Consider the following 266,288-nt stretch of genomic DNA (forward strand, 5'->3'; position numbering starts at 1 on the left):
CATTTAATAAGATCTTTTTTTGCTTTGTTTTGAAGCTGCAGCCTAATGTCACGTCTGTATTTGGTCATAGTATAAATAGTACCATGCTAATTGGCCAATACAATCTGTTTTACATGTGGCTAATTGGCCACTATGTTTAGTAAGTGTTACATGTTAAGTAGTTACTTACCGTACTTAACACGTAATGTTATTGTTTAGAAAGCAAACCTCTTTTGAAATACTGCTTATCTGCACAGACACAAGACATTTACAGTTGGTAAATTTTGCACAAGCAAGAATCAAATGTTTACTCCGTGATGCTTTCTTATCAGAAAACACGCTGTCTCTTAGCAACCAGTTAACAAATATTGCTATTGTTCATAAAACATACAATTCCTTCTGCTCTTTTGAAACACTTCTTATCTTACACTACTTACTACTTAGTAGGCATTGTGCAGTTGGTAAATTCTGCAGAAAAATAAAATGTTTTCTTTTTCATTGGTGATAAGTATATATAATAAAACAGACATTCAACGCAAAAGTAAAAATCTTATTTTTACCTTTGTGTTGTATGTCTGTGAATGTGAATTTTGTGTTGTGGCACTTTGTCACCAGAAAACGAGCTCGTCTTTTAACACCAAATTAATTACTAAGTTGCTTTCAATTCCACCTTTATTTATTTACTTACTTATAGTCTCCAATCTGTCACAGTAGTTCATGTAAATACTATTATATACATCTTTGAACCATAATCATGTTTGAATTGGACAGTGATTTACAGAGGCTCTCCCTTGTTGCCTACTGAGAATGGAATATGTAAATCATATCCAGTACTAGGCAAAAATCAAAACACTTACAACAATGTATGCAGGCACTATTCTATTCACTGTGTTACTTTTTTTTTATCTAACAGTTATTTTATCTGGAAAAGCTTTTAATGTTTCCTTCTCTGCTCATGTTTCACATGGAAAGATCATTAGTGGTGCACTGCTGCCAACTTCCATTTTCTGTGTGAATAATCATGGAGTTTCTCTGTAAATAACCACTCAATGTAAGCAGGACAACAGCTTTGAAGTCCATCAACTTCTGTTCAGAACAACCGCTTTGACATTTTTGATTTGTAGTTTAGTAAAAATCTGCTGTGATTTTAATCCCTCCCAGACTAGCTTGAGCGCTTCAGCCTGTGGAATCAGCAAATCAGAATTCAAAATTAAAATACTATTAAAAAATCATTTACTGCAGGAAAGAAACTGAACCTTTTTGCAAAACCTCTTTTTAAAGGCCCAGAAGGTAGCAAGATGATTTTATTTCAGGATTCACCTGCCACATCCATTTATTTATATTTGTTGCACCGATAACTGATGCAATTTTGTGTATGACAGAAGCTGGAACAGAGTAGATAATATTGATATTTTCTCACAATACCTCTGAATAATGATGGCGATCTCATTGAGCCTCCAGGGTCTGCAGCAAGGAATCCACAATAACTTCTCACCAATGCTAAAAGAAGCAAGAAAAAAGACTCTAAAGTATTGATCTTCATGTTTTATTTCTTAAATGCCTGTCATTACCTGAAAGCCACATCAATGGACTCTTTAGATTAACTTTATTTTTTTATATGGCAATTGACGGCCTTGTGAGTATATTTCTTTCTTTTACTGATTTAGGAATTGATATGTGGTCTATTGCTATTTTTTCTTTATCAACTTCTTCCTCCCAGAGCTCAGTGTTGCTTTTTTTCATAAACGACACTGTATGATGAGGAGATTCAAAAGAATGCACAGTGAAGAAACCTGGTCCGAATCACGGCAGGTCTCCTTTAAGCACAGCAGATTCATTTAATTTGATTTGATTTGTATTCACAATCTGTTTATAAGAGTCACCTGGAAGCAACTCTTGATTTTCCAAGGTATTTACATTTAAGGCACTGGCATTTTCTGCAATCTGAAGCATGAATCAACTGATTGTCACATCGTACGTGGGGAAATAGTGAAAGCACTCACACTTAAACAAATAGGTACATTTTAAAATCCTACAGCACCAGATTAAAACTTCTACAAGGAGAGACAGACAACTCAGTCTCTTTCTGTGCTGAAGGAGTCTGTGGGCTGTGCTGCAAAGAGAAGTACTGACGTCCCCGGGCTGCAGGACAGGGTCAGTGCAGGAAGTGGCCACCTGAGCAGGGTGTAAAATGCCCAGTAAATCATTGCTGGACTTGTGTGAGTCGGCATTTGTGCGCTCGTGTGACCGAGTGTGTGCAATCTTTTGCATTTCCCTGTTGTTCATTCTCAGAGCTCTGTTCGCACAATGCATGCATGATCAGCCAGGAGATTATGTGCATTCAGGCAACATGGAACTTTCTGTGCTCTGGTGAATGTTTATGTTTGCTACTTTGCCCAACATTTACAAGGTGCATAGGCGTGTGGGTGTGTGTGCGTGTGTGTGTGTGTTTGGGGTCGATGAACACAGGTCACCCTGAAGCTGCCAGACCAGATGTGCAAGAGTTTGGATTCAGCGGAGTGATAAGTGGCTCCCTCGCTGACTTTGCAGACTTGGAACAATGCGCACAGGTCTCTCCAGCTAATGAGCTCGCTGTGTAGTGGGCACATGCACACACACAGAGTGTATCCACTCTGGCCATAGTTTCAATCAGGGTCCTCCATATCTGGTGGGCAGAGGTTTTTATGCTTGTGTTGGCAGCAAACCAAGGAACTTGATACAAAATGCAAATCAGTATCAACTACCTGAGCTGGTTCCAAGTTTGTTTGTGTCACCAGGTGGAGAGTGACAAGTTCTTTAGATAAAGACGGAGTGTGTTTGGGAATGCATAAGCAACCTGCCTATATTTGTTTTTCTGTGACAAAGCACTTTGTAAATCTGGGACAGCCTCCACCAAACTTATAAAATAGGCTTCAACCAAAGCATAGGTATATAGTGCAGTGATATACAAACATCACATTCACACTTGACTGCACAAGGACTGCGATGAATTATCTGTTTAACTGTGCAAGCTTGAAGTTGTGCTTCCCAGTGGGTTGGCTAAAAAGGACTCAGTAATATGAGTTTAAGAGGCTTTAGAGGACGATGAAGCTCCCCGAAGGGACTGGAGTCCAGACTTCTTACTGTGATATAACTCTGCATTATTCATTTCTTCTCTAATGCCTTTGTTCCACAACAGTACTCTAAAGGAAGACCTTTCAGCTGAATAGCCACTAATAGGACTCTGCCAAATACTGAGATAATTTTTCTCATTGTAACATTAAGTTTAAATATTTATTTTTTTAGCAAACTTAGAGGCATCTCTCCCAAAGATGCAAGAAAAGTCTTTCACAAATATCTTTTAGTTTTTTTCTTTCATTAGCCCAATTTCAAACTGAACAGTTTAAAAGCTTCCGACATTTTATAAGATACCATTTAGTCAGTCTGGGAAAATAATTCATGTTGAGAAATAGTCAATGTCGCTGTAGAATCAATTAGTACCCATGACAAACTTTTATTTTTCAACATAGCTTCAAATTCATACTTTACATTTTTGATGAGTTAAGGAAAGAACTCTACATTGAAAAAAGTATTTTTCTAGAGTCACAGAAGAAAGAAAAAAATCCATCACATTGCAGTGGCAAAACAAAGGGAAGTAATGAAAAGTTACAATTCAGGCTAGAATAAATAAATGTTTCACTTATTGTTTGTCAAAGGCAGCGCTAAACAAGTGGGGTTTTTGGCTTGATTTAAAGGAACGCAATGTTTCCACAATTTTGTAGATTTCTATAAGTTTGTTCTAGATTAGTGGAGCGTAAAACTGGATGTTACTTCTCCATGTTTGGTTCTAATATCGAGGATGCTTGAACCAGAATACGTTACTGGTTTGGAAGGATGACGCAACGACAAAAGATCTTTCATGTGTTTTGGTGATAAGCCAATCAGTGATTCATAAACTATCAAAAATATTTTAAAATCTATTCTCTGAGCCACAGAGACTGGTGTAAGGACTTTAGGCCTGGGTTGATTTGCTCTACCAAGAGCCCATGTGGTAATATCTCTTGCAGACTCTTTGAATTTTTTTATGATATTATGCACTGTAACTGATGAAATTCCTAAATTCTTTGCAATTGTACATAGGGTAAAATTATTCCTGAACTGTTTGCCCACGCAGTTGTTCACAAAGTGGTAAACCTCGGCACATTTTTGCTTGTGAACAACTGAGGTTTTTGGTGGATGCTCCCATTATATTCAATCATGACACTCACTTGTTTCCAATGAACTTGTTTCAAATATTACAAACAAGGTTCTTGTTTTTTTTTTGAGAATCCCTTAAAATTCTTGTGCTGTGGTGTCTTCAAAGTCCAGTCTGGAATGCTTGCTTTGTCTGTTAAGATTTGTGCTGTAGAGATTATTATATAAAAATAAGATGTAGTAGGTAATGTGTGAGTTTAAAAGTTGAATTAGGCCCTCTTCTATGGTACTGTGAACACAGACTTCATTCTTTTTGGTAACCAACACTGAAGTGGACTATTTTGAGAGTTTTCAAAGACACAAGGGCTGGAGCACAATCTTGTGCTCCAGCCCTTGTGAAATATTACTTGCCAGCACCATATGTTGTTATAGAAAGTTTTGTTGGACAACATTGCAAAACTTCCCAGTAGAGAATATAAGTAGAGAGAGCAAATGAGTTGTGGTTCGCTCTGTGGGTAAATATTTCTGCTGTGTGGCTTTAAACTAAAAAAAAAAGAGCATTAAAAAAACAGTTGCACACATTTTTTGGCATCTTGGTATATTAGAACATATCTAAAGTTGGCTATAATGACTTCTCTTTTTTTGCACAACAGGCAGTTTAGAATGCAAATCTACTCATAAGCTACAAATCATAGCCTGGTAGCAATGTCATAAAATATTCATTTCCACAGGAACACTATTCAGTGGTGGTGCAAAATTCTCTCCTTCTGATGGAAGAGTACAAAGATAGGCTCACATACCCTACAGTGTTCCTCTGCCATATCGCGTACCTGTCAGGGAAATTACAAAGGCTGTGGAGCTCACGTCAGAATTCTGGCACGTAACCTTTCTGTTTTAATTTTTTTTGTTGTTTGTTTGTTTTGTTTTGTTTCTTTGACAGCACTAAATACATCAGATACCCTGTGGTATCTCACAAGCATGTTGTTTTGAAATAGGAAGTTATGATATAAGCTGCGGTTAATAATTGATGTCTGCAAAGATGTCTCCTTTCATACTTCATATGACTCAAAAATGACATTCCTGAAAATAGGAGGGGTCTCCTGCAGGATGAAATCTTTCACTTTGTGAATTACTGATGCGCTGTGTGGGAGGTTTCTACCCTCCTGGCTGCCTTATTATTGTGAAAAGTTCAGGGTTTTCAAGTTTGCCGTGGCCTTTACACCAGCATGAAAAGGCTAACATGCCCTCATTAGTGGTTAGTACTGATGTGTATCCTTTAGTTTCTATCTGTATATTAAACAACAAAAATGACCTTCTCTTCTTCTCATATGTGTCGCCCCTTGACTAATTAAATGAGGAAAAGAGAACTGGACGACACCTGCTTTGAAATGGGGGGGAACCATGAGGACACCACGTTCCTTCCAAGGCTAAGACACGAAAAGCAGTATGTCAGCCCAATTTAGAAAAACATTTTAGTCTTTTTGAGAAATGGGAGTATCGAGAACTGAATGTTACACCAAACAGTTAGGTGCCAAAGTTGTGCTGGTCGGTTAAACATGATGGTGCAGCCACAACTGTATACATAATCACTCAGACACTGGGGACGAAAGTCGTAAAGGGCACAGGAGGATCTCAGGAAAAATAGCGATTAAAAATAAAACTGTGCTTAACTTTGCAGAAACCTTTTACATATGTATCTTGGGGACCACAAGGAGGCATTTTGGGAAAAACTGACTGTGATTAGTGTCGGGATGACATCTCAATGTCAGCTTGGCAGCTGCCAATCAAATATTTGACAGGCAGATCTTTACTGCTGAGTGAAACAGTGGAGGTTTGAACCCTGGCTGAAGCAAATTTTTAAAACTTGAATCTGTATTTAACAAATTTAATTAAAAGAAAAAGGTTTCAGTGGTAGTAAAGCCAGCAAGAAAAACATTAAATTAAACTGTAGTGAAAGGTTGCTAGTTTGACTCCCTGGGGAGAGGGGGTGAAGAATTAAAATGATTTTCACAGTCGTCCTGCTTGATTTTTAAATCTAAATATACACTGCGTCATAGAAACCAGGTATGTCCATGTACTGTATGAAAACAGAAACATGTTTTTCTTCTTGTTATTTTACATTAATTCAGATTAAAATATAAGGTTTTAGGTCAGTTAAGCTGATCAAAATACCATATTTTCCAGACTATAGAGCGCACCACACTATAAGCTGCACCTACAATTTGTTTTGAAAAAAACTGGAAACGTGCATCTATAAGCCGCACCAGGCTATAAGCCACTGGTATTGCCGCCACTCTCGATTTTCTGCAGCAGAGGGCAGCGTTCTAATAAATCTGCTTGATTAATTAAGGCGTAGACAGTCCTCCTTCTGCAATGCCGAAACATGGTTTCATTCACGCCGAGTTTACGCGCAGCTGCTCTATTTCCTTCCTGTACTGTCGGATCGATAGCCCTCAACTTAAAAGTTACATCATATGAGTTTGAATAAATTTCTCTGTCGTGCCTAGTGATCTCTAGAACAGTAAATTTGACACAAAAAACAAGGACATAGTGATGCTAAATACAATACAAAATTAAATACCTCAACATATCACAATAGAACACCTGCTATTGTGATAGCAGGTGTTCTATTCATCCCAACAAACACAAACTGTGCTCAACAGGAGTGCAAGAAAAGTGGCTTTTTCATAAATGGGAATTACTATTCCATGAAATATGCTCTGATTCTTCGTGTCTAGAGCTACATTATATGTATTTTTTAGAAACTCCAATTTTCTTGGTAAGAGTAGAAACTGTTAGGCTATAAAAACACATAATGTCCTGCAAAACCTCTCTTTGCTTTTCTTTGTTGTGTTTGTAATTATTAGGACAACCTCAGGTTACTCCTTGAGGACCACATTAGGCAGAGACATCTAAAACCTGGACTGGATTATTGCACACCGATGACGAAACCTTCAAGAAGCAGTTTCTAGGAAAAGAAAGAACTTATAGTGAGTATATTGATTCTTAGTTTTAATATATTTATTTATTTATTTAATCAAATCTAAAATTATATTTACAAATCAAACTGTGCCTCTAACATTTTGTCTTGGTGACATCAGACAACATTATTGTAAGAGGTTATTTTATATTATGATAAAGCACATAGCAATTTGTTTTTATTATTACTATTTGGTCAATTTGTCAGAGTGAGTTGGATTTCAGGACCCCCACCATTGACAGCAAGAATAGATACATTTATTATTAATAACTACAAGTTTGTGTCTCATGCTTATGCTTCTACTGCTGGAGGCCAATCTAGATATGAGCTGCCATTTCTACTGTGAAGAAAATTGCTTGATTTTCTTTTTTTTTTCCAGTAAAAGACGGATGGTTTGTTATGCCCTACAAATACGCCGCAAGAAATGCGTCCTAATGATTTCCAGTTCACCTCTAATATTTAAACAACCATGTGGGAGTGTGTTTTAAGATTCTGTTCTTAACGATCTTTTGAGTGAAAAGGAGAAGAAACGAGACAACAAAACAACATTTTCGAGGACGGGGATTATTCAGCAGGGTGCCCTGACTTCGATCATTATCGCACCGAGTTTAAGTGGATATGAGGGACTTCTTTAAGTTTTAATGAACGTGAAAGAAAATCTGGAAATCTTTGGACCTGCTGCAGCAACATTTTTGTAATTCTCTCAGATCTCGGGTGCTGCTGAGCTGTGGTGTTCTCAGCCACAGGTTCAGACTTCTTTCACTTTTCCCACTTTAACTGCTTCATTTGACCACCAGAACTCTTCCTTCTTATTGAATCAGATGTGTTCATTATCTAAATTAACATTACTTGTTAATTCACTAATGATCAATTCAGTCAGCATTCCCAAGTGAATACATTTTAATAATGAATATAGTCATATTATTTGGAGTCTGGTGCAAATTTCCCATTCCAAAAGGACTTCACCTCAGTTCAAGAAACATCTCCTCAGAAATGACTTCTTCCAGGCTTTTAATAGAAAATTACATTTTGTTTAAGCTTGTGCAGTGAAGTCTTTAGCCTGGCATTTCTCTCTGAAATACTGTACATGTCCATGACTTCAGAAAACTTTGGTTTCAAATGATTGATTTCTGAAAAACAAATATCAATCATTTTAAAATTTGGCTAGAGACAGCGGATGGTGAAGTGAGAAAAAAAAAAAAAAAACTTTTGTTCAAACCAAAAATCTCTAGGATGATCTCTGCCAAATTAACACATATGGCAAGAATTACAGCTTTCATGGATTTCTGCATCATCTTATTACTTCCAGGTTTTCTTTCTCCTCTATTGCATCCTTGGAACCCTATTCACAGTCAGTTCAGACAGCCCAAAAATACAATATAACTTGGGGTCTGTGTGCGCTGTATTGCTTGGTCCAAAATAGCTCTAAGCTGAGCTGGAAAGTTAGTTGGTGTAGCTGGCAGACGTGAATGTCAACATATTTTCAATATCCAAGATACAGTGAATAATAAACACCTTCAATATGAGACAATCACCACAATATTAGATCTCGGGTTCTACATTTTTTTGTATTCTTATTGCATTATGTCCTGTGTAACCTCTAATACTTATATAAAGTAGACAAAAAAAAAACTTAAAGGTGCCTTGCAAAAGTATTTACATCCCACAACTTACTTTTTTTTTTTTTTTTTTTTACATATTGTCATGTTACACTTATAAATTTCAATGTATTTATTATGTCACCAACATAAAGTAGAACATACTTTAAAGAGTTAAGAATGTATAGTTTAATTTTCTTTCTTTCGTTCTGCTAAGTAAATAGATATCTGAAATGTGTAGACAGAATGACTGATCTTCAAACATATCATGGAGCATTGCTTAATCTATCACTGGACACTAAGAATGCAACATCAAACCTATCATCTTACAAGCCGGGAATAGAGAGCAATAATCAGGCAGCTTGCCTCTAGGCCTATGGTTACTCTGGAGGAACTACAGACATCCAAAGCTCAGGTGGAAGAACCTGTTGACAGGGCAACTAATATTGTCCACGCCACAAATATGAAATTCATAGGAGTGTAGTAACAAGAAATTTACTTTTTAAAGAAGGTTATGCGATTTATTGCTTGCAGTTTATTTTAAGCCATGTAAGGGAAAGAGCAAACATGTGGATGTGGGGTTTGTGGTCAGATAGATATAAAGTGAACTTTCTGGCCTACATTTAAAACACTATGTGAAAACCAGCACTGCTCTGAGCACATTGCGAACTCTGAGAAAATATAGTGCTGGCAGAACTGTGTTGTAGGATTGCTTCTTCTTCCTTTTTTTTAATTTTTTTTTCTTCAGCAGGGGCATGAAACTGGTGAAACCTGATGCAAGTAGAAAGTAAGTGAAGTTTATTTACAGACACAAAGCACTATACAACCTAGATTACATCTCAGTTACACATAGCATGAAAACAAGTATAAAGAGGCACAAGCCCCTGGAAGTTGGACAGAGCTAAGCAGACGATAAACATGAAGCCCAATCAACAGTAGGATGATTAAGTTCAAAGGATTCTCCTTTGTAAGAATTGCCTCATCAAAGTCTAGATACATTTTGGAGTTTCATGTTCCTCATGTTCAACCAATAAAGTATTTTATATTCTACTCTGTTCAACCCAAGTAAGGAAAAATATGCTGGCACGGATCGTTCCGAGAAATCCTTTAGAGTAAATGGCATAAACTTTTCAATTCCACACATCATCCCTGTCTTGGGACTGCTCATCCTAATGAGCTGACTCCTTCCCCCGAGCCTCCAATCTCAAGCAATCTTGATCAGTTTGTGCCACAAAGCAGTTCTAATAACTAAGATAAAATGAAGACGGAAATTTAAACAAACAGCAATGAATTCTCTCAGTCATTTTAGCCTTGCAAAACAATATGGAACTTGAAACGTGTTCTCTCTACTTAAACATGCAAGCTGCATAGAGCCATAAGTGAAAAAAAAATGTTTGACATCTCCCAGAATCTGAAGCAAGTACCTTCTTGTTGTGAAACAAGGTCATACCAATGCTTCAACATGCAGATTTTTTAAACTTTTGTGTTCATATTGCACTGCTGCTGCTGCTGCTGCTGCTATTTGGCTTCATGAGGAGAATTTATTCTGAGCCAAATAACACAAATATACAGTACAGACCAAAAGTTTGGACACACCTTCTCATTGAATTCAATTAGAAAGTGTGTCCAGACTTTTGGTCTGTACTGTATATATTGAAAACTAATCACAACTGACATCTCAAATTAAACTACCATAGGTTTCACTTATGTTGCCTGAATTAATGTTAGTGCACTATTGTAAGAACTTTGACCAAAGCATACTTTAGTTTGATATGATCACATGCTATGTTTCTGTACTTTCATGTATGTTTCAGTACATTTCAATAGATATGTTTTGCTGCAGCATTTAGCTTGACTGACAATACAAGCGTAATTATTACACTTACAGTGTGAGCGTCTGATAGGTTTGAAGCACTCAGCCTTTATATACAGTCACAGCAGCCAACCTGCTGCTTGCATTGCATTTCACTGTATCTCGCTGTAATTTAATTGAAATCATTATTTGAAAGGGCAGTTTTCTTGCTGAAGCCTCAGAGGTGTGTTCAGCTTTAATTAATATAGTTGTCTCAGGTGTCTGTTATCAACTCGAGCTACACGCTGTTGCCACTGCAACACCCTCTTATATCTGAGGAGCTGTATATCCTACATTTGCACAGATGCTCTGAGTATTTCTCCATCTGGTTTAGGAAAAAATTGAGTAGATGTTCGGAGTCACTTTAAGGAGAAAAGAAAGATGACTTTCATGCCAGCTGCAGATATCTGTTTTCATTTACTCAATATTATCCAGCTTTGAAGACAGATTTTTTTTTTGAAGGAACAAAATGGTTTGACAATGCACTGTGCATCACTAATGACCCTAACGTTTTCTTTTTTTTTTTTTTTTGTTTTATCTGTTATAAAGATCAGAATAATTAAGGGCGCTATGAAAGCGAACCAGACATCAGACTTGAAGAGACTAATTTCAGAGATGGCCTTTACAGTGCTCTTTTCTACTTCTGCTGGATTATATTTAATTAAAACACAGAGAAGTCTAACAACGTAGATAGCTGTCACCTTGCTCCTTTGTGTGCGTTTTCACACTGCATGCTCACAAGTTCCTATCATAGAAGAAGGAGCTCGGGGAGCACACAGTTTGTATTCAGTCAGTGTGACAGGCAGCGAAGCAGCATACTTTTCTGTCGAAAGACGATGATTCCACTCCGCCACCATGTTGTGCACACAAATATGCTGCACATGACATCAATCCTGGAATATGTCAACTTTTACAACAAAATTTGATGACTCTTAGCAAGACACAGACATCTTCTGTGATATTTATTTTAGGAGCCTCATTTTACAACACACTGCATAGGATTACTCAAAATCTTTTTTTTCCCTTTTTGTGTACACGTTCTTTTTTTAAATAGACTGTGCCTCATAGTAGAATATCTCTTAAACGATTTTCACATTTTTTATTTTTACAACCGCAAACTTTAGTGTTGTTTATTTTTGTGGTGTGCATATGTAATCAGCCCCCTTACTGTGGAAGTCATATCGTCTGGAATTACAGCTGCTTGTTTTTTCGGGTATGCCTCTATCATCTTTGGACATCTAGAGATCGAAGGCTTTGTCCCTTCTTCTTTACAAAATGCACTGTAGAAAAAAAACAACATCTCTAATTTAAGGTAAAGGCATCTGTTTTTGCCAGAATCTTACAGTATAAACACAGAAACATTTTTTTACAGTGTAGCTCAGACTTGGTCAGATTGCAGGTATCAAATAATTCTCTAGTCTTGCAAAAGCACCTCAATTGAATCTGTGTCTGGACTTTGACTGAACCATTCTCAGGACTGTTGCCCGCCTGAAAGACGACAAATCTCTGTCTCTCCTTCCACTAAGAGGTTTTCTTCAAGGATTTCTCTATATTTTTCTTCTATTTTGACCCTCATCCAGCTTCCTATCAACTCTGACCCGCATCCCTGTCTGCCTTTATTTGAACGGCATCCCCTCAGTATGATACTGCCAACACCTTGTTTAGAAATGGTGCGATCTGGGAGATGTGTAATGTTAGTTTACCTCCTCTTAGCATGTTACATGCTGGCCAAAATGTTGAATTTTGGTCTCATCTTCCGTGTATTAACAACAATAAAGATGTATTTTGTATTTCTTTCAACAAAGCTTTTTTTCTGCCAGTGTTTCATATAAGAGTAGATTGTGGCGCATGTAACTAAAGGTAGTTCTCCTGCCTGGTCTGCTCCTTAGTTTTCATTAATATTCTCTAACAAACCTCTGAGGGCATCACTGAACAGCTGCATGCATACTGAGATCAAATTACATACAGGTGAACTTTATTAACCACTGCAACAGGGATTACTTCTAAAGGCAGTAGGCTGCACATGATTTTGTTTAGGAGTATCAAAATAAAGGGGCTCAATATAAATGCACGCCACACACCAGGCAGATTGTGGCTGTAATGAGACAAAATGGGAAAAGACTCAAGGGATATTGCTAACACTCAACAGATAATACGATAATCAAAAAGAGACTTTTAAATCCATTAAGGCCATGAAAGTGCTGCTATTTTCATATTTCTGCGCATTAACCGCTCACATAAGTTACAGAGTCGACACCTTGGAGTAAATATTTTGTAATTCATTCAATGCAAGATTCACTTCAGCTTGACGGAAAAAGAACCAGTTTTAGACTTGAGTTGCAGTTCAGGTAAGGCAGGAGTCTCACTGCAATCCTTACACTGTTTCCATCATCCTGGGGGCTATTCTGAGGGTCTCTCACTTTGCTTTACAATTGCAGCTGCCAAAGTGCAATTCATGAAAGAAGATGGCTTGCATATCATTTCAGTTTGAAACGGAGCCAAGAACAAGACGAATCTTGTGAAGAAGCTTGATTATTATGACTTTCAACCGGATATTGCTAAGTCGTCAAAGATGGTTTTTGAGAAGAGTTTGTCCAAAAGACGTCCCAAGATGTAAACTACACAGAAGAAGAGTGTTTTGGAAATATTTCATTATTTCCATATCTTTCGGTCCTAAATGATAAACAGACTGAATATGAACACCAGCCTTTCTGTCGTCTAAAGTTCTGTCAGACGTTGGAACTGAAGTGGACCAAACGCTAAAATGTCTCGTAAAAGCAGTGCTACACGCGAATGGTTTTCTGGTACATCTTACTCTGAAATATACAACCTATCCACAGGGCTCGTATTTTCCTTTTCAGCTGTCAAATGATGCAACTGTGCATGCTGCTCCGAACAGACTCCTTCCTGTGCAACGTTTTTCTTTTTAAGGAAATACCAATTTTTCTTCCAAGTTCAAAACCTGAATTTGGAAAAACAAATGCAGATGGCTTATACAGTCATGGGGGAAAAAAGAGAGAGAGAAATAAATTATCGGTGGTAAATAAAATCATGGGAAAAACTAAGTAAGTCCTTGTTGCTTACATAGAATTTAAGAGGGCAAAGTAGAAGCCAGTTGCTGGTATTCCACTGCAATCAAATAATTGATCATCAAATGAGACCATGTCTATAAAAAAAGAAGATTTGAAAGTTTATTGATATGGGTTATAAAAAACCCCCCGAATATTTAATAGGGCGTCCTCATTTTTTTAATATGACTGGATGCTTTAATGTCCTCAGTTTCTTTAAGTCTTTTCAAGCCTCATGAAAAATAATGTAAGGACTTCCATTTTTTTGTCTTTAAAGTTTCCCCTTTATTGTAACCATCTCATTAGTATGGCCTGAAAGTTCCTTTAGCAGAAGAAGCAAAGCACATCCTACATATTTTCACATCAAGGACATTTTAATAAAACATTAATTATGTCTTTCCATACATATTTTGCCTACCAGAGCACATGGAGGAAAATCTCAAACACTAAAGCTATTTTAGTATTGTTCTAATTTCCTCCAGCTATAAAAATAAGGTTTACATTCTAAACATAGATTAGTACTTGTTCAAAAGAAAGAATCTTATGTTTTACAAGTTTGAGATGCCATACAGCACACAGATTTTTATTATTTTAATTTTTTTGCCATTTTCTGTGTGAGTGTCATTGTTCCAATCACCTGAATATATTATTTGTTCTTTCTTCTCTGTGGCAACGTAGTGGGGTTTATCAGGAGTCATACTGACACAGCCACAAGGGAACTGCCTCATTATGCTTGAGTGGCAGGGGAAGTTCAAGGGTTTTTCACGTTTTGCTTTATCTTCCCCAAAATCTTGCATTTATTTATTTCGATTCTCATTTGACAACCAGTCAACAATTATGCCAGACTTTTCCTGCATCCCATAAATTCATGGAACTGGATCTGTCAATACATAAAGACTTCACAACAGCTCCTCTCAGAGAGGTTAAATCGTGGTGAACACAAACATGTCTGATCTGACCTTTCACCTTTCAGGAACTACTGTCAGTATTACAGTAGTTCTTGTAACAGGCAGCTCGTTTTGTAACAGGTGAGCTGCCAGTTCGAAACCCCACTCTGTGAAATCTCCCACTCTTCTCAGTCTTCTGTCCTTGGGCAAGACATTCCCCTTCCTAGTGGATGGCAGCCTGGCTTCTGTCAGACTGCCCCTGGGCAGCTGTGGCTACAATGTAGCTGACCACCATCAGCGTGTGAATGACTGACTGTAGTGTGAAGCGCTTTGCGGTCCTTTGGACTCGACAAAGCGCTGTGCAAATACACAATATTTAGATCTAGTCAAAATAAATAGTTTCGTGAAGTGTTGAGTTAAAAAAGGTCAGAATGCTTGTCAATATGTCAAAGCTCATCTTATATGAGTTATCATATTTTTCCTTATTCAGACAGTAAGAAAGGAGTCAACTTTATTTGATGATGGTGTGAAATATGAGCCTGCCTTTTTCTCGATTAGAATAATTGGCTGTTATGAACTTCAAATGGAAAAAACATCTCAGGTCATAATCTAGCTATAATGACTGTTATTACAGTTTGTTAATGGTTTGGACCTTAATAAAAATGTGTTTTATTAAAAGACTAGCAGATTATTTTTTTCTTCTTCTTTTTTTTTTTGTTGACAGTATGAAGCGACTTTATCCTCAGTCTGCCTCTGATTGATTGAACAGCCCTTTGAGGCGTCTCCGCCGGAACCTGGCGAGGAGTTCTGTGCTGAGTTCAGAAAGACTTGGAAGAAACAAAAAGGCACCAAGAAGCAGTGCCCTGATCAATTTCCTTACCTCGTTGTGATAAATGTTCTTGTTTCCACTGATATCAAATTAACTGGCCCAGAGCCAACAGCCTTCTGAGGGACCCTCCTGCCAGAACAACCGTCAGGGTTCTAGCACATTCTTCTGTCTTCAAATAAGGAACGTCTAAAAATAGAATCTGGAAGAAAGGAAGAGAGGAGAGAGAGAAGGAAGGAAGGAAACAAGAAAAGTTGCAGAGATAGGACACAATGAAGGAAAAAAGTCATGAAAGAAGGAAGGAAGGGATTTTTGTAGAATAGAATTTTTGTTTGTATCTTTGTACTTTAGATTGAAATGTAAAAATATTTATAACAAATAAAGCTGTCTCTTTTGCTTCATTAAATTATTACCCCGCCAATTTTGTTGTTTCTAATAACATTATTTATATCTCAACTTGAAATACTTTATTGTTCCCGGGGGAGAAATCATTTGCAACAGAGTCTACAAAATCCACACATAACAAAAGCACTCACACACCATCATCATAATTTTAGAGTGAAGCCAACTACATGTTAGTCCAGAAATATACTTAGAAATCTCTGTGCTTCTTTTATTAGGGAAAGACTTGAGACTTCTGATTGATTATGTCACTGGTTATGAGACAGAGTTATTCGTGTACATTAATCATGTTTAACAGAGTACGCTCACACTGCAAACTGCACTAACCACTGCATCCTCCTTTTAACTTTTACTTAATCATTTTTAAAAACTAATCACTAGATTAAACGTACTAACAGTGACTCGAAGTCGCATATATCACTCAAGTCGTCATAAAACATTACCATCAAAAATAAGCAACCTCTCCACATGCATCCGTGTGGATCTAATCGAACAAATCAAGAGTAAGAATCTATTATGTGCAGTGGGAATCAGTCCCTGCCAAACCTCAGGGAGTGAAAAACACATTACAGAAGTTGTATGGATGTCTCACACCTGCCTGGTCATTACTTTTGCCAAGTTGCTGATGTGCATTGTGATGGCCAGTTTTGGTTTTAGGTTTGCGTTACGGTCAAGAATTCAGCTTTTTTAGCCGACGTTCTCCGTGATTGAAATTCTCAGTCAGCCATCAATCTGCATTATAGACTGATTTCCTCTTGTCTGGTGGGGGCTAACTAAAACAGATTGAGACAGCTCTAGCGCACTGCATCACTAATGGCTGGCAATGAAAGACGTCTCTGTGCGGTTGACCCGTATGTGGAACAGGATCACGTCGCAGCTCAGAGCGATGAAGAGAGCACAGCTCAATACAGAGGAGTCTCTTCGGCATCAGTCACCAGTCAACAGCATCCTCATCTTATTGACTAAATGTTGCCCAGAAATAGAATCTAATCACAGGGTTTGGACAGGCTCTAGTTCTCCTAATGGTTTACCATTAGCCATCTGGAACAAAGCCCAAAGTGTAAAAGGAAATATAACAATACATTCCGAGGGTCTGTATTGCATGGCAAAAATGGGCTCTCAATTATTGCCACAGCACTGGTGCATTTGCAGAGATCAGAAGAGCTTTGCAGCAAAAAAAGGAGAGAAAAGATTACTTGCTCACCCCTGCTTTGAATCCTCCTCATTATTTCCTGTCATACCAGTCTCTATTAACCTGTAAAGGCCACGGAAAGCAGAAGCTAAAATCTTGGAGGGGGGCATTTTCTCTTTTCAGCTGTTGTTAAATGGATGATACAAGGGAAAAGTCTGTAAGTGAAACAATTACCCAAGCGTTTTTTGCAAGCAGGGCCAAAACAGAGTCATTACTTGCATGGCATAATTGACAGCGAACTCAGGCAATCTTATTAATTGATTACCCAGACCTTTTGGTAATGGAAAATGCAAAGTTTCATTGTATCAGCAGCCTCTCTGTCCCTTCTTACTTCCCAGCACAGGAGGGAGCAGATGGAGACCCACTAATGATTCTAGACTCCCCCCCCCATCCCTCCCCATCATCATCGAAGAACCTCTCAAGGAATTTTAATTTTATGCCATCAAATAACCTATATAGTGTAGCAACATGCAGCACAGTGCATATCAAAAAGTGCTCAGGCCCAGGGGAGATATATAGCTTAATTAAGATAACAAGTTTATTTCTTAAAGCAGGCAAAGATGAGGATGCGGGAGTGTGCCCCCGCGCCTCTCATGCAGGATTCAGCCTCCAGCTCCTCCTCTGATGCATCGTTTGCATCAGTACTTGGGAACCCTTGTCCGCGCGCTGCTGCACCTCCCCACAGTGCGTTCGCAGACTCCTCTTTACCAGGTGATGACAGGAGGGGGGGAGAAAGAGAGAGAGAAAAAAGAATCGCTCCTGATTAAAACAAAATTATTCTCAAAACTCTAAAGTCGGAATCGATGCATGATGGAGACGCGTCTCGGTTGCTGCTTTTTTATCCTGTTTTTCTCTGAGTGGATTTGTCTGTTGTCATTAACTTCCATCCTGGGCGGAACAAAGGCTGAGGTAAGGTGCATTCGCCAGTGCCAGCAGCCGCTTGTCGTGGCGGTACTCCGGGAAAGAGCGGCCCCGGACCTGGCGGGTTCCGACGCAGCTCCCGGTGAAGAATTCGTCGGATTTGTTGAGGAGTCGTTCAGCGCCAGTGGAGAGGAAAAAGACGGCGCTGCGGAATTGGTCGCGAGTGAAGAAAGTTCATTCAAACTACAGCCGCGGCCAGGGGAGAATGAGACAAGTGGTCTACAGGGAGACGGGGACCTTCAGAAACTTTCCCACCCTCCTCCGAGCGCCACCGGCCCCTCTTCTAATAACACGAGTGAAGAGAGAGATAACAGCTTCAACTCGACCGGGGACGCAGATGCGGTCGCTTGGAGAGTGCGAAGGAGCGCAGAGACCTGGTCCGGATTCCGGGGCGAGGGTGTGGAGGATGCTTCGGTTTCGGACCAGGAGGAGTTCGAGCTCACAAGTTCAACATTTGCCCTCGCTGGGGACACAGCTCACAACCAGGCGATGGTGCACTGGTCCGGACAAAACAGCAGCGTAAGTATAAAGCCTACTTTGTGGCGCTCCACATTTTACGCACGGCTGTCTTTTGACGCAGTGTGGCCAGCGCTCACTCACGCATCTGTTGTGTGCGTTGCTAAATTTGAAGCTTTTGTCCTGCGCTGTAGTCACGGGAAAGAGGTGAAAAACAAAGAATGCTGACAGATCGCAGAGTTTGGTGGCTGCTGTTCATGTGTGCCCGTGCCCGCCTTCCATCTCCTCTGTCTCGCACACAGATCACTCACGAACACAACTTATTACGGCTGTTGCTGCATAGTTGTTGGAATATATAAAGAAATGTATTATCTGTAAGATTGCCCACATGATCTTGTTTATAAGTTAAAAAATATATATATTTCCCCGAAAAAAATTTAATAAATAAAGGATGCGTCTTTTGGTAGTGATTCCATCTGGTCTTCTCGATAAAGCTTTTTCTGTTTCCCCCTGTTTTTGTTCTATAATTGTTTATTAAAAACAAATACTTAATACATTCATGTGTAAAAGTAATTACAAAGGTGTCTTTTTTGGCTTAAATAGAAACTTTCATCTAACTTATACAAAAAAGGAAAAGGAAAAACAGGCCTAGACAAACTTGAATCTAAATTAGGTGTCAGCATAAAGACCATGAGCTTTCACAGTTGGACATCGTTAGCATGTAGAGTTGAAATGCAAAGCACCTAACAGAACTGCATATGAAATATTGCCTCCAAGCAATAAAGCAAGCAAACAAGTAACTGAGACATTGGAGACATCACAGTTTCAGTCACTACTGTGACCTGATATTTTGTGCAGTTCTAACAAAAATAATAAACCCTTCCTTCTGCTCCCCACACAGCTGTCGCCACACCTCAGAGTCCCACACAAACCTATCTCACCCAAAAAAGAAAGAAGCTTTTTATATTATGACCTATTTATTAAGATAAAAATAATTCTAAAATATTGTTCTATTATTATTAGCCCAGGGCTAATAAGTCTTTCTTTATTTATTTAGATAAGATCAAATGTAGATTTAAGAATATATACACTATCTGATGATCACTGAAAGCTAAGATTCATATTCCTATTTCATTAACCACTCTCCAGACATGGCCAAGTTTTATGAACTCCCTGTTAATTTGTTTCTACCAAGGAGAAATGGAAAACTTATTTGAGTGCACTGCCAGATAATTTTGTTTTGTCCAAAGAAGTTTGTCTCACTAGACTGTGCTAGCTGGTTTGGGGTGCTATTCTTGCCTTGTGAAATAGCAGAGTCAAAAATGGTCAGATATGCTAAACATTTCAATTGAAACTATAAGTTGGACACAAATAAGAAGTATATAGTGCTCCAAATGCTGACAGAGTTCACCTGCCTTTGGTATCGACCAAAGCTTGCAGTTTCCACTTGATGACTTCTGTGGTCTTAAAGTTCAACAAACCCTGAGAGGAGAAGATGAGCCAGTGTGGAAGCACTTAAAACAGCAGGGAATATTCCTTGTAACAAGCTCTGTCTCCATTTAGAGCCTCATGTGCAAGCAAGGAATGTCAACATCTATTTGGAGCTCTGTCATATTTAACTAAAACCACAGCTTGCTACATGGACGCTTTTTAGTCAAGAGGTATGATCTGAATTATTCGTAAACCCTCAAATGAACTGAGTTTGCTATGAGACCAGTGAGTGTCTTGTCTGATCGGCTAAGGATGAAAGAATGAGCTAATTTGGATGGTTTCACATCTGAGATCAGTTGATAGTCATTTGGGGCTGTTATTTAATTTATGCTAAGTAATGTTAAAATCCAAAATTGCTGTCTGGAAACAAATATTAAGATTAGGTCAGAGGCAGAAGACGTCTAAGACTTTTGCATTTTGGACGTTTTAAAGAGATAAAAGCATCTAAGGCAGTGAATACAGGAGTAGCAAGACATGCACACATGTATATCATCAGCATAGCTGTTTATCTCAGATCCATGTCCTTATTTTTGGTTTCTGAAATATTTTTTTAAGGTTACATTGTATTACCCTACGTGCCATTACCATGTAGAGTTAGATCTCAATAATTTAATTATCATCAAAGTGAATGTTTATTTTAATTAGTAAAAAACTTTATAATGAAGAGTTGGGAGGAAGGCAAGTGTGTGGTTCAAAAGGGCGCACAAATGAGGGACAGTCAGATGCTTAAGGAGAATGTGTAGCAAAGTCAATTCAAGAGTTTAGTTTACACAAGTTGTGAACTGCAGCTGGAATCAAAGGTTCAAGAGTCACTACACTCACAGACAAGTCCAGGAAATGTGCTAATTGTTTTAGACACACTTTCCAAAGCTTCCTACCTGGACTAAACAAAAAGAGGACAGTACTGTTACCCCGTGGCCGAGTGTCTCCAGAAGAAAGCGAATTCCAGAAGAAAGCGAATTTTGCATTTCATTTGGTAATAAAGGTCCCACAGTGTTGATGAAGAGATTAGAGTCAAAGAATCAGAGCTATTTGGGGTCCAGTGCAAAGCCTCCATGAGCAGTGATTTATTTAAGTGCCATGTGTTCTGCTGATTTTTGCCCACTGTGTTTTACCAAGCCCGGAAATCAGCAAGTCTACCAGAAAGTGTTAGGGCACTTCCTTTTGCTAATTAGGATATCTAATGTACCAGTCTCATTTTTTGAATTAAATTATTAAAATAAAAAATTGATGATGTGCTAATTTAATAAGATGTACTTACAGTCCCAGAAGAGAGTTCTAAGTCTGCTCCAGACTGTTGTCCTAAAGGGATTTCCATGGTAAACATCTAGAGGAACGCGCCAAAGAGGCTTTCTAGATATCAAAACTATCTCAACTGACTCTTTGACGCAGATGAATCCACTCTGAGCTTCCCCTCATTTTACCTCTAGGCTCCACTTCATCCAGCCATTTATCCAGGATATTCAATTTTTTCAGTCACTATCCATGTAATGCGACCCTTAAGTATAAGGGTCGAATCATAAACAAACCAGGAAATCAAGAGTTATGCTTTCCCTTTCCTTCTATAACTTGTTAGCAAGTTGTCAAGATACTTGAAGTCCTTTGCTTGAGGAAGAGACTGATCCCAGTCCTGGAGGGAACGGTCCACTTCGTTCGGTTGAGAACCATGGCCTTTGACTTTGAGGGGCTACTGCTAATCTTTTGGAAAGTGATGAAAGTCATCAGGTCAAACTGCCTATTAGCACCAAATTTGACTTCCACCTTATTAAACCAGTCTTTATTGATTTGAAACAGCAAAATAAAATAATAAAAAAAGCAGCAGCAATTCCACTCAGAAAAAAAAAAAAAATCATCCAATAGTTTAATGATACATTTTACTCACACTACGCAAATTAAGCCCTTTTCAAACCTTTAAAATCTTCCAACTCAAGAATACAGAAAGCACAGGAGCACATTGTTTTTACTGATAGATAAATGTTTTTTTTATTTATGTATTTCTCATATTTTTCTCAAGGAGGGTAAAATGAAAATGGGGGGGATGTGTTCAAGGTCTTGGAAGGCTGATGCCTCCCTTCCCGCTCACACTGGGCAAGATCAAGGACAGTTTGATTTACTCACCGAGCAAATATAATGACAAACACATTCACACCGACATTCAATTTAGACCTTTTGATTCCCCTCTTTAGTCTCTCAACCAAAGAAAAAAACAGCTGGAAAAAAAACAAAAACTAAAGAAACTGCACCTTCTGTATTATGTGAAGAAATTAAACTGTGTAATAATTAAATTAGCTTAACCTACATCCAAAATAGAGCTGCACGTCTATGAAATTTAGCCAGTAACTTAAGTTGAACCATTTGAAATTAGCAGATTTTGATATTTCAAAGTAAACTTCAGAGCTTAACTTCCAAAGTGACAAACGTTGGACAATAAGGACGAAACTGAACAAGCTTTGCTGCACTCTAAAGACCTTTGGATTTGAAATCCCTTACATGTGCGCCTTTATAGAATGTCTTGCCCTTGGATGATCATAAAGGTTTAGAGAATCTTTGATGAACAGAAGTTGATTGAAATTATGCATCTTGCCATACACACACGCCACACAAGAAAGTCGCTCAAGGCTGTGGCAGCATGAATACAACTCAGGGCGTTTTATTTAGAATAAACATCCACTAAACATCTAATTCTTTTGCACTCTGTGTTTTTTAATCAAATCATTAAAGCCTGTTGATAAATTGCTTCAACGTGAAATGCTCAAGTCCATTGAATGATACCTTGTTATTGAAATCTGATTCATGTTCATCGACAGGAACATGAATCAGAACTGTAGCTTGTAATGGACATGGCAGCTTTTCTATGTTTTCCAAGGTTTTACTGTTGGACTGCAAAACTGAAGGGCTTTCAAATTTTAGAAATGAGAAAAAAAATATGACAGAATAAGTAATAAATACTAAAAAAATAAGCCGGCAAGCCCTGAACAATAATTTTCTGACAATTATAATATAGAAAAGGGAGGAAAGTAAATTATCAGAGCAATGTGTTTCAAGCTATTTAAATACAAGCTACTTTACAAACGTTTGACAAAACGCAGTTTTGTGTTACAGCATATTACTGATTCACAGAGGTTAAAAATACGCACAAAGACAGCCTTATTTATAAGAAAACTCTAGTCGAATATTACAAAAAAGATCAACATTTCATCTGAATGTCACCTCACTGTAAGGAGAAAGTTGAGTGACAGAAAGAAGAGCTAAAATCTTACAACTGGATTCCAAGCCGAACATTTTCAACTTGTTGATGATATAATCTGGGGTTTATTTTAATGTGAAATAAAATGCCTGTTTGCAACTGTCTGCCTTTTTTCTAGTCAAGAATGATTGACACAAAGCAGGAGCTGGATATTAGAACTTGAATTGCAGGTGCATCTTGATAAATTATAATATAACTGAATATTTCTTGGATTCATTACACACAGAGTGATATATCCCAAGCTTTTATTTCTGTTAGTCTTGATGATTACAGCTGATAAAAAACTCAGAATTCAGCTTCTCAGAAGGTTTGAATATTACACAAGACTAATAAAAAATTATGTTAGCACAGAAACCATGAGTACTAAAAATGTGTTCATCTACTGTACAGTAGATGCATTAAATATTTAATCGAGCCTCCTTTTGGATCAAATGCTGCAGCTGCGGAGTGTTATAAGGAGGAGGCCAGTCTTTGCCTCTGCTCCGGTGTTAAAAAATTACTGGTTGTCATAATAACCGCAGTTCCTCTGAAATGTCTTCTCTAATTTCCTGAGAAACTGATTTTTGGGTTTTTATAAGTCGTATATCAAAATCAAAACCGGTCATCAAACCATCATGAAATTTTATCCGATAGAAATGAAAATAAATTAAATAAATGCTTTAAGTATATGACTCAATGTACAATATAGAAACACACACGCATATTGTACATGTAGGTTGTGAAGTCCAGAATGACTCCGTCAGTGAAACGCTGAAGGATTCAGTTTTAATTATTGGAACAATATTACTTTCCAAATTAAATAAAAATAATACCGGCAGGTGTTAAGGTAAGAACAGATTTGCTTATGCTGTCAAGATTCTTAAAAATATATCAGATTTTCACTATATTTTAATATTTAAATAATAACTACATTAAAAACAACAGCAGAGAAACAACACAAAGTTCTATCATTCATTTAACAAAGGACTATGTCCTTTGTTAAATGAATAATTTAACAATTATTCAGGAGAAACAGCAGGTTAGAAACTAAGCACATATGTATTTTTTAATAGGTTGCAGAATAAGCTTCAGCTCTAAATGCTATAATTTAACTTTTTTGACAAATGAAAGTGTCACTGTGTTGTCCCTGCATATCAGTTATAGATACTGAAAAGCAAATTGTTTGCATAATTTCCTCTGCTCCTGTTGCTATCTTCTATTCCACAGATTGTGTGACCAAGCTGTTTATTTAGTTGCATGTCAACACATGACAGACAATGCTCTTTAAAAATTTAAAGTGTTTTTTTTTTTTTTCTAGGTTAAGACTCAAGCAGTTTTTGAACTCATCGAATTCCTATCTCTTCCATCTTGAAGTATTTTAGTGCATATTGATAGACCTAAATAAAGTTTCTGCTTCCAGTAAGCTGTTTATCTTATTGAATATATTGGATTTCGTTTTATAAATTGATGCTCCTTTTACTTGATTTTTCTTACTTTTGAGGGAGTCAAGCCTTATGTACATTTTGAAGCAAACCGGTGGGTTGAATAAGACCTTCACATCAAAATCTCCCAGGGGTTTGAAAAAAATTGAGTCTTTATCATTCTCTAGTATACTCAAGTTTGATTCTGGATTTTGACATGGCCTTTGCAAGCCCCCTGATTATTCTCTTCTTCAGGCATTCTGTTGCTGAGTTACTGCTGTGTTTGGGGGAGATTCTCATGGCGAATGACCCAGTTTGGCCTGATTTTCAGCTGTCAAACAGGGAGACTCACATAAGACCCTGCCGTACCTTGGTGTACAGAAGAGTTCGACTTGCTTAATGACGGCCTGGCATCCAGGTTGTGTGGCTGCAAAGCAAACACAAATTATCAGCCCCCGACCACTGTGCGTGAAGGTTGTTGTGAGGTGTTCGTGCTGATTTGTGGTGATTGTCTTGTTTGTGTTACAGCACAACTCAGCCGCGGTCAATCGAAATGGTAACTTTGTTCAGATGTAGCTTTATATGTCACGGCTGTGCCGCCATGCTGTTTTCAGTGGCCAACTGTCATAAATATTCATGAAGACTTACTTATGTTCATGACAGGCGTTATGTCATGTTTATGACGGTGTCATGACAGTGTTATTCACAACTTGTCAAATGAAGTGGTAATGAGTTTTGCTAAGTCTTTCGCTCTCTCAACTTCAACTAAACGTCCCTTTTTAAATAGCCTTCATATTTCCGAACTTCCTCTGATGTAATTTTTAACATCCCACTGCAACGGAAAGTAACAAAAAATTCGGTGTTTTTCTCTCAGTCACAGGAGCCACAACGAAGCATGTTGCTGTCACCTATATTTTGCACTCACTGATCAGAGTAAGACAGCATTTTGTATTTTCTCAACCTCTGTTTACCTGCTGGTTTCTAGAGGTATTAGTAGAATAATGTCTAGTAAGTAGTATTATCAGGAAAATTTCCTAGCTATTTTTTTCCCGTTTCTTATAGCCATGTAGGTTGTTGGACAGGTTTAAATTTAACAATAAAGGCAGATTTCTGTAGCCGTTTTCTGCTGATGTGCATTTCACCCTGATATACATATATTCTATATTAGGGTTGGAAAAACAGTCTAAACTATCCTTCATTCTGATTCCTCACCATCTTATTGCCATTCACTTTCTTGGTCCTCCCGGACATGTGTAACTTCCTTCATAAAGCGCGCTGACATGCTCAGACAACCGCCTGACGAATGCTTTCAGCATGAACCTTCACGGGTTCTTCTCTCTCCCAGGAGGCCGGGATGGACAGTTTTGGGAGACAGAAGGGGTGGGGTGGGGGTGGGGTGTACTTGATGTTGCACCATTACAGGGAGTGAACATCTCACACATAAAAATATTCATAAAAAACATGATGAGAATCGCAAGAAAGTCACACTAAGAAAAGTTTTTTTTTTTTTTTTTTTTGACAAGTTTTGGGTCCATGGTGCTCCTCTCCAGCATGGACAAACACGGCTCAATTCTGCACATAAACCACTGGCTGTCTGAGTTCAGCTCTGTCAAGTCACCAAGCCTTCCCATGGCGAGCTTCTCTGACGCCTTCAGATCCTGCTGAGTGTTTTTTTATATATATATATATATATATATAACCAAGCTGTGCTTGCCTCCCAAGTTTCCTTTCTTCTTTGCCAAATGCGGCCCAATGGAGCAGAAATTCAGAATCCAAATCAGGTGAAGATTGTTTTTCCAGAGAAGCATAACGCTAACTTGCGGGGAGCATAATGAGATCTCACCTCGTCTTCTTTTTCCTTCTTTGTGTGTCATAGACACATCTTTTGTGTTTCACTTTTTTTTGTGTGTGGCAGCTTAAATCAGACTTATGCTGTGTGCTCAGCCTGTTTGCTTTTGTGACTCACTATAGTTTCATGATCTGCTTCAGAATAAAACATAAAGCCTTAGAATGGTTGCAGCAGCAGCTGGTAAGGAAGAAATTAGCTGTTGGAGACGCTCTCTTAAAATAATATGTCAGGATATTTCTTTTGTTGAGATGCATTTTTTTTTTTCCTGTCTTCAGCTGAAGTGTTGTTTGCTCTGTGTCCTATGAAACTCTCTCCCAGTGACTTGCATTTGTTAGCATTCTGTTTTATTATTATTATTTTTTTGGCCATTGCTCAGTTTACGTCTCGCTTCGTGCTTCCAAACACTTTCACATAACAGTCGCCACCTGCAATTCTCATTGAAATGAGCTACACCATCTGGCCTATGTAGGAAAACCTCATATTTAAAACTACGAGTTTGGTTCAGTCATTCATGTTCTCTTTTTCGAATATATAGTGATGCATTATTGGCAAACCTCAAACCCAGTTGGTGAGACTAATAGGACATATGGATGAAAAAAAAATAAGATCCCTCCATGGCATATTTATCCCATATGCTGTTTCACTTCGTCAAAGGAATTGCATTTTATTAAGCAGTCCAAGAAGCTTTTGGATTGTCAACATACGACTAATCTTTCACCATCTCCCTCAGTACTTCCACATTGCAGACCGAGTGTTGAAGATTTAAAAGGATTTTTGAACAAAAAAAAGAAAAAAACATGGAGCTCGAGGCCCACCGAGTACAGTTTTATGCTTGGGTTAAAAGTGCCAGACCAATTGCGGTCTAATAATTGCATGGATTGATCAGAGTCCCTCCTTGTTCACTCGAAGGCTTTTCAAGCTCAGCGGGCCGCTGTGTCCAAGCGGCTGAACTGGCTTGGGCTTTCAATTACGGTGAAAGAACCAACGACGCGAGGGCATAAGCCTAAAGAAGATGGAAGTAGTTTCAGAAGGTCTATCAACCAAGCTTCAACATGGACACGGTGCTCATGTCTCAGCATGAGGTTCCTAATAAATGCAGACACTTGCTGTTCAGCTTGAAAGCCACAGCTGTAACACAAAGTGTCTGAACTGAGCCTGCTGAAAGTACAGCTAAATTGTTCACACATCAGTAGAATTACACCACAAATCACACTCCAGTTAAAATTTATTACTAAAACTGCTTCCTTTCTCTGCCATGATTAACTCCTTCATCTGTGAATATTCAAGTTTTATGAGGGAGTAGCCAGTTTACATTGTGCACAGCGATATTGTGATGCTTCTTTTATCATTTATGTTTGCAGTGACCTGACGCACACAGTAGAGCCAACCGCTCCGACTTCAAACAAGCCAACTTTAGCACAACAGCTGGCCCACGAGGAAATGTTGCCTTTGTTAATGAACTGATGTAAATTGATGTGACAGACAAAAGCCTCTGCACATTTTAGGTCCTGCTCAGGTGGTATTGAAGTGCAGCAGTGTGCTGCTGTGCCACTGGCTTCGGCGGCTGCTGAGAGATTTCACAGGGCAACAAAGAGTGGAACTGAAGTAGACAGTTCTGTTGATGTGAAAGGTGTTAAGTGATTCTGTTTATTATGGTAATTTCATCAAGGGCTATTCTTCTTACATCGGGGAGTTCAACTCACTTGATTGCATTTTTGTTGTTGTTTTAATTTATAAAAGTGGATCTTCTGTTCCACTGCTCTCATCTGTTTCACTTTATTATTTTGTATTGAATCCTGGTATTCCTTTAGTCGTAATTGTAATATTATCTTAATGTTTTTGAATCGCATACAGTGTCTTGTAAAAATTTTCGCACCTCAAGCTTCAATATATTTTATTTTATTTCAATGTGGACAGATCCACACAAGGTGTTTGAAAAATGTTGAAAGTGAAATATTTTTTTAAATATTTGACGGTTCACGAACACCGTCATTAAACCCAGTCCAGCTTAAATAAAAATCTTGACATAGATATCAAGATTTTGATTTATAGATATAGATATCCACAAACGCTGCAGTGGTTTGTTAGCAAACATCAGTGATGAAACAACATCATTGAACCCAAAGGATAAAGTTGTGCAGTCATTTAAAGCAGGGTAAGAGTAATAAGTAAGCATTCTTCAGTCCATCACTCAAATAAGGAAATACCATTCGAACCTATCAAGACATGGGCGTCCTCTGACAAGCAAGGAAAAGCAGCCAAGAGAGGCTCATGATAACTGTTGAGACGTTTTAGAAATCTCCAGCTCAGGTAGGCGTGGCTGTCAACAAGAGAGCTATTAGCTGTGCACTCCTCAAATGTAGCTTGTACAGAAAAGTGGCAGGATGAAAGCCATTGTTGTAAAGAAAAAAAAACAAAAAAAACATAAGAAAATCTCTTACAGAAGAGGCTTTTTGCTTTATGAAAAATGTCCCTGAAGAAAAAAAAAAAAAGCTATGAAAGTGGTCAAAATAACACTCAGAGGCACCCTATAGAGAAAATAGAACATATTTAAAATACATTTAGGTTACATGAAAATTCAATTTGGCACTTTTGGTTAACATTATTCCTATTAGAATTGCTTTATAACATAAATGCATTTTAAACATTTTCCCTTTATTCACATTGGGTCTGCAGTATTTTTCGATCACTTGGGTTTTCCCTTTTGCTCTTTCATTTTCATTGTTAACATGCATAAGATGTCAGTATATCTGTTGCATCAATACGGGTCCTGCTTGATTATAATAAGGATCCTGGAGGCATTTTAAGTTTCTTAATGTCAGTAAGGGGGCATAAAAAGTCACATGAAAGACAATGCTCAAAAGATGCCAAAATGCATATTTTTACCCCTTGCTACAGATATGAGTGAGCTATACATTAAAACATGGTGTTGGCAGCATCATGCTTCAACTGGGACATGGTAGCTTGTGTGAGTTGTTGGGAAGATGATTCCAGCTAGTGCAGTTGTGAAAAAAAATGTACAAGACTACAAAATACTGGAGACTACAGAGCACAAGCACAATTAATGAGATTGGATCTGAGTGAATTCATGGTTAAGAATAATTCTGTGAAAATACAAACCTAGGTTCACTTAGGAACATGGGGTAAAAGTGGAAGGTATACTCTCGATCCATGCTGACTGAGCTGGATATTGTCTGTTTTGCAAAGATGAAATGGATAAATATTTTAGTCTGTAGAAGTGAAATAAGGCCAGATTTTTCTCTTTTTTTTCCAAATTGAAAACCATAAATCTTTCCTTCACTTCACAATTATGCCGTTATTCATCTTGGTCTGCCATATGACATACTTACAAAATACATTCAAATTTGTATTTGTAATCTAAGAGAGCATGAAACAGTTTGTTGGCTCAACACATTCAGTTGATGTTGACAGACACAGCTTACTTAAATTATTTTAATACGAATCTTTTTTCCACCGCCCTGTTGCCTTTGCGAGCTTGAATTTGTCAAAGCTACGTCAAATTTTTATTACCATCATTATTGATATTCCAATCACTAACTCCTGTAACAATTGCTATTATGGAATCATCCATCTGTTTAATTGCTGTTGCTAAATGTGATGACAGTCTTATTGATGAGGCAACTTAATTCCAACAGCTGATGAGGCTGGATCAGCGGGCCGCTGAGAGTGGGAATGAATTTCAGTGAGTGCTCTCATGTCAATTGTTTCTTTCTTCAGTAAAAAGAGTTTGTTTTGCATTGTCTGGACACCTATATCCCGTTTAACAGCTTCATTTCACACCAGTAATCCTCTCACTCTAAGCCCTGAAAGTCACCCATTAGGCCTCCATTTGTTTGGACGTAATGATCAAATTCATCCCCATCCATTTGGCTCCAAGGGTTGAGATTTACAAAGGATTAGAGTTGAGAAATCAATTCGCTTTCTCTTGGATGTCTGGTAATCCAGTTTGGAGACATGTTTGTGCTGTTGTAGTCTAATGAGTGTGGCAGTACAAGACACCTTTGTTGGAATTCAAAGGGAGAGATAGGCTGAAATATGTAGGAAGCAGAGTCTGCGTCGCTGCTACCAGCTCTTCTTTCTGATCATTAAAAGAAGATCCTTCATCTGGTGATTTCAAATAACAATCAAATGGTTTGCAGGTCATGCTGAGCTTCAAGCAGCTAATGCTTGACAACTACAAAGTGAATATTGTATTGTTGTATTGATGTATTAACTACAGCTTTGAAACACCGCTCCTAAGAAAGAAAGCTTCTCCAGTCAGCAACAAGGCTTTGTGTATCCCACTGTAGCTGTGTGATTATTCCCCAAAAACATGTCTATGATTAATTCCAGTATAGAAGAAGGGAAAGGTATGCATTTTGTTCTACTTCTCCAGCTCTTCTAAGTTATTCTGTTGTAAATGACTCTGTCAGTGATGGTATGACCTTTGGAAGGTGTACAACTAGTTTACTGGTAGATCATAAATCTCTGCAGACCAGTCTGGACATCGGACCAAAGTTGTACAAAGCTGTGCAGATAATTGCAAAAAAAAAAAAAAAAAGGAACTCCTTAAAACAATATCATACTTTTATAAAAGGTGAGAGCCGACTTGGACTAAGAGCTAAGATCTTTCAGTTGTAAATGTTAATAAAATCATATTTGGGCATCCGATTTAACATTTACTATGCATGAATACGGTAAGACATGTCATGATGGGAATTGCAAGCTGTGTAGGGATCCATGAATAATAAGAAAAATTTAAGACTGGGGGAATAAATAATAAATGAATATCAATATTTCTAATAACTGTGTGTTTGGAAGAAGATTACAGAAAAGAGGAATACAACTGAATTAAACATTACTATTTAAGTAGAAAATCTTTGGGAAGATGTAGGTTTTGTCTCAAGAAACCAAATACAAGCATCTACCTATTTTAGATGGTTTACCGAGCGAGTATACAGAAAAAAATGTTTTAAGAATAAAGAATATTGTGCATCATTTGCATATATTTCTCTTTAGATTCAAAATGAGTTTTTAAATATATGTATAGTCAAGTAGTATTCTATGATGCAAGGCCAGACAGAAGTATAATAAGTCTTTGTTTCAGCTGCAGGACAGAGGAGGGAAAAAAAAAAAACCTTGTTTACATGATGCACCATTTTCTTTTTACATCAGTGTCACCCCATACAGTCATAACGGTTGATAATTAGGAAGTAGATCTGCAAGATACACAGGGCTTCCCCCTGAAGAGCAGTGTGATGCACAGGTTTTATGGTTGCAAACACGGGCAGGATATCATTCTGGCAATTAATTTTTTATAAATAACAGCACAAGTTTTTTACCCCTCTATCACTGTTGTGGTTTTGTACTTTTAAAAATGACTTTTTTCCAGGAAGAACTTATAGAGATAAACAAAACGGTTAAGCTTCCTCTTGTTTTTCTTTGATTTAATTTCTGTTGACGAAGAAAAATTCATCTTTAAAGCAGTAGACAAGGCTTTAAAGACAGTAGTTGCATGAAAAAACGTTTGCTTTGATTAAAATTGTAAGGGTTTCTTAATAAATTACCTGCAATATTGTTTTAAGAATTTGAATTTACAAAAAAACAGATCTTGAACTCTGCTCCGTATTATGACAGTTGTTGAACACTCAAAGCAGCATATTCTGCTTGTACGTTCCTCTGACGTGAGTTTATTCTCAGTATCAGGGTTGGAGAGGGAATCATTTTCCAGAAGCTTCTTACCTCAGAGTGGCCTGCTTCAGTTTGCAGTAACTTAAAAAAAACAAAAAAACATTGTTGGAAATATTGCCTGAGATTAAAAGTAAGTCAAAAACTTATATATTGACTTATTTTCTTAAATTTACTCATTTATTTTCCTTTAAAAATATTCTCATACCCATTCAAGGGTGAATAATGTTTCTTTGTAGTTTCAAATTTTGTTTTCTTAACAAGCAAAAGAGTTTCTGCATATCCTCAGCAGTTGCATTGCAGCTATGCAAATTGCTTGGCCTCTCTTGTCGGCCAGTTCCCTTTTATCTTCCTTTTTTCAAAGTTCAAACTTTATCCCTGTGCTTGCTGCTTGGTCTGACTCTAAAGCCTCACCACCAACAGCCTAGATTATTTGGATACTTGTTTTTCTCTGATGAATGAAATTGTCTTTATTCGGGTCATAATAATGTTATCTTTAATTTTAGATAATAGTAAACATAAATTGGACAAAAAAGTAAAAACAGAACAAATACATCATATGACAATAACTTTCACAGCAATGTACCATAATGCTGGAAAGTATACTAGTTGCAATGAGTCTGGTCTGTCTTTTTTGTTTCATGCAAGTCATTGACTTAAATTAACACCGGCCTTTATGGCACATAAACCCAGTGGACCCACTGGGCTTTTTCCTGCTTCTCCTGGTTAGCTTCTCTGAGACTGCTCAGAATATACACAGAAAATTTTGACCTCAAATTGTCGACTCTCTGAGATTAAAGATCAAGTCATTTTGAGTGAATTTTATTTGATCAGAACTAATATTATGCTTTTAGCAGTTGACTCACATGTCTTCTTCATCCCTGCTTTTAGCAGTACTTCAAATTTGTCTCTTGGTTTTACTTGTGCGAAGTAAAATACACTCCTTATGCACAATAGTGAGTTAACATTTGGTAGCAATTGTTTTATAATCACTGTTCATTCATTATACACAACTCAAGTTTCCTTTTTTTATTTCAGATACTTTATGTGGATCTAAATCATGCCAACATGTATCAACAAAAGACTTATAGGGGGCAACATGAGGGGAATATGTCATTAATATTCTAAATGCAATAAGGCCGCGTCTTTATGTGAGGCTAAATATGTAGATTTAGATGACTTCTGTGTTCGTACAGCCAATTTTTAACACACACTGCTTTCAAATAGGTTAGAAGCAACTGAATGTGTCAATATCATATGCTAATTATATTGCTGGTGCTTCACAGTTGCCAACTATATTGTAACAGAAATCTGTCAAGTCTGACCTGTTGCAGTCACATTAACAGATGCACAGCTGCATTGGGTTAATTTGGCATACGAAACGATCAGCTTGTCAGAGGAATCAAACAAATTGCACAGTTGAATAAAAAAAAAATAACATCACTCTCCAGAGCATCAAACACCATGATTTATAATTAGCTTCAGCATCCAGTCTTTTTTTTTTCTGCTTCTGTGAAAAGCAAACAAACAACTAACTCAGTTTAAAACAGCGATTGAACTACACAGAATAATCAGTGCGGCTTCTGATTAAAGCAAAATCTTAAATTCCAACTGTTCCCATCCAGCTTCACTATAGTTTTACAGTAAACCAATGCAGCCTGTTTGTTAGATTTTTGTGGCAGAGCAGCATCTTGTTGAGAGAAACATGTAAAAGGACTTGCAGAGTTTGAGATGTTGATGTGACTTCTGATTTCTGAATTAGTTTTGTGGGAGTGATGAGTAAGAGTGGAGTAAAAAATAATTAATGAGTTTAAAACAAGTAAACTTATCACAGTCCAATGCAGACCAACTGACAGCCTGCTCTGGCTCAGAACAAATTATTTGGAGATCAGCCTTCAAGCAAGACGTTCATTACTATGTAACTACTTTAAATTTGATTGATTTTGCAACATGTACCTTTTTCTAAAAAGGCACATATTTTTAATCTTCCCTTCTTCCCCATCATTTCAAATCCATCCTTTGTGATTTTTTTCTCTTTTTTTCACCTTAGAAATAAAAAAAATATAAAATAACTTACTTTATAAATAAGTTGTTTCATATTTCTAATATATTTATAATATAAATAACTTTTAAATATACTTTTATGGTTTCAATGTATTACTCTGTAATAACTTTTAATTTATGCAGAAAATTTACATCTTTATTCAAGACTTCTTCTTCTGTTCTTTGATTGGTTCGGTAGAAAATCTACTGGAGAAAATTTGAGTGAAAGGGAGAAAGTCCAGACATTACTGTAAGCAAGATATTTTGTCAAGTATAATTTCACAGGAAGACAATGGCCAGGCTAGCATCTTAGTAAATAAATCCTAGTATTTGACTGGCTAAGACGCACAGCAATTCAGCTGCAGATCAAAGTCACTTAGATGGGATGAACACTACTTTTCTGTAGCACCTGTGAGAGGTGTGGATTTGTAAAGTGGAGAGATAAAATAAATTAATATCTTCAGCACATGACCATGAAATACATTTATAAAATTATAAATCATTTTTATGTATTTTTTATTTGCTAAAGACCCAGATGGATGAATTTATTTGATACATGCATCTCAAGTTTTGTTAACAGTTTCATGTACCGGTAAATCTAAATTTTGTGTCATTTTAATTTATTGAATTGTGGCACGTCTGGCTTTCCGTACTTACTTATTTTAAGTTACTGCTTGTGTGATATGATTACATTTGACGTCTAAATACCATGGACAGAATCTTCCTCAAGAATAACTGCTTTGTGTACAACTTTGCATCGTCCAAAGGAGGCAGTAACATCAATATCAACACAGTGCAGGTATTAATGTTTACCAGCCTCCAGACGTTACGTCTGAGTTTTCTAGCAACATTAGAGAGAGTCCAGATGTTAGCCGAGGTAAAACCAGCCCCCTTTTTGAGCTGCATGGGAAGCCAGTGGCCAGGCTAGTTGTCTGTAGATAAAAGTGGAACTAGAGAAAACTGTATTTATTTTGCCTTCCGTTTAACTCAGAAGTCGGAACTCAGATATGTGTTTTACGTCAGACTTCTGTTTGCATTACCGCTACTTACAGGTATGGCATGTGGCTCAAAATGTCAATTTATTTTTTATATTCTATTAATTAGCTTTGTGTGCCCCGAACCGCCCCATTCAAAAAACAAACAAAAACAAAAAAAAAAAGCAATTACAATGTGAATACTTTTACTATTTGAATTTCCTTGCAGTATATTTATTAAATTAATGAATTTTTTAATTACTCTTGAATTCCTCCAACATTAATTTGATTTGTATCTCATATCTCCTACACAATAAAACTGCATTTCCTATTTTCTTATTTCCTCCACAATATTGACAGTTTCCTGTAATATGTTGCTGCATTCTGAATAATGAGCTGTACAATGTATGTACAAATCTTAATCTGGTTTATAGTTTAAGACTTCTATTTTTCCTTCTTACTCTCATCTCTCTTACTTTCCTTTGGATTCTATACTACCTTCTTTTGTTATCTTCCTCCCATTCTTTCTGCCACCTTTCCCTCACTTTTTGTTTTTGACGTCAGCCTTGTGATAATTGTTCTGTTTAAATTGTTGGATTTTTTTGGCTTGTAAAATAAACGTTTTCACTACAGCTTACAACTGTTTGTGAGAGGAGCAGCCATTTTGAAAGGCAACTGTCGGCCTTACAAGTTGTAATTGGGGGTAGTCAGAGTTATTCCCAGTTTCCCAGTGGAAAATCTGACTCAGAAGGGCATTCCAGTTTAATTTTTCCAACTGGGAAGTAAGAATTTTCCTGTTTTGAGCGCAACTGTAACGCAGCATTCGTCTATGCTTCTGGCTTGAGGCGTGTCCCTCAGGTGACGGATGTGGTTCAGTTTCTTTATCATAACTGATGGAGGCTGCCTGAACCAGAGCAGAAGAACAGATTGAATATATGTGTTTTCCTGCCTGCAGAGCCCAGAACATTTTATACTTAGCTAGTGTGTCTTAATAAACTCAGTCAGAAGTTGCATCAGCAGACAAATCATTTCTGTGTTTGGAGAACTGTGCAGCAAGGAGAATTGGGAAGATAAAATAAATAAGTGGTTTTATGTAACTTAAAATAATTAGGAATATGTTTTTTTTTAGTTTTTTTTATATCACAGACAGTCCTGCTTCTATCATGAGACTTGGACAGTTAACAAGATTTACCCTCCATCCTCTCTGTGCTTCTCTCCTTTAATTCCAGAGGTGTGTCCTAGTGACACATGATGGAGATTAACGCCAATATGACAAATGTCTGAGGGACTGAATGTTAGCACTTTTTACAGATCAACCGAAGCCTTTAAAGTAATGTCATGTCTGGAAATGGCCTCTGTGGCACTTCACTGCTGCGGGTCTGCAGTCATCACACAGTCCTTCACAGTGACCTGCATGATTTGTTTTGCAGGTGATACTCATGTTGACGAAATACTACGATTTCAACTCTGGCAGAGTAACAGAGAGTTCTTTGTGGAGGTAAGCTCTTCTGTTTATTCTCAATAGTAATAATGTTTATATATCAGAAGAAATTAATGGTGTAATTATAGCATTTGTAACCTATTGGTATAGATTTGACATTAAACATATTTTCTGACATAAAATGTTTGCACTCTGCTAAATGTTGAGTTGTGAGATAACTGAATTGTGGTAATGTTTATACATTTTTGCTTTTTGGCACCTTGACTCTTAATAATAATAATAATAATAATAATAATAATAATAATAATAATAATAATAATAATAATAATAATAATAATAATAATAATATTCCAACCTTTAGTATGCTGTAAGTATTTTGGAAAAGTTTCAATATTCATTGAACTTTTTCATGTTTGCAGCTACATTTTAATGTATTTTTCTAGAAGTCACCTACATTTTAAGTAAAGAAAGAAAGGAAGGAAGAAAGCATGGCAATTCAAAACATAAGATTATGACAAAAAATATAAGCTATAAAATAAAAAAATGCGATTCTATAAAAAAAAACACAATTATGCAAAAATAACATGCATATTTAAAAAACAAATACAGCGATTAAGTATTTTCTTGTTTACTGTTTTTTTTCTAAACTCAATAGGTTTGAGTTCAGCATTTAAGCAATTTCAGCTTACAAGCAAATCCATTCTTGGATTCTTGACATTTTATACAACAAATATTGGAGTAAGAGGAAATTTGATATCATGTTTTTTTTTTTTCCCATTTATGACACATGGATTATATTTGTTCATTTTAAGCACTAAAAAGTCCCGTTTCGTTTAGCAAATTGCCTCAGGATGTTTGTTGCTGTAATTTTCTGCTTGCTTGATGTGCCTAACGATCCCATCAGCATCATAACTATTAAATCCCCTGTTGTCCTTTAGCCACCACTCAAACCTATTTACTTTGACTTATAATTCAATTATAGGTCAACCGATTATGGGACCACGTATGAAAAACTTAATGAGAAAGTGGGGACCAAGAGCATACTGAGCTACCTGTATGTGAGTCCAAACAACAAAAGGAAGGTGAGTTTCTGTCTGTGTGCTATGTCAAAATCCTGCCTGCGCTGAATAAATTTACAGGCTGAGTGTCTTTTGCACAACATTGTGATAATGCACAAGCGGGCTGCATGCATCTATCCAAGCTGTGGAGCAAACAAGCACATTTATTCCCTGTGGGAAAAAAAAAAAAATGTCAAAGTAGGCTGCTGATTTCACCATCTCCTTTCTTGTCTCAGATCATGTTACTAACTGACCCAGAGGTGGAGAGCAGTCTGCTCATTAGTCTTGACGAGGGGGCGTCCTATCAGAAACACAGCTTAGGCTTTGATATTCTCAGCTTGCTTTTCCACCCGGAGCAAGAAGACTGGATCCTGGCTTACAGCCATGACCAAAAGGTAATGTGTAGGTGTCTACTCGTGTTTAGCGTGAACAAACCGGAACGAAAACTGAAAATGTGAGAGAAAAGCGTCCTTGTGAGAACATGTCAGCTGAAGTGATGGGGTTGCTTACCTTTTACACGCCTTTTGCAGCTTTGTTTTAGAGCTTCATTTTATTGTAGTCTCTGTAAATTTACAACAAAACAAAACAAAACAAAAACATCTTTATTAAATAAAACAAAAGACATGTTGCTGTTTAGCTTTATTTGGCAGCTTGGGGAGCTTTGATCCTGACAAAAACAATTGTTCTACTGAGACTTTTATACTGATACAGTACCCTGCAAAATTACATACACTCACTGATATTTTTAAAATAAAGACAAAGTTCAATTTATATCTGCATTTTATTTGGATATTATATAATACAGCTAGACATAGTAGCAAATATTTATGTAGGTGAATGAAAAATTCTGCATAGTTTGCAAGAATTTTTTGCACATAAATATCTGAATGTGTCAAACGGCAGATTTTTAAGTTTCACTACTGGATTTTTTATCAATTCAACATATAAATCTGTTTTTATTTAAGCCATTATTTCATTGTAGCTCTGGCTTTATATTTATGACCATTGTTCATTTTAAAAGAGAACCTTCCCCTGACTCAAATCTTTTGTAGGCTTCAACAGATTTTTTTTTTTTTCCATGACTGCATTGTATCTTGCTCCATTCATCTTCCCATTTACTAGGACTCCACAATAAATTGCATAAATGTTTTTGTTAGATTCTCAGAGTTTGCAATATTCATAATACAACAAAATACAATTATTAAAATGCTTTGCAGGTGTTATGAACCCACAGTTTGCATCCAAGTGTAATATTTGGCCCAATCTGGGCATCTAATGCCATGATGACAGTGCCCAAATAAAGGGTTAAACGAAGTGTTAGAATCACAAACTAGTTACAAATTACTCAAATTCTGAAAGAGATTTCACTGGATTTTATTTGGAGGCGTCAAAACAAATTTGGGTGAATACTATTGTAAAGCACAGTTTTTAGATTTAAATTTTGAAAAAGAAATACATATTTATTTCCCTCCTACTTCACAATTATGCAATACTTTGTTTGTCTTTAATGTAAATGCCCCCAAGTATATTAAAATTTATTCCTGTAATGAAATGTGAAAAGTGATATGAATATGTTTGCAAGGCACTGTGTCAGTATGTTAAATGGACAGTTTTATAATTTTTGAGCATTACATCATGTTACAGTGTTATTCCTTCCTTACACCTAGAGCGTTGCTTTGATTCTCCTCTGGCAACTATTGAAGCTCCTCCTTTGAGCTGCAGTTTCCCTAATCAGCTCCTTCAGACTAGCCAGCAGCAATTAGCAAACACCTGGTGGAACTGCACATCTGCTGAGGTCATAATGCAAGCTCCTTCTAGTGCAATTCTGGCAAAATAATTGTTAAGTGTTAATAGAGGAGTGACTTATGAAAGAACGGGGTTTTTAAAAAGACAAAGGCCCAATTTCAAGGCGTTACCTTACAAAGTCAAATTTCTTTTGCGGCATATTTGATTTATACAGCATTTTTATGTTGAAGGTACTTAATTACTTAACTGTGCTATCAAATGGTACTATGTTCCTAGAAAACACATAACACTGCCCCTTTAGACAAGGCTACAGCTGCTAAAACATCAAACCAGCTCCATCCTTAAACAAGCCATAAGGTCTGGCTGCAGATGTCTGAATGGTTCAGGGCAGAACAAGAGAAAATTTAACAAGGAAGACACGCCCCCCCGCCCCCCTAAGCTCAACACGCATACACACATCTGTGAACACCAATACACAGCATCCATTACCATCTGCAAGAACCCTGCTGTCTGCTCCACTCAGCAGCAGGGTCATCAAACCCAGTCCTTCTCAGCTTGCTACCATAAGACTTGATTTTCAGAGAGAGGAACAGACAAGGTCTGAGAAGTGAGATAAATGGTGGAGTAGGGAAGATGAAAAGCTTCGCAAAGAGTGATCAGTGGGTCAAAATAAAGACGCTGAGGAGAAGTTTGCCTTCGGGCTATTCTGTATGTCTCTGTAAAGCTTTATCATTGTTTTATTTCTTTTACTCCTGCCAAAAGGAACTAAATGAATGTCAGCTTGGTTTCATTTTACATTTATTGATTGTCTGTCATGTTGTCTAAAAGTTGCGAGTTCTGAGATGGGTAAGAACGATGCTGCTGATCCCTCTAAAGCTCAGAGCTCAGCACGCGTGGCACTCAATCAGTGAAGTGAGATGACACATCTTTAATGTTCTTGAGCACCAATAAAGTTGTTATATGGAAACAAACTGCAAAGACAGTTAAAATAGAGGTTTCACAGAGTTTTTAGATCACAGTCCTGCTCAGTTGCAATGTAAACGAGACTCGTGTCTTGCCGTGAGAACAAATTGCCTGTATTATCTAAAAAAAATTTTCTGAAAACCTGGCACTGAACCAGGACTTCACTTCACCTAAAACAAATTGATTTTCCTCCTGCTGCTGAATGTTATTCAAAATAACAGCATTTTGATTGCAAAAACTTCATAGAGTTGGCAGCGGCTCAATAATGCAATTGTCCATGAATCCAGAAATAATTCTGTTAGATATGCGGATGTGCTGATGCTGTATTTCATGTCATATTTATTTGTCAAAGGCATTCTCATTTTTTCAGCTCTATGTCTCCGTTGAGTTTGGGAAGAGATGGCAGCTTGTGCACGACAACGTCGTTCCCAACAGATTTTACTGGTGAGCTCTTCTGTCGGTCACTTAACAGTAGAATAGTGCAGTGTTGTTTTTGGAAAACGTCATTGAAATTGTGAGCGTCTCTGGTGCTGGGGAAAAAGATCAGTTAGCATAAATTTTGTGGCAATAAATATCAAAACATTATTTGAATTTAATCAAGGTAAAAATATTTTTCACATTTTTTCTTATTATAAAATTACTATTTAAGATGAGTTATGCTTCCCAGACGAATAATATGTATTACTGTATTAAATATATTTAATTACACAGTGAAATAAATCAATGTCTTATTTATAAAGATGAAAATTTCAAGAGCACATGCAGACTTTATATAAAATATTTTCAGCAGTCTTGCAATATACGAACAGCATGTTCAATTGAATCATATCAAAATATTATATGCTCTTTTCTTCCAATTCTCCATGAAAAGATGTGAATTGCTGCAGATTTTTCAGTTTCACATTTAACTAAGCACATGCTCAGTTAAATGTGTTAAAGGTGGCACCTTTTCTTTGGCAAGACAGTATATATTTATATACGAAAAGTGTAGGCGATTAATTTTAATTTCAACTGAACACGTTAAGTAGAGCATGCAGAAAAAGTAAAAAAAGCTTGTTTTCGGCTCATCCAAAAATCAAACATTATTTACAAAATCCTGCTAACAAGCATCCTGTTTTCGAAACATGCTGCATAGCCAACACACACTCATTGGGAGACATTGTAGCGGCGTGTGTTAGTTATTGGAGAAGACTGTAACATTGTGAGGCTTTATTTAAGAGTGCAGGCTGCTGTTCACTGATAGAATTGGATGAAGTATTTGACAGAAAGTCCATTAAATGAGATGGAGCTGTGAGGCAATTACAGAGTGCTGAGGGAAGCAGGATGGGAGCTTTTTATATTATAGTTCAGACACAGTATGGAAAATGAGAGAAACCCATCTTCTGTCACAACAGCTGCTATTAATACAACAAGTGGTCACTTTCGCTGCTTGGTGCTTAACGGCTACAATGAAGAATCTGTAGTTCAAGGGGAATGAAATGGCTAAGTACGTCTTACAAAAAAGAAAAAGAGCAGAGCAGGTCAAACGTCCTTCAAGTCGCTGTCTAACGATCAGGCCGTTGTATTATGACTCCTAAGGGAACAATAAAGAGTACTGCTGTATCTCCTGTAAGACACCACCATGGAAAAGATCTTTGTTTATTCATAACTTCTACACTGCTTCACTTTGTTTATGGGTTTCTCACAGCAGCAAATAAGATGATGAAGTGTTTTGTTCTATTGACAGTTTTAAAATCAAATTTATCAAACGAAATACAGCCAGTATAGAGTAAATGATTCACAAGCTGAGAACCTTCTCCAGATAAATTAGATACTTAAATATAAGCAAACATTTTTTCATTGCACTTTTATTTTTGTTTTGCTCCTTTAGCTTCTGTACGTTTTATTCTATGTCTGAAAGATACGTTGACAGAATCCTGTTTTCTGTAGCTCAGTAACACTCACTCTCAGAGGAGACTGCTGATTTGATTATGTGTAAATAATAATAATAGCTTTGTCCTTTTGAGATCTAAGAGTGTTTTTGTTTCAATGTGAACTGCTTCAGCTGGGCAACTTCATGAAATTACAAATAAATACACACATTAGTATTCCGGCCCACCCTGCAGATGTTTTTGACAAGGTAGTACATGTTGTTCTGTGATCCACTGCAGATGGCAGCTCCTACTTGACATAAACTCGTGATGCCTGCACAGCTGATATGAGGCAGTAATTCATAGTTTCCCCCTAAGTTATTTAACTTGCGGCTAATTTAAAAAAAACAACCTCATTCCACTGAAAAATGTTGATGGGCCATTGTCTTGTTTTGTGAGGCGCACTGTTCGTCCAGGAAATAAGATACTCTCTACACAGCACAGACAATACTTTAATTAAGCAGGCTATTGATATTAATAACACTGCTTTGTTATTAATAAAGCAGTGTTTTAAATAGAAATACAGTTCCTTGTGGAGCTATCCAGGCCTGTTTAAATGTTTTGCATTTTACAGTAACATAATTCAATTTATTTCATTCGACTTTTACCTGATAGACCAAAATAACTAGTGAATAAATAAAATCTGAAGAGTGTGGCATGCATGTGAATTTATTTAGTTTGATTAATTATGGTGTTAAAATGGTCCAGTCTTTGCCTAGAAGTAAATATTCATTTGAAAGTTTGTGCCAGAATTGAAGTTCACAAATGGACTCCATCCAGTCTAAGTAAAAATGTAACCACAAATCCAATGATTCTCGGTATGTCTTTCACAATGTTTCAGGTCTAGACTGGGTTTGGACAAAGACCAAGGGATGATTCACCTCGAGATCACCATCTCAGATGGACGTGAGTCAAAAACAGAAGATATTTCACCTCATGTAATTTGAGGAACAAAACCTAAACTACATCAATTCACTGATTTAATCAAATACGAAAGAGGATGAAGGAGTAGGTGGTTTGGAAAGGTGGAGCTGCATCCCGGGGGGGTCTCATTGACTGGGAAGAAAGATGCAACATGTGTAGGTTAGATTTGAGTTAGCTAATGACCAGGCTAACTTGTTACACCTTGAGTTGGTACCTGAGGAACAAGGACAGCTTTTGTTACAAGTAGTTAATAGAATCAACATTAGGAGTGAGGTAGGTTTACTTCTATTTGTTAAATGCAAATTTATATTTCACAGATTTGAATAGTTTTATCCTTTTACATCTGCATTTAAAAACTTTATTTGGAATTGTTTGGTGCATTTCTAAAAACTACAACCTAATATAAGCTTTTAATAAATGACTAATGCTTTTTGAAATTCAGCTAAATGACTTCGAAGAAGGAGTTACAACAATAAGGGTTGACAATCAAACAAAAAAATAAATAAATAAGGGATGAAACAAATGTTTGGTGACAGCAAACAGGCTGACGTGCATTATCTTTCATATGGATGGAACATTATTTTCTCATATACGGGAATATGACACCTTCAAGTCTAACAAAACATTGCCTGTAGTTTATCCTCTATGTATTACTTAGTATGATGGGTGGAAATGGTGTGAAACCTTGATTTTAGACTAAAGGGAGTTGTTTTTGCATTTCTTGCATTCTTAGCAATATTTTCTCCACTACCCACAGGGTCGCAGTACATAACTTGCAAACTTCAGAACTGCTCAGATGGAAACAAGGGCAAACCTTTCCCTGGATTTATAATCCCAAACTCCCTGGTGGTGCAGGATGAATACGTTTTCATCCAGGTGGGTTTTTACTGCAAGGTCTGGCTTCATTAAAAGACGATTAAAAGCTGTAAAATCGGTGCGTTCAGCCGCATCTTAATGTACAGTCATATTTCCATTAACTAAAAGGAGGCATTATGCTGGCAAGAGAAGGGATGAAAATAAAATCACTGCCTTTTATTACTGCAACTACACCTCACTACAACTCTCAGCATCACAATTAGAGCCTAATTCAAGGTTTTTATGGCAGGATTAATTATTTTAAATATCAATGTATTTTAATGTTTATTGTGAATACCTAAAATATTTTGGGTATATTTCTCTTGAAGGTGTCAGTCAGCGGCCAGGCTGTCCATTATGTGTCATATAAAAGACATGCCTTTTACCCAATGAAGCTTCCCAAATACACCCTCCCTAAGGTAAAGCTGCATCTAATATTTTCTTATAATTCTTCACATTGTTATTTCCCAGGCATGCCTTTAGCTACCCACAATCCTGATATGTAATCTTAAAATCCATACAACAGATGTTGACTTGAAACATAAATCAAGTAAGCATCTTTCAGAATGCTAAAGAAACATTTTCTTTTTCTTTTACGCCAATCTGCCTTTTGTCCCATGAGGCACAAACACAGCTGAGTGGATTAGTGGTTTGGCAGTCGGGGTCAGAATAATTGGGCAACATCAACGCTTTCAGAGCTGTCGCAGTAAAGTGTCAAAGTGTCCACTCCATCCATCCAGCCTTGTAAATTGTGAAAACCTCATTGAGAAGGGCACATATTGCCTTACATGCTTCACTCTATCTTAAAATTTCAGTAAAACTAAATGAACTCAAACTTCATTTCTGGTGCACAGCGTTAACCACCCCTGTCTTAATTGCCGGGGAGTGATTTAAGAATGAACAAATTACTACTTCCCCTGTGTGACCACTGTTTGCTCATTGCTATTGTAGATTCCCAGACATTTGTCTTTTCAATTGTATAAAATTAGTGCTCCCTCAAACGTTCCCTTGTTATTCCCTCATGTTTAGGACCTGCAGATAATCAGCACAGACGAAAACCAGGTGGTGGCAGCGATTCAGGACTGGCATCAGAATGAGTCGTATAACCTCTACATGTCTGACTACAGAGGACTGTTCTTCACTCTGATGCTGGAGGATGTTGTTAGCACCGGCGGTCCAGAGGACAATGTTATGATAGACCTCTATGAGGTAAGCAGTTACTATACTGTGAGGCTGCTGCTGTCATCTGGCTGCTGGGTTTTGATCCTGACATAAGCTGAAGTAAGTTTATGTTTGCTGTAACGTTTATGATTATGTTATATTATAATCATTGTCAGGCCTCATTTCGGCTACCAACTAAAAGACTACTATTTTCTGCTACTGCAGTGTTTCTAATTTAGTCTATAAGCAACATATTCTTGAAAACTGTTTGGAAAATGATAGCAAGGGCTTATGTTCTTGCAGATGGGAATTTTATATTGTTATAAATACATTTGACCCACTTATCAAAAAAACACATGCATAGGTTTCAAATGATTTGTTAAAAGATGTTGTTCAGTTTTAAGAGTAAGAGAGTGTCTTAGCACTGTCAATCATGCTCGTGTATATGCTGCTTGCACCCTCCCCCGCACTGGGTGTGCAAGCTAAAGATTATAGGTTTGCTGCAGCTGTGCTCAACATGGCAAAACAACCTAACATCACAGGAAAATTCTTCATCCATTGTCTTCGGAAGCCATGCTTACAGAGAGAAAGGGGAGGGTGTGAGCAGCGCACACACTAATGTGATTGACACATCGTAGACCTTCCACAAGGGGGAGACAGAGGAATTAATTTCTCCACAGATTATCTGTCTCATATTATATTCTAAGGATATGGTGACAGTTTTAACAAATATGTAAAAAACATATTTTTATAAACGTTACCTACCTTAGCTTTAACTTGTGCCTGGAACATAAATCTGTGTTGACAGATCTACTATGAACTTGCAGGGATTCCACATGAATGCATCAATGCACATTATCCTCATCGTCATCCAACAGTGAAAATATCATGTTGCTACAAACACACACCTCAGATATCCCTCAGTAGTTGCTGAGACGACCTTGCCACACATGTTTGGTTATTTTTATTTTTCTCTTACAAAGATTTGGAAAAAAACAAGGGGAAATGTGGACACAGTTGATGTCTGCTGTATGTTAAGTCTGCATCTTTGCACAAAGAAGAAGACATATCCCACGGCTCTACCATATGTTGTTTTCATTTTACACAGCCATACAGATGGTATAAAATAGTGCTCTCTGTCAGAAAAGCTATCACTCTCAGACATCTTTCTCTTTCAAAATGAGGCCTTCAGCTTTACTTAAGTTTGAATATTTTAAAGCTTTTTTAAAGTTTATTTTTCATTCCTTCTTATGTGTTGTTTTTCTCCATGCCGCCTCATGCCTCTCATACACACAGGTTGCCGGGATTAAAGGAGTGTTCCTGTCAAATAAAGTTGTTGAGAACCAAGTGAAAACTTATATTACGTACAACAAGGGCAGAGACTGGCATCTTCTTCAGGCTCCACCAACCGATCTCCAGGGAAACAAGGTCTATTGTGAGCAAGTAAGTGGGCCACTGACAGGAGGTAGATATACTTATTTGGATTTCCATTATCTGCTCTCAGAAGCATCACACTGTGTCATTCTGTATTCTGACAATGCTAAAGACAGTGAAAATATACCAAGATTGTTAACACGACTGATATATTTAGGCTTAAAAGTAATATGTTAATTTTAACAACAGCTTCTTCTGACTGGACATCTTATTGGCATGTCTGAGTCTTTGAATTAAGCTAGAAATTGGGGCAATGGTAAATAGGCCCTGAAGCTCATCAACAAAGAAAAACCTCTAAAATACCAGTGAATAAATATAAAAACTTACTTAATAAATTACTAAATATACTTATTAAAACCTTGAATATAAAAAAAATGACTGAGCATATGATAAACCTCCAAATAATTTCAATTAAAACTATTAATTTGCTTAATAACCTTCTTGTGTTTAAGTTTATTACAGATTATTAACAATTTATGTTCAGTTCAATTCCATATTCATGTACATTTAGATTATTTTAGAGAAAGAAAATCCTCATATGGAGTAAACATAGCCAGCACTATCAGTAATTAATCATTAAAATAAACAGTTATTTAAATCAATATAAATATACATATAAATTATTCTTAGAACTTTGTCATAAACCTGATGTGGAACAAAACAGCAAAATAAGGCAAAGGCTAAGCTGGCAGCCATTAATCATCTGCTCCTTTCAAAGTTTTGCCTCCTGCCATCAGGGAGGAGTTATACTTTTCCTAACCAGGCCAAGTCGAATGGATACTTGAGATCGTTTGTCCCATCACCTGATGGCTTTGCTAACAAACTTGTCTGTGCTCAATTTCTCAAAGGAAAACACATGACAAGTATGTTTTTAGATATTGTGGACATGTATTTATGGGTTTATTTTTCTGCAGAAGTTTTCCTTAGTGAAGCGTATTTGAGCTGCTTGTTCTTGTAAACCAAACAACCCCAGTGGGGTTTTCAAGAATATTCTTCACAGGTCATAAGAACTACCGTGTGTTTCTGTGGTGGCATGAAAAATGATTGCTTGTCCACAGATTTATTCTGTTTTTTGCTATTTGCCACACTTCAGTGTTTCAGGTCACATAAAAATCATTATCAAGCAAATGTGACTTACTATTGAAAGCTGTGTTGAAATGACAATTTTACTTGTTAAATTAAAAATGCACCCAGACATAACATGTCATTGTGCTAAACACAATAAATATTTCTGACACAGCTGGAAGAAACATTGCAACAACTGCCATTGAGCATTTGTGACATCTTTTACACCGATGTAGAGTAATTTTGTCCCACAGTTCTTTGCAGAATTGTTTTAATTAAGATACATTGGAGGGTTTCTGCACAAGCAGCAGGAGTGTGTCTTGGGTCGTGTCACGGCCTCTCAATTGGATTTAAGTCCAGACTTTGACTTTGCTTCAAAACCATTGTTCTGCTGCGTTCACAAAGTGAACTTCAGCTCAAGGCCATTAACTGATAAGTGAACTTTCTCCCATAGGATCTTAAGGTAGATGGAAAATTTTATGACCATCAGGTTCTGAAGTTGCAAAAGTCGCCTTAGGCTATATTTGACTGTAGGTGTGTTCTTTTCAGAAATATTGGTTGGTTTTATAGAAGATGTGAGGGGACACACACACACACACGCACACACACACGCACACATTTTGTCTCGTCAATGCAGAGAATATGTTCTGCAAAAAGCTTGGGTAACTTCAAGATGTTTTTGATGAAAGTGAAGAGAGCCTTTGTGTCATTTTTGATCTGAAAGGACTTTTTAAATGTGCCCAGTTCTTCTTTCCTCTTTAATTATGAACATGCATATTTACAAGAGTAAATGAAGTCTGCAGTGCTGAGTATGTTGTTCTGATTTCTGGACTACTGGATTAGTAATTGATAAACTCTTAGATTCATTTTGGAGGTGGATACTACTGCAGTCCCAAAGCCTTCAGCAGGACTTTTGTAGACTATCTAGACTGATAGTTATTTCATTGACTGTAAATGACTTTCATTCTCATCTGTTCTTGAAAACCATAACAAATCTATACAGAGGCAAATATTTTGTATAAATGGCATGGATGATTAATTGACATCAACAACTATACTTGTTTTTTTTGTTTTTTTGTAAAACATTTGACACCACAATATTTCCAACAAAATCTTCTTTAAACATTTTATAATTGAACAAATGTTAAAATATTTGTAACGGAATCATGTTTTCTTTTTCCGCATTCTTAACTCCAACAAATTAATCTCCTCTGTTCGACAGCCATACTGCTCTTTGCATCTTCACCTTCATGTCTCAGAGAACCCTTACGCCTCAGGAAACATTGTCAGCAAAGACACGACTCCAGGAGTTATAATAGCATCAGGTGAGATTTGATTTGCACAGGAATCTGCGAATGCATATTTGTGTTTACTCGCTGTCATAATGCTGGTCTTTGATCATATTCTCCGGCACTTGCAGTCAGATCTGTATTTTAGCTCCGTTCTTATGCACTTTCCTCCCATGACAACACTTTAGGTGATAGCTGTCTTTCCCATACACCGGTTGTGTTCTTATCTCAATAAGAAGAATGACAGCACTCTGATTGCAACATGAGAGTTGTTTTGGTGATATCTTTGAAATAATTTTGAGTATAAATAAATTATATTTTTTATGCCTTTCTTTATTTAGGTGTGGTTGGTCCAGAATTAAGCAGTGTGAATGTCAGCATCTTCATCACATCTGATGCTGGAAATACCTGGAGAGAGGTACGATATAGTTTTGGGAGCTTTGGGTGTTACACATCCCTAAAATTCTTTTATGCCTCAAATGTCAATATAGCAACCTCCCTTAGCACTCTATATGATACTGATGGAGGCTTATTAAAAACCATGACAAAGGTTTTTAATAAGTTGTGCATCTTATTAATTGTTGTGCATCTTCCAGATTCTGCTGAGCTACAGATATCGCAAATAGAATAAGAAGGATTATCTGGATGTCCCTCATAGTGGTTACAGATTTGTAACTACCTTCCTACCACCATATTATTGATGGAGTGACTTATTATATTATTATTGATTGAGCCTTTTTTTTTTTATGTTCAGTATACGATAAAAACTGTATCAAAATGTTCCACTGTAATGGCAGCAATTCAGGACCCTAAATGCAAATATCAGACATACTTTTGGGATTTTTAATTTCAGGTACGGTTACTGGTTGTGTTTTTCTTCCTTGAATCTTTTTACCCTTTTAGCACCACCGAGAGCTTCTGTATTCATAATGAGTTGGGCTCAGTATATTTTTGAACATTTTTAAATTAAAAGTAACCTATCTCTAGATGAATCTGAATAAAGAACATAAAAAGACAACCTCGCTCAGATATTTATATGCCAGCTTTTTTTTTTTACTTTTTATTTTTTCCCTTTCCAGCTTTTGGTGCTGCAGTCACATCTGCATAGAAATAGAAAGGCGAGGTTTGACAGCCAGCCTTGTGCAATCCTCATCTCTTGAAACAAATAAAACACAGAACGCATACATATTTTTGCCACTGGTGTAAGACCCCAGAAATCAGCAAAGATACCAATATTTGTATGATGTTTTTCACACTACAGAGACTCTTGTGAAAACAGCATCTTTGTGTTGTACTTGTTTGGCATTTAGGTGAGAGCACGCATCCATTCTTTTGTTTGAACTGCTGTATACCTTTTCAGAGTATTGAACAATTTTCTCTGATGTGTTAAAGCAAAGGTGGCTGTGTGTGTATGTGCAGGTTTTTCAGGAAGAGTACAGCGTGTTTTTCCTGAATCAAGGAGGATCTCTAGTGGCCATCCGACATACACCTCTGCCAATTAGACACATTTGGTATGACTTTCCAAGGACGTTCCACGTCTTTTTAGAGAGCGCACTCAATCTTTGAAACAAGGAGTGAGATTGCTTTTCTTGCAAAGCCTTTTCTGACTGAATTATACTCCATTTGTGGTGGGTCTCTCTCTCCCTCAGGCTGAGTTTTGATGAGGGCAGAAACTGGGACAAATATAGCTTCACCTCCTCTCCACTCTATGTTGATGGGGTACTGGGGGAGCCTGGAGAGGACATCCTCATAATGACGTAAGATGTGGAAGGATTATGAGGAGATTATGTGTTTTCAATATGCTAATTAATGCAGAGGCTAATTATTTATTGCCCTGATGTCTGGGAAAACTCTGTCCCATATACTGAATGCTATGACCTTGTTTTTCTGACTTGCTTTTCCAGGATATTTGGTCATTTCAGCCATCGATCTGAATGGCAACTTCTCAAGATTGACTTCCGGCCTATATTTGAGAAACGGTGCACATCTGAGGACTACGTGACATGGCAGTTACACAATGAGGTAGGAAGGGCTTTTTAATAGATATCTTCACTTTGCTCTGTTATGTAAAATAACATTTGATAGAAGCCGAGAGACTGTAAACCTTTGACGAAGATTAGTATGCGTTAGCAAGTTTAAGGATCATATATATATATATATATATATATATGAGTCATATATACTGGCAGAAGTTGTTAGAGATGAGTTACACAGCAGTTTCTAAGACTGGCTCTGTTGCTCAGACTTTCTCACAGAGTAAAATATCTGTAGTGGAATCTATTTAAATAAATCATTTAATGAGATTATCTAATGATTTTTTTCCCCCCCCAAAATTGTTCAAAGGTTCTTTATTATTTAACATTGAAAAAAAGCACATCTGAAATTTTGCTCAAACATCTCTGGAAGTTTATGCAAGGAGGAGGAAGAGCAGGAGGTGGAGGGTTCGCTGGCAGCTGAGAATATGTGCTAATGAGAAACAACTTTTCTCACCTCCTGTTTTTTTTATTTTAAAAAATCCAAATTTAGATTTTAGTTGAGCATGTTCACTGCTGAAATGTTCAATTATTAAGGTCCTGGAGCTAAGCCATATTGGTTACACGTTATTTACTGTTTATATTAGTAATAAAACCAAATCATGCAGACTAATGAGGATTCCTCAGGTCAAATGACATATGGTGGATAGGAAGTGACACATGGTCAATATGAAACATTTGGTGTTTGTCAGTTTTTTTTCTTCACCAGTACCTGAGATTATCTTAGCAAAATACACTCAAAACTGCTGGTTTAAAACCACCTCAACTTGGGTCATTTTGCTAATGTGGTTCTTGATAAATACAGACAGAAGGAGCCCTAACAACCCGGCTAACAGGTCGGGTTGTTAGGGCTGCGCTGGATCGCACATCTGTTGCCTTGCAGCAAGAAAGTTTTTCTGCATTTTCTTCTTGAGCAAACATGGGTAGTAGGGGTTGTGTAATGGGTTTTCACCCACCATATTTTTTGCAATATCACCCCAGAAAATATGCTGGGGTGATATTGCAGTCACATGCTTTCAGGATGTTCGATTTTGCACAGATCTTCAAAGTCCAAAAGAAATCCTTCCTAGTTCATGACTTCATGACTGAGTTAAAACTACCCGACATCTGTCTCGACAAGATAAACCCAACATTTGAGTGAAATATGTAACCCAGCTATTTTTTTTTGTCTATCTTTGCTAAGTTAATAATATCAGCCAGAAAATCAGAATATTCTCCATGATGCAAACCGTTAGACTTTCTACTGCCTTTGCCAGACAACTACAAAATGGAAGCTTCAAATAGATCAGCCAGTGATTAATCTTAAAGAATCACTCCGATTTATCTACACAATGAAGAATAAGATTCTATAAAACAAAGGGGAGAAGAAGATCTTTTTATGATGCATTATTTATTACAGGGGGAAGTGTGCATCATGGGAATGAAGAGGATCTTCCAAAAACTGAGAGCAAACGTTCGATGTGTCAAGGCCAGAGATCAGTATATTTCTCAGATGTCAGACTCCTGCGCGTGCACAGAGGCAGATTTTGAGTGGTGAGTTAACCCTTTGCAGCTTTTCACTTCATTAAGTCAAATTCTCAACACTTCATAAGTCTCCAGAGGCAAAATGTGTGAAGCAAAAACCGACACAAGAAGAAGAGAGTTTAGAAGGATATGTTACAATTCAGAAAGCTTGCTAAAGTAAAACACAAATAAGGATGAATGGATGGATGGATGGATGGATGGACGGACGACTCTTGAATCTGACATTATTTCTAAGGAGTAATTTGGAAGCTGTAATTTCCTGGAGAGTTACCCAGATTGAAGATGACCTACTTTTCTCTCAATGTCTAACAAGTACTGTTACATTTCCTGTACACTATTTCAGTCAGCTCCACACTTTCTTTTATCTTTATGTCTGTAAGTAATACGCAGCATTTTAAGCTTAAGAACAATTATGACTGAAAGCTTCTCTGCTCCTGTGGTTGTGATTCCCTCATCCTAATGAAAGAAACACAAGAGATCTGTAAGACATTATAGGGTATAATTATAATTTTTGTAAACACAAACAATGGTTTCTCTGCATCTGAAGTGTGATTCATAAAACATCAAACCTCAACCAGCTGTTGTTGTGTGGGAACTTTTCACACACCAATCATTTTTCTCTGGCTTTGAAATTATTGATTCCATCTTCACTAAATATTTCTGCTTGAACTTTATAGGAAATATTAAGTAGCCCTGATAATGCCACAGTGTGCCTTTTTCTCTTGACTTAAAACAGTGACTATGGGTTTGAGAGGCAAGTCGATGGGAGCTGCACTTCAGCTTTTTGGTTCGTTCCTTCAGCATCAACTCGAGACTGCATTACGGGGGACAGCTTCTTCAACACAACAGGGTACGTTTAGTTCAGATGTGCTGACATGAACCAGAAGGCACAAGCTGTGAAAATGCAGCTTTGAAAATGTGTGGAAGAAAAGTAGAAAATTGTTCAAATGGTTGGTTGCACACTGTGTACTTTGGATAAAATCTTTCAAAGCTGATGCAGAGCATAAAATGACCAGAGATACAAAAGGGAAGGAATAGTGAAGGGATAAATGAAAACATTAGAATAATAATAAGGTTTACAACTTGTGAGGTATATTTTCATGTAGTGCTGTTGCTATTAACAAAATAGACTTTTAGAATGCATAGAACAGCTCTACTTGTATTTTGTGTTGAACCTACTCTAGAAAGAAAGTAGTTCTGATAAATATTTTCACATTTTGTAACACTGCTATTCCTTCTTGTCATTGATCCATCCACAATGTCTTCACCAGGACCAGATTTAGAAAGGATGTGGGCGTCACATCCTTTCTAAATGTGGGGTCACATTTAACCTAAAGTGAACTCTGGCATGGTTTGAATGCATACATGAAAGCCCAGCAGACCAGATGACAAGTAGAAGTACCTCTAAACTAGTGTGACAAGATTCCTTTCTTCTACAATGAGGTTTAAGTGGAAAATGTGTGTAATTTAATGTTGAAGTCTTTAGGAAAGATTTTCTGAAGTAATTTCCAACCCCGTGTGGGTATATCAGCTCCTGATGAGTGACAGTTCGCCTGAGGGACTGAAGAGCTCAGGTGTCAAGTTTGAGATTGTGTCCTTACTCCTCCTCTAAATATTCTTCCTGCTTTCTTTTGTCATTTGAATATGCTCTTACATGAGCACCCAGGTGTCTGGTTGCTTAAATTATTCCTTCAAGCAACTAGAGGACAAGATATTATTCAGAAATACTTCTATTGAGATGTTATTAGCAGTTGGCCTCTTATCAGCAGTGAATGACTCTCTGAGATTCTTTATTTTGTATGGATACAGATGAACTTTTCTCAGAAGCTGGGATGACAGGCGCCATATGTAAATTGTATAAATGCTATTTTAGAAACATTGAAACTAGAAATTAGAAAGATGCTTTCAATTGATCATCCTAGAAAAACTGCATAGTTGCTTAAAACATTGCAATATAAGCTGCAGGGTGGAAGAGTTTGCTGTAGTACCTGGCAATGAGAAGGTCCTAAGATGGATGGATTCTCTCTTCCTGCAGGTACTTAAACAAATGGAGCACACTTGGGGCTTTCCACACGTTAAATGATAATCCTATATTAATCTACTATGAACTGAATTGTTTCTGTGATCAGCAATTCAATTTTCATTGGTCTCAGATGAAAATGAAAGAAGAATTTGGCTGGCTGAAGAATTTACATTTAAAGTGACTTTAAAACTGTGCTATCTGTAAAAATTAAGTTGTACATACTATTCTGGTCTTTCGATCGCCGACTGCATTCTCAAGCTACAACAGGTAATAGCTACTTACTACTCAGATACAAAACTGATTTATTCTTTGTGATTTAAATGCAAAGAAATTTACTACTTATAAGTTCTAAATAGCACCCCAAACTTTATAAAATTTTCACTCCAGACCTTGTTCTTTCTAGATCGTGTTGCATATCACCATTCATAATTGTAAAATAAACAACAAAAATTTATGGTACTAAATGCCATTGAACTGAATATCTGCATTAAATAAAGGCATTTCCCTGTCGTTTAAAATTTTCAGTTTTTCATAGCTTGTTCCATGTTTTTCCAATTTTGGTTTAATTGCCTGTTTTTCACTCAAAGCATAGAAAAGTGTTTTTTGTTGTTCATTTCACTCCAGATATCGCAAGGCTTTGTCGAACAACTGCACCGAGGGAAGTCTGTTGAAGTACAGCCCCAGACAACAAAAGTGTCCCAGTCAGGCTCCGAGGGGTCTCCAGCTCTTCACCAGCGAGGGAACATTTGTAGCAACGCTGGGGAGGAATGTTACCTTCTTGGTCTTTCTGGAAGAGGTGATGATTTCATTACAAAAAACAAACAAAAAAAAAAAAAGACAAAAGCAGCACTACACACTTGACAAAACATCCTTCTAATAACAGCAAACACAGAATAGATTAGAAAGTACAAGATGATTGAAAACCATGCTTTACTGAATGCAATATACTTAGACTGTGGAAATGAAGACAAGCAGTTATGCTATAGACCCAATTAAAATTTACATGACAGAATTACTCCATGAATACAGCTCAAACAAGTTTACATTCACCGAAAAGAAAGACACATTTTCTCACGGTCTGAAGTTAATTCAGACCAGTTTTCTCTTGATTTAGTTTAGTTAGAATAACTAAAATTATTTATTTTTACTAAACGCCACTGTGATGAGAGAAACTCTACCACGGTTTAATTTATCAGTGTCTTCAAAGTCAGAAGTTTATATAATGATTACTGTCTCTTTAAGCAGTGAGGGAAAGCCTCGATGATGCCATAGCTTTGAAAGCTTCTGAAAGTTAAACTCAAACATTTACGTCAATTGGCAACTCATCTGTGGATGTATTTCAAGACCACACCTGTAACACACTGTTCTCTTGATTAACATGATGGTAAGTTGTTTCTTCAAAAGAAGCTTAAAAAAGCTAGATTACAGTTTTGAAATGCGCACAGGGACAAAGACTTTAATTTTGGAGACATGTCCTGTAAAATTATTGGATTAAAGCATTACATTTAGATGAAAAACAGAGACAGTTTTACTGCCCTAACTGTAAAGTATTGGGTGGCAGTATCATGTTGTGAGATTGCTTGGCTGTAGGCCCTTGTACAATTCATGAATTAGATTACACCATGGAGTAGAACATTATGTGGAAACATTGAAGCAACATCTAAAGACATCAACCTGGAAGGATCTGACTTAGTTACACCAAAGGTCATCAAATTGTTGTGGGTCAAACTATTGGGCATCCAAACATGATGGATACCCAAACTCAAGTCATCCAGTTCAAAGGCAACTCATACCAAATAATTGGGAAATGTATGTGCATTTCTGATTTTGATGTTTTCTCTCAATATTGTGGTGTTTAGCAACCTGACCTAAAACGAGAGACGTTTGGTATGATTTAAATAATTGTACATGTGTCTTTTTATTCAGTGCATGCAAACCTCTGGTTTCAATGCTACATAGATCTAAAACAAAACCACCTGTTTTTACTACACATTAACCCACCTTTTATCACTCACCTTTACAGTGGTTCATCAGTTACAACATAATGCAATTCAATCTTTAAAAATGCAATTTTAGGTTAATAACTACTTGATTTTGACATACTTTATGCTTCACTGTGCATTCTTAAGTTGGTATGTTAGAAAAAACAACAATAGTTGCAAGTGTCTCACAAACCCTCCCCCACAGTGTTGTAGGCACATATCATTGTTGATTAATATCTCAACCCTGAGAATTTCATTCATGAGACGAGAGTCAAAATCCTGCGTAAGATCAAATATTTAAAACAGCTAATAACAGAGGCAGTGATGCAAACTAGGAGAAAATAATATGTTTTCTCTCTTTTCTTGGAGTTAAGAAACCTGGATCACAAGTAACTGCAGAATTTTAGTGATGAATTAGTGAATGAAAGGGGATTTTGGAGTCTGGTCTTGTTGCATTATTTTCGGCCAGAGGCGGGTATAATTTCCCACTGTGCTCCCATTTCAGATCACAGGGGGGAGTGTATTTAAATGATTCACACACTGTGATTTTTGTTTTAAGACCTGCGGTAAGCAATTCACTGCTGACTGTGTGCCAATTTTTACAAAAGAAAAAAAAGACGGTCTTAAATTTTACACTTGATGTGAGCGTGAGAGATGCTGGAAAGAAGAGGCGCTGCAGGGAGCAGGGACTGTGTGATGGAGAGGAGAGAACTGCTCCACTCGTTAATCGCCTGGGGGATAATGTTCATACATTGATAGTAAAGACATGTTATTAATTTAAAAGAGAAAATTAGAGTTAAGCAACGTAACATTACCTACTACAATGGACTAAATGAAGTTTGTAATAATGCATTTTTTGTATTCCTTTGCAACTATATTTTCAGCCACAGAGTTTTTTGTTGAAAGAAAAAGGGATCCACGGCTAGACTTAGTGGCTTTCTTATATTTTTCTATATCATAAGCACAAATCTCAGTGCACATAATTGAGATTTTATAGTGTGACAGACCAACACAAAGTAGTAGATTAATTTGAAGTGGATGAAAAAGGGTACAACTTTTTTCTTTTCTTTTCATTTTTTTAAATCAGCATCTGAAATATCTAGCATGTGTTTGTATTCAGCCATATTTACTATCTCTGTACATCTGGCTGCCTTTAGAAAATCACTTGATTAATAAACAAATCACATTTTTGAATAGTTTAATCTCAGTGTACACAGCTCTTCTGGGCATAGTGAACAAACAACACCTAGTTTGAAGGACAGTTATTATAGCAAGATCATCAAACCATTTCTCGATCTTTGAGCACTGATCAATCCATCTTTAAAAATGGGATGACATGAACCTTCCCAGGCAACTTTAATGAAGGCAGAGAGAACTTTAATGAAAATCCAACCAAAAATGCCCATTTTACTTCTGGAGAAAAGTCATGCTTTGCTGTTTGTTCAAGCTCTATGAAAGACACAGGAAGAACATTTTGGAGTCCACTGAGAACAGAACTAAACCTTTTCTTCTTCCGTTATGCGACGTGATATGTGTTGCAGAAACGTAACACTGCCCATCACCATAAACACATAAAATTTAGCTACTGCCACCTTAAACACACAATCCAAAGATGGCTGAAGCGTCATGTTGGGAGGATTCTGGGGGGAATGGTTTATATCTACCTTTATTGAAGTGTCAGAATGGCTAAGACAATGTCAACAGCTAAATTCAATTACAAATCTGTTGCAAGAGTTGAAAATTTCTGTTTACCGATACGCCTAGTCTAATCTGAGTTTAAACTATTTAGCAAACAACTAAATAGTTTAAACTTAATAATCTACCAGCTAGTAGATTTACTAAGATTATTTCTTATTACATTTGCACTAAAAGGTGGTTCTGAAAGTGTTACTCCTCTCGAGTTTAATCAAGGCTTAACGCAGTTCTTGGTTTCAGCAGCCATTTATTGTGGACACGTTTTACAAAGTCCCCAAAAATACCATCAGAACTAAAAACAAAAAGGTAACACAAACCCAAATCAGTTCACAATAAATGGAGTATTTACATAAATACAAAATACAAATAAACAAATCGTACCTCATTAGCTGCATTGACTCCAGAGGAATAAAGCTTAATTTCTAGCTATTAGCTTCTTCAGCTTGAATGCCCCATGTGGCTCTAAGTGCGCCAGCCAATGTTTCCCTGGGCAACACGTGGTCCGCAGAATGAAATAAAAGTCCCCCCGCCCCCACATTTGAATGTACACTTAACCGAACCTAACGAGCATCAACACAAATTTACTAAACTGCTACCACACATTTAAACTTAATGTTCTTTATTAAATAACATTTAGCTAGTGCCACCTTAAACCAAACAACAAAAAGCAATAAATCAGATGCAGTTGCCTTGACAGCAGCTGCAGAAATGTTTTTACTCAAAAGTCCTGAACACAAATCAGACCATAGATCTTGTGTTTCCTTTGAAAATGGGGTCATTTTCTGCCATTTCACATTTCTAGTGTGTCACGTTTAGACAATACTCTGTTAGCGTTTATGAAACAGATGAGCACTATCAAAGTTTATTGCCTTAACTGGGTAAAATGTGAAAAAGTTGAAAGACCATGAATATGTTTGGAAGGGATTATAACAGACTACATAACAATAAGCCTTCCAGCTACAAAGCTTTTCTCCTTAGGGTCTGAAGCTAAACATTTCTGGTTGCAATTACCTAAACTCAACATTCAGTGTTTACCATAGCATTTCACGGGAGTGTTTTACAACACTGCTTTTGCAATTTGCTTTTACCACACGTCAAAGTCCACCTAAAGGGGTATTACTCACATGCTGCATGTTTTTATTTAAAGTGGTGTGAATCAAAGATGCTGTCACAAAGGCTATAGCCCTGGCGTATCAAATAAATATGCATTGACGTGATTTACAACAAGACCTTGTTCTTGTAGCTTTTATTGGAAGTGCTCCTGTTATGAATCAGTGACTACTCGGGGGAAAAGAGAAGGATGAATAACAGCGTCTTTTTCTTTTTTTCTTTTTATATTTGAAGGGTCTTAGCTCGATGACAAGCATAACAGTGGACTTTGGTGATGGAACTGCCATATCTTACATTAATATCAGCTCCATCGATGATGGGGTCAAGCACATCTACCATAAAGTTGGAATCTATCAAGTTTCAGCCACAGCAAGTAACCATCTCGGCTTTGACAAGGTCTTCCTCTACCTCCATGTGTCCTGTAAGTCAAAAGCAAGTTGGTCATTTAAAAGTAATTGCTAAAATGTTAGAATTCATCCAAATATTTCAGAGAGCTGGAATCATAATATATACATACTCTCAATTATTTTGTATTAAGAAATAACTAATTTATAGTTGAAAAATTTATCACCCCACTCATGGTGGCGTGATGGTCTGTGATTGCTAGATCTGGAAGACTGGCTGATGATTTAACAAGGAAACTTGATCTTTACTAAGACATCCTAAAGCTCATGTGCACTTCGATTATGCTCCGGTCATGTGAATAGCTGAAAAAACATGAAAGTGTTGGAGTGATATAGTCAAAATTTAAACAAAATCTGTCCAAGATTCTGTGGTATAAACTTAAGCAGGCCATACTGTACATACAAAACCATCTAGTGTGACCGATTGAAAGCAATTCAATAGAGAACAGTGGGCCAAAATTTATCCACAGTGACAAAAACACACTTGTCAGTTCTTACAAATATTTGATGGTAGTTATTTCTGCAAAAGTACCCATAGTGAGTAACCACATTGATTTAGTGGACAACATCTTTTTCACTCACAGCCAAATTGGTTTGGGTACTTTTTTTTTCTTTTTAAATGCTCCTGATGAGCTGAAACATCAAAGTGCAATAAAGAAAAGTTCAATTAACAAAGCTGTAAGGAGCAAATACTTTACTGCACGTTGTAGACCATACACTTTATTATAGTTTATCAAGGATATAGCTGTAGTCTTTTTTCATTACTTTAATCCAACATCTTGTGTAGCAGAAAAATGGACTGCTGTGTGCAATTCCTTACTACCACAGAGCCCCACCGATCAATTTAAAACAAACTTACTGTTGTGGTTTTTAGCATTGACAATTTTATGGCTGGAAAAACATAAAAAAATTCCCCATGTGCAGAAATCAAACAGCTTCTGGAGTGTAAACGGCTTTAACGCTGTCCACCAGTGGGTTTAGTGTGCTCCACTTGGTCTCTGCTGTGCCAGATATTACAACCATTTTATTTGTTGAAGCTTAGACGCACCGGGGAGGCATTAAATTTAGCCCTGTTTTAATAAAAGGTGTAACTTCACACTCTGTGTGTTTTCTCTCTAAAGGTCACCTCGAGCAGGTGCAGCTTTCAGCTCCTTTGGTGGTCATTAAGGACAAAGCAGTGAATTTCACAACAACACTTCGCCCAAGTAGTGTGGGAACAGTCACATATTTCTGGTGGTTTGATAATAAGACAGAGGTAAGCCATCTCCAGGCAATGTTGCCTTAAAAGCATGACAGAGAATTACTTATTATGTCCCGTTGTCTTGCAGCCAGTTGTGACCCTTGATGGAGCAATCACCTTCACTTTCTCCAGAGAGGGAAGTCACATTGTTACTGTTCAGGCTTTGGCTGGTAATATCGTCCACCAGGACCAAATCAAAGTGGCAGTTTATGGTAATAACATTTATTATTTATGTTTGTTTAAGCTAGAAAGATTTTTTTAGAGTACACATTATCCTTAAGATCCCTCTTGAAAAGAGACATGGTAGGCTTATGGTCAATTGAACTTTAAAGCTCCATATTCTGCTAACCATGTCATGGATTTGGATCCATACCAGGTTAAGTTTTCAACCAAAGTTTTTTTTTTTTTTCAAACTGACTCCTTGCAACATATCATCTACGTGTGAAAATTTCACTAACCAAGGAACATTTCAAAGATGCTTTGACGGTTTAAAATAATTCCAAATATTCCTCTAATTTGTCTGCAGTAAGGGAATATATAGTTGGATGACTTCAGTAAATAACATCTACAACCAGGAGGTCACTTAGGAGTTGTTTTGGTTTGGTCTGAGGCCAAAATCTGTCATGTTTTAACAGGTTCAACAGGTTCAGTCAGGAATCACACAATCAATAGAAATAGTATTACTGAGTTTTCAGAAAATAATATGCTGTCATGTTCAATAAATCAGAATATGTTTTAAAAGTGAAAAAAAAAAATCTAGTATCCATTAATTATACACATACTCATGTTATGTAATGTCAATTGATAATTGTGAATTTCTGCTGACAGCTAATGTTTAAAAAAGATTAGGAAAGAAAAGTAGACATAAATGTGGGGTAAATAAAAAGTATGTTTAAGACGTTTTTGAAAAAAATATACTTCTAATCTGACAAATAAGCATTATTGGAGTGCAAAGTCTCATTTATTTAATATGTTTGCAGATGAATTAAGTCATACAGAAGATTTGGTCAATTTTTTCAATGTATCTTCATAATTAATGAATATACAGTAAAAATAAATTCAAAGGCTATGTACATGTGACGAAGACTTCTTTTAGTTTTCTAACAGGTAATCCAGAGGTACTTTAGCAACAGGAAAACTCATGGAACTGCTCAGCCCAGAGAACCAAAAACAAGTCAATATGCAGTTAAACAGAAAAAATATAGTTTTACATTAGTTTTAACAAATATTAAGAAAAAAAAAAAAAAACTTCTCAGGTATTGAATTATGCTGGTCAGAAATAAACTTTTTTAGAAACAACCTTTAACTGAAGCCTGGAGTAATGATTAAAATTACGAATGAAATGATTCGACGCATGATGAAAGTTCACAGCTTTGCTGCCTGTGTGTTACTGTCGCCCCCTGGCGGTGGATCCAAATTTTGATGTAGCTGATACCTGCAAATAATAACAGACAAATAATAACAAGTATAACAATAAATAATCTAATATATAGAGAGATTTTATGAAAAGTTAAATCTATCCCATTTTGAAAACTTTTTTTTTTTTTTGGTATTTTATGGTATATTTACTTTAATTCAGAATCATTACAGATTCAAATGATATATTTTCCTCCAGGTTTAATTAGTTTTGAACTGTTTCCCAAGATAAAAACTCTTTCTTTGTTGAAGCTTATTGTGTTTTCAGTACAGTAAGTCTCTACAGAGCAACAGTTAATTTCCTTCCAGTCAATAGTGTGACTTCAGCATCCTTAATCATTGTAACACCTCGTTGTATTCGCTACCCATACCTAATAAAATAGAGTTTACATATTGATGTAAACTCTAAAAATCTCAAGAGTAGATTTTTAAAATAGAGGCAGGTCACTGAACCAAAAGAATCTTTAGGACGGAAAAAATGTCCCTTTTTTCTTTTCATTGCTGACTCAGAGAGTTAAAGTTTTTTTCTTATATTTTAGATTATTTCAGGTCACATCCTTTGGTTTTTTCCTCTAATCTGGATGAGATGAACCCAGGGGTATCGGAGTGGAGAGAAGACATTGGCAGAGTAGTGAAGACCTGCATAGTTCAGGTAGGTCACAAAGACAATATTGTACTGCTCTCAGATGTTTCTACCTCAGAAGAGGGTCCATTCTTATTCTTGCATTGAAAGAATGTTAGTATTTGTCTAGTAACATGGCAAAAATACTTTAAATCTCAAATCTCAGTAGTAGCAATGCAATTGTTATGTTTACAACTGTAAAAGTTTTTAATTAAAACTCGTTTGTTGCAGTAGAAATAAAAAAAATAAAAAAACAAGTAAAATGAATCTAAGTGCAGTTAAGTTGTGACTGGTTTTCTCTTTAAGACATAGCAGAGCAGGTTATGTAAAAGACCTGGATACTCTGTTCTATATATATATCCAACAGTAGCCCTCAGTATGGAACATTCACTTTGACCTTCTGTCCTGTCAGATTTTACCACGCTCTACACCAGGAAGCTGACAGTAGACCTCTGGTTATGGCATAAATGCACTAACAGCCCCGGCCTTTACCAAAAACTGTCAGAATAAACATCTATGTTCCCACTTGATCCAGGGCTTAGATCCTGACAGTACTAAGGCAAATGATACATAAAGGAGAATGCAGAAAACCTTTTTCTCTGTAATACAGAGGACTCTCATAACTCCGGTAATGTCTTTGTGTCCGAAGCACAGACCTCCACTTCATTTGGAAGTTAGAGCTTACTGGCAATGTTTTGTTGATATTTTTAAAGGTCACAGGGATTAATGAGGACCAACTCCTGGTCAAGCTGTTTCCAGGTTTACCAACTACAGCCGAGGTCTTCATTGTACCAGAAAGGAGGTCAAGAGACAGAGGCATGAATGAAAAGTGGGCACACCTGGATCAGGTACAGTCTCAATAAATTATTCAGAAGCTTCTGGTAAATATCAGTATGATCCTCCAGGTACTCAAAAACAGACAGATAGCATTCCATTACCTTGCTAAGTATGTCAGGTTGGCTTGAACTCAATGTCACAAACTGATGGTGAGATATTATTAGTAACAACAACTCCTTCAGTTCTTGTAACAAGAACTCAACCTCAGATCATCACATTATCTGTGATCACGTTTAACACTTGATATGAAGTTATTTTTCTTTAAAGAAAAAACAAAAAAAACAAAGTGCTGCAGTGTTTTACACTAGTTGTACCAGGAGACCTTCCAAAAAGTTCTTTTTTTGTTTCATTAGACTACATAATATTATCCAAAAAGTCATGGTGATCATTCAGAAGTCTTTTGGGAATTTTTCTTCAGCTGTCTTTTTTGCCTCAGAACTCTCTCATTCATGCTATATTTGCCCAGCTTCTCTTGTATTGTTGCATCATGATAACATACATTAAGAGAGGCAATTGAGGCCTGAGGTCCAGGTGTAGACTGGCCTCTCCTGGGAAAGTTCACCACTCGATTTGTGGAGAATGGCTCTCATTGTAGTTTGATGGAGTCCCAATGCCTTAGAAATGTCCGTAATCTTTTTTGGACTAATTCATATCTGTTTCGTTTCTACTCTTGAATTTCTTTAGAATATGATGTATTATTTCTAAGATCTTTTCACCTGCCTTATGTTTGTCAAGTTCTATTTAAGTACTTCTTTGGCTTCAGCCATCATGCCACATGATTTCATAAGGCTGGCTGCTACTTTTTTGCACGTCAGGCCGAATTCATTTGAATAGCTTTTTTTCACTTCAAATGAAAACAGCATTTGGAAACTGATTTTTGTATTTACTTGGGTTATATTTATCTGGATAAATTCCAGTTGTCCCTTAAATATTTAGATGCATATATAGGGAGACATAACCTGTTATAATGCATGTGCCACAGACATTTTAGTATCAGACGATATATTATGACATAAAATATATTTTTGAACTTTTTTATTATTATTATTATTATTGTGAATGAGTTAGAATTTGGAAGGCTCTATGCTACAAAATTAACATCAGCAAGTCATCAAAACTACAGCAGTTTGTTTTTACATTTGCATTACCATTTTGCTGTCACTCAATTTTCACTAAAACATTCACCAAGAACTGTCAACATTCTCCACCTCGTCTCACACTGGGACATTCTTCTGGTTCTGTGAAACAGGACTTCTGGATCGGATTTGTTCTGCAGTATATAGACGACACTTGATCAGATGTGAGTTGAAAAGCAGGCCAGCACCCTTGGCGCATTGTTATATTCTTTGTGACATTCTTGGAGCAGGCTTTTCAGTGTGGTGCCATGCTCTGTCCTGCGGTGGAAGAAGATTTTTGTCAGGGATTCCTGCCACAATAGCTCTTTCCTTTTACAACAGCGGGTCTTATGTGTCATAATAATATTAGCACAAAGCCAACCACAAATGTTTGCCAGAACAATGACAAGATGTTCATTTCATTTACATTTACTTAGTTTTATTGCTGTGGCTAATGGCAGGTATGCAAGTAGCACTTCTCTCTGACCTTATGTCAGGAGCAAAAACTTACTTTCACAGATATAACTGTGAAACTCCGGTTCTAAACATATACAAGAAATAATAATAAGAATAGTAATAATAATATTGATAATATTTAATAATCTGATAAGAGGAATATGAAGAATACAGAGAATAGCAATACAAATCCTAATGTAACCCTAAATTGAATGCAGTTCAGCCTGCCTTTTAAAAAATTTATGTATTGTTGAAGCTGCTATACATCAATGATGAATGCACACATTTTCTCCGTTACATAATCACCATCTTTAGTGAATCTTGAGCTGCAACATCTGCTACCTTTAGCCACACATTCGTAAGGTTAACGTTGACAAATACAGGCGTGATACTCATTGTGATTGATCACCTGAAGCAACTTAAAGTCCCGCAGTTGTGTTTTTTTATACCAGCGTGAGATAAATAGATGTCAAGGCATATCACGCCGCAGAAAAGAACAGCTGTAATAAGGACTGGACATTTTTTTGCAGTAATTGGGCTAAAACATGCAAACGGTCTCTGGTGTGGTCCATTAAGTGTTCACACAGAGAGCAAGAAGAATGTGTTTTCGACGAGCTCATTGTTTTCTGCAAGCAGGAACATCCATCTGATCTCAGAAAGCCACTGAGCTCGATTCTTATATCCCTAATGTTTCTGGGTTTATAATTAGTCATGCTGCACAAAATTAATTAATTCGGGTTTATTTTTTCAGACAGTTGTCGCAAAATATATCTTGCTTGTGCATATTTTGCTCTAAAGTGACAAATAATTCACCGTTTAATCAATCTTACATGCATTCCCTTCCTGCCTGAAAGCTAAATACTTTAAGTTAACACTAGAGGGCAATGCCACCCTTTATATGAACACCTGCCTCTCAATTGACGCCCACAAAGCAGAACGTCTCATTAGACACCCTGATGTGTTTTTCAGCTTTAAATTTGCAGTAGCCTTTAAATTATATTATGGGAAAAGATTATTCAGAGCTATTGTTTGTGTTACCATGTTCTAATGGCAAAAGAAGACAATTTGAAATTGATTATTGTATTAATTGTTTATTTAAAGGTATGAAACATGTAACAAAAATAATAAAGCAGTATTTATTTTTTTAAGTGCAGTGCAGGAAAGCTCATTTATTCATTGGGAGTGAACATGATTTTGCTGGCTCACAGTCAGTCTTGAACTAAGTTAATAGGTATTTAATTACATTGATGCATCATATAATTGGCACCATCGAGAAGGGAGACAAACTGGGGCAGGCTGCTGGGATTGGGAATTAAAGAGATGTATTTATCTAAAGCCTGTCTGATTACCTGGCAGAACCTCACAGACAATAGGGTAATAAATCTTCAGTTCACTGTTCTCTCATCTCCAGTGAACGACTTTCAGCGTGGAGACATTAAGTGAGCAGTGCACACACACGCACACATGTGCGTGGCAAAGTGTATGTATGGCGAGGGCTTATTAAAATGTGTAATAGATTTACTGACCCTGATATGCCACTAGAACAAAAAGTAATTATTCATGCTGTGTAGCGCAGTCTAATTTTAACCAGTGGAAAGATTTGAGAAAGAGTGAGATGGAATTAGTGAGGCATGGCTAAGGACTCAAATATGCAATGGGAAGGCATTTTGCTCCCTTGCTAAATGACTGTTTCATCAAGGTGTGAAAAGCTGAGGAACTTTTGGCACTTAAGCGAGAAGAAATTAAAACAGCTATTTTATGATATTAGTACATAGTTTGATTTCCTATAACACCGCCTCGTTGAACTTTTAAATGGGTAATTCTTATCCTCTTTAGAATACTTACGCTGATGAAGGTATGGAGGAAATATTCCCAGCGTGGGAGACGTAGCAGAAAGATTAATATTTCTTTAAATGTCACAGCTGCGCTCCAAGCAGGACGCCCTTTTGCCTGGAAGTCCTTAAAGCCTGTTGGGTTTCGGTGTGGCAGATTCGGTTTTGCATGTGTCATTTAAAGATTTGCCCCTCTTTAGAAGGAAACAGAAATTCCTATCCATAATTCATGCTGTTGGTGGAAATGACTGTGGGTGAAATATTGATGAATGTGGATTATTGGTGGACGGCTGCAGCTAACGGAGTCCTCTCTGCTCCTATTTCACTCCTCCTTGTAGTTCTCTCAGGTTCTGCTGAGTGCTCTAAACCAGGATCTCATCGAGTTTACAATCAAACCCGGGCTGCAGGTGAATGTGTATGCCACACGGCTGTCTCCAGGTAAGTGTGTCCCTGTCTTACCCGCCTAACCCACCTGCTCCCCTTTTTCATCATTTTTTTTTTTTCTACCAAACGAGCCAAGAGATTAGAGAGGTCTTAGGCAATAGTTATTGTAGCTTCCTCAAGGTCTTTTAAAGTGTGTGTTTGGACTGCCATTTCACTCATTTCAAGTCCAGTCCATTCACCTGACCATGACAGCATATTGTGCGGACCGCATTTGACTAAATGAAACGGACAAGTGGCAGTCAAAAGAGCCGTCAAGCTTTAAACAAAAAGCTATTTTCTGCAGGTGAATTGAATTTGAAAGTCATGTCTTTGAGAAACGGGAAAGAAATGTAGTTAAGACAATGCTTTTGGTAGATCTGCTACTATATACCACATTTTTCGCCAGTAGTTCTTTTAAAAATAACTCTGGTAATCACATTGATGGCCGTAAAGCAATTATTAATGTGTTTAATGTTTTGTATTTTTATGGATTCAGTTAAATAATTGAAAAAAAATATCTTTACTGAAAAAGGAGCCACTTCAAGGTGGATTTTTTTTTCTGAATAAACAGCAAACTACGAGCAAACTAGATGAGCTGTTATGACCTTTATCTATTTCTGGAGCAACTAGCTACCTAGCTAAAGGGCTGGCAGCTTTCACTCTTCTAGAGTGAGACTGAAGGTTTTTTTTCTATTTCTCCCTCTCTCATTCTACTTAGATGAATCTCAATCCAATGAAGTGTGTTTGCAACCAAAAAAAAAATACTTGTGCTCTTCTCTCTGATGTCAGAAGCAATCTTTGCTTGCTGCCTTATGTGGTACTGCCTCAGTACCACACTGTGATTCTGTTGACCTGGGTCTGGTCTGGATGATACAGCTGCATAATTAAGTTTGATCTTATGATATGAATAAAAACATCATCTTCCTCTTTTTATTTTCTCTACATCAGTCCTCTGATGTTCAAAGTGTTGCATGGATCTTAGTTTCATTATATCCAAAAACATCAATTTGATTTTGTGTTATAGGGAAATATCTTGTTGCTTTCTCAAAACATCTCCAGGATTTCTTTTTTCTTTTTTTTTTGCTTCAATCAGCACGTCACTTTGGTTGCATTTGAATATTCCAGTTAATTCCAGTTATAATATATTTAAGAACTGTCATTGGTTAACAGTGTTCAGATGTCTACAGTGTTGCCAGACTGGATGGGTTCCCACCCAACTGAACAAGTTGGGTTATAAAAAATATGCTTTGGGCAGGTTGTTAAAATTTTTTTCAGCTTTTCACAGTATTTGGTTATTAGAAAGTATTAATAGTAAATTCTAACAAAATAGTTGTGTTAGAAAAGATGAAAAACAACTTGGACAATGCTTTGTTCTTCCCCTCATTTGATTAATCTATTTTGAAATGTCTAGAATCTGTGACATTATCATTAATAATCATTTGTTTATCAACTGTACAGTATCTGGCTATTTTTAACACGAGCTTCAACAGAGATTGAGATTTGGGATGTTTTTCTTTGTTTTTTAGATGGGAGGGTTTTACATTGGGTTTGTGCTGAAAACTGCCTACCAGTTCTGGCAACCCTACCCTTATATCCAAGAGGCTTAAAGCATTAGCAAGAAAATAAAGATATTCTCTTTAAAAATAGCAAAAGTCACCCATATAACGTACAATGAACCACAAATTATTAACTATGCAGTTTGTTCAGCCGTTCAAGTTTCTTCATCTCACTTTTTCAAATACAAATCCCATCTGAATTAATATAGCTACAGCTAGCTGGCAGTTCAAGCAGACAGATGGTTCAAAGTACATTGATGTCTCAACCTAACAATAGCAAACCGAACAAGCTTGTGTGCGAAACAAAGCTGTACAAAGTAGTTAATAGTAACTGTAAGGCTTTACATTGGTCATCTGTAATGATGTTGTTGAGTTTTGTTCAGCTGAAGCAAACTGGCTGACAGTCTAGTATTTTAAAAGATAGATGGTAAGTGAACTGAATTGATATGGTGCTTTTCCAGTCAAACATTCAAAGTGCTTTACATTAGTGTGCCATTGACCTGTTCGCACCATCAAATTTACACACCCGCAGCAGGATAGGTGCCTTGCCCAGGGGCACATCAACATCTAACAAGAATGAAACCTACGGATGGATTAATAAAGGGATAAAGGGTTTTAACAATGTGCCATTTTAGGACCTAAGAATTGGCTTCAGAGTTCTTATCAATGTTCTATAATTAAAGTTCATATCACTAATCTTCTCACTCATTCTCTTTTAAAGCTCCTCTTGTGGACGGCAGTGACAGTGGGCACAGTGGCACTGCAGTCATCATGCTGGTGTCAGTGGTGCTGATGGGATTGGCTATCTTTGTGATATATAAATTTAAAAGGTACAGTATAGCAGGCACAGTGCATACACTATGGAGTTCTTAGGAAGAGAGACGAATGCAAAATTCATTCCACTGGGTTTCAGAACAATAGGAAAAAAGCTGATCTACGATCAAATATTTGGCCTCGTTTCTGTTTGCGCAGCATTGTTCAGATTGTCCATTGACTATACCGACGCTCCTCAAGCTGAAAGCTCCTGAAACTTTCCACTTGTATTCACACTCCATTTATCTCCAAGTTATGGACATCCATGGCACAATAATAGCTAGAGGAATAAGACAATTCCCCTCTGTCTCAATCTGCCGAATATTACAGGGAATGACAGTCTAATCAATTCTCCCAGAGTGCTGAATGGGTGTCAGAGTCCTGCAGTTATCAATATTCATCTATCTGACAATGTGAGGGTTGACCTTTTGGAAATGCTAAACACAGCCATTCAAGGTGAGGCATACTCCGCACAATGGCAGGAAAGGTTGAGGAGATAAGTCCTGAGACAACATATATTATACAGTGTGGGACATACAGTAAATAGTATCCTCTGCTGCAAGAAATCCCATGTCATTCATGGGGGATCAGTCTGTTTCCTCTAAAATATTGCTCATTATAAACATTATTTGACTTCAGCTTTCTGGATTGTAATTGCTACGTTAGGAAATCAACTTTGAATTTCTTGAGCTCCCCCCGAATGTCACAGCACCAGCTGCAGCACAAGCTCATGAGGGAGAAATCGGAAATTAGAAATGCAAGAAGTTAGTTTTAGGCAGAACTGGGGATGCATCAGAGGGGATGAAAAATTGATTGAAAACTGAGGTGAACAATATGAAAGAGAGAGAGCGTTGCCCAGTGGAATGCAAAACGCCCTAGTTTCCAGCTTTCAAACAATCCTCCGCCATCTTTAACTGTTAAAAATAGTGTGTGACACATTATGCCCAGTGAAAGCATTAGTGGAAGTAAAACTGATGGCAGATTTCCATTAATGCACCTCTACTTTACTCTAAACCTCTCCCACTCTGCACGACCTGCAGAAAGATCCCAGGCATGAACACGTACGCCACAGAGAAGCCTGACAAAGAACAAGAGGTCATCCCTGCGGTGACCTCCATAGCTGTCCCGAACCCTGAGGGGGATGAGCTGACCTCACTGGACCATGTGGATATACAACTGGACTCAAAAAGCAGAGGTATCAGTGCTTCTATGTCCTATTTTTGGAAGTTTTTCTTTTTGTTTTTTTTCCCACTCATGTTGTAGTGGCACATCCTTCACCAATTCCAGTGAGACTGCGATGTGGGTGTATTTGGAATTAAAATTGCATGAATATCTGTTTGTAATGACGAGGGTAGATGGATATTCCTTTGGGGAAATGCTCTTTTTCTCACCAGGCATTAACTTTTTTTTTCTCTGTACTTTTCACATGCATCTTTTTTCATGCCAGTCTGAACTGATAGCTTGACACATTTAGTAGTGTGATTATTTTTATCTTGCAAACTGATTCATATATTAATTTTAAATATTAAGATATCTTATTTTCTGTTCATATTACATTTTCTGACTAATTGGATGATGGTAGCTTTGAGTTACTAATTATTATACTTCCATTTATAGAACCCCGTTAAAATTTCAATCTAGTTAATTGCGTGGTATGTAATTAATTAATAGAATCATACATTTAATTCATAATAATTTAAAAAAGCCCTTAAAACGCTTAAGATTTCCAGAAATCTTAATTTAAAGAATTATTGATTTTTTTGTAGCTTTACCTGTCTGATATTTTTGCACACTGAAGTTATGTTAAGACTTTTTGACAACAAACAAAGGCTTTTTTTCTAAAAGAAAATCAAAACAAAAATCCAACTGAAACAGCTAAACTTATGGCAGGTTTGAACTCAACATGACCAGATACTTAAATTGACGTAAAACGTACTTCTACATCGTATTAGGTGTGTGTGTCCTAATTTTTGTAACCGGATTATTGCACTGTTTTATTTTAGTAACATTTCATCCACTATAACATATTTTTGTTTTCATGATAAATGCCACATTACATTTGTTAACTGGAAGAGATTTGTCAAGATCTTCACTTTTTTAAACCTCAAACGCCTGTAACAGGAGGGTTTATTCTTTTGAGAACCACTGCACAAATAGTTGATCGTATAGCAACAAACTAAATGTGTATAATATTTTGTTACTTCTCTAGTTAGTTAGACCTTTTCTGTCACTAACTGCTGTTTTCCCAGAAGTTTGTGCAAATAGGGGATGGATTTATCCCCTATTTGCACAATGCATCAGTGAATCATCTGATAATTACCAACTGTAGATGAGATAAAACTCATATTGATATATGATCAAACTCATATATCACTTAGACTTATTACATTCATAGGTGTATATTTCAAGCATTTAATAACCAATTAAAAACAACTTCCTAATACCGAAAAGTTATATAGTAGCTTATCTGAAACTGTTGAAGGACAGTCAGCCAGAAAACTGTCGTATTCATTGTGCTAAGGCACTCTTGAATTTGAAACAACACAAGTGTTGTACCTGAGCGAAGGAGAAAATGGACTGGGCTGCTAAAGTTCTCTTTCATATAAAGTAGAGCAGAAAGAGGAAATTAAATTTTACATTTCATTTGGAAACCAATCTCCCGGACTCTGGGCCAAGATTGGAAAGGCACATGATCCAAGTTGCTCGAGGTCCATTATTATATTTCCACAGTCAATGATGATTTAAGGAGCAATGCCATCTGCTGGTGCAGGTCTGCTGTGTTCTCTAAAGTCCAAAGCTATACTCCCTCCTGCTGCCAAGCTTTGTGGAGATACCGCTTTCATTTTCCAGCACGACTTGGCACATGACCACACTGAAAAAGTAGCAGTACCTGGTTAATGACCATGCAGTGCTTGATTGGCCAGCAAACTCTTCTGACCTAAACCTATTTAAAAAAAAATCTATGGAGTATTGTCAAGAAGTTGAGAAACACCAGAGTCAACAACGCAGATAACCTGAAGGCCACTATTAAAGCAACCTGGGCTTCCTGAGCACCTCGACACCCTGAAATATTGTAGTGATTTCTGCTAAAGGAGCCCTGATTAAATCTTGTGTAAACATCCAGTAATGTACATGGACACTCAGCAGGCCAACATTAAAGTTTATAAATTATTTTCTCTATGACTGGTCTTATGCCACACTCAAATTTTCCAACCAACAGAATTTGGGGTTTTATTAGTTATAAGTGATAATTGACAAAATAAACAATAAAGGTCACTCTTAGTTTAAAAAATATTTATAATGAATGAGTTTATTTAAACACTTAAAATCAAGTTAAAATTAACTTAATTAACTTAAATGAATTAACTTCTTCATTATATGTATTAAAAGAAAGTGATCCACTTGTATGCAATAGAAATTGGGTTCCTTGGAATTAACTCTTTAGTACTGTAACTGTACTAAATAACTTTTTTTTCTTTTTTATAATCTTTGAGCGTCTCTGAATGAAGCCAAGCTTTATTGGCTGATTCTCAAAACCTTAGCACAACAAGCCAAAATCTGATACACAATATTGCAGTGTCTTATTTTTTATAACCCTTTATAACAGTAGAGGAATGTGGCCACAAGCTGAAGCTCACTGTCGGCAATGAGGGATTCACTTAATTTAAGTGCTGATGCTTTGCTTTACGTCCCTCCGCTTCATCCCCCCTCCAGGTTGTCATGTGAGTTGGCAAGATGCAGCTTTTATTATGTGCTGTATATTTATGCTTTTGCCTTCCTTAGTTTGTCACACAGAGGTATTAGTATACACAGGCAAGTGAAGCACAATCAAGTGCCAGCTAAAGTGATGAGCACGTCCAGGTGAATTATTTGATCCAATAAAATAATTAGTGCATCAGGAATGCAGCGGAGTGGTGAAAGCATTTTCATCAAGCGATATCTATGAGGTTCCAGCTGATTTACCTCTTCCCTTCCCACACCTACAGTAAACAATCGGCCTATCCAAGATGAGTGTGTTTGCCTGCAAAAACACACTCTTATGCAAATACCGACATAAAATTTCTCCGCTGTCTCTTCCCTTTCTTCTGCCTCGCCAGGCTACCTGCCATCTCACACAGACATCAAGCTCTCTGATGAAGCGCCCCATGTGTTTTAATGTTGGAAGTCTATGACCGACTCGAAAGCAATACATCTTCTTTGGCAGTTACTTCCAGCAAGCTAGGAAGCTGCGGTCACAATGAATGGTCTCGAGTCTTTTGCTACCCATGCATGGATGGACCAGTTCACACTGTGCTGCCTAAATCCCTACGAGGAGACTGTACAGATTTATACTTGCCTCTTGAAAAGGAACAGTTTTTGACTGAAATACTTGTATTTTTGCAAGGACTTTGATCTTTTTTATGTAAATACTGTACATCCATAATGGAAGAAGTGAAAGTTATTTGTCTCAGCTGGTTATAGCTGCAACTGCTCAAATATGAAAACATCAACAGTGGTATGACAGTAGAGTGTAATATATATAAATATATATATATATATATTTAGAAAATTTTTCATTTTTTTCCTGATTATTGGACTTGTGTTTGTGAAGTTTTCTTATTTTTTATTTTTTTTTGCACAGACTTATCAGAGTAAGACAGTGAGGGAACCAGATTCATTAAGCTCTCTGTAATCAGTAAATCTTATCACCAGATTCTCATCCAATGAAAACTCGCAATATCCAGGAGATGATTGAGGGCTCCCGAGCCCGGATCTGTGTATTCCATCAAGCCTGTCTCTCTGCAGCTCACAGTGTTATATATGTCATAGCGGAGAGAAAAACAAAAAAAACACACACAACAAAAGATTATAGCAGATAGGTACGCACAGAAGATGAGATTCTCTGAAATCCCTGTTGTTTAGGAGACACAAATAAGTCACTTTAGAAACAATGAAACATCTTGGATCTGAAACAAACTGAACTAAAATATTCAAAAGATTTTACCCCTAAAAGAAACGCTTCATTCAATTCTCACATGGTCCCACCTATGAGACTACGTGGCCCTAGTGTAAATTTCCTCTTTGTTGGTTTGTGTATTTCTTGTACTTTCTGGTTTGTACTGAGAGCTATATGTAAATTTATTGAATCATTCCAAGTGTGGAATAATTACATGAACTAAGAAGAAGCAGCAAGAAAAGAACAAAAAAAGTTTCCTGTTTGTGTTTAATTAGTAATAAGATCAAGGTTTTTTTTGCTTTAAAAGATTTGTTGGCACACTTACAAACTTTTTCTTTGAACTGAAATTACTGTGAAGGTTGGTGGTGTCTTTCCAACATTTGCACTGCATTTTTTTTTTCCTTATGTTTATTTTTGTTTTGCTTAAAGCCCTTCTTATTTATTCTGGACTGATTCTCCACCATCTCCCAAGATTCCAGAAATGCAAAGGGGCCCGCAATGTGTTCTAGGTTTGCCCCCAAGGACTCGGCGGACAAAAGGCTGCAGATTTGTTCATCTCCTGCGCTGCGAGGGACACTGAGATAGAGAAGACGTATCTCCTGTCAACGCGGCTCAGCCCACGCACACGGCTTCGGTCAGCCGCTGTCTCTTTGGGATATGTACCGAGGTCCTTCTTCATCAAACTTTCTTTTTAAGTGTTGTCAGCATCATATGTCAGTAAGACAAATTGACTGGAGGCTTCTCCATACTTCTTCCTAGCAATCCCCTGATTGAGCCAGAAGCATAAATAAACTCAAGCCCTGAAGAACTCTTCGTGCAGCTGTTCAAAGATCTTTCTCTTTTTTTTTTTTGAAAATTATTAAGTGAAATTAATCATCTTTCAGTCCCGGTTATTAAGCTGTGAATACAATCGTGAACAGGTTTCTATGATGCTTTTGTTTGATCTGCTTAAAATATGTCTTACCTTGGAGAAAATGTATTTCAGTATTTTGTTTTTTTTTTCTTTTTTTTCCAGAGGCTAGACAACTCATACATTACAAGTGAAGTGATTATTCAGTGGGTTGTTAGTGTTTTTTGTTTGATCTTGCAGAGGTAACCATGGTTGCAGAATAAAGAGGAGACACAACAGCACTGCAGTGTGGCTGGTTGGTGAATTAAACAGAAACACTGTTTATGTTAGTGTTTAAAGTTATAAACGTCCACTGCTGTTAGTCACTGTTTATATGTCAGGGTCTATGGTGTATTTTTATTTTTTTATTTTGTCATGTTACAACTACAAATTTTAATGTTTGTAATGGGAATTTTATGAAATAGGCCAACACAAAGTAATCCATAATTTTGAAGAGGAAGAAAAACAAAATTTCTTACAAATAGGAATAACTGAAACGCATGGCATGCATTATATTTAGCCACATTTCCTCTGATACCCCTAAAGCAAATCCAGAACAACTACTTGTTTTCAGAAGTCTCCAAATACAGACAGTAGATTCCATCTCTGTGTAAATTACAAAGCTATTGTATGTAGATGTTTTAGGGATGGTTCAGTTAGAAAACAATATCCTGACTTCTGAACACCTCATGGAGGACTGACCAGTCATCCAAAAACTGATGAAGAATGGCACAACTGCAATCTGACCAAAAACAAGACTGTCCACCTAAACTAAAAGACCAGGTGATGAGAGGATTAAGCAGCCAGTCGGGTGTCTACATCCTGCTGCACCGTGCTGCTTTTGGAGGATTTTTCTTGGTTCTCTTCAGTCACTCAACCATCGGTGCAGCTTCAAGATCAGAGACCATCTCCCAACTTCCTTAAATGCGGTGAGCTTGTTCAGGACATAGAGAGGCACTCCATGGCATGAACAACATGACCACGGGTTGAACCATGCTGGCTAACAGAGATGTATTTAAACATTTGCATGCGAGCTGTCTGACTAAACTCCATCTATGGTGAAATTCTAACCCTGCTGATTTCACAATTTTCAACATGAAACATGGTGGTAGCTGCGTCATGCTGTGTGAATGCTTTTTCCTTAGCAGAAAGAATCCAGTCTGAGTTAATGGAAAGATGAATGAGCTAATTAACACAGGGAAATTCTGCAAGGAATTCTGGAAGATGTGTGTAGAGAGAATATCTGGAGGTTCATCTTCTGGTGGGATGGCAAATCTGAACATACAACCAAAGTTACAATAGAATGATTTAAATCAAAGCATATTCATATGTTACAATGGCTGGGTTAAAAGTCAGACCTAAATCAAACAGGAAACTGTGGCAAGACTTAAAAAAATATGTTCACAAATACTCAGTGTAGTTTGATGAGTTTGCACTGTAACAACACATATCTACAGCAAATGTAGATATGCAATGTAGGTATTAGACATACACCCAAAATGTTGTAGCTCTCATTAATATCTTTCTGCAAATCATAACTAAGGAAAGCTGAATATAAGTGCTGGTGCATTTTTCAGGCTTTTATTTGTTAAAAAATATAAAACTATGCTCATTGTCTTCCCTCTGCTTCTGAATTCTACACTAGTTTGTGGTGGTCTAACACATAAAATCCTCATGAAATGTGTTGATGTTTGTGGCTGTAAAATGAGGAAAAGTTCAACAGGTGTGAACCTTTTTGCCAGGATCTCTGTTGCCTCTCTGTATGAAACACGCAGCTTTGACTCCACACTTTCCCTCTGTCGGATTGGACGTTTAGTGCCTTTTCTTTCAATAAGTGCTTAGCATGCCTAAAGTTTTGCTGCAGCCATTTTCTTGTTACAAAGGGGCAGAGTGGGAGGACAATGAACAGTGCAGAGTATCCTGGAGTGATTCTAATTGGCTGGTTCCTTCGCTCTCCCACTGTGCAACAAATTAATTACCCCCTCTCCCGGAGATCAACGCGTACCCGGTCAACAAAGAAGATTTTCCTACTCCGGATGGCACCTTGAATGAAAAATGTCCCACAACAATAACCCACAGCAATATTGTGTTAGCCACAGTGTGAAATTGATGAGCATGTTTCCTTTCATTGAGTGCTACATTACAGTGTCTGGCTGCAGCGAATCATCCATTAGTGATTGTCACCGTTCAATTTGATTGTGCACCGCAGAACATCCCAGGGCGGTTAGAGAGAAGCCTTGGTGTTAATTCAGACTGAGAGCACAGGCGAGAATAAGACTCTTGGGGCGTTGATGGCTGTTTGAGTGATGGAGATTGGTGTATGTGTGTGAGAGACGCGGTTGTTGAAGTGGCAAGCGAAATGCAAAGCAGAAGATGGGCCTGTGTGAAGTTTTCCCGTCCTCCGTTCTGGCAGCTTGCGCGACATTTTAATGTGCAGCAGATCTCCTCTGTACTAGAAGAAAGACAGGACGCAGTCGTAATGCTCGTAGCTCTTCTTTACCAAGTCATCCTTTTCTCATCGTTGTCCACAGCCTTGTAATTGTTCCCATTAAAACAGAAACCATCTGTGCCAGACTAACTGAGCGAAAGAGGTAAAATGGAGCCCAGTCTAAATGTCAGATGGGAATCTTCATGTGGCTGTTATCACACCTCTCCCCATTAAAGCTGACTTCAGAGCCTCTGTGAGATCATTAAGAGCAGTATGTTGAGGCTGATACACCGCCTGTTACAAGGCACCAGTTATCCAGATAAGACTGGGGCAAGGTTTGCAAGAACACAGCTTCTTGAACTATTTTTGTCAGGATTATGTCACGACATCACAGACATGGTCTAAGCAATGTATTTGCACACATATGCCTACTGAAGACACACTGCAGGAACATGCAGAATAGAAAAATAATAATAATAAAAAAACCATATAAAAATACATTTATTTTCAACAGTTTTGTAATGTTAATTTGTTCACCGTAAGAAATGTAACTTAAAACATGACAATGTCCTTTTAATTGACAAAAGGATACAATACTAGATATGTCATGCATAACCTTTGAGCAACTGGACCGTTAGACAACATTTTAATAATCTGTTTAATGTGTCAAGGAAGATTTAAAATCACCATAAACATATATACAGTACACACAAACACACCCCAACATAGTCTTTGTTCACAGCTAATTGGGGCATGCTGTTGTAGATAATAAAGTAAACAAAGTGATCATAGAGCTTGTAGAGCTGAAGCAGATGGAAACACAAGACTGTTTAGTGACTTTACGCTACTGTATCACTCCCCCCCCCCTCTATGTACAAGGTACAAACAATCCCAAATTTAATAAGGACAGACTTCCAACATCTGAGAAACAGTCTTTCAAAGCACCGTTATTATCTCACAGAGCAAAACTACAACTTGTTTCTGTCCTTTGAGCATTCACAAGAATCAGATTTGGACATTTGTACACATCTTGATGATATTTACAACAGAAAAATCTCTGTTACTAGAAAGATAGAAACACATTTATGCTCCAAAATTTCACGTAAAGTGGCCAGTGAATGGATCCCAATGTCTTCTAAAACATACTTTTAATATTTTCATATTTTACTTTAGCGACTGTCGACAACTTTAAAGGAGAATCATTTAGATATAATAAACTCAGACCAATATTTTAAAATCTGGACAATATTTTCAAGTCATTTATAAAACGTTTATAGTAACCATTATGGCAGTTTTAGGACCATCTGGACCGATTTAAGTAGATGGACACCTTCAGAGCAAATAATTGATACAATTGAGATACTGCAAACTACGTACCCTATCCACAGAAGTAAAAAAAATGACTGAACAATTGCAGCTATCAGCATGACACAAATGAAAAAAAAAAAAAATATATATATATATATATGTATATTCTAACAAAGCAAACTAAGCACAATCAAAACACAACACACAGTACTTACTTATGTATTAGACGTTAGTACAATTAGGAAATTCCCTTGTCACAATTCTCTCCATATTTCTCCCAAATCCTCCTGTGAACATAAAACACACATGAGGAAAGTTCAGAACCAATAGATTGCTTTGATATCACAATTATTTTTACAAATTGTCCTCTGGCTTTATCTACATGGCCCTCAGGTACCATTTTAAAGTTAATGATGACTTGATTTTAATATAAAATAAACATGTTTCTGAAAATGTAATATTAATATTAGATTTTCATAACATCCCATGCCTAATTACAACATAAGTAAGAAAAACATTTTTGTAGCCTTATTGCCGTTTGTTTTAAAAATAGTTTTCTTCATAGAATATCATGGGTCTCCCTTATAGAGGAGGTGAAAAATTCAGTCATCTGGAGGGGGCTCAGAGTAAAGCTGCTGCTCCTCCACACCGAGAGGAGCCAGGTGAGGTGGCATCTGGTTAGGATGGCCCCTAGATGTCTCCTTGGTGAGGTATTTTGGGGATGTCCCACCAGGAGGAGACCCACAAGAAGACCCAGAAGATGCAGGAGGAACTAGGTTATCTGGCTGGCCTCGGAACGCCTCAGGATTTCCTGACCTAAGATAAGTGGAAGATGATGGATGGACGGATGGACAGCTCAATAAAGAAACATGGCCTATGTCTTAGACTTAAGAACACAAAAGAAGACCCTTTTATTGAAAGCAGGCCTAATTAATATGTAGACTTTAAAAGAGGCACAGGGGCTGGGCGTCCATATTTTCTTGAAAGGCCCAGTGGTGCAACGACAGTGGGTGAGATTTACTAAATTGAAAAGTGGCGTTCTCCCTCCTCAGCCACCAACAAACAGTGTTATCTGTTGAAAACACTTTCTGCCCTAAGAGTATGAAACAAGTCTTGGCTTAAAGGAGAAGAGCAGCAAAGACTGTGAGATGCAGCATGCCCCACAGTACGCTGCCACAACAGACGTCTCAAGAGAGAGGGATCAACAGCTGGGCCATTCAGATGTTTGTGCGGATGTGTGGAGTGTGTCAGGTAAGCAAATGTGTGTTTTAACATGGCTCAGAGATTAAACCAGATGTTTACATGTACTGCGTGAAAAACTCTGGCTAACATTGCATCAACAAAAATATTTTCTGTCACAAGTTAATTAAACGGGGAGTATCATGCATTTTCCAGGCACATTGTGCCATTTTATAGCACAATCAAGTAACTGACTTACCTTCAATTGTCATAAAAATGCTACATGTATCATATACATGCAACATATATATATATATATATATATACGTGTAAAATAAATTTGACTTTGTGCGTTGAAAATCATCACAATGCTTCACATTGCATTGTGAAGCAATGTGTGCCTTTTAATCAAATCAAATCAAATTAAACTTTATTTGTATAGCACATTTCAGCAGCATGGCATTTCAAAGTGCTTTACATCAACTCAAACACAAAAACACAATGCAACATAGAATCAACAATAAAAACACAACATCAAGTCAGATTCTCTCAATAAATTTGCAATTGATTACGTTTCAAATGCAACTCTAAACAAGTGGGTTTTTAGTTGAGATTTAAAGGAAGTCAGTGTTTCAGCTGTTTTACAGTTTTCTGGAAGTTTGTTCCAGATTTTTGGTGCATAGATGCTAAATGCCACTACTCCTCGTTTGGTTCTGGTTCTGGGGGTGCAGAGCAGACCAGAACCATTTTTTTATGTAGAAAATATGAGCATTTTGTAGGTTTTCAAATGTCTTTCAGAAGAATAAATTATGGGGGGCCATCACACAAATGGCCTCACTAAAGCTTAAATAAAAATATTGCAATTTAAATGTAAAAATTAAATGTCTCATAACACTAATAACCACATGTAATCTAACAAATTATGAATAGTTTTGTGTCCATGAGGGAGAAGACACAAAAGGAATCCTTCACCTTTGCTATTACTCTGATAAGCGGCAGAACAAAAGCTGTATATCATTTGTTTATGGCTACACATAGTCAGTGTTATACTGCCCACGTAAGTGAGTTCAAATCTAATGAGACACGTAAATTTTACTGATGATGTCATTTATATAGTCGGTGCAATAATTTCTCTGATGACTTTTTATGCTTCATCTTAGTCATTTCAAATAATTTCTGACCAATTTATGTAATTATAAATGTATTAGGCTGTTGTTGATTACACAAGTTAATTGCTGCAGAAGCGGCAATAATTCATTTTTGTTGCAGCTTGCAGTTACTGCGCAATGCCATCATTCATTTAGAGTTATGTTCCCACAAGCATGATGAATGTAAGCCTAATGTTTACTCTGCAGTGGCTTCAGTCTCTAACAGCTTCTGGGTTGGAAATGCTCTTTAGCTACTACATTGTTTAACTTTTTTTTTTTTTTTTCCTATGAGTTTTTAACTTTAACAAGAGCACTAAGAATAACTAAAATATATGAAGTGAAGTCAGTTTTGGAGCAGTTTTGAAGAATATATTTTAGCTGTTTTAGAAAATTTCTAAAAACATTTCATTTGAACAGGAACTAATCCTGATTTGAAAATTGTTTACTTCCTTCCTTATATTCAGAGAAGACATTTAACAGTTTAAAAATAAAACAAGTTTCCAGGTTTAGTATGTATGTTGGCTTAAATACCTGTAGCTCACTCCTAAACCAGTTTAGTTCTTCAGTGGGTTTGGTTTTGCCTTCTCTCCATTTGGTGTTATTGCCATTGGGTGTGTTCTAAAATCTTTTTGACAGGATATTGAGTTTTTTACCTCTCTCTCCGCTGGCCCACTCACAACCAAACGAGGAATGATTAATACATTCCAGACTCCTTGCAAAACACTAATATATCCAATTTAATACATACTAACTTCAATATCATCACCTAGCTATGATGTGCGTCAATATAGTTGGGCACCTTGATATGCAAACAGGCAAAACAAAAACTTATTGAGGTGCATCTGATAGTTTTTTTTTCTTTTTGCCTCATTGTTTCTCTTTTTGGCCCTTGCTACCCTGCAGGTCATGTCGCCGTTGGCAGAAAGCCTTTTCACATAGATCAAAATCCACCACAAGGTAGAGAAAATGTATTGGGCTATTTCTTTTAAGGACCAAGGTTTATGAGGTGTCGTTTTGGTCATTTTGCCTCAGCACAAATCAAATAATTCCTATACACATAAAAAAAAAGAAAAAAAAAAGAAAACTTAAAATATGCTGCTTTTTATTCAATCTGCGCTGACAAGACATTCCAATTATAGCTTGAAAAGTAATTTGGACTATAATGACATATGTTATAATGTTATATATTTTCTCCCACTTAGAAAATATATAACATATAAATTATTTAAGCTGTGTTCTTAAAAACCATACTGCGGTTGGTCATTTAAAATGATGAAATTGCTATCTGAGGTTGCTTACTCCATTTATTATAGATATGAGTGTGATTAAGATGTATCATGCAGCGTCCAGCTGCCAACAAACCATCAGATGATTTCACTCTGGTGGAGACTTTAAGGGTAGTGGTGAATTTATTATATTTTTACTCTTTACTCATTTTCATTTGGTTGAAACTATTCCAACATCTCCCTCACGTCGCATCTTCTACATATTTAAGCTCATTAGGAGTTTCGAAACTGAAATGACAAACAAAAATGTGATTTTGGTAAATCTCTCTAGAGATAAAGTCTAAAGTATTTAAAAGTAGAACCTTGATTACATTTTGCTGACAGTGCTATCTATGAGATGACTAACTTGAATATTTAGATGTAAATGTAAAATACCTGCAGAAATGCTAATGGCATGTGTGAATGAGCACGCTCTACTTTTATAAGGACTCATGCTAATACCAGGCCTTAAAAAAGCTACAAACACACTGAATCCCAAATTGTTGTCCTGCTAAAATGTGATATTCAAATAAATCTAACTTGATTTGACTTAAATATAAAACCACTTATTTTTCTTCCCCTCTGGAGACTTCAAAATGTCAAACTTTGTAATTTATGCACAAGATTACAAAATGTTTTACATCAACTATTGCTTGACAAAATATATCACTATATATTTATATAGTACAGTATGTTTTTATGAACAAATTCAGAATAAAGACAACTAAATCCAACCTAATGAAAATAAATGACACCTCTAAACAAATTTGATCTGGCAATTCCAAAACCTGAAGGTCCAATGCTCTACTGCTCTTTGGCAAATAAACACTTTTGTTAGTGACCCTAAAATGAGTTAATTTGTCTTAGATCAGCAAGAACTAGAAAAGGTGGAAACAGCTGAGAAATGAAGAACAGCCCAAAGTGCTGAGTGATCACAAAAAAAGGCCTGCAGCCCACATGTCTGTGTCAGAAGGACTGCAACGCTACTTTTGTCAAGCAGTCCACACTCAGCGTGTAGGGACTGAGTAGTTTCCATCTCGAAGGCTTCAGAGAAGATGTCACAGAAGCAATCAAAAAGTTAACTTGTCACAGTGATATCTGGGTTTCTTTGCAGATGCTGTGGCTGTGCTCTTGGGGGGCAATTTGCAAAAATATGACATACCGCGGTGATAAAGATGTTCCAGCTCCTCGGACGTGTGCTGCACTTCAATACAGGGCACGCTGGAATCACTCTAACAGGAGCCATTTAAGTGAGACTGATACAATGCAGCTGCTTCAGGCTTCACCAAATGCTGTTAACATGCATTCAAATGCAAAGTGGTGTATTTTGGGGGCAATAAAATGCTAATCAGTACCAGTCTCTTGCAGTGACAGTCATCCTTTAAATCCTGCTTTAATGGATTAATGGATCACAGTAGTTCACAGATATTATTAGTCTGTACTTAATTTTGCCTGAACAAAAACGACGGAGTAACAACCGTCACACCCTAGATTCTAAAATGTAGTCTTTGAAACTCATTTAAGATAGATCAGAATGAGCTTTGTTATTTACACTCTAGTGTTTCAGAATATTACTTTGGAAACGACTCATCAGCAGCTATATCTCTTCTAAGATGATTTACTAGATCTTCAAAATATTGGCATTTTGTAATTTTTTTGAAATATTCCATACAGAACTTTTGTCCTTCTGGCAATGTAAAGTGCTTTATAATTAAAGCTGGATTGGAATGGTACTACTTCCCCACCTATATACTATGTTATATTATATTATGTGTTTATTTCACGACATTCATCATTTGAATAGATTTTAAACTGAAGCAAAAGCTGATCTCGGTATTTCTTCCAATATTAAGTACAGTGTGCTGCACAAAACTGCAAATAGTGAAGGTTTGAAACTGATTACCTCTGCTTCTGCCTTCCAGCTCTTTCTCCATGAGTTCTTTCTGAGACGGAAACTCGCTTAGCTTGACCTTGGACATGGCATCGTTTTGACCTACTGTGCTTATCACCTCTGGATCCTTCTCATGGGGGTCTTCAGTCTCCACATGGATCCAAGGAATTTTCCTGAAAGAGACAGTACACCAGCAAAGATTTTTTTTTATTTTTAAAGCCATTTCATTTAAAAGATTAGCTTCTAGAATAGAGTAGAGCGTAGTTTTGGATGTGGGCGGACAAACCTCTTGAATTTGTAGATAAAAAATGCGGCTATACCAACAAAGACCACGCTGATCAGCATTAGCATTGCGGGCCCACTGTGAATTGAGTCTGAATCCACCAGTGGTGCTGAAACACAAGCATATTCAAATTCGTCACATGAAATTGTAAATATCGACACAGTCGGGAACCAAAAAACCTATACTGCATATAATTAATTTCAAAAGACATTTCTGATGGAAAAAAGTCTTTGTAGCCACAGAACCACAGCTTTGTTAAAGACATGAAGTGAATGCCATATTCAGAGGTTGAAGGTTCATCTGCATCTGTAGGCTCTGGTAAAAGTATGACAAAACGTACGCAACTTGGCCCAGCAGCTGAACTCAATTATTCTGAATGTGAGAATATAAAATTGCACAATATGTCTTTTTTAAGTTTTTTTTTTTGTTTGTTTTATTGACTTTTTATGACCATTGTTAGTACAAAATGTTTTCTGAACAAATTTGAAAATGACAACTTTCAGTTTTTGCTCTAAGAGGTAATTTACCATGGTAGATAATTACAAGCAGACTGAACTTGGACTTGCAACAGAGCACTTTTAAAATTCGTCCATAGCGTACCGACACTTTACAGCCCCAAGTCACGGTGCTTTGACAAAAGTTTTTCTTACAAATCTGTGCAATTTTGGTCATAAACATGAATTTAACTATTGTGAGCCAAAAGCCAGAGTTAAAAAGTACAAATAATATATAATGTTCAAACATTTTCCCTTTCACTTATGGTTGTTTGTCTTCCAGAGGGATTGCTTTTATTACTCAATCCCATGTAACCACCATAGCTGCAGTTTAAAGAATTGGACTTTGTTGCTTTGTTGTTATCCTCTGGGGGTTAATTTTAAGGTTAAAAGAAACCTTCAGGACAACCCTGGTCTCTCCCTGGGGACTGTCATGGTGCAGCAGCTTATGCATGCTGAGGTGCAATATTCAAAGCATTTCTCCTCACCACCCATCTTTCTCTCCCACTGATAGAAGACGATGAAGTGTTTGACCTTTCAGGATCATTTTAAAGGCAACCCAGACCTTTGTGTGCCGACACAAATGAAGACAGATCCATCGGTGGATGAAAAGGGTAAAGCCACGCAGGGTTGATCGACACATTTGTGCAATACGTTAATGACCCGATGACCCTGCAGATTTCCTTGGCGCATACCTAATGCCCTCCTTGTCAATCACCTCATCGATTGACTGATTTCAAACAGCTACTGTACCACGACTTCAGGTTAAAAAAAAAAAGACAAAAAACAACCTGACACTCTGAACAATGTTTAAGTCCTGTGATAAACTGTACTTGAAGTTTTAAATCTAGATAAAACCTTGGGTCAATATAGATATCTATATATAGATATATATATGTATATATATATACATATATATATCTATATATCTATATCTATATATCTATATATATATAGATAGATAGATATCTGTTGGCAAAAACAATAGAAAGTGACCTAACAGTGACTTACCCAAGGTTTGCTGAGTCATGGATACGACAATGTGAATATTTGCTTTTAGCTCGAAATGGACCAGGCCTTGGTTCAGGGCAGTGGCAAAAATATCTGATATCTGTTTTGGAAAGATAACACAGAGGATGTTATCAGACACAATCCAGATCTGTCATTGCAATCATTTGACACTTAAAATAATAATGATACTAAAAGAGTAAAAAACGTAGAAATGCAATGCTTAAATAACAATCTGGAGAGGATATTCTTTATTAGACTAGATTTGCTTAATTTTTTAATGGCTCTCTTGTGCAGCCCTGGGTAAGCTAATATGCTACATCAGACAAGACATTTCCAGGGTACAGTTCTATCCATACCAAAAATGATAAGGACGTTTCAGTCCCTCAGACACCTACCAAAACTCTCGACTAACTGGCTAAATGTGGCATAAAGGAGAGTCTGGCAATGCATGAAAATGGGACATGTTAATGGCTATTCTCCTTTCAGTTTCCAGGCACAATGCAGAACAGAAATGTCCAGGGAGGAGCTTCTTTTTCAAATGGGTGAAAAAAAAAAACTTTTTTGAGCACAGACTGCTCCAGAAGTGTCACCATGAGAAAAAGAGAACTTGCCAGACAAAGCTAATTAAGAGTCTGTTATGATGTTATGGTGTTAGAACGTAGGTTTTCATTTAGTAGCTATTTTGATCATTTCCTTGTTGTTTATTTAATTTGATTTTACCTCTTTGTGTTTTAATTTCCAGGTTCATTATTTATTGCGCATTTAGATTTAGATGTTTGTTTACAGTACTGTTTGTGTTAGTCTCAGGATTTTCCCTTTAGTCTATTTTCTCCTTTTCTCCTGCTCTACCTGTTTTTTATTAGATTTCCTGTTTCAAGAACTTTTTTGTTTTCTTATCAGTTTTTTTTTTTTTTAAGAATTATGATCATCTTGTGCCATTTTCCCAGCCAGTAAGAGTTCTTAGAGTTCTTTTTTTTTTTCAGCAGTCCACATTTGTCTCCCATCTAAATCAGAACACCTGTCCTCAATCAACAATTACTGTCCCAGTTTTTAAACACCAGGAGTTTCTTTTGCTCCATTTCAGATCATTTTGTTGCCACACTGTTCCTACTGTGTCCTATTGGAATCTTTCTAGCTCACCATTGCCCAACATTTTAAGAGTTCAAACAACAAACTGTTATTGTTGTTGAAGTTTTTGTTTAAAATGAAAGCTTGTTGAATCTTAATTTCATGATTGTTGCCTACCTGGATTTGGGTCAAAGTAAGACCTCTTTTCCTATGTTCAAGTGAATAACAAGCACACTTTTTTTTTTTTTTTTTTTTCTAGAATGTGCCCAACAAAATGAAATCACAGACACAAGCAGCTAAAATGAGCTTCCTCTGAAAGCAATCATAGAGGGGGAGGTTGAAGTAAAGCTGCTGCCCTAATGTTTAAGACAACATGCTGATATGTAGGAACAAATTACACTGGAGGTGATATGTTTGCAATTAATGTTGATGGTTTGCTATTTTTATTACCAGAAACGTTCACATAAAAAAATTTCCACAAGTCGCGTCTCTTACTGTATCCAAAGCCTCCTCGCTTCTTTTCTTGTGCTCACTTGACATTTGCTCATCAGACAGAATAAAAAGCTCCGCTGTGGTCGGAAGTCCAGGGTACAGAGACACCATCAGCTGACTCTCAGAAACCCCGGACACCTGCTGGGACACGAATGACAGGTTTAACTCCATTAAGGAGCTTAATTTAAGTTCGAGACCAAAATATAGCAATATCCCGTGCTTCTCCACAGCAAGAATGGCTGACATCGCCTCTAATTCACACTAGTTATTCACACTAGTGACCTGTCATCACAGATCACCTCAAAAAAAAGGCTTGTGGAGGACAGAACTTCATGGCTGTGTGGTTATTATTGCACAGGGGTTTAAAATAGTAATGACCCTGAAAGTAATGGGGTTCCAATGTTGGTTTCAGGAAGGATCTGTTGGGACTTGATGTACCTGTGACAGAGCTGTCCGCACCACACGGCCTATGTCCTCCCTCCACTCGGGGATGTCAGGATTGTGTTCGTCAAGAGCTGGTGAAAACGACAACAGCAGTGACCTGAAGAACTCTGGAAAAAAGGGGTGAAGTAGTATGTATTAGAACATGAACGCTACTTCTAGTTTAGTTTTTGATTAATCTGATGTGCAGATTTGTCTATTTTCATTTGGGAACATATGCCTTGAAGTTAATTGCTCTTCCAGATTTTATGTTCGCATAGCGTGACATTTTATTCATTAGGTGGGTCTACACTGACGTAGATTAGGCACAGCTCGCGATGCTGGCCATGAGGCATCACTTTCCCTCCCCCCCAACAGTAACATTTTGCATATTCATGTACCTATGAAGTGCTTTGAAGTCTGTCTTTTCCACTCACCTTTAACAGTTATAACTTTTGAGTCTTCCAAGACGCTGCTTCCACAAGCAACCTGGACCGTGACCTTGTTTTCTCCCTCTCTGAGAAACATGTGCGAGATGCTTCCTTCCAGAGTTATAATGGGCTGAATTTCAAAAGAAGAAGAAAAACAAAAAACAACAGAATTTCTCAAGAAAATACTGAATAAATACTACATGTATGCAGCCCTTGACTCGCCGTATAATGAATGGTTGTTTCAGTGAATATAATCAACGGGATAAAAAAAAGTCTGATCCATTTGAGCTCAATCTTCCAAGAAAAAGGGGGTGGGGGGCACAAGCCCAAGATTTACATTATTTGTGGAAAAGCTCTGTAGGTTTGTGGTTTTAAATTAATACGGTGGTGTAAGGACAGCAGAAGAGGAGTGGGAGAGTGGAAACAATGACAGTGAGCTGGACAAAGACGAATGCTGGAAACAGTAGTAGGAGGAGGTGATGCTCCCTCACCTCGGAGCTGTTTTCAAACCACCAAAAGAAGGTCAGAGTTCTTGTGTGGCTTGGCCAAACTACTGCCGTGAGATTAGCTGCTTTCTCCCTGTTGGCCACAATAGGAGCGGAGAGATACACACGATCCACTGGACCTGAGGCGGTAGCAAAACACATGCAGATATCCATTAGATTAATTGAAGTAGTAAACACTGAGTACTGAATTCATCACAGATGATGTACACTGCAGCTCAAAGTGTGTGCTTTTGCACGTTCCCCAAGCCTGATATGCATAAAAGTATTAGGAGTATGACTGACATGATATTTGCCAGTGTCAAAATGTGACTATCTAGAAAAGAGAGGAGGCTTCATGCTGTATGCACTGCTGCAGGGATGAGTAATGACGTTACTTATCCACGTACTGGTGATGTGCAAAAAAAGTGCGCTGCTGTCAGATCCCAGGTTGTTTTCTGCAGTAGCTATCACGCGGTAAATCCCAGTCTTTCTGTAGATGTGCTTGATGCCGTCGTCGGTCCGGCTCAAGTTGGAGTATGTGATCTTGATTCCGTCCCCGAAGTCTAGCTGGATGCTGGTGCTCGGAGACTCTCCCTGCGGATAGACAGGATGACATGGCATCTGTCATCACAGCTTAGGTCAGGACACTTCTGTTAGGCCAAGTACAACTGGAGATAGCCCGGCCCGTTGCTTAAGTGCCGAGGCCTGGATGTCCATTAAGCAGTGCCACTGAAATCATGTAGGCGTCTATGGATAAAAGGTGACATAAATCCATCTGAGAAAACAAGATGAAAAGCAAAAGTCAGAAAGTTCACCCAGTGCCCAAAAAGTAAAGAAACGTTTCTGAAGTGCCGTCATTTTATGAAATCCTTTAAATTAGATATGTTACAATATACTTATTTGAAGTTACTGACACAGTTTAACTTAATTTAGGGGAAAATAGCAATAGCAGAGGAATGCTTGGATGCAATACTTGGTGATCTAAAATATTTTGGGTATGATTCAATCAAACTCTTCTTGCCAATAACACATTAGGTCACTTAGGCGGATCTATAGTTTCTTTTTGGGAGCCAACAATTGATGCATAGTTGTGCTCAGCATCTCTAGCTAAAGTAATTATGTTTGGATAGAAATTCTATATTTACAAATCAAATAATTTACCATCAGGTGTATTATGGCAATAGGAAACCTACGGTAATGTCATGTAGGCATCTGGTTCTGTGTAACTGTATCAGCAATTAAAACAGGTGTCCTCAAAATAATAGCATTGTGGAGATTGATCGGTGTGGTCAATCATCTGGTTGTTTTATCTTGTTTTTACAGCGACTTTGAGTGTTTTGAAAGCTAGTTTGAATAAAATGTGTTATTATGATTATTATTATTATTATTATTATTATTAAAAACAAATGCCAAATAGCTGACATTTATTTAGGGACAAAATCAGTGAATGTTCATGTGAAACTCTGAGTTGAACAGGTTCTTCCAGAGTGTTCAGGAGAACAGAGTATAAACAAAAATGTTTATTGAAGAGGGGACCAGATACAAAGACAAATTATTTAAAAATAGAAACCAATGTTAGAAAAATGTCTAAGAATACAGAAAACAACCATTGGAAAGGATCACAGAAAAGCAAATAATAACAAAGAACAAGTCAATAATCGCTCAAGAGGGAAATTAACCTAATGTTAGTTGTGAGAACTGTAATAATAAGAAAATGTCAATGAGAAGCTCTTTGCAAGAATCCTAGCAGGAATACCCTTTGTCAGTCGATTTGGTCTAAAGAGGGGTTTTCTTGCAAACATATCAGCCTATGTTTGAGCTGAAGAGGTTACAATTTGCCAAAAAAAAAAAAAAAACCCCTCAATGACTGGCCAAAAAATAAATGGCACAATGACTTCTGGACAAGCTTTTCTTGTTAGGTCTACGAGCCTTAATTTCTGAATTAACCTCAAACACTGAATTCAAGCCACAATGGTCTCACCTGGTCATTTCTGAACTATTCATCAATTTGAATCCATCAAAAGTCATCTTCTCTTATGCCAAAGAAAAAAATGCTTTTGAAAAGTTTTTTTATTTATTTTTATTTTTATTTTTTTTTTTAAGAAGAGACCGATTGAAAACAAACCAGTAGCTGAGCAGCATCTCAGACTGAAAAGATGCAAGAGATGGAGAGGTCACATCAATTTCAAGACCGTAGTCCAATTAAAAACTTGTGGGATGTTGTCAAACATCCTGTTTTTGAGAAAAAGCAAGAACAGAGAATCAGTGGAGAGTAGTCTGATCATTCTGGGCTAAAATACCAATCATGTAAACAAAAAATACACAGATTTTGAGCTTCTGTTTTTAAAGGCACTTGATTTACTTTGAACACATCTCCAGATTTTACTGACAGAAATGCTAATGCTCGTAGAGAGGAATGGGGAAGTTAGAATCGACAAGAAAGAAGAGAATGACGAGAATTTTAGTTAATTGCAATTATCGTAATTACTGTAATCACAGTAATCAACAATATGGTGAAATGGTAAATTACCCATACTTGTAAAGCCCTTTATCAAGTCCAGAGGAGCTCAAAGTTCTTCACACTACATTTAGTCATTCATCCATTCACATTCACACACAGCCCTCTGACCATCGCCAGCAGGCCAGGCACGTCTTGTCCAAGGGTCCAAGGACACAACAACTCAGACGGACAGCAAATATTACAGGACGAATTCTTACCACCATCGTAATTCAGATTAAATTATTTGCCATTTATAAAATGTTTAATATTATTAAAAAAACAATTTTGAATATTAACTTTGGTATTGTTTACTCTAACCCTATAGAAGTCTAAAATACAATCTTTATTTTCCACAATTTGGTAAATCAGCCTCAGAAAGTTCATTTGTGGAGCTCACCAGAAAAAAAACACTAACTCCATGTCAACTGTTTTCAGGCTACCCTTGAAAGAAGAGGTAGTACCAATCAAATCTGCTAACAGCTCAGATCTAAGGATAATCCAGGGCAATGACGCGGTTGGTGATGCCCTGACTTTTCTTCAGCCGTTATAATTGTGCTGTGTGTGCGTGTGTATGTACGTGAATCTGTTAAGACCAATTCTGATATAAACAATGACAATGGAATTTAACAATGATAATAGTTTATATATATGTGTGTGTGTGTGTGTGTACTCAATATTTCAATATGTCAAATTGTCCTTGAGCAAAACACTGAAATCACACATTGTCTCAAATGTGCTCAGTGTGAGGGCAATGACTGCTGCTCAAGTCAGTAGGTTAATGGGCAATAACTTGCTCAAATACTTTGTAGAACTTGATGAAAGGAAAATAAATTGGTGTGGATCATGGCATGCATATGGTATTTCAAGTATGATCTCAAGTGCAGAAAGTGTGATGTGAAGAGCAGCACATGTGACCTTACAATATAGGTGTACAAATGTAAAGAATCTAGAGCTACTGCTTATTGCCATGGATGGTGAAATGTTTTATTGTAAATAAATATGGCCATGATTCAAAATGAAAACCTCATTGTGAGATTTTGAAGTTACACAGGGCTATAGTACAGTGCAACACTTGGGCATTAGTAAACTGAAACACTAAGATGGAAATTTTTCTGCAAAATGGAAAAAAAAATTGCTGTTTTTGCACAATCTGCTGGTGGTGACACGAGATTTTTATGAACACATTTGGTTAAAAAACAAACAAAAAAACATGTTTTTGGTGTATGTGTGGAGATAATTTTGACTAGCATAGAAAGACAGCTGAGTCAGGAGTCACAGCTTCTTCAGTATGTAAAACAATTCTGCCACATGAGCACCACAGATTACACACCTGCACCTAAAATGTCTCAGAGATGAAATGATAGCCTTACGCTATGCTATCTAAATCCCTGACTCACATCAGGATGCTACATGCTTGAAACCAAAAGTGAAACGTTAGGGGTTTGCTGCTGTAGACTAATTGTATGACCACTTGGGGAGACTCCTTAATATTATTCTCAGATGATAAAACACATACTATTCAACAGAACTCTATACATGTGGCCTCAAAATTCAGGGTCCATCAAAAGTGACAGAAAAGGCATGGCAGGACTTAATGTTCAACATGCCTAGTAATGAGTTCTAATGTTTTTGTTTTGCTTCTGCACCTTTACCTCATTTTGTCTTCATTGCTTTTCTATCGAACTAAGACCTAAAAAAAACACTCTGAACTCTAAAATAAAAATCTCTCCTTCAAAGAGTTGAAGTTATTCACATTCCATAACTTTTCCTTTCAGTCAATTTATTTGGTACCAGGCATATAGTGCAAGTCATGCATACACTTCCTGAATAGCCCCATTTTGTTCCTCTCAACATAAATACATGGCATTCTGTTGCACTTAAGACAAGGTGTATAGTATCCCTACTACACAACAATTGACACTACATGTTTATTTAAACACGAATTATGTAAAATTCTGACTCACATTATCAAGGTGGATCATGAAAGTAACATTGCTTCCAATGGCAGCACTGAGCTCTCCGTGGCTGGTGGACAAATGCAGGCCCTGGGGTGGTTTGGGTTGACATGCAACCCTCTTTGGCAAGTACACATTTCTTCCTTCCTCCTTACAGTTATTGGACAAAACCTTACGATACCTTTCAAGCATAAAGTGGAAAAGAAGCAAGCATCATATAATAACAACTAGTACTTATGGTCTAAAATGAAGAGATGCATCATCTGACACTGATGTGCACACTGCACTTTTCACACATACTAGAGGTGCCACAGCCACACACTATTGGTTTTATTTTTCACCTCTGTAGTAAAACAATGGCAATCTTTCAACAACGTAGAGATTTAGCTTGAATTGTTCCAAGTATACATAAAACTGTCGCTTAAAAAGTGTGCAATTGTTTGCTTTGTTTATTTATCTCAAAGAAAATGATACACAAGATGCAATACTTTGTTTATTTTAGCTCCCTTGAGTTTTTCTTTTCACCCAACCTGGTGGTTAACTATGATTTTCTGTTTTCATTCCATACAGCTTGTAAAACAAGATGGGATTGAATAAAAATGTTTGTTGAGGGACTTCACATTGGGGCCCACTTACCCGGTGCTGTTAAGGAAGCTTTGGCTGGAACTGCAGCTTTTAGCCACACCATTTGGATTAAACCAAAAAGCAGGAGAGCACTTCCCATCCGCCTGGCGCTCCCACCCATAGTCACTGCCAAAATAAAACAAAAACAAACAAAAAAAAAATTGAAAACGTATGACTTCATTAAATGATAAACACTGCTACTCAAACTAATCTACAAGCTTTTGTACTGAGGCAAATTTCTGCGGTTAGAGCTTCATGAAATATTTTAAGACCTTAACTAGAGACATGATTGTCAGACAAGCAAGATCAAAGAGAATTTCAGATGGACGGATAAAAAATATTTAAAATTCATTTAAGGATTCATTATTAATTGAATTATAATAAGTTATTTGACATTATGCAAATTAGAAAAGCATGATGAAAGTTCTAAACTCTAAATGTTTCAAGCTGCAATTAGAGTCACAGAGCAGTAAATGTGTAACATACTATGTGGTATGAAAGTAGGAAGTTTTTCAGGCTGACACCTTTGTTTTTCTCTTCCAAATTTTAACAGGCAACCTAATTACAAACAATAAAATACGCTTGGTGATGAGTTGATTGGAAAACACATTAAAACAATTGCAGACTGCAGTCCTCTCTGGACAAAATAAGAGCAATACAAATAAAACAGTCATCACCATTCGAAATCATAGGAGTTGCAGGGACACGGCTCTGAGGAGTAGATCCTGGAATAATCTTGAGCCAACATGCAACGGTTGCCAGGCCGCCGCTTCATATACTTCTGCTTCTCACCCATCACACACTGCTCTTCCTTTTTCACATAAAGAAAATTGTGTTTGGGTTGTTTTAGAGCGTGAATTCAACAGCAGACATTTTTTTCAAGGAACATGCGTGAATAGGCATGCAAGGATATTTTTGTTACCTTGTTGTGCAGGGACCATGTCTGATAGTCACCATCCATGCATCTCCTGCTAAAAAGACCTTTGTAGTCAATCTTGATCAGCTGCCACTCTGAACGGTGGCTGAAGTGTCCGAAAAAGCTGCAAGAAGATTAAAGGAAATTCCTGATTTCCAACAGAAACCATGCTGAGATGCAAAAATACACTTTTCGAACTCTGTGGGTCTGACATGTAGATCTGAATTCTGTAGTAAAACAGACCCCTTCAATACTTAAAGTTGATGAAAACACACACATTTAAGATAAGTATATTAAATCACATGAGATCAATAAAATTAATTAGTAAAAGGAAATGTGGGCTCAAAGCTGCAGAAGGTAACTTAAAATAATAATAATAATATCTTTAAATTTTTTTTTTTTTTTATTGTTTTTGCATATACAGTTTAATTTGAGTCAGGCAATCTGTGAAAAAAAATCAATCTCCTGTGGTCCTATAGCCATCTGCAATAATACACTGGTAAATAAACTTGTTCAGAAACAACCAATCAAAGCCCAGAGGAGGGTCTTAGCACTGTCACCCTCCCTCTTGCTCTAGGTTGCACTTCTAGGATGGCAATGAAGACGGATGAACAGTTTTCAGTTGAAAAGCATACCTAAAGATGCGGCCCCATCTTGCAAGAGCGGTGAAAAACTAACATTGTGGTTTTCACTTTGAGCACATCATCCTCAAACATATTCTGAGGGCAAAATGTCCAACTTCAGTCTCATCGGACCAGAGAAGAAACCAAATGAATTATATGGTGTGCTCCTCTGTCCTCATGATGCTGTTCATAAACACCAAAACAGCTGCTTTTATAACAAGATTTAATTACACAGTGACTGCCTCCATCTATTTGTAAGGTGAGTTTTGGATGTAGTTGGTTGTATGGATTTTCTTTAGGGTTGGTAGAGTAGAGCCAACTGTGAAACTTTTATTGCTGTGATATTTTTTTTCACAGCAATAAAAAGTGGAACTAAAGTGGATTTTGTTGCAGTGCAATAGTCTGCTGTCACCTTCGTCGTTCACATAAAGAGCGTGGCAAACTCAGACAATTGTACAACATTGAACCATGAGAGTCTTAATCGCTGAATTAGCTCCAAATCCCTGAGACCCAACACTGATAATGCATACCCACCCAACAACACAGAGCACAAGTTTAACATGGCAGCGCAGGAAGCCTCCGATACAAACGGTAGACAAGTGCTGTTACTGTGAGGGCAGAACGATGCTGGAAACATTTTAATGTGGAACACCTGTGGAAAAAACTCTGCTTAAACCCGCAGAAGAGCTCAATCTTAAACCCTAACACCTGTTAGTCTTTGCTTACGTGATAATGTGATTGTCAGACTCGGGCTCCATTAAAACTCCATCCACATACAGAGGCACCAAAGAGAAACTGTGGCGATCCCATTTCTTCCCTTCATCAAGACTGATCCTGCATAACAAAGACAATATCTGTCAGTGCATTAAAACCCCTGTGCTCCCGTTTAACTCTCTAAATATGAAAAATGTGTTATTTATTCCATGTAGACGTTATCAAATAGGGTACGTACACCAGCTATACAATGGGAAACAAGTAAAAGTGAAATATGATAAAAAATGTTAGGTCATTTTGCTTTTGCCATGTTTGAAAAATGGATCCCAATAGCTTCTCTTCACTTTGAAAAATTAACTTGACAGCCGGCTGAACAAAGGAACAAATGTCCCTCAGCCCAGGTAAATGTTTGAAGGTGACAAAACATCAGAAAGAAAGGTAAGACTCAGATTCCAACATCAGAAATAGATTTAGGGGGGGTTTCAAATCACCTTTCTTTGAGCTTAATCACTTTTGACAGCATTGTAGTGTGCAGGGACATCAAAGTAGATAGTGTTACAAAGCTCCCACAATGAGGGACTTATGAGGGCATTCGGAGTCTCATATTTCCATCCTGCTCCACTTCTCATTTACATAAAAGCACTCAAACCTTCATATCCAACCAAGAGTACAAAGCTGTAACACACTCTCCTCTGCTGGAAATGACAGCTCTGAAGCCACAGTGGCGATACAATAATCACATAAAGTTGGCCCATCAGCATTTCAAAACATTAAGTGTAATCATATGCTGTACCACCACCCCCAACCCCAGAGCCTCTGAATCCCCCACCCAGTTCAAAATTATATTCAGGTAATTTTCCACTACACCCTCAAACCTACACTTCCTACCTCTGGTATGCCGCTTGTAACAACATGCGATACTTACCATAGATGTCTAATAGGCATTGCCGCATGAAGAACTGCAAGCAATGCTCCTCCGTTGTCAAGAAACCAAATATTGTACTCTTCGTCAAAAATCTGAATTCAGTAGAAAAAAAAGACATTGCATGCTTTTATTTTTCATTTGATGTAAAAACGTCATCTGTTTAGCATAAAATCTATAAATGCTGCTTACCTGTCTCCAGCTGTTCCCTGCGTCTGATGTTATAAACATCCCAAGGTTGGTAGAGGACAATTCATTTCCAATGTTTCCTGAGTACAGAAAATACAACGTGTACACTATGCTTTGCAGCCACAAAATTTAGAATTTTTTATTGGGCTGGGGAGGGGTTCTGTGAAGGACAGACACTACAAAGTAGTGCATGAGTTGAGAAGTGGAAAAAAAAACGATGCATTGTTTTCGGATTTTTCTATGTAAAAATCTAAAAATCGTGGCATTCGTATGTAAACGTTTCCTTCTAACCGGTTACCCCACAAAAACCCAGTCCCACTAATTCCCTTCCCTTAATTAGTAAATGGAGTCCGTTTGTGTGTAATTCAATTCTAAACATGAGTAGAAAGTGCTCTGAGCAGATGAGAATAAAACGAGACCTTTTGGCCAAGACTAAAATTATATATGTAGAAAAAACTAATACTCTCGACATACCATCCCCACCATTAATCATGGTGGTGGCAGCATGCTGTGGAAATGCTTTTCTTCAGCATAACAGGGAATTTTGTCAGAGATGATGGGAAGATTAGATTACGTTAAACACAGGGCAATCCTGGAAGAAAAACTATCAAACAAAAAAAGACCGGAGACTGCCCGAGTCTCAGGTCTTCCTGCAGGATAACAATACTAAAGTACACCCAGAATTATGATTCAGAAGTTTAGATCCGAGCATGCTGGTATATTAGAACGACTTAGACCTGGATCTAATTCAGAATCCCTGACAAGACTTCAAACTTGACATTCATGGATACTCTTCATCCAATCTGACCGAGGTTAAGCTACTTTACAAATAACAATTTGTAAAGATTCCAGTCTCTAGACGTGCAAATCAGGGGTGCATAGATTGCAATTTTCTAGCCGATCACCGATTAACAAGCTATTAAAAATCCTGACCTGCCGATTCCGATTTTGGCAGAAACAATTTTCTTTGTGTCTAAAATGTTGCCAAATGTAGCAAGAAAGTTGATGAGCTGCCAACAGTGAGATGATTATTGTTAACTGCAAACATATAGACCTAATCTGGTGGGCCGGTCTGCTAGTCAACACTCTATCACTGCTGAGAGGGATTTGACTAGAAGAAGATAACAATTGATTTAAATACATTTACTGAGGTCGATAAGATCAATGGTTAAGATCGGCTTCACATGTAAAAATCAGCCGATCACTGATTTCCCAAAATTAGGGAATCCCTAGTGCAAATGCAGCAAAGGAATGTTGGACAAAATCTGAGAACTAAATACATATTGATTATTTACATAAGATTTTTCAACGCTACAATTATGCACAGATTTCTATTGTTAACAAAAGAAAACACCAAAATATATCAAATATGCTGGTTATAATATGATAAAATACAAAAAAAAAAAATGAAAAGAGGACTGATGTTTTCCCAAGGTACTGCATTAACAGAAGGGAGACCCAATGTCATATTTTCTCTACACACACAATCAGCTGATAAAATCATTTCTTTCCAAAGCTGTTTGTGTGTCCTCATTTTCCAGTCTCAGTTTGGGAGGACAAACCTATGTCTTAGTGCAACCAAATCATTTCACCGCAAAAAATAAGATTCGGGAGCCGAAGTTTCTGTATCTGATTCCGGTGACAGAAAGGGGGCAATGTGCAATTTATTTTGAACGTTTCTGTTGCTGCACAGCAGCAATGTACTCATCTGAGGGGGTGAAAAAGAAATTGTGAAGTCTCACTGCTTTCAAATGCACATCTATTTTTTTGTATTATTTTCAAACAACTGTACCTGTGGCCACAATAATTCCTGGGACAGATTTTTTGCTGGTGATGGGCCCAGATGTGTAGGGATTCTCTGACATCTCCAGATGGAGATGCAACGAGCAAAATGGCTGTCAACAACAAAACACAGCACACGGGTGAGCTGAGACACCATGTATTAAGATCTTAACCGAGGCGGCTGTAATTAGCTCTCTTTTCTTCTGACTCTTCTCACTGAGAGAAAAGTGCTAACATTTTCAGAGACCATTTATAAAACAAAGATACTTTGATCCCCCCCATCTCCTCTCCCAGAATAAAAACAGGAAATAGCTGAGAGGACACAGAGGGCATTCGAATTGTTTCATTCCAAAGCAAACAAGGCATGTAATTAAAATTCCCCAAGATGCACTGATAAAACTGGCAAAATTGATTTGAATCATTTCACTCATCTTCCTGACTGAAGCAAACTGAAAAACATCAATACAGCCTTTCAAAGAGCTGAAGCTGCTGTGTGTGTGTAGGTGTGTGTGTGCGCGTGGGTGTGTGTGTGTGTGGGGGGGGGGGGGGGGGAGTCGGGAAGCAGACAGGAGCAGAGTGGTCATTTGTGCAGCACACAGAACGACTCCAACCTGCTATTAACTGAATAATATACATTTTCTCTCTCTACAGGACAGACTGGCTGGATTAGATTCCATAATACTGACTGAATAACAACACGGGCCCTTAATGTAATTCTGTGTAATCTGACATTCATTAGTCCAACGTGACTACAGGTAGTAAATTGAAATCACAGAGGTTAATGGAAAGTCAGGACCTCAGAAACTAAACGCGATGACACTCTGTGCCTTACACCGATAATAGGAATATTTCCCTCATCCATTTAGCAGCCGAAAAGTCGTGCTAATGCTAAAGCTGGCACCTGATCTTGCAATAAAATGAAGTTAGATCCTAAACATAACTGATTAGGTCAAAACATTTGATGAACTATACGTGCCATGATCTTACATGAACGGAAGCATCCATGTACTCTGGTCTAAAAGGCTCAAACTTACCAAAATGCAGTGAAGGTTTTTTCCTGACACATCTGTTGTTGGCGCTGGCAGCAGAGCCCATGTCTGTCCCTTGTTGTATGTGATGAAAGTCTTAATATGATTATCCACTATTTTGTTGGCAAGATACATTCCGTTTATGCCCTCAACCTGCAAAGATCAGCAAAATGTAATGTAAAAAAAAAAAAACGTTTAGCAGTTGCAAAATGTATTTTGAACATTGAATCCAAAATATCCTCTGTTAAACAAAACATTTAAAGCTACTTGTTCTGCATGACTTTTTCAGGGGTTTGTTTTGTTTTGCTTTTTTGGCTTTGATAAGCATCATGTTTTTAAACTGATTTCATGTACAAGCATCATGAAAACAATACTCTGGTTGCTATGCACATTAGAAAATTAAATGGGCAGATATTTCTGACAAACGAGTTGACCAAACACGTGAATGACACTCTCACAGGGAGAACATCTCAGATTTTAGGGAAAGAAAATGATAAACAAGCAGAACCTTTACAGTAACTTTGGCATACAGCTAAATTTGTTTTATTGGTGTTAATATAATTTACCTAAAAAATCGAAACGACCGAGAAGGACACTAGAAACAACTCGACGAGACACTCAAGCAGGCTGAATGCACTCCGGTGGCGCACTCCTTCCCACCCTATATCACCCGGTCAGTATTTTGCAGCCTGTCAGTTTTTGCCACAACACCTGGTTTGTTCCTGCGGTCGGCTCTAACCTCATGAAAACTGCCTCCCAGGCTACTGTAGGTGGCAGTTCTCACATGATTAGAGACTTAATTCAGTTTGGAGAGGCACAGAAATTCTTATTGAAAATCATGACATTATAATAAGGAAAATAATACTTCTATGGAGTAAGAAAGGAGTAAAATTTCTTGTATTTTACCCCTTGACTGGTATGGATAATGCATAAAATACAGCTTGAAATCTAGAGTAAAAATATTCCAGAAATAAATACTCCGATCTGTGTTGGAAAAAAGGCTATGATATAAGTAGCCTAATAAATGAATAAGTAAATGATAATTAATTTGTTAGTTATAATTGGCCTCTTGCCCGTTGACCGCTGGAGATGGGCACCAGGGACCCTGGCGACCCCACTGTGTAAGATAATGGATGGATGGATAGTTATAATTGTGTGATGACTGAGTGATGAAGTGTAGGCAAAGTAGCAGCAGCAGTCCTTGAACAAAGCTGACGACAAACCTTGTAAAAGTCAACCAGGAGGTTACCAGCAGCCCCTCTGCTGGTCCTCAGATTCTCTAATGAAAGGATAAAGTAGACGCCGGGGGAGTCTGAGATATACAGGCTGTACGTGTTGTTCTGGTTCCACTCCTGGACAGCAGCAAATACCTGCTTCTCATCTGTGCTGATAATGTGCATGTCCTGTAGCAGTGGAAAGGCGGCCACAGACAGACAGACAGAGAATAACAGGCACAATGGAGAATCATGAAACCGACTCCAGAAAGAAGTCATCAGCTTGTTTCAAATGTGACATGTATTTATAAATGTGTTGCACGGTTTTGTCCTCTACAAGTGAAGGTTAAAATTGTGACTAAAAAGGAAAGCAGAAAATCTGTAGCTTACCTTCGGCAAACAATACTTTGGTAATTTCATTTGCCTGAAGGATTCCCTCATGTAGGAGACAAAGTAACTGGCTCGTCCTGACTTGGTTACCTTTGTAGGAAAGAAACTGTCATAAACTTTATGTAACAATTCTTATAAGAGAAAGCACCTTTAAATCTGCTTGACAATGCAAAAAAAAAAAAAAAAACAATCAAAAGAGCGCTATTGAGACTCTTACTTGACACTCTTATTAACCTAAAATTGTTATGATCCTTGGGCGCTGAGTTTTAGATTTCATTTGTGCGTTGAGCACTTACCTTGATCTTTATGTTTGTGTATTTAATTATTGCCAATTACGTCTTGCCATATTTTTACTTTCATTGTTATTGCTTTAATGGTCTTCCTATATATTAATTTCCTTTGTATTTAGTTTCCTCATTACTCTGTTCTGTACCCTGGGAGTTGGAAATTTGTTCTGTGGGACAAGTAAATTTTTTCTCCCTTTATATATAGTTTTGTTGACTCTCAGTTCTTCTCCACTTTTCCTCAGCCAGGCAGCTTGCTCCCTTCCACAGCTGTTTACTGTCACCTGATTCTCAGCCTGCATTCTTCCTCAGCTCAGCTGTTCTCCATTCAGCTCTTATTAGACCTTCTGATTGTTTTGTCATTTCCATCACTGCCTCAGTATATAGGTTCTCATTTTTCGTTACTGGATCCTCCCATGTTTATATCTGTTACCTGCCTGTGTCTTGGTACCGGCTTCATTTCCTGTTTGCCCTGTTCCTGTTTTTGTAAGATTTCTATTTTTCATCTGGAAAGGTGTTTTAGATCTTGCAATCAATGTGTTATATTTTCATGGTCACAGCAGGGTTAATGTTCACTTTTCTGTGAGAAACTAGTTCATGACACGTGTGTCGTCTGCATAAATACCACCAGGCTATAGTCATTTTGTTTGTTTGTTTTCTTCTCACGGAATTGTAACTGAATAATTGCCCAACCATTTTATTTTATTTTATTTTTTTCTTTTTGGCTTGTACAGTTTACTTGTCTCCTTTTGTATTTCCCAAAGATAATACCACAAGTTATCTTCAGAGTTGTGAAGGAAGTTTTTACGACAATTGTTGCATGTTCATAGTTGTCTCTATGCTACATAGTTAAATTTAGATGTTAAGAAGTTAAGAATGCTTCCTGATTAAATAAGACAATTGATAATTACCTGAAAATCTTAATGCACCTGAATTTCCAGACAGTTACAGAGAATTGTTTATCTGGGAGGTAACTGTTGTGAAAAGAAACATCTCCTGAAGGAAGCAAATTAATTCAGAATGCATGACTGACTTGATAAAACAATTGCATGTGTATGCTGCTCACCGCAACGTTGAAGGCTGGGAAGGAAAAAAAAAAAATTACAAGCAAAACAGAAATTAATATTACCACCTCAATTAGTCTAAAATGACGAGCCGTCCAAAATTGAGTTGGCTTTATCTACAGCGCATCTTGAATATCTTTACACGCAACCGCTGTCCCCATCCACACGCAGGCCAACAGTACTTGATTGCTTATTTTCTAATCAACTAGAAAGATGGTGTTTGTCCCAGAACACACTACATTAGGGCTCTAATGGAATAATCTATCGAAAATCAATGAGCAGCATTTTCCCAGGCCACATTTTTGAGGATGTTGCACTTGGCTGTTCCTCCCCTCCCAAGAGAGTTTGGAGGTGTTGAAGACGGCTTATTTTGTTGTACCCCAATCGATAACCTCATTACTCTTTGTCAAGTTAAATCCAACTGCCCCAAGCAATGAAAGTCACAAGAAAGTCATCTGTGCCACCGCAGCTCCGTGCAGCCAGACACTCTCTCCCTGATTGTCCAGTTATATTCAGCAGCATCTTCCCCACGTCTGCCTCCGTCTCAGTGGTCAATCTCACCCCAGCTAAATGCAATTTCAGAATTTTATTGAATCACAGTTTATGCCGTGATTCCTTTCACCGCTTCTCAGTTTCAGTCGGGTCTGTAGCAACACATCAAATGATAAAATCTTTGACTGCGTATGAATAAATACCAACCTTTAAGGAATTTCTCATGTGCGATGAAAACACACAGCCAATATGAACAGCTTTCACTGAAACTTACCCAAAGTCAAATAAGGATGACCAAATGCATTACGTCTGACCACCATGATAGAAAATTACTCACCAGTAGAAGGAAATCAATGACAGTGGAGGACATTGGAAAATTAAATTTCTAATAATGACCCTGACTGTGGTTGTCTAATTGGAGTCAAAGTCAGAGTGAATGATAATAAGGATGGCGACCTGTCTTTTCATTATTCCTTCACCATGTGATCATGGAGAACAAAGATATTTTTCCAGGTATGGATTGGATTATGTCTGTGCAGAAACTGAAATGCCTTAGCGTGCCCTGACACGAACGAGAGAGAGAGAGAGAAAAAAAACAAAAACGTAATCAAAGCACATATCGGCCGGCGGGGAACAGGTGTGTTGGGAAAAGCCATTATGTGGGGTTTGATGGAAAAGCGCAAATTGGCTGCACAAGGGAGAAAAAATAAAAACAAAGAAGTAGGTAAAAAGAAATCAAAGTTCTCCAAGGCAGTAACCTTTAAGTAAAAAGATGAAGGCAACTATTGAGATCGAGGACAGTTAATCTGTTGCAATGCAAACCTGGGTGAAAACATATTCGTCCTGCACAACCAGGGAGTTGGTGTCTACGTGTCCAGGAAAGAGGTACTGTCTGTCGCCCTCTGTGCATCTCTGGGCTCTGCACTTCACATACTGAGCTCCTGAAGGGGGCAAAAGGAAATCAATAAGAAGTAAATTAATACCATTCACATTTAGACTCTACTTTGTATGCACTGGAGGTGCTATGCAGTATACTATGATTTTAATCCACTCTAAATTTACTAGCTCATAAATTCATCCAATTTGAGTTCAGTCCTACTTTTTTTCAAATTTGGTGTGTTACTACTAATGCTATCCCAGGCAGTAACTGGCTGACATGTGCCAAATATAAAAAAATATTCTCATAAATGTTTACAAATGAGCTCTGTATAGATTATGTGAAAAAAGAAAAAATACAAGATGTGAGATAGAAAGTTAAGCTATAAACAATGATTAGAAAATGTAGTAAAAGTTGTTTGTGCATCCATTGGTCAGTAACTGGACATAAAACTACGATGATATCGATCATAAAAGATACATGATCGATAGCATTAGAAAATACTTTGGATATCATTTCACTGAACTTGGATGCAGAACCACACGCCATTCTGAGGACGTATGTAGAGAGGCTTTAGTTCCTCACCCTCTCACGGGCAGATAAACAAGGTTGGTGACATCGACAAACTCACTTACTCTTTGCTACACTGGCAACAACGTGTTGCTTAACATACGTAGTAACAGTTTTATGTTGCTCCCAACACACTTCACTCCTCAGAGGTCCGTCCATGATCAAACTAGACTCAGGCAGGAATCGAAGCGAAAGCTGGACAGGCCTGAAAAAAGGTCTGTTTTTACGACTGTGTATACCTACTCAGACTGACAGAGGAAACTTTTTGGCAGGAAGTAGTATTTTGCATAACGATTTGATCATTTTGAGAGCAACCGGTCACAAAGAGGCGTAGCATGACTGCGGCTCTCTGGCATTTGTGCGGTGGCTGACCTGATGGACTATTCTGCTAGCTCACTGAACAAGAAGGTATCCATTGTGGTAAATGAAAGAATCTGTCATTACAGACAATCGGTACGCTTGACTGAAATTTCAGCTGTCCACAGACAGCACACTTGGAGTCTGCGCAGTTCACAGAATACACATAGTAAGGGTGAGGTCCTAAGTAACTGATTAAAAATAAAAAAGGAAGGAGTGGAAGGAGAAAATGAGTACAACTGCTCTAAAGGAAATTGAGGATGAAAGAGGAAAGTCATGTCACTAGCTTGGCAGTACTTTGGATAGATAAAGCAAAAAGCTAATCAATAATTATCAATGCTGACTGATAGGAAATGCTTATATTGTGATGCATTTTTCAGCCATATCGGCCAGACTTATTGGTCATTTAAAAATATTTTGACCCCACTTAACAGTATTTCTATGCATTACCCTTTATGCTGACTCATGCTCTTACTTTGCTTATGTATTGAGAATGACATCTGACCTCACTGGTCATAAAAATGTGTCGTTTTTTTGTTGTGTCTGTGTGGATATGCCTTATTGAACAAGCCATTTTGTTTTCCCTGCTTGCTGTTCTGTGAGAGCACAGACATCATCAATGGAAAGGTCTTTTTCCGCTCTCAGACACATCAGCACATACAGGTAAGAAAACAGAGCAAAAACAGATTTTCTTTTCCCTCACTGAACTGAAAAGGAAACACTCAACATATTAAGGACTAAGACAATGTCCATCAATGTTTTTGGGTGGTAGAGAACAGACACATGAGCTCCATTTTCAAATAAAGCGATTGCAGCAGTAAAATATCTCAAAGGCCAAAGATTGTTTTGTGTTCTGGTTTTTAACAATTGATACTGGGTGGATGAATATGTACATACAATCAATTAGGATGAATAGATTTTGCACATTAATATGGAGTTTTGCAGACCATGAATCTCTTTGCTTCATGTCTAATCCATCCCAGTCTCTGCATTTTTTTGATATTCTGAGATGATAAATTGTTTGATGGGTGGTATTGGGGGATACACAGATTCTGTGCAATTAATTTTCACAATTTTACACATTATTTGTGTCAGATTTTTACATTGTAGGTAAAAAACCAAGGTGTTTGTCTGCTGCTGCATTACCACAAATCTCAACATGCCACAGGTTCAACTACATTTTTAAAGAATACTTTGATAAAAAAAATATATATTTATATAATATTTATATTTCCACTTATATCTAGATATATTCTGAATTTTGTTCTTGAAATTCTGAAGTTCTGAGCAGGAGTGTAGATTCAACGTTTGCCAGGCATATCACAAACAGTTTGGGATGTTATTGTGTACGACAAGAGGAGTTTGTATGCTAATTTGACTCCCCATTTGTTCCCCTCAGAAATACTATGCATATTTCTCTGAGGCAGGAAACTCCCTCTAATTGGTTTGACAAAATATGCAACAATGTTTAGAAACGGGGGAGCTCAGCTTTAGCCGATGAAACACGGGGGATAGATTAAGGAGAGGAAACATCTATCAACCTGCTAAATCTCTGAGCTTTTCTTTTTTTTTTTTTCCAGGAGACACCTATTCAGCTCTACGAGACTTCAGGGACCAATCTGAGCAGCAGAACAGGTCTCATCTTGCCCCTGACCTCTCTCTAAATGAGAGGCAAAGGGGTCCTGCGGGTCCTGCTACAGCAGCGAACTGAAGTGCAGCACTCACGGCCTTTTGCGGTGCGCGTCTCGATGTGGACCACATCTGATTCTCTGTCCAGCCCCATTACCGCCCTTGAGAGAATGTAAAGAGCAGGAGGAAATGGAAGGGAACAGAAATAGGGTTTGGTGGATACGAGAAGGATAAATGAGAATTAGAAGAAACGAACAGAAAGCTTTGTTGATCATAGCAGCAGTAGATGGACATTGTTGTTCTCAGAAACCCATAACAATATCATTTTATCTCCTGTAAATCACTCAGGGTAAAATTAGCTCCAGCGGTGGCAACTAATCTCAATTTACCGAAGCGTCAACAGGGGCAACAACAAGAGAAGGGGGGTGACAAAACGTCCACTGCTCACATAAATACCAACCATGGCAAATGGGTGTTGTTATGAAATTGCAGGCAGCTGCAACAGATTTGAAAAATAACTTTTTGACATAATGTGCGTCAAGGAATGGCATTCAAGAGCACAAATAATGCATTGTTTCGGGCTGTGGCATAGACACCATGCTCCACTAAATTATGAAACATCTGACTGTTCACGCATGTGGAGAGGGTGTCCTCCAACCAACCTCCTTTCTTTTTTGAATAAAAACAAGAACACAGTTGGCTGGAGTCATACCATGGCCAACCCGCGAAACGGACTCATCAATATTCACCGCCTTGTGCCTGCGCAGTAAAGACGTCTAAACGGCAACAACAACAAAAACAGCATGTTGTGTTTGTGCTCCAGAGAAGACGGCACAATATTATATCAGCCCTACGTGACGGGGCTGTAATCAGTTTTGGTGGTTGACTCCTGTGAGGGTGAGGGGTTTTTTTTTAACATAGATCACTGGATTCATCTGTTTACAATCCACTTCACAATCGTGTTAGTGATCAATTACAGGACAAAACGGGAAGTCATACCAGTAGAATCTGCCTGGCATCACGTTTTCATGGACAAGCTGCCATTTCTTCCCAAAGTCCATTGAGCTGTAGAGCTGCAAAATAACATTTTGATCCATTGTTTCACACATTAAAAGTAGGCTGATGATAATGAGCGACACGTGAGAATAAAAACAACACTTCATTGTGATTATTTTTTTTTTCCTCCAGATTTACCTTGTAGTCATGACTGTAAGCCAGAATCCAATTCTCCTGTGCGGGGTGGAAGAGGAGGCTGAGGACGTTGAAGTTAATGGGAAACTTCTCAAAGCTTGCCCCTTCATCCGCGCTGATGAGAACAGCGCTCTCTACCTCTGGGTCACTAAGCATCAATATCTATGGTATGGGAAGCCGAGCAAGGGGGTAAAGCATTAGAAAAGAGTAAACGAGCTTCAGACCTATTGGTTGAGCAAAACTTAGAAAAAAGACATAGTACAGGAGCATCTCAATAAGTTAGGATATCACCATAAATATCTTTTTTTCAGTAATTAAAAAGTAATTTTGCAAGTCAATCATATTGTCAATTACAAAGTAATAAATGAAAAGTGTTTATTTATATTCATTTTTGATAATCAGTGTTATTGAAAGCCAAAAATTCAATTTCTCTGAAATTCACAGTGCATATAAAAATTTCTCACCCCCTTGGAGGTTTTACCCTTTTTACAAATCAATCATGATCAACAAAATGTTGTTGTTGTCACAAAAACCCTTGAATGTCAAAGTGAAAACTGACTCATCTGTACTCGCTCCAGCTCGGTATTGTTCCCAAAACTTTTCACTGAGCTCTGCTTGACAATCATCTCAAGGCTGCAGTAATGCCTGTAATTTGTGCACAGTTTTCTAACACTATTTTCCCTCAACTTAACTTTCTATAAATATACTTGGATATAGCACTCTGTGAACAGCTAGCTTCCTTAGCAATGACCTTTTGTGGCTTACCCCTCCTATAGAGAGCATTAATAACTGTTCACTGGACAACTGTTAAATCAGCAATATTTCTGCAGCATAAATCTATTTCCATGGGTTTCTAAATTTTCTGAGAAACTGAATATTGTGTATTTAACAAAATTATCAGAAACAAAATGGTTAAAATATATTACCCTTTCTGGCAGGAATTTAAAGTTACATAAATGATCATCACTTTTTGAATCAAGATGCCAAAACAATTGAACTATTTAATGATATTCTAATTTATTGAGAATGACTTGTGGAACATCTGACAGAAATAAAAGTCAAAGGGAAAAGCTGACCTTTTGCTTGTTGGTTGGACAGACATACAGGTAGCTTAAAACTGTCCTCGATGTCACTTTATCATTGAGTTTGGTGTAGGTGCTGCCATAATCAGTGGATCTGAACAGAAACAATATTGTATAACAATAAAAACAATAACATCCATTAGAGAACTATCCAGGTTTGCCATGTTTAGCCAGTTAACTGTAAATCATTTTCTTCTTAACAAGAAAGTCTCTCCAGAGCTTTCCATACAATTAGAGACATTTTCTGACATTCAGGCAACATGTTGCTTTAAAGTGTAAAACAGATTTGACAGAGACTACTGTAGTTTAACATTTATTCACTTTTGTTGCTGTTGCTGAGGATTGTCATGCTTTGTCTTGTTTGGACTGTGAATTGTCTCATATATGGATCAACTAAGAACAATTGTAGTCAAATCATTTATTACTACTATGTTCGAACAATATCCCCCTTATGGTTCCTTGTGTCTTTCCCAGAATTTTGACGCAATACTTCCAGATTGAGACTCTGGGTTTTTGTTATGTCTCAAAAGCAAAGGTTCAACTTTCCTAAGACTAATGCATTTCAGATTAAAGATATTGTCATCCAGATATGATTTAAGTTTCCGTCATATCAGCACCCAATTAAGGCATTACTTAAAATTATCTCCAAGTGCCTGGAAAAATGGTACAACAGTAAAGCAGATTAGGATGACTGTTTTCGAACAATTAGACCACTTTGATGTTACATGAATATGCAAGGGCCATAAAATCCCACACTCTCCACATGTACTGGCACCCTTGTTAAAAACATTTGAAAAACCTTTCTTATTTTTATTTCAGCAACAGAATCTCAGTTTTTAAAAACCCAGTTTTGATTTGTGATGGTGTGTGTCGGTTGCTTTTCCAAAGACCTTTGTTTGAAGTCCTTCTTAGAGTAAATAACCTCATCAACTCTTTGCAACAATAGCAAATTTTCCCTAAACACCTGGTGTCTTCTGACAGGAAAGTGAAAATGGGTTGTCAACTGGGTCTTAGAGTAGGATAATGATTTCTAACAAATCTACACGTAAATTGTTCCCCAGACAGGATTAACCATCCACTATCCACATCACAGCCGTCCAAAATAAATCCTTTTGAAGACCTTCGGGAGAACTGAAAAGAAATACGGAATATACTGTACAAAACAGCAAGCGAAAAAGATTAAGAAATTAAAATCTAACCATAAAATTGGTTTCAAACAACCACAACTAGGCTTTCAGAATGTTGTATCTTCTTATTTTGTAAAGGCATTTTACTTCTTTAGTATTTGTAAAAATTTCGGATGTGTGTTAATATTGTACCATAGCACAAAACACCACCGGGTCTAATTGGAAGTTACATCTTCTTTATCCTCTGACAATGCAAAAAACTATGAAGGCCAAAAGATTTCAATGACTCAGTTTTCTGCATTGAAAGTGAAGCCTTGAATAAAGCAGAATTTTAGCAATGTGTTAAGGTCACCTTTGTAGTAGTACATTTTTCTATCAAATTTCTTAACAGAGTTATATTCAATAAATGAAAATGTACGATGAGGATTGCTTGTCAAATTAACAATACCAGTTGAAAAATAAATATTTACAGTAAGTAGATATTAAGCTTTTTTATCAATGCCGCATTAAAAATGTTTTTATCGGACTTATGTAATATTTCATTCCTAAATGTTACATTCTCATGAGCTGCAAAAGGAAAATCAAAAATAACAACCAGAGGCTTAAAAACATCAGTCTGTATAATTAATCTATATTATGTGTTTCACTTGGTGAATTTATGTAGCAAAATAAATTAACTTTTCAAAAATATAAAATGTTATTGAATGGATCTCTCTGTGTTATATTTATCTCAAATTATTACTACTTTAAATCTGCATCAGCTCAAAATTCAGCTAATTTAGATTGTTTGTTGTGTCCTCTTTTCACTGTTTATCTTTTAGGAGAACATAATATGTGAATGCAGAAATGAGCCAGTTGTTGGCCTTAATTAAAATGTCTATGTTTGAATGAAATACAAATATCCACAGCAGTGTTTAAAGATGCCTGCACTTTACTAAGGTGACTCCAATGCTTTGTCACTCATGGCTTCCTATTTCTTCTTTCCACAAACGGCCAATCCATGTTCTCAGTTCTACCTGGGTGGCTCCAAATGTAATTTCACAGCATAATTGGATGGGAACCCACCGTCTGCTGTGATTGTCTGTGCATTAACTTGAACTGTTCCTGTTGGGATTTGTTTGCACAAACCGCGACCAGTAAAAACATTTGTATTTAAGCGTTAAGTGCTCCTTGTCTGTTTCTGACTGAGGACCTCTTAAACGATGTGATTACAACGTGAGGCTTCATCTGGAAACATAATGGGAATCGAGGCGTGTTTCGCCAGCGCATGCATATCACCCATTGATCTGCATGCTGCGTTTTGCCACTAGCAGAGGCCCAGAAGCTGTAGACATAAATCATTTATGGTGTTGTCAGGGAAATCATTTACTCTCTTCATTTTATAACATGGAGATCACTGCTTTTCTAATGCCCCTACTAAGAGATCTCCACGGACCCCCTCAGGTACTCTAATTTGCTTGTAGGCCATTGTTAAAGGAACCACCTTGATGATGGAATACCTCCTACATACAATATGGAATTTCAAAGGGAGGGTGTAGGGTGGGTGTAGATGCCTCTGGAGAAACAAATATTAATTTAAGGCTCTTGCTTGCCGGACCGATGGTCTTTTTTCTCATGCATATTTCAGAAAGAAATGAATTCTCTTCAGCCTTGTAGAGAGGTGAGAGAAGGCATATCTGAGACAGTATTGGACTTTGTGGTATAATCCTTAGTGAATTCTATTCTTATTTATGACCTGACAGGGCACTGTAACTCACCCTTTAATGCATTCGGAATGAAATTGCTATGACTATATAGCAGCGATTGCATGTCAATTGCTGCTGAAACAAAAGGTTACAGATGACTATCAATCAAAAAGTCAATCAGAAAGTTTCTAGGTCAGAGGAAAAGCACCACAGATCCAAACAAAGAAGCTCTCAGATCAGTCATCCAGTTTATCTTTCAGAAACAGCCTTTCAAAAAAGTTTTTGTGCTGATGATGGACAGAAGGTAACGTATTCTCTAAAAGCCTCCTGAAGTCTTACTAGACTTATTTATGGGGCTGCAGGAAGCAGAGAGGAGGATGGTTCAGTCTTAACCACTTCAGAACGCTTTATTAAAACATACTTCACCGTGGCTTCCACTACAACTTGATTGTTCATATCCTAGAGAGGGGGAGCACTATAAATCATACTTACAGTATGCTATGCTCTCCATGAATATATTATTCTTATTGTCTTTTTTTTTTTGGTTTCTTTATTTTTAAGCCTGGTGCCTTAACCTGTATATGTTTATACTGGAAAATAAAAACAGCTCTGATTAAATTTAGGAAAACCTACCTCCAGAGTGAGCTCTCGGTTACGGTCCCCATGGTTAAGTCATACAGTTTAGTCAAAATCAGGATCACCTGCAACAACAGCAGAAACAGAAGGATTTTTCACATTTTGTTACACTGCAAACTTGGTTTATTAATATGCCAACTCAAAATTGAGCATTTAACTACAAAGCTAAAGGAAAACTCTAAAAACTTTTCAATTTTTTAAAATATATACATCTGAAATGTGTGGGTAACATTTGTACTTAAGCCCTCTTTCTGTCAACACTTTGTAGAGCTGCCTTTTGCTGTGCTGGTTTTGCACTTTAGAGATTTGGCATTTTTACAAATCTTTCTCTGCAAGATAGCTCAACCTCAGTCAGATTAGAAGGCGTGTCCGTGTGATCAGCAATATTTAAATGTTGTCATAGTTTATAATTAGCTTTAAGTCTATGACTTCCTATGACAAGAATGAGTAAACCAGTCAGTCGTAGCTCTGACTGCATGTTTAATTTTTCTGCTAAAGAGTAATCCTATGCCAACATCTCAAGTATTTTGGAGACCTGTATTTTGCTCCATTCATCTTCTCTTCAGCTACATCTGATTGGCCGCCCTTAACAAACCAAATCATCCCATGATTCATAGTAGGGGATAGTGTGTTCTGGGTGTTATTTTCTGCCTCACATAGCAGTTTGCATGTGTGCTGTATATTCTCTGACAATCCTCAAAATTACCCAAAGGTGACTTATTTTAGATCATTCAAAGACTGTTGAAACAAATCAGTATCAGAATTACCAGATATAATGGGTCAATATATCCTTTTTTGAATTTTGTGATTACAAGACACCAAAATATGACAAAGTTCAAGGGGTATTTATACTCAAATTGTTGAAACTATACTGCCTCTGTAGCACACATTATCTCTCTACACCCAATGAAGTCAACTGGATAGGACATGTTTGGCACATTTCTTTACCAATATATATCAGCCTCATGCAGGGGCCGTCTCGACGACAATAACGTGTCATTTTGTCATGATGTATCAGTCTACAGGTTGTGGGATTGTGAAAGGAAAAAAGCTCCATGTGTTATTATGTCAAGTGTTGTGTCTGTATATCATGCAGAATGATACACATTAAATAACAAAATCTGAATTGCTCAGTGAACAGGAAGCAGACATGGAGCTAATAGCTGAATGGCTCCTCCCTCTCTTTTTGCTCCCTTTGTTCCTGCTAATATGTTGTCGAAATTTGTAATTGAATATTGAGTCTTATGTTAGGTAGCTCAAGTCTGCTGTCACACGTTTTGCATACTACCTGTGGTTGGTTCGAAGGAAAACGAAAATATTGCCCACTTAGGCAAAGATAGGAGAGGAAAATGGTCTACAAATGCATTACTGTCACTCCAATAACATTATAAAATACTTCCCGTTTGAATGCTTATAACTCAGGCAAGAAGGATGGACAGGATAGACAGTTTGGGGAAGAGCAATGAGAAGGGATGGTGGATAATAACAATAACGGCATATAAAACATGATATAATATGATGATTTCCTTTTTTAACAGAAACCATGAAAGACGGGACAAAAGCTCAATTACAGTGAGTTTAAACACATTAACCTCATGGGGACCCATGGAAGGAGTTATTAAACTGTGAAAAGCTGCACAGACTCAGAGGAACAAAAGACACGTCACTAAGTCTGCTTTGGAAATGTTAAAAACCCAATTGACCCACAATTTAGCCATCAAACAGCCACTATGCATTGCTGGGACTATCTGCATTGCAGGTTAATTAACCAATCACACGGAGAGATAAGCATTTGCATAACTAAACGCACCGTGTCTGCAAGGTCCAACGCTGTAGTCCGAATCAATTTGGAGAACAGACTTAGTTAAATGGCTGTGATGCTGGGCCTAATTGCCTGCTTTGAAAAATAAATACAAGAGAAAACTCTGGCAAACTGTTGATCGTTTGTCTCCTCTGTTCTTCTTTTTTTTGATACAAACACTGACTCGGTGTCATGAGACATAACGATACTAGAAGGCAAATTGAATCTGGGATTGATTTTATTAGTGTCAAACTAGAGGCAGTTTCTTCTTTACTACAAGAAATCAAACACGGTGTACTAACTCAGCATATGGCACAGAAACGGCTTTGTGATGGACTGAGTTAAAAACAGGAGAAGTCATAACAACTATTAGAAAAATAGTTGTTTTGTATTTTTTATTTCAACCCAAAGATTTAGAAATGACAAAAAGATAATATGACCTCATAAAAGAGGTCAAAGAAATAAAACTGAACTTAGGCAAAAATACACACAAGCTGGCTGCACAAACAAACATAATTGACCTAAAGAAATGACACACAAGGGTCAATATACTGGCTGATCAGACCAATTGAGACACAGTCAGGCAAACTAAACAGAATATAATAACTAATAAATAACAGTACAGCTACATTTGGCTAAACTAAGCACCCCAAAACAAAAAGCAAAAATATTAAACTTTAAATACTAATATTTACTTGAATAGAAGAAATTATCTAAAGAAAGAAACTACAAATTCCCTTTGCCAGCAGGAACTAGTGATGCAGTCCAATCAGTATTTAAGCCTGCTGAGTCCCATCTTTTGTCTGGCAACTCCATGTCATGTAAGTACCAGCAAGAAAAAAAAACCAACAAGTTAATCTTAAGCCAACAAAATTGACTTTAAGTTGATATAAATACATATGCCAACTAAATGTGACTGCTAACAAATAGAACAAATGTATCCAAATCAATTAATACATATTTTAATTGAAACTAAAGTGTTGTGTTTCTATGGAAAAATTAATTGTGCATAAAAAGAGTTACAGACTTTGGAGTGTGGCCATGGGTTTGGCCATCACAGAGTTTCACTTTCACTATTTTGTATTGGGAACAAAGGCTGCAAAATTCAAAACTGAATCAGCACAAGCAGACAAAAAAATATATGAAAACACGGTTAAGTGTTTTTTTTTTATGCATTTCCTCACCATCCTGTTCCAAAATAGTTCACTTTCTAAAAATACCAGATTACGAGTAAATGTAAACATTGAGTTACACTACAAGAAGTTTGCAGATTCGCTTTACAGTGTGGCGAACGATTTGTGATGGAAATCAAATGCCCTGAAAAAAACCACCCCCACAATAAAACCTGGTGATGGAAGCATCATGCTGTGGGGATGAAACTAAATAAAAGGTTGTTTGCAATAGCTCTGCCCCTGTTAGGGAGTACAAATGGGATGTATGGAATGAACTAAGCAACTTTCTTCACCAAAACAAATAAATATATAGTCTGAGTAATACACAGCTGTGCTCATATGTTAGCATTCCCTGGCAAAATACCATTGTTTGTTGCATTCGAGGGAATTTGAATGAAAATATAAAAACTACAAAAGATTTTCTGTCTGGTTGTTGTTTGGGTCAAGCCGTTATTCTTAAGCAATTTTGTTTGTTAAAATCAGAATAACGACAGATACCCAAACCACCTTGGTCAGAGATTTCCATAAAGCAGTTCTGGATATTTTCCTGTTTAATAACAATGGCCAGTTGATGGTTTTGATGTTTGCAATGTAACCAGTTGCTCACGATTTCATTAGACAGGGGTCACTTGAGTACCCGAAAAGAAAAGAAAATATATCTGTCAGTTGTACCCTGAACATTTCTATTGTTTGGAGGTTGGACACAAAAGGAAGGACCCACCAAGAAACTGCTAATGTCTGTTTTATTTGTGTTTTTATTTGTGTTTTTTGCCAAAAATTTTCTTTTTGGCAAAAGGCTTTTAAAATTCTTGGGCAGTTCTGCAGGCTTGTATGGTTAAGATCTCTCCACTGTACTATGATAATATTTAGGCTAGTTAGTCCCTTGAATGTTCTCATTTTCCTGTTGTAGCCAATTGAAAGTTAATGGAAAATCTAAGTACACCACAGATATAGTTTCCAAACTAAAAGTGAATCTTTATTGAGTGTTTTGTGATAACATCCTCTTATCAATTAGGAGAAATTTCCATGCACTTTTTTTTGCTCACATATCTGTAAAGCATAAGCAAAATTAGGAATCACATGCTTTTCTGATAGACAGTCTGACTCCTCTCCAAATGTAACATTTGTGGTTGTGTCAATAAAGTTACATTTTGGTGTCATCACGCCAAATGTTTGTCTCTGTGATGTTTGGCACAGCAGTGTCTTTCTTCTGGCAACTACCTGTTAGCCCTTTTGTCAAGTGCCTCCTTGTTGTGTATCTTGAAGCAGCTAGTACCCTGCTTTTTCCTGAGAGTACTGCATGTCATCTGAAGTTATTTCTGGATTTTTCACAATTTTCCTGGCATTTGTGGCTGGACTTGGTTTCAACAGAATCCCTCATTTTCCACTTCTTAGTAAGGGCTTAAACAGTGTTGATTGGCATTTCCAGAGCCTATTTTTACATCCTTTTCTCAGTTCTTTAAAGTGCACCTGCCTTTTCCTGTAGATTATTAGATTTTTGTTTTGTTTTCCACACTTCAGCAAAATCAGTACGGCTGAAACATCCAGGAGTCAGTGAGGAGTTCAGAAATTCATATACTTATATACTGTATATACACTCACATACACTAATTACAAGCAAATCAATTACAGATGAGATGGCTGCAGTCTAAATGACATCACATCCGGTTTGACCTTTGGCAGAAAGCTCACAGCTGCTATTTTAGGAAGTCCTATGAGTGTACATGTGGTAATGTGTATATTTCTGAACTCCTTTGTATTATATCTTCTTTTTCTGTTTTTTGAAGTGTTAAAAGTGTATTTAATTCACAAATCAACTTTTTTTTTGCTAATAAATATTCTAAATAGGTTACTTATGGTGGTACCTTTATGTTTCTATGCAAATTTTGACATTTGTGTGTGAATATGTTGAATTTGACAATACTTTACCTAGAACTATGTCAACGCTGGCCTCCTTTGGTGAAACAAAGCCTAAGTAGTTGAACTTTTCCATTGGTTGCACCAATACAATTTTTTCACAACTTTGTGTGATTCATTTCATTTGCAATGTAGAAATAGGGTGGGATGGACCTGCTCTGCTTTGACTGTTGGTGACGGTTTGCTGTTGAACTGACTGTGTCTGCTCTTCTCATGACACAGTGAAGATGGGATGCAGGTCTCCAACAACACAGAATAGAAATAAATGAAAACGTCGCAAGAGGGTTTAGAAAAGTGGATAAATATTGCAACAAAGTGGATAAGTTGACATCTGCCCAGTTTGGTGGAATTTTTCCAAATATTCCAGAAGCTGAGGTTTTGCATTCACAGCTGTAATAGTTACATTTTAATGTCTTACTCCAGAAAATCACCAAAAAGAAACTGAACAAAGTTCACAAAAATTGTTTAATGAAACCTTTTTTTGTTTTGGTTGTTTTCTCTTCCCTACTTCACGGCCGCTGCACCTACATGACAAAACTGGATGACAAAAATCCTCTTGACACCCTCACCGTAATTGCCACTAAACATTCTGTCTTCACTGTTAGCAACATGTTTTTCTATCTGGCTCATTAACAAATGCTGACCCACTGGGTCTGGGTCAGTGAAGATCCACCTCTGGGAGTAAAACATTGAGGCAGATGACTGTTTGGATGATTTCTCCCCCGGTGCGTTCATCACTTTGTGTTCCCATGTGTTCAACGTTATGGATAGGATAAGCAACTGTGATAAAGTCAGTGGGGAGAGACTGCTGCAGACATGCAAATGTTGAAGCACAAGACCAACAGACCAGTGTGTTTTGGTAATGCTAGTGGAGCTTGGCTATTAAAGTTGCATTTAGCACAAAACTGTATGAATCGCTGCAGCAGCCTTGCCTTTTTCTAAGCTCTGGTATCAAACAAACAGAAAGTGGCTCCCAGAATTATTTGGTGCCTTCAAGGTAAATACAATTCTCCGTGCATATCATCGTTCACTTGCATACACGAAATTAAGTACGAACCCTGGAAGGCCAAAAGCAGTGCATTTATTCATGTTTATGTTTTATTGATGTGAGCAAAGAGAGCTTTGCCTCTGGAAACTCAACCAATCATTTTTCAGATTGGTTTTCAACCTCAAAGTAGTTAGGTTTAGTCATCCTTTCATCCCCACATTCTATTCATTTTACTTACTTCATTTCTCAATCTTGCCTCCATTCTTTCAATCCCACTTCTTCGTTTTTTTTTTGTTGTTTTTTTTTCACACTTTAAAGCAGGTTCTAATATACATTTCCGTACAACATGAAAAAGCATCAGGACGGAAGCTGTGTGTGCATGCAAAGACTATGAATCCTTCAGATAGCTGACTGGACACCCTACTTGACAATAAATGTGTTACTGCTGTAATATCATTGTGATGTACTGCGTCAGCTCAAAGCAACCATCTCATCTACACAGACTCGCACACTCCAGCAACACAAGTGTTGAGGCATGCAGTGTATGCAGTCACACTGTTGGACCAAATCATGTCTCCACAAATTCCATATCAATCAATTTCTTGACAAAAGAGAGAGAGAGAGAAATCTTGAAATATAAACGTGCTTCAATGGAACGTGAGAGGCATCTTGACAATACGCCGGTGGGCAGAAGTTTTTTCTACACAGCTCACAATTTAGGCATGAATCATCTTTGTTCCGTACTGCAATATGGCTATTAATAAAAAGAAATAGACTGTTGGCGCACATCAGCACAGTAATCCGGCGCTCTCTAACACCAGGCTTCAAACAGAACCTGTTGCTTACTCAGCCTCCACTAAAATATCATTAAAAAGGCACCCCTCAAATATTGTTTCTTTCTAATTGGGCAGTGGAGGAAAGAAAAGGAGCCACGTAATCTAAACATCACACCTCCAGACTGCTGTTTCTTTCTGCTTAGGAATAACAAATCACAGGAAGAGGAAGCGATCTCAGAAATGTGAAGAATACAGCTGCTTTCATGTGGCTCCAGCACTCTTTTTGAACATAACCAGAGGGGACAACGGAGGCAGCTAAATTAATTTCCGAGGGACCACCAAAGTTGATGGCAGCGAATGTTGTAAGGCTCCTTGTAATACAACAGCTAATGGGTGATACTAAGAGAAGGCGTGACACATTCAGTATCTCTGTTTTACTGTCTGATTCTGAAAAGTTCACAGCAAAGGGGATCCATATTTACATTCTCAATAAAACAAATATGCAAGTTTATATATTATACTATAAAGACATGGGTGTAGAGATGCTTCTCCGGGGAGTAATCCCTGTCTCTTTATATCATATCACTACAGCTACAAGAGCAATATGTCTGACAAGCAACTGAAATGAATCATATTTATTTAATCTTAGGAGGTAATTTCAACACTGAATTTGACAACTTTTCCTGACGGCTTCAGAAAATTGGAATTTCTGAATTTCTGGCAGTTTAAGAAAATAATGAATGAAAATTTGAATCTGCTATACTAGAATTTAACTTCCTAAACCTTCAAGATGACTTCATAGCCCCAGATCTTTATAAAACTTCCATGTGTTTTTTTTTTTTTTTTTTACTATTACAATGCATCTGGAAAGTATTCACAGCGCCTAACTTTTTTCACATTTTGTTATACTACAGCTTTATTCCAAATTGTATTTTAAAATTAGTGTTTTTTTAAAAATTCTATTTGCCAATTATGACAGAGTGGAAAAATAAGTTTTTTGCTAATTCATTAAAAGCAGAAACAAAGAAATCACATTTAAGGATTCACAACATTTGCTTATTAAAACACATAGAACCCAACATTTCTAGTGTTAAACATAGTGGAATAAAATGTTCTACAAAGTGTTGCTTGGAAGGGCTACAATGTAAAAAATGATTAGGTTTCAAAATATGAATGTTTTTTTTTAAGTTACTGTACAAGCACATGGTTTGTTTATGCCATCTTTTTCTACCAAACTTTTAAATTCCAGATGTTTTGATGCAGTAGCACAGATAATTCACAACTGACACTAAAATTAAATTTTTTACACAAGACCTCTAGGAAGAATATTTGTCAAAACAGAGCTACTTGTTTAACATCTTTTCTTTTTGTCACGTTGACCTATGTCTATTTTCTGTAAAAATGTATGTGTTTTTTTATTTATTTTTTTGCATATTTATTCAAAGTGCTGCTATGTCGTGACAGTGTAACATGAGACACATAATCTGTGTCTTAATCACAGGTTACCTTCAAAATGGCAGCCTGTAGATAGGCCATGTAAAATACATTCACAACACTTGACATAACACCTGGTTTCATTTTCACTCAGAATGCAGTCACTTTAAAATTTTGACAAGTGCTGCTTTAATGTTTCTACAAGAAATCCTTAGAGTCACCCACTACTTTGACTGACTGTTGGATGCTTCATAAACTGCCTGATAACGTTATTACCCCTTTAGAAATCCCAGTGCCTTTTCTCAATGTTTCATCATCTTCTAAAAGTTTCAGATATGTGTTCATATATATATATATATATATATATATATAATATATATATATATATATATATATATATATATACATATCTATTTGTGTTACGGCTTAAAAAGAGATAAAGAGCTAAGAGAAGCCTTTAATTGTTCTTATCGATATGTATTTTAAAAAATTCAGATAACATGCCAAAAAATAAAGCTAATGGAGTCATAAATATGTTGCTGGTAGTTTTGGATTTTAAGAAATTTTGCTTTATTTCAGTGACTGATGATTTTTCTGGTTTCTATGTTTCTCTAGGTTTTATTGTAGCTTTGCCTTCTGATTCTTTCTAAGCTTTTTTTTTTTTTTCTTTTCCAAATTTACACCACTGCTCATTTGCATTGATAAATATCTGTTAATCTTTGTGTAATCTGATTTTGGATTATTGCTATACACTTTCTAGCTATGTATAAAGTCATAACTTGGCCAAGATGCAGTTCTTATTAGTCCTTGCATTGACGTCCAGCTATCAGGTGACGTTTTTCATCAATAAATATTTCAATACAAAATCTGCTTCAAGATGACAGAGGTGTTAAATGCTTCTGGATTCTTTTATAAAAACTGTTTCCAGTCTTGTGGTGGGCAGTGAAACACAGTAAGTACTGTTTTGCAATATTGGCTAAGCCATCTAAGAGCTATAAAAATACAAGTCTGCAGCAGTACTGATATGGTAAGCAAACTGTGTCAAAATTAGGACAACTCTTATATGTCAGAACAAAGTAGTCATAAAATGTCAGTCTGTTTTTGCTTGTAAGATCTAAGATTAATATATTCATGCATTCATTAGAAATTACCTGATGCAAACACCTGCAGAGAAAAGGAAACACAGTAACCCCTGCACATTTGCATAGACTTCTTAAAGACAGCAAAATCAAGAAGCTGTTCAAGTGGGTGGATGACAGAAAAGCCACCACATCTTGATTGTGCTTCTGTTAGGAGGCTTCCAAAGCAGATTACTTAGCAGGGAGACAAATGTCTGTCAGGAGAAATGGTGTGGTCGAAGAGTGGCCTTACTTGGCCCCCGTCTTACCTGTGGACAAAATTGATTGTTTGTATTTTTGTGGGCGAAAACATACTCCGGGAAAAGCTGCTTTCATCAAGTAAACTCCGGCAAAATGTACCTTGTGCATTAGTCGGCGATCTGTATGTTTGCTTATAGAACCCAACTCCTGAGCTTTGGTCATATAACACAAATGCTTCAAGCTTGAGAGGTTTCAACAATCAATTCAGTCCATTATGGGGGGGAAATTAATGAAATGGGTTTCACTTCAACTGTGGCTCTATTGTGACGAGATTTTGTGAGCATGTTGGGCTTTTCTTCCTTTAACAACAATAGACAATAAACTGCTTTTTTGTCCTCAGAGGGATAAAAAGATTGTGAATGGCCTGCTTCATTTTTTAATGAAAGCTTGGGGTAAAAGTCAAAGAAATATGTTTAATGGCACAGCAATGGAAAGAGCACTTATTTTTCCTCCTGTGTTCTGACATTGTCATTGTAATTTGCACTTTAAAAGCTAAAAACACAAGGAACTTGGTGTTCAAGGACAAATTTGGTTGCCATTTATTTATGTAATTTAAATATTGGAAACATACAACAAAGTTTTAGTAAAATTGTAGCAGTCTAAAACTAATTTGATGCACTGTATGTTATGGGAATGCATTAGGACTTTTCAGTCTGCCAGTTCATTTGCATTCTTTCACTGTAAGCAAGACAACAATCATTCTGATTCATTTTATCCTGTCTTTCAGTAAACCATGAACCACAGCAAATATTTGATATCTGGCTGGGTAAAATATCACATTATAAAGTCTATATTATTTAAAATGAACTGTTTGTGTGAAGGGTTTGATCTTTGCAATTTGGTGAACTGATTCCGTATAACTACTTCCTAGAAGTCTTTCAGTTCTCTTAGAGCTTTGGCTTCAAATAGCTTATCTTCTGCCTGACTTTTTTGGAGCCAATAAGAAGCAGAGAGTTCAAAGTGAGCGTTTCCACCACAAATGCTATACGACTCAGATCATGAGGTAAACTATCTATTATATGGATGTGATATTGATTCTCCTATAACTTATTTGCATATTTTACCATAATTAGCTGCAGCTCGTGAAAGATTAGGGAGATTTTTTGTGTGTGTGTGTTTTGATTTACATATCCAAAGAACTTCATTCTTGCACAAAATTTCTGTGTATTAATTACAATTTTCAGACATTACATGAACCAAAGCAAAAAAGTTAGTTTTTATCTCGTCATGAAAGTTAAAAATAAAACTACATCTATTTTATAAAAGTGGTTACATGGGCAGCAGAAAAAGCACATTTCATGTTTGCTTTTAATTTTTAATATGCCAATACTTTTGGTTTATATATTTTTTTTGTGGATTTTCCAATATTGATATTATTAAAATTATTAATATATTTTTATTTAATTAATAGCTTTTAATTGGATGCAAGTGGATGGCTGCAAGTCAATGACTCGATGCAATCTGCTGCAGGTTGTTTTAAACTATTCTGAGTAATTAAATTGGGGTATTATGTAAAAGCATCTTTTAGATTTGACATAAGTTTTGAGTGATGTCACAATATTTCCTCATCTAAAACATACCTGGAATCTTGGTTAGATTCTTTCCTGCACTTTTGAGAATTCTTGAATCTCCTTTGGCAGCCACTCCTGGTGGTACTACAAGTCTGCTGACGTCATCAAAATATTTGTTAAGAAATGGCCCTATGTAAGAGAACTCAGCTGAATTTAAATGCATAACTAATATTCAAAGCTTACATTACAGTGGCTTGCTAGAAAAAGAAAAAAACACAAAAACTAGACATCTGTATTTCTCCATAACATTGGCTTACACTATCCCTTAGACTGTGATACTGTGTCAACTTCTTTTTCTCTGCACTGTACCATAACAGGAAGGAGTGAACTGTTTGTAAGTGGATATGATTCTCAAACCGACTCTACTGAGCTGAAATACACTGGAATAATATAAATTAATTTAGACTGAATCAAATTTCATTAAAATGGAGACAAGTTGGAGCTGTTTGGACCACAGATCTGTATAAACAGCTATTGGCCTTTCACAAAGTAAAAAAGTATATAAACATTTAAAAATGTCAGAAATAGACTTACTTTGGTGAAGACAGGCAACACAGAAAAAGAGAGGCTATACGACTAACATAACAAGATGACTCTGATCGAGTGACATATCCTGGAAACAGGACTGAAATAAATAAGAATATATTCAAAAATGAATACAATATATCCCCCAGACAGCTGGGGAAAAAAGCAGCAGTAGCAGTAATAATCCCTCCAACACGGCCACTGGGACATTATTTGTTCCCAAAGTAGAGTATATGAATTTTTAGCTCATCATATAAACCCTGAGTCTGTGGCAGCTCTGCACTCGCACACAAAGGCAAAAATGCATACATACTGTATGTTTAAAAATAAGACAAAATGAAATGACGATTTTGACATTTAAGTTCCAATTTTGAAACACTAATTTAATTTCTTTTTAAGTCAAAAGATGTGAAATATCTATAACAAAATGCATTACTGATGGCTAATTGGCACATTGATTCTGTACCAAAGAAACAAAACAGCACATTTTCCTTTCACATTTGATAATAAAGAAATACTGCTAAATGAGAAACAAAACAGAAAGTATTTGAAAATACCACATAATATTTCAATGTTCTTGAGTGAAACATCCTGTCTTTCACTTTACATTTTCTTCTTAAATTGATGGAAAAGAGCTTCAAACTCATGTGATCATGTACATTTTGTACTAAAGTGAAACTTCTGGCACACATTTAGCAATTAAATGTTACTTGCTGCAGCTCAGGGAATGAGTGAAAGGCCAAACACAGTAAAGCCAAAATATAATTAGATTCTGTTTTGTGATTTGTATGATCTTTTTTTTTTTTTTTTTTTGATGACACTTCCACCATGTTTCAGCTCATTCACTACGTCATGTAAATGATATGCAGGTTTGTCAAATCTGACCTCTGCAAAGATTTTGTTTATTCTGTCATGAGTTCTGCCAAAATTGTAATCAAAATTAATTCACTTATTGACGCAGCCTGCCAGACAATAACTCTGATTTTTACATTTTTTTTAAATTATTATTATTTTTTTTAATTATCATTATGGCACAGCCAAGCGGCTATTTTAAAGGATCAGTTCCAGGATATCCAATGAGTGAGTATTCTGTTTTCTAAATGTGCCATTTTCTGTTTGGAAGTTTTCCATCATTTCCATTGATTGCACCGTGCGTGTGGCACTTTAGGTTGGGTCTTTTGTTACTCGCTAGATAGGAAAAGCCATTTTCCACCCTGCAACTAATACATTCCTGTCACTGTAAGCTGCCAAGTCGTGCCATTATTTAAGCTGACTGCCACCTGAACAGTTCCAGTCATCTTTAAACATGATAGTAGCTGCTGTGTTGCTTCAGGCAATACGCTGCTTCAAGGTGTAGTGATTCTCGGCACATAATCTTGCTAAACCAGGTTTACTTAGGGTGCCTGATATCTGGATAGAAAGACACAATCTGCTGTGACCTTTAGGCGCAACATTTTTCACCCTGAAGTAGGGCAGTGTGTGTAGACGAAATCTCCCTGATGACTAATAAAGCTGTCAACCAATTGGGATTTCAATTTTATGATTTTTCCCAATCAGAAAATGCATAAATTTGTTTTCATAAACTAATCACAAATATACTATGTGTCTTCCTCGCTGCAACAGCTATTAAACTAATTAATCACATGCAAAACTGTCAAATATGATTCTGCACCCGCTTTGTCTCTTTGATTAAATGTGATGGATAAAAAATGTGTGCGTGTATTTGTGTGCGTGTGTGCGTGTGTGTGTGTGTGTGTGTGGTGCACAGAGAGAGAGAGAGAGAGTGGCAAGCAATGTCAGTGTGCTTGAATATGAAACTGATGGGAACTCTGTATTTATTGCTTAAAAAGCACTTTGTGAGGCACATCTAAATTGTAAGTGCTGAGGAAGTGCTGAGAGGATATGTTGATGGGATGCATTATGGTCCCTGAGCACAAATGATTCATGAAAAAGAGCACACATTCATGTCTTTTGAGGAGCAAAAACTGGGATTTTACTGAATTATTTCTACTGTAAGGGGTGATTTTTTTCTCAATGTGACATAAAATAAAACTCAAAATGAAAAAACAAACATATTAAATTATGATATTCAAATTTTTCCTTTTTTGGTAGCTTCTCATGGCCGAGTTCTACTATTGCTAGTGCAAGTGACCTACCGCTAATCTCACAGTGATTATAGGAGCAGCCTTCCATGAAATGTTGACTGGAGAAAGGACCAATTTGATCTAAATTTAAAGAGCTGGACAAAGTATTGGAATCTACTCACAAAGCTGTGAAAAACTAGTCTGTCACTGTAGCACTAACAATTATTTCTAACATAAAAATAGATTAAAAACCATCATAATGTCAAGAAAAACATAAAAAGCTGGCGATAGCCATTAACAACTGCTGCCCACGTCTCTACAGCGTCCTGCTCTACTGCAAAAGAACCTTTCAGATTCATTATAGCATGAAAAATACCCATTTTTTACAGAATCCACGTGAAGAGCCTTGTATGTGAGATATTTTACTTGGAGTACACATAAGATCAGACTGATCCTTATGTAAATACCATTTTAGTTACTTGAAAACTTTGACTATTTGAAGTTGCTGGAAGCCACAGTTGCATATCTACAGTCCCTGAGGAAGCCATGTGTTTCTGCTCCAACATGTCCACTGGCGAGGGTTGGTGAAAAGAGTACAGCTTATGTAATTTATTTATTTAAAGTCATGCATAAAATGTTGTAAGCCTAACCAAGAATCTTCTATGTAAATTATTTTTGAAGGAGGTGGGGGTGGTGGTAAGGACAGTGGTGCGGTGAGCCTGGGAGTTAAAGAAAGTCCAAGGTAAAAGAAGAGGGAAGTAATTGCTTACTGCCGGAGACGAACAGAGGCACATAAGCCCATCAGATGAAACTGGGTGTTTTAGAGCAAAGCTGCCTACCTGCCAATAAGTGCTTGTTTGTCACTAATAAAGCTGAAGGTCGCACACACAATTCCCTCTCCTCAGTTTTTCTTTTTTGTCAAGCATTTGTCAACAAAAACAAAATCAAAATCATCCTAACCCTGAAAATTACCCCAGAAAATAAAATAAAATAACCTTTTTTTTTTTTTTTCCTTTGGCACTTTTAACTGCCTTGTTGTTGTGATGTGCTATGCAAATAAACTTGACTTTGGTAACTATAGGTTGCTACAGATTGGTTTACTTTAGTTAATCAGATTGAAACTTCAACTTTATTAGATTTCGGTACTAAAGCTTGAGATGCATAAACTGTTGTTTCTCTCTTTCATGATTTCTTTAGATTGCATTCTTTAATTCGACTTAAACGTTTTACACTGAAGAGAAAAATAAGAAATAGGCTGAGAAAAAACAAGTCTATTTTGCCACCCTTGTAAGCAACAACTGCTAGCAAGTCTTGCAATACCTTCATTTTTTCTTTTTGAACTACTTCAACCTGGACTTGTTGGTTTGCTTTGCATCACTGACCTGCTGATCAGAATCTGCACTAGTTTAGCTGAAGCCCTCTCGAGCATAAGGATACAAACTAATAGTCAGACGTTGTCCCTCAGAAAATTCTTCATGAAAAAAATTAAGAAATCATTTCTTCATCAATTATGTCAAGTCATCAAAGTCCTAAAGCACCACTTGCCTTGATGTTCTTTTTCATAATTAATGTTTCATGATGTTTAATGACGAATAGGAGACAGGCCGCTGTGTTCTTTTGGTTAAAATCAGTTTTACCTCAGAACAGACTGATGCCATTTTTGCCCTGTCTTTTGTTGCTAAGTCATTAAAGGGATGGTATTATGTAGTTTCCAGGCACAAAGTACCATTTTAAAGAACAATTAAGCAACTATGTTACCTTCAGTTGTTACATAAAGGCTGCATATATCAAACACAACTAAAGAAATTTGACATTGTTATTTGATGCCTTAAAGTTCTCTTTAAGAAGCCCCTGCTCTTTTCAATACTCTGCATTCAACACATCAGCACAACAATGCTTCTCATTATCTTGTCTACAACCATTCTTAGGTTTGACTGAGAAGTAGGTTTGACCTATGCGCAGTTCAGAAGACTGCTAGCTAATGACTGCTGCTGCTAGTCTGGAGGAGCTGTGTGGAGAAGGGATTCTCTCTGAAGCAGAAGCTCAGTTGGGGACTGCAGATCTGAAGGAGGAGCTTTGTAAAAATAGGCGGTACTGTGTGTGAGAGTTCAGGCATACCTGATTGGCTGCTATAGGAGATTAAAGGATTCCTCAAACAAATGAAAGAATCATAGCAACACTCCAGGTTCATTAATGAAGAGGGAATAAATTTATCACATGATGGGAGGCTCAAGAAAGTAGATTTTATATAGCTCCGCTCTTTTTTGTCCCCTCATTTAACACCGACCTTATACTTGAGACAAGTGATCACAATCAGGCCAGTGAACTCATGTGGCCAATCACTGTTAATTTATGATTTAACTACGCTGTGTAAACAGATAAAGCCTAGGCATGACTAGTTAAATTCAAGAAATGTGATTAAGGATATGCAGGTAATCTCTTATTTTATTTATTTTTATTTTTTGCAGACCAATAACAATTTGATACAGGGCTATGTTAGTAAATTATTTTCAAATTCCTCTTTTTTTAAAATTTTTCCTTACATCATGTTTGCTTGATATAAATAACTGTGATCATCAGAAACATATAAGTGTGACTAATAGTCAAAAACATTCCAAAGATTATATTGAGCAAACACATTTTCTCACAGCAATGTTCTTGACCATTTTATGGATGAGGCCGTAGTTCAGGTTAAAAGAGATCATTGCTGAGTTGAATAACTATGACTTGTTACCACAATTTAAAAAAGTCAAATCCCACTGTGCAGGTAGGCAGTTTCAAAAAAAAAAAATCCAATGGTCCTGAAGCGGTGGGATTCCAATTTGCTGTGACTCAACTACAATCACTGGGAAACTACATGATACCAATAATTGCTACGAACATGTTTATTTATAAGCAGACACATCTTGAGCACCAACGAATAAAATCTATGTGGTGTCCAAATTTTTATATATATATATATATAAAAAAGGACTCCAGAAGAAATCAAAAGCCGACCTCCTTTAGCAACAAAAACCAACAAAACTTTTGCAGTTTTAAATGCGTTGTAGGCATCTCAAATAAAACTAATTGTACTCTTTTAGGAGAGTGTTGCTGTTTCTTTTGTCCACCCAGTCATTATAAAAAAACAAACTGCAAAACAAGAGGTTTCCTTAATTAATGAATAATTTTTCCTGGACCTTAGAATGCTAAGTGATTAGAAGATTGTTGGTTTTTGGTTAATTAACGGTTATAAGTTTTGGCTTAATATTATTCTTGTAACGATTAGCCATTTTAATGAGTGACAAAGTAAGTTTTCAGTGTGTAACACTAACGATTGTGTCAACTGATTGGTTAAACTTTTTCGAGGAGGCTTTTCCTGAACTCGTGAACTTTTTTTTCTAAATTACTAAAATGAAAGCACAAGGTTGAAATCGAGGCAGAGAGGTTGTATACTTTGATCCCAGTGTTATGAAGCTATTTTTCTGTAGAAAAAAAAACAAAAAAACAACCAAAATTAAACTTTTACTGAAGTGGGTGCGGCTTTGACTTTGTCCCTCATCTTACAGTAAGTTGCAAGAGTATTTATATTCAGTGGACTTTTTCATATTCTGCCACATTTGAACAAAAACCTTCTATTATTTTTAACCTGGACTGTAAAACCTAACAGTACATCCTAATAACAGAAATTAGTTGAAATAACTTCAACTAAAAAAATAAAAAAAGTTGTGGTAACTCATTTCCATCAATTAAATAAATAGTTGTTTGAAGTAATAACTCAGTGGTTTTAAGTGGTGATAAATATACAGTACTCTATCATGATGTATTTTTAGATCTTAAACCAAACAATTATCCTTGAAATGTTCAAAGTCCCGATTTTAACTCTTCCACAATGTTATCGATGTCTGATGTATTCTTTGGTCTTCACAATGCGGTTTGTGTGCTTATGTTCTCCAGCAAACCTATGGGGCCTTCACATAATGACTGTATCTTTATGGACAATAGTTGCACACAAGTGTCCTCTATTTTCATATTCAGTGACTTTTGAAAGAAACTGGTTGCCATGGATTTTAATTGGGGGTCAACACAAGTTCAGTAAGGAGGGGTGCAAAACAAATGCATGTAAATTTAACAAACCTGTTATCACTGAAAAAAGCAATTTAACCTTGCCTTATTTTGCTTCCATTGCTTAATTATGAGCTACTTTGTGTTAGTCATGATATAATATTCACATTAAGCAAACTGAAGTTTATGGTTCTAACATGACAAGATGTTGAATAGCTTTCAATACTTTTACAAGGCATTATTGCCAACCGCATTTATGAAGTAATCGTGGAAAATAACCTCTAGTAAAACTCGGCGCTCAGAGAAACATGTCACTTCTCCTCATTAGATGCCATCACAACTGGCCAACAAAAACAGAATTAATTTCTCTGAAGCCACATAGCCACGATTGCTGAGTTCACAGTGACTGGATAAATGGCTGTACTCTACGTTTTATACAGCGCACAGCTGCAGTTTCCGTCAGCATCTTACGATTCCATCAGTGGACAGTGCACCCTAAAGGCTTAAGACAAGTGGGATTAATGAACAAGTGTGTGGTGTTGACACCTCCAGAGACAAGCATGTGGAGGACAAGAATGCCTTGCAGGGGGAAAAAAAAGAAAGATTTTTTGTTTTGTTTTTGTGTCGCCAGTTGCAACTTTAGAAAACAACAACGGCAACAAAAAAAAGCACAAGCTAATACTTGTTATTAAAGTAAATATAAAATTAGAAGAAAAAAACTCAAGAGATGCAGAGTACGGGAAAGTCGACTAATATAAAGTGCATCACAGAGAGAAAGTAATTTATACTCTAATGTAAAAGCATGAACTGTTTTTTGGTTTTCATCAAGCACAGTGAGGATCAAAAACCCCCTTAGATGGAAAGCAGGGGGCCAGAGGATGATAAAAAGTTCATGGATAAAAGCCTTGAGGAACTATTAACCCTTTGACTAGAGACCATTAAAGAGTTTTCCCCATGTTTGGCAAGAAAAGCATTTAATATTTTACAACTGATTTGCAGTATGAAGGACATGCATTTTGAGTACAAAATAAACTTCTATTTTGCCTTTTGCTATGCCTCAAATGTGAAAGGTTTATAATGCTCTTTTCACCACCCTGTAACAGAACCAAATTCTGGTCAAACACCTCTGTGATTTGGGAACCCATTCCATTTGATTTTATGGATCAATGAATTTCTGGCGCATTAAATGGAATGGCTGTCTATGTAATGAAACGGTTTTAAACACAGGTGTCCCCCAGGGCCATGTCATTTCCTCTTTTTTTATTGTCTATTTATACCAATGAGATTATGAGGAACAATAATGGCCTCGTTTTGATTAAGCGTTCTGACAACACGACCCAGGGGGCCTGTCTAGTTCTCTGTAAGTCACAACAACAACAAAAAAATAAAAAAAGAAGAAGAAGAGACAACATTACAGAACTGACAGATCCGTTTGACTAATTCCACCTCAAAAGGAAGCACAGAAAAAAGAGAAGGAGAGGAGCCAGCCTCATCAATGCCTGGCACCTCTTAAAGGAAGTTTCCAACAGCAGGGCGGTAAAGATGATCAGACCCTTTCTATATAGGAACATTATTTACAGGGACGCACAGAAGACGCTCCAGGGATGTGTAGTCAATAAAGATGCTCATTAATGTCCTCGGCTCGAACACTCCGTCCTGGTTTGATCAGCCGTCTGTGAGGAGCTTGGAAAAATGGTCAATCAGGAGCCCAAAATCATTTGGCTGCCAATAAACTCCCAGATCATCATCAACTGGCTTGCACACTAAGACGTCTGCCTTTAAGGGGAGGATGGCTTTGCATCCACTGAAGTAGTTTAATATGTGCTGCAACAACTGTTTAGCATTTATGTGAGAGAAAAAAACAAACAAACAAAAACAAGCTTGTTATGGATTACAACCAAAAACGTTTACAGGTTTTGATAGGGTTCTATGCAGGCCAACACTAAGAAATTTATATTTGTGGTGCACAATTTATGGAAATGTGGAGACAAAAAATTTTGCCAACTTTTTTGCGATAAATAGCTCAAGCTCAGTGGGATTGGATGCAGAGAATGAATGAATAGAAAGGCTCAATTGGTTTTATGCATAGAATTTGACTGGGGAAATTCAACACAAATGCTATGAGGTGGCTCTCTTTGTTTTCCTGCTGGAAGGTTAACCTCCGGCTCAGCCTCAAGTTATTTGTGACTTTGAACATTTTCACTTCCAGAATTGCCCTGTATTTAGCTGATAGTCATCCCCATTTGTTTTTGACCACACAAAGCTTTTTTTGCATCCTTGTGTGGGATAAAAAGTTTTTCTCCACGACTTGAATGACACTATAGCTTTTCTTGACTAATTCAGCAACCTGACCACTTTTACATAAAAGCCAGATATGGGGAGTGCAGGCTAATAGTTGTGCCTTTAAATTCTTTCACCTGAGCAGTGGATCTCTCCAGCTCCTCCAGAGTAATAATCTGGAGGACCTTCTTCTCAGTGGGTTCCTTGCATGGCCTACACAAAACAATTCTATTTACACTGAGATTAAATGATACAGAGATTACATATATTTAATAATTAGTTGTTCTCTGAAGGCTGTTGGTTTGTGCTGGATTTCATTTAGGACTGGGAAAGTAAAGAGAGACTAAACTTTTTAAAAATTTACACATTTAAAAAAGAAAAAAAGAAGAAAAACAATTTATCATCTGCCCTCTATTCCCCTCTTGTGCCCTACTCTGTTTTCACACAAAATACAAACATAATACAATTGATTTTGTGGATATGACATGACTTATGCAAGGCACTGGAGTTTCTTCATATGAAATTTCACCAGCCATGTCGGTATCCATCTACCTATTGTTTATGCACAATTGTTCTGGTAGGGCTGCAGTGTTGCTTTTCCTAATTTGCGCAATTAAAATTTTCGTCCAAACTAAAAGTGCATCATTACAAATCATATTCCTTTTCAGCACCTTCCCCATTCACATGCAGGACAGATTTAAGCAACAAGACACATGCACTACCAATCAATACGACCCACAGTTAAGGAGCATGAATTTAAAAGGGAATTTGTGGGGTATATGTTTTATTCCCCTGGTTGAACCCAATCAATGTTATCTCTCTTAAAGTCAGAGTCCAGGGGGCTACGACTTCAGGCTTTGATGTCTTAGACAATCCCAGAAATCAAATGATAGTTGGAAGACTGACTCATGGACAGGTTCAGGGTTTTTACACGATGAGATTCTTTATCAAATCTGAACTCAGAAGATCCCCTGCTGGCAGTTTTCGCCATCACCCTCAACGTCTCTCTCATTTTTCTTCCTGTGGGATTTGACATATTGCCCAAATCGCAGGCGATGTCTTGAAGTGAAAATTTGATAGAACCACCCTAGACCGCAGGACTGAAGTAATTTTCCTTCAAATGTCCCTTTAAGATTGAATTTATTATCAGTCATTTACATCTAATATAGCCTGAGCTCTAACATCCAGTCGTAAAACCCCATAAATTTAAGCTCTGCTGTTTCACTTGTACTTTCAGGACCACAGACTGGAGTCCAGATTGTATAAATCTAAAATGTTGACTGGCTGCAGTGACAAGCTCATCAAAGATCCAGAGAATACTGTTATGCAGGAAAAAGCAAAAAAAAAAAAAAAAGTGGAGGTGGGGGTCATAACCTCATATTTCATTATTCATTACATATGAGGTTGTATGATTTCAAAAATGCTTCGACGTAGCAAAAGTTTGAGAACATAATAATATGTGCCATATAACAGAAAATGGAACAGATAAGAAAAGCAATTAAAGATTGAATTATAAAAAGAAATTGATCTGACAGTGTAAAAAAAAAAGAAAAAAGAAAAAAAAACAGGAATATTAGCTTGTTCACTGGGGATGTGGAAATTATAAAATGTGGAATGAAATGATTGTTTCTGACACAGAGTGTTTTGCCTGCTAGACTGAGGTGATCTAAGTTACCTGAAGTACAAAAAAAAGGTAAGACGTAGAGCAGCAGCTTTAGTCCAAGGCTCTTTGTAGTTTGGAGATCTTTGCTCCTGATAAATCCTGCTGCTTGCAAACATCTTTGCATGCTGCATATTTAAAGCATGAGATAAAATCACCTTGGCTTTGTCTCTGTGTTGCTGGAGTGTGTGTACCCACAATATGTGTTTTAAAATGTAGTGAATAGGCGTGTGTGTGTGTGTGCGTGCGTGTGCATGTGTGTGCGTGCGTGGGTGGGTGTGTGTGTGTTGGCGTGAGGGTGTGGGGGTTAACGTGGAGGGATGCAGCAATGTCTTGGCATGCTTTTCAGCCGCCTTGTGGTGTTAAACCGGGATTTATCAAGACGGCAAGCATACAGAGCAACAACATTTATCAACTAAGCAAGAGTTTACTGTCAATAATAAAACTGTATTTAATTTGCTAAAAGGTCAGACGCTGTTTCATCAGCGTCACATTAGGGGCCCAGGTTGGACACAGTTATTCTAATTGTAGCTCTTGCACCTCTCTAGGAGACATTACTTGATTATTTCATAAATAATTAATGTGTTGTGATTGCTGCCAAAATGCCTGCACCCTCCCACAGCTCTGTGCCTCGTCAAATTTACTTGCAAGGACGGATATTAATTTAAAGTTCAAGTGACAAACAGTTGAATAAATGATTCTTCTTTGGATAAATGTAAAAAAAAAAAAAAAAAAAAGCAGAGAGATAAACAGGAGGATTGCATGCATTCAAAACACTCAGCGGGCACCTACAACAAACAACAAAAATGAGTATTAATGTAGATATGATAATATATACATCTATAATTTGTTATGTGCCTGTTTGTCGGGCTTAAATATTTACATAGGGAAAAACGTGCGTAAAAATGTGGTTTTCTAAAAACATCTAAAACGTTTCCGTTTCAAGATGCAACAGCAAATGGGCAAGTGAAGGGCATTTTAAACCCTTCCTATCTCAAGTTGTGTGTTGTTTTTCAAACTGAAACTCACGCTGCTATTCTGCCCCGACCAGTGCACCATCGCCTGGTTGTGCGTCGAGTCCCCCGACAGAGCAAAAGTGGAGGTGTCCAGGTGAGGCTCGCTCTGCTTCGGGTTTGAGCCCCTGCTTTCCTCCCCTGTGCGCCGGTACTCGCTTCTGAAGTTAGAAGCACCTTGGACAGTTCTCACGGACCTCCGCGCTTCCCCAGTGATACTCCTGTCCAAGTTCTCGTTGTGGGACACGCCGACACTTCTTTTCTTCCTCTCCCCGATTGAAAATGTGGCTTTGGGTGTTTCAATCACTGCCGTCGAAATATTGTCACACTTTTTGGCTGGTATTTTGAGATTGTTGACATTGTTTACCATTGAGCCATTTGCAATCACGGTTTCATTTTTCACCTCCTGCTTACATTTTGGTCTCGCGGGTCCGTCAGTTTCAGACCTGTGCAAAACTTCATTGCGGTCACTGACTTTCAGCGAGACTTCGATCCCCGCTGATTTTCTGTTCATATGTCCCATCGGCGACGTTACCTCCATGGGATGAAATCTGTTTGCCAGTCTAGGAAAACTTATCTCCGCCCGAGTCGCCAACTTGAGGTGAAAGGGGAATAGCTGAATGAAAGCCAGAAGAAAGCAACTCCAAAATGACCAAAGTGTCATTGTGCTCTCCAATTCGGGCAGCCCTCCTTTGCAGAGCAGATAGTAGTGCGGCAAAGCTGTTCGATTTCTCAAATATTCAGAGAATTATGTCTGTAAGTAAAAAAAAAAAAAAGAAAAGAAAAAAAATCCATTCAGCACAACCACTCACGTCCAAGAATTTGTCAAAGTGAGGGACCAGTTGGGGAGGCGCTGCGCATCAGGCAAGCGCGCCAGCAGAGAGTATCTGCAAGGACGGGTAGTATGGAGCTCATGAGGATGTCTGGAAAAAAAAAGAAAAGAAAAAGAGGAGGGAGACTTTAAAGCCTTCAAATCCTTTTGAAATCATTCCACGATCTAGGCTTTCATTCAGTAACATGTCTGGCTGTCTGTTTGTGAAAACCTGTGGAAGTTATCCAGAGCAGCTCTTGACAGAGTTAAAACCGTTACCGGGGAAAAAAAAGTGATTTGCATAACATCGTTCAATCTTAGGCAACATTTTGCCTTTGAAAGGACTGTGGAGATATAAAAAAAAAGAAACATAATTTGCTGGCATCAATCAGCAGCGGATTCACCTGTCAGATCTGCACGCCCGAACATATGTGGGAGAGTTCATTTGCAAGAGATTCACTTGGACTGCTGATAAAGATCCAGATTTAGTATTATCGTTCCAAGCTGCGATGCTGCTGAGGTGCAGAATTTTCGGTTCTCCTCTTGTCCCTGCAAGAGGTTTTTGTTTTCGTTTTTTCTTTTTTCTTTTTTTTAGTGGCCTTAAAAATACCACAGGCCTTCTCCAAGGACTTACACATTATTAAAAGTTATAGAGGTGTAATCTGATCGACTCACCGAGACAGAAAGCAGTTTTGAAAAGTTAAACTGTCAGTAATCCGATTGGAGAAGCATAACGTACTTCACACACAGACTGCAAGGAATACTTTTTTTCTTCTGTTGACATTATTGATAATTACTTTCAGCTAATGGAAATCCAAAATTCAGGTTGTCAAAAATACTAATCTGTATATAAGACCAGTAAAAAAAAACCAAACAAAAAAAACAGGAATGTGGTGTTGTGGGTCAACGATCTCATTTGTAATTCTTAATCATACAATCATGAGAGAGAGACTGCTGACTTGACAGATGTCAGGGATTTACACCCTAAACACAGAGCGTAAACCACATAAGGTCATTGCTCTATAAAATTGCTGTGCCCAAACTTGCTGTACACAAAACTATTAATAAAAAGTTTAGTGGAAGAAAGATCCGTGGCTCCCTTAAAAATTTAGGGTAGATTCACAAGACATAAGCTGCAAATGGAGTCATTGCTTCAAGAGCATCTTCAGCAGTTTTAGAAACATGCATTATTAGCCAAATCTCATGCAAACTTCGTGGAACCAGAGGTGTAAAGAGTTACAGTTCTTTTCCTGAGATAAACAGGAAAAGCACTGGACTGGAGCTACTGTGGTTGAAAACACACAAAAGCAACTAAATCCAATATACACCAGGTCTGAGTAAAAAATTACATTAGATCGCATATTGCTGAAATAATAATCAAAATACCAAAATTTCACAAAAAAAATATTTTCCTAATGAAGACTGAGATTCACTCTAGATTTGACGTAGTTTCACTTTTTACGTTTGTCTCAAATTATGGTTGTTCATTATGTCCAGAAAGAATGACTAATATTTTGTTTTGTTATTTTTAAAAAATCTTTTTAAAAGTATATGGATTTCATTAAGTTTATTGTAGTAGTAAATATCTAGTTTCAGTTCGCCACATGTTTTGGATCTTAGATAATACTAGACTTCAGATTACTTAAAAAAAAATAAATAAATCAGTCTCCGAAGTTAGATAAGAGCAATATTCAACTCAAAACACTTTTTTTTTGTTTTGTTTTGTGGATTTCTCCCATGAAAGAAACCTTACAATTATGCCAACATGCTATGCAGCGTATGTTTGACTTTAAAACTGAGTTTTGAGCAATGAGGGACCAGGCTTCCAATGCTCTGTTAATCTCTGCACCATCACATTTTCTATTGTTCATTCACTTTTACTGTCCACATTTGAAAAATTAAGCATCCTTCCAAATCAATAAGCTATTTGAAAGGTATTAGTTTCAATTAGTAGAGCCAAACGAATCCTGCAAGGCATTTTCTATACTTCCTGCTGACAAAACCTTCTCTCTCTCTGTCTGTCTCGCTCTCTCTCTTTTTTTCTTCTTCCCCCTCTTTCAGCTGTTGCAAAACTGGTAAACCAGGGACCAAAAAAAAACTGTCTTCTTGTAAAAGTTATTACAATGCCTGTTAATGAGGAGCTGGAATGTATGCAAGATAAGTTTGCATCAGCTACCAGACAGTTCCCTGAGGAAGACTCATAAAAGAAGTATTTCCACCTTCCTCAAGGACAACAGAAACATCACTGAAGAGGGGCATAGAACCATGTTCCAACATGAGGAAAAGGAAAACAATAGAGGACCTAAAGATTCTCATTTATTTCCTTAAAATGTATATGCATGGTAATTAGTGCTAGCTAGGGAGAGATGTAAAGTCATTGATCCTTTCTTACTTTAAGTTAGATTTTTTTTTTTCTGTATATACTTGACATGTATTTTCAAAATTCAGGTTTAGACATGCGCTTTGATTCTGTTGAGTGGAATCAGTTCTCAGCACGATAATTATCCGTGAAGCAATTTCAGTGTAGTGGGTAGATTTAAAAAAATAAAATAAAAAAATAAAAATCACAATCTTTAAAACAAAAAACAATACACCAGCAGGACTGGCAGCAACATGAGTTTATTGCTGGAGAAAAAAAAACCCCAAAAAACAAAAAACCTTATGATGTTGAATGGTTTCAGAGACAGCGCAGAGAAAACAGCAATCAGAGTGCCAAGGAAGGCGGGCAGCCAGCAGTGCCATCCTCCTTAGAGGCCTCACTTTTTGGTCGCCGCATTTCGGCACGGCTGTGCAAACAAATTGAGATTCATACAAGTGAGGGCTCCGGGCAGCAGGTGCTACTGTTGCTATCCGCAGCATTGCCAGGCGGCTAGCTCCCATTCCCGCCAGAACGCCTCTGCAATGAGGGGGTAATTGGACTGATCACACTCTGTTTACCCATTATGCTGTGAAAATGAAGTGGGTTGCTCCCAAACACAGTGTGACAGTCCAGGGATGAAGGAGGAGTCTCCTCCATCAGTGACACATCTTTTAATCTGTGCTAACCTTGGGCCGGCTGCACTTCATTGTTTACCTCTTTCTTATGTGTGCATATATGGGGCTAGCACAGAGGGAAAGTCTGAGGAAGAGTTCAGCATTTGTTGTTATCTGAAGTCGTATCTGAGGAGGCAGCTTTAATGTGTCTCTATGTATGAAACTGTGCCCTACATCTTGCGTGCTCCTAAACTAATGCAAAGGAATATTGTATATCTTCCGGAGAGGAGCATCTCTCTGAAGCTGCATAAGACACAGCTATGGTAAAAAGGAATATGGAAAAAAAAAAAAAAAAAAGCGAGATGAAAAACAAGCCCAAAAAATCTCAGGGCTCAATCAGCTTTATGTGCTCTTCTCCTCAACATTAATCATTAGCAAGATTATCATATTCACTCATCTCATTTCTTTGAGCACACAGCCAGGACAGCCTCAGCAAAAGCCGAACGTCCGCGCTTTTGTTTCCAGCCGGAGACAGGAAGCAAACTTTAAAGCTTTCAGGACAAAATCCCATTTGTGCATTCTCTGTCTGCATCCCTGGCTTGTTAGCTCCAACACTTCAGTGATCCCGGTGGAGCGGACGCACACGCAGCAGCAGGAGCCATAATGGCCATCAACCAGACAGCTCGCACTCATACGCAGGAGATGAACAGCAAGGTGCACTCGCCCCTCGCCTATACCCGAGCCATTAAAAAGAGAAATTTTCTTTTATTGCAGATGGCAAAACACTTATTTTGTACTTCCTTTATCATCCAGATGAAAGGAAGGCATTTTAAAATCACAGTGGGAGGAGTAGTTTAGGACAGTTTGCCACTGCAATAAACCGGCCCTGTCTCTGAAAACATAATTTTCTCCCTTTATGAGTTACTGCCACACTGATGTCTTTGTTTGTGATGAACCGACTGCCGCATATCAGCGCAATTTACCTAAGCCCCAAAACATGTAGTTTATTCACAGTGGCGTCGTTTCTGTAGATAAAACGTTTTAAATGCACACAGACAGACAAGGCCTGTTTGTGACACTCCATCAGTATTCACTAGTGTAAGGATATCACTTGATGACAGTACCTGTCATAGTTTGGCCATTGTGTCTGTCTGGAACATGTTTGTTTTATTTTTTTTATTTTTTTTTTTAGGTTTTGACAGAAAATTGAAATAAAAATCTAAATAAAAATGCTTGGATGAGAGTTTGCTAATGCGTGATCAGTCAAATTACACCTAAGTAGAAAGTGAGATGGGAAAGGAAAAGAGGGAGAAACTCTTACTGATAATTGGCTAGTTTTCAGGGGAGGTCAGAGGAGGAGGAGGGAAGTGTGTAAACGTATGTTCAATGTACAGAAGCTACAGAAAGAGAGGCTACAGATGTTGTTCTACAGATGTGTCATATCAGTTCATTCCTTTGTGTGTTTTTTTATTATTATTTATTTGTTTCTTTATTTTTGTATTCTGTTTTTTGTGCCTTTGGTCATAATTCCCTTACAACAGTGTTGAAAGGGAATTTTTCTTTTTGGTTTGTAGTTTATTTGAGTCTTAGTTGAGCCTGTTTACTGTTCTTCCACAGCTGTTTCCAATCACCTAATTACCTCAGCTGCCTCCAAAATCCTTCTTCACTGCTGCTGTGTTCCCTGACCTGCCCTTCCTGCAATTCCCCTTGTAACTTTTACTTTTGTTTATTAGTAAAGTACTCCATTGTTCTCTGCACCTATCAGAATCTAACATGACAGACCTTGATAGTTGTATTAAGAATCCTAGAATTGACAAAAAGTATTTTTTTTTACATCTGCATTTGTCAAAACCTCTGCGTAATCGTCAAATTTTTGTCTGTATGAATATGTCGCCAATTATGTAGCACATAGAGCCCAGCAATTATCCCTAACTCATGTAATCACACAACGCTAAATCTAGCTGGTTCATTCTTATTCGAAATGTTTGTTTATGGCCTCTGGTGAACAAAACACCATCTGCTATCATCAGAAACTGATTGATTCGCTTTCGAAAATACCTGATCTGTCTTGGAAAGGGAAAATACAGACGATTTAATGCAGAACACAAATTCTTCCTGCTGGATTGAGCATCTGAATCCCTTTTATAGTTTGAGAGCAAAAGTCAGCATGTGATAGAACATAAATGCACGTAGACATTTTACATCAAATGTCACCTGTTAAAAGAAACCTGTTGTCATCGTCAGACAGAAACAGTAGCAGGAAAACAGCTTGAGTAGACAGACATATTTATTGGCTGCCCCTGGTGAAGATGTGTAAAAACACTTTACTGGAGCAGCATCATCACAAACTGAAAAGCTTAAGCAAATATTTTTTTATTTTTTTATTTTTTTTTTACATCAGTGGTTGCTGTTGGTATTTTGACAACCTCTTTTCACCAGTAAGATAGTTCCTCAGTATTCTCCTGTAAAATGTCTCCAGGGTTAGGCGTATAGGGAGAAGTATTTTTGACCATTCCCCTTGGCAAACTCTCTCTAGATCATCCTGACCCCTCTCCTCTCTCATCTTCTTGTCTCTTCAGTGAAATCTTGCCTTCTTTTTAATACAATTTAAGTCTGGGGACTGAAATAGCCACACCAAAATGTTAATGTTGCTCCTAATGAAGCATTTTATGTGCTCATTTGGTCATATTTCTATCCTGTTGAAAGATCCACAGACAATTAATCTCCAGCTTATTGACACCAATTCTTTATTAAACATATCCTGCTATTTATATTTCGCATTGCGATTAACAACGTAGTTATTTGAATTTGAATTTCAAAGGGCTCAACTTTCCATGTAGTTTAATAAGCATCCCAGGGGTTTTGGAAGAGAAAGAGGCCCGCAGCATCACACATCTGCCTTCATATTTAATTATGAGTGTACAGTACTCATTCATGTATTCGTGTTTGGTTTCATGTCAAACCCACTGCGAGAGTTTGCTGCTGAAGCTGGAGTCTCAGTTTTATCTGATCAATCCAAAACCCACTCAGATATTAGCAGGTTTACATTTGTGATGGTAAGACACAAAAAGTTGTTTTTTTTCTTTCTTTTTTTTGCCATTATTCCCAAACCACTTGTTGGCATGTAGATACAATTATAATATTTGTCATGGCGACAAGATGACACTGTCTTTTTCTCGCTCTGAAACAGTAAACTTTGCATTTACATTTTTTTGGTTTTGTTTATTTTTTTATTTTTTTTTACATCACTTATCATCCTTGTCACCGAACAAAAAGTCAAGATAAATATGGGTTCTCATGTAGCTGAGTGTTGAAGATAAAAAAAAAATAAAAAAAAATCTGTGCTACATCAGATGTATTATATTAGATACGTGGGATATTTATTAAAAGTTTAGAACTTGTATTTGAACTTAAAAATGCAATGAACTTAAATTTCTTTTTTTTTGTATCCATCCATCCATCCATTTTCTATACACCCTTCGTCCCTAATGGGGTCGGGAGGGTTGCTGGTGTCTATCTCCAGCTGCGTCCCGGGCGAGAGGCGGGGTCACCCTGGACAGGTCGCCAGTCTGTCGCAGGGCAACACAAAGACATACAAGACAAACAACCATTCACACACACACTCACACCTAGCGAGAACTTACAGAGACCAATTAACCTGGCAGTCATGTTTTTGGACTGTGGGAGGAAGCCGGAGAACCCGGAGAGAACCCACGGATGCACAGGGAGAACATGCAAACTCCATGCAGAAAGACCCCAGGCCGGGAATCGAACCCAGGACCTTCTTGCTGCAAGGCAACAGCTCTACCAACTGCGCCACTGTGCAGACTTTTTTTTTTTTTTTTTTTTACCAATTTATTTTAGCTTGAGGCTACTTCAACAAATAGCCAAGACTGTATGCAGTGAATATTTTTGCCAGTTTATCATGGACACTGAAGCAAATGAAACATTACTGAATGTTTAAACATGCAAATTTGAGGAAGTCACTGTAGACAGATTATCATTTGCCAATTGCCAAATATTGGGATTAAAAGGACATGTGGTGTGGTAGAGCAAATATGTTCTTAAGATACTCAAGGACTGTTTACAGTATATTGTTTACAGGCAGTAATACTGGCAGCTACATAGTACCAACAGCTGTAAAAAAAACAAAAAAAAACTGTTTTTGGTTGCAATTAGTCTCAGTGTGAGAGGATGTGAAACAAAAACAGGAGTAGATTAGATTAAAAAAGGTGATAAGACAAATCTTGAGTTCAATCCAAATCTTCTCGCTCACCTTTTAGCATTAGTATGATGTTGGGGCAGATTTACAACACTATAACATGGCAAATTAAAAGGATCAGTACGTGTTAGGAATGAGGATTGCTTATTACAAAAAAGGCATCCTGCCCATTCTCCTGCCTCCAGTGTCATAAACAAGTAATGGTTGTATCAGTTTACTGTCCTGTTATATTTCATGCTGACAAGATAGAAGCCAAAGGAGAGAAAAAAGCATCTTGACTATTATAGATTTTGTCCCACATTTACACATGGGCTCTGTGGACAAACTTGGACTTTCAGCAGGTTTTCTTTAGGCATTCCACAAAGACTGAAGGAAAAGTCAATACTGCTAAAAACCCTCTGCAACATTTCAGCCACATTTATAAATGAGCACTTTAGAACTCGGCTAAAGGTGATGCCTTCTCTGTTCCCTTACTTTTTAGGGAATCTATTGATGGACAATTGCTTACCACTAGAAACCCTTTTTTCTCCCACCAAATGAGAGCACACACATTACTCCTTTTTTGTCTCCCTGTCTGTCTTGGTCTCCGTCTCTCTTTCAACCGTATTTCCACCACCTCCTTCCCAACTCTTTTTTCTTCCCTGTCTATGTGTCTCCACTTGCACTTCCTCACTTGCTTTCTTCCCCATCTCAACGCTTTTGAAGTCGGAGACAGCTTGAAATCCAATGCGGTTCTTTTTTGGACAGCCAGGGGGAAATGGCTCAGAAACAGAGGCTCAAGTTTGATTACAACTGTTAATCAAAAATCTGCACTGCCCAGCATAGCGTGATGTGAGAAATGATTTTGCTTTCGATCTGTCGAAGCTGCTATTTGTTACATGCACTGACCTATGTGAAGATACATTTGGCAACAAAAATAGAAAACTGTGGCACAGAATATAAAATAAACAACCATGTAGATATGCAAGACAGGACAAATGAAAATGAAAACTGAGAAAAAGGCATTCGCAAATATCTGCACAAGCTACTGTGTCCTCTTTGGCTCCATGGAAGAGATTTTCTCCCAAATGTAATTTAGCAAACCTTCTCCATCATAATTCACTCAGCTTGGGTTAACATATATTCTCTCTCTGCGAAAACTAAGTTATCGTGTGATGATTGCATCTCTTGTATGGTATTGTCATAACACTCAAATTTCAACCTGGATATCGATATTTAAAATAATCCACACTTGATTCTATGCTGGAAAAAACAGACTATCAGTAATAAAAATATTTAATATTCTGCTCCAGATTTTATTTTTGTTTCCACCAGCAGCCAAAGTGCTCTGAAAGAAAAAGAACAATTGGAACAACACAAAATTTAGAAACATAACTAATATTAACTTAGCTTTTGGAGGATGTTAAGTTGCGACTGACTACAACAAAACAAATATCCTTAGGGGCATTTTGAGTTATTTACAGATTCAGAAATTGTAGATTTCAAGCTTTCCAGTTTTGTCAAACACACAAAAAAATAAGAAGATATATTTGAATGTTACCACTCTGTAAACAAGATCATGACTACTCATTTACATTCCTTTGCAACAACCACTGCTCCACCAAGCATTCACAGTCAATACTTGGTGGTAGGCACACCTTCCCAGTGCAAATGGTCTGCACTGTGAAGGAATTCAGTCAAAAGTGAGCTTTTGTCTGGCTTATTGAGTTACACCAGTCATCGCCAAAGTAAGGATATACTTACTTCAAGATGTCCAGTAATTCTCACGTCCAGCCACTGTTTCTGGTGTTAAAGGATCCATCCACACGTTGAGCTCAAATTCATGGCCCCACATGGCCTCTTCTCTTGTAGCATTTATCAGTAATACTTACCAATAAATAAATGTAGCACTTTATTTGATGGGTTGTGAATAAGACTGTCATGACACCGTCATGAACATGAGTAAGTCTTCATGAATATTTATGACTGTTGTCATAAAGTGTCATTTGGTAAATCATGACACTTTTAATACAAAGTTATTCAAAATGTCTTTGTTATGACAATTTGACATTAACCAAGAAATCATGATCTGAGATAAATTTGTTATAAAAGTATCACTGATTAAACTTTAAAATATTATGTAGCTTTATTTTGATAAAGCTAAAGTTAAAATTGTTACAATCTGATGAGAATCCTCCAGGGATTTTACTGGACGGTTTTGGGTCATGTTGGGCCTTGCAACTGTTTCATGTTTAAAGTTTTTGGTCAAGTCACCAACCACAGACAGACAAACAAAAGTGGCAAGTGTTTTTTTATGTTAAGACAATGATACAGCAGAGGTAACAACTCTCATAGATTGCTTTGTTTTAAAACCATTTTGATAAGCGAATCTGTTGATCATAGCCTCCATTAGAATGTAATCACCTGCTGATTCCGCATCTTATCCTTGCCTCTGTCAGGTTATAGGAAGGTGTGCACTCTTGTTTCCTTAGACGTTTAGAGAAATGACAAGCATAAAAAGTGAGAGACGGCACGCTCCTCAGCAGCGTTAAAACAACAGCACACTCAGCAGCTGAGGACAACAGAGCAAAGGTAATATTTTCTTTGCCAAAAGTCGCAGCAACTCTTCATTATATCGCACACAAGGCAAGTACACACAAACAAGTTCCAGCATTTCTGTCCTCTTTGCTAATGATGAAAAAGGGAGACAAAATAAAAAGAAAAGAACAACACTATACATACGGGGGCTTTCAAAAGTATTTATGTCTTACTTTTTTTTTTTCACATTTTGCTTTGGTACAATTAAAGATATAAAATGGTCATATATAGTTAAAACAATAACAGCTAATTTTGTTGTATATTTTCCAAAGCAGCACTCTGGTGTTTGGTTTTAATTCTGTTTTATTTATATATTTTTTTAACAATCTCTTTTAGAAAATAAGTATTATTCAATACTTATTTGAATAATAGGGAAATAGTATTAGTGTTATCACAGAAATTCTTTCAAACACCAGCATTGACAATGGTACATTTAACACCTCCAAACACATCCAACCCCTATAGAAAAGACGTTGTTGTTTAATAAGCATCGAATCCACACTGGAGGCAGATAACTGATATTCTCCTGCACAAACAATGTTTGACCTGTGATCAGTATGCATTTATTTTACTTAACGAATAACTCACAGAATCGTTATTAACAAATAGTGAATGATAGAAAACGCAGGCCTCAGCATAGACTCTACCATAAAAGCAGTTCATTAACATCAAATTTAATTGACATGATGGTCTAACTTTACAGAAGTTTCAAACTAAAATTATTACTAGAAGCAACTGCAAAAGCTTTATCAGAGAGCAAATTCAGTCTGAAAACATGTATCCTATAGAAAACGCCCCGAGGGTTTTCCAAGTAGCGACAGTTGCTCTGCTACATTTTGAGCTTTTGTGTCAAATATTATCATTCAAAATCTGATTTTCCATGAAATTTGTGCACATGTGGTGTAAAAGAAAAGTTTAGGTCAAACAACTGCATATACCTAAACAAAGTAAAAAAAAACAAAAAACAAAACACAATGTGCTTTTGATAAGGCAGAATTACCAATTATTTTAAAAAAGGAAAACTTTACCTAGTGTTTTATATTCTAATTGATCATATTTTATTTTCTCAGTTTAGTTTCTACTTCTATATATTTAAGCAACATATATATAAGCAAATTCATAGATGCATTTACTTCTCTATTGAATACTGTTTTTGTCTTAGCTCAAGATATGTTTTGTTGCTTTTCATCATTTTATGGAGAGTAAAAAAGTCAAAATGAAACTACAGGTTTCTTAGCAAAATTTAAATTGCCCAACACAATTTCTATCTTGAGGAAATTAAGGGTAGATGGTGCAGAACTACAGATACTTGGTTGTTTTTACACAAGAGAGAGGAGTTTTCACTGCTCGGAGAACACTGATCCGTCCGTCTTTTTAAAAGATTATAGCTCATATTTTTGCTCTGAAACAGAGAAAGAATTGTTCTTAGCAGTCATTTGTTGTGGCAGCTGCATCAGAACAAGTGACTCAAAAATGCTGAGCTAAGAAGCCTGGCTCTGTGCTGGGGAGTGCTCCAGACAACACTGAACAAACTCTCCACTACAAAGTGATCGAACAATGGGGATTCTTTAGTGAAAAGTTTCTTTATGTATTACTACAAAGAGGACTTTGAAAATGATCAATTCACACAAATATATTAGAGCATTATGTCAGGATTCTGTTTATCAATTTCTCCTTGTTTTTAATTGTAGATTATTTTTATTTTCATTTAAATTTACTATTCACAGTAAATACATTGTTAGATTTGCCTATTTAAATGTGCAACTTCAAAGAGTGTCCACATTTTTAGAATGTATTTAACATAATTGCATGTTAAATGTGTTACAATCACAACTGTGTCAGTGTAGTTATCTATAAATGGATTTCTTTTCAAGGCTTCTTTGTTCCAATTAAAGACAGTCTCCAACCTGTTAAACAATGTATTATAGCTCCACTTCAGGACAATCCTTTTTTTATTTCAACCAGCTTGTGAGTCACATTTTTTTCTTCTTTCAATTCATTATGGAGACTTGCTCATGTTGTGCCTTGATCTTAACCTCTTCCACCACCTTTCGGGTGAATGGCTTCCTGACTGGTTTAAGATTTTATTAAGCTATCACTTCACTTGCGGTGTGGTTGATTAAAAGCAGAATGCACTGCAGTCAAGGTTGAAGATCTAATGATAAGCCTTCACAAAGAGTTTGAAGTCTATGTCTTGACTTAAAAATTTGGGCGTTAGAAAGATAAAAAGTATATGATTTAGCAGCAGCGAGCCATTACACTAAACCAGGGGTCTCAAACTCCAGTCCTCGAGGGCCACAGTCCTGCAACTTTTAGTTGTGCCTCTGCTGCATCACACCTGAATAGAATAATTAAGGCTCTGGAGAACTGGTCTACACAAGGTGAAGGTAATTAAGCCATTTCATTCCAGTGTTTTGTACCTGTGGCACATCTAAAAACTGCAGGACTGCGGCCCTCGAGGACTGGAGTTTGAGACCTCTGCACTAAACTAAATTTGCATCATTTTTTTGTCACTGAAATGCAACACAATGTTTTCATCTGCAGTAGTAGTCAAGATGGAAACTCAGAAAATGCTGGCAAGTGGTGAACAGTGATGCAAGCTGACTTATAAAATGGTGATCTTTAGGGTCAACTAAATGCCATCTGCTGTTGATGTACAGGATGTATTAGAGTCATGTGGCAACATATCCATACCACAAGCTGTTGTGACACAATCAAAAATTACTTCACACTACTTTGCAATTTTTTGTTGTCAAAGCAGACATAAGTAGAGAAAAACGTTGGTTGCTTTGAATCCACAGAAAGTTGAGCATAAAATGATATAATCTGTAAACATGTGAAATTGTAAATAGGCAAAATAAACCTACCACTTTCAGAAAAGTGATGCAAAAAGAAGTATATATTTTTTATTTGTTTTATTTCAACACAACTATAAATTCATGAAACATAAAAATATAAAGACATTTCAAATTTTGATGAGTTTCGACAAATGCATGTCGCAATTGCATTTATCAGGAGTATTTAGGAAAGATGGTGAAAATGCTCATCCTTACCATACATAAAAAACTGCTTTGGAAGAGCAACTTGATGTAGAAAAGGGTTGTGATTTATTTTTAAATCAACATCCAGCAAAACATAATTTTATTTTTGTTTGCTTGCTAGTTTTGCTGTTTCAAAAATATTCCAAAACATATGCAAGAACAGTGAATAACTGTTCTCGCATTATTTACTGTCAAGACGGTAAATAATGATGTAACTTTACAGGAATCGTCTCCTTATGCCAAAGCAGCGTTCCTTAATGTGAGCCACATGTTAAGCAGATGTATACGCAGTGAGAACACCTGCAGTAGAAAAAAAATCCAGCCCAGTTACCGTCAAAATGAGCAGTTAGTAGGGAGGCATAAAGGAGTAAGTTGACATGGAGCCACACTGACATGAAAAGGAAAACTGTTGTGGTTTTTCTCACCTTTAGACTGCATTTGGCTAACGGTTATATTATCCAGTAAAAGCAGTTTTGAGTTTTGCGGCTTCCTGGAAATGTCACCACTGCGACAACTCTTTGTCAAAGCAGCATGCTTCAGTTATCAATTAAAATTCTAACAACAAAACATAAAGCTTCCTCGGAAAAGCAATTTCTCTACACCAGTGGTGTCCAAAGTTTGTCCTGGAGGGCGTGTTTTAGTTCTCCCCCTGGTGGTAGTAACAACCTCCTCAGCATGTCAATGTCCTTCTTAGGTCTTCTAATGAGCCATCATTTGATCCACAATGTTTGGCAAGGTGTTTGAGGCAATATTTAAATATTTACAGTATTTACATTGAATAAAAACTGTTCAATACCGAGCTGCCGGTTCAAATCTCTGCTCTCTCTGTGTTAGTCATGTCCTTGGGTGAGACAATTCAAGCACTTTGTGAGAGCCTAAAGCTGCTGATGCTTCTGTCAGATTGCCCCAGGGTAGCTGTGGCTACAATGTAGCTTTTCACCATGAATGTCTGAATGTAGTTCGAAGTGCTTTAGGCTCTTCTGGACTTGGTAAAGAATTTTAAAAGTGCAGACCTTTTCTTTCCATGTTTATGTGATATTTTTGTTGATTATATTTCTCACAACTAGCACACTATCTAATAATAATCTGTCTCAAAGTATTATTTTAAGGCCAAAATTACAACAAAACAACACTAATAAAAAATGTAGAAAAAAATAGCTGTGAGATAAAAACCTACACAAAGGAAAGGTGGATTTTAAAAATATCTTGTTTTTTAAAAATAAAAAAACAGACAAAAAATATTTTAACCTTATTAATCTGGAAACCTTAAAGATTATAAGTAATTATTTATACTTTCTATTATTTTAGTTAAAAAGAGAAATGATTAAAATCTCTGTCAATTTCATACAAATTGATTTGCTGCTAGAAAAAGCCAGAGGAGTTTACAGAAATGTTGCCAGTCTGAGGTACTTACCTGTTTGTTCAGCATAATGTATACCATTACCATTTCACAACTTTATTATATGTTTACCATTTAAACATTATCACAGAATTCCCCAATTAAATCACAACATCTAACAATTTTACAACTATGGCCTCAGTGTACCAGTTGTTTTGTCTGACATTGTTAAGATGCTTGGGAAGGCTCTGGAGGTTAAAGCCAGCTTTCGGGTCTGCTGATGGTCACAGCTTCACGGGCTGCAGGTTTCACTGGATGCAGTCCCTGGAGCTAGAATGAAGCTCAACACTTTGTCTTTGTCCTGCAGCTCTGTAGCTTACATAGCAAAAATAAAAAATAAAATTTTACAAAGACAGTATTTTATACTGTCAGAATGAATAATATATCAGTACAATAAAATAATGTTAATAATGTGAGATGAACTCAGGCTCTCCTGTTTATAATTCATAGAATAACATCATAGCAGGTACCACCACAATAAAACTATTAAACAAATGTGCAGTCAAAGTTTTAAGTAAAGAGAGTAACACCTACAGTTGGATTCTTAAATGATAACCAGCATTGCATGGCAAAAACTGTGCTTGCACTACTAATCTTCCCTCAGTATGCATTCATCTACAATAATGCTCAGATGATAAACTCATCATTGAGGAGATGGACAAAAGCTTCAGCGCAACAAGGAATTACTGCCACAATATGGAAATGATTGCCTCATTTTAAACTGCAGAAAACAACAAAAGAGGATTCTGGGTTTTGGGAGAAGGTCAGTTGCACAAGCATTATTTCTTTGCAGTACTGCATTTAAGTCTGGATATGTGTAATGTATTTTTGATATTGTACAGGTTTGTATATATACATTAAAGGGCTGCCTTTCCTAACATGTACACTATTGCGGGGTTTCCTCAAGAGATGAAGGATCAGAGAGAAGTAAATAGTAAATAAAGAATTAAATTACTCAAATAGTCATCCTGATTTGATCGGCATGTACACCTACAACAACAACAAAAAAAAGAGGGAAGGCTCTCATTTTTTAATGAAGCAACAAAAGGGTTTTGCTAAACCTCTGGGGCTGAGAAAGTAAACATAGTTTATTAGTGTGGTGGGCATTCATAATTTCCAAAGCTTAAACTGGTTTATGTCAGGGCCAGAGGCTGAATCTCATCAGGTGGGACATGACTTTTACTCTCCAGATCCCTGACTGCTCCTTATAGTTAACTCTGATACAACAGGTTTCTTTATATTGAAAGGAAACCGTACCGGTCACGTCACACAGTGCCTACACGACAAGGATACTGGCAATGTGGGTTTATGCTCATTACACAATCACTTCTCATGCCAGCAGATCTGATAGAAGTACTGTGATGGAAGTGAGCAATGAGAGAGGGTAACCTACAGCTGCAACGTTTCCCGCTGTGCTCCCCGTTCCTCTTTGAATCGAGGCTTAAAGCTTTCTTCTGAGACCAAATTACAGGATCTTCCCCCTGCGCAACGGCTCTTCGAAGGCACTCTCCCTCTCTGTTGGGCGGCTTTCACCACAATAAGATGGAAATGTGACACAGTTAGGTGGGACTCCTGCCTAGGCCTGTATAGCCGATCGGAGGTGTGTGTGACACATTTCCAGCAACTCCTAGCTGCTCCCAGAACAGCTGCTGAGGACTGTTATGACAGCTTTCCACTGAGAGCACAGGAATCCATCTTCTCTCTACGACACTTCTATTCCAGTTCAGTCACTTTCATTTTTCCTTTTTCCACAGTTTTTGCAAGGCTGTCATTCAAGCTGCCTTGATTGGGTTTGGGGAGGCAAAAATAAAAATAAGACCAAAAAAAAAAAAAAAAAGCACTTTTTGTTTTTTTATATCACTTTGCATGCATAATTACACAACACAGTAACTCACCTGGATCCTTACATTTCTTAACAACACATATTAGAAGGAGAACCTTTGATCTTGCATTGCCTCCAACCATCCTTTCATGGGAGTTTTAAAGTTTTATCACAGATAATGCCCCTGGACAAATCTGGGATCAGAGACGAGAATCAAGACAAGACGGGCAACGCATGATTCCGTTGATGTGTGGGATAAAAAAACACATATAGTTCAGAGCTTAAGTGAACTTGGCAGAAAGGTAGCGAAGTGTGAAGCTCAGCCCTAAATTGTGCATTGGCACTGCATAATCTCAAAACAGGCACCTGTTTACCCTTGCTTTGCTTTGCATAACCAACAGGAGACCAGGAGGAGACATGCTTTCTGAACAGCAGCCTGTGTATAAAACTCTGCTCCCAGTCACGAATTTGAAATAAAATAGTAATAAAAAAAAAACTCAAGCAAAAGCCCAGAAAACAAAAGCATGGCATTTTTAATGTTTGCTGAGAGACATTTTGAGGGAGCCAGACAAATTTTTATTTCTTTTAATAATCTTTCTGAAACAGATGACATTCATGTTCCTCTGATATTGTCTAGCTTTGGGTTAAAGGCTGAAATATTAATGAGATATTGCATACATATGAGCACAGATGAGTGAAGAAGTAGCCAAACAGTTAACTGCAGGGTGTGTTGTCTGGCACGCTTGCAGCTAGCGTATAAAGAAACTAGGGATTTTGTTTTTAATCCTCCAAAACCCCTCGTCTGACACATTTGACATGGCAGCTAATATTCCAAACTCAAAACGTATGATTTCATGCAGTGGTCAAATATTAGTCGCACCCAAAACGCAAGTTAGGACAAGAATCCCCTACTGTCCAAAATGAGAGTAGTGTCAAGTCAAGTCAAAAGAATGCCTGAATTTTAAACAAAACAAAATTCAAGCATGTCATTTTGCTCTCATTAGGGACTGTGGTGTCATTATTATGGCTTTGATAAAAATGATAATATTTCCTGGCACATACTGCCATTTTAAGGCATAATCAAGCAACTATGTTATTTAATTACGTAAATAATTGTAAAATGTACGTTTTTACAACTCTGTAAAAATGTTGTATATGTCAAAGATGACTTGAAATAAATTTGACTTCACAATTTGACACCTTAAAAATTTCTTGTTCTCCATCATCTGCACATCGTAACAACAATGCCTTTCCTTTCCATTATGCCGTTCACAACCATTCTCAGGAGCATTGGACTGAGAAGTAGTTTGTATGATAAGCTCAGCAGACTCACATTACCATCTGGTGTTTTCTAATCGCTGCTGCCACTAGTCTGGAGAAGCTGTGTGGGAGGAGCTTTGTGTAGATAGGCAGCACATTGTATGAGCAAACATTTAAGCACCCCTGAATGATGGTGAGAGAATAAAAATTTAACATGATATAAAGCTCAAAAATGTCACATTTACACATTTACATCTCTCCATTTAAATTTTTCTAAATGATGAGTTCCTAACAACAATAAATTTCCGATCTCTGTTGCTGGAGTGCTGTCTAAGATTTTAAATCAGTCAAACCAGATATGTTTTGCAACCTGCTCTGTGAGACATTACCAAACAATTTTCAGAAGTTTAAGGGAGAGCTTTGAGTTCAGCAGAAACATTAGTGAATACATCTTGTGTTGTTCAAAGCAAAGTTTTAAGTTTATGAAGTAGAACATATGGGGCCACGTTTGGTGCTGTTCAAATAACAAAAAGCCATAGCAAGACAGTGAATGCACATGCTAACATTAGCCAAATAGTTCAGCGAACTTTTCTGCATTCAAAATTTAAGTTTTTTGAAGACACAAAGCCGTACGTTGACTGTATTCACAGTTGTGTGTAGTTTTGTGAAGGCGTGTGCCGCTCTCAGGAGCACAATGGATACAAGCATCATGTGATCCCATCTGCCCAAAGCCCTAGCCATGACATGATTTTATTCCTGAATAATTTCAGTCAACTGTTCATGGTATTGTAATCATTTTAATTTTTTGCAAATCGTATATTTTGTATAAGCTGAAACAGTGAAGTTAATATTTTGTGCATCATCCATGTGTTTTATCAGTTCTACACTGTACTTGAGGTGTGAAAATACTATGGTGATTGAAGAAATGTGATATACATACACAGTAAACATCAGTTAAAGGAATTCTCATGTCTAGTATGCCAGCTTTGTGAGCAAGCTGGTATACTAACTTTCTGAGAGTCAGTAGCTGCAGACTCCCAATCTTTATGTGATATTCAGATAGTGAAATAGTGTGTAGAAAGCTTTATTGAATGGGTTTCCATGGCAGAGAAACTGTATGTAAACCTTTCCCTGCCAAGTGCAACACAAATTGTCAGCTGCAGTGGTGTAAAGCACTCTGCCACTGGACACTACAGCCACAGAAATGTGCTCTCTGGAGTGATCATTCATACCTCTGTCTGGCAATCCAATGGACCAGTCTGGTTTCTGTGGTTGCCAGGAGAACAGCACCTTCCACAGTGTATTAGTCAACTAATATCTGGCACATTTTTGACCTTCTGATTGTGAGGTATCTACAGAAAATATCCACTTTGTGTACATTCTTTACTTTTTGTCTCATTTTGATCCCACTGACTCCCATTATAACCACATATTCTTGATTGGCTGTGATCCTGGCATTTTAAAATAACTTTTTCAGGAACTCAAAATAATCTTTCCTTTTGATTTCAACCTAAAAATAGTTTTAGGTATGGCAACCCTCCTAAAATTTGCAGAAGCCATATAGTTCAATTTCATAAAATTTCTAAGGGGACATGGTTCTATTACCTTCAGATTGCATGTCAATAAAAATATTGAAGACCACATAAGTTGTCTCGATCTGTTGGCAAAGATATAAAGGACTGGAGTGAATGTGATTGAGAAAATATTTTGTATGTGTAAGTTGAAGGATCAAAAGTTAAGTTGGCTTTATTTAGATTTTCTTTATCAAGGGAGAGACCTTTCTCTTCTCTCTGTGTTCTCTCCCCTATTGGACGCGTGTCATAGCATGCTTATGCATGTGCTTTTTCTAGTGAGTCAAGTCTGCAGTGTTGTCTACCTGTTCATTTCTTCAGGAGACAGCAATGAGAGGAAGACTAATTCTCTAGAGAAACTGATACAGCCTTCTTGAATACTAGGGAGCGTGAGGACAGGTTTCCTAAGGAAAATATAAGCACAAGTCAGAATTACTTTAAGGGGCATGAGCGATTGGTAGATGAATGGAGGCTTTGTAAAGGAGGCACCTTCCAGTTGAGAGGAGTAAGAAGAGGACGAGGCAATGAGTGGGTGATTGGAAATGTCCATGAAGATTGAAAAAAAGTAAATCCCAGGGTGTTCCATGAATGAAGAGACTGCCTTACTTTTGTCCTTCTATCTTGAGCTTCTCATTTGCCAGCATCAGCAGTCCTTTGTCTGCATTTGTCCCTTTTGTCCATGTAGACATCTTGCAGGCAGCTAGTCCTGCACTTCTCAAACATAATGCAGTGAGGAAATACATACAATACATATACCGTAAGTAAAACATTTAATTAAAAATTTTTATTGCACTTTTATATTTGTGCCGTTTCGAAGGGTAAAGAGTATTTGTTTTTGCTTTTAACCTTCCTCACTCCAAAAATAGAACAAATATAAATAATATATATATATATATATATATATATATATATATTCGAAAAGATTGTCAGAGAGTGAGATAACTATTATTAGGTCACTATCAAAACACTGATGAAGACCAAAGTAAAATGAATCAAGTGTTGTGTTATTTTTCTCCACTTTAAAGCTATTTGGCCTTTTACACATCAAAATTTCATTAAGAGTTAAGAGAGAGATTACATCTGTTGAACAAGAGTGACTGGAATTATTGTCCATTTTGGCCACAAGACCATCAATATCTATCCCATTGTACGTCTTGATTGTAACTGACCAACATAGATGGGGACAAAATAATAGATTAACTTAATACAGGACCAACTTAGCTAAATCCAATAAATTTTTCATTCTGAAAACTTGGTGAAAATATACCAAAAGAAATTAAGGCAGTTTTGTAGGGACAAGGACAAAATATGTATCGGTTGGAATTGTATTACCTATAAAGCTGACCCCAAGTGAATATTTGGAAAATGTTGATTAATGTATTTATTTATTTTTTTTGAACCTACAATTTCTTGACTTCGTTGTCTATTTTCTAGTATGCTTTTTATTAATTTATTTCTGTAAAAATTTGCTTAGTGGTTTAAAGGAAATGTAACACAAAATGTTGAAGTGCTTGGTATTATCTTTGCTCTTACCTGAAAGCATGCATTTAAAAACCAGGAAGCTGTCTTGTCCGCAGTGACTGTATTCAGCCCTGATTTAAGTGCTACACTACTTATGACATTCACCTGCTGTAAACTATAAATCCCTGTTAAATACAGACCGCGAGAGTTGTAAATGCTAGGTCTAACATATTCATCCTGCTGTATATTTTCATCATATACATTGCACTAAGCCTGTTAATGAAACAGGCTCAAGGATATGCAGAAGAAATGAATGAGTAACAGCACTGGAGATGTTGTTGACAGGCTAAAGCTCCAGTAAAACAAAGAGGAGACCTGGTGTTGGATAAAAATAGATAAAGGTTACACTGCAGATCAATTTGTTTCCTCTGGGGAACTGAATTATAATGTAATTTTGGGTGACCTTGCAGTCAGGTGTGTATGAGGCAATACTTGGCCAGCTGATCCTAAATATTTCTCAAGCATAAGGAGATCAAACTCAGCCTAAAGCCTTTTTTAAGCTGCCACCTCTCAAACCAGCAGACCACAGTGCATGGCCTCTTTGGCTCTTCTTGGCTTATGCGTATGTATTTCTGCCACTTTGTTCTGAGGCTTTATGCCTCACGCCATTAGCAAGCTGCCTTCTCACTCTCTCTCTCTCTCTGTTTCCTGCACATGCCAGCAGGATTTAGATACCCTATGTATTATGGATTGGAAAAATAAACAGAACGCGGCAGCCATTTATATGACACACTTGTGAGATCACAGGACAGAAGTGATAAAAGTGGTCAAATAAAGCTTCATGGGAAGATGAAGGGGGGGCTGTGGCAGAGCTGGGCTTATAGGTCTGCTGAATATTTTCTCAGATACTTTTCTCCACATGTTGCCTTGTAACCAATTACATTAAGCTACTGCTCCCTCTTGATGGAAGTCTATTAAAGTGGATTTTAATCTAATAAAAGGCTTATGTATGTGTTGTAGTGATAATTATTCCTCTCATTGAGGATGATAGCACCTTCATCAAGTACCATTGGATTCAGAAGACCTGCTTGTGCACAAGCAATTTAAATAAACTTCACTGGAACGTCACCATAAACTGTAGTAGCTTTGTGAACAGAACAATCTTATCCCTGGGAAGAAGAGCTCACACTTCACTTTAAATTTAGAGATTTGGCAATATAATAGGTATTTAAACTTGGCTTTTTAATCTTTATGCGTTAAGGATATAAGCTAATAGAAAACACAACCTAAATGCAATGTTTTAGTAAAACTTGTTTTTGTAAAAAGTAGTGATAATCATCCCAAACCTAGTTTATTAATGACCACAAATAGCAATTTTTCATAACTATTGACGCGTATTGTACAACATCTAAAAATATTGCTTGTTGCTGTAGTTTCTTGTAATTAAATGTATTTCTAGTTTTCTTTCTATTATATTTTTTTGAAAAGTTTTGAATTCTGCAGAATCACTCAACTGATCTTTGTTAGCGTTTGGCATAATTTTGTAAAACCTGCAAAGAGGTTAATCATTTTGTGTGTGTAAATCAAAATATGTGTATGTATATACACACACACATATTTTGTGCATGTATACACAAGATATGTGTGTATGCACACAAAAGATAAATCTCATCTTAGCAGATAATATTTATCTTATCTGCTAAGATAAATGTTGTTAGACATACACAAGATGTCAGTTGCATCATTGGTTTTATTTGGGAGGTAATGAGGTATACTTTTTTATTTTACACAGTTTTGTTGCTTATTTTTCAAAGTTGCTCTTTTTCTCTCACAATATTTTTTTTTAGTTCTTTTTTTTTTTTCAAATCAAGTCACATGCAACCTGGCTTCCACTGCTTAACAAGCTTTCATTCTGCATGTATATAAAACGCTGAGTGGCAGCAGGTAGAGCAAGAGGGATAAAGTAGAGAGGTTGGAAGGGTAAGCCTAATACTGTGCTGCTTTATGATGAGTTGTGCCCATTTGGATCATTTTGCACTTAGATCCTGGTGCTTATTCACAACATTGTTGAGCTGACATTATTTTGTTGTGCCTAAATGTAGAAAAAATTAACACTAAAACATTTTTTGGACTACATCTATTTCTTACAGTGATCTTTTGCCATGAGTTCTGCAAGAACGGAAATAAAAACTAAACACTTTCCTTATATACATCACATTGCCATCCTCCCAAAATATGCCATTTGTGGTTTATCATCATGAGAGCCTGCTGTATGACTATTTATCCTCTTGTTGGCAAAACAGCCAAATAGCTGTTCTGAAGTATGGCATTAAATATCATAAAATCTCAGGAATGAAAATTAAAAAGTAAAATTCTGAAACAAAACTAATGCCAACACTATTTACATTTTTATTCTTTCCCAAATGGCAAAACTTGCCAATATGCTTCCAGAAAGCATTTATGTGTTTAATAGCAGTGCTTCATGTAATTAATGTCCATCACTGTAAGTCAAGAGATAACCTCAAGGACAATGTCTTTGATTTACCCATCTATCTATATAGCAAAATCTCACCTTTATCGTGATTGAAAGACTGAGATCTTGGATACTAACAGCCAAAGGTTTGTTTTATCTATTAAAACCTTTTGTTTATATTTTTATTTTATTGCTGTGCAGTACTTCTTGGTGATAAATCTCATGCCTTCAAAAAAACCAACAAGTTTGTGGTTTGAGCAGCTGAGTTGGGAATGTGGGTTGCATCCATAAAAACCTTGCCAAATTCCCTGTGCCAATGCAAAGACATTTACTCTGTTATTGATTGTCACTCATTGGATTGGATTATGGAAGTTTAAAGACACAAGACAAATTGGCTAAGAGTTTATTTTTATTTTAATAGGCATTATTTTTTTAATTCAGTCAAGTCAGGACTGTGGGCAAGCCACTCCATCCTCTCCAGTACCAAATTCTGGACTTATACCTTGATTAACCAAACTCTGTGGTAGAACTTTGAAATCAACCCCAACGAGTGGACATGTGGGATTACAGCTTGGTGTAGAGCTTCATCCCTCTCTGCACTGAAATGGCTTCCACTGAAGACAAGCCTTGTTTTTCCAGTAAAGGAGATGCTGCTCCACATGATCACACCTCTTCCTAAAGCTGTTTGGCATTGGCAGAGGATCTGATAAGCTTTAATAAATACAACCCACATTCTCAACTCTGCTGCACAATTTATGACGGCCTTTTGCTCACAAATTGGTCTTTATTGAAGAGGAAACAAATAAGCATTCAAACAGTATGATATTTATTGCAAGATTCATCATTTCAACAAAGGAATTAGGTCATATGAGCACCTGGTTACAATGCATCTCAAATGGCTCCCTCTGAATGACATGTCTCTCTGGGTCCATACCAGAAACCTACTGGAAGAGCTAAACGTTGCACTTAGCCTGAGAAGCCCTTGGAGTTTACCAGAGTTGCAGTAATAACTCTAGTAAACAATGGAAAGCTGTAGGGTTGCCCTGTAGAATCCACGGTATGGCATGAAAAGTGCCAAGTGCATTTAATTACATGTACTTTTTAAACCACAGCATATCTTTTGTTCAGTTCTCATTACCATTTATCATAACTAGATGTTTAATGTTTAAAGGTTTAGTTTGTCAATCAGAAGGCATTCATTAATAGAAGTTTTGTATTTTATCTTGCAGAGAAAATTATGTTAATGTGTGAACAGTATATCAGCCAAATGGAAAATGATAAGCATGTATAAAAAAACAAAAAAAAACCAACAGTTTTTTAAAATTATTTTCTGATTGGATATTATATGTTATATGAATCCAATCCCAACATTATTCTGTCATGAATCAAAAAATAATGTTTCTAATAATTTGGCTTCACTTCACAGACTCCTATAGCTGAAAGTTAAAATAAAGATCTAGACAAAGCAAAGGCAATATCTAAACATTTGCATGCAAACTGATTTATATTTCTAACCCAAAGCTTGGTGGGGAAATTTGGCAGGTCAGTTGACTGCAGCCTAAGATAATCCATTGCACTGTATGGAGAGGCAAATACAATAATAACTCAATATCTCTGAGTCACATTTCACCCAGCAATATTTGACAGAAATAATTTGTAGCAACATGTCAGGCAAAAATTGGTAAAAAAAAAAAATGCTTCTCAGATTATCCAGTATACCTATATGTGTAACATATCATACTCAAAAGTTCATAATATCAAAGGGCAGGGGATGATGATAAGATATCCAGGAAACGTGAAGGCTTGCAGAGAAAATTACATACATCCAGAGAGCAATATCTTGCTCAAAATGAAAGTGATAAGTGTGTCACCTAGACAGAAATAAAGCTATGAATATCTCAGAGCATAACAGTGCAATTTTTTCTGATTGTCTAACTTGATCTAGAGTTCATGCTTCTAGCATTATTGAAAACCATAGAAACAGACATGTATGAAGTCTGTTTGCTAAATATAGCTACAACGTACTGGATCGGAGAAGTCAGGGACAAAAAAACAGTCACTGAGAATTTATTTTGTCTGCAAATCCTTTCCTGAGTGTAGCCACTACTTTTACAAACTTTATTTCCTGTTATGGTGCCACCTTACAGATCGTGAAGATCATCTGATGAAACATAATTACAAAAGTGTACTGCAATGTCTTTATAAGTGTTTTTTTCTGAATTTTTTAATAAATGGCCACAGGTGTCCTTCCTTTACCAAAACTGCTGAATTTTAATAAAAAAATAGGAGTGTAGAAGTTACAAATTTCCAATGCAGAAATTCATACTAATACATAAAAAACAGCAGACCAAAAACGCAGTTATTTTCACATAATAAATATCTAAGTAGATAGAAAACATTGAAGTAAATATGCTTTTGATAACCAAAAGCATGTTTAAAGGAGATTTTTTTTTACGTTTAAAAACTGGAGGAATACCTTTTGACTCTTGACATTTAACACCAGAGCTCTTGACAAGCTCTGGTGTGGAACCTAAAGCCTTTTCATTTAGTCTGAGACAACTAAAATGGAGTTCAACTTGGCAAAGGTCAGACAGCAGGAGCGGTGCAGATGTAAGCCAGAATTATGCCTCTAGTGATCCATAAGCAATGATGGATGCAAACATGGATGCCAATGGGTGTAAGAAGAATGATCATCTTCAGAACTTGAGCAGATGAAAATCTTTTTACATTCCCCAGGACAGATAGATTTGCATGTGAGTTTCGGCTCTTGAAAACTACATATAGTGTCATACACTAATATGACCTCAATTAGTAATGTGACGTGCAGCACAGCAGTTTTACAAATGATGTAGACATTCTGTGGGATACGCTTGATAGAGACTGTATAAATAAATGCAAATAATTTAGAGGACTTACCTTTGTGATTTATGCTCAAATTGGCTTTTGTGTTCTAAATGTTTGCTTGATCACAATGCGTCTCACTTAATCTGCTGTTATTGATAGTTGTGAATTGCAACTGGACTCATACGTCTGTGCCTGGGGATTATTTTTGGTAGTTGTGCTGAATATCAATGTTGTGGGTTCTGCCATGGGATATAGTTGGTAGTTAAAAATCCAGCCTGGCCTTCCTGGTTAACACTGATCCCAGTGATGAACACCAGCCATGCTGCTTTTTGTACCTAATTTTTTCTTAGAATAGTGCAGTATTAAAAAAAATTACATGTTTTTTTTTTTTTTTTTGTTCATGGTGCATAGAATAAAGTACAAGTACTTACCCAATGACAAATCAGAATGACAAAAACTATTGTACTAGTCATTCTTGGCATTACTCCATTCTGTTAACTATCACTTATTATGACATTAATAATCAATGTAACTGAATTGCAGATCTTTTTTTATTCTATATATTTTGTTTTCAAGCTGTATAATAGTTTAAAACAAAGCACCACATTGAACTGTGAAGCTTTGCTTTGTGAAAAAAAAGGTGAACGACTAAGTACAAAAAGTATACTTTCACCCATCCAAATCATGAACCACCTGACATCAGACTAAAAGTCTTTACAAAAAAGCAGAATGGAAGACATAACTATATCAAAGACATGTTACAATCATCTGGAATTTCCCAAAAAGTATTCATTCACTAATCCACGTATTTGATTTCAGGGGTTCCAGTCACATCAGTTATGGGTGTAAAAAATCTAGACATGCCGTCAGCTTTTGCAAACATTTGTGAGAGAATGGGAAGACCTCAATGACTCAGTGAAATCCACCTCTACAAGACGTCCAGTCATGAAATTTCTTCATTAACTAGATTTTCTGCTGCCGACTGTTGGTGGCATCAAAACGACATTGAAAAAGTTGGGGATGACAACAACTCATCCATGATGTTGAAGGCCATCCAAAACCACAGAGTGGGATTAGCAGATGCTGAGGCACGTGGACTGAGTCATGAGACAATGCTTTCTCATGACTCAGTTATACACTTACATTACATGTGGCCTTCAGAGTAACTCAAGAACTGCACTTAGGGAAACCCATAGAACAAAACCCATTTAGATCCTTGTCAGAGCAGCTGAATCTAAGCCGTACGTCAACAAGTGCAATCCTTAATGTCTGACGCAGTTGTGTAAAGCATGCTGCCTTTGGAGTTCCTTTCACCTTAATTCCAGTGAAAGGAACTTTTATTGCTTTTGTATAATTAAAGGATCTAGATAGCACCATCTGGTTCTAATCTGAATGTGCACCAGTCTGCAAGGAAGATCTACAAAGACATGGAGACATGGTTTGGTGTGACAGACCTCACCTGATAGTGTTGTCACATATTCCTATAAAACACTTCTTAACTTTGTGAACAGCATTGCCAGAATAAGTAAAGCTTTTGTAGCTGCAAAAGAAGAACTATGCTATATTAAAGCCTATCTATTAGTAATGAGGAGTCATAAAAGTTAATGTGTTTGGAAAGTCAAGTGACCCAATAGTTTTGGCAATGTGGTACATATTGCAAAGGATTGATTGATTTTAGCCAGCACTTTTAAGACATAATAAAAGGAGGTTGAAACTCCAACAGCAAACAAATTGTTTTAATTCTCTGCTTCTTTACCTCTTTGTGCCCATTAGTAATGTGGCGGACTTGAAATGGCACTAAGAAGGTTATGAAAAACCGTTCATTTTGCTGGAAATCCTGAGCCACTTTTTAAAAGGTAACGACTCAAATGTTTCCTGTCAGCAGAATGACAAATAACACTCAGGGGTCCTCAAATGCACCAAGTTTCCAAAGTTGAATAAAGACAAATTCAACTTCTTATTTATGCATAATTCATTATCATTATTCTTTCTATCCTGTCAGCCTGCTATGTGTTTGAGTTCAAGGGCAAAGATGAAATGATAGTACGAAGGGGCTGGGTAAGTCACAGTGGTAAAATGGCATTATATCTCTTGCTTAATGTTTAATCAACGCTGTCACCGAGCCCACACAGGGCTCAGTCAGACTACTCAATTTCAATGACTCCACAATGTGTGCGTGTGTGGGTATATGTATGCATGTGTGTGTTTGCATCAGTGTGAATGACTGTATATGAGACCAGCTTAGAAGCTAACATTCTGTCTGAAATGTCCTAGAAACTTTCTCTGCCGTGAGTATATTTTCGGTGCAAAATGAGAGCTGAAAATCACCAATTAAAATGTCCATGATGAAACCATCAGGCAGGACAATGGCAGACTTTCATTACACTGATTCAGTGTGTTCCACATACATATCCCATAATTGCTCTACCAGTTAAATAAGGGGTTTCTCATTTTATTCATTGTAGCTGCAACCAAAACCTAATTGTCTCACACATTTACAACTTTAAGGAGAAACAAGAGGAGTGAGCCTTTAAATCTTTTAAACTGTGTTTAAAAACTCCTTTTTAATAAATTCTTGATGGCTTTCTGGCTTCATGGAGGAGACAATAAAAGTTACAGGCGGTCACCGAGTGCTCAACAAAAATATGACACAATAAGTTGGAAGCTATTTCTTTGGATTTTGTGTGTTTGCACTTCTTACTAAATAGAAGTTCACACATCAAATAAATCAAGGCACTCCCAAAACAAAATTACCGTTTTTTTTTTTAAAGATACAGAAGAAATTTCAAAAGCAACAAAATAGTCAAGGCTTTATACTTCCAAATGTACATTATGTGCAGTGCCTATCCCTCAGACCATTTCATATTTTTTCACATTACAACCACAGACTTCAACTACATGATAAACAAAAACAAAGTGTTGCATAAGGTAGTGATTATCTGTGTTCAGCAGGAAGTTTGCCAAGTTCCAGTCTGGCATTTTTGTTTTTCTGATAATACTTGAGCTTTCCTGGTTTTTCTTCCTCCTTGAGGTTCAAAAAGTCTTGTATCTTAATATCGATGTGGAGCTTGAATGGTTTCAGATTTAAATTTATCCCTGCATCAGAGGTAGGTGCTTCTGATTACCTTCAAGAGACTATAACAGAATTGATGTTGGATAGGTTTCAGCAAATTTTGCTCATTTAGTTCTGCCAAGAATGTCAACGGCAGAGTTGGCGGAACTAAGCGAAATGTGTTGGTTGTCTGCCTAAATCTGACTTTTAAACATAGTTCATATGTTTTTTATTATTTTTTTATTAAAATCATTTCTCTTTTATGTTCAACATCAGCATTTTAAATATCAACAGGAAGACCTGAATAATATACCACTCAGCAAATTTACTAGACTTTTCTTCCTTCACGAAACCTGTGTTACTGTTGCGACCCTGCAGGATCCTTGAGGACTCTTCACAGACTTGTGTGTGCAGTGCAGATTTTTACCACAAAGACAACAGGAAAATTCAATCTCTCAATCAAAGGGTTGCCCCAAAACACAGGACAAATGGAAATACATGAATTAGATCATGAATAGAGGGGGGGAAGCAAAAACTATGTTAGCAGTACTATATATTTTCACATAGTACCTTTCTATAACACACTCAAGTAACCATATTACCTTCAGTTGCTAATGCTGCATTTGTCAAAGATTATTTAAAAATTTAACCTTGGACACTTTGAAATTGGCTTCTGGTAGAATGTGTTGAATTTCTGGTATGTCTTTGATTTATTTACTGACTGTGTTAACAAACTGGGTAAAAGCCAAATAATGTGGCCAGTGAGTGTGTATTTGGTAAAATGCTGCTTTTCAGCTCACATAAAAATAGAATCGAACGTGTTGGCGAGGTATGAACAGTGTTCAGTTGGAAACACGGAGAAGTATGTGAAGACTTTAAGTCAGATAAAGTATTGCTAGATCTGGAGATCACAGTCATGTGTGGGTGCATCTAGTCAGGATCCAGCAATAAATTTGTTGCACTAGAAGTTGGGGCAAGTGATAAGAAGAATTTTTCCTTGACTGGCTCATGTCGAGTCTGTCCATTTAATACTGTGCTCTAGTTAATAGAATAAAAAGGTTTTCAGTGGAAAGATTGTACTTTAAAAAAAAATAAAAAATCCTAATCAACAAAGTAATCATTCATCCAGAGAAACAGACCAAGTGAGCATATAAACAATAACAAATATTCAACACATTTTCTTCTGTTGCTGCCACTACTGGACTGGTCAAAACAATGTCTGCTGCTGAATAATAATGAAATTTCAATAATGCTAGTGCTCACTGAAAAGAAAAACAAGTGTTTCCATGATACATAGTCCATATGTTGACAGATGGGGGGCTACATTTTGACTCTGCATGAACACTGGACCCATGTGAAACCACAAGAGGAACACCACTCCACAGCACGAAATTGAGTTTATATTGAGTTTGCATCTCAGGGGGTGGAGGAATTTTTCGACCTGTACAGCAATGAACAACAAGAATCTATATGTTCTCTACTCATAAACAATAGTATTTGGATCTATAGAGATACAAAGTTTGGATGGCATTTTCATCTTTTTGTCCATTAATTTATTTTGGAATAAAAAAAGAAAGTTTCAACCTGCCGCAATGACTAATACATAATGATCGAACTCTCCTCCTTCCCTTATCTGTACTGAATGTTTTAGGGGGTTTTTTTTGTCTACCTTTTTTCTCTTGGCTTCACACCCTTCACTGCACTATTTTGGCTCATAGCCACTGCGCTCATCAGCCTCGTTGCTGCCAGATTCAGCCAGCTCTTTTAAGCATACACTGAGTTAAAACCAGTACGCACAAACTTCACTGCCCAGAACAGCAAACAGACTGACATTTGTCTCTCATTGGTGAAGCATTTAGATCCTAAAGAGCCAGATATTCCCATTAGGAGTTGCAGGAAAGAAAAATAGGTCTATTGGCAAACAGAGAAAATGTGCTGTTTGCCAAGAGGTTGCCTGTAAAACCAGTACAAATGAGAGTGAACATTGCCCTGTGTTTGCTGTCTGTGTAAATAATGTTTGGAACCGTGTGCTACATGTTAACATTGCACAACTTGTTCAAAACGTAGTACTGTTTAAAATAGAAGCTGAGCAAGTGAATTCAAATAATTTTTGTGACAAAATCCCTAAATGTTGTGGTTATCACACAACATTTATATCCCTAGGATATAAATTACCTACACAGAGAAATTAGCATAAGTGCTTGACACAAGCAGATATACCGAAATGTCACATCAAATGAGATGCCAGAATGGAAGTCTATAGCCCCATCACACAAAAAATAAAAGCAACAAATGTAACATTTCCTGATAGGAAAAGTTGTTGACTGTTTTTTGCACCACCTTCAGGTGACAACCAATTAAACACTTCTCTCTGGGTTTTATCACACACTCACTATGGATATTCAGAAGGTAACTCAAGATTCTGCACCACTGTCTAATTAGTGGGAATTGAAAAAATGGATGCTCAAACTAGAAATGGCAGTGAAGATGACCAAAAGCATTTTCAAGAGTGTGTTTTAGATTAAGGAAGAAATTATGGATTAAGGTCTTTTAAAGTATTTGACCTTTTTATCACTTTTAAACCACAAACCTCTGTATGTTTGATTCAAATTTAATGTGACAATCCAACAAAGAGGAAAGCATAATGTGGAGGAGGAGGAAGCACAAGTTATTTTCAAAATGTTTTACATTTAAAAAATTTGAATCGGTAATTTGATGACGTCAAAATACAATCCAATGCAACTAGCTTCCTTCAGAAGTCACCAAATTAGTAAACAGAGTCCATCTATTTGAAATTTAATCTCAATATAGATGCAGCTGTCACTTTAAAGTCTTTGTTGGAAAACACTAATGAACAGCATCATGAAGACACTGCAGCGCTGACGGGGAGGTAGGTTTGAGGAATCTTAAAGCCGTGTTTGGTTATCAAACTAACTGAGCTGAAAATTGGCAAAAGAATCTCAGTTTTTAGATGTACAGAACTGGTGGAGATAAACAAGGGTCTGCAACGCATTGACTCAGGCAAGACATTTACTTGTACAAAATTTTATACTGAAATTAGTACTTGTGGTTGCAGGTTTGGGAGTGGTTTTCATCTTAAAATTTGAATCTTTCTGTGATCCCAGCCTTGCTGTGTCTGCCTATCCCCTTCTCCTGCTGGAGCTTTCTGTCCAACTACATAATCTATAGCAACTCCTGGGTTGACCCTACAGTAATTCTCTAAAGGGAGTTGATCAAAGAGCATCATTAAATCAACCTCCTGATATTTTTTGTTCTGATTTTTTAGCCTTGGTTTAGGTTGGGATAGCAGAAGATGAGTCAGAACTCACACTCTAGGTGCCACAGTTTTCAGTCTGCATGTGTTTCAGTTTGCAGAAAAATCTCCCGCACAGCAGAACAGAAACCACTGACAATGATTGCAAACTGAACAGAAAGAATAATCAGGTATCTGTCTGACTCTGGCAGTTTCCTTAGAACCGTCAAGAAAATTGGAAACTTAAAAATGACACATAACTAAAAATGTTCGATGTTTTATAGCATCCTCCTCTGTCGCAGCAGCCCTCTCCATATCCTCCTTCACAAGCTGCTATGTGGTCTTTCTCTTTTCCCATTCCTTGGCACCTCCATATTTAACATTCTTTGTATAGTGTATCTCTCCTGTGCACATGTCCAAACCATCGCAGTGTTGCTCCACTAACTTTGCCTTCAAACTGCTCAACCTGAGCTGTCTCACTGATTTACTCACCACTAATTCTGTGTATTTTTGATCACTTCTTAATGACAATGCAGGCCTACCCCCTCCATATATCATCACTGCCTTATTGCTAATTTGTGCATCTCCAAAAAATATATTTCGGCACGTTTCACTGCCACCTTGTACACCTCCCCTTTCACTCTTGCATCCATCGTTTTACATCAGTTTATTCTTGAGACTCATCTTCAACCAGTATTTTCTTCATTCTCTTTTTCTCTTGTCCACTCACCATTGCTTCAGGTGATTGGCCTAGAGTGCTTAAACTCTTTCACCTTCAATACAACTGTATGCAGTTATACTCTTCCACCTGTCCTACCTCATTCACATGTTTTGTCTTGTCTCTGCTAACTCTGTGCACTTCAGAGGACAGACCTTCTCCTAACCAGGGATTTGGTGAGATCATCCTCTGTATTCTCCAATGTTGACAAGTACTTTTGTTTTTTGTTCTGTTAATTGATTACATCCAAAATGGAAATGTAGATGGGTCTCAAGAGACTTTAACTCCAACATTTTAACTGTATATTTTTAATAGTGCCATTGCAGTGAAAAGACAAGTATACTCTAATAATTACATTGTTATTACACTCTGTCAATTGACTTAATATTGCTCGTATGGTCATATTTTTTAAACCATTAATCACATCTATTCTTGAGCCTACAATTATCTATGCAATATACATCCATCCATTTTCTGTTCACCCTTGTCCCTAATGGGGTCGGGAGGGTTGCTGGTGTCTATCTCCTGCTACATTCCAGGCGAGAGGCGGGGTTCACCCTGGACAGCTCACCAGTGTGTTGCAGGGCAACACAGAAACAATCATTCACACACACTCACAGCTAGGGAGAATTTAGAGAGACCAATTAACCTGACAGTCATGTTTTTGGACTGTGAGACAAAGCCAGAGAACCCGGAGAGAACCCACACATGCACAGGGAGAACATGCAAACTCCATGCAGAAAGACCCCGGGCCGGGAATCGAACCCAGAACCTTGTTTTTGCAAGGCAAGAGTGCTACCAGCTGTGCCACTGTGCAGCCTACATTGCAATATACAGTGTAATGTAAATATAAGGACAATTTCCCAGTCAATGAGGAATGGTAAAATAATTTAGAAAGTTTCATCCTCACATGGATTAACCTGTGTCTCCTTTGCTTTTTTTGTTTTTTGTTTATTTGCTGGATCAACATTGAACTAAATCACTACTTTCCTCTAATTTATTTTTTAATGCTTTTCAATAAATCATCAGGGTAAGAGAATTCTCTCAAAACAAACATCTTGATAGCTATACTAGCTGTCACTCCGATTATTCTGCACATGTTGTGAAACATAGTCTTATTTTATTTTAAATATTTCTGTTTCTGATGAACCCCATTACAACAAAGGTATTTGCTTGTCTGTTGTGACATAAAAATGAATCTGAGTGGCATTCTGTCCCTGATCCATAGTATTTATAATAAAGTTAGCTCACCGTTTGCAGCTACAAAAGCTTCAACTCAAGGATTTCTATCAGGTTTGTAAATTAGTTTGAGGGAATTTTTGTCATTCATTCATAAGTGCATTTGTTAGGTTAGACACTAATGTTGTAGGGGAAAGCTCACAATCTCTGTTCTAAGGCATCCCAGACGAATTCCATTGAACGGATAGAAGTAATCTGTGCATTTGAGTCAAGTTCTTTCACATTATACTCTCTGATGTATCTCTTTATGGATGTTGCTTGTGCATTGGTTAGTAGCCGTATTGAAACAGGAAGTGCGTATCCACCAATTGTTCCTACAAAATTACCCAAAATATCTGGTTGTGGTGAGGCATTGAGAGTTCATTTCACTAGAAAGAGCAAAGCTCAAGTCCTGAAAAATAACCCCTCACCATGATAGCTCCTCCACCAAGCTGACAAGTTACACAATGCTGTTCCCCTGACAGTTGCTAAACTAAGCCCGTCCATTTGATTGCCAGACAAAGAGACGGATCTGTCACTGCAAAAAATCATGTCCCCACTGATCCGTAGTCCATTGGTCATATGATTCATACAACCACATTCAACACTTTGCATTTGGTGATATAAGGATTGGATGCAGAAGCTTGACCATTAAAATTAATTCCATGATGTAAAGACCACATGATGTTTGCAGATCTGTAGCTATTGACTACAGAAAGTTGGAGTCCTGTCTTTCTCCCTTATAATATGGTTGCCTCTTTGCTGCTATATTGCAACATCACCAGAGTACTTTAAGCTAAATAATCCACTGGGACATGTGAACAATAAAGGACGTCAAAAAAAAATGAACATGAAATAAAGATAAACATACCATAAGTAATTTTCATATAACTAGGCACCTTGCTTAAGTGAGATCTACTGAGAAAAATTTTGAAGAAGAAATGGGTGAAAATGTTACATTAAACCTTCTGTATTTCAAGTTACTGAAGATAGTCCACCGTAGGAGCTTATTTAGATACACTAAATGTACCCCAGGAGCAGACTATTAAGATTTCCAAGTAGGAGGTCATCACATTTGACAAGAAAATATCACTTCCATGTGATTTCTCTTTTAAAGGAGTCCCTTGAATATAAAATAAACTCTGCGAGATGTGACGGTATACCAGACATCATGGCGAGAGCAGATTATGATCACTTGACAAGTTTGATTTGGATGTGTGCAGTAGAACACATTAAGCTTTTTATGCACCTCTTCTCAAGATATTAACATCACTTTGCAGCAAAGAGTAAATGCTAGATCCATACTATGTTTATGCATGTTTTAAGATTCAACACTGGGTCCAGATTTTATTACAAGTACATAATTGCTAATTTGAGCACACATGTGTAAACAGCAACATCTTTGTTGGGTTTTTTTCACTCATGTGACCATTAATTATGCACAACATTCTCTGTATATAAAGATCCGATTAGGAGATGTTAGATTTGGGAGATTAATCATGCATGAAGCTCCTATGCGCCGAAGAACGAAGGAGGAGATTGGAGGAGAGGGAGAAGTGGAGTTGCACCAGGCAGCGTCTATATTGCTTTTGTTTAATGTCATGTAAAGTACATCCATCCAAGTGGAAGCAAATAATATACTACTACCAGAAGCGCCTGTAGCAGCAAACTGGTCTCCTTGTAACAGATAGCGCTGGGTGTTAAATCAGCAGTCAGGAGAGTAACAAGAGAGAAATCCTTTCCTGTGGTGTCTAATAGCATAAGTCCTTCCATCATCAACGCGCCCAGGATTCTGGGGCAAAGGTGAGTCCGCCTCCTGTGTTATCAAAACTACTGCGACAGATCTTCAGTGGATGCGTGTGCGGAATCTAAAAATAGCATGAATTTAATGACTGTTGCATGGTCCCAAAAATGTGTCCTTTCTTTGTGTCTATGAACTGTGAAAGTTATCTGACTGTGCGAGAGGTGTCTCTCTCTCTCGCACCTCCCCAGTCAATTTGTGTCTCAAGTCAACGGCCTTTACAGATCAAACTGTTTGATCCGGCTCTGATGGCTCCGCCGCCTGCTTCTGAGTCGCTCTGGCCTATTGACCGAGGCAGCTGTGTCTCCAGCATCAGCAGATGCCACAGTATTTCCATACGGTTCGTCTTGGAGGTTTTTTTTTTTTTGGGGGGGGGGGGGCGGGGGTTGGCGGGGCTTCGGCTCAAGAAATAAGAACATGTCAACTCTGATTCATGTAAAAAAAAAACGATTCTGTCCTTTTCACTGATGAGATTGTGCGTTTGTGAGACAATATCTAGGCTGTTGACCCACTCTCTCAAGCTGATATTTAACCACAAATGCTCAACAATGGACTGTCAGATATCACCTCAGCCTACACTAAAAAACTATTTGCCCATATAGATTCTGTTTTTTGTTTGTTACCTTTGAATGTCTTGATTATCTGAGTAAGTAAAACATAAAATTTTCAAACTCTAGTTTTATTTCTTAGAAGTAAAAATGTATCACCAACCAGGGGTTACATTAACTCACTGGAAGTTCAGTGAGATCAACCTTTGTACTCGTTCTGGTCAGCAGAGGTTTTCATCTTGGAATGCCATAGGATGTCGTTTCCGCCCAGTTTTGTTTATTTTGTTCAGTTGTGAATCCTGACCTGAACTCATGTAAGTGAGGCTTAAAATGTTCTAGGTGTCGTTTTGGCTTGAGGTGTGTATTTAAATATGTGATTGATATGTTTTTGTAGTAATTTTAGCAATAAACAGGCCAGTCATGGGCTATGCTTTCATCATTCAGGAGTAATCGCTTTCACCGTAGTTCACCATAGTCCCACAGCTTTGGAAAATCCAAGTGTTGGGGTTACTCAAAGGTAATTAATCATTTAAGGATGACAATCATATTCACAAATGGCTAAATAATTTAAAATTTTCAGCATTTTGAGGACCTGAAACATTTAAAAGTGACAAATTGCATTTTTTCATGAAATCAAAATTAAAATTCACTTACTCCCTGAGACTTAATCCATGTAGAAAACTATATTATGCTGCACAAACAAGGCTTTAATTTTTTTAAGATCCTGCTATTCAACAGTCATGCTAAAATCTTCTGTTGGAGAAAACTTGGGATTTTTAATGAGCAGCTTATCACATTACTGCAAATACGGATTGCGGCTATTTTAACTTCAGCATTATTATGGAATAACAGCTTCGAAAGCCAACTAAATGTATAAAAATGGAAATGGCAATTATCTAAATTGAAGCAAAGGATTCATCTTGTTTAATTGATTAGATGAGACATTTTTAACAAATTTTTTGCTTCATTGTTGGTGCTTTGTTGATATAAAATGTAGAATAAAATATTCAACCCCTTCCCTTATTCACTTTCACTAGAGGAGCAGAATAAATAAACAAATCAGGACAAATTTTTAAAGTTTTTTTGTTTGTTTGTTTGTTTGTTTCAAACTATTGCTGCAGTAACAAGCCAAGAAAGTACCGCGACAAACTTGAAGGCTTATAAAGTTTGAAAAGTGATATAAACTTTTTAGAGTGACGTGTTTCGATCAGTAGATCTGACATTGTTCAAAAACTCCAACTAATGTATCAAGATTAAGAACCTGAACTCAACCAAAATTTAAGGTGATGGATTTAACAGAAAAGTAAGATATGATTGTGTCAGTATGATGTTTGTTTATTTTTCTCTTCAATGTTTCACCTGATTTTTGTCGAGCTTGTCGATTGTGTTCTGAAACATATTGCATAGCTATTCAAAGGTTTGTGGTGATTTGTGTAAAATATTTAAATCGGCTCAGCCTCTTTCTTTTTGTAATCCAAAAAAAAAAGTTTAAAATCAAGTTTTAACTGTAGGTTAATTTACAGGATTTTGCTTTGCTTTTTATTTTGTCTAAAAACTCAACAGTACTAGTGTTAAAAAAAAAAAAAACTCTACATGATGCTGCCACCACCATGCTTAGCAGTTGGTACAGTGTCTTCAGTTTGCATTTGTTCTTGGTTAGCACTCTCTGTGTTCATTTAAATGTATTTATATGTATTTATATTTATATGGTCTAAAATTTTCATCCTTGACAAAGATCAGTTTCTGCTTCCTGGAATGTCAGTTCATGACAGCGGTTGAGACTCGGTGGTTCCTGAGTTGTTCCAGAGCAGAAATCTTTCATAACATTTTTACAAAAGACTGTCTGATTTCTTACAGATGGAATTAATAAAGCAATCTCTTTTAAATACGCAGTTAATACCACTCCATGAATGCAGCCATCATGAAGTCACTCAGAACGGTGTGAAATTATTAAGTTAGATACTTCATTGTAGGATTTCCCACTTTCAAATCTTTTTCCTCTGTGAAAATTAAAAGATGAACACTTTGGAGAGATTTGTGCACCACAGGAAACTTCAGTTCAAATCAACATTAATTAGTCAGTTTTACATGTATAAATACAGCTTTCCACAAGCAACTGCTTTGCACTCTGAAATTTAAAATGACTGATGCCCAGCAGGAGAAACGCGTATGGTTATGATAAGCTAAAGTGTGAAGAACTGAAACTTTGTGCTCAGAGCATTGCCAAAATTGCTAAAGAAAGCATATCATTTCATGGTGAAGGACTTTGAGTAAAACTGAGCAAATGATAAAGTGGAATTGCACACTTCTACCAGGCAGATGGTTCATTTAACATCACAAAAAATAGGAAAAATAGCTTCTTTTTTTTTTTTTTATTTCAAGGAAATTTAAAATGGGCCTTTGCAAAAATGACAATAATAGAAAACATGTTCTCTGAGCTGAAGATTTATACATATAGATTTTGTATGATAATAAATTCATTCAGATACAACCAAATAAAACTTGTTTTAAACTCTACTGTTTCCTTAAACTTAAGGTGTGCTGAAGATAAAATGTATTAAGTTGTTTCTAATTATTATTAAAAATTGATTTATTGTTTACTGCTTATAGCTTGACTATTATCATGTCTACCCTTTGGTTTTCACAAGGCACCCTTACAATGCAATCTGGATTAAAGCAAACTGGAAGTTTTTCCAGTAATAAAGTAATAAAGTTTCACAGGCTGGCTAAAGTTTTGTGCTGTTTGACACATGTTTAGAAGCAAAGTTCTTGCTTAGGAAGAACAGCTTAAAAAAAACAACTTCATATTAGGTGTGAATCTGAACTGAAGATAATAGGTTGTACTGATCACAATCCATGCTGGTGAAGAAAAAATAACTGCTAACCTATAAGTGCACTACTTTATTTTACTGAAGAGTAATCGCACAGTTTCTGACAACTGTCTTGTATTATTTCAGTTCACGATAAATTGAGATGGTGTCATTTTTAGATTGCTAATTGCTTTCACAACAACATAGCCTTCCAGGATTAGTTGTTTCTGGTGCTTGCTGCAATGTGCACAATGTTAAGCCTATAAGTGTTGACAAATGCAAGTAGGCCAATTGTCTTTCAAACACACAAGTAGCATTCTGACTTAAGGCAGCAAGCGTAATGAGCTTCAGAAAGACACAGATCCTGCAGAGACAAAAAAAAAAAGAGAAAAAACAAGAGTGGGAGAGGATTAACGAAAGTTGTCTATGTGTTTGTTTTGGTAGAACGCATCAGAAGAAGGCCTTGGCTTACATTGAACGTAAAATTATTGCTAGATGATCAAAAGGATGAATGTTAAAATTAATGCCTCTGTGCTTCGATGTTCCCTTTGAACATCTATGGCTTTTCCTGTAAATTAATATATTATTTGGTCTGTATGTGTCCTGAATCAAAGATAACTTGATAAGGGATGCTTTTTAATAATTTTCAGGGATAGGGCAGGTAAACAAAGAAAGAAATACAAAAAGTTAAGAAAGTAATCCCACAAGTTCTGCTGTTAGCAGTGACATGAGATATCATCTATTATTAGGCTTAACTAAATGTGAAAACCTGAACATACAGCAAATCATCCATGTGCACCAGAATTACAGTGATTGATGAATAACACTTACATCATTAAGTGTTTTTCAGGTCCTTTGCCCATATCCACTGCTAACAATGACTGAGGTCTAACTGATAAAATGAGGTAGACCTTCATGGTCATTTAATAATATAGATAACATTGCTTACGTACGTACATGTAGAGTGGAAGAAAGGATCTTTTTTATCATTACTTTTGCCTTAGCCTTAACTATATTTGGTTCAGCTCAATTCTTACATCGTTACAGAGACCAGACCATTATGTTGTTTTTCTACATTGTTTTATAACTGTAGTCACATTTTTAACATTAACAATAAATAAGTGAATACTTAATGTTTTATAATTAGCTTTACTGTTTGTATTTCCCAAACAACAGTAGTGTTGATCAACATGTAATATATGTTTTCTTACTTGTAATATGTTTTCATTTGTTCGATTATGTGGCTTCAACCGCATGAGGCAGTTTAGTCAGTTGTTTGTGGAAGGGCTTGATTCATTTGAAGTTTTTTCTAATTGTCTCATGTTTCAATATCCAATACACACGGTAGGCTTCTGTAAGAGTAGATACAAGAAGAATGGAAATGAATAAGAAATAGGGGCAATGCTCATCTGCCTTGCAATTGCAGGGGAGACTGACATTTTGATTTCTTTGCTCCAAGTTTGATGTTAATGATTTGGATTTGGATGGGGGACCTTCATAGAGTCTGAGCCATATGAGTGCAATTTCCGTCCTTGGGATGAAAGCGCATCGATTGCCCTCTGATGGTTTTTTTAGGAGGGTTGGGGGCAGGGGGGAGCAGAGGCAGGGGTGTAGTGCTGGGGGCTGCTTTCATCCAGACTGAGACATTATTGAACTGTGCTCACTATTAATGCAGGGCTGATTCTGTGAAACTATATCAACAGGAATCAAGCAACCATTACATAGTCTCTGCTTGTATGATGTGGATCCCGTAGCCCTTTGTTGGTGTGTCTGCGTGAATATGCAAATGTTAAAGTGAGGTGGAATAATTTCAGTTTCTCACAATAAAACACAAGCCTCATATGATCCTGTGAATAAAGACTACAGGAAGTCAGTTCACCAGCCACCCATGGCAGGCATAAAAATGAGCCTTTTATTCTCTGTAATTGATTAATATTGCAATTAGACTTTGCAGTCGACGAACCCCTCTGCATTCGCATTAGGGAATTTCATCCCTGCCAGCGTGCAGCGGGGAGGATGCTGTTGGAAGCCGTTCTGTCTTTATGAATTTCTCTCTCTCTGTGTCTGCTTGGATTAAGGAATCATCCACAGCTGCCTCTACAGGGCTGATGGGGTTTGTGCTCGGGTTAAACACTGAAATGTGCTCAAGTGATTCTCCCATAGTACAAACCTTATTGAACTGACCCACAAAGACACAGAGGAATGCATCTGTCTAAATGAATAGGGACTAGGCAAAACCTGTTGTTGAATTTGTCATCCACATACATAAATCCATCAGTAGGTTGTTGCTGCTGCTTCTGCTGTTACCCAGAATGATTCGAGAGTTATTTTTATATCCATTATGTTTCAAAAAATACTTAGATGTTGCACTCAGACATTTTTGCCTCCTGTGTTTAGCTATGTTCTGAATGACAGTTAAACCCTAGTAAGCATACTTCATCTTTGATATGAGTTGACATTATACAGTTCAACAGTCCTCATTAAAAGCATTGTATTGCTCTTCAAAATACAGTAAATTACTTCAGCATGAAAAAAAGCATTTTACTCTACTTTGACAAAGCCATGAAAGTTTCCATCTTCATCACAGCCAGCCCAAGGAGTTGTGAACTTAGAAGAACATTTGAATTATTTCTGAAATAGTGTGCTGTTGTTTTTTTGAGCAAATTTCTTAATATCTCAAAGGTGGACAGAGTAATTTCTGACCAGGAGATTTGATACTCTATTCAAAAAGTTCAGAACTTGCTTTATTAACACTGACAAGATTTCAGCTTTACTGAATGATCCAGACCCAATTCAAAGTTTTGACCAATCACAAACAACAGCATTCAGACATAAATGATGTGTTGAGAAGTTATTGCCAGAAACCCCAAAGTTTCTGGCAATAACTTTTTAAACAAATTAGTTGATTCCTGCATTCCTTATTTTTGAATTGATTGGTCATAATATGCCACATTTTATAAAAGTCAACAGGCCCTATTGGAGATTTGAACCAAAATAGAGAGAATTTTTGGGTTGATTATGTGCAATTGAATTTGATTACAAGTTGTATTTTAGAAAAAATACCACATCTCGAAGAGGAAGATAAGTGATATTTTATCAGTGTTGGCCTTTTCGTTGTAAAGTAATAATCAGTTTGTGAAAGCACATTTTCATCTGGGACAGCACAACAAACGTGCCTCTGAGGTGCTTTAGTTGCTCGGTCAACTCTCTGTTAACAAATACATCTGAACAGGGAATGGTGAATTTTGGGTTTGTCCTTATAAGCAGAACAGTTAAACCTGTGTCCTTCTGTGCAGCTCTACTTGGTCTGTGCAGCAAACTGAAAGCCCAAAAGGGAAACACAGGGAAAAAAAACAATTTTCTCCTTTTATGTACAGTGTTCACCTCTAAAACACTTCTTCACAAGTGCCATTTATGTTTTAAATAATGCAAACTGATTGTAGTGATTATAAAACAGAAAGTTCTTCTCTGCGAGTGTGCTCCCAAGAGAAATTCTTCTAAATTAAATTCAATTAAGTTTATTTATATACAGACATTTCCCAACAAATGTGAGCTCAAGGCGCCCAGACAGAGTCAGTACATGACCAGAAATAGAAACAGATTAAAAGTAGCCTAAAATAAATTTCTATTCAATCCAAGTTATGATACAATAGATTTAGTTTACTAAACCAGTTGGTAAAAAGTTATCAAAATAACTCCGTCTGCTTTAATCAAGTCACTAATTTTACACCTGTCCCTCATTTTGAGCAACAGCAGACAGGGACAACTCTCTTTTAATAGGAAAAATTGCCTAGGACAACTTGGTGCAGTGTGAGTCCATCTGCCATGCCTGATTAGGGTTTGAGAACATGGGAGTTGACCTATGTAATGTCTAAAACAGTATGCTTAGTTCATGACAATGTTTAACTCTCAGAGAGTTAAATATGATTTTTCAGCCAATAGTACTATTTCTGTGAGGAAAAAGATTTGCATTTGTCGGCTTCAGTGGTGTCAAACTTCAACCCTGGAGAGTTGGTGTTCTACACCTGATGCTTCAAAATGACTGAATCAAATATTTGGATCATTTTCAGGTATTTTAGTCTAGTCGTTAAGTCGTGTTTGATCAGGGATGTTTTTGAAAGTTGCAGGACATCGGCCATGAAGGACTGGAGTTTGAGAACCATGAGCAGTAGAAAGGAGGCTTTGACATGATATCAAGCAAGAGTCAGGAGGAGAAATATGAATCTCATTCTGCCTGTCGAACAGTGGATTCAAAACAGACTAACTGTGTACATTTCGAGTAAGTCATGAGCATATTTCCACTTGGATTCCACCAGTACTTTCCTTTATCCCTAATCCTGTTTGTGAATTTCAGTGGTTGGCAGGTTTGTAAAGGATAGCCATGCAGAGAAGGATTTCTAGTCTCAGAATTTCAGGGTCTCGTCTCCGCTTTTTACAGCTGATGTGATTCGGTTGGAGTCTTCAGGCCATGATCTTCATTTTGCACCAGAGCAGCCAATTGTGAAGCAGACAGGATAAGAGCCAGTTTTTCTAAGTCTGAGGTCACGGTTTTCAAACAGAAAAAGGTGGACTGCTCTCTTAAGCTGTGGGTCAGACTGTCTAAAGTGGAAAGTTTTTCAGTGTCTTAATTGCAATTGATGCAGCAGAAAGAGCAGGAGATGGAGAGACGGATTGGACCTTTGTATACAATGTAGTGGTGATTGCTCTGACCTACAAGAAGAAAGACCTGAGCCCAAAAGCAAAGCTCTCAACTTACAGGTCTACTTACCTTCCCACCCTCACCTATTGGCATGAGATATGGATCTCAACCAAAAGAACAAAATCCTGGATACAAGAGGCTGAACTGAGCTTCCTCCGTAAGTCAGCCTTAGAGTTTGGAGATTTTCTGGAGGTGATAGTGGGAGGAGATCCTGGGGTAGATGTAAAACACACTAAGGGGACTGTACATCCCTTCTTACATGGAAACATCTTTTGATTCCCTAAAATAAGTTGGGAAAATTTCTAGGTCTCCTGTCCAGATCTGTTACCCCACTAAATGTCAGATAAGCAGAATTTAATGGAGGGATGGATCAATCAATCAATCAATCAAACTTTATTTGTATAGCACATTTCTGCAGCAAGGCATTTCAAAGTGCTTTACATCAAATCAAACACAAAAAAACAATGCAACATAGAATCAACATTAAAAACACAACATCAAGTCAGATTCCGTCAATAAATTTGCAATTGATTACATTTCAAATACAACTGGATGGACGGATGGATGGATGGATGGATGGATGGACGGACGGACGGACGGACAGACGGACGGACGGACGGATATGCAGTAGTCAGTTGCCACAATAACTCATTCAATGGGTTTGTCACTAAACACAGCAATATGAGGGGTCATGTGTTTCATCTATGGAGACACACCATAGAGTTATCGGCAGTCCTGGTGCCATAGCTAAAGGCTTGTTCCAGAAAGACGAGGCACTGAATCAGTAAATCACTAGGCCAAGTGTTTCTAAACACTAAAAGAGACCCCTGCAGAAAAACACAAAGAAAGAGAACAAAGTTAATGTTATCAAAGATTCTAAGTCATGTAGAAATGGAGACTAACAGAAGAAAACAGCAGATGGAGGAAACATTTTCAGTGTGTCCATCAGCAATCTACGCTGATCACAACATACAGCAACAGCTCAGGATGACCAAAACTGCTCTAATTATGAGCTTCATTAGAAAGGTGAGGTTTAGATCTAGTCTGGGACCTTTAACAACTTTTGGCTTCCTCTGATCTTAATCTTACTTTAAGATGACTCACCAGAGATCAAAAAATGTTCACTTCTATCCGGTCTGTGCACTAAAAGCCTGCGAATACAATGAGAAAAAGCAAACCTGTGCTTTGAAAAGCATGAACCAGCATTCAATCTATTTAATCAATTATCCTGCTTGGCTGCAGTGCATGGCTGAGTAATCACTAATGTACTTAATAACCTTTCATTTGTCTCTTTAGGCAGAAAATTCCTAGTATGGCTAAACTAGTAATTGGTACACTGGTGATATTTAGTACCCAACACAAGACTGCAGGATCAGCATATTCACTGAGCAGAAGGAGTCTCTGACCTCTCCTCTTTCTATTTAATTTCGGTGACAAATTATAAATATGGAACATAGCAGACCTATCCTTGCACTCTAAATTAGTGCTGTGAAAGGTGTGCTGAAGGTCAGAGGTTATTTTAGGAGTCAGAGGCATAACCGTCCTGTAAACATGGCACCATATACAGGTCAAGAGGTTCAACCAAAAGGATCATTATCTTACTCCAATATTTAAAACAGGCTCAGGTATAAATAATGAACAGAAATAGGAAGTTGACACTGGCCAGAAGCAATGCAGCGTAGATTTTCCTTGTTGATCTGCTTATCCCTGGATTTTTAACTAATGGCCATGGAGTTTTTTCCAAGCAAGTCTGATTGTTGGTTAGACCTTAACAACTGCTTACATGAAAGCTACATCTCACACACACACACATCTTAGCCAATTTGCAGTTTTGTGTTTTAGCCTGCTTGCTCCTCTCCTTTCCTTTGTCTTTTTCTTTCTAAACTAAGACCCGCAATCCCTTCAGATCTCAAGAGGCTTAATCAGTGTCTTGTGTCAGACTACTTCACACCAGCCTTTGGCCACAGCGGATATTATCCATCTTTTTCTTCGAACAAATCTGTCAATCCACTCAACGGGAAATGAAACTTCTCCCTTTTGCAGACAAGCAGGGAAATCAGAACAGCGTCAGTTTAGCATTAAACACACAGCAACGCATTATGTGAAAGTGGCTCAGGCTCTGCGGAAGGAAATATCAGCAACAAAATGTTGTCTTCAAATTCTCAGTGTATGCAAAGGGGGGGATAACCAACCAGGGGAAAGCTTGCTTTGATTTGACTTTATTTGCATAAACCCTCCCAACTATGCTTTTAATAAGTGATCTTCACCCAGGGAGTTGCCGGTGCATAGCAGATTAGCATATTCTAGACAACATAACCACCGGTTGGTTTAAAAAAAAAGGAAAGAAAAAATAAACTGGGGGATGGAAAGGAAAGAGATGAGGTTTAGGGATGCAAACTGGAAGAATAACAGGGAGAAGTGTAAAAAAAACAGACATGTTTGTTCTAAAATTTATTTTTCAGCAACACAGTTTTAGGTTGAGGTTGCTGGAGAAATACCTCTCCTTAGGGCTCCCCTGCTAATTTGCTAATGACTGTGTTGTTTCATAGTGCCCCCTAGTGGTTCATAAAGACCAGTCAAAGTGGTTGTCCAAAAAATAAAAGGTTTTAGCATTCCAACACAAGACAGTAAACACCTCTTTTTAAAGAAACTTAAGAGCAAAGGGGATGTAAACATATATTTATACATATGTATGTATATTCCAAAATGACTCAACTCGATGAAAAAATTAGACACTTCTTGTAATTTCTGTAAGGTTTGACATTTTTTTTTATACATTATGGAAGTTGCATTGTTTAAATATTTTACTATAAATGGTGTGTTGCATATTTGATATGTAGGGACAGGGGTTTCTTTTGTTATCATTTCTTTACACACTAGGGGGGGCTAGATCATTGAAAGGAAGTCATTTAATATGATGACAAAGGACTGCTCCGGTTCTGCATTTGGCTGCATTTCTACATTTGCAGAAGGAAGATGAGGAGCTTACGAGAGAGCAGATAAACATCTACATCAGTGTCAGCTTAATCGGATATTATGGGTCAAGTTAATCCTTCACGGAATACTCTTGAGAATGAACTGACACAGACTGCAGGATGAAATGATGAGAAAATAAAAAGATATACCAAAGTGGATCCACACTTCAGTGCCCAGGATAAGCTGGAAAGCTCAGTTAATTTTGCTGTAACTTTAATTTGCATGACTTTGAAAAGACAGAGACTAATTGGTATTAGATAATTCAGTGTTGATAGAGAGGAGCTGTCAGTGTTATTGGCAGGAATGGAAACACAGGGTCCATTGTTTAATTGCCTTTCAGTGGGGGCAAATCTTCATTAACTGGTGTGGCAAGACTTGAGTTAATTAGAAATTGTTTCTAAAAATATTTCCTAATTGTGACATAATTTCCATATTCTGAATACATATTGTGCATGTTTCGATTGTAATTTAGCAAACAATCATGCTTCATGTATTTATACCTCTCACATTTTTATGTGCTTAGATTTACCTTTAGAAACATACATCTATGAATATACATAGATATAAGCACATTTGTCTGTTCTGCTGTAATTTGTGAGGACAGTTTAGGTAAGATTTTAGATTTTTTTTTCTCCATTTAAACTTTTTTCTCATGGATTTATGTATCACGTGTGTTGATTATTGTTTCTTTTTTCCAGGTGAAAAAATGTATGGCTCTCCCGTCCCTAATGATTTCATCAGTATTTTTTTGTGATCGCAGCTACTTTTTTCAGATCATCAAACAAATTTTGCTACAAAGATAATGTAAATAAACACAAACAGCAGTATTAAATGACTCTTTCATTTTCTAAAGGAAAATGGGCAACAGCTGTTTCTAACAGCTGTTGCCCATAAACCTAATTAATTGAAATGCCACCCTTGGTAGCAGTCAAGCAGTGGAGACAACCGAGTGTGTGGCCCCACTTTTTTTTTTTACAGAATTATATTAGAGTCATGATGTCACAAAGATGTGTAATTCCAGATTTTGACAAGATTGCTCAATAATCTTCATTTTCTTTTGTCTGAGACACCTAAAGATTGCAAACTGGTCTACTTTTAAGGACCCGAGCTTCAAGTCAAGGCTACAAAGTGACAACTCGGACATTCTTCCTCAGAATATTCTGGTGGAAATTAGTTTTCATAATTCCATTAATCATAACAAGTTGTCCAGGTTCTGAAATAACCTGGACCAATTTGTTATTTGTCCAACCCCTACTGTAACAGGTCCATCATTATGTTTGACTGTCTGTTTGATGAAAAAAAAAATCTACTTTTGTCTTTTCTGTTCGTAATCTACCTTCACAGTAAAAAGAGTTGCTGATAAGAATAATAAAAAAAACTTCAATAAAGCAGGGGCTAGAGGTTTTTTGTTTTCTCAAGGCTTCTGCATATTTATTTGTTGGTCATCACCTCAGTTTGAGCAGTTTCCTTGGCAACAGAGTGCAACATCTCAGTCATTTTCATATCCATGTCCTTTATGTTCAAACCAAACTCTGGTCAAATTGATTCATATGCTGAAAAGTTAAACTTATAACCCTCTCTCTCCAAGTCTGAGCTAGTGAGATTATAGCCATCCTTCCCTCTCTCCATTCCTCCTTTCCAAACTTTAGTGTGACACACTCTGGATTTTAAATTCACTCAAATATCCCAATCCGCACATTCTCCTAGTGAGGACAAAGAGGGAAAGAGGTTAAGGGATGTGCGGGGATGATGTCAGCTTCACAGTGTGAGTAAAGACAGATGTGTTGAACCCTGTCTCATAAGCACAGAAACAGTGGAGAGAAACACAATCCTGCAACATCAAACCCTGCATTTCACTGCACTGATTCTGACTGAGTCTTCATACGGACAGATTCAGGTTTATGTCAGGGATTCTATCTGGACCTTTAGTGGGAGTAATTCATGTCCTTTTTGTGCAGTGATGAGAAAATATGGATAACTTTTCTTAATTCTTAAAACTCAGAGTGTATTATCATTTTTTTTAAAAACACCACCACTGATCTTTCACTAAGACACTCAAATAAATATTTTAATTACATCTTATTTTACTGCATGTACTGTAATCACACAAGATTTAGCATCAATAATTAATTAACCTTAGAAGCAAATGCCAATGCATAGATATTTATCATAGAGCCAAGCCGTCTATATCAATTCAACACCACAAAACAGAGAGAATCACGCGCAAACTGGAGATTTCCAGTGCAGATGAGTTCTGCATTACAAGATAAAATGTAATATGTTAGAACTGGATTACTTCAAGTGCATGATACGTATTTCTTCTGCAGAACTCAAGCAGTAAATAAACACAGAGTGAATGATGCAATAAAATTTGTGTTTATGGCCACATTTCTTTGTGTGCAGTTACATAATGTCCCTTTGAAACCTTAGAGCTTTTTTTCTGATTTGCAGACTGTTGAACAGATCAGCATGCTCGCTTCACCTACTGCATGTCACTCTGTTGACTTTCTTTTTCTGACAGAAATTGAAATGTTAAAGTGCCACAAAAATGGTTTGAAACCAAACTGCCCTTGGATGCCACACTCTATAAAGATCTGAGAAGATTTTGCTGATCCAAGCACCAGTTTATCCTGCTTAGACTAAATTGTTTTTTTTAATTATTATTATTTTGCCCAATTTCAACAAAATCATCTCAGTAGACATCAAATTTGTTAATGAGAGCAATATAGAGTCCAATATCTTCTCTGTTTCAGTTGTGATAAGTTAATGCTAATGTTTGTGCAACTCCAATAACCACAGATAGCAATATCATCTCTCAGGTGACTGTATGTTGCTGTTCAAATAATGTCTTAAGTTTTTCTTCAGCAATTTGGCAAACATTTATTCAGCTGTGTCCCGTGCTGCTTTTTGCTTTTCCTGTAAAAGGATGTGATATGAGGAGTCAAGGACCACCCACGATGTTACTGTTTTGCTGATTAAATAAAGAGCAATGCTTTGGATGCTTTCAATTCCAGACAAGATCAGGATGGACATACAGCATGTGTGACAGCGGGATGAATGTCGGAAAAACTGCCAAATAAAGAGCAGCACCAAAAAAACACCAAGTTTATTAGCAAACATACGCTGTCTTGCAAAATTGTTCTTGCCCATGAAACGCTCAAATGTGTGCCATACATTTGTATTCAGCCCACTAAATTCTGATACCCAGAAAGAAAATGCAGAGTAAACAATTGTTGTCATGAACAGATGAATTTCCTAATTCATCAGGAAATGGAGTCTGTGTAAGATAATGTCAGTATAAATAAAGCCGACATGTTAAAGCCTCAGAGGTTTGTTAGTGAACAAACAGCGTGATGAGCAACAGGACAAAGCAAGAGAGCTTTGATCATAAACATACTCTGGATGATGTGTTCAGATTGACAGATGAATTGGAAAAGAATTTAGTGTTCAGGTGTGTAAAGATCCATCCATCCATCCATTTTCTGTTCACCCTTTGTCCCTAATGGGGTCGGAAGGGTTGCTGGTTTCTATCTCCAGCTACGTTCTGGGCGAGAGGCGGGGTTCACCTGGACAGGTCGCCAGTCTGTCGCAGTGTGTAAAGATAAGATACCCAAAAGACTTGTGGTTGTGACTGCAGCAAAAAGCATTCTATTCTTTTCTTTTATTTGTAAGGAAACTTTTGTAAACCATGTGCGTTTTCCCACAGCTCTTCAAAAATATTCAGCTATTTTGTATTTTTCTATCTATCACATCAAGGCAAAAACCATCCATTGAGGTTTGTTGTTGTAATACGACAAAATGTTTAGGGGCATAAAATGCTTTTGCAGACTGTATTTATTATGTGCACAACAGCACACGTGCACACACCTTTGCTCCAGAACGATGTGAAATGTTTCACAGTGGATGACAGCTTTTACATGGATTGTCTTTCAATGGAACCCGTGAAGTGACAATAGCTCCTATTGCTCAGCCAAGCATAAAGATACTTGATGGATCTTCTGTTTGGAAGAGCACAGCAACAACAGGTGGAACAAGAGGGGAAGTCTGGATGAGGCAGCCTGCACATTGTAATGCAGCTTCAAATTATAACCCATAACAGACACAACAATGGAAAATGACTTTTACACAGACAGACAGGATAAAAGCAAACTCATCATTCTATGAACACATTTCCCTCATACGTCACTCCACAAAGAGTTACCTGGAAAGAGGGAGGAAAATAGTAAGGAAACGTAAAAAAATTTGTATCCAAGCGTCATTCAGTTTTACAGTGGCCTCGTCAGCCTTTTTTGACGGTAAGTCACAGCCAATGACCGAGGACCTGTTTGTGGCACAGAGTAATCGATAGTGTGGAGTGAAGTCTCATCTATCTTCTTTCACACTGACTTTGAAAATATAAGCAATGGCTTATCATGAATGCACAGAGACGGTGTGATTGGACAAGGAAGAAAGCATGTAAATGTTAACATTAAGTTTGGTTTAGTGGTACTGTAGACACAATTTTTCAACAACTTATTAAATCTAATTGTGTGGGGAGAAAAGCAAACAGCTGACTGATAAAGATTTAGGACTTGACAAAATGCAAACAGCATCACAGGAATATACCCTGAGAAACAAAGAACAAAGGACTGTTCCTTCTAACTGTATAATCAAAATCTGTTGATGTGGATTTATGACATGTTGCTTACACATCGGGGTAGTTGGTGTTAGCCAGAAAAGTTTTAAGTGTTAACAGTGGTCAAAAAGTCCAGTTTTCAGGTTGCAACAAACCATAGAGAACACAGCAAACCCATAAAAGATGTTCTGGTCAAATGAGACAAAGATAAATGTTTTGTCTTACATGGAAAACACTATGTGTGAAGGAAAACAATTTACTTCACTCTGAACATACCATTCCAGCGGTAATAGATTGTGGCAAAAGAATCATCCTGTAGGAAGGCTGTTCTTTAATGACAGAGATGCTGGAACAATGAATGAAATGCAATACAGAGCAAAGCTGAAGGAAAACCTGTTGAGCTCCAAAAGAAAGACTTGTTACTGGGTGGAGGTTCACCTATCAGCAGGACAACAGCATAAAACACACATCTACACTCATACTTACTCAGAAGTAAATGTGTGTACTGGAAAATGATTATTTTTCCACGTTAAAGCTAAACTCCAAAACTAAATCAAATGAGAATATCAGACACAAGTTAACATTTGCGACCTGTCCAGGGTGAACCCCGCCTCTCGCCCGGAACGTTAGTCGGAGAGAGGCAACACTAGCAACACTCCTGACCCCACTAGGGACAAGGGGGTTAGAAAATGGATGGATGGATGGTTAACATTTGCTGTTCACATTCACTTTCCATCAAAACAGATTGAGACTGAACTTTGTTGCAAAGACAAGTTTGTCATGTTCTTTCAAAGGGAGGATCTTAAGCAGGCAACAATTACAGAGAAGTTCTGCAGTGTTTACAAAAATACACAACGACTGATGGTTCTTCTTTGTTTCACGGTCGTTTCAGGATGTTTGCAGTTATCTCCTAAGGAAAATGACTCATGGCGAAGTTTCAAGGAAAGGAAAGTAGAGGAGCTTGATTACCACCCATAGGAGCAAAACAATTTGACATCTGCTTTAGAGAAACTCTAAGCTCCTCTTCTTGAGGCTCAGAGTTTCAGTTGTGGTATTGTACCTGCAACTCTTGACACTTGACAATTATGTTGAAGAAATTTATCAATGCTTTTAATCTACAAAGTTGTACAGTAAATGCAACAATATATGAGTTTTTCTTTTTTTTTTTCTTTCCTGTGTAAATATAACTCAAACTTATCTTCTAACAGCAATGGTTCAGATCAACCTAATGTAAGATGTAAGTTTTCTAAAATGAAGATAAACCTTTATGTCCCTGTTGTACAGAACAAAAAGGTTACTTTTAAACAGTTTCCTTGCAAACACACAAATTACCACACCAGTACCATCTTATACAGGTTAGAGAATTTTACGCTTTATGTTATGTTTATTTTATGTTTTATGCTTGTGCATCCTTGTAAAAAATAAAAAATAAAAAACTTCCATGAACACCATTAGATCCAAGACAAGACCAAACAGGCCTGTCGAGTGTCAACTAAATCTTCTCTTGGTACTTTGAAAGTCAAACCTTACAGCTTCACAGCTTCAGGAAGTGAAGCTTGTAGAATTAATTTCTTTCTACAGAAAAAAGTACATTAAGAGGAAAACATTAACAGTTCAAATTTGTTCACTCTTTGAAGAAAGTGACAATTTGTGGGAAAGCATTTTTTCAATGTTTATTTGCTGGGGCAAAAAAAATTACATGGATATTTTTTGTTGTATTTTATAAAATAACAGGTTTGGAAAACAACACAAAAAATACTAGTTTGTTGACAAGACAATAATTTTAGAGTTTTACAAATGGTTCAAAAATCTATGATCAGCCTTGAATGGTTCAGTCAGTGAATGTTTCACTAATCAATATTTTGGGGAGTTTATGCTTCAAAATTATGAATTGGACATTAAATAATCTCTGTTTATTGTAGAATCTTTCCATTTATGTTTAGTTAATCCAAATATTTTAAATTTTGAACTACTGGTGATCAAATACACTCAGTATTTGATCATAAATCTACTTAATGTTCAGCATAGCACTAACCAATTCATATTTAACTCGTCAAAGTATTTAAGATTTAGGAAAAGAAAGATAATTAAATATAACTGTATCTCCGTCAAAACACAGAAATAGTCTCTTAAACTGGCCCAAAAGCAACCTGTAACAGTAAACAGAAAATCAAACCGTCATGTTCTAGTTTCTGCAGTAAAGAAACTGCTCTTCTCCTCTGTACACATACACAATCGCTTGTGCAATCTGAACAAATTAAATCTTCAGCCTTATTTCAGTTCTCCACATCAGTTCCACCTTTGGAAGGCGCCCAACGCTCCATATGTTTTAGAAGAGCAACGCCATGAGAGACCACTTTACTTGCTGTGACCTGCAAGAAACAAACTGCTTGTACTATGTCTTCCACTGTCATTACATCACTGTGCAGTAATGCAAAGGAATTTAATTAAGCCAAAGTTGGAAGGACTACACAAAATATTTATTAATTCAAAGTATTGTATTTCATTATAAAGTTGTTTTAGTTATTGCTGGTTTACTCTTTGCATCATTTACCTTTCAAACATGTTTGCTCTCATCCTCTGGTCCTGCAAAGCTTTAGAGGCCCAATATTAGCAAATGTTTAAACAGTTGACATTAAAGAACTAACAATGGTGGAAAGACTATAAACTGGTGCTCTGCATTGTATTACAAGAGGTCCACAAACTGTAGCAGGACTTGTATAGATTAGGTTTCTTGGATAAATCAGAATCTTTTTTCTGACTGTCTTACAACAGATTCTTGTTTTACAATGTATTTAGGATGGGATTTTAATTGGTTTAGGGTTGTTAGTACACCTTGATAAATCCCTCCTTGCTGCGTAAATCTGGATGCTATTTTAAAATAACAAACGGCTTCAAAAGGAGCAGAAACTGAGCAGACGAGAACACCCATTAAATAAATGCTGTTTGATTTCAGCAACAACTGAAACACAAATTTGTGGATGCCGAAAAACAAGCTCCCCACTAATTACTTAACACTCTGCTCCTCTGAAAGGCCGTCTGAGACCTCCCATCATATTAATTATGTGTGTATAATTTCTGGGTCGGACCACAATTTGTCCTGCTGGATTTTCTTTTTATTGTTTGTTTCAGAATTGAGTGAAAAGTGTAAAAAAAAAAAAAAAAAAAAAAACTAGACCAAATATCAGAATACTTCACCCTTCAGAATACAGACACACTATAGTTTGAACCACTCGTCATTATTTATATATTTTCCCCGCAGGGTGGATTTTTATTCTCTCTGGAGGAGGATCAATTGTAATCATCTGAATTCCCTACAGTAATAAAAGTGATAAAAGGCCATCTCTTAGAGGATCCAATAAAATCTCCCAAACAATCGTACCCGTTTATTTATAATCTTGACGGCTGCACACATTCACTGTCCAAAACAATATGCAATAATTCTGCGGACTCTTTTTGTAGGGGTGCAAGGTGGTGCAGCAGTGAGCACCGTACTCTTGCAGCACAAAGGTATTGACTCGGGTGGACTAAATACAAATGCATGGTGAATTTTTTTATTTTTCAGTTTATGACTGCAGTGAGGAAAATGTTTAAGGGATATGAATATGTTGTCAGGACACTGTACTTAAAATAGAGAAACTTCAATCACTATGGAGCAGATATGTACAGTTGAGCCTGTTTGCTGATGTTTGAACCTCTCACCTGTCTGAGTAATGCAGATAAAAAAAAAAAAAAAAAAAAAAAAAAACGCTTTATTAGCCAATAAAGGCATTCTTAATTTGTGTTAGCAGTAAAACATTTTTTTATATTTTCTACATAGACATTAACCAGTGATGTGGAAATAATTTGTTCAGACCAGAGAGTTTAAGTAAAAATGTGCTTTGGGGCATTTATTAAAATGCACACTTTGATCCTTTACAAACACATTTATTATAAACCCCCAGAGAATGTCCTGTCTATAGTAAGATACAACTTGCTGCAGGAAAGAACAGATTGTCCAATACCTAATGCAGCTGTGTTCTGCATTATTATTTTTACTGGGACATCATTTAAGGGTGTGGGCTTTAAATTTTAAGTATCCTTTGAGATGGCTGTTTATACATTAATAAATAGTCTCCAGGGATTTAATCCATATTCTCTCCACAGTCAAGATCGTCAAAAGTGTCTGGATATCTGTATGCACCTGAAATTTTGAAATCCAAACCGAGTTATGATTGTATTTCTTTTAGATCACAAATGAACCTACAGGGGGAGAAAAGACAAATCAGTGGGAAATGAAGCACACTTGTGGAATGTAGTCATCTGGGACGAGAAAACAAACACAAGCAGCAAAAGTTTGATGTTTTGGGCTTATTTTCTGTATAGTCACTGAAGATCTGTTTGCTTGTCTGAATATTTGCCTGCATGCTTTGGTTGTTCTCCAACACTTGTGGTTACAGTTCTAATAAAATCTTTGGACATATTCTGCCAATAAATAAACTGGGTTCAGGACCTGTCAGATCAAGGTTGTGAGTGTCTTAAGAGAGCCTCTAATAATCAGATGTATTTTACATGTCATGGTTGCTTTCCAATGATATGTAACAACTTGATTTCGCCGTCACATCCATGCCCGCTGGGTGGAGCTACTATTTATTTATTTTTTTTCCTGCTGACATACCCCAGTTGAGGATCATATGATGCTCTTGTGTTGCTTTGTAATATTTTGCACATGGTTCCTGGGCGAGAATCCAAACTTAGAGTTGAATGGTGTTTTTGTTCAATATGGTTCATCCAAGAAGAGAACATGAGTGCGACGGCTGTCTGAAACCAAGGCTGTCAAGATGTCGAGGCAGGCTCCACGCCAGCACACCCCACCAGGCAGCTGCTGCCTGCCAGGCGCCCATCTACAAATAATTTTCTGTGGGAGGAGGTGTCAATCCTTCCTCTCAGGGTATATAAAAATGTGCACATTATATATTGCCCCTAAGTGGAGGTTTTCAAATGCTACTGCAAAAACCAACGGTAACAGAAATAATTTTAGCTTAAAATTCTGACTAACTGGGTCACAAATTAAGGAAAGACATTTTTTTAAAAAAAAATAAGATTATAAGATGACCACAGCACAGGAACAGCAATGGATTCCATCTATAAACAAGCAAAACCACTCATAACCTGAGAAACTGTAAAGATAAAATAGTCAAAACAAATACAGAGTGAGTAGATAAAGCAAGGATAAGGAAAAGATGGAAAAGAACTTCAAAGACATGGAAATGACTACATAGGCAGAAAAAAACTGCCTCAGATTAAAAATGTATCTATGCTAATGACCACTTAACAATTCTGTTTACTGAAATATGATGACAAAGAGATTTAAAATGATAGTTAACACATGCAAATGTAAACAGAAGTGGGGCAAAAGAATCAGTCTCTATAGCATAGTTTTGTATATCAAAGATTTAAGACAATATCTCCAAAATAAATAATAAATAAAAGATTATTGCATAGATTTTCTAACTTGGTTACAGGAAACAGAAATGACAACAGTGGGAATACGACTCACTAACTTAAACAAATAAACAAAAATACAAAGTGAACAAATGCAAAATAGCAACTACACCCAGTAAGGTTAACGGTTATCTCACTTATTCTCTAGCTTTGCAAACATTTCTTGCTATAGACAATTTGGTTGACAAAATAAAGATTTCTCTGAGACAGATCTCTGGGGGACATCATTCTAAATGGTAAATCAACTGAACTTATGTAGCGCTTTTCCAGTCATTTTGACCACTCAAAGCGCTTTACACTAGAGTCCCATTCACCCATTCGTATTCACAAACACAAACACATTTATACATCGATACGCAGATCGGTAGGCAATCCATGGCTGCCATGCACCTTCCACATAGATGCCTTTAGGTCTTTTATTTTTACAGTTAAGCACAACATTACTCAGAGCACAGGCATATTTATATTTGAAGAAATCTTTTAAATTTACCCATGTGTTTATTCTACCAGGAAGAAATATTAATGTTATACAGCGGCACATCCAGAGTCCTTCAACCTGGCAGAGAATTAGATAAATATTAGAGTGAAGGTGTTCTCACCACAAAGAGCAAAAATCACTGGAAGAATAAAAAAGCTGGTTAGCAATTAGAAGAAGGATTTTATTGCTGTACTAACAATAAAGATTTTTCCATTGATTGGTAAGAATTGTGTAAATGATTTAACATCCCGTTCTTAACTAAACTCCAAATAATTTTGGCAAAATTATCGTTTCTGCTGGTATTGAAATTGAATTTCCTATCAGACACAAACATCTTGGTTTAATAAAAATATATTTTTGAACCACATCTGACTAAAACGTGTAGATTTTGCCCAGGGATGATCTAAGTTAACCTACAATAATATGCACATGCACAGCTCAATAATAATGTAGAAAGAATTATTAGACTCCAAATGATATTATCCACTATCAGGAGGTCTGCTCATAGTAATTAACATTTGATCAGTAAGTCTTCTAATAAAAAAACTCATAATCTAACCAGTGATACTCTGTTGTGTCAATGTGCAACTCCAATTTCAAATAACGACACTAATGTTGCCCCAGTAACAGATAAGGATATACCAAGTCCACATTTGTCCAAAAAGGATCTTCCATTTTATTGTAGATATTTTGTAACCATAATGCAATTAAGCTATTTTTCTCAATACATGATCTGTAGCTTTGTTATGACTGTGGGACACAAGGGATCATGTTTCATCATTTCGCTCTGAATGACACTTCTTCTCTTATTACTGAGCAGTCAGTCAGTTTCTGACAGCCCAGCGATCAGGTGGCATGTCACAATTGATTAGGTCTGACTGAGATGGCTACAGGATCCATGCTATAAATTCTAAAAAGTTTAGTTGACACCTTTTGCTCTGGTGTTTTTAATTCATCCGAGTTTCTCATGACTAATCAAACCCAGTTTCGCTGCTTTCTACTAAAAATCACAATTCAAGCTGCTGGAGGAGAAACCCGCAGTCATACCCTAGTCGAAAATTGCTTACAGACAAGCGAGTCAACCGCAATCAGTTTGTATAAACATCACGAGTATGGCCCATGCTATCAAGCCAATACAGTGTCTACAGGCCAGGCTGCCAATACCAGTTATGTTGACGGTTTGGCGACAAAGCAGATTGTGAGAGGTGCCCTGCTGCAGAGGAAGTGCCCAACTGGATGCCATGAAAGTAACACTTCAGGGCCAACTGTGCAACAAGTTGCTATCTTTGCTTCAAGTGAAAATTGAAGAACATGTGTTGAAAAGTAGCAATACCAAAGCAATGCTGTTCAAGCTGATTTGGATTACTTAAAAACAGGAAAAAAAAAAAAAGAGGTTGTAGTCCAAATGCAGGATCAGCCAAAATGTGTTCATATGAATCAAAATTAAGAGTCTTAGAATCAGAAAAAAGGCTGTTGAATATAGATCTTTGTTTTTGACTGTAACCACTGACTGGATAATAATAGAATAAAAATAAAAATAAAAATAAAAAAACAGTTCAGACCTCCAAAAAAAAAAAAAAACTGGAATCCAGTGGACAAAATAATTTGTACTGTTCAACCCAGAAGCATAAGTTAAAAATGTCACTTTTTAAAACAATATCTTGTTCAAATTGGGCCTCAGCAATTTGAACAAATTGTTGAGGACTAATTGCGTTGGACTAACCGGTTTTCCAGGACATCTGTGATTCTACATCATATATAGGAGAATGACATAATCTTGTATAATAATTCATTCATACTCTACAGTATTCCCATATTATATGAGGCATTTCTGAGCTCTTTCTTGCTTTGGAAATAGAATATTCATCAGTTTATCAACAGCAAGAAAGGATGCAGGTGAGTTTTTTTTTTGTTTTGTTTTGTTTGTTTGTTTTCGTACAGTGCTGCCCACAACTCTGCAAGATCTTATCAGATCAAATCAGAGCCAGTCTGGAGCCTTTGAAGATGATGGGGGATGTTTTACAAAATGAAGAAAATTACAGATGACCCAGACCATCCTCTGATAAGACTGTCAATATAACAACAGAGTGTCTTCAGCCAGAGGCGGCTTCAGATTCATAATACTGATGGGCAGAAAAACCTTCCTGCCCATCAGTATTATGGCCCACAACTATGTACAACAACTGGGGTAGCTAGTATGAGTAATGACAACATCTAATTTCTCATTCAGAATATTAAGCCTTTTGTAAAAGATTCTTTTGTCCTGTGGGTGCAAGGTTTGAGTTTCGTCCTCAAACTGCAAGGTTTGAGGACGATATCAAGATATGTTATCAAGAGTAAAAATCAAGCAGTTATCAAGATATGTACACATATCTTGATAACTGTAGTTAGAAGATAATTTTGAACACAATTTTGAAAGGGCAATACTCTGCATTTTCCAGGCACATGTTAACATTTCGTAGCACAGTTAAGTAATGTTGTTACCTCCAGTTGTAATAAAAATGTTGGAAATATCAAAGAGGACTTAAAAGAAATTTGACTTTGCAATTTGACACCTCGAAATTGGGCCTCTACTCTTTCCAACACTGCCTTCATCACATCAGTTCAACAATTCTCCTCCATTATGCCGTTTACAGCCATTCTTAAGAACTTTGAGAAGTAGTTTGTATGAGCTCAGCAGATTAGCAGTACCACCAGGTGTTTGCTGCTGCCTCTAGTCTGGTGGAGTTGAGTGAGGAAGGCTTGAAAAATGCACAAAATTCCTTGAAAAAAATGCATGAAAGAATCATAGCAAGACTGCAGGTATATTTTTGATGAGGGAGTAACAATCAAACAATGAATTTTACATAAAACCCCATCACCCTCTTTAAAATGTGCTTGATTACTTGAAAACAAGTGTGAGCAGTGGAGAAAGTGCTTCACAGGAGACTCAACAGGTGCGAGAGAGAAAACACATTTCATATTAAAGCACAAGATGAGGTGCGGAGTGAAATTGAAGGCTCACAAAATGTGTACGATTTTTTGCTGCAGCTCTACTTTCAGTTTGCTCCAGCAGATTGCATTCAATATAAGCAAAGGAAGAACTCTTGGTCCGCTGGTGTCTACAGCGTTAACAACCCTGGGAAGCTCCACCTCCACTACCACCTTCTATGTTAATTTCAGCGTGATCCCTTCACAGAGAGTGAGACACAGCGCTCCAGATCTGTGAGTCTCTGCCTGCCGCTTAATATCGATGAGGCTTTGGACAGTCGTTGCGCTCAACCTCTCCTTCTCTCCGGGGGGCTTTTTTTATCTGCTTTTTTTTTCTTCTTCTTCTTTTTTGCGTCTTGTCAGTATTATGCCGCAGCTGAGATCCTCCTGACTAAGGATCGTGGATCCAACTCGCAGAGAGGGTGAAAGCACCTTGCATCCAGTCATGGGAGGTCAGATCACCAGAAATACCTTCTACGGTAAGGACATCTCGCATCACGGTGCAAGAGGCATTCATTAAAGCTGCCATGGATCACACACTTGGGTTTTGAAGCGCGGCTCAGAACAGAGTGCGTGAAATTTTGTAGGCGTTTCTGTCAGTCTGAAATCATGTCAAAGTATTCAAAGGGCAAGTTTTAGCCGCGTTTTGATTAATGGAATGGTTTGGAATGATGAAGAAAAAATGTTTTGTATATCATAGTAGTGTTTTGAGGCATTAACTGTGAAGTCAATGTGAAAAGTTTCATTTTGCATTTCTTTTTTAAAGTTTTGGGTATGAGCTACTAAACACAACAGATTCAAGTTGCTAAATTACTTCAAATCCTGAAGGAAAGGAAAACACCTCCTGTTCTCCTGAATACCATTAGCATATAGCGCTAGTTTTAACTTGAACTTCCACATTAAATACGTAGTTAGTGAACAAAGTTGATTTTTTTATTGAAGATATGTTGGTTAAGATGTATTCACTATGAATATTCTGAAAATACAACATATTTGAATTAAATAGGTCAGGCTCCAAATGTAAGTAACTGTTGCAGTTTTCAAGATGTTAAATCATGTAAGGAAAGATATACGTTAGGTTATTTTTGAATGGGTAATTTTAATCAAATTAAGTTTGTTTTTGAAGTTATAGATACAATGTCAGCATACAGAAAACATCACCATTAATCAAGAATATATCTAAGTTCTTATTAATGGTAGCTGAGTGAATGTTCAGCAGTTTTTTTTTTTCATTGTTGGTCCCAGGTTTCCAAATTTTAGAGCTCAAAGGTGACTATGACTATGACTGTGTCATTATGTTACCTGACAACCAGACTGGGCCTGTAACAAGGTAATTTCCCAGTAGAGTAGCTGGACATCAACCAACTCTTTCTTTTCTGTTGTTGAAGTAACAGTACAGTAGCAGACAAGGATATTGTTTTGACAAAAAATAGATAAATAAATAAAAATAAATAAATAACTGGCTTCATGACAAGAGCTCTGTCATCTCTGTGATATTGAGGTGTGGAAAATCATTTAATAATACGCACAATTTATGCACAAGTATGTTAACAAAGAAAACTGTTATTTGTTTTAACCCGGATCTTCTTGCGAAATGTTTTCATTTTTTCCGTGTTTTGTTTTGAAATGGTTTGGATGTCTTCATCAGATAAGACGTTTAGACAATTGCTTTCTTGTGCAACAACATCTGTTGCTTTCTGTTTTAAAAAAGGCTAACAGGTGGATGCTCTCTCAAAACTTGACGAGACTTTTACTTTTGTTTCTATTGTTTTTAATGTTCTACTGTATATCCACCTGTTAAATAAGTCTAGGCTGTGGACCTTTATTCAGACTTTACCTGACTGTTAAACTTCTAAATTTCTTTCGTCTTTATAATCCAAGCCAAATTTCAGTTTTTATCACATTACTATTGCCATGAGCCATTTTGTTGACTCTAGGAACTTGACTCAACTTTTTAATGTTTAATGAAATATATATCAGATCACAGAAACTAGATTAAAAGCATTGGCTTAAGATAAGAAAACCAAGTTGTTTTTGTATGTCTCATTTCTCCCTAGTAGAGCCAAAATGTTTATTTTCTCCAACTTTACAGTTTTGTTTTAGCATAACATGGAGTCAGTCTACACAAAATGTTTGTGTAAATGAATAAATGAAGGGGCCCTTTATACTGTGTTTTCAAAAAGCACCTCAGGATGAAGTCACGCTACCTTGTAAATTTGCTAATTTTTTTTTATCCTGCTCACATACTTTGAAAAGAAAATCTCAAAACCTAGAGACAAATATTCTCTATTATTTATTGGTCCTAAAAGTATGACCATTGGAGAAAAATAGCAATTCATGTAGCATGCATGTTTCTGGACAAAGGCAAGAAGGTGGACAGAAGTCAAATGGGCACACAGAGAAGACACTGACTCAGAAAGACATTGTGTCATTTTCTTTGCAGAAGGATATCCGCCTGCCGAACTCGACACCAGGACCTGGTTAAACTATTTCGACAGAGCTCTTTGCAAAGTGTTGTGTGATTGGTCAGAAGTTTGTTGAGGCAGAGTTTATTGCGGAAATACACTCAGACATCCATGTTGATATTTGTCTTAAACTATTTCTTTTCCACTGTCTGGTTTTTGTTTCTAAATACTTCTGACGATATTTGAACCAACGCAGTGAGGAATTATGTACATTTGTACAATTGTTCACTAAATAATTGCTATATTTGAAGGACTCGCAAGTGGTTAATAACTCCTGGATGGAAAATGTAACGGAGTTTGTCTGCAGAAAAGTTTCACTCTTGTTCCGTGATCGTTTCATAAAAGCAAAACGGAGGATACGATTCCTCTGTTTCAATATACGCGAGTCAGGACGTGACGTGAAATGAAGCAGGAGATTGTCCTCCTGGTGGTCTACATCTCTTTATGGAAGGTGTGTATGAATGTGCCACGTGGCTTCTTGCCAACTGTTCGGATCATGTATGTGGGAGCTTTTATACAACATAATCTTGAGTCAAGACTGATGAGGTAAACAGCTACAACCATGGCAACAACTCCAACCAAAAGAAGTGATTCTCATGACAGTGGCTCCCTCTTTAGCTTAGCAATTTAGCACAACTCACAAAGAAGATTATTTATATGTGTTGGTCAAAATGCTTTACCAACTAATGTTAACTGTGTACAATCTTCCAATAGAGTGTTGTGAAATTTGTCTTTGCATCAGAACATTTGAGTTACTTGGTTGATTCACACGTTTCCTTGCGGGTGCGTGAAATTATTTGGTTGAGAAAGCCAGTATTCTTCCACATCTCTGAGGATTTCTTCACATTTCTACAAAATGATCACTTCACAGGCCTCCTTAAGGTTTAAGTATCACACTTGCTCACCTCTTTGGAAGAAGCCCTTGAGCTATGATGTGTTTGCAAAAAGTAAAAAATATACATGCCTTCTGGCTCTCGTGCATTCCTTCCAATGTTTGTCCAATGGGCCGCGATACTAACGTCAGACCGTGCTAGGACATTTATTCAGGCTTCTGTAAAAATCTCCAGCCAAATCCCACACACTAAACCTGCTTACTGTCTCTGTACTGTCTGCTTCAATTCATGACAGCAGAAGCAGTCATCTTGTGTGTGACTTTATCCATCGTAAGGCTTTTTATCTCATCTTTGACATGGCATATTTCCACTATCATGCCATTGTTCGTGTTATTGTTTACCTTGTCGGGTTGCATACCTTCTTAGACTCACTTTGCTGGGCTGGTAACCTTTGTTCTGCCAATAAACAAAATCCATATTTAAAAATCAGCTTTTTATATTTACACTGGTTATCTTTGATGCTAATCTGACTTTGATTATCTGAAACATTTAACTGTGACACTAAAGCAAAAACAAAATAAATGCATTATAAGGCAAATACTTTTTCACCACATTGTAGAAATAATACATTGAAATGGGGATAAGACATAGTAATCTGTGATTAGATAGTTTACGGTAAAGCTGCACACTACCTGCAGGGAACTGAGATGTTTCTGCTTTGAAATCTCACAGGAAACGCTCCATTTTGTCTTGGGCTTTGTTATTGAATGGGTACACCACAGACCTATTGTGTTTTCCTCAAGACATCACGTCTGACTTGACATCATGACTACAATATGGTTGGAGATTTGTTATGACTTCATTTAAGACCACTGCTGTGCACAAAGCATAATCCTGCATTGTTCTGCAATGACAAGAGCTTGCAAAGAGTTTAACAAATAGACTGCTCTGAACCCAGAACCCTTGGCAGAGTTTCACTCTATTGTGATTTGAATACAAAGACTCTGCAGAAATATGTTGACAGAAACTCTCACTTTCTGGCCTTTTTCAGTTTATCCTAATTGGTTTTTTTTGTTTGTTTGGGTTTTTTTTGCTTCTGTCAAGGCATACCTTTACTAATAGAATTGACCTGAGGCGGGTAGCGATGGTCACATGTATATTCTCTGGCTTTAACCTTACAAAGTCAACCATGGCGAAGTAAGAATAGCTGCAGTGGATATTCTCTCCTCTCATAGATGAACACAAGCAGCTCCTCCACAGTTTGTCAAGTTTAGGTGTGAAAATGCAATCAGTTCCCAAGTGTGAAGAGGTGTTAATTAGGTTTAAATTATTCATCTCCAACCTTGGCAGATCGTCTGCGTTTTGTAATACTTTTAAAAACCTTTAAGTGTGACAGGCAGAAACAACTGAAAGATTGTGGCAAATAAACTGTGTCTAATCAAATTAAAAGAAGAGATATGGTACTTATTTTTGTTTCAGTGGAATCAAAAACATTTCTGCTTGACAATTAACGAGAGCCTCATGTCTGTGAGAAAACACCTCCTCCACTAAACCACAGTGGCCTTGGTGTTGCGTTTTTAAAAGGAATGTGGAAACAAGAAAGGGGAGAGGTGACATAATGAAAGCAAATCTCTTTGAAAATAGCCATTTTATGCCTTTGAGCAAATCCTTTATCTGTGGGAACCTCTTTAAAATATGAACGTCAGGCTGCAAACAATTATTCACATTTTCACATGGGGGAAAAAAAGTTCCCAAAAGTCTGACGCATAAGATGATTCACTGCGTACCAGTTTGCTTTACTTTGCCCAACAAGTCATAAAAAATGTTTTAAGTAAGAGAGGTTTCTATATTTTTGTATCTTGTCTAGTAAGGCAGGTAGCCTGTGCTTAACTACAGCTCCTTGGAAAAGTATTCATACCTTCCTCTTTCACTTCATAGGTGGAAGAGAAACAGCTCTGGAAAAAATTAAGAGACCACTTAAAATGATCAGTTTCTCTAATTCTACTTTTCATAGGTGTATGTTTGAGTGAAATGAACATTGTTCTTTTATTCTATGAACTACTGAAAACATTCCTCCAAAATTCCAAGCAAAAATTTTGAATTTATTTGCAGAAAATGAGAAATGGTCAAAATAATGAAAAAGATGCATATTCATTTAGAAACAATAATACTAATGTTTTAAATCAGGAAGAGTTTGGAAATCAATAATTGGTGGAAAAACCATGAGATTTTCAATGTGGTTCAGTGCAGTGGACTCTTAATTTTTTCCACAGCTATATATATATATATATATATATATATATATATATATATATATATATATATATATATATATATATATATATATATATATATATATATATATATATATATATATATATATATATATATATATATATATATATATATATATATATATATATATATATATATATATATATATATATATATACAATTAACATTCAGAAAGTGTGATACACATTTCCTTCGCCTGCTATTACACCTGTTAAAGTTAGTGGTATGTATTTATCTGCTTTGCACAACAACTACATACTGAAAATCTGTACACCTTTACAAATCAGTCATTTGTAAAGGTGATTATATATATATATATATATATATATATATATATATATATATATATATATATATATATATATATATATATATATATATATATATATATATATATATATATATATATATATATATATATATATATATATATATATATATATTTCAGAAAGTGCCTTCCCACCTGTTGACCAAACTTTTCCTTCTCTGTAGACTCTCTAAATGGACCATTTACAAATCAGTCATTGATTTGAAAGTAAAGTCTTTTTACCAAGCCGGATGTTGCATGAGCTGACGTTTTCTCAGAGAAGATGACATGTGACAGCAGCTGTCAGTTTTTAGTAATGTGAAATGGTGTGCGGTGAAAGACTATAATTCAATATTCTAATCTAACGTTTGGCTGTTTTGCTTCAAACCATGCTTGTAGGGAGATTTAGTGCCTTCCCACCTGTTGACCAAACTTTTCCTTCTCTGTGTAGACTCTCTAAATGGACCATTTCCTGCAGCACCCCACCGGTTCCACCACAAGCCGAAGCGCTACCCACCTATCCAACCATGTGGAAATTTGTCCTCCTTCCCTCTGCAGTTCCACCCTAGCACCAAAGGCTCACAGATTATTATGGACCTTTCACAGAGAACCGTCAAGAGACAGGCCAGCTTCTGCAACGCCATTACCTTCAGCAACAGGCCCATCGCTGTTTACGAGCAAGTTCGGCTGAAGGTAAATGTGTTTCTAATAATTGTGCATGGTTTTTGTGTTCCAGTCAGAAGAGACTACGATATCTTTATTATGTATAGTACTTTGTCATGTAGTTTCTACACAAATTATTCAGAAAACTGGTAATTCCAATTGTGATTTTAAAAACAAATTTTCCTAATCTCTGACTCATTCAACAAGTATGATCTTGTTATTCTTTGCCTTCTCTTTATCTCCAGTCTTTGCTCTCCTGTTTTGATTTTCTCTGTTTTCTCTCTGTGCTGTTCTTGTGTGGGCCAAAGCAGCGGCAGCTTAAAACAAGTTTCCACTTCATCTATCAGGCCATCTATGTCTCAAACGCGAGAGAGCAGGGCAAGCACTGCCATATGAGGAACCCTGTTATCTTGAGCCGTACATTCTAAGTAAATAGTGAGTCAAAATAAGACAAAAATCGTTTGCAGGTGATAAACATACCAATGTAACCAGTCTCAGTAGGTTTGAAACACATATGTTGTTTTAAGCAATGCTTGTGGCTTGGCACTAGGGATGGAAATGTAAGCCTCTTTCAACCAATAGGAAAAGTCAACGGCCTAAGAACCGTTTGACCAGAGGGCCCAGTAGTGAGAGATTTTTAGGCAAAATTATGGCGAACTAAAAGAAATGCACAAAAACATTAGAATTCACACAGAAACATACATATGGAACCCTGAATAACTTATTTAGACTGCTTACCACCCAAAAAAAGTTTATTTAAAGGTGAGTTTCATTTAAGGAAATGCAGCAGATTGCATTGGGTTCTTGACCTTACAGCAATCTCTCACACTGAGCATGCATGTAGTGCATGTAGTGACAGTGGAGAGCAAAACACCCCTGTAAAAGTAGAACCTGGCTCAGTACGAGCGGCCAACTGGGGGTTTGTGAAGACAAAGCAGATGCACAGAAAGAAAGAAAAGAACTGATGTAGGATTATTTTCCAAGTTCACGGAAGTAAAAAGGTAAGAGATGGAGAACGATTAGTTGATGCTAATGTCTCCCGATTAGTTGACAGCAGCATTATCTCAGCTGATGCCCTCCTCCAGGAAGGCAACCCAGCCAACCAGAACACCAGATAAGATGAAGCTTCTACGATGGAAAAAAACTAATAAAAAACCTAAAGTTACCAGTCAAAATAAAGGCACACAATGCAAATTGGAGAGCAGTAGAAGACGAGAGTAGCAAAGTGAGGAAAAGTGGTCAGTTTATCCTCCAGCAGCCTATGCATATAATGTTCATCTGAGGTCTGTTCTGTCTGCGCCCATGCTGTTTCTCATTGGCACTGCGGTGCCAGTGGGTCCATTTCTGAAACCAGCATAGGAGGGAATTACAGTGACTGCTGTAATAGGCAATGGCAGAAATGTTTAATAAATCCTAAATATTGCTTAAAGGGACAGAATGGAAGAGGAGTTTATTTAAAACCACTTTAGAACTGTTGATTACTTTCACATCGCAACTACAGTCGTTTGCTTTCAGTCTCTCAGAAGTTAATTTTAAGAAATAAAGCTACTTGAACATTAAAAAAAATTAATCTGGGGAATTAAAATACACTACTCCAGTTTTATATAAAAGAGTAGTTTTACTACATTTACCCTTTTTCAGCAAATTAGGCTTTATTTTACTTATGTGTTGGTGATGTGAGCAGTTCCCATAAAACCACAGTGTGTATTTTCAGGATGGATGAGACAAAATGAATAAATGAAACGTTTCCAACAATACATCACAAAATGTAAACATGATATGTAGGATTTATTTTCATCAATCAGTCACACAGATGCATAAGTGCAGAGCTCACAACTTTCACAGAGACAGTAAACAAGCTCCTTTCTCTTTGTGGAAGTAAGACTGATTAAATTAAATTAAATTAGTGGGTGATTGTACCTTTAATTGTGGTTGTAATTAGAAATGGTGTGTGTGAAATTGTCTAGATATCATAATTTGATTCAAGTAAATTAACTACTGAGCACCTTAGGTAATATTGATTCATCATAATTTGAGTGGCTGTTAATCCGACTCTATCCACTCTCCAGATAACTAAGAAGCAGTGCTGCTGGAGCGGAGCGCTGCGTCTGGGCTTCACGTCTAAAGACCCGTCAAGGATAAATCCAGACAACTTGCCCAAGTACGCCTGCCCTGACCTCGTCTCCCAGAGTGGCTTCTGGGCAAAAGCCCTGCCAGAGGAACTATCTAATGAGGGGAATGTCATATCTTTCTGGGTTGATAAGAAAGGCAGAGTGTTTTACCGTATCAACAACTCCAACCCAATGCTGTTCTTCAGTGGTGTCCATGTTGCTGAACCTCTTTGGGCTCTCATCGATGTCTATGGCCTAACCAGAGGAGTCCAACTGCTTGGTAAGTCATATATTTAGACTCACCTATTTCTTATGGCAAATGTCCCAATTTGTACTGTCTTTTTGATTTTTCTTTTTTCTTCTTCTTTTTGACCCTTTGTTTACATCTAAAACTAAAACAAAGAATACATTTGTGTTTTTCTTGTGATACCTTAAACGTGTATAGGGTATTGTTTCAATCATATAGAGCTACAGTCTGCTGTGTACTTAGAGCTAAAAATATTACCTTGTACGTGGCAAACATGATCCTACTGAAGATCAGCAAGAATTTAGGCCCTAGCCCGTCTTCATCCTCACTTCCATGATAGCATGGCTATAAACCTCTGTTACCTCTGGATTTTTTTTCCACAGCTCATGTTTTTTTTTTAACTTAAGAGATTAAAAGTTGATGTGTTAAACCACACAGGGTTTTTTTCCCCCACACCACCAAAATGACCCAATGGAAAAAGATGGTGGGAGATAAGGTAGACTGTTTATTTGCCACGGTTGTTGGTTTCAGAGCAATTTCCCTGAGGGAGGAATTTCTGAATGTTTAAAATCTATTCTAACAAGTGCCGTTTAAAGGGTCATTGCATCAAAGAAATTAAAGGCAAACAGGTCCTTCTCAATTATTAACAGCAGTTGTTCGCTACACTAAACCTCCTTAAGTGTGTCCTAGCTATAGAATTAGATGTGTTTATAACATACATTGAAAATATCTCTATTTTCTATGAATAATTCAAAACTAGGCAAAAATAAGGATAATCATAATCCCCTCAGGATGCTGCTGTAATTATTTTAAATCCTTCCCAAAAATGGCTCTGCTTCTCTTTAAAGTTAAGACTCTGTCAGCACCACTAATAAAAATAGAAGAGGCTCCAGGATTGTGCGATAGTGCTGTTTAACCTCATTTCTTGCAGTGTGGTTGACGGCGTGAAGCACGCTGTCTCATGACGGGCTGTTTGGTATCTGCTGCTGGAGTGCCACTATCTCGGGTTCACTGGCTTCATGGTGCTGCCCAGCCCAAAGCTGTTGCAGAAGAACAAGAGCAGTGTATTCTTCCAAGAAGACAGTCGAGAAAAGGCATGATGTCATGTTGTGACATGTATGCCATGTTTTTTGGAACAAAGTCAGACTGCTGGAATGTCTCACTCTTAGTGATTATCAGGCGTTTCAATAAAAGACTTGTCTTGCCACCAAATGATGTACCATAATTAGGGTGTACTTCATTCTTACAAGCTGAGGCGATATTGGTGAGCGTGGGAATTCAGAAGAAGAGAGTTTAAGAGCATTTTGTGGGTGTCAAAGCAACTTAAACTAGGTTTTAAATCATTTCTGTTTAGTATTTACCAATTCAATTCAGCTTCCAGTAGTCATAAGTATTTAAAATACTGGTCTTGAGGTGATAAAATGTAGTGTTTTTAAAAACCTGACATAAGGGACATTTGCCAACTTTGAAGCTTTTTTAGTAGTCAATCTGTTGATTTATTTTTTGGACCTGTTGATTTATTTTTTGGACCTGTTGATTTATTTTTTGCACAGGCTAATACAGCCTCCAGGGCTGGTCGGTGATTTCCAAGTTTCCCAGTTGGAATTCCCACTTCAAGGGAAATTCTAGTTAAATCTTCATCTCCTATCCTGGAAAGTCCAGCCTCTTTAAAGATGTGCCGTTATTTGGCCCAATGTTGTCAGGCAACTCAATGAACAGTCAACACAACTTGAACATTCTTACTTCAAACTATGAGTCTGAAGCAAAAATGCAAAAAAATTAATAATAATAACTCATCAGGCTTAAAGCGCACACTTACATATAGTGCTTATAATAAAAGCTTAGACCAATTTCATTAGACAAAGTCACACCAAGTGATCAACTAGACAGCAATTGCAGAGACAGACTTCCCTTTGACATGAAAAAAAACATGACCACAAGATTTCATTACACCCTTAAGTGTAGCAAAACAGTTTAACTTGAGGTTCCACTCTTTGTAGTATCCATCTGAGTGTTGCCAAAAGTTTTAGTCCTTTTGTTTTCTACACTGTTATGTCTAAATTAATTGCCTTCATCCAACTTTGGCCCTTAAGATCTGATCTCCTAGATACATTCCTGCTCCAACACATCTAGTGTATCCCTGAATTACAACTTCAGTATGTTGTCAAGTTCATTAGAGGCCTGAAAATCAACCATTCATTCTCTTTATTTCAGTTGTGTCAAATATCAGAAACATGCAGGAGATCAGCTCTTTGGCATGGGAATTGTAAACCCCTTGCTTAGATTGAGAAACAACTCCCATTCATGTACACCCCTACACTACAGGCATACATTAAGCTCACTAATGAGATGATATAGTATTGCATGATTTTAAAACCTTCGTTTATATCCCATTAACTCTCAGATGGTCTAATTATAGACTTTTGTGCCTCTAAACCTAATTACACCCCTAGCTATTACTTGAGGATTTTTTTCGATTCTTACAGTTCAGTCAGAAGTTTCTCAAGAATATACTTTATTCAGCCTGCCTGTGAATGAGGCCATCTGCTAAAATCCTGTTGTTTCGATACTGATTTTCCCACATTAATCGCCTTTATCTGCACAATGATGGGATAAGCTGAGTAGCTTAGCTCCTCAGTTTAAAGATCAATTAGCTATCAACTTTTCTTTGTATTCTAAGAGCGTCACTACTCACTACTTTTGTATCTCAAAGGGCCCGGCACTGTCCTAGGAGCTGGCGCCTGTTCAGCAAACACTTATCTTCTGACATGTCAAAGTTGGGTTTTGCAAACCAGCACGTATTTTCAATTAACAACATATTGCTTTATGATTCCTAATGATGCTTGCACTAGAGTCTGAAATGTAAGCTGCAACAGCGGTTAGACTCAGCCAAATTTCACCTGTTGTTGGCTCATTATCAGACAAGCGGCCAAGGTAGAAATTGTAGATCTCTGGCAGTTTGTTACTTTTTCTTTAGTTCCAAATGGAGCGTGGAGATGTGAAAAAGGCAGGAGAGCGCAGAATAACTTGACTGTGTGACCTTGATTTGGCTTTTAAGATAAATGTGCAAGACAGTAAAGAAAAAAAAAGGCAACATTTGCAGTGAGACAAGCCTGTTGATTTGGCTATGTACACTGCTGAGTAGGTGGTTTAATGTTTTTTAAGAGGTTTAAGTCTATTAAAGCAGCTTCCAGCAATTCTGCTCAGGCAGAAAAGTATACTTATCTCCAAGAGTCTTCCTCTGCTCCAGTGGGAGAATTTTATGAGAGTACTCAGCCAGATTAGCACAGAAAGACAATTGTTTCCCACACAGTTTCAGTGTACTTATAATGGTTAATGTAGCCTTAAAGTGCATTTTCAGTTTGAGAGAGTGTTCAGACGCAACGACGACTTCAGTCATGATGGCTTTACTTCTCACAAAGAAACGCAGACAACAGTGAAACACTTTACAAGTTCCCTTTCCGAAGACAACATGCAGATGTTTCATTTCTTTACCGGGAATGTATTAAAGAAAAATATGCTCTTTTGATGGAGCATCGCTGAAGTGTAATCATGCAATATGTACTATAGTCATGTAATGGTACAGATAGATCACACGGTAAGATGATGCAAGATAAATCATTGAATAAATACACACAAGTTCAACTTCACACATATTTATTGTTTTAATATGTTATTTAGGTTATTCAACCATTAGATGGATGCAAAATGCTAATATACACCATTTACAAGAGTTTCAAGAACTCCTGATTATTCATGTAACTATATAATACATACTTCTTTGCAAATGTTGAAATGTAAGCTGCAACAGCGGATAGACTTACAATTAAGCATTGGGTAAGCATGCACCCAATGCTTACCTCAGCATTGGGTAGATCTGTGTTTGCTGCAATATGTTTTGTGTTGAGATGGTATTTTAGGGCTGAATAGCTTTACTCCTTTTTGCACAACTTGTGCAAAACAATGGTCTTTTCCAGTGTTCCATGTTTTTTTTTTTAAACAAAAGTAAACCCCCAGTACACCAATAAAAGCTGCATTGCCATCCATCGTTGCTGCTTTGAGATGCTGCTTGTGCATCAGATTTGCAGATGAAGTAAACATTTACAAGAAATTGACTTTTTCTAAAAATCTACAATGAGCGCAAAATTATCTAATCCAGGTTCATATATTGTAGTTTTTAAGTTTTTCTGATTTTAAAGTGATTGTAAAAAAAACCCCCAAAAAACCATTAAAATGCAGTTTTTGTGCTCGCAGACATAGAATGAAGGCATTATAGATCAAAAACTGCATGCTAAACAATTTCTGACTGTAGAAATATTTAATAGAAATATTTGAGCAGTCTATACATATTTTGAAACAACTTCAATGAAATTATTATAGATCTTGCACTCAAGATAATCAAATGCAACCTAACCCTAACCCAAATGCAACCCTAATTGCTGCTACCACTAGACTGAAGGAGCTGAGTGGGGGAGTCACAGGGGAGCAGTGCCTCTGTGAGGCCAAGCTCGGCTGGACAGTGCAGCACCAACAAAGAGCTTTGTTGAAATTGGTGACACTTTGAGGAAGCAATCGCTTAGTAACTACCACTAAAGGTGACATGATGACAGTCCTCGGTCAAACTGTGTCAGTGAATTGGAGAAACGGCAATTTAATATAGGTTTCAGAAATGTGTGAGAGCAATTCTTACAGATCTCCTCAAAATGATTTCACTGACTGACATCTTTCAGTCTCAGTAATATTTCTGATTTAAAGATGTTTTTAATTTGGCAGCAGTAACCTATTAGTTTGCTGTGTCATTTTCTGTTAGTATTTTTATAATTGTGTAGTTTGTCTGGTTAAACTGTTTGGCCTTTTTAACTATAACACACTGTGCTGTGTTATTCACCAATGCCATCATCCTTCAGATCTGTTGCACTTCTCAGTAAGTGTCCTTCTGCTCTACAGCTTTGCTGCAACCAGCTCTCATTCTGATCTTGAGACCTTTTCAGGAGCACTGCTCTTTTCCTCTATACTGTTGTTGAGAGAGAGCAGTGTACTAGCTAGCCATCCATGCCAAGAGTCAAAGGTGACCCCAGGATCAGTGAGACTGCTGAAAGAAAGCTGAGATGGTGTTGCATAAGAGAGGCAGCTAAATTAATCTGCTGAAATCAAACTGAGCCTCGGGGTTGTCCACGGCAACAATGCTGCCCATGCAATTTCATGAAGATCTGTTACATCACCACGGTCGCTGTGCTCACACAACTATCAATACATACTAAAGTGCCCTTTTTTGAGGTTGCGGCTGTGGAGAATTCCCCGGCTGGGACACATTAGTCCTGAGAAGGGCTTATAAAGGGTTTCCTCAAGTGTATGACAAGACTCATGCTGCAGAGCTGTTATGCAGGCATACATTGACGACTGGGGTTTTAACAGATTTCTCAGTTTACCATGTTTTTCAGAACTTTTTCTGCATCTAAATCATTGTAGTTTTTATCTGTTTCTGGTTGAAGTATTTCAGCCTACCACAAAATTATCTCCAGAAAGTACGGAAAAACAACTTATTTTTGTTTCAAGTTTGCAGTATGCAGGCGAAGGAAAGCTTGAAGTTCAATTTAGGTCCTTTAATCTGACATAAATTGTCAGATTAAAGGACAATTTATGATCACTTTATCAGCTGCATCTCACTATTTTTGGCTCTTTGAACTGTTAGATCTGGCAGAGATTCAAAAAGTTATTGGAAACATTCCTCTTAGATTTAGGTTTGTATTTATATGATGGCATTCAGCTGTTGCTGCAGATTGCAACAGCTGAACATTGCAAAAGTGCTTTGCTAGATTAATCTAGAGTACAATAATGTGTTTGTCATTTTAAACAAGCCAGAGTGAAATAATCTGAGTATTCACATCTGGTGCTTACATCCAATATGGTTTTTTTTTTGTTGGATACACAAAAAAAACATTTTCAAGTAAAAGAACAGCATAAACAGATAGATATAATCAGTTGTAATACTAAAGAAACAAAACTAGAATGTATCCACCAAAGCACAACATCACTAGCACCCAGAATCATTGAAACAAGGCAGGATGAATCCATGCTTTTATGCTGTCTAGGGCAAATTTAAACCCCACTGTTTGAATGTTAAAGCTATCATGCAGACTCATTGGATCGGGCAATGTTTGTTCAATCTGATACTGTCTGGTCAGAGTGAAACCGACAGACTCGGTTTCTTGTACTTAACAGGCAGGAGTGGCAACGATGCCGTCTTCAGCCACTGTAACCCATCTGCTTCAAATTTTGACAAGTTGCGCATTTGGGGAATGTACCTCAATTACTGTACTCATCACTGTTGTAACGATTGTTGCTATTGTTTTTAGCTGCTGTTGCTTATGAATTTGAGCCAGTCTGCCAATTCCTCTTGAAACTCTGCAGTCAACAAGAATAGTTTTTTTTTTTTTCTTTTCATTTGTAAACCTGAGAGGCGGTTGTTGAAAATCACAGTTTTAAGCTTGCCATGTAATTGCTGAATTGTATTAGCAAAAACCAGCATACATAATAAAGTGGCCGCTGAGTATGTGTATGTGGGTTTGCAGAGAGACCATGCAGCATGCTCTGTTTTTTAAAGCTATGATGAAATTCAAAGACATTTTCTGATGGATGCAAGATGCTCTACTGGGGCTTTGTTTACCATAGGTAGATGCGTCATTTAGTCACTGACAGAACTGTAGTGATCCATAAGACAGTGTCTGCTAGAGCATCTGCAACTTGTCTCTGTAGTCATTAAAGAAAAATCCCAAATATCTGCCAGAGTGTCATGAGGCCATGTTCTTTCCAAGTGATTAAGAGATGGGCTTCAACATAAATCATCCACATTTGCTTTGCAGTGGACCTATAGAGCATCAGCATCGGTAAAATGTCTTGCTTTATGCTATCCTTGTTTATTATCATTCTGAGGGACAAAGAAATAAAGGTAATACTTTCTATGTATATTTTCATTGAGTGGTTTTGAGGGGTGTATTTTAAATCATTGAATAAATTTGCCACTTTCGGATTTGTCTTGCCGATACATGTTTTCCAAAAAGCATTTTCTCAATTAGATTATATGTGAAATTATCATTGGACCTGCATGCTGGTGTCGGTTAACATAGAATAATATTAGCATTAGCATTTTTACATTAGGTCAGGAAATTAAGGAAATAACTACACAAGAAATGAAAAATGGCAAAGCATAGATACAATATTTAATAAAGTCTCTTGCTGTTTCCAGAAATTATGTGCAGCAGACTCAAATGGCTGAAATATTTTCAAATTGATTTTTCTTATTTATCTAGTAATGCCAGTCACTTCAAATGTTCCATTACGAGAAATAAAATGCAAAATACAGGTGAAAAATATACAGATTTTTCCATTTTATTCATGTTAAAAAAAAATACATTTTTGAGTACAAATTTCTTGAGGATGTCAATGAAGCACAGATTTTCTTCAGAGGTTGAATATTAAACAACCTTTTAAAGGCATCTGTCACATTTCTTCATCTCAAAGCAAGCAGGAGAACAATGGATTTCCATGTAACACTATTTAGGCTAAGGATTATAATGCTGGAGGTTACTATGCTTTTCTACAGAGATATATATTATTCTTAACCTCATAAGTCTTACCCAGTATGTCGTATGCAATAACTGAAGCTCAAGACACTTTTTCCAGTTGTCAAGTAAGACCTGCATACCATCTCTGGCTGGTCTAATTATCTTTCTTTCAGTTAGCAAAATTTGTTTTATAGTTAAATATAATTAAAAGACGTAACCTTTGTTCCTTAAGGCTTTATATTCTTTTGTTAGATTTCGAACTAGTTTTGGTTTTAGTTTCATCTTGATGGAGTGAAATCTTCTCTCACATATTTTTTGTATGACTAACTGCAAGTTGGAACCACAAACTTCTATGTATTTCAGTGGGTTCAACCTTTTAAAGGCATCTGTCACATTTCTTCATCTCAAAGCAAGCAGGAGAACCTGGCTAAAAAGACACCTTGTATATGTCTTTTCTGGGCTGCATTCAGTTTCCGTGGTAACCAACATTTGAACTGATGTATATCTATTCAGCAAAAATAAAACACTTCATTGTCTCAATTAGTTTGAGGTTCTGAACTGACTATCTGCACTGCAAGCAGTCTAAGTGTTACTAAAAAACTTATTGAAATTAACAAGGCTAAGCAAAACTTGTGACAAGTCAGCCATTTAAACACCGATGCAATTCCTTGTTTTTGTTATTCGGATCCGATCCACTTATTTCAAAGAAACATTCAACATGATGGGGCTAGTTGAGGTATGTTTCTAGTGAATTGTGTTTTCATTCTTTTTTTCTCTGAAATTGTCTTTCACACTTGTCATTGTGTGAATCTTATCTTACTCAAGTGAAAACTGAAACTATTTTTGCTCGTGCTGTTTATCTTTGTTGCATACCTGTTTAGTATTCAGATGAAATGATGAGAAACTCAATGCTATGCACGTGTTTAGTGCTATTCGAACATGACTGCTTTTCCTGGCTTTGTGTTTATTTTTGTCCTTTCTCTTAGTGTGCTACACACTCGTGCCACTTGCTATAACGCTTATTGTTTCACTTGTCAACATAGATTAGGTGACCTCTCACTCGGTTTGATTTGTGGATTTCAAGCTTTTAAATATAGAAATGGATTTGTGAACAGGCCACATACAGTTTGTAGCACTTGGTTGTTCTGAAGGCAGATTAAAATGAAATGTTGAAGGAGAAAAAAGTTAAAATTAACCTCTGTAATACTCAAACTCCGATTGCAATTATTGTATTACACCACGTAGATGCAGTTTGTTTTTACCTATTTCGTCCAGGCTTCATAAAGCAAGTGAACAAAAACCGTTTTGTTAATTTTGATGAATGAAGCCATGCGATAGACCAGAGGGGTTTGCTTACCCTGAACTATTGCAAATTGATGCTGCACTAGTACATCTGATTTCTGGTCTGGTGCTTGAAGCCAAATCCTCCAAAAATAATATGCTAAAAATTTGCCTTGGTAATCACAATATGCAAAATCATTTATCAAAACTGTGTTTGGAGCCAAAGGCAAACAGCGGGACGGTGAGAGAGAGAGAAGAAGAGAGAGAGAGGCAAAAAGATATGCTAAATGTCTCCATACTATAAACATTTAGTAATTTCCTTTCACTGAAATCGTTTGGCACAAAGAAGCTAAAATCATGCATCATACTGCAGTCTTTTCCCTGTTTCGCTCCCTGTTCTACTTGAACCTTTCCTTGGAGTTTAAAGATAACACATATAAATTACATGAATGATCCTGTTTTAATGGACTTGCCATTAAACCTGATTACAGTCAAGAATATGCTCTGCCCTGTCCCACATTTTCCTATTATGAAAATTTCTGCAGCTTGTAACATCGGTTTAGATTAAGGGACACAATGGATTTCCAAGTAACACTAGTTAGGCTAAGGATTATAATGCTGGAGGTTACTATGCTTTTCTACAGAGATATATATTATTCTTAACCTCATAAGTCTTACCCAGTATGTCGTATGCAATAACTGAAGCTCAAGACACTTTTTCCAGTTGTCAAGCAAGACCTGCATACCATCTCTGGCTGGTCTAATTATCTTTCTTTCAGTTAGCAAACTTTGTTTTATAGTTAAATATAATTAAAAGACGTTACCTTTGTTCCTTAAGGCTTTATATTCTTTTGTTAGGTTTCGAACTAGTTTTGGTTTTAGTTTCATTTTGATGGAGTGAAATCTTCTCTCACATATTTTTTGTATGACTAACTGCAAGTTGGAACCACAAACTTCTATGTATTTCAATGGGTTCTTTTGTGATAGAAAAGCACAAAGTAGAACAGGATTATCTTTGCATGTCTTTCAGAAACTTTTGCACATAACGCATCTGAAATGTGTGGCAACCAGCAAGGTTTTGTTTAATATAATCTCCTGAGTACTTTGTGAAGCCAGTTCTCGTCGTAAGCAGTGTGCCTCTACCAGGTTGGCAAAATCTATTCTAGACAAATACCTCAGGTTCAGTCAGATTCCATGAAGAGCCTCTCCTTTGTTTTGCTCAACAAAAGTGATTCTTAGTTGTACCTGAATGTGAACAGTAAGTAGGTGATTCTAATAAATGCCTGTAGTTTATTATAAATCATTTCTTTGACTCTGACTGTGCTGGAAGTATAAACTCCATCCCATTCTCAAGTCTTTTGTAGCTTTTAACAGATTTTCTTCCAGAATGTTCTGGTATTTTTCTTCATCTATCTCCCCTTAATTTCTGACCAGATTAGCAGATTTTGCTCAACAAAAAGGATGTCCACAGCAGGATGCTTCCACTAGCATGTTTTGCTCTGGGGATGTTGTACAGTTTTATTTTTCTGCCAGAAATTGAGTTTTGCACGTGGGCTAAAAAGTTACATTTTCTCCTCTGACCAGAACGCATTCTTCCATATTATCAAAAGAACATTTTTGCAGTATATCTGAAATATTCTCTGAATTTTTAGTCTTCAACTAATCACTTTTAAGACACTGCAGCATATTGTCTGCATCATTTGTTATTTGATATTTAAAACTATCATTTTTATTCTAAAGATATGGATTTTATGTTTAAAAAGTACATCACTTTTTCTGTGATGTACTATGTACGTAAAGTTTATGCACACTAATTGTTGCATGTTGAAGGGCAGGGAGAGCCCTAGAGGTTAGATACATTCAGGCAAGAGACAAATACTTTCTTAAGATATGCAGCACACCAGAGGATCAAATAACACTGCAGTGTGGTCATATATTTACACACCTAAAGAGATGGACTAACACAGCTGCTCCCTGGTAGAAGCCACATTCAAATTTCAGTAAAGCATAATGTCCTCCTCCTCTTCGCATAACACGACTGGTAAAAAGGACTGTTAACTTTAAACAAACGAACATTTTTAATCAGTTTTCTGAAGCATTTTCAAGCTGATTTTAAACGGAATAAAATTGAATGTTGTTTAGGTCCATTGCTGTTTTTGTTGTTTCCAAATGATTTTCCTTTTTGCTTATTAAATGGAACAGCTGTTATGTATGTAATTGACTCTGACTCTTGACTTTCCCGCATTTTGAATGTGGAAAAAAAACTAAATCTATAATAACAGGGTCTAAACATTGGTGTAGGGAACATCCAAAATTAAATATGGCTATTAAATATACAACAATAGATCAAGTAAAGAAAGTTTAGTTATTAGGTCACTGTTCGTTGGCGGGGTCAAGGTCCTGAGGAAATATGGTGCAGAAATTACAAATCATTCAAAATAAAGTAATAAAGTGCTTTCATAATATTATAGTTCCATTTGTTTTGATCTACGGCCTCTATTTTGAATTTCTATGTGCTTATTGTTGTAGTTAATGTTTTTTTTATTTGTTGTGTAATCCATATGCTTTACATATTTTTTGTTATTTGTGCTGAATGTGTGGACTCCAGGAAGAGTAAATACAAGGAACTGTAAACAATAAGAATCCAAATAAAAGAAAGAAAGAATCTCCTAGACGGTTGGCAAAAAAAAAAAAAAAAAAAAAAAGAGACACCTGGTATATTGGAAGACTGTCCTCAGACCAAATGTCTAAAATTATGCACACATGATAAGTCCTTGGACTTATGAGACTTTTGTCTCTAGTGATCTCAGGGCCTGGAATTCAGCTGATTTGCGCAACGAAAATAAAAGCGGCCGGGCAGGCTATTGCGGCTTTGCTGGAATTTTATCGACCCTTGTGGAATCGAACAGATTTGCAGGAAATCAAAATAAAAATGGTAATGGAGCCTGTCAGGTTTGGATCCTGGGAGTTGCAGCGGTCAGGGGGAACCCTTCGGAGAGAGGGGTAATCACTTTCAGATGAACGGACAACTCTCCAAGTGAAAGAGGAGAATGTATGTTAGTGAGCAAATATGTCCATCTGTGAAGTTTTCAAAGATATAACTACGACCAGAACGTTGAGATAAATCAGAATAATTGGAGAAATGTTTTTTAAATTGAGATCAGATTTAGACTCTTCATCAACTCAGCATGGAACTGCTGAAAACAAGCGTGGCTGTGTGAAAGTGCATGTCGAGGCACTCAAAAAGTATTTTCTTGAAAATCTAACAAAGCATGGGCGGACATGAAAATGTTACAGTTTTGCAGTATTAAGACAAAGATTTAAAACAGCAGCATATACTTACATGTTATACCCAATGTTTGGTGCATAAAAGCAACACTAATTTATTACTTTTGAAATGACTATTGAGAAGAAATGGTTAGCTTTTTAATGTTTACAGTGTAATCCAAAAGTAACTAGATTAAATTTGCTGGTAAACAGGGAGTTGCTGAACAGACATGACACTAACTGGCTTGATTGTGAAATGTAGTAGCAAAACAGCTTCATGTGAAGAAAATTATTGGGTGGTGCTGCTATACCGATTTTCACCATAACTGTCTGTGTTTTTCACACCCAGAACTATTGTCAGCAAGTCTCTCTGTGCTGTAAGACAGTATATTCACAGATATGTGAGGGGGATCACTGCTTGACTCTGTGCTTCATATGTTGAGTGAATCCAAATAGTTCTGCATTTTTCAGGCGAAGAAACTTTAAACCTTTGGAATGATATTTACAATCTTTGCATACCTCTAACAGTTCAAGGTTATAATGGAATAGCACTTTCTGCACATAAATTTCCAAAAACATTTTCTCATTTTCCCACTTGTTGATGATTAAGTAGAAAACAGGAGGTGCCAAATACCAACTTGACTTGATCCATCACAAACAACACATTACTCCATCTATACCACCTCAATTGCTCTGATCATCTCATGAAGTGTACCTGGTCATTTAGGTCCACTAAATAAACAGTTGTGCGTATGTTTTTATCCTGGATTTCAAATATCTTATTCCTCTTTTTTTGTATTTTTCTACAAGCACAAGTCCCTTCTGTTATTTGCGACAATCTCTCCCATATCAGGTGACTTCACTCTTTCAAGTCAGGCAGATCTCTGGACATCCCCCTTGTTCTTTTCTATACTTAGGACCAATACCCAAAATCACATGCAACATCTCATGCAGACAGTCATCCCAGCTGAGTCTTCTATAGGGATTTTAGCACTATTAAAACTCCCAAATGCCTCCTCATCCTAATCAGAAACCTCTTTATGCAGTACTAGTATCTGCTATCGTACATACTTGTGTTTCTATGATGCTTCGAGATAGATGGAGTTGGACTGAATGTTTTGGCAGCCTGGTCTTATAAATGTGCTTTTAAACCGCAGCAGTTGATCTTGGCACATGCTCACTTTAAAACAGGTTTCCAGATTTTATTTGTCTTCCCACTTTGACTTTCCTGGAACTGGTTTTTCCGGATTAGTTGAAGAGTTCCTGTGTCCTGAAGCCTGGGACTTGCTTGTTAGGGGTGGGGAACCATAGCAGGTGGATGAATGTTTGTCTCCGTTCTTGTTTCTGCAGTTTCTATGAAGACATTTCCCCACAGTGTTTGCAAAGGATCTGGTTACACTTTTTTGTTTTTTGGGGTTTTTTCCCCAACAAAGTTAATATTAAGAGCCAAAGCCAAAGGGTCTGTCATTGGCCCTGCAGTGTCAGTCTGGTATGTGTTCCTCTATTTAAATATTTTGTTTCTCTTGAGAATTAGTGGCTGGCGCTGTTTAAAGACCACTTAATGTTAGCAGGGCAATTTCAACTGTGCACTTAATCACATAAGTATTGTTTAAAAGAAAAAAAGAGTGATTCTGGGTTGTTACTCGAATGCTCCAAGGACATGAACTTTAAAAATGTCAAAGTGGAATATAATTACCATCATGTTTAGTAGAAAAAAAAATGGTTATTGCCAATTCCTAAAGCTCCAAATGTGTGTGTCAAGAATCTGCTGTAAATTTTCCGTGAGAACTTTCCTTAATTTTCCACCATAATTAACAGAGCAAAAAAAAACATGTCCGCACCTGCATGACTGCATGGGTGTGTGTTGGCGTGTACATGTAGGTCTCTGGCTTTCCATTGAGAAAGTAAATGGCAAAAAAAAAGTTCTGTTTGTTAAGTACAACTGGGAAATTGTTTCCGTGTTGGACTGCTTGCATAAGAGTCACAGATTTCAACCAGTGTCTGTATCCGTCTTCCCTACACAAACACACACAGATATACTAAACACATTTTTGGTTTATTGTTATTTGGTTTGTATTTATTTAACCTTTGATTAATCAGGAATTCACCACCTCCTTTTTAAAGGAGACACATGTCAGTGAACAATTATTGACTTTAATTCATTTCCAAATGTTGGGAAAAATAAAATTTCCCTCCTTTATTATTATTATTATTATTATTATTAGTAGTAGTAGTAGTAGTAGTAGTAGTAGTAGTAGTAGTAATTTTTTTATTTTTTTTTAATACCCTGGAGATTTTTGTTTTTGAAAAATGTGTGAAATTCACATTGTACTGAGACTAAAGCGGAGAGAAAGTCGTACATATTCACGTGGCTCTCTGTCTAATTTTGTTGTTCGTGTTTCTGCACAGCGGATTGATACGTCAACGTAAATACGCCACAGCTCTGAGAAAACACAGAAACCGTGAACCGTAGGAGACCATCAGTGCCAGAATAGAAATGATCTCTTGCCTTCCATCAACGGCCAGTTTTGCCTTGAAGATGATAAGGCTGCTAATAATAAGAGCCTCATAGCTGCTTGTGCTCACTCTTGACAGAGGAAGTAATTAAGTTCCAGCAGTTTATCAGTGGGTTGGCCGGAGATTTGCTGTCTGTGGGGCGATAAAGAGGAGCCGTGGTGAGGTGTGCCCTTTCTCTCAAGTGTCCACCCAACGCTATTTTTCATCTTATCTCCTCCTGACTTTCACTTGTTCTTCTTTCACTCCACATAGGGGAAGCCCGAAGCGGGTCGAGAGTGAGCACCATCATGTCAATCACCCTCAACCACACCCCCTGCCCCGCTCTCCTCAGATGTCCAATAAGACTAATTTTAGCTTGTCGTAAAATTGGCACAGAGTTTTTAAGCGTGCCACTATGTGGATCTGTTTGGACTGGCCGTGTATGTAGAAAGCACGTTCCGTCTGTTTTCTTTTGGCACAGATGTTCCCATGTGGTTTCTATTTTACAGTGATCCAGTTTGCCATAGGAATGAGTATTTGCATGCAGCATAGATGCAGTTTTTAGAATGCCTTTCTTTTACAACCGTCAGAAAATCGTTGACTGTAGCATTTAGACGTGTAACAGAAGAGGTCTTAAAATTTTGCAGAAATACATAAAGCACTGCTGCTCGGTCAGCTTATTGACACTTCTGGACTGTAGTACAACACATGATTCAGTGGATCCGCTGGTTGTGAGTGGGAAACTTCTAAAAAGAAAGCTTGGAAGATCACATCGACATACAGGTTTTAATGTTACTGTTATCTGATGCAAAATTTAAGGTCTAATCCAAACTGTGTTGTTTCTAGAGCAGACTGATGGTGTTTCAGTGGCTTTTTTTTTACTAAACCATACTACATTGTTCTTGTACTTCACAATCATGGACTACTGTTGTTCCTTTCTTTCACAAAATAGAATGCTTTGACATTTCACCCAAAATGTTTTGAGGGGTGTGAATATATTTCCAAGGCTCTTTCTTGTACGAAGGCTTGAGAATGGAGAATATATTTTAGCAACAGGACCCCGAGGTGCAGACAGGACAGGTCTTTTATTCTTTGAATGTTACATAAACCTGTTACGTCTTTTTTTTCTTTATTATTCTTACCATGCAGCGATTGGCCTGCAGCTGCAGTTGGCCCCCCACTTAAAGTCCTGATGTGTCTCTGAGCAAGTAAACGTTGATGCATTTGTTTGTCTGGGTGGCTTTTAATCATCTCTACTAAATATGAATATGAATATAAAAGGCAGAGGTTCAATAGCAACATGTTCCTTTCGAAAGCAGGGATGATGAATGAGCCTTATACAGAGAATGTACAACTAAACTCTTAGAGAATAAAACTGACTTGCAGAAGCATTAAATTATGACGCTGATTTTCTTTTTCTTTTGGAAAAACTAATTATTTTTCTTGCAGCCAAAATGCAGATAAAATTGTGATCTTGTCCAAGTAAAATTTCAAAGACCATAAAAACACTGTGATATGATCAAATTAAGCTTTGTACACCACTGGGGAAGGGGATTACATAATGCTGTGTCTGTATGTGTGTTTTGTATTTGAACAGACAGTGAGATGGTTCCTCTGGACTGCCTGCGTCCTCGTTCCTGTGCTGCCACCCGTCGGTCTTCAGCTCGGCGGAACAGTCATGACCCTCGCCTCACCATTAGTCTGTGCGACCTGAGCCTGCAGCAGCAAGACATGCAGCTCGAGGAAGAGGATGATGAGGGGGATGAAGAGGAACAACTCCAGCCTTTAAACTCCAACTCCTGCCATGTTCCCCAGAACTCTCAGAACTCGCAGCAGTGCTTGCTGCTGCCTGGCCACTTGAACACTGATCTGCAGTTTCACACTATTCATGGCCTCCATGTCACCGCGCTCGATAAGCACACGGTTGCTCGGCCAGATCACCGCGGCGACGAGAGAACCCTGGTGTTCACCAGCCGCCCAATGCACTGTTCAGAGATTGTGTTTGTGAAGGTGAAAGCAGGAGCCAGCCGGGGGGGGTCTCTTTCTTACGGCGTGACGTCCTGTGACCCGGCCACTCTCAGGCCCAGTGATCTCCCATCGAACCCCGAGTCCCTGGTTGACCGCAAGGAATTCTGGGCCGTGTCCCGGGTGGCTGTGCAACTCCACAGTGGGGATATTTTGAGCTTTGTGGTGAATGCAGATGGGGAGCTTATGATGAGCCATAATGGGAGCAGTGCAGGAATGGCGCTTTGTGTCGATAACTCCAGGCCTCTCTGGATGTTCTACGGTCTGCATGGATCCGTCACTCAACTCAGAATTTTAGGTACACTAATCTTCCCTGGTTTCAATCTTTTTCACTTAGCTAGTTGTGTTAGGTTTATCATGTCGCTATACTCAGTGTTCCTTCCATTTTTTTTTTTTATCACAACAGGTTACATTATTTAACATTACAAAAGCACAAGGACAGAATTACCAGCCTTCAAAAATATAAATACAGAAAAGAAAATAACCACTGAAAAACAACAATTATTTAAAGTGAAAATTAGACTTATTATAGCAAAGTGATTTTATGTCTGCACAGTGAAGTTATGATTAATAATAATAATAATACTGCTGTAAGTGCTACTGTTACCTAATAATAATCATAATAATGGTGATGTTATTAATAGTGATTATGGTAGAAGCAATGGTGTGCCATCTTATTCTAAGACCATAATTGATAACATAAGTCCAGTTTAATAAGAAAAATGGAAGGTAATCTTTCAGAAAAAATCTGGAAGAACTATTAAAGTGTTAAACCAAACCTTCAATATAAAGCCTTTAGCTTGAAGGCTTTATATTTCCCAGTTATATATTCCTGATTCATATGTAACACCACTGGTGCTCCTACATTCAGAGAGAAGTTTAAAATATGATTTAAGAACAAATCATGCTTGCAATCCAGGGTGAAAAGGGTCTAATTGGATTTCAGTCAAAAAGATTTGACTTGAAAGTTAAGTTGTAGTTTTATCAACAGGCTGGCTTTTAATTCCCCTGCTGTCTTCCAAATATCTACAAAGGAGGTCTTTTGCAGCTTTCCATTAAGAAGTTAATACAGCATGGAATTGTTAAATTACGTTTTGGAGGGCTAATTCCCACTCTTTAAAACCATAAAAAAGTTTCTCATCCTTTGCCGTCTGGGCTGCTCTCTGACTTTTTATCAATTGCAATATCAGTAGGTAATTTGAATGCAGCTCTAGTGATTTGAATATGGCAGTTAGCTTTGAGCTTTTGGTTAAACAGAATGTGTCTTTTGTGTTTTGTTTCAGCAGATCTCACAGATTCATTCAGGGTTTGCCTGAAGGCAAATGGAATTTCATGTACGGAGTTTCTTTTCCTGCATTTCATACTGAAAAGTGAAAAGTGGAGATGTTTTCTTTCTCTCCAGAGATTGTCCAACAAAGTTATTTGTCCAAATTATTGTAGTTGTTGTGAATGGGGTCGCATCCTCCACGACTATCAGCACCTCTGGTTGAGATGCTCAAAAGCCTCTGAATGAAAATGGCATTCTGTCACAATAAAGATGAGAAAAAAAAAATAGTTTAAATAATTTTTTTTCAGATTTTCACTATGGGAAAGTAACAGTTTTGTAAAACTAAAGTATGTCATATAAATTTTACACTAAATTTTGCAGTGAGCGTTTTGAGATTTTTTTTTTTTTACCCCTTAGAAGATGGAAGAAGGAATTTAAATCTCGAAATAGATGTTTTTTTCCCATATAATTCTTTTTTTTCACACACATTTGGACAATAAAGATGAAATCCCACATTCTCCAGACTTTTCAAGTGTGTGGGAACCTAGAGAGTACTACGAGAACAAATTTAGTTTTTTTTTTTCACTCTCCCATCACTGCAGATTGAAAAATATACATTATTTAAAAGCCATATCGCCTTATTCCACTGTCGCTGGCTTGCGCAGTAATGTATGCATCTGAGCAGAGCAGGTGTCTCGTTCACAGAAAATCAATAATTGAAGGTGACCTTTACTGAAAGTTAAAATAAAATAAAATTGATCAGTTCTCCTGTTTTTCTTCTTCAAACCTCTCCTGGATGCTTTGCTCTCCTTTCCACTCCCCCATGCAGTCAGCCAGACTGAGAACTCGGGAGGTTATTTCTGTCTTGCGTGGGCTCCCAGCAGGCAGCATTATGTATCAGGAGGGAGCCTGTGATAGCTTCTTATGATGCCCTCCTGATGCATTATTAAAATGTAATTGCTTGGAGATTTGCTGTGCTGGGTTTTCCACCCACAGCCAGTTCTAGTAACATTAGTTTTCCCTCTGTACTTCCTCTTTTTCCTATTTGCATTTTATTTTGTCCCCCCCCAATCATATCCACATTTTGGTTCTTTGGGGTCCATTACTCAGTGCGTTACCCGCTCCAGCTGTGTGTGGGGGGGAGGAGGGATGTGGGTGTGATGTGTTTGTGATGGGATGTCTAAACTCACCCACAGCCTGTGCAGTTCCATGCTATAAGTTGCTATGGAGACATCTAGCCACTGAAGCAAGTGACAGTTTGTCATGGCTGGGTGCTGTCAAGCCTCTGAGGTGGAACAGATGAGAGTCTGCCACTGTCACATGATCACTTTGTCTGTTTTATCTGGGAAAGTAAGATTTAACCATTTCATGTTCAACATTTAACATCCTGATGTTGTCGTGTATTGCCATCATTATGAGTTTGCATGACTGCCTCCTTTATCTTCTCAGCTGCTATCCTGAAGCAGCTATGATATATACATCACCATGCAATTGTTAGCAGCTCTGATAGGTAACACTACTCTTGTTGACACAGTGTTTTGCTCTACTCTGAAAAGCAACATCCTGACATCCATGGGAATGCTTCCTAGATACATGCCACTAAAGTTAACATTAAGAAGACCAATCACCCCCCCGCCACCCTACAGGGCAATACTGGTGCCATAAACTAGCACACTTGTCTCTGAAGGATAAAATGTGTTCCACTCAGAGCCCAATGTCTTGACTTGGCTTTTTATCATTCATTGGTGCCAGTATATATTGATGGTGCAAAGCAGCAATCCTTCCTGCTTCACAACCTGCATAGCCAGGACCCACAACAAGTGGGGTACCTTGTCTTTGGTCCACTCTGGATCTCATTGTGTCTCTAGATTTGCAATAAATGCTTCTCATCAGCTGCAGAAGATTTCTCCAAGTGATTACATGTGGTAAGGAAATCGGATATGCAAGTGCAAAAAGCAAAAGCAGAGTTCTGTTTCAACAAGTGATGGAAAGTGTCTGTGGACATCAGTTATCAAGTCTTTCTCAGATTCTGTATTGGTCCAGGTTCTAATAGATATTCCTCCAGTTCTGCCCAGTATTTAGCACCACATTTACCAGCTTCCCTGTTCCTGTAAAGAAAAAAAAATGCATCCTGCAAATGCTGCCATGACGTAGCCACTGCCTTATTTCATTTTTGGGATGGTGTGTGTTCAGGTTTGTTTTTGTCTTTCCACCTTCAACAAACTTCTGGGGCCTCCACACAACATCTGCTATTGCACTGTTATTTTACCATCCTGGTGACTTTTAAATACAATAAACTGTGCTGGATTTTATCTATAGGTATCAGAGTAAAGGGGGGCTGAATAAAAATACACATTAGACTATAATAATTTTTATGTGAAAAATGTTTGATTCTTTATTAAACCACAAACACCTCTTATTGTCTCCATCTATTTTCAATTGATTCCCAAATTTCTGCCCGTGACTGAATGCTTTAGCAAATCTTTACACATCTTGGCAACATCTGTCCCCCAGAAAGCTGGCAAAGGCTGCAAGAGGGTAAATGCTCAGTTTGCAGCTTGCAGAGAAATGCTATTCTATGTGTAGACAAGAAGTTTGCCTTGACTGGTACTCATAATGTGATATATTGCTACATGTAATAAACAAGAACTTGAAGGCACTAAACACAAAAGGCTCAAACAGAAATAAACAGACAACAAATACTGCAACACCAGTTATAAATTTATCCAAGAGAAGATGAAAGGCGCCCTTGATGAAAGGGTGCATAAATAGACATGAAGGTTATCCATTCTGCCTTATTAGCGTTCACCGGGATATTTACCCTTGGTGAAAAGCCCCAAAAGGTCAGTTTAAGGTGGTAATGCAAACGTGTACACCCCTGTCCCCTCTGTAATACAATGTAATCAATATGTGATCCCGGCAGACGGTGCCTCACCAAAGTGGTACAATCATCAATCTCAACAGTGACCTAAATTACTGAAAGACTTATGTTTCTGTTGTCTTTCTGTCCTGACCTTTTTAGCAACAAACTCGCTGTTGCATAAAGCCCTACTATAATTTGTTTATGTAAGCCCAAACCAAGAGCAGTGTTAAAAATGGATGGTAGAAAAGGCATTCGGGTTTAGAGCAATACATCAGAGCATGCAGAAAACATTATTTGTATACCATATAAAATTCTGAACCTTGACAAATTTTTTTCTGTGGTTTCTCACCATTATCACCTCTAGAACACTTAGAACAAACAAAATGTTTGTAAGGGATGTAAGGCATCAATGTCATGTGCATGACGCCAAGTGAACGATCAGTCAGACTGTGACAATTGGGGAACTGGGTCAATATTTTTGTGTCCTAGGAGAGATGACCGGCCTGTATGAGAACCAATGGCAGCTCCAGTGGTTAAGGGGCGCAGATGAGGTTGGATCATATGGATCAGACAACAGATAGTCTGTGGAAGTTGTTTTGTACCTCATCCAGAGGGATCATGGATTCGTGAAGGAGGAAGGAAGGGAGGGGGCCGTGCAAGCTCGTGACTCACTCGTTTACACCCACACACATACACTGTGGACTCACTAGTCATCTGCTTGGTGATAGATGTGGAGTGAAAGAAATAGAAGAATTATATGTGGCAGTTAGATGACCAGAACAATTACATTTGCCTGAATGTTTGCTAATCCACTGTAATCAGCTCTTGTAAAACTCTTGCTTTGACTGTTTTTACGAAAGCGGATGTTAATTGTCTGTCCTCTCTCTATCCAAGGCTCATCTTTGCCTCTCGATCATCAAGGTTCATCAGTGCCCAGCTCGCCGTTGTGTACACCCAACACCCCGACAACACTCTGCAGTAGAAACTCTGGGTCCAACCTCAACACCACACTGACCATCAGTCTGAATTCAAGCCTTAACTCCAACTACAGCACACTGTTTTCCCCTTCCACAGGTTGGTTCAAGGTTTCACGGAAAGTTCTCTTCAGATTCTCACACTACAGATTTTTGGAATAATGCCAAGAAGAAACCGATTGTTGAAAGAAGCCATAAGAATTTTGACAAAAAATATGTTGGGGACAGAGCAAATATGTAGAAAGAAGTGGTTAGACGCCAAGTAAAACAGACCATTTAGAATACACCATCCCTAAAATGCTGTGATGTGCTTTTCTTCAGTACAAGATAACCATGTACTTTAGCCATGCATAAAATACATCCTGGAAGAAACATGTGCTGGCAGATCAACTTTCAAGAAGAAAATACCCTTGAATACACAGCCGGAGCCACAAAGGAATGGTTCAGTTCACAGCATATTAATTTATTGGAATGGAGAAGTCAAAGTCCAGGCAGAAATCCAATTGAAAATCTGTGATAAGAAGTTGAAAAGATGTTCTCTGTCCAGTCTGACCAAACCTTAGCTATTCTGCCAAAATATTGAGCAGAATATTCATCTTTTACATGTGCAAAGCATTTACACATTCTCATTTGTAGTATTACAAAGACAACCATCAGTTTTTCTCCTCTTCTCTACTTTGTGTCAGCATAAGTTACATACAGTTTGTTATATGAAAATGGTCAACAGGTGTGAATACTTGCAATGAATTATCGTCCAATGTAAATTAGTCAACTGTAAAACTGAAATGCCTGTTTTAGAAACATTTACCTTTGTGATATGAAGCTGCCATCTGTGCTGTCCATGTTGTCTCAGGAGGAAGGAAAAGTGGCAGAAAATGTGACACATAAATACTGACTGACATTTAGAGGAGGCCCAGTGGTTCTGCAATCTGCTGTCCCAAGGTTTCTTTAGTTACATCAAACAAGCGAAAATTTCTTACATATTACTGAATGTGCATTTAGTGCAGCAGAGAGTTGGACCCTCTAATTTTTATCTGGAGAGTTTATTTGCCAGATGAACACTTCAGACAGTTTTTGTGTTCTTTGAGCCATTCCAAGGCTGTTTACATGGGGACAAGCTACTGAGGCAGCATGTCTACAGCAGAGATGTTGCGAAGTTGTGGGTGTCATTGATCAGCACAACTGTTTCAGCAGGTGGCAGGTGCCATGTTAGCTTCAGTGTGAAAAGCAGCAAGGTTTTCCCAAAATCACATTGCATTATAGCAAGATGAGGAGAACAACCCCTCTACCTGTTAGTGGTCACACTTGTGTCAAATCCATGTTTCCTGCAGAGTTCGCATTATGAGCTTAGACCTTTTCTAGCATTTCAGCTCTTTTTCTTATGTCTCTTCTCTCCTCCTTCTCAGGTATAAACCCAAGCTCGCCGTTTTCCAGCCATCCAGAGTCCCCTACATTCCCATCTTCGTCCAGCTCGTGGAGTGACGAATGCACTATCTGCTACGAGAACATGGTGGACACCGTCCTTTATGCCTGCGGTCACATGTGTCTCTGCTATGCCTGTGGCCTGAAGCTCAAGAAGATGGCCAACGCGTGCTGCCCAATCTGTCGACGGACAATCAAAGACATCATCAAGACCTACCGGAGCACATAGACTTGCCTCCGACAATGCTCAAGATATCGCAAAAGCCATGTAAGACTTTTTAAAGACAGCACAAATGATGATCTGGCTCAGGTACTCTACAACAGGACTTGAAGCTTGATAAAACATTTTGTTCAAATAATAGGAGACGTCATCAAAAGCCATTAGATATGCAGTGTGATCAAGAAAAGCTAAATGTGGTACGGTAAAAACAACATGACAGTATGCATCAACTCATTTATGCTGAAGAGAAACTGCTATGTTCCATGTCATGCAGAATAAACCCTTCATGATCTCTCCATCCAAGTTAAATGGAGTTTGTCCAGCGCAGGAGATAATAACAAACAGAATCAATCGCCAGCTTCACCAGCTGCTACTCTGCTGCTTGTCAGGAAGCTTTGAGTCAGACAGTCGTTTAAGAGGAAGAATCGATTATTTTCCTAAACTGAGTGAAAATCAAGGAATAGTTTTATTTTGAGATTTCCTGAAGGCGGTGGAAAAAAAAATAATAATAAGTAGAGAGGGTGAGAAAATCTTCTTTTAGCAATAATCGCACAATAAAACCTAAGCACTAAGGGTACAGAGAAACTTAAAGGAACTTAAATCCGTAATAAGTGGCGTGCCTTGCATATTAGCCCACCACCTGAGGTTATCAGGCAGAGACTATGGGAACGGTGCAAAAGTGAGAACAATGTCACCGGAGAAGGTCACATGATGAGGATTGAGAATGTGAATCAGTGAAGATGGAGGCTGAGGAGGCTGTAAGTTTGAGACTGAGATGGGGGGAGATGAGGAGGTGGTTGAGCAGTGTGTGCCTGTTTTGGTGAAGATGAAGTGTTAGTTAACTCAGAAGTTGAGATACGTCTGCTGGGTGTTGGCTGTCATGCCCTCCTTTTTGTGGCTTTTCAGTAACTTTGCTGGATTATGTAATTGCACAAAAATCATCCAAATAAAGAGTGGTGGGTACTGAGAAAGTTCTTTTTTTTTCTTTAAAGTGTTGAATCAAGCTCTTCTTCACTCTTAGAATTACTAATTATCCTATAATCCTTCTCCACTTACATGAGAATCTTCTTTACGAGATTAAAATAGTAATATTTGATTGAATAATATTGTATATCTGTGCATTGCATCTTCAAGCTGGTTCTCGTGTGCAATCGGTGACAAAGGTGTAACAACTGTGAGAATTTTATTTGCATATCATTTTTCGTGTGCTGCTCTCCGATTATAAAAGAAAACATATTTTCACTTGTCTACTCATGTATTATATGCTGATCATCTTCAAATAGGTAACAATGTTTTCTTGTTTGTTTTTTTCCTCAAAAATTGCATCACTCATTTATTATAGTAGATATTAAGTTGTGTTTTATAACATGTCATCTCATCATTGCAGGATTAACATTACCAATTACAAGTATGTTGTATAAAATTTGTTCATATTTTCTGAGTGTATATTAGGCAGTTCACTGTGAAAACCGAAAGTAATGTTCAGATTACTTTTCATCATAGAATCCTTATTTTGCGGTTCTAGTTTTCAAGATATGAGCTGGTTGACACTCAGACATAGAAACACAACATTGCTATATTTTATTTGAAACCGAATATGTCCTTGATGGTGGTATGCATAGTATTTCTTGTGACTTCCACAAAGAGCTCCTACATGTTTTAATGTCAATATTTTTCCAGCCTTGAGTTTCCAATGTGGTCATTTGTTTCCAATTTTTTTTTTAAGCTATAAATATCACTTTTACAGCAAACATCTCTATAATGGTCTTTAAATATGGAACAGCTACGATTGGACAAGATGGATGGATGGATGGATGACAGATGAATGACATCCTTGCATAAATTTCCTAGTCTAAATATTAACCCTGTGACAATTACACATTATGCTGTTCTGTGCTGGAATGTTGTTTGGAATGTTTATTAGCTTTTTCATACCTGGTTATTTTTCCCTTCCTGACTAAGAAATAAAATAAGGAGTATTTGTACCAGAAAGAGAAACTTGTGAGGATTGAAACCTTGCTTGTACATTCAAAAGCTCTTTTTATGTTATTATAAAGAATATTTGCGTGTTTTTATATGTGTGGCTAAATTAGGAAATGTATCTATAATCTTAATAGTTTTGGTGTAGGAATATAGAAATCTGCTACAACAGGTCTATAGCATGAATAGTTATAGAAAGAGCTTACTGATATTTTTCCAGTTCCAAACAGTTCAGGTAAACAAAAAAACTCTGCAACCTCACCCTATTCAGCACATGTTTAAACAAGCCAAATGTGCAATTTTCAAGCACATTTAATAAATTTGAGAATATACCACATATAATGTAAAAATCATTGCACACTTTTATTCAGTATCTAGGTAACCTATCCTGTTTCAGAAATGTGGTCTTTAAACACATAGCCAAAAAGCCAGCATGGAAATTCAAGTATTCTCTCTTTTTACCAAAAACATATATTACTAATCATGTACAACTTCACAAATTAAGTAACAGATAAATGAATGTTAAACTTCCAATCATCTGACCAAGACAAAAATTCCTTAGCCTTTCCAGGAAGTAGAAATATCTAAATTTGACATAGCAACTCATTGTTATGAATAGCAACAGGAAGTTGCTGTAAATAAATATAGATTTTAAACAAGTGTAAAGCAATAAAATAAGCCAGACCAGCTGCATCTTCCCATTATTTTTTCTTCTCATGGATGATGAGCCATATCTATACCACTTCAAGGGATAGACATTTGTAAGTTTTTTTTTTACTGACCATTAAAAATTAGAATTATGAACAACATGTGACCAAATAGTTTCAGTCCAAGTCAAAAAAAAATGTCAGCAAATGTTACAAAGCGTATATGAGAAAAAAAATAGGATTTGGTTTGCTATTTTTTTTCTTTCTAAAAGATGTTAAAATAATCTAATTGCATCTGAATATGAATTATGTTTTGTTTGAAAAATAAAGTCTGTAACACTGACCTTTCTGCTGTTTTTTTTTCTCTTTAAGTTATCACTCATACATAAAAGAAGCACATACGTTTATAGCTCTTGCAAGTGTGTAGGTTGGTCATTCTTTAATTAAGTCTAGCCATTTGGCTTAAATTGCTATGAAAGGGGAAACTTATGATTCTACTGTTTCAGCTCTTCTGCACAGCATGAATATTAAGTCAATTTGGCACAAATGGGGTATAAGATTGGATAAATGTCACTATGTTTTCTCTAAATATGCATTGCAAATACCTGATGGTAACACTTAGCAGAAATATGAAGTCGGAAAGGAGATAGAAACCAAAAAGGTACTCTGCACCATACAATCCTTCTCACAAGTGTTCTTGACTAGCATTGCGCCATATACTATGCAAATAACACAGGCAAGAGCTTTTAGTAAACGACCATAACTCACAAGGAAAGTGTTTACATTTGCGGTATGTAGCCCTGGCCACAGCTAACATAATCTGTTATGATGTTAGCTGGCCTGTCTGTGGGGTTCTGCTGCAGCACTGTCTAATGGCCCAATCCACAACCTATGATGTCCAGACATGAAACAGGGCAGTGGCGGCTGCCACTCGTGGTTGAGTATTCTCAGAGGAAAACGTGCAGGTAGAGTCTGTGAAAGTGACATGAATGCATCGTCTTTCGCCAGTGTCTGTGTACACGTAGAATTTCCACTAAGAACTCTCAGTGAACCTGGCCGCCAGCCTTCTAAAGGCTCAAAGGGTTTTCCAGACATGCTCAAGCTGAGTTTTACTATCTCTGCCAGACAGCTGCTTGGCCAAACACAAACACCATCTATTAAGGTATTAAGTTTGGATTTCAAAAAAAAAGCGGTAGACAGTATTGATTCTGAATCTTAACCAGACCCCAGAGAGCCTGAGTTTTTAGGTTGCTTCTCTTCTCGTTGCACCGGTGAGCTGATGTTTGGTGTTCAGTTGGATGTGACATCTCTTCGTCAGTCCTATTTGTGTCTTGGACAAATTGTAAGATCAATCACAACTATGTTAGAAAGTGTCAACTGATCATTGTCACTTCCACGCCATTTAATTGTTAAACTGATGAAGTCCCCAAGTAGTTTACTGTGGTTGTGTTTAATCCCTACTAAGATATTGTGTAATGTTGCCCTCCAGTGGTTAATAGTATGTTCTGCATTAATTCTACACATACTGTACAAAGCCCTGTTCAGTAAATTAGAAAGTTACTGAAAAGTTAATATATTTGGGCAACTCCATTCACACAGGTAAAAACATTATCCTCTTACACGTAGAGTGATGTTTTCAGGGCTTTATTTCTGTTAATTATTATTATTTTCAACTTACAGCTGATGAAAACATTGTATTCCTTAGATGAACAGAATTCATGTTGAACAAAAAATCTGGTTTGATTTACGTTATATTATTAGCATGGTAAAAGTAGTGATTTGCAGTTGGGATTATGCCAGGAGATTGTTGATGCCTCCAAAATGTCATCCATGTATAACATTCAGTTGTGCACATACAGTACATACTGTATTTATTTGCATATATATTTTAAAAAGTTTAAGTCTGTAAGTCTAAAAATGTTTGATCTTGCATGTAGAAAGCTGACAATGTATAAATAGCAATAAATTAAGTTATGTGAACTCATGTCTGACTTTAAAATACATTAGTTTTGTTCATTTCAGTGTGTAACAACGTGTCATTAATGGCCCATATTAATTTGATACTAAATAAATAACGTGCAAATTATGAGTGGATATAACATTTTCTAGAGCACTGCCTGTATGTAATTTCTGCTGTTTCTTACCTTGAGAATGATCAAATTTATGTGGATACAATCAATATTAGCATGACACAAATAATCTAATATACTGATTCACGTATCTCACATTGCAAGTTAATCTGTTTATGATGGAGAGACTTCATCTAATAGTTCATGTGTGGCACCTGTCTCTGTAAAACTATCTAAGTGTTTCGGTTTCCCATTAACTTGTTAACAGCTGACGGTTGCAGAATAATGGTCTGCAAAATTCAAAATACAACTCTGGTAACTTAAACCATTTGATTTCCCATTTGTAGATGAATAGAAAGCTTGGTGCTTTATCTACATCTAAAGCTAATGGCTATGGGTTAGGATGCAAAGTAATCAAACATGATCTATTTTAATAACACTACCAATCAAACTACTGTTTTTTGTTTTTTTGTGGTTTTTTTGTTTATCTGAACAATAATTTCATTTTATTTGCCAAGACAAGATTATTATTCACATAAACACACTGCATTAGGCAACATTTTCCCTTTTTCATGGTTGGAAACAACTCTGTTGTTTGATCCTCTCCGTGATTATGTCTTGTAAAAACTTGTCATTATATTGTTCATCATTCAAGACGTTAATTGGTAATTATTCTAGATAATTACTTCTTTTAATCATCATTTTGATGCTAATTAAGCCTTTGATTACAATTTGACAGATACAGGTTTTTTTTTTTGTATTTAAAGAAAGACTAATAATTTTGTATATAGATTTTTTTTAATTATTATTATTATTATTATTTTGTATTCGCCCCTCGTAATTCAAAGAAATGTCCCTTGTTTCTGGAATTATGAAAACTTTGTGCAACAAAAAATACACATAATGTCAAAAAGTGCATTTATTAGAGTCATTTTTGGCACTTCAGTTATTGTAACTGGTCACACATTTGGCATAAAACACAAAGGAGCATCTCAAACAAAAAGAGTTATGTCAAATTTACTGCCCAGCAGAAATTCAAATGTTACTGTCTGTTTAAAGCTGTGATCTTTTTTAATACAAGTGTAAGGAATGAATAAATTATTTTTTTAACTGATGTAATTTTTGCAGAAAAATAGGATAGATAAAAAAAAGGATAGATAAAAAAAGATATTGCAAGTTAATTCAGAAATGACTAACAAAATCAAAATACTGAAAATCTGAGATGCTCACAATTTGTTTCTTTGGAACAATACTACAAAAAATGGATAAAATGCTTTACATAAAGGAGATGTACAGTATATAACATGCAGCACCATGATGTGACTAACACAAAGCACCTTAGACAACAAAGCTTTTCTTTAGCACAAAAAACGAAATGAGTGAAAGGTGTTGTTGATATAATGAATCATTTTAAACATGCAGTAAGCTTTAATTCCTTAAAACGTGTTAAGTTATGCATTCGAAAGTTACAGAAAATGGTTCAAGAATTAGAAAACTGAAGATAGTCTTCAAGTTAAATGTACAGCACCATGCAAAAGTATTCATAACACTTGAACGTTTTCACAGTTTGTCTTATTACAATCACAAACTTCACTGTATCTTATTAAGATCTCATGTACTACTTACTACTAGCACTTACATTTATTTAGGGATATTAGAGTTAAAGGAGCTGAGTTTAAAAAAATTTGGAAAATGTATTCACTTTTTTAAGCCTATGCACTATTTTGTGTTGGTCTTTGACAAAAACTAATAACAAAATACACAGATGTTTGTGATTGTAAAATTACGTAACATGAAGTCGTTAAGGGTTGTGAATATTTTTGTAACGTGCTTAAACGACTGGCAAACATTCAGAAATTCTTGCTGCTATTTGGTTATGTCACTAAATCCCAAGCTTTTAGTGCAAGGTCTTAGGCACTTTAACATGTAGACTCATTTCACCAGTTGTAATCTGTTTTTGCTTGGTTACTATTTCACTTTGCTGCTTGTATTAATGCAGGTACCGGATTAACCTTTTAGAGTAAACCAATGCATTTATAAGGCTGGATACATATGTCTATGGCACTGTCAGCTCAAGAGAGAGATCTAGTGCTTCTTCTCAAGGTAATTAGAGGGAACCCATCCTTTCCTTGGCCTGCCATTGTCCAGAATCTTGCAGTACCACCACCCATTAGGGTTTCTTTCAAGAACCTCCAGACTTGTCCCCTCAGGAAATCCCATAGTCTCCTCATCGCCATGGTAATCTGCAATGGAGACATATACCTCCCTGAGGTTATTGTGGATGATGTGGGGCTTAGGTTTAACTGGGGACACTGGAAGAGCATTCTTTGGGGAGCTCAGGCCCAAAGACTCTGAGCTGCCGGTACCAGATCTGTTCCTGTTGTTTGATGGCAGACTGCGAGGCACAGCACCAAAAGAAGCATTGCGTCGCACTGTGGGGCTGACACGGGGGTTGTCTGTAGAGTTGAGGGACTCATTTCTTCTGAGGGACACAGCAGGACTGGCACCGTCTCGGATTGGAGCTGAGATGAAGACAGACTGAGGTCTGACAACCTGCTGTTGTTTGGTGCTATTTTGCTTAAGTGAGCTGAACAAGCTTGCAGGTTTGGAGAGACCACCTGGAGGTTTGGAAGGAATGGGTGGCATTACCTTCTTCAAATTCAGGTTGATGTTGTTCAACACCCGCACCCTTTGCTCATTCTTTTCAAGACTGTTGGACTTGCTGAGGCATCCAGGTTTGGTTGGTGTACCATAGGATTCATACTCTCCCATGTCATCTTGTTGTCTGGCAGGTTCCAAAAAGTATGTAGGAGCCCAACCTTCTGCATCTCCCCAGCGGATATACCACCAGCCACTTTCCTGCTTCTCAAGGACTTCCACTACCACCCCAGCAGGGAAGCTGAGCTCAGAGTCTTGAACTTTCTCATAGGGATCAGTTGTGCGATACAGGTTGAAACCTTCCATGTCAGACTCACCTCGGCTTCCTTTGGAGTAGATGGATGAGAGATCAGACGTACTCTGAGATGAAAAGGAATCTTCTGAGGAAATGACTGAAGCTGTCTCAGAATCTTCACCTTTACTTTTGGTGCCATTCTTCAGCTGACCTGTTGGCCGCAGCTGTCTTCTTAAGGTGCTGATGTCCATTTTCTCTGCGCTAGATGCTTTGGCCAGCTGTGGCTTAGGTCTCACCACAGGTCTCAATTTAGAGGAAGACTTGGTGAAGGAGGTCATCTTGCTTTCTTCATTATCTTTCTTTGGTCTGGAGAGATCTGGGGTTGACTCAGATGAAGCAGATTTGGGACTGGATGCTTGCTCAGATCTGGCTGAAAGTGGAGTCCCATTCAAGTCAATCTTGAGCCTGTTACCAGCAGGTCTCCATCCACCTGATGCCTGGTTTGCAGTCTTGCCATTTTCCGACAAAACACTTGTCTTGGATGTGTTTGAGTCTTTGCTGCACTGTCTCTCTGGGGTCTCCCTGAAGGGCAGGAAGCCATCATTCTCATAGATACATTCTTCCTCTCCCCCAGCTTCTCCTTCTGCTTCTTGGCCATCCTCAAATGATTCACCCAATTTAAAGGAGGCGCTGTGGAGTGATGAAGCAGGAGATGGCTTGGAAGACAAATGAGATCCCTTTTCAGAGGACGTTTCTTCATTCTTAAAGTCCACCAGAGAACTTTCCCCTCTCAGAAATTCAAACTCAGATTCCAGGTCCAGATCTCCAATGGCAGGTACATCATATTCTGGCTCTTCATAAACTGGCCCACTAGGAGATACAGGAGACTCGGGGGCATCTGATCCCGGACTGCTTGGAGGTGCTGTTTCCACTGAATCCTGTTTTTTCACAGGCGGGGCAGGAGGTGGTACTTTCGGGCGGCACAGAGTGCTTGTTCTCCGATTCAAGTTGGGCTTTTTACGTTTGTCAATGTAGGAACATGGAGCCCAGCCCTCCTTCTCACCAATTTGGACATACCACCATCCACCAGAATTCTTTTCAATCACCTAAAGTACACAAATAAAATAGTTTACACTTTTAATAGCATGATTCTGATTGAGAAAACATGCTAAATTGATGAAGCAGAGCATTGTGTGCATTTACTGCATTTAAATTGATTATCATTTTGTTTCATAGTTTTAACTTGAAAGAGTGTTTACCTCGGCTTTCTGTCCTCCATTAAAACTGATGCCATCGGATATGCAAGACTGGAAATCTGCAATGGTGTAATACTCAGCTTCAACTGCAGGGGGCTCTGGAGGCGAGGGCAGCTGAAAACCCTAAATGATAAAAAGAGACTTTTAAAACTATTGAAAATGAGTGAAAAAGCATACAACATGCGCACTATTGCATCTCACTCCATTTAAAGAGTAATTTTACTTAGAACTAAAAAACTCAAAACAGTAGGTTTGCATTTTTATTCATTCTGTTGTTATTTTAAAATTACTCTACCATTATGGGTTTAATTACTACAACTATTTTACTGGAGGACTGTTGACCTCAAATTTAAATGGTATTTTATACATTCCTAGGTGCATAGATAGTGCTATTTAAAAGTATTTGACCCATAAAATATAGATTTTTAGGTTTTCGCTTATTGTAACACAAACATCGTTAAATTAAAAATAAAAAAGCTTTTTACAAATTATGATGTCATTTATTAGATAATAAAGCTCTTAAAGCAACACAAAAGTGATCCCTTCATACTCTGTCAACCCCAATTTCTATTGTAAATGAGTTATGGTACCCAGAGGACAGAAGATTGTCAGACTTGTGGAACACTTAATAGAACCTATCTGACAGAATGAAGTAGGTTAAAAGATTTCAGACACTACACATAGCCATATGTGACATTTGCCAGACTTAAATCCGATTAGGATACTTGACAGACCACTGATGCTCAAAGATTTTTTTCCAATGTGAAAGCAGTTCTGTAAAAAAAAAAAAAAAAAAAAAGAAAAGCAGATAAAACTTCCTCTACAAGGATGTGAAAGACTGACTGCCATTTAGAAATGCTAATGGCAGCTGTTGCCACCTAGCATTGTACACTCAGATATTATAAGGTTTAGGTTGCAATTTTTTATTTTTTTTCCACGTGTAGCCAACATGGTTTGGATAGTTTTATTTGCTTAATAAAAATAAACAGAAAGTAAAAAAACAAAAAGAAAAAAATCTGTAATTCTATATTTTTTTCACAACTTGCACAAAATGTTAAATGGCATTCACTGTGGTAAATAACTAAGATAATAAAGTTGCTGAGATTTTTGCATTTGAAGTCTTTACTATTTTCTGTTGTTGTATAAAACCTTTATCTAAACTAACTGTGCAAAACATTTAGATGACCAACTAGTGAGATGTGTCTCAGTAGCTAAAAAAACAATTAGGAAACAAAGTGAATAGATGGATTATTCTTACCAGAGTTGCATCTCTTCGAGGTGGAGGTTTTTGCCTGAGGACAGGGGAACCTGTGAAAGCAGAATTTAAAGACAAAATAGAACATTTTGTGAACATTTTGTGTACATCAACCTTGCTAAATGTCTTGGTGTAGCTTAAACAAAGAAAATGCATAGATATTGAAACACATTGTAAAGTGATTTGTAGAATTTTCAGAGATTTAATATACATCATTTATCACAAGAGACAAATCTGTTAGTTATTCAATATAAAACATAATATACAATTACCACAACTGACCTATTTCCACTCGATGTGGGGCTATACGGGCTACAGCCGGTGAGGCAAGCTCTATTTTGCTTTTTCCCTCCTGTGGCGCATTAACTAGGCTGGATTCAGTGCAGGTAATCGGCAAGCTGATCTCCTTCCTGGAAACCTGGGGACTCTCAGAGACTCCTTCAGTCTGCACATTCTTCTCGCTTAAAGCCTTCTTGTTTAGCAGGTTGCTGATCTCCATGATATTTCCAATGATCTCTACTGGGCCCGTGACAGTCTTCTTACGGGGAGACAAATCATCCTTCACTTTCTTGAGGTAAGAAGCTGGAGCCCAGCCCTCTTTATCTTGGTATCTGCGAGAGAAGAGACAACCGTAAAATTGGCCCTTTTTTTTTTATATACGAAGGCCGACAAAAATGTCCACAGCAAGCGAGCAGAGGCGTACCTGATAAACCACCAGCCTTCAAGGTTCTTCTGAATGACCTCAACAATGACTCCTTTCTCAAAAGCAATTTCATCTTTGCCCTCGCTGGAGTAAGGCTGCACTGTCATGTACTTCTCTTCTGTTAGACAAAGGGGAATGACAAAAAAAAACAGCTAAGATCTGACAGATGTCATAAATCTAAAAACAAAATATACATTTCCACGAAAGACGAAGCGAAAAGGAAAGTTTTCATGAAATGCTGACACCGAATATTACAGAAGACACTGATACAGAGATCTGTCTTTCTTCAACTGGATCTAATTTTTGTGAAACGTTTCAGCTGCCAGTTGCACTGATGTGCTTAGTTCATGTGTTAAAATGCTCTCTGGCATTATCAGTATTTGTAATTTTTTAATGTAGCCAAAACAACTTTATAATGCAGTAAAAAGAAACCTACAAGACACTATAAATTCATGCCTTCAAGAAAATGTTTTTGCCATTGCAGTAGTAAAAATAATTCTCTGGCCTTACACAGATGGCGTGCGTTGAGGTATTAAGGTAATTGCTTAGCAAGGATCTAAATAACATTATAAAAGAACTAATAGGTACAACACGCTGCATGAGGACTGCAAGCACTGTACACTAGTCTGATGTTTAACATCCATAAAAAGCAAAGAGGCACCGTGGTGGTGGTAGAACAACATATTTTTTTCATTCAAAAGATTTGTTGTTCTCTAATTAATTCTGAACAAAACCAAAAATGGTCAGATGGAAGGAATGAAAAGAAAAATTGGCTTAGGTCTGGATTTTTTTTTTTTGACAAAGTAAATAAAAGGTGCTAAAGCAAATAAAAGTTTTCTTCTCTTGTTCTCCCACCAGATGTTGGGAGATATATGTTGTATGTGTAGAAGAGAAATTTGGAATGAAAAGGTTATGTTAATTATTAACATATTAATATATGTTAACATATATATAAGATGGAGATGAAACACTCTCCAATTTTTGGAGGCAAACAGACTAATTTCAAGTTACCTTTATGTCCAGTTACTTACTACACTGATAATCCGCTATCAGTTACAATGCCTCATAAACATTCATACACTTTGCCATGTTGTTGTACCCACAAATCTGTAAGGTGTGGTGCTACTTTTAGGTATGTAAATAAACTGGAATCCTGGAAGAAAGCATGTTAGAGTCTGCAAAACTCTTGAAACTTAGGAGGAGGTTCGTTCTCCAGCATGGTGACCCCAAACAGGGCTGCAGTGGAATGGTTTTGATCAATGCATATTTATGTTTTAGACTGGCCTAGTCAAAGTCCAGACCTCAATCATTTTAGACTGTGTGGATGAATAGAAATGCATGCCACAATTATTTTTTTTTTAAGTATCTATGAGAAACTTTAAAAACTATAGCACCACTGTGTTTACAGTTATGACCTACTTTGTAATCACAAAGTTGGTTGAGATATGTAAAAATGTTTTAAAACGTTCTAAGGATATGAACACTTAAGTAAGGCACTACATCAATCATAACTCAACATAACAAATGCTATGAAATTATGTTAATCATGACAGTTATCACACTAATGCTATCTAGTGTTCAGTGAGAGTACTGAATCAGAAAACACAAAGCATAGGGGGCAAAATCCCAGCGTCTATGACCTTGTGACAGGAATCATCACCTCAATCTGCACATAATAGCAAGCAAAGACATAATTTCTACATTCCCATGAGGCCCAGGGGCAGAGTAATAGTGTTGTTTCCCGTCATTATAGCAGTTCCTGTCTAAACAGATGGGGAAAGTTTAAAAGGGAGACCAGCAAATAAAAAGTACTTTTCTGTTCAACAATAGTAAATCTATTTATTTAAACCAACTTAATAGCCACTTCATAATTTTCATACGCTTTATTCCTCTTTCATTTAGGACTTTAACCACATGGTGTTACATCTGGCAGATGTAACACCATGTGGACATTTGGCTCAGTGTTTTCCTAAGAAAAAGCAGAGAGGGAAATTCATCATCTTAACCACAACCTGCACTGCCTGAAATAGTATTATAAATTGTTCTTGCAGAGTCTGCAAAAAAGCATATTATTATTTTTTTCTTTTTTAATTAATTAATTAATTTTTTTTTGTCAACACATCAACATAGTCAACAGGTCTTTTTATAATCCGAAGAGGAGCTCACACTGCCAAGAGCTAATCATTGGCCTTCTCTTTCCTTTCTTCTTTGTGCATAATCAAAAGACCGCTAAGACAGGTATTAACGAGGTTTTTTGTTTATCAATCAGTACTGGTAAATATCTGAACCACTGCAAGATAATTGCTTATTCTTGCTAAAGTCCATACACATTGCAAATCTACATACATGTTTAATTTCCTCATAAAAAGTAAAATACAGTTCTAAAATGCAGCCTAAGGCATTCCAAGGTCTATTAGGTAGCTAGTTTCACATGAGTGGATAATGATTTCCTGCAAAGCTCAGACTGCTAGTTTTGACTCACATCCTACGACTATAAAATACAATAATAATTTGAGACTAGCATTAATAGTTGGTGCATGTTAAGATGCTAATTTAACATTACTGGTTCCTTTTACATGAGCACTGGTTAGTGGTTAGTTTTTGTGCATGGCGCTACATGATGAATGGGTTAAGCTGCGAGACAACACAAGATGCAAAACAGAACAAATACGCGCATGTGGAGAGAGGAGCAAACTGAGTCATGTGATGAAAGACTGAAAGACAATGAATGGAATGCTGTGACAGAGACCAAAAACCCAAAGGAAGGAAGAGAGGGAGGGAGACAATGGGTAATTTATCTTAGTTCACCTCGGCTCTGCTGCCGACTGATGACACCCCCCAGCGTCCATCTCCGGTCCAGCCTCTTCAGATGAGCCTTATGTCGCTTAGTAACTGACATATGAACGTGGTTACCAAACAAACAAACATGGAGACATGAAGAGCAGGCATAAACGTTACACAAACACACAGCACACAAATGACATGGGCCAGACCAGAGGAGACCCGTTATTAGCTACGTAGAAGACATAAAAACAAGACAACAGTACAAACCATGATAAGCAGTTAGACGTGGATGGATGGATGGATGGATGGATGAATGGATGGATGGATGGATGGTTAGAAAGGAAGTGTTACAACCAAGACATCTCCGTCAGAGCAGTAATTAGGATGTTTTTAAAATGGTTTTCTCATCCTGTTGTGTCTGGGCATATGGTGCACACATTGCCGATGCAGAAATGCAGATTAATTAAGAGAGCTACCACCTGTTGGAGGGGTACAGCTGAAATGGTCCATAGTTGGGCTTTATTATGGAGAAACCAAAACGGTCTCTTCTAACTGGGTCACATACTAAACCAGATGAGTTTTCTCTTTGAAGACATTTTTCTTTTTAGTTTTTTAAATTATCAAATAAAAGACAAGGCAGCATAGTGATGAATACATTTTCATGAATGTAAATGTGACGAATACATTGTCACCAAACAGTGACAAATACTGTTGAGGTGTTTGAAAAATCACTAAAACCATAAAGACCTGGATCACTACAAATATGCTGCATCCTCGTTTAGGTCCATAATTTCGCTCATCATTTCCGACCTCTATCAGCATCTTATTCGCAATGCAAACAGCATCAGGCTCAAGCACAGGCTTCAAATTCAAGTAGAGGTGGGACATTTTAAATATTTCTGTCTCAAACAAGCGTTTTGAATTACAACCCAAAACTGATCTTCTCTTGCAGTAGACATAAAAGATACAAATATGGAAGAAAAACACTCCATGGGGAGGCATCTTTGACCACTTCTCTTGGCACAATCTCTTTCAATCGGTCAGTGTCCTACATAGCTAACAGCAAGGCTCACATAAGTACTTTACTGCCATGTAATGGTTCAACTTATGCTAAATTATGCATCTACAAACTAAGCATCTAATTTTATATCTATTTTATGCACTGTATAAACACTAGACAAAAAAAAAGTATATTAATGCTTTCTGGTTAATATGGGGTGTCTACTTTCAATAAATCAAGAGGAGCTCACATAGTCTCTCACCGTATAGAGGGTCCGGAGGTCCAGGTAAATATGACCTTAGTGAGAACTTTATGAATATGATGGCTGCACAATCTCTGGTTTGCTCAGATTTTATTGTCACAAAAGTTGTTTAATTTTTTTGCAAATCAGACCCGTTCTGAATAGGTAAAAATGTTTTGAAGCCATTACATAAAATACATTGAGTTAAAAAAGAATTACAAACTCTGTCTTTTTATATGGGGCTTATATGCTGGTCTGTTTCTCCCAATACTATCCACTTGTTGCCTGGCAACTACTTCGAGGACAGAAATAGTTTGGTACATAAACCCCCCTGGTTTGCCAAACTGTCCTCTTACATTTCAGTTTTGAACAGTTTGAGCAGATGAAATTTGAGAAAGGTAAAATTTTGTGCAGATTTGTTTGACATACCAGTGCCAGCTGTTTGCTCCCCTAAAATCCAGTCTTTCCTTTGAGCTTTTGCTTAAACTCCTGTCCCACTTATCATGGCAACATTATGTTGCTATGATGAAAGCTATAGCTTGCACAAAGCAAAAGAAGGACAATGAGACACTGCCTCAGTTTCAAAGGTATGGTACTGTGAGTCTTGCTCCCCTACAGATTTTGTCTGTTTCTGCATTTTTTGTCACACTTAAATGTTTCAAATTATTAAACAAATTTTGACGAATATAATCAGAGAACATTTGAAAAGTTCTAAGATGATTTGATAAGATTTTTTTTCAGCAAAAAAAAATCTGTTTCTTTTAAATATATATATATTTTATATACATATAAATCCCAACCATCCTGCCACTTTGTGAAAAGATAATTGGCCCATAGTAGCTCCTTGCTTGAGGGCAACAGGTGCCGTCGAACATTTATGACAACTGGCAATGAGTCTTTTACATCACTGTGGAGGTATTTTGGCTCACTCTGCTTTGATGTATTGTTTTAATTCAACCTCAGTGGAAAAGTCTGTTTAGCATCAAAAATGACAGGAATTGACTAGGCACCTTAAAAAAAACTTGATTTTTACATTATTGTTTCATTTTTCAAACACTATTGAGCATAACTTCACAAACTGATGGCCAGAGATTTTCCTTCATAATTATTTACTAAATTATAGTATTTAACACTCTACAACTCCGATTTTCTTCATAGTTTGGCTGGTCCTGCAACTTAAAATCAGGTGCGACTTATTGCTTTTCCTCTTCATGATGTATTTTGAAATATGTGAGGGGGGGAAATACCTTTTCCACAGCACTGCATGTTATTTTCTTTCTTTTCTACGTCCCCTTCTAATATCTGTTTTCCAGAACTCTTTTTTTTTTTCTGTCACAACTGAGCTTCACAGATGGGTGAAGAACTGACAAAGAGGATCTTTATGAGATTCATGCCATTCCCTTGACTGAGTAGACACATAAACACTAATTAAACTGACAGATTGTCCCTCCCCATCCCTCCAGCATAAAACTCAATAACAACTTTTAGCTACCTCCAACTGAATGGAGAGAGTTGGCACAGACATGTTTGCACATTTGTAGCAAATAAACCTTGCTTTATCATATATATATCATATATATCATATATATCATATATATATATATATATATATATATATATATATGTGTGTGTGTGTGTGTGTGTGTGTGTGCGTGTGTGTGTGTATCCAGGAGGTCAAACACAGGAGCCATTCCAGCATTGGCCTCACCTCATCTATTGTTTTACCTCATCTAGGAGTCATTAAGACGTTCAGTGCCAACAGACTCCTGTGCTCTATAAAAGCTCTTTGTTTGACCAGAACATTGGCAAATCCTGTATATTTTCCATTAATACTGTGCCTTCACTGATTGAACTGTTTCAGGTTGAGTTAAATGCTCTCCGTTTACATTCTAAGAATTAGACTCGGCGAAGGCCTATCGCCGCGACCAACAGGGAAATAACGCTGACTGGATCCTGACTTCAATGCTACACGTCAGCCTGTTATTCTGGTGAAAACAAATCTCTATAAAGTGTGTTTGCTATTAAAGCCTTGGATGGCCCTCTCTGATTTCAGTAAACTCACGAACCCTAACATCAACACTCAGCATCAATTTGCAATGATAAGCAGACAATGCACCAAACAGTGTTTTGTGTTAAGTCACATCAGAGCTGATTTTCTTTTGTAACCACAGCCATAATTCAAACAGTATGACTTGTGAAATATGATGTTATTTTTCTGTCTCTGCTGCTGATGAAAGCTCGTGCCTCTTTCGTGAGCTCACTCCAAGGTGGCCACAGCCGTTAATGCTGCACTGTATCAACGGCTACCAACGGCCGTTGATACAGTGCAACGGCTTTACAGTACATCACTTCAGACACTGCGGTCGGGTCCCTCCTGGCACCTCTTGGTGTTTACTCAGGTTTGAATCTAAACTCTGTTAGAGTGAAGCTGTAATGGCAGACAGACAGAGAGAGGTGTTCAGAGCTGCTGGACCTCAGCTGTCAAGTGTGGACTTGCTGCAGAGACGCTCACCTGAGTTTTCTCCACTTTGTTGCAGATCAAGGGTTGAGCTGTGTGTGTGGGTACAGTGCTTTGGAAAAAGTATTTGCTCCCATGGAACCTCTCCACATTTGGACACGTTACAAGCACAAACTCCAGTGTATTTCATTGGGATTTATATATAGTATAATGTATTGATTTCAAATATTTAATTTATCAACAACAACTAGAGGAATCAACCATTTTTTAAACTTGATTTGGTCTTTTGATAATTGCGGTGTGTTTCTGTCTTTCTGTTTCTGTAAGGCACTTGCGATTCACCAGGCTGTGTGAAAAGTGCTATAAATAAAGTCTAATTGATTGATGGCATGATGCTGCCACCACCCTGTTTCATCATGAGGTGTGTTCAGCATAGGCAAGAGTTGAACAAATGTAAGGGGACTTTTCCTAAGCACTGTTATGTGGATAAGTAACAGAATATTTGAGGATGTATTTAGGTGGGTGACAACAGAAGTCTGTGCAGTGATTTACCTTCCCCTGCTTTGGAAGCACCCAGCTCCAAGTCGTCCCGTGTCCCATTGTGGGAGTTGAGATAGGTAGCTGGGACCCAACCTTGCTCCTCTGCAGTGCTGACAAACCACCAACCTGTCAGAAGACAACAGAGGCTGATAAACAACAAGTCTTTCACAAAAAGCCTCAAGGTGCAAAAAGTATCAAAATAATGTAAATCAGTGTTTCCCAATTCCAGTCCTTGGGGCCCCCCTGCCTGCATGTTTTAGGTGTTTCCCTTCTGCCACACACCTGGATTGAATCTTTGGGTGATTAACAGGCTCCTGCAGTACTTGGTGGCTGCAGAAGATGTCATGCAATCATTTGAATCAGCTGCTCTGGTATAGAGGCACATCTAAAACATGCAGAGCAGGGGGCCCCGAGGACTGGAATTGGGAAACACTGGTGTAGATGAAGCGTCACTAGTAAAGGCACGGAATAGGTCTCTGTCTACTGGTAAAAAAAAAATAACCACAATGTAATTCTCTGATAAGTTGGTTCATATTTGTTTTATTTAGAAGGCTCTTTTTTAATATATAATTTTAAACCACAAACCATAAATCAAAACCTGCATGAAAATTCTTGTGAATTTCCTCACACGGTGACCACTTCCACTGCCAAGAACATCAGCATGAAGACTGCCAGGCTACGGGTTGACTCATGACAAAGTTTCTTTTTTTTTTTTTCTGCATTTCATCACAATCTGCCAAACATTTTACTGGGCAGGACACAGCTGAAATGCTATTCTCAGGCCAAATTGTCCATTTGCTGTGCAGGAGATGACATGATTTAATTGTACTCAGGACGATGACAATTTTCTGCTGACGGCCTCAAAAGGGGGATGTGGAGATTCACTTTAAAGTCAGATTTTAATGAAATGAATAAGTGAGTGAGCACTAAAGTACATGTGTGTGCTCATTATGTCTCAAAATTTCTGCCAAATAAGCAATTCATGTTAATGCCCCCCTCTAAAGTAGGGTACACTCTGTGAAGCTCTGACCTGATATATCTTTGTTCATGAGTCAAAAATGCGGCTTAACAGTTCTAATATGAGAAAGTGTGCAAAATAAACTGTGTGAGCACCATCTGAAGAAATGCAGAATAAAACTGTCAAAAACTGTCACTTTCACAACAATTTTAATGTGGTTTTCTCAACATAATGAGAGATAATTCAAACCAGATTTTTACATGCTAAAAACATCACCTTTTTATTTTCTTATATAAGATTTCCTGCTTTAGATCAAATATAGCCTATAACAGTTTCTACTTAGAGTTTTTATTATTTTTTTCACATTCAAAATTTGACATACATTTCCTAATTAGTTTTGCATAATCGCCTTTAAAACTGGAAAGGGAACATTTTTAACAAGTCTATGACATTACTTTGAGCGAACTTTGGCCCGTTCCTCCCGAGAGATCTTGTGCAACCGAGTCAGGTTTGAGCGCTTTCTTGATCACACACCTTTTCAGCTTTTGCCTACAAATCTCTTATAGAACTGCAATCAGGGTTTTGTGATGGCCACTCTGAAACAATGACTTTGTTGTTTTTGGGCCATCTTATGACTAATCTGGTGCTTTCCTTAGAGTTATTGTCAATTTGGAAGCCCAATATGTACCCAAGATTTAACATCCTGGCTGATGTCTTGAGGTTTTGCCTCACAGTTTCCACAAAGTAGTCTCTTCTCATTATGCAATCTAATTTGGTGAAGTGCATCAGTCCTGTAGCAAAACACCCAAAGACTAAATTTAGTTGGGTCCGCAATTTTCTTCCTGATACATTATCAGATTTCCTTTAAGTTTCATTATGTCACATAGGAAGCGATGTGTTCCTTAAAGTAATCCACAGTTGTGCCTCCATTTAACTCAAATTGAAATAAATTATCAGAAGCTTACAAATTCATGACATCATTGTCTGGGCTTTCCAAAATAGCTTAAAGGCATAGTAATAGTAGCGCATATAAACATCTAAATTTAAAGAAAGTAAAACAAAATGTTTAGAAAATGTATTCTGTATTCTCGTTATTCTGCCATTTAGAGAAAATAAATATTTTGGTAATCCTAACAGACCTAAAGGAGGATATTAAGAGCAAAAGGTTATATGGTTATTTTTTATTAAAATACGAGACGTTGGCCATCTAAATGTATGCTTTTATTTTTGAATAAATGAATAATGAGATGTAAGTGGTTTGAAACATCAAATTTGCATGTCTCTTGAGGAACTTACAAATTTAACGAATACTCCTCTTAAATAATGTCCACGTTGTTAATCAGAATACATCAAACTGTCAATGCATTACCAATAACTGTTAGTTAAGAATCAATTAAACAAATAAATGTGGAGTCAAGCTATGATAGGGAAATACCCACAGATCCCTGTAAAAGAAAAAGTTGGCAGAAAAAAAGTGCTATATTTAATATGCCACACACCCACTCACCCCCACACACACGCATACATACCCACTATTTGTTGTGGTAACAGGATTACAATATGGCTGACAGCTGTGTAGACGACCCATAAAGAGGACAGAACTGTTCCATGACACTTTCACAGCTGGTCCAAAGCTCAAGTGTACAGTATTCTGTGAAAGTCTCATGGCACAAAGTGCTGTTTTTGCTTATGAAAAGGGTAAATCCTAATAGTTCTGAGAAGAGCAGAAGGGAGGTTAATACATTTATGAAACATCAAAGAAGAAATAAATGTAGAAATGGAAAAATGGAAAAAAGAAACAGACTGACGCAGTGGAGCATAATTGAAAAGTGGAAGTAAAATTATGATTTTTTTTCATTATTTATTTATTTATTTATTTATTTACTTTTATATAAAGTTGAAAAGCGTGACATGCATTGGTAATTAGCACCATTTAGTCTAAAACTTCCAAACTATGTTCAGGAGTTACCTAATTAGTAGGTAGAGTCTGGTCAGTGTGAATATGGCTTTTTTCTTATAAGTACGTCAGACTTTTGAAAACATGAGTGAACAAACTGCATTATGAAGAAGAAATAACTTTACATTAATCAGAGCTGGTGTTGAGGAGAAGCTTAAAACAAGGTTAGGTTTTGAAACAATCTCACATCTTCAACAACTCAATGAGAGAGCCAAGATGGCCATGGTATTCCCAGAGGAGCTAAAATGAACAAATCCACCATTATTGGTTGTCTTGTCCACTGTAGCGATGGGTGTAGGATTTGGACTCATTTCATTGAGAAGATTGATTCAGCTGTTGGCATAAAAACTCAAAATATGTTCATCATTCCAACATTTGATGACTAACACAACCATCAAATTGACTTCCCGTCTCTTTGCCCGTCTGATCAAATTAAGCTGGAAGCTAAAGGAACCGCAGACCTCCTGTTAACAGACATAAGAATGTATTTCTCAATGGTGGCGACAACGAATAAAATAGTTCCAGATCTGTTTGCAGCTTGATGTATAGACTCTGGCATGAATGAAAAAAAATATTTGTCTGATACACTTGCAGAGTCTTGCAGATTACAACATATGGTTCACTTTTCATATGGACACTTGAAAAAATGGAAACTGCAGAAGGCATACAATAAAAAAAAGGAATGTCATAGAAGAAAAGAGTACAGTATAAATATTTATTTTAATTCTCTGACATTTTCTTCCCATACCTATCCAGACAACATCAAATTCCACATATTTCTACAACTTGCAGATGTATATGACTTATTGGCTAAGCAACAGTAAAACACATAAAATGCTGCACATTGAGATTTTTTAGCAGTAGTAAACTACTCACTTTGGAGGGTTGAGATAAGAAACCTTGTCTGGCTCTAAGATTTGCTTATTAGCAGTCGGAAACATAACGAGCCATGTAATATTCTCAGTCTTTGAACCAAAGCTTTGATTTGATTCAAAATGCCACGCCTATAAATCAAACTGAAGCTAAAAACCACACAAAACACATCACACTGCCCGAAGAATTCAAATCAAAAGAAATGAATGACTGATTCCCTTTCCCCACAGTGCGAATCAAAGCCTTTAAAATTATGACCAACATAATTAATTAGCTTTTAATTGCAGTGACATCATCGCTTTAAATCACTTCAAACTTTGCAGTTTTGAAATGTTGCAATAGCTCATTAGGTCAGGGCAAGCATTTAATTAACTCTCAAGTGTTTAACAGCTCATAAACTCAACTCTGTTTATGGTACACCAAATGAAATCAACCACAATAAGAATGACTCAGCAGGGGGTAGGACCAAAGCAATGCTCACCTGCAAAGTGTCCTTTTTGCCCGCTTAAAAGTGTAAGCTGTATAAGAGATTGAATATGCTTTATTTGAAACACCCAGTTGAAAGCGTATATAGACATAAAACATATGCTGCCAATCTAAGATTACTGATTCAAGAGGCTTATAATATTTTACCATCCCTCCATATGGCAACTGCTTAGACTGACTTCACTGAACCTCAAAAGAAGCAATAAATACACCAAAACACGAATGCACATTACGCAACTTTGTAGTTTTATATCAGACAGGTTGCAATTATAGAGTACTAAGAGAGGGAATAAGAAAATTCTTTACATCTTTGTCCTCATGTATTAATTCACAAAAGGTCTGCTCCACTACTGTTGTTTACAGGCAGCATGAATTGGTAGAGATACAGCTTTAGGAAGCCATGTGGTGTGAGCTGTATGTTTCCAGCAAAACACACCTTGAAATTGCATCATATTCCAACAAGGTTTGGCCGAAATGGAGGTTACGATCCTTACTTTTTGGACGCCAATTTCAGACCTGATAGGGTTAACATTTCGTGTTCTTTATAGCAATACAACTCCTCAAATGAGGTCATTGCAATAGAAACAGCTGTTTTGTGTGTGGGTCTCCTGCTGCCAAGACAGCAATTTTGCAGAATTACACAATCCTAACTTTCAGATGAAATCACGCTCTCAAGTCTGCATGGATCTCTGGAACTTGTTAACCTTCATGTTAATGTGCTTATATGATCCACAGGGCCTTGGTATAAATGTTTCAGATAATAAACTATTTAATAGCCGACAGATTTCAAATATAAAAAATAAAAAAAATTAACAGTATGCAGTGTCACAGTTATGTCAAAGGATCTCCTTAATGGAAGCCAAGAAAGGAAAGACCAATGATGCAAATCATAGGAGTTGAGGGAGTGAAGTTCTACATTTGAGTACCCAAAGGTGAAACAGAAGATAAATGATAATTAGATTAAGTAAATTACGAACTGTCTCCTCCCTGCTTCTGATAAACTGAACAGATTAGGGTGAAAACAAAAGCATAGATAATAAAAAGGAGTGTGCGTGTTTGCACAATTACATCTGTCAGTGAAACTATCTGATTCTGAGCTGCAGTGATGTTTCCTCATTGTAAAAGTTAAACTCTTGGTTCAATCTGGTTACGTTTTATTTACAAAGAAGAGAAAGAAGAAATCTATCATTTTTCAACAGTGTGGTTACAGATTTGTCGTGTGGATCAAACAGTGACAGGGTATCAAGATTTTAAAAAAATAACTTTCTGCCATGCCACTTCTATGGTAAAAAATATTTTCAATAAAATTGCTTGAAAATGTTTTTAGTTGCAAAAAAACATGGAAAGTGATGGTGTGAACGGCGCATTACTCCTTAGTTACTGAATCAGTGTGGAAAGCAACTTTTGTGATTCTGTGCATACAGATTTGTGTATTTGCAAATTTTTCTGTAGAACAGAGTTTCAAATGATCCATGGAAATATTGCCTATTTTTAATAAAAGTATTTGAAAGATAGTAAAAATTGGGAAGCTGACATGACTAGCACTTGAGACATTCTTGGTTGGTCCTTACAAAGCAGCCAATCCGGGAGTGCTAGTTGTTTCCAGAAATAACAAAGACATGGATTTTAGCTTCCGTGGTACTGCTAAGATGGTTTTTATATTTGGCGTGAGCTAATAAAATAGGCAATTATAAGCATTTTTAGAGGGGGGTCTCAGAAGCTAGAAGCACAAGCTAGAAGCACAAGTCTGTTACAGCCATCTAGCTGCCCAAAACCATAGCCTGAATAATTAACTGGTATGATTAGCTTGTTATGATTCTTTTGGTCTAAAATAAGCACAATGACAAAAACTGAGTATGTTGTGATAATCTCTTACAGGTCCATCCTACTCTAACTATATTTATAAATCATAAGAACTTCTCAACATTTAAACACAGTTTGCATTCGTACCCTCTGCTAATTTAGGTTTCACACTTTGAATAGCACAATGAATACTATCACAACCATAATCAAAGATCAAATTCCAAAAATCATAATAGTAGGAAACTCAATGGCCTGCCTTAACAGGGTTATGCATAACATGGATATGAATTTTAAAAAAAAGATTGTTTTAGGCCAGTTGTGCTTTCACTTATAATTAATGGTTGCTGTGAAGAACTTAAACTTGCCTGTGCAAGTTTTACATACTGGAACCAAATTAAGCAAACTCAGCTTTTAACCCCTTAACTGGCGGCAAAAAAGGCAGAGTACTCAAACAAACTAGATTTGTCCCATGGATGGGATACCGCCAGTTAAGGGGTTAAAGTTTGACATTTATAGAGTTGACAGTGAACCCCTGATGAATAGAACGTGCAGTTTGTGTATCTGGAGCTCAGGTGTGTGTCCAGTGTTATACAGCACTTTTGAAACCCACATGGAGTCATACTGTGGAACAAAACAAATTTTCTGCAAATAACTACGGTGTGCTGTTTCTGAACTAAGGGCTTTAAACAGGCACCAGTGGACTTATTTTAGCACAGCTGATCACCAATTCAATTTAAATCAAGTCATACTGCATGCTGGTACCTGAAAAAGAATCTGAGATTGAACAACACAGCCAAGATAAGAACAGTACAAGGCGGGACTTGTTAAAATCCAAAACATATGTGTTTGTCTTTCCCCTACAGAGATCTATGTATGACAACTTAATATTAAAGTATCCATTCAGAAATATGAAATATACAAAAAATACAAAAGCTTACGCGATGCTTTCAGAAGTCCCTTTAAGACCCTAAAATGCATCTATAAAAAAAATACTTATGGCATCAACGTAAGAAATGTTACTTTTCGCTGCGTGTTTCACTTAGAAAAATATTACAGGGATCTAACGTTAAGATCTGAACAAGGAGACGTAAGATGAAGAATTTCTACTCTATCAGGGGCATTTAGTTTACCCATTATATCACCATCTTATTTTACTTTATTTATCACCTGGCTACCTGGGGATGACAGATTAATGCTGTACATTCATTCTGGGTGAGGCTCCAACTGATCAAATGATTATTAGTTGAAATACTCTGAAAGTATGTAGGAGTACCTACAGTTGGAGCCACTTCAGGCTAGAGATTAAGCAATTCTGCAACCTTTGAATAGCACCTGTGTAAATTATGAAGCAGTAGAGCATCTGTGTAGTATGTTTAGCTTCTTATGCTGAAGAATATTTTAACATGCTCCCCAAAAATAGCGACAGGCTGGTTTGGCTGTGTATAAAATTGTTAAAGTTAGAGTATCAGATTGTAAAAAAGGCATTTCTGGTCTACCTAAAGCTTTGTATCCTCTTGCATCACTAAGACACAAGGCAGACAGAGCATGATGGGAGTATAATAGGTTTTGACAGCTGAAATATACTTTTTGGGGTTTTTTTGCTCGAGAGTGTGGTACAAAAACATAACCAGTCCTTACAAAAGTTTCAAACATAACAGTCAGCATGCAAGGAATTTTGCCCAAATACAATGCCACACTCAATAAGAGCAGCACATCACTCCAACTTCAAACAATATTTAAATTGCACAGCAGTGAAAGACTGATTGCTCAATTAAAATATAGATCAAGTTCAATTGATGGTGCAGTTAGGCGAGCTAATGTGAAAAATTACTTGAGAATTACATTTCTGGATCATACAAGTAAGCAAATACATCCTAGACTCAAAGTGTAATTTATTTCTAGTATATTCCACTCATGCAAGTGTATATGCAAATGACAAATATATATTGTGAGGTAAGAGTAGTCTTAATGCATGTTTGTCTGTTGCAACCAGGTCCCTGACCACAACAAAGTAATTAGATTAATGCAATATTTAGTGTGGCAGGAGATACCAGAGGTCCAAAACAAAACTGAGGTGTGCAAATATGACATATAGCACCTTTTGCAATGGCATACTGAAAACAATATGCCAATGCACCCTTGTAAATTTATCCCTGCCCATGCAAAATTTTGATTACTCTTCCATATAGTATGAATGAGAGAAGAACATGAAGTAACTCTGTTTTATGACTTGAAATGATGAGCAAAGCCTGGGCTCAGCAGAACTACGGATATATGACCCCACTGTTAAGGAGAGATGAAAAGTCAATTTATTTCCAATTGTTTGAATTTATTAGCAGCAGATCCAAGCACGAAAAGGTATAACGTGCAATCTAACACACCCCACTAGCAGTTATCTGAGGCATAGGGGCGAGAAAGGGTGGGAGCCAAAAACGGCACAAAACGACATTTAAGACCTATGTGGACGAAAAGAACAACCTTCACTTCTACCAGCTTCTGAAAGGATCCCCTCATGTTCTGAACGAAGCCTTGGTCTATGTCTCATCTGCTTTCCTGGCTCCACTGGTTGACACACAGCAGTCCTTCAGCATAAGGACTGACTTTAAAAAAAGTCCAGCCAGTCAACCTTTGATTCAAAGAAGTTGTTTTTGTCTCTTCTGAAGGACTCTGACCACTACTGTGACTACTTTTAAAACTTCTATATTTGTTGTGCCTCTAAAAGATGCAACATATAGAAGCTGCTGTCTAGGCTGTAATGCCTGGTTTAGGCCACCCACTTGACTTTCCATATCTAAAAATACAGTTTAAGGTTAATTTCTTTGGATGGTTGTTAGTCTTTCCTGCGTTAGCCTGAAGGAATGTGAAGGATGGGGATTGCTCTGACTGGATAATGTGTCTTCCATCTGCTGCGGCAACCTCTGCACAAGAAAAAATCTGACATTTAACACTTGGCAAGCATCGTTGACAAGAATTATAGGTTTTTTCCTCTGTTATACAAGGAAACATGTTCCTGCTGAAACTGCAAATACCAAGCTGGTAAACTGAAGTTTCGATGAAAAACAGCAAAGACGTTGCCTCTTAGCTGTTCCTCCACATCCGGCACAGAAGTGGAGTAAACATCGTTATATTTAAGCTTTGAAGTTTCCCCGAAACGAGAATCTGCAAAGTGGCAGCATTTCACAATTTCTACATTCCTTGACAACAAACTGTTTGCCACTACAAAACTTCTGTCATTCTATTAAGTTCTGAAGAGCTGAAGGGAAGGTGTCAGCACACCCAATAAATACTACAGATTGTTAGTTCCCAAACTAAAAACACTGTTTATAACCTTAACTACAGTCCTATACCTCCTGTTTACTGTTTAATTGCTTATGCCAGAGTATTAGAGTATTGGGTATGCCACATAAGGTTTGGACTGTTTGTTGCGTCCCATATTATTGATAGAGACCAATTAACCAAAAATGCATGTTTTTGAACATAGGAAAGAAGCACTAGCACTAGCACTGAATATACAAACTCAAGGAGTGTAAGGCTAGACTGGTTAACACTAAAATACAAAACTACAAGGAAACATTATTAACTACTTTGCCACCTTTTAGCCCTCATCTATTATTGCAAAATCAAACTAATGTGCCAGAGCTGCAACTTTAATTGTTGGTTTTAAAGGGCTCAAAGAAATTGTTTGTCCACTTACAGAATTGCTGTCTTTATGATTTTTTGTCACAAATAATGTTATAAAACAATAAGAACCATTCCAAACCAGACAAAAATAACTTCAGAAAATATAAAAGTAGTTTTCAATCAATGATTTTATTTATTAGGAAGAAAAGCAAACCAAGCCAAACTGGCCCAATGGTTTTAGAAACATTTTTCCAGTAGGCTGTAGGCTTTGGATCCTCTTGCATCACTAAGACACAAGGCACACCATCACTTTCCATATTTTTTTGCAACTAAAAACATTTTCAAACAATTTTATTGAAAATATTTTTTACCATAGAAATGGCATGGCAGAAAGTTATTTGTTTTTAATCTTGATACCCTGTCACTGTTTGATCCACATTACAAATCTGTAACCACACTGTTGAAAAATGATAGATTTCTTCTTTCTCTTCTTTGTAAATAAAACGTAACCAGATTGAACCAAGAGTTTAACTTTTACAATGAGGAAACATCACTGCAGCTCAGAATCAGATAGTTTCACTGACAGATGTAATTTTTCAATTACGTAGCACAGTTAATTTATTAAAAAGATAAAAGACTGTGGCGGACTTCAGGAAAATGTGTAATATTCCACAATACCCCATGTCATATAAAGAAAACATTATCAGACCACTGGGAGCAAAATCCCTTGTGTTGCTCTTGAGGTGCATTGAAAATGTCTGCAACAATGACAGTTTAGTGCAAATTATTATTTTTTTCTTTTATCATTTCTGACAGCTTTAATTAGGGTGCAAAGTTTAAAACTGATGAGTTTAAAGCACGTGAACTGACCTGCAAAGCTGCTAGACTGCATTTGGATAGCATCCTTTCCAGAGAGTGTAAATGTAGGAGGCGTCCTGGAGGATCCATTAAGCCATTATAATGAACCAACCTCTCTGAACCGCTAACTTTGGCAGCAAATTGCTTTTTCCATTTTCTGTCCAAGTTTCTTACAGAAAGCTAATCCTGAGCCAACATCTCCCCACTCATAAAGTAGGCAGATAATAGGGACAGCAGAAGGAGGAAGGACACAGTTTATGATTAAAAGACGAAAATGTTGATTCAACACGTTCTTCGGCAAACGGCTCAATTTACAGCTTACTTCCTATCTCCACAAATGTTTGTGACATATTGTTTTGACAGCCATCTTTCTGCTGGTTGTTACAACCGGTGATGCCATCATGCACGCACCGATCTAATTTGAAACAACTCAGTCTGCTTTAATCCCAACAACCTACTGAGTTGCAAAAGCTACTGCTCCAACTGAAACAAAGAGCACAACACGAACTGTATCGTCAAGGCGCAATGGAAAATACTCGCTTGGCTTGGGACAGCAGGCTGGAAAAGTAGAGAAGGCTGAGCTCGCCTATAAGTCTGACCTAGATTTCCTGTCCTGTAACAGCCATATGTTATCTAACCAAAGTAAGAAAAGGCTGATAGCTGCAGGAGACTGAATTTGCAGTCAATATTTAGAGTACAGTAACTTTACTGCAGGATGTCTGTTAAGGTCTTCAATGTTGGTGAAATAATTTAAAAAAGCTTCGCTTCCCATTGACAAAGGTATGCAAACTTATTTATACCCCAGGATTATTCAAAGTTTCTTCATTACAACCACAAGCTTTAATGTATTTTGATGGAATTGTATGTGATGAAATAATACAAAGTGCTTGTAAAGGAAAACTACCGATGTTTTTTTTTATTTCATTTTTTATGTACCGTATACATAAATTGAATCCAGTGCAGTCAGTTGGCTTTACAGGTCTGCTAATAAGCAAATTTTAGTTAACCTTTTGTGTCGAATAATCTGTGTAGCAATTCATCTGTTGAGTGATGGCCTCAAATGATTATTAGAGAATATTAGTGCACAAACCTGATCATGAAGACCAAGAGCAACATGAGACAGGTCAGATGTAACACAGTGAAGAAGTCTTAACCAGTTAGGTCATAAAACAATAACCCACGTTTCAAGCATATGACACACCACTGTTCAGTCCTTTATGCATAAATGGAAAGTACGCAGCACAACTGCAAGCCTAGCCAGCATGGCTGTCCATCTAAACCAAGAAGCAATGCAAGACAGCGAAGAAGGCCAAGATAACGCTACATAGATCCACAGCTCAGGAGGGAAAAACAGGCGACATGACAAATATAAGTTATCCACTTCACAAATCTGGCCTGTTTCAAAGAGAGGCAGAAGGAATGCTTAAAGTTTACCACAACATCCTCACAGTGCATGCAGTATGAGGCTGTGGGGATGCTGTTCTTCAACATGAACAGCATAGCATATCAGATGATAGGGAGATGAAGGAGATGGGAATAAATAAAGAGGAATCCTGAAAAAAAAAATCAAGCTGAGAGCTTTGAGACATTCACCTTCCAGCAGGATAACATCAGCATGCACCCAAAGCTAGAAGTAGTTTAAATCTAAGCATAGTGATATACTAGAATAGCATAGTAACAAAAAAACTCCAGGTTTAAATGCAATTCAAATCTCTGGTAAAAAATTAAAAATCTACAGACTTAGTTTTTTGCAAGGTTTTACAGATTTTTCAGTCTTTAGATGTGAAAATCTGACAGAGACTACAACAAAAATTGTTTTAGAAAAAAATGCTCTTCTCATATTTTTATTTGTATAAGTTTAAAAATTATTCATTATTTCACTTCAAAATAAAATGTCGTTTTTTTTGATCCAACATACAATTCCAATGAAATACTTTGAACCTCGTGGTTGCAACAAAGTGTAAACAGCAAAATTAGGGTACATGACTAGTTATTGAAGTTCTTTTCCATTCCAAAAACACTGAGCACACAAAGTCGTACTGGTTTAAATCTGCAGAACTTGAAAATCTACGCAACCCATTTTATCAAATGAAGCAGACACTTTTAGTGGCTCTAATTCAGCACATTCGCCATGTAGCTGCATATTACACAGAACAATCTGTCAGACACCATTAAAGGGTTTGTACTTATCCTGCGAGGAAGTGGATCCTAAATCAAGTGAGCCCTCAAATCTTCTCAGGACACACTTGGTCTTGTTAGTGTTGGCAGAGGGATATGGCGTAATATCACCCAGCCAAATGAAGCGGTTTCAGCTGACCAACACTGCAGGAGGTGTGCAGATTTTAGAGAAGAATAAGTGCAGAAAAGGGTTGTGTTTATTCGTGCAAAAGGATTATTATACAATAAAACTGTCAAAGAGACTGTTAATATATATTTAAAACCCTGTCTTCTAATATTTTCCTTTCTATGCCACATGTAGCTGGAAATTGAGAAAAATCCCAAACTATTTTGTTAGCGATTTTGCTGCTTTTGTGAAATATATCATGTTTATCACTATTTCATCATTTCTTTTTTTCCCACCAGTTTCCAAAAATGTTGCCTGATAAAAATGTAAAGGGAAAATTAAACGTGGCAGTTTCTTCACTGCTTTTGCAAACAAATATTGTCAACCAACCTGAGTCAACTTCCTTTAATAAAACTTCAAAATAAAAATCTAAAAGTCATAGAGTCTGAAGAACATAAAAATAGAGGTGACTGTTGTGTGTTTTTTTAATTTCACGAGATCTCATGCTAAGAGATCTTGTAACCAAAGTGGAAGTCTTAATTCTCCAGAACTTCTACAATGCCTGACATATTGGCAGATCATCTCCTAGGAGGTTACAAAGTGGTGAGCACAAACTGGAAACACTAAAGGGCCTCTTCTTAAAAGCACAGAACCATACAGGTTAAATTCATGTTGGAAATAACTCATATAAGGCTGCTGACAAAAGCACTTTAAGGTACAGGAATATCCGCCCGACTGTGGCTCCCCATTGGGCTGAAACACAACTGGAGCAAAGAGGAAAAACAAATCCACAAACCCGAAGGCGGGACATGTGACACTTCAAAGTAACGCACCTCTGTGGACCTTCTTCCATAAGGACCAGTGTGCCACTCACACACACCATGAAGAGGCAGGTCAACATGCCTTCTTCGTCACAGTTTCCTGCTGCATCTCTGTTTCTCCTTTCTGGCTCGAAGGAACACATGATTCCCATTACTGTTTTACTGTCTCAGCAGAGCATTAAGGCTGAACATCAGTTCTTGTTACCAGGCATCTGACTCTGCAGTCGCTCTTTTGCTTTGTATAAGAAATTACATTTAAGAAAGTGAGTCGGACAGGTTTGGAGCATTTATTTGTTGATATGTGTAGACATAATACAATTTCACCTTTGTATGTTTCTTTTGTTTTTCTTCATTTTCGTGAAGAAGCACAAAATACTCAGCTGTTGACCAGAATCAGATTATTTGCAATCTGATCGGCTATAACTGGCGACGGGCCTGGTCAAAAACAAAAAAATTTTTTGTTGTTTTCTCAGAACAACAAACAGGTCACACTAATATCAAGGGTCTTTGGTGTGGATATTGTTACTGGGTGAAGAAGACTCAGGTGACTCAGAAGAAAGCAGAGAGATTTAAGAAGTTATTTACAAAAAACTTTATTTTTTACCTATTGAAACATGTCAGCAGTCAGCAGGCTGTGAGAGAATGAGAGAGAGCAAGGCTTATAGTAGATAATTGGTCTGTTTGTTCCTTTTCAGCTTTCAACCCCTGTCTGCCATGGAGGATACTTAAGGTAAGGTTAGTTAAGGTAAGAATTCCGTCTTCAGTCTTGTAGTGCTAGACCCCAGGAAAAGTATAAATATAATTTCCATTTCCTTTACAATCACAATGGGAAATGTTGTATTTGGGGGGAAAAAAACTGCACATTTCTTTGTAACATCCGTGTGTTCCTCTTGGTAAACTTGATCCGTATGAAGGAACACAACAGCATGTGGCATTGCAAAAAGGTTTTATTGTATTCTGTATTATTGCTAAACTGGAGGAAGAAAGGACAACTTATCCTCGCAGGATAAGTATAAGGAAGTTCTCTCTGTCATAGTTTTTTTTTTCTTTACACAGAGCAGATGCCACTCATCCAGCCAGTCTGTGAACCACCAGGCCAGTTGGTGGAGCAAAACAGACTGGGTGCCCGCTATTCTGGTAAATACACAGTGCCTCTAGTAATTAGTGCTTTTTTTAATCACTAATGCTAAAGACAGGTTAAAAATGTGAACTCCAAAATTCTGACAAAGTTCAGCCACAAAATTCTGATTAATACATCTCTTGTTGTTGTTTTTTGTTTTTTAAAGGGATTAGAAGAAACTACTGGTGTCTATTGTGATTGAAAACAGTATCTAAACACGTCACAGTAAATTTGTCGATTTAAATGATTTGTGTCATACGAGCATACAAGCAACTCATTAAACATTTACAACTGTCCCACTGAATTATGTGCACCTTAAAACAGCATCTTCACTCTGTCTTTGGGCTCTTTCCAGAGGTTAAACAGCTGACTAAGGGCTCTCTGCAGCTGGCATTTGTAAACCCGGCATGTCCTTCTGGCTTCCCATTAAAGTGGGGAAGAATAATTAATATGAGTCTGGAAGACATTCCTCTTGCTAGATGCAATATTTTGGCTCCCAGCCAAAACCAACAGTGGTTAAAAACAAACAAAAAAAAAAAAAACAGGGCTAACTTCGAGCCAAATAAAACCTCCAGATGGAGATAAGTAACAATAATCAAAGTTTCTAGAAAAGGGGTGAAGGGCTGGTTTGGGAGGCGCACATAATATTTGATGAACTGTCAGTCAGAGCCTGACATACACATAGCAACACATGGCGACTTTTGTTTTGATTACTCACCGCTCTCGCTCTTCTCAATGACGTCGACCAGTTCACCCGCTTGGAGACTGATTTCTGCAGGCTCCTGTTTCTCGTAATTGGCCACCACCACGTATTGGTCCAGGAGCATGGGGTCCGAAGCGTCCAGACCTGGTGTTGACGGGAAAAAACATGCTGTCAGCCAGCTGCCAGCCATAGGTCCACGAGAACGGCTGCTGGACACCCGTTGTGCCATAGACCCCTCTGTCTGTGTAGCCAATTGCAGTATTCACAGGGTTCAGTGCATTTTCCCCACAGCCTAGCCATAGAGCTGCATCCCCATCTAGCTGAACATCAAGGGCAACAGAGCAGTCGAAGCTCTATGAAAAGAACTTCAAAATGAAAATGATCAGGCCATTACAGGCGAAAATCCATTCTGTTTTTGCTGAAGTGAACGTGTCCTTCCCCAGGTCATCAGATGCAGCTGGGCATGCAAGCACAATATTTTGAAAGAATTGCAACAGCAGTGCAGATGGAGAACAGAGAGCTGAAGCCAACTGAAGACAGGACAGAAATTTCTGAGAAAGAAATAGTTTCCCTTGGAAAATAAACCATCTGCTAAAAAGCCTCCTTCTCCTCAGTGGGGTTGGAGCTGGAGGAAGAGTGGGGGGGGCAGCGGGGGGTGTAAGCCAATCATAAGAGTCGACACTAGGGTCCTTAAATGGAACCAGATGAAGGGGCTGGAGTTTTGCACAGAGGGGTGGACCTGTGGCACTGTGAAACACTAGAGCTCTGATTCCAGCATGCAGCCCAGCCAATAGAACTTTTCTTCTCTCCACATCGCTAAGTTAACCATATAAACGCTGGCAGTGACTCCGTTTTTCATCCGCTTTGTTGCTGTGTTCCTGACAGACTTACCACCAATCCTTGCACCAGATTTCTGGTTCATAAGCAAATAAGATAAGTGACCTCTTGATTTGTGGAGCCATTTAAAGAGCATACAACATGTTTAATACAGTAATTTATTTCTATTTGCAAGTGACAAGCTCCATTAACTGGGCTCCACTGTAGACTTACTAATAAAGAATATTTTAAAACAACAATCACTGAATGAATTTTACAGGAATTTTGAAATGCAGACTTGCTGACGCTTAGTTCAAACTGTTTGAAAATAGCAACTTGAGTTGGGCACTAAGTTCAAAGCTGCTATCAGAAGGAGCTGCTGCGGCAGAGAGAGTCCTCTCACCGCAACACTACAGGCATCTACAGACATCATGCACGGAGTTTGCATGTTCTCCCTGTGCATGGTGGGTTCTCTCCGGGTTCTCCGGCTTCCTCCCACAGTCCAAAAACATGAGTGTTCGGTTAATTGGTCTCTCTAAAATTCTCCCTAGGTGTGAGTATGTGTGTGCATGGTTGTTTGTCCTGTCTGTCACTGTGTTGCCCCGTGACAGTCTGGCGAACTGTCCAGGGTGACCATGCCTCTCGCCCCAAACATTAGCTGGGGATAGGCACCAGCAACCCTCTCCCAACCCCACTAGGGATAAGGATGTTAGAAAATGGATGGATGGATGGATATTCATAATCACAAAATTCTGATAAAGTACCTTGAAGTTTGTGAGACAATAACATGTGAAAAAGGCACATCATTTATTCCACCCCTAATTTATTCCCATCACTGGTGTGATTGTAATATTGTGTCTTCTGATAAGTTCCAGAAACTTGATTAAAGTGGAAAAGTTACTTCCAATAGAGCATTCTGCGAAAATGGTTAAATGACTTGAGAACTGTAGTCATATAATGCAAGAATACACTGTCAGACTTTCTAGTAGTTTGTCAAGCTCTAATGTATTTGATTGGCATTTTATTTGGTTGATCAACACAAAGCTGTGTAAAACTGTGAAGTGAACAGTAACTTGTGATTTTTTTTGGGGAAACTCTTTACCAGCTGTTTACATCTATATATTGCAATGTGTGCCTATTCTTATTCAGCTAACAGCTCTAACTAAACCAGATTGGATGGAGAAAATCTGTGACCAACTCTCAAGTATTGACACAGAGTCCTATTTGTAGGTCTGGACTTTGACTGGGCCATTGCAGGATGTGAATATACTCTGTTCTAAACATACAGCCGCTGTAGCTGAGGGCTCCTTTTCTGTTGGAAGGTAAATCAAGTGTTATGCAGCTTCCACCAAATTCATGAATGCAATGAGACAAATTTTGAAAAAAAAAAAGTTAAGGCAAGAATAGCTTTTTGAGGCACAGCAAGTAGATACAATTAGCAATGCTACATAGTTCAAACAATACTCATCACAGTTGCCATACTCTACAGTGATTAGTTTGTGGGTCTGAAGCTGTTTAGGAAGGATTGGGACAAATTGCTTTCAGAAAGAATTGCTTTTATTCTTATTATTCCAAGATCTAAGATCCACTCTAGTAAAACAAAAAAAAAAACTTGAAGCCTCACTCTTCTTTTTATGAACTGTATCTACAATATGGGAGAGATATTACCATACAAATCTAAACCCAGCCTCATCAGCATCTCTCTGAATAATGCTGCCAAAGAGTCTGACACTCGGTTACTGTGGTTGGACTGTGGTTTCTGATGGCTTATCTATGCAAGATGTTTAGACAAACCACAAAGTTGGAAGCAGAAAAAAAACCCTACTTGATCGCCAGTAAATAATGTGACAACTACTTTACTTATAATTCATTGTGACTTGTGACTCAAATACTGATAAACCCTATAAACGTCACCAGTTTTCAAATAAATGCAATAATTGCCCATTTAGAGCAGAGTATTTAGTTTTTTCAATGTATGCTGCAGTCAGTTTACTGTCATATAATATAAAAGCATCTCAAATGTATTTGTTAAGATGTAGAGATGATTACTGACATTAAATTGATGTCTAACTAGTTCTTCACTTTATTTTGAATATTCCTTATTCTTTTCAAGACCAGTAAGTTCCCCACAGGAGTAAAAAATATGCAAGTGCAGTGCCTTGCAAATGCATCCATTCCCCTTAAACATCGATGCACATCTTCAGTTTCATTGGGATTTCATATAAAAAACATTTTTTCATAAAAATCTGAAAGGTGTGGAGTGTATTTTACCATCTTTACTATAAAGCCCTAAATGAAGTCCAATGCAGTCAACATCTGCCTGTGTGAAAAACTATCATAAGTACATCTTATCTGTGAAGATTTTTTACATTTGTTTAGAAAAAATAAGGCAGAAATTTCCTAAGGGGATGCTTTTCTACAGATAGAGTGGGGAAGTTGCTCAGAGATGTTGGGAAGATGCAACTAAATACAAGGAAATCCTGGACGAAAACACGCTGAACAAAACTTGTGACTGGGGTGGAAGTTCATCTTCCAGCAGGACAATGGCCCTAAACATATCAGAACTACACTGGAATGGTTTATATCGGAGCTGGTTCATGTGTTTGAAC

The 266,288-nt window shown here is 37.2% G+C and overlaps 4 protein-coding genes across 12 annotated transcripts; 2 read left to right on the forward strand and 2 right to left on the reverse strand.

Moving 5' to 3' along the window:
- The first annotated feature begins 17,677 nt into the window (after positions 1-17,677).
- LOC122842540 (VPS10 domain-containing receptor SorCS1-like) lies at positions 17,678-75,809 on the forward strand. 3 transcript variants are annotated; one of them, XM_044136510.1, is made up of 27 exons: positions 17,678-18,397; positions 36,457-36,524; positions 37,450-37,549; positions 37,762-37,920; positions 40,605-40,678; positions 42,986-43,050; positions 43,826-43,944; positions 44,253-44,342; positions 44,953-45,132; positions 46,381-46,527; positions 48,806-48,908; positions 49,214-49,290; positions 50,292-50,383; positions 50,522-50,629; positions 50,777-50,894; positions 52,305-52,438; positions 53,166-53,279; positions 55,077-55,248; positions 59,474-59,660; positions 60,765-60,898; positions 60,972-61,095; positions 62,839-62,951; positions 63,635-63,769; positions 67,500-67,599; positions 69,862-69,970; positions 70,994-71,148; positions 74,051-75,809. In XM_044136510.1, the coding sequence occupies exons 1-27, from the start codon at positions 17,765-17,767 to the stop codon at positions 74,107-74,109; spliced, it is 3,669 nt and encodes a 1,222-aa protein (XP_043992445.1). In that variant the 5' UTR covers positions 17,678-17,764; the 3' UTR covers positions 74,110-75,809. The 3 variants fall into 3 exon arrangements, with proteins under 3 accessions (XP_043992445.1, XP_043992446.1, XP_043992447.1); XM_044136511.1 differs by lacking the exon at positions 17,678-18,397 and adding an exon at positions 34,719-34,851 and having other exon boundaries at positions 75,362-75,808; XM_044136512.1 differs by lacking the exon at positions 17,678-18,397 and adding an exon at positions 35,046-35,104 and having other exon boundaries at positions 75,362-75,808.
- Positions 59,569-137,041, reverse strand: sorcs3b (sortilin related VPS10 domain containing receptor 3b). 5 transcript variants are annotated; one of them, XM_044136514.1, is made up of 28 exons: positions 136,193-137,041; positions 113,530-113,597; positions 110,079-110,178; positions 109,006-109,164; positions 108,811-108,884; positions 107,908-107,972; positions 105,201-105,319; positions 102,539-102,628; positions 102,158-102,337; positions 100,941-101,087; positions 99,917-100,019; positions 98,128-98,204; positions 97,939-98,030; positions 97,026-97,133; positions 95,683-95,800; positions 95,438-95,571; positions 94,773-94,886; positions 94,146-94,317; positions 90,089-90,275; positions 89,688-89,821; positions 89,203-89,326; positions 88,784-88,896; positions 88,349-88,486; positions 86,786-86,885; positions 85,284-85,389; positions 85,010-85,170; positions 79,730-79,801; positions 59,569-59,658 (listed from the first exon to the last, which is right to left on the reverse strand). In XM_044136514.1, exons 1-27 carry the CDS (start codon positions 136,838-136,840, stop codon positions 79,737-79,739), a joined length of 3,696 nt encoding a protein of 1,231 aa, XP_043992449.1. In that variant the 5' UTR covers positions 136,841-137,041; the 3' UTR covers positions 59,569-59,658; positions 79,730-79,736. The 5 variants fall into 5 exon arrangements, with proteins under 5 accessions (XP_043992449.1, XP_043992452.1, XP_043992450.1 ...); XM_044136517.1 differs by lacking the exon at positions 59,569-59,658 and adding an exon at positions 62,248-62,318; XM_044136515.1 differs by lacking the exon at positions 59,569-59,658 and adding an exon at positions 65,131-65,152.
- Positions 137,042-197,442: 60,401 nt separating this feature from the next.
- On the forward strand, positions 197,443-232,523 carry LOC122842542 (E3 ubiquitin-protein ligase NEURL1-like). Of its 2 annotated transcripts, none has more exons than XM_044136519.1 (6): positions 197,443-197,731; positions 203,604-203,845; positions 205,885-206,206; positions 222,380-223,105; positions 227,832-228,011; positions 229,318-232,523. In XM_044136519.1, the coding sequence occupies exons 1-6, from the start codon at positions 197,698-197,700 to the stop codon at positions 229,560-229,562; spliced, it is 1,749 nt and encodes a 582-aa protein (XP_043992454.1). In that variant the 5' UTR covers positions 197,443-197,697; the 3' UTR covers positions 229,563-232,523. The 2 variants fall into 2 exon arrangements, with proteins under 2 accessions (XP_043992454.1, XP_043992455.1); XM_044136520.1 differs by lacking the exon at positions 197,443-197,731 and adding an exon at positions 199,841-200,168 and having other exon boundaries at positions 229,318-232,464.
- Positions 232,524-235,155: 2,632 nt separating this feature from the next.
- On the reverse strand, positions 235,156-263,477 carry LOC122842546 (SH3 and PX domain-containing protein 2A-like). Of its 2 annotated transcripts, XM_044136526.1 has the most exons (8): positions 262,879-263,477; positions 247,392-247,505; positions 243,165-243,248; positions 240,357-240,474; positions 239,936-240,264; positions 239,657-239,706; positions 238,402-238,521; positions 235,156-238,248 (listed from the first exon to the last, which is right to left on the reverse strand). In XM_044136526.1, exons 1-8 carry the CDS (start codon positions 263,090-263,092, stop codon positions 236,335-236,337), a joined length of 2,943 nt encoding a protein of 980 aa, XP_043992461.1. In that variant the 5' UTR covers positions 263,093-263,477; the 3' UTR covers positions 235,156-236,334. The 2 variants fall into 2 exon arrangements, with proteins under 2 accessions (XP_043992461.1, XP_043992462.1); XM_044136527.1 differs by lacking the exon at positions 243,165-243,248 and having other exon boundaries at positions 262,879-263,475.
- Between the last annotated feature and the right edge of the window lie 2,811 nt (positions 263,478-266,288).

This window comes from Gambusia affinis, linkage group LG13, assembly GCF_019740435.1.
Source record: "Gambusia affinis linkage group LG13, SWU_Gaff_1.0, whole genome shotgun sequence".
Lineage (NCBI taxonomy): Eukaryota > Metazoa > Chordata > Actinopteri > Cyprinodontiformes > Poeciliidae > Gambusia > Gambusia affinis.

Bases quoted from the DNA above. Each gene is read 5' to 3' on its own strand.
- LOC122842546 (XM_044136526.1), bottom strand. From the start codon at position 263,092: ATGGCACAACGGGTGTCCAGCAGCCGTTCTCGTGGACCTATGGCTGGC. The intron at 243,249-247,391 runs GTAAATCACTGC...TTCATATGTCAG, and splicing joins TGCTTCCAAAGCAGGGGAAG to TTACTAAGCGACATAAGGCT. The intron at 239,707-239,935 runs GTCAGTTGTGGT...CTGCTTTCACAG, and splicing joins CCCACATCGAGTGGAAATAG to GTTCCCCTGTCCTCAGGCAA.
- LOC122842540 (XM_044136510.1), top strand. From the start codon at position 17,765: ATGATGGAGACGCGTCTCGGTTGCTGCTTTTTTATCCTGTTTTTCTCT. The intron at 18,398-36,456 runs GTAAGTATAAAG...TTTGTTTTGCAG, and splicing joins GGTCCGGACAAAACAGCAGC to GTGATACTCATGTTGACGAA. The intron at 61,096-62,838 runs GTAATAACATTT...CTTATATTTTAG, and splicing joins AATCAAAGTGGCAGTTTATG to ATTATTTCAGGTCACATCCT.
- LOC122842542 (XM_044136519.1), top strand. From the start codon at position 197,698: ATGGGAGGTCAGATCACCAGAAATACCTTCTACG. The intron at 203,846-205,884 runs GTAAATGTGTTT...TCCACTCTCCAG, and splicing joins ACGAGCAAGTTCGGCTGAAG to ATAACTAAGAAGCAGTGCTG. The intron at 206,207-222,379 runs GTAAGTCATATA...GTATTTGAACAG, and splicing joins CAGAGGAGTCCAACTGCTTG to ACAGTGAGATGGTTCCTCTG.
- sorcs3b (XM_044136514.1), bottom strand. From the start codon at position 136,840: ATGACACTTTGGTCATTTTGGAGTTGCTTTCTTCTGGCTTTCATTCAG. The intron at 95,572-95,682 runs GTAACAAAAATA...TATGTGAAAAAG, and splicing joins CATGGTCCCTGCACAACAAG to GAAGAGCAGTGTGTGATGGG. The intron at 94,318-94,772 runs GTAAGTGGGCCC...TATGCTTGAAAG, and splicing joins AGCTTCCTTAACAGCACCGG to GTATCGTAAGGTTTTGTCCA.